Source organism: Myiozetetes cayanensis, unplaced genomic scaffold, assembly GCF_022539395.1.
Source record: "Myiozetetes cayanensis isolate MyiCay16 unplaced genomic scaffold, myiCay2020 scf20-37, whole genome shotgun sequence".
NCBI classification, from domain to species: Eukaryota; Metazoa; Chordata; class Aves; order Passeriformes; family Tyrannidae; genus Myiozetetes; species Myiozetetes cayanensis.
The window spans coordinates 8,329,350-8,617,707 of record NW_026087412.1 but is presented as its reverse complement, the minus strand read 5'-3'; the positions used below and the strand labels follow the sequence as shown (position 1 = coordinate 8,617,707).

The 288,358-nt window shown below is 41.6% G+C and overlaps 1 protein-coding gene across 2 annotated transcripts; it reads left to right on the top strand.

Moving 5' to 3' along the window:
• Window positions 1–110,487: 110,487 nt before the first annotated feature.
• Window positions 110,488–285,675, top strand: XYLT1 (xylosyltransferase 1). Of its 2 annotated transcripts, XM_050317854.1 has the most exons (12): window positions 110,591–110,709; window positions 156,789–156,827; window positions 194,383–194,917; window positions 222,964–223,136; window positions 223,768–223,970; window positions 244,491–244,571; window positions 256,681–256,897; window positions 258,973–259,149; window positions 261,100–261,362; window positions 264,735–264,930; window positions 270,211–270,544; window positions 278,234–285,675. In XM_050317854.1, exons 1-12 carry the CDS (start codon window positions 110,707–110,709, stop codon window positions 278,554–278,556), a joined length of 2,544 nt encoding a protein of 847 aa, XP_050173811.1. In that variant the 5' UTR covers window positions 110,591–110,706; the 3' UTR covers window positions 278,557–285,675. The 2 variants fall into 2 exon arrangements, with proteins under 2 accessions (XP_050173810.1, XP_050173811.1); XM_050317853.1 differs by lacking the exon at window positions 156,789–156,827 and having other exon boundaries at window positions 110,488–110,709.
• The last annotated feature ends 2,683 nt before the right edge of the window (window positions 285,676–288,358 follow it).

Sequence of the window (288,358 nt, the reverse complement as noted above, 5' to 3'; positions counted from 1 at the left end):
GGGAGGTTGTCATCACTTCCAGCAATCACAGTCATCATCTTCAGAGAATGAAAACACTCTTAACCAGCAAACCATGATGCTCTCTGTGAGTGAGCAAGGGAAACAGCATGTGAGCATTTTATCAGGCTGGATGAGTAACTATTTACAATGAACTCATCCTTTTAGTGCTGGGAGTTGATGACTGCATATGGAGTCAAGGAATGGTGAGGCTGATGGATGGTAACAGTGCTTGGAATAAGCTTGGTTTTCCTGGGTGACACTGCTCAGTTGTTACTCTATATTGTGCTCATTTGTAATGAATATTCTGATTTAAGGAGTATTCTTAGGGTGGTTACAGCTCCTTGTGGAAGGGCTTGAAGTACAGGAACTGTGGTAAAGTGTACAGAGTTGTTTGAATTGGGTTAACCACAGGCTGGTGGGCTGCAGCTCTGTTTATTTTGCCATTTAAATGCTTTCCCCCAAACATTTGCTTCCCTGACAATTGTTCTTAGTCATATCCATCATCAAAGGATTTTAGAACATTTGAAGCTAAATCTCTGGGTGATTTTCTTTTCTGTTCTTTTTTTTCTCCCTCCCCCTCCCCCCCCATTTCAAGCTGTTGCTATTGATACTAATTTAAGTATCTGTTCATTTAATTTCTTTGTTGAAAGTATCTTGCACCATAGCTCACCATAGTGTAAATGTACAGATTTGTTATGGTTTTATAATGCCAGGAGTTTACCTGTCTGGGACCACAAGTCTGGTTATTATTGTTTGTTAAACTGATGCCTTCATGACATAAAGCAAAGAAGCACCAGAAAATGCAAGAGCTTAGTCACAGCGCTCCAGGCAAGAGATAGTGGAGCACACACTGGAGAGGGGGGAAGTCTTCCAGGGAATATACAGGCAGATCAGGTCACTGAAGTCAGTATAAGCACTCAAAAGTGCTCTTGCAGCTACAGTGCTTCTGACAGGAACATGCCTGAGATTCTGTCTCCAGTTCACATCTGGTTTGCAAACTGTTAAGGTGTGGGATGCAGACTGGGGGATGCCTGAAGGCAGTGAGATGCAACCCAACATAACCCCTGACCACAATACATCAGGATTTTGGATTTTTGATTTTTGCTTGAAGTGCTTAGGTTGGACATGTAATAGAGCATTTGTCTGAGCAGTCTGTGGCTGATGAAAGAGTCTGTGCATATTGTAGGTGAGTGGGTTAAGTTTTAAAAGCTAGAGGGTTGAGATGTGAGCAGATGAAGACAAGGTGTGATCAGTATATATCTTCTTTCAAAAAGTTAGCTATAGGGAAAATATAAGTCGTGGTGGATAAGTTTAAGCTGACTGAAGGCTGCTGTCAGTCACCCAGTGAGGCTGAGCTCCAAGAGCAGCTGCTGCTTGTTCACTCTCTGTGTCTCTGGAGTGAATCTTATGCTTTCCATAACTGCTCTGTAAAGGTTTTTCCTGAACCCATCTGCCATTGTGCCTGCTGATTGCAGAGATGGGTGTGGGACTGTGGGGGAGGTGGCAGCAGTGTTTCAGCAAACAAAACTTGAAAACAATTTTTTTTTTATTAATAAAATGTATGACTAATGGCCCAAAGAGAGAGGCCATTTTCCTGCAAATTCACTTATTTCTTTTTTATCTCCTCAGAAGCCTTTAGGTCAGTCCAAGTAGAGAAAACATTCACAGGTGAAAAGTGATACTTCTCAATATTTGGTGGCCCAGATAGCAAACATTCATAAGCAGAAGTAAAAGATATATTTTAAAGTTACCATAGGAACTATTTAATAAGTAAAATGAAACGTGAGTGTTTTGATTTATTTTAAAGAGCTTTAGAAGAGTTCATAATTCTGGGGAGTTCATCATCATTGACTTCTTGATCCATTGCTCTTTTGTCCTGTTGGAACCAGAAGAAGGAAGTTTATCCTGGTGAAAGAGTCTGTTTTGTGAGAAGGTTATGCTTCACTACTGCCTGGAGACAGGAGCAAAGGACAAGGAAGCCATCAGCACTCCAGGACCAGGGCATAGGGCATCTAGAGATAGCTGATATCTAAAAATATCATTTAGAGAGATGAGATACTGGGACAACTGGAGTATGGAAAAGGAAATACAGGGTGGCTGAGGGCCTGTATGTGACAGGAGTCTGTGTATTGGCTGTGTCATGTAAAAGTGGGAGAGAATGTGCGGACTTGGAGAAGTAGATGGGATAGAAAGTGAGATTGTAATTTTTTAAATTTGTGGAACGAGGATGATGAAATACACAGGCTGCTCCTTATTTTCATGAACTAGTTTATCCTTCCATAGCAATAATCCTTTAAAAAATATTCTTCTTGGAGAACCCCATTTCCAGTATGCAATGGAAGTTATAAAAGAAAGCTAAGGGGAAGTTCCGTGCTGGGCGCAGCTAATGTTTGCCTGACACCAGTGGTAAACAGACAGAAAGCTGTGTTCGTGCATGAAAATTGTCCTTCTGGCTTTGATTACTTTAAAAAAAGGATTCCTCAAAATAGCCTAAAAAGTCCTTTTCTCAGGAGTCTGTGGAGTTTGCATCACAGCCTGGCACTGGAGATCCAAACCCACAGAGCACATTGTGTGAAATAATTGGAAAATGGAGCTTTGTAAAAGTGTCTTTTGAAGCAATATGGAATTGGCTGGTTGCCTTCTATTTGCTTCGAAGTTCTCCAATTGTTTAAATACCACCTTTATAACAACAGAGCCATTCACTAGACAATTTGTCTTTTTATTCCTGAAAATAAGCATGTTGGATACAAAAATACCCACTCTACTTGTGATCATCAAACTTTAGCTGGGTTTCAGACAAAGGATTTGGCAGATCTCCAGATAAAATATTACAGAGCAGCTCAAGCCCACGTTGATATTTGTCGCTTATACAATTTGTGCTTTCAAATCTCTATTGCTTCTGACATGTTCAAAAATAACGAGCTATTTTTCCCCTAAAACACATCTGAATGGAATATTGCACTGTTTTTGTGTGGGGATATATCTTGTGGAACATCAAAGGTTAAATATCATAGTGCAGGGAAGTTTTATGTGTTTGCTCTCCCTGCAGCCGCTCGCAGGGCGCTGGCGTAGCTCGAGCTTGGTCAGGGCTCAGCCAAGCTGTCCTGTTCCAGTTTGGAAAGGAAGGATTGAACTCCCCCATCTGTTTCCCAAGGCAGAGCTGTGCTTGTGCAGGACTCCAGTGGGTGTATTACTGAGAGTAAAAACATCCGAAGTTGAGATATCTGTGCTGCATTTTCCAGGGTGAAAACCTGGCCATTGACTCAGTGGAAAAATTCATAGTCTCATCCCAGGCTTTCTGTGGTCAAAGGAGTGAGCTCTGTTCCCATAAATCAGTTTGTCTAAAGTTGTGTAGTACTCATCAAACAAGCACCTGTTTTGTGACTTCAGTGGGCTGAGCTGTGTATTTAAGAGTTTCTCAGGTGTTGGAAGAGGCTGGTTATCTGGTAATTGGACTTTCAATCTTTTGCTTTTTTGAGACACTCCTGGTTTCTCTGTCTTTGAACAGATGTAACTCCTGATTTATCATCTCAGTTTCTCGCAGTTTATTAAACTATATCCATTTTAAATAAATAAAATGCAGCAAACCCCCTTGGATAAAGTTTTGCAGAGCTGTGTTAGATACAATAATGCTGACTACGAGCCCAGTGAGCAGGACTGCAGAAGGACTTCACCTACTTATTTTCAGAAAACACTGGAATATACTGATTTCTTAATCACTCTGAATGTAATTAGCAGTAAAAAATAAATGTACCTGATTTCTGATCATAAATCCATACTTAATTTACAGGATATTTTAAAGCTGCATGTTTGAAGGATTAGAGAGTGGAAGAAAGCAGCATTGTTTCTTTATCTTCAAACCACATGCAAACTGTGGCATCCAAGGACTGTCTTTTTGATAAGCAAAGCCTGGCTTATCTCCCAATTGAAATATACATTGTTCTTCCTTTTAAATATATTCTAGGATTCAGGTTAATTTCAGCTGTTCCCTTTCTCCCTTTCTCAGTCTCTGACTTCTTTTTGTATTTTAACATGCAGAGAAAATGGTTTGCTTCAAAATATGTATCTTTTCATAGCATAAACTCAAGGAGTGAATGGGGAAAGACATATATGCTTGGCTGAGCTAATGAGAAAATGACTCAGTCTGTGTGTCTAACATCTTCTCGTATCACATAAAGTGGTTGACAAAGAAAAATGGATTTTGTTTTAAATACTTGGAGTCGCCACAATAACTGATCATATTTTGCAGATTACAATAGGCTTAAAACAACAATAAACCACAAACCCTCCTGCCCATTCTCTCAGAAGTTTATAAATACCAGAAGCAGCTCAGTAACAAATCCTTGATTTGCATTTACGTAAAACGTATTTTGGTGACATTAAAAACCATAATAGAAGGAAGAGAGCTGAAATGCAGAACTATAACATTACCATCCTTCCCAGGAGGATATTTTCAAATCACTGGGATCCAGTAATAGCAATAGACTCCTTCAAACATTACCCTTGTATTTACTGAAAGCAAGCGTGAGAAGCTGCTTGGTATTGTGAAAACAAAAGATATTCAGCCCAATATTTGGCATCCATGCTAAAAATTCACACTCAAGCAGACCCATGATTCTTCTACAGGAGGTTTTCTTAGAGACCATCGTTGCCATTTTTATTGGAATGCCATTTTTAATGGAATCAGCATGATGAATGGGTTTCCAATAAGGCCGTGGTTTTTTTTGTTGCTCATAGTTCTTCCTATTCCCTCCTCTCATTAGATAATGTATTAGGTAAATTTAGTTTCTCCTGTGTGTTGTTGGATTCTCTACTCCTTCTTTAATCCTTCCATAAATAAACACATCTCCTTGTCTGCAGGGCAGTGTTGCACCAGTCTCTATTGTTTAGCGTTCAGGTGCTATTGGTGTAACGTGGAGTGTATTAAATCACTGACACTGCTTGGTTAAGTAAAAATTAATGATTGTGGAAAATTTCTAAGCCTGGAAAATGGGAGGAGAAATCAGTATTTCAGGAAATATTCCTATTCTTTCTCTTCCTTGGTAGGGTTTCTTTTTATCCCTCTAGTATATGACTATTTTTTGGTTGGAAAATTTCTAAGCCAAGTTCCCTACAGTTTTTTCTTCATCATGATACGTTCATTTTATGCAATCCAAATGTATGGTTCCAGACATATATTTAATACATGGTCATTTATGTGCTTAGTTTTAATTTGGTGGTCTCCTTTCCTATATCATTTTGCATGAGAAAATTGCTATAGGATGACCTGAGTTTTTAATCTTAAATTGGTTTTTTACACTGATTTAGTTCTACTAAGGTAAGAACTGAATTAGTGTTTAGATAAATAGAAATTTGACTCAGTGTTGTTTTGTTAACCTCTTATTAAATAATAGAAAATGTATAGAAATAATCTACTTTTGTAAAACAATGTAGGGATTTACATTGCAGCTATATTAGCTTTAATGTATTAGCTTAACTTACACTTACTTGTGAAACTTACCGCTTTTTTATTGTACTCTGCAGAAGAAATTATTGCAAAAAATGCTTATTTAAAATGGATAAAAGCAAAAGTGAATATGCTTTAGTAATTTAAATTATCGGTTTTATGTTTTCAGTTTATCCAAATAAGCTGAGATTGCTATGAACATTTGTGAATATGTGAATGTGACAGGTGAGAGGGATTTCCTTCATTCTTTCGAAAATTAGATGTTATCGATCTCCTTTAAGTGTGACTTGTTAAAAACATTGTTCCTTACTGTAATTTTTCTTCTGCGTTGCTTACTCCTTAAGTTAAACTTATTGCAACCATCTGTGAGTTTAGAACTTAACAAATTAAGAGCAAAATAGAAGAGAACTGCTGATGAGAGAGCAAATGTTTTGGTATGTACAGAACAAGGATATAACTAATAACTCGTCTAATGCTGTGGTTTGGATTTGATGACATTTAAAATAACGAGCCGAATGTCTCTGAACATTACATTTTGTAACCTCTGAGGGGGTAGAGGGGACATGACTTTCTGCAGTAAGAAAAAAAAGAATTGGTAGCACTAATAACAATAAAAAGATTGGTAGCAAATAATAATAATTAAAAAGTATAAAGTTTCAGTAGAGATCCTGACTACAATTTTAGTGTTCCACTCTTTACAAGACTTGCACATTTTATAGTATCTTTAATATGCATTAAAAAATACATGTAACTTTTGGCATAGGTAATAATTTCTAGGTACTTTTAATTTCCTGTGCAAGAAAGAAGGTGATACAATTTGGGCTTGCAAGTGGAGAGGTCAGGGACAGACTGGAGGAGAATTTAGGTGGGGTTGGTGGCCTTGGTTTTGACCAAGAATACCATTTTAAAAGCTCTCAGCATCCAGCTCTCCATTTTCCTTGTTGGCAGGTCAGAAATGAAGCCAGGCTGAGCATATCTAAACTAGATCCTTTTTGTTTGGTGGCAAATTCCAATAGCAGGGGAACCCTTTCTCCAGACCTCGTGCTAGCAAAGCTAATCCACTTAAAGAGTCAGTCCCCCAGCATATGCAGCACATCCCTGATGTCCCACAGTCCCCGAGGAGCACCCCTGAGCTCAATTTAGGACTTGGGTGCACAAAGAGGAAGAGGCTTGTTTCAGCAAAATTCCTATGGAGAATCAAGAGCTTCAGATAACCCTCTGCAGCAGCTGCACAAAGATGTTTTAACATGCAAAAACCTCACTTCAGGGGGTGTGCAGCAGCACCACTGCCATTTATAGCAGTGTGTTTTTTGGCTCCACACTGACTGTGCAGTGACAGCCGTGAAGGTGATGCCGTGGGAGAGCAGAGCAGTCCAGGGCTGTGTCAACGCTCTGCACTGTGCACTGGAGCTGCAGAGCTGCTGCAAGCAAATATTAGGTGATTGGAATACTGCATTTCTCATACCTTTAACCTCTCACTGCAATTGTTTCTTGCCCATCCTACCTTCCTCACTTGCAGCAGCTTTCTGAGCTGAGAGCAGGACCTGCTCTGGTGTTCTGTGCCAAGGCAGGGAACGGGGACTTGCCCGTGCTGCTCAGATAGGCAAGTGCAGGGTGGTGGCACTGGTAAGGTGTCTGTTAATGTGACTGTGTTGTGGGGACCCAGTAGCTTTGTGAATGAATTATTATTGCACTCCTTTATGCTGGGAAGCTGGTTTGCATACAGCTGTATGTCTTTAAATTCAATTAACTGAACTTAATTAGGTAGTTGCTCCTTAATTCTTTTGACTGTAATCGCATATCACAAGAGCACTATATCCAATCTGGCACAAGGCACTCACAGCAAAGGCCCAGACCTAAATTAACATCTAATCTAAATTAGCATTAACCACTTAGAAGACTGGCTCATCTAGACTAGGTTAAAGTCATTAGTGGTGAACTCTGAAAGTGCTGTGGTTTGCCTATGCTGAAGTCATCTACATAAATGTTAAACTCTGTTTCTTTGGTGCTAATTATTTGTGACTGAATGCTATATTTTGTTGGTGTAGTTTGGAAAGGCAGGAGAGCATAACCAGGGTAAGAACTGAAATTTCATCTCTCTGGGAGTTGGGGAGTGTGTGTTCTTTCACCAGGGTGAATCCAACCTCTCTAATGACATCTGTTCAATTGCTTAATTGTTGAATGGTTAGATTAATAGTAAGATGATAATTTCCATTTAGTAATGAGTCATTTTGCTATTAAAACATAAAATACACAGTAGAACTTTTCATTGGAGAGCATTTTCTCCTTCCTTTGTGGTAAAAGTCATATAGTAGAGCAACTTGGACTGTGCATTAATACTTAGAAATAAATATGAGTCCTAGGAGCAAAAGACATCATTCAAATCAACCCCAAATCCATCTGTGATTATAACAGACCATCATTAGAAGAGATGAGGCCAGAACAAATAAACCCTTCATAAATAGAAGTAGTCCTTTGAGTGAAGTAACTGTACTGAGGTCAAATGGTCTATTTTTATATGTAGTCATATTTGTACAGTTATGGTTTTATGCTTCAGCACACAGAAATTTACATTGCATATTACTTATAAAGGGTGTTATATTACTGAAAAAGTTGTTAGTCTGGTGATACTCAGCACTAAATATGACTTGAAGTAGGGTTTTTTATTACTTAAATAGCTATTCAGCTGTGAATCCTCGAGATGTCTCAGTACATGAACTATTGGCATTTTGCCATTTTTTATCATGATCAATGGGCTGATTTGCAAGGCAAGAATCCTGCATCCCTTCCAGCACGTGGCAATGTGTGCTGTTCCTTTGGATATGGAAATGTGCTCTATAACAGATGGACAAATATTACCACTGGGCAACTGCATGATAACAAAATAATCCTTCTGCAAAAATTGCTCATGGAGCTTTATGCAATTAGAGGATGCCTTTTGTGTGTGTTTGTGTGTGCTAGCGAGAAACAACTTACTGTTGGGTTCATCGTCCTGTGACGGTGATGTTTTGGTGGCATATGCCACTGCTTTGTGGCTGGTGTAAGAAAAACTCTGGTGGCACCTATGAAAATGTGAATCTGGTTTCCATAAGTCCTGCAACAGTATTGTGTACAAAGTGCATCAGCTCATACTGGAGTTTATAAACCAGAAAGGATGAGGTGATTCTCCCTTGCACATGCTGAGTCCTCGCGCTGTGACTCTGTCTATGCTCTTTGTCAATGGCAGTGCTGCAGTTTAGCTTGACTCTGGTTGCAGAAGAAATTCTATTTGCTGCAGGTTAAGAGTGTTTCAGAGCAACAAACACCAAATGTAGGTACTGGCAGGAGGAAAACTTGGGTTTGTGTCCAGGCTGTTTGCTGCTGTCATGTTTTGTTTTACAGTCGCACCAGAGATCCTCCCTCTGAATTCAGGGCTTCCTTTTGCCTGGCATTGTACAGCCACAGAAAGGTCTGAGCTCTGCCCCAATAGCTGTATTGGGTAGGTGGGTAAGAAACACATTGGCTTGAAAAAAAGGAGGAGCAATTATTTTCATCATAACAGGAGAGAGTAATAGCAGCCCAAGAAGAGTGTGAGTTAATAAGGTGCCATCGGAAGCTGGACTGTGCTCCTCAGACAGTACTACAGGTCTTGCACACCCTATTTCAGAGCCTGGAGCAAGATAAACCTCTGCCAGAGCCAGAGTCTGAGTGGGGTACGGAAATCCAGCGTTGCTTAGGAACTCGATTCCTCCTGCTTTCCCTTATTTGTTTGTCCTTGATGGCACAGAAACCAGTGAGTGGGCTTGTGGAGAAGAACAGGGTTACAATTATTTGTAGCCTTCTATTATCATCATCAGTCCTGCCATAAAAATAAGACTTTTGACTTCTATTATGTTTATTTTAATGTCTTTTCACAGATATTATGTGTGGGTGAGGTATTAAGTATGTCTCAAATCTGAGAATGTAGCCAGGTAAATTGCATGGGGGAGAGGTCCTTAATAAGGCTGCTTTCAGCTGAGGTCCTTATATCTACCTGATCACGGTATAAGAGGATGGTGGTGGTGTGAACCAGGCCCAAAGAATCAAGATGGGACCAGGCTTGTGTTTTACAAGACCTCTTAGAAGGAAAGGGGTAGTACTGCCCATAAGTGGTCTATAGTTAATTGTGTCTTTCTTCTATACAGTCCTATCTTGTCTGACATTGGCCTCACCCATCCAAAGATCAAATGCTTGTTAAGAATTTTGATCCTTTATGAGAAATATTTATTTATACATTCCTTTATTCACTCGTGATTTTCACAAGTTTTATGATGCTTTAGGTGTGTATTGAGGCAGCTGCAAAACAACTCGCAGGAATTTCAGCATGAATTCTGATTAAGGTTTGTGTGATTCAACTCATCTAAAATTACTCAGGTGTTGTTTGTGGGCTGATCATAGTTCTTAGTCTTCAGCCATGAGTTAAATGCTCTTTTTGTTGCTCCCTCCCCAACTGTTATAGAAAATAATTGATTACAATCAGTTTTCTGTCATTTGTATTTGATTGCAGATTTTTTTAAAAAAGTCCTAACACATTTGATTTGCTTTTTCTGAAATAATAGCCTCAAGAAAATTTTAAAGCTAATACTACCATGGTCACTAGACCTTGGAAGTCTTCCATCTATCTTTATCATACCTGGCTCCTTGCCTGTCTCTATGGCTCTGCTGTGGTTGTTAAATTGAGTGTGTCATTCCTTCATGCAGACCCGCCTTCCTCCTCCCCGTGAGTAGCTAGTACCTGTTCCCACTTTGTTCCTGCATGTTCTAACATAGCAGCCTCCTCTCCTCTTTTTGGTTCCTCTTTTTTTTCAATAATTTTGAAGACAAATCTCCCTCTAGCATGTTTAGGAGGCCAGTACTTTTTTGACAGGTTGTCATTTGAACTGGAACTCTTCTCTTTTTGCAGGGGTTTTCTGTGGCTTTCTGATTTGGATTGATTGTATAATTTATGGATACTTCCATTTGCTGGATGTGACCTTTACTCTCTTATTCTCTCTAAATATGCTCCTTTCTGAATGCAGAAGTATCCAAAGCCATCTTAGTTCCTGCAAAATATTCCAATCTTTTGTTCATAAGCCCCTGAAGTTCTCCCTCAGAGTATTTTGTCTGATGGGGATGTGCTCGTGACCAGATGTATTTAAAGGGTTTACTTGCCTAATGGAAATAAACTGAAGGAAAAGTATGGTTTGGTTTTTTTTTTCCTTCTTAGTTTTGCAGACAGCTCTTGCCCTTTCAAGGAGTGTTTACACCAGGTTAGTGTGTCCCAGTGCTGCTCACAGTGTGCTTAGTGAGTGCTGTGTGCAGTTCCTGAGCTCTGTGTCTAATTTGTTGGTGTCACTGAGGTCAGTCAGTGCTGTCTAAAAGCACTCAGGACTGTGGGGGTGCTGTCCCCACCGTGCTGTTCTGTCTGACTCCAAAGTCTCCAGATCAGACCCAACTCTGCCATGTGAGTGGAGTTTTTCCATACCCACAGCAGCATATTGTTCTGTAGTGACCTGGCTCAGTCAGGCAAGGCAACTGAGGAAAAACCACTTCACAGGAGGCAGGGGAGAAGCATAGGGAAGTTTAGTCCTGAACGGGGATGTCTTTTAGAAGGAAAAGTCAGAGATTAGAGTGAAGTGAAAATGGCAAAGGGCTCACAGGACCGGTTTCTGCAGTGAGAATGAGCAGCCCAGGCTGGGCACGGTGCAGCAGCCGAAGGCTTTGGGTACTTTTGCCTTAGATTAAGGAGAAAACAGCCAGGCCTGTAAACCCATGTGTGCTGAGTAGCTGTGCAGCTCCCTGCTGTTCCCAGAGAGGAACAAACTGCGTTGCGGGCAGAGCACAATAAATGAAAAGGTTTTTGAAATTATGTGGAGTTAAAAATGAATTCATTTCTCAAAATAAACAGGAAAAGGAAAGAGGCAAACACTACTAGAGCAAACGGTAAAAGGGAGAGGGAGGATGAGAAAGAGCTGTTTCCAGGTAGCTGTGAATAATCCTTAGTTCAAATGAATGACAGAAGTTTGGCTTTCATAATTTGTGGAGCTGGGCTTACTGGTAGCAGGTATTTCAGTTATATTGGAAAACTCCTCTTACAATTGAGAAAACAAAAATACCAGATAACACTCACTGGTGTCCTTTGTTTCACACACCTCAATTTAGAGGAGAAAAAATATAGCAATAGTGGGAGAGATTTTTAATATAATCCATGCTGATATTAAGTCATATCTCTCAAATATCAAAATTCTCAAAATGTATCAACTAAGGCTGCAAGAAATAGCAGTTCTGTTTTATAGATGAGTAAGCAAAGGCAGAGGCATCTGGAAGTGTGAACTAACTATGGGTATTTGTGGTTCCAGGTGTCCTGTATCTGAGAAGTTGTACAGCCCCTCAGCATTGCCTTTTGCATCCGTTTAACAATTGCTGACTAAAGCTTCAGAAACACCCTTTCTTTTCTACTAAATAAGTCTTTGGGAGAATCTTGATCTGTAACATCAGTATTCTGTTACCTGCTATCTAAGTTGACAATTACCCTGTTCTTCAAAAGTTGTCATCTTTCTCATGGTCTCTGGAATGATGGGCTACTGAAAAGCTGGAACTTGGTCACTAGAGAGTAAATCAACCTGTGTATGTGGTGGTAACATCTTACCTGACAAGAGACAATTTGCATCTCTTCTAAACTTAATTCAGTCCCCTCTGCCTCTCTGGGCTGTGGGCACTGAGATTATTTGGCAGCTGTTTGCCGTAGCAGTAAATTTGGAAATAATTCAGTGAGCTCTAGTAGGAAGTCAAAGCTTCTGACAATTGCCTGAGGCTTCTGCAATCCCCTGGTGCTACAAATCAGCATGACCTTGCAGAGCCAGGCTGACACCAGTGTGCCAGAAAGGAGGAGTGCCCAATGTACTGTTGCGTGGGAAGAGACATCAACCTCTTGCTGATGCCTCCTTCTTTCCGTTGCAACCTAATTGTTTGGAGAATTGTGAGGACCATAAATAAGAGAGATTAAATTCTGCTGCTGAGACAGAAATTTGGCTTTAAAAAATCATGAGTTCCAGAATGGTCGTGCTTGTGTGCAAGATGCCTGTGTAGCTCAGGGACAGATAATCACAATAATTTGAAGCCTGTGACTGCTTGTAAGCCCTGATTTAAGATGCTTAAATTGGGGTTTTTTTTGGTGTGGCTTTATTTGGGGCTGATAGGTGTTTCTATGATAGCTGCTGTCAAATAATGTTGTTTCCATGATAACTACTCTTCTTGATAATTTTTAGAAATTACTTTTTGAACAGGCGTGTCTGCTGACATGTCTGTTCCTGAACCAGCTAAACACTCAGGGTATAAATACCAATTGTAATTATAAACATTTAAATGTTTTTCTCAGTGTGAAATACATATTCTGAAAACACAAGAAACTGGTGTTTCCTTGACGTGAATTTCCTTGTCTAAAATGTTTCTACTCTGTAGTTTGCACAATACCCATTACTTTGGAAACATTTTTTTTTTTTCGGTGTTTTTGTCCAAATGCCACAAATAATGAGATTTAAAGCCTGGAGAGTTGGGAGCAGTATCAGTTTCTCTTGGTAATGAATGTTTACACTCTACTCAGTATTCTGCTAGTGCTGTTTGTTCCCACACGTAAGACTTCTGAGCTGAGACCACCTCGTTGTGTTAGCAGCAATGCCAGCATTGCTGACTCACAGTCTAGCTCATATTAATGAAGCTTTCTTCACAACTAGTTGCAATTTTAATGAGGCCTTCAGTGCTCCCCACAATTATCTTGGGCTTCCAAAGTCTTCAAGAGAATGTTTATATAAATATTATCATGCAGAAAGATATTTTGTGGCACTGGGGATGATGATGGGCAGGTGAGAATTTCTCGGACAGTTCAGTAATGTTTTAAAATGTTTATTTAAAAGGGTTATACTTCTTGCCATGATCATGTTTGCCCATCAGTCAGTCTTGGTGACACACTTCCATTAGAGGTGGCAGTCAGCCGACCAGGAGAGCTGTCAGGTCTATCAGCCACACAACTCACATGATGAATCGTGTCCCCTGCTCTGCCTGGCTTCCCTTACAGATCACTGCACTCAGAACTTGTGGGGTAGGTTCTCTAAAGCAAACCTGGGGTGAATAAACCAGTGATCAAACTAAAATATACAGCTAATTTTTCTGTGAACAATGGGACAGCCATGGAATAAATGGTGGAAAAAGGAAATAAAGGCATCTCCTGAAAATGAACAAAGTTTCAATGTGTACTAGAAAGCCTGTAGATCCTAACCTTTACATCTGTTTGTTATTGTGTAGGCTGTAAATTAAGACAGTGCTCTCTGAAAGCAAGTTCAATGCTAGGTGTTGGAGAGTTCTTTTTTAGATTATGTAATCAACCTTCAAAGATTTGAGGATGAGTTATTTTCTAAATTTTCAGTGGAAAAGTGAATGCTTACAACTCTGACTGCATTTCAGGTAAAAGTCCCATTTTCACCTCCCACTTCTGTTTCCCACAATTAGTCTCTTTGTTCCTTTTATTGGATCTTGGCATTGTAATGTCAAGACTTTTTTTATTAAAAAACCAAAACCAGTCATGTGCACTGACTTACCTACCCATATCAAGTATGCACCTCACATGATTTTAGCATTTGAATAGATTTCCATTTGATTTCATAAGCCTTTAATTCTACCAGCTCATGAGCACTTTTGTTTCATGGTGTGACTTGGTTGCATTGACTTCAGCAGAGCTTCAGCTGTAGTGAGTGAGAATGCTTGTCAGTCATCATAGGATTTGGCCCTTCAGCTGGATGTACTGGAAATCATTACCTTGCTGGGTGGTAGTCTGTAACAAAATCTTTTGCAGAACTTACAGGAAATCCTAGTTCTTCCTAATGATTTTTGTTCTGTGAGTTCCTCCTTTTCTTTTCCTCTCTTCTCTTTTTCCCCACCATTTTGCCAGGAGCACCGCATGACTGAGAAAGTGTTCTAAGAAACCTGGATTATTGGATAAATTATGGTAGAATTAGTCTGGCCATTTCCTTTGAAGAAACAAAACGCTGTTCAATAGAAATTAAATCACCTCCTTGTACCTCAGCATGTACCTGAGCAGATATTTGTACCCTTCAGGGGCAAGACCTGGGTAAGCACAGAACAAATTTCCTGTCCATTCTGCATCTCAGCATTGTAAGCATTGACAGTGACAACCCAATTGCCAGATCTAGAAATGTTTCTCAAGATTATTTATTTAAGGGTGAAATTATGCAGCACTTCTCTGGACTATTTATTTTTATGCAAATTATTTTCTACGTCTGTGGAATTTTTAGTCATTTTATTTCTGTGGATTTTTTCACAAGGAGTAAAGCATTTCTACTTTGATAGGATGAAGGTTAAAATCTTTGCTGGGCTAACTATATTATTTCTCAGTCATTCTGGGGGAAAAGAAAAGGTCATTTACAGTGTGCATTGTTCTTCACTGAGACATTTCTTCGTTGACACACTTCTTGGCATTGGTAGTGATAAAAAGCATTTGTCATCCAGTGCATGTTCAGTGACACAAGTGAAATGAGTTTATTTATTAGGTAAAGATTTTTAAAAGATTTTTTAAAAAGATTTTTAAAGCTGTGCTGCTAGAAAACCAATATTTTTCTCACTATTTGCATTCATAGAAGCAATGAAGATATTGAGAGGCAGATTAGCTAAAATTCTTAGCACATCAAAAGTTCAGAAATGCAAAAGCTGCACAAAATCTTTATTGCTAGAATTTGACTAAACTTGGTAGAAGGTACTTAGGCACTGCATGGCTCGAATTACACTTAGCCACATATTGGGTTTGTAATACCAAAATTTAGTTCAGGTTGATCAATGCCTTTGTAATTTCTTTAAGTTGATTTCAACTGCAAGTTTACAAGAGAGACTTTACTGAAACCACTTTCAAGCATTGTTACTACACTTTTTACAGCCTTTTGCTGTAGCCTCTGTGCTTGGGTACTTGATTGTTCCTGGATTGGATATTGACTTTCTGCTGAGACATACATGGCAAGCTGATGTGTTTTGTTTAACACTTAAAAGTTACACAGGCAGCTCGAGGTTCACACCCACCTTGGGACACGAGGGAGAGAACAGAAATGCAAATGCAAGGCAACAAAATTCCAGAGAAAGAGCATTTGCAAAAACAGTTCTTGTTCAATAAATTCAAATCTGCCTCTGAATAACAGTAAAGCAGATTTTGAAAAGCTTCTAAATTGTTCCCTGAACTGAGGTCAAGGAAGAAAATAATCCCATTCACAGTAGAACACCGATTAATAAGAAATCCAAATAGGATGGTGCTTTTTATTGTGGTTGTGTTTGATGGCAGTTGATGTGGAGATTCAGACCCCCTCAGTTTAGAAGCCTGAGTTTTCTGTATAGGTATGTGAGAAATGATCTTCCCAGAGGATTCGGCTCTTCCTTGACTTTCTTTTCTCACTTCAATCAAACACTGGATTCCTCATTCCACCTATGTCTCATTCTCTTCTAAGAGATCCTTGCCTCGGTTCAGCATTTCCCTCCAGCCCATCTCCAATTACTGTGGGACACCTCTTTGTAAATTTTCCATGTAACTACTTCCACACAAGCTCATCACACCATCATGATTAAAATGCCTCAAAATATTTCTGCTGGAAAAAATGTGAGCCACTTTGCATTAAACCACTAAGCTTTCCTAAAACAGTGCTGGTTTTTCATGCCTCAATCTGGTCTTCTTTTTTTTTTATTCGTGTTTTAATTGAAAGTTTTTTGGAAGGAAAAAAGTATTCATTTTTTACTGTATCGTGTTTTGTAGAGCACCCACCAAATTATGATACCTGCTGTGCCTGGAGGTCCTTCACTATGCTGAAAGTTAAGACCTTTCAGGTGTCTGAGACCAAAAAAAGAGTAGCTCGTTCTCATGTCTCTCTCCTCCAACTGTCCCAGCTTTAATTTCAGGTTATTAAAATTCAATCATAGCAATACTAAATATGGTTAATTCCATAGGAATTTAGATTAAGTGTTTTGAGCCTGCAGACCAAGTTAGATTAAATAATACTGCCATGTGCCAATAAATTTTTGTCTTCCAGGATTCTATCCACAAAGATATTACATTAGAAAATCAAGGCAGTTGCTAGGGTTTCAAGCATATCAATTTGGAAGTATTTTAACTCTGAAAGATGTCAAAAAATTGGGCCTGAAATGATTCTCTGTGTTCCATTCTCATCAAATTAATTCCATTTGAGAAGCTGCATCTGTAGACTTTCATTAGCATTACTTTCAAACCCAGTTACCACCCCCCTTTCTGGGTCTTGACTGATGGAGTTATTGAATTACTCACTGGATGAGGTTATCTGGAGCCCTGAGGATAAAATTCTGAGAGAGTTTATTACTCTGATAGAATTTGTATGGATTACTTACCATCACAAGACTGTTTCTTTGTTATTTATATATGCAGCTGTGACACCTCATATAAAGTTACTAATAAGAATAGGATAGTACAGGTCACTTGTGAAGGGATTTCAATAGTCTCTCTGCTAAAACTCTGTGTCTTGATCCTCTTTATCATTTTAGCAAATTGACTAATATGATGTTAATTGCACTGTTTGGTGCTTTCACAGTCCTCAAGGTGACTGTGAGGCTTGGATGCAAGTCTATATTTTTCATAAACTTCCTGCTTCTTCATCGCCTTAGACTGACTCTCCATTGTGTTAGTTCTTCTTATTTATGATTTTTGATATAATGCTAACAGCTTACATAGCAGGTAAAACAACCTGTGGAGAGAGCCTTAATTGCACATTAAACTGCTGCCTTTGCTGAGCTGAGAGAACTCAATATAAGGCAAATTTGAATTAAAGTAGTTCTGGCCATGCACAGAATTCATTAGCTGTTTAAAAATCTTAGTACTGTTAGCTAAACTGATGTGGCTTTGAATGCTGATAAGGCTGGAGGTATAAATGCTGTCTGTGCAACACTGCCGAGATGAAAAAAGATTGGCTTAACCTGAACTCTAAATATTCCCGATTTCACAGAGTCTGTATTAATGCCTGTAAAGAGAAATGAAGATTTACCATCAATATAGAAAAATCAAAATGTTCTTTGCTCATAAGAGACTGAGGTTATGTGCTGCTCTGAAGCTGCCTCTGGTTTGAGCATAAACTGACACCAGCCTGTCACAGTAAGTGGGAATGTGCCGGGAGCAATATCCTGCTGCCCATTAGAAAAAACCAGCAGTCTTTTAGCGCTTTCAAGAGCCAAACCCTTCCACTCTACTACTGGATTACATAATATAATACTTTTGCCCTTTTAGAAGCAGTAAAACAGTTTAATAAGTCTGTTACCTAATGTTTTTTCTTTAGCTAGACACAGAGGCACCATCTAGTCCCTTGTACCACCTCCTTATTGATCTCCAGTGCACTGCATGAAATAGGCCAAGCTGTCATTGAAGGCACCTGGGCCAGCTCCAGGAAGATGATGAATCGATAGGTTAAATTTAATTGATGTGGTATATTATTCTGAATGACTAAACTTGGCTGTATGTTACAGTAGAAGTGTACCTTTTATCTTTGTTTTCCTGGGACTGGGGCTATAAAACTCTTGGCTACATCTTTTACTCAGGCTTACTGTACATTTCTGATACCATAGTGCTCTAATATCTTGCTGTATGTCACTGTCATCTCAGCTGCAAGACTAATGCAAGAATTCATCTTGGCTGTGTTGCCCATATATCCTTTGCACAAGGCAAAAATATTTACCAGACTAGAGATAGAAAGAGCAGTCTCTGACTAATGTATGTGCAAAATGATCTATGAATGCAGACCTCGATTGACTAGAAATGAAATACTGTGATAAAAATCCCATTTTTAAAATGTGTGGTTATGTCAAGGAGTGCATTGCCTGCTCTAGGGTTTTATAGAAGTTGTACAGTTTAAGCTTTACTTTATTTTTTATATATTAGCAGGAACATTGAGAAAGTCTACTAATGGGTTTGGGAAAACAGTTATTGTGAGGCTATTGCCCAATTACCCAGTCAGACTTCACTGTATGCACTTTACAGCATTCAGTTTCTCATGCCCTTCTAGGTTAGAAAAGCTTTTAAACAAGGGAGGGAAGGTTTCAAGAGATGGCAGATTTGGGGAAATAATAAAAAAAAAAAACATTTGATTTGAGTTACTTCAAGCTCATGTTTCTTGTAGTAAAAGATCTACTTCAGAGACTGTTTCTCTTTAAGCTGGCAACGAAAGAGCTCATGGAAAAAATACAAATCAGGTCTAGGATGTGCCTATGTTGTGGTAAGTTTTGGAAGGTTTGCAAACTCTAGGTGTGAGATGCTTGAGGGGGTAAAAGCTTTAATTGCCATGGATGGTGTTTGGGGACCCTTGGCCCTAGAAATGAGATCTGGAGACCTCTGGCAAACCCCGTGAAAAGGCGTGTGGGCCTTACTCGCTGCTGGTTCCAAGAAGTTCCAGTTTTATAAATTTATACCAGAAGTTTATTGCAGCAAGTAAAATAAACTGTGGACAAAAGCTCATATCTATGAAAATACTTTCTCTTCTAAAGTGACCTGGACACCTTCAGATCCAGGCCACTGTGGTACAACCTGCCATGGTCAGAGGAGCAGCTGGGAAATAGCAGTTCTTGCTCCTGAGAATGGGGAGATTCATTGAGAGTGACCTTTCAGCCCTTCAGATAGTTCATAAATGTGCTCTCCTGAGGTGCTGTTATTTAACTACAGGCATCAGAACTTGTTCTCCTGCTGGCTTTGCAGCTCTTGTTCATTGACAGGTCAGAGCAATCGACGCAATTCCTACCAGGCCACAGCTTTGGAAAGGTCATGTATGCCCTGGTGAAGCCTGTTGCTTGCCTTTTAGGAACAGTAGGGATCAAATCTTATCAGTAACTGTGACCAACAGAGCTACAGGAGATACAGCTTAATAGTCTATTACAGATTAGAGCCACTGGGAAAACTTTTGAAGTAAAACAAGAAAGAAAAAAAGTAAATAGAAACCTCTTTAAGGCTAAAGTCTTTTAGCATCCAGTCTCTCGGTACAGACTCTTCTGGATAATGAGCTGTGGATTTCTGAAGGAAAGACATAAAGAGTTCACTGAAAACCACAAAATTACATTTTTGGTTTCTTAAGAAAAAAAATAATTCATGACCACTACACCTCCCCTCCCCTTCCCCAAAATAATAATAATAAAAATCCCTAAAACCCAAAGCACCAGACCACCCAAAACCCCAAGTGAACTTGTACTAATTTTACAAGAAAATTATTTTTTCTTTAAGGATCTTCTCAATAGGAAAGAACATATTCTGTATTGTGTGTGTCTTTTGCATGTGCATTCTCACTTTGAGGAGTTGTGATTGTGTGTAAAAGAATTAGACACATACTTAAGCAATGGCTGGGTTATTTCAATTTGCTTGGTTAGATTTGTCCAGGGTACATTATTAATAATAGGACATTTTGCCTGCCTTGAAAATCTCATTTTAAAGCCATTTCCTAATTCTGGAGGTCCCAGTTCATGACTTCTAAAGGTCTGTTTAAATAGTGGTGAAGGTAGGTACAAGTATAAGCTGCTTCTCTAACTGGTGCTTAGCACTTGTAAAATCCTGCTGAAATGTATAAGCTGAAGCAGTCAGAACTAGAGGAAGGTTTGAAATTCGACCATCCTTTATTCATTTCTAAAATGAGTGTGGCTTTCCATGTAGGGTATGATGTGTGTATACAATAGTGCTTAGAGGACCTCTGTCATATGAACATATACATACATACAGAAGAGAGAAAAGGAAATTCTCTTGTCTTGCTTTGGGATTTGGCTTTAGTTTGATCTATTTGTTTATATGGCCCCAAGGCCAGAGAGTGTGAGATGAGGTGCTGCCACCAAGGTTATGCACATTAAACTTGATGGAAGGCAACACAAAGGGCTGATAGCAATGGTGACTGTTGCCAGCCAGCAGGGCGTTCCTGCATCACATCTCACTGCCTGTGTTAAAATGCACGTGATTCCTCATAGAAATTTCTATCTTAATAAAAACATGCTGCTTTTAAAACCACGGAAGAACTTGAATGGCAGCTTGCTACTTATGGTGATAAACTGCTGCTGGATTCCTCCAGGGAAGCAGCTGCACCAGTGATCTGGGGTGGCCTCAGTCAGAGCTCTGTGCAGCCCTGCCAGGCTGCCTCTCCTCTCCTTGCTGCTGTAGCAGTGCTGAGCCAGAAGCAGGAGCTGTAAACTTTAAAATATGACTTTTCAGCCAGAAAGCCTTCTCTTACAGTACCAGAACCTTTCCCTGCATTTCAAGTGAGTGGGAGATTGTTTCCCAAGTCATAAGTCTGACTCTAAATACTATAGCAACCAAAATTAGGCCATACATCATCCTAATAGTAGTTTTCAAAGAATTCTTTACAAGGATCAATTCAGTCCATACAAAGCAGTAAGGTTTTGAGCCCAGTGTCTAAGAATAGGACCATCATGAACGTATCACAGGATGAAAGGGTCTTGAGGGGGCAGGAAACAACACTGCAAAGCAGCAGGTAAAACATAGATAGGGACGTAGCTGTTGACTGTTTCATCTGTTGGTTTGTGTGATAATTCTTGGCATTATGGTACCTTCTTTATGGCTTTTATCAGACCCTCTGTTTTCTCTCCCCTTATTGCCTTTCCTGAGGGAAATCACAGCATTGCTGGGGTTAGAAGGGAACTTTCAAGATAATATAGTCCACATCCCCTGCCAAGGAGAGGGCTGTTAGGAGGGGAAGTTTTAGTAACAGAAAATCAGATTTCTCCATGTGGCTACCACATACCATTCTCAAGTGTAGCATGTAAGTGCTGCTGACTCTCTGTGCAGGGGTAGGGCTTGTGCAGGTGCAAGCGAGGTATGTGAGTTCTACCCATCCACATGTGGTGAGGTGACTGTCCGAGGCATTGGTGATATCTGTGTAAATTTGCTGAAGAGCTTTTGATATTTTTCTCCACACAGAGGTGCACTGTAGCCCCACAGTCTTCTGGTTTCCCTTGGGATGGACAAAATAGATCAATCTCCGTGATCTTCCAGAGCAACACAGTGCCAGGTTTAATGGCTGTTGGTTGTGTCAGGAGGAAATCTCACACTGAAAAATGTCAGTGCCAGGAGAGAGGGGAGGGGTTTAATACATCTGTGTTGGATCAATGTATGCCAAACATCTTGTAATTTGCATTCATGCAAATACCCTGCCTTATAAATAATCTTTGAAAGAGTAGGGTACACCACAGCATTCACTTGAATGGCATGTTGACAACTTTTCTGTTAGCTGACAAATATTAAATAGTTCAGTACGTGATGTGAGTAAATAAATATTGGCTTTATGCACACGCATGGAACAAGTCTTTCTTTTATCCATATGACAACAGGGATGACTAAATTTAATGATAGTTCAGTTCATAAAGAATTATGGATTAGTGGTGGATAAATACAGAAATACTTTTCTCATATAGGTGTGACTGGATTGCAAAGAGGTTGCTCAAAATGAGAAAAGGTCTCTAGCAATATAGGTTTATCCTCTGCTAGCTCATTGATACCCTACTCAAGTAGATAACCAGGTGCAGTTTCACCACTATGTTTAAACAAGGAAAATATCATGATTAATTTTTACTTAGTTTGCAATTTGAAATAAAATAATACTTTACTGTTATAATGTGTGTTTTTGAGATTAGGCAGTACCCTAAGGGGTTTTTCCAGCTCCTCAGACTAAGTAGGAATGCTCCATTCACAATGTAAAAGCTCCATTCACAGCTGCTAACAAAAAAATAACCTGCACCTTTCCAAAAAGGGAAGAACAAATGAGAGAGCTATTATTATAATTTCTCAAACATTTCTGTAGGTCCTGAGTGCATATAGCTTGAAGTGGTGTGTGGTGTCCTCTCCAGCTCTGCTGAGCAAGAGCTGGAGATGGGTGAGAGCAGTGAGCTGTTCTCTGCTCCTGTAAGCAGAGGAGAGCAGGGATGGGCAGCCAAAAGGAGGCCTTTTTGCCTTCCCTTGGAATTCAGTGTGTTTTTCACAGAGTTGCTGAGAGGGACCACCTCACTCTCCTTCTGCCACAAGGGGAGAAAGGGCACATCTCTGACGCAGGAGGAGGTAAGGGTGTGTAGGGATCATGGATGATGTGACAGCAACAGTGCAGCTCCTGGGTTCTTCAACCAGACTGCTGCAAGCCTAGATGGCCTTTATGGATTCCAGAGTCTTTGTAAAGTGATGTGAGTGGAGCTCACTGCTCCTAGGAGAAGAAAAAGTACTTGCCAAAAGCTGCTATTGCAGTGAGGATGTATAAATATACTTGATAAGGGTTCTCTGGAAATATTCCTTTAAATAAATAGCTGATAGGCAAGACTGCAGACAGATATGGAGTTAAGGCCAAATTTATCATACCGGTAGGCTTTGCTGGGAGTACTAAATATTGATGTTCACTGTTAGCATGTGCATCACATTATGTGCCATTCATCTCAATATAAACACTGAAGTGTCTGACAGGGCATTACTCACCATGTATAACCTGTCAGAGCGTGTCACTGTAAATCATTCATACTGTTGCAACCTCATTAATTAATGGTTAAGTAAAAAAATCCAACATATTTTTATTTCTGCATGAGAAGCAGTTATGTTTTATTAAACTAGTCACTGAGTGGTAACGTAATGAAGTTCCCTGACTAGTTTTATGTGTTTCTGTACATATGTACAGCCTGTACTATAATATCTTCAAAGTTTTTTTTTTTCCCATTAGCATTTTAATAGTTTAAAATGACAAATCTGATAAAAAGGAATGAAATCTGTGTTCTCAGATTCTTAGGGAAAAACCTTATCTGCAGTAGTAACATCACCCCATGGTTCCAGTTCTCTTTGGTTGTGATAGCTGATGAGGGAAATCTTGGGACAGTCCTCATATCACAAATGCCTAGGAAGAGAATGAGAGGTTTGTAGCACAGCTTCTCTCACTAGTAGAAACTGTGATGCTGTTGAAGGCTTTTTCCAGCACATGACTGAGTCATGTGAGATATGTGACCACCAGTTTCCTCGAGATCCCAGGACACAGTAGGAGATGACTATTTGGGTGCAGTAAAGAGACTCAGACTATAAAGCCTGGGATGGCAAACCATTTTGTCCAGGACAGAAGTACTGTAGCCCCACACACACTCTTTCCCCCCTCCAGTAACACTGTGACAAGCTGGAGTCCTGTCCAGGAGTGTCTCTAAAGCTACACTGAGGCAGTGCTGCGATAACAGTTCTGTGGCAATCAGTGAAATGCTCTTGGATTTTGAAGAGTGGTGCACCCTGGCAAGGCAAAGCTTTAAATATTTCAGATTACAATGCCAATAACTCTAGATTTTTAGTCTACAGTCAACATTTCTCTTAAAGAGTAGAACTTTATATTAAATATCTGTGTAATATCTCTGGAATTCTGTTCATAAGCAGGCTCTTTTCTGCTGCAGGGGTCATGTGAGTTTTCTCTCTGGCAGAGCTCATGTAGAGTCCCAGCACAGGGGGACAGGGCAGAACTGCTGTGCTTCACTTGGTTTTAGTCATCAGATATAACTTCTCTTCCCCTGCCAGGATTTTTGTACACATGAAGCTGAAGTCAATTGGCTATAAAAGGTCATCAAACACTGGCTAATCTATCCAGTATCTATAATTAGAACTTAGAGGACAGAATCTTGAGGAAGCACTAACAATCCTGGAGAAGCTAATTAAAGCTGAAATATGAATATAGTAATACCCCCCAAGAGAGGAAAAATCAATCACATGATTGCATTGAAAGAAAAAGGGTAAAAGTTTCTGAACCTTGACTCAGATACCCTCACAGCCTCCATCTGAATCTGACTTCTTTTTTTTTTAGTTAAATTAGCTAGTAGGACATTCTGCTAGAGTAGCAACTAGGGAATTGTCAATAATTATTATTTTTTTAAAGAAGGAAAAACGTTGTTTCCATTTGTGATGCAAGAGCCAGGAAGCCCAATTGTCAACTGCTTTCCACAGAGGTGTAGCAGGAGCAAATCTACAACATTCACAGAGTTACATCAGTGAGAGTAAAGGAAGAACAGAACTTTTGTAGGGTAACTATTTCTTGGCAATACACAGCTTTGGCTGCACGAGGGGTGCCCTGGCCAGGGCCGTGGTGTTCACCAGCTCCCTGTGCAGCCCAGGACAGGACCTGTGCCCTGGCAGGACAGGGCAAGTGCCAGCTGGGTCTCACAGGTCAAACTTGACCTCACTCAGGAGCAGCACCTGCAGATCCCGTTGCCTCTAGGGAGGTCCTCAGGAGCAAGGCAAATGTTACTTCCTGATACTCCAGGGAGTCTGAAGCTAATCATTTTGCTTTGTTTCATTAGCTCAGCTGTAATGTAGCAGAGTTAATGCAGTCATATCCCAGTTAAGGTACCAAGCAGCTTTAGCTGCTTATCTGCCATGGAAAGAACCACATTCACTTGTGTGATGAAAATTAAATGTGGAAATAATTCCCTTTTCCTTTTTGGAATATTACTGTGCTATTAAATAGGCTTAAGACCATTAAAGAGTAATGACATGAAGTTGCATGCATCATTATTTTAAAGGAGATTGAATGAAAATATACTGTCTATCTGTTCCAGCCCTTGCCTAATCCTCAGTTTAATAGAGATTTGTAAGGGCCATGATGCACAGACATTTAGTAATGAAGCAGTCTTCAGTCTCTAAACCAGCAGTTTTAGTATCTACAGTATGAATGAAGTAAACATAAAAGGCATCAAAGATCCTGTTTTCTCAGTCCCAGTAACTTTACAGGTTTTCTGTTAAGTAATGTAGTTACACCTAGAGAAGTTAGATACAAAATAATAGTAGAATATCAGATTCTTTACTCTCAGTTACTTAGTGTAGCAGCTGGTTACAACCATCTGATTTCTGTAGTTAACTACTCGTTAGTTGCTTTTGGCTCCCCTGCCCTGGTTTGAGAACGCAGGAGTCGCTGCACAGCATCTGCTGTACAAGAGCTGCCTCTTGTCACAGAACCAAGAACTCAACTAGGTTGAGGGAAATCCTGGCTACCTTGACCCACAGCTCCTTGGCACTGCAGATCTGCTGCCTCCTGTGTGCTGGGGCTCACCCAGCTCGTCCCCTCCTGACAAGCTTTGGGCACGTGGTAGCACACAGGTGAAAAATGGTGGGATATACATCTACAAAAGTTTTAAATCATCCTTCATTTACATCTACATTGCCTGCCCTGGTTTATATTTTAATAAATCTCCCTGGAGTCTGAGATCAAACCTACAGTTGGAAAACAGTGTAGTTCCTTTAGGGTGGCTGGAAAACTTGATAGAGGTTCCTGCTCTGCTCCTGGTCTGAGAGAAAAGGATGCACATGTGTGTGTGCATGCACACAAACACAGAGAGAACCCTCTGAAAGGCTACAGATCAACTCACTGCTGTGTAAAAACCTTCAGGAATGTGTATGATCTGTGCTGGCAGCAATTCTGCCAACCATGGAGAGGCAGATCCTACCTTGTGACTTACAGAGGCCCGGGAAGGTGCAGACAGGGACTGAAGTGCTGGTGGTTCCACCACCTTCTGAGGCCTTGAGGGAGGAGGAGATTGGGAGGGTTTGGGTTTTTTTCCAAGACTGCATTTCAAATTTATTTTGATTTAGAACTAGATTACATCGGTAGGAAATCTTTGCATCTGAGTTGCCTTCTTTCAGAATAAGGACTCAAAGGGAAGAGAAGATATTGGCAAATAACTGGAATGCGTATTCAGAATAAAATATTCACATAAGAAGGAAGTGGGGTCTGTGCTTAGTAAAAAAAGTGATTGTATGTTGTGATAGCAATTATGTACATTCAGATACTGTGCCTTTCTTCAAATCTTGGTTATAAGTCCAAAATATATAGATAATGATCCTATCAATAATGCATTTCTAATTTAAAGAATATGAAATAAAATTCTGTTTCTTATTTTTATAGGCTGGCCCTTTAAGAAAAATGTTTGTTGGCATTGAGTCTTATCACAAGACACAAAGAAAAGATCAGGAGGTTGAGATCTGTGATAGATTGATAGGGAAGTTCCTGCTTGGAGAATGTAAAGTATTTGAAGTTTTTATAGATCACAACTTTCCTTTTACTACCAAAAAAAAAAAAAAAAGTAACTGCAAGATGAAAGCAGTTTGTTGGCTGGGCAGACCCATGATAGAATACAATTTTATCTCTTTCAGTCACCATCTCTGCTCTGAACAGGTTAAACCAGAAACCTATTAATGTTTGATTGCTGCATGAAATAAATTGGTGGGTTGAGGCCCGTTGGGAGTAGACCAGCTGCCCGTTACATGAACACAACCCTTACAGGTGACGCGCAATTGATACTTCTGTGAGCTGTCTCAGCCAGACAGTGAGTCTAAGGCATGTGAGAAGTGAACATTGCCTTTATCAGGGGACTATTTCTGTCCTTTCTTATGTTGGTTTCATAGTACTCATTACTCTCCACTGATATCCTAATTCACCATGACATATCTGGGGCAATGCTATCCTACAGGGTCTGCTGTGAAGTGTAACGTGGGCACCAGGAAGAATTTTCTTGGATGCTCATCTGTAAAAGGTGCAACTTCAAGGAGTTGTCTTTGTTTGGAAAAACTTGTTCATGTTGTTCTTGAGACAGATTGACGAGTGGTTTGGATTAAGAGAAAGTCGGTGTAAAGCCAAACCAAAGCAGAGAGTGCCCCCCCTTTTTTTCCTCTTTGCTCTTTTGCATCCCTTATTTCCATTACTGATTAAATGGGTTTTGACTCCTTTTCATTTTCCAAAGCCTCTGTGGCATTTAGAACAGCTATTTGGTCCTCTGCATTATATGTTGACACTTGTAGCACCACTCTGAGGTTGTGTAAGCCAGTTATATTTACTAATCTCTTCAAACTCTCAAGTGTGCAATAGTGGCCAGATGTCTCAGGAAGCCCTACCCTTCACAGTTAACAAGTTCTGAAGTTACACATTTCTCAATGAATGCTGGGAATTTCTTTCCTATTTATCGGGATTTTCAGCAGAAATACATCAAAAAATGATACAAACCTGACACGTGTAAGTTTTAGTCTTGTAGATTCCTCTACTGCTTTAAATAATTTGTGTTATTAATAAATAACTGCCTAGTTTTATAGTAGGGGGGTACAGTATATCTAAAGATGATAATCTGCTTTCCAACACCAATTAGCCCCCAAACCAGTTCTCCAAACGAACAAGCTCAAGCAGGACTTAAGTTACTCTTACCATGTTAAAAAAAACTGTGACAAGACAAAGTACAATACAAGTGCATCTGAGAGTCAACCTGCCTAAAAATGCTCCGTATAAAGAGAAACAAAGTTGAAATGCTGCAAACATGCATACTCTTTATAACAATACCTCATTTGTAACAGTAAGTGTTCAGTTTAGACTCTGGTAGCTCAGAAAGATGTGCCTTCAAAGGTCCAAGGCAAAGAGACTGATATTCACAGCTAGAGGGGCTCTTAAGAATTTCACTTGCCTTCAACTCATCTTTCAAACTGAATTTCAACAAATACCTCTCTTGGAGGAAAAAAGAAAGTAGTCTTTGGCTTAAATTGTTTGTGGAAGTGAACACAAGCAAGAATGCAGCTGCTGAGGAAAGCAATTCCTTTCTTCTCTCTTACCTAGCAAGAAGACTCTTGCCAAGGTGAACAACTAACTAACAGGGAATCTGATCAATAAGGCTTTTGCCTACCAGGAAAGTAGAAGACTAAACACAAACTGTTTATTGTGTGATTATAAAAGGAAATGGGTGTTGAACTTCTCATTAAGAGCAGCTTGGAGAACAGAGCCCCACTGTGCTAGGGCACTGTACAAACAAATACTGCAAAAGACAGTGTCTTCTTTGAAATGTTTATCCTCTCATAGGGAGCCAAGAGGATGGAAATATGCTTTGAGAGGTAAGTCTTCAAAAACCTAACATGCAGGCCATGTAATCAAACACCCACTGGGTTATTCATTGATTGTTAGTCATTCACAGTTGACTCTCAATGACAAACAAACTTATTTTAATCGTATCCCCTCATTTGTATTCACGGGCATTGGGCATCTGTGAGAGGGAGATAAATGTGAAAGCTGCTATTGTGCAACCAGCCATCCTGCTCTTCCAAGAGGATGCAGCAGTGGGATCATGCCTGCCTGCTGGCAGGAGGAACCTCCCATCCCTCAGTGAGGGAGCAGCCTTGGCAGCAGGGCTGCCGCTTACTGGCACCCAGATTGTCACCAGGTCACAAATAGCTCCTAACATACAAGAGAGAAGTCAATTTTCAGTTCATGTCTAAAAATGTTTTTCTGTGTTGATAATGGGATAACAGTGAGTAGATACTCATTTTTTTTCTTTATGTAAAAATCAAGTAGAAAGAAAATGTCATTGATGTGGGGTTTGTCAGCATCATTTTTCTGTCCCTCACCTGAGTCCATGAATTATGGGGATGTAAAATAAAATAGAAAATAGAGAAAATATCTGCTGCATAGATGGAGAGGGTAGGGGAGGTAAAAAGTGATGGTGAAAGAAAAATATGGACCATTGCTACCCAGGAAAAGGTTGGTTGGTTTGGTTTTGAGACGGAGCATTGGGCAATGGCTGACCTGACCTTAGCTTGCACCTCTGTCAAAAGAAAATGAAAAGGCAGAAGAAAATGAAAATGTCTATAATAAATCAATATAGTTACCACATTCATAAGAAGGAGAGATGTAATATCTCTTGAGGTCATTCCCACAGGGAAATGTGGATTAGTCTTTAGTCTGGGGTTGTTTTCTTGGGTTTTTTGAGCATTCTGCCTTTTTCCCTGGCAAAAAGTGGGCATTTTCAGAAACATACTTTCCAGTGTGAGCTGAACATTACGTACTTCATAAGCAGAGAATAAAGAGAAGAAAACTTCAGAGAAGGCTGGTTTTTAGGAATGTGAGACACTTGCAGGCTGATACTTACACATGCCTTTTTACATTGGCTCAGTGTGAGATTTTTTTCAAAATTTCTTTGGAGGACTGCAATTTCTGAGAGGCAAACAAACAGGCACAAACATAACAAAGAACAGAAGAGCCAACAGTTTGCAAAGTGATGCTTTAGTGTCTTATGTTGCATATTTTTATGACATTGTTTAAAGTATTGTGATCTTCTGTTTTGCATGCAAACAGTCTGCTGAAGGGAGATGTGGCTGCAGAACTGGTGCAGTTGTTGTAAGCTAAATGAAGCTATTCAGTGGAAGACAGTTTTGAATTGCCCATGGAAGGCTCTGATTTTAGTCTAGATTAGTTTAACTCCTTTTATACTGATAAAGACTTTGCCATAGTCATTAAAAAGCCAGTGGTAAAATAGTGAAAGAGGTCAGATTTCATCAGGACACAGGTTGCCTGTGTGTTGAACAGGTGCCCTGGTAAGATTTCTGCACAGCACATGATGAGATGTAAAGGAGCACTCTTTCCACCCAGGAGAGAAGGGGAGCCTTCGTCCAACCTTGGGTCCCTGAGCATGCCAGGATTTGAGACAATATTGTGTTAATGATGGCAGTGGTGTGTCTGTCTCAGAGATGAAGGGGGATTCCCCAGACTTTGTACCAGAGGGTTTGACTAAATACAGTGCTAGGGACAGGTCTAAATGCTTTTTCACTACTTCTGAATGTAAAGAAGAAAGAATTGAGGTACAAGGAAGGTCTCAGCTGAAGAATGTGTGTGTTTACGTACATCTTAATTTTTATATGAGATGCTGAGGCCATGAGCTAAGTTATATATAGTTTAATACCTCCAGTACTCTTGCATAAGCTTTATTACTTAAAAAAAAGCTGTTCCCCAAAGCAGTATTTGATGCAGGTAAATGTTTCTATGTGCACCCATGAATGCAGCCCAGAGAATCTTTGCTCTCTGCTGCCACCGTTGCAAATGACCTTGAGGTTCTACTGAGTATGTTCTGGCTACTCACAGTGGGACAGGTGAAGGCTGTGTTGTGTCTGAGGGCTGGGAAATCCTGCTGGATGGGATGTGACCCACAGCTTTTCCTCACCAGGTTTGTAGATGGTTCTGTGTGTTTTCGTAGGACTGTTTCTAATTGGCACATGATCACCTGAGTGACCTCCCAGCACAGCTAGGGTTTGTGAATCATCGTCACAGAGTTAACGAATTCTCACAAAGCTCAAGGTTTCCACTTGGGAACAAAACATTCTTGACTGCTTTCAGCACTGCTTGAAAGAAGCAAAGCTGTTGCAGATGATGTGGGGAGAAAGGGAATTGCTAATGCACTGATAGCAACCACTGTGTCCCCACCTTTCTGGCTCTGCTGAGTGATTTCACGGTGAGACTAAGTTATTCAGAGTTATTTATACACTCTGTGACTCAGCTATCTTCTGAGGGATGGATGGCAGCTTGCCTGCCTGAAAAGCAAACTTTTTGGTGCCACTCTTGTTGTTTTTTTCCTTAAAATATTCATCCCATGATGTTAGATCAGTGGTGGAAGTGCTATAAGCACCAAAACAGTGATAGAAAAAAAAAAAGGTGGTAGAAATTGATTAATGTTAATCATAACCTGAAAAAATGGACAAAATTGATTTGTTGTTTGTATTTTCCTTCCTTCTGTCAATAACAAAAGGCCTTCTGCTGCAGGAGGATTAAAAAATAGGGAGCTACAGTTTCTATGTGAGCCAGAACTTCATTTTACATCTGCAGAGTTTCTGTCTCAGTACAGTAATTTCAGTGGCTGCTGTGAAATAGTTCCTAATTTACAATAATGAAAAATCAGGATCAGCCCTTCCTTTGTTGCCATGCGTTATGAAATTATTTTCTTTTGTGAGGCACAGGTAGAGCTTCAGGAGATGTTCCTTGACTTTTTGCATGGGCTGTTTGCTCAAGCAGGCAGGCTTTTTGATGGGAAGAATGTTTGCATTGTTCTTGGGAATACTTGGTTTATAAGGCTTTGTATTACACCATTTCACCCTGGGTTTTGTGATGTCCTTTTGCTGTGTGTTTTCATTTGTATGCAGTAACATTTTTTTTTTTTTTGGGTGAGAGTATTCCTCCTCATATCCTGTGGTCTTTTTTTATTCTGTAACAGTAATTGTTTTGCATTTCCTTGAGGCAATGAGCCATTCTGATGGTGGGAGATTATCTTTTTTTCTTCCCAGTGAGTTCTGTGTATGAAAAGGCAGAGTATGTGGATTGGGTTTTAACCTTCATTGCTATTCGTTTTCACCTTTTTCAATCTTCTCTTCACACCATCTTTTTTAACCTAGTTTCTAGTGATTTTGTGGTGCTGGCTTTGTTTTTGCTGTGAGGTAGCTGAAGCTTAGTTGTGTGAGATGTTTGCATGCTTTTCATTTAATCCAGCTAAATTCCTCTTTATGAATTCAAAATCGTCTTTATTCATATGGTCCTTGTTGTCAATTTAAAACAGAAATCCCTTAGCAATGTAGCAGTGCATTCAAATAAGAATTCAGAATACCTACAGCCTGATAATTCTGGTGGTATAGTGTGCTCATATATCAATGCTCAGAGTCTCTTGGCTATAATACTTGTTACTGGGAGGGGAAAAGAGCCCTGTAAAATCCTGGTGGGGTGTTGAGGATATGTTCATCTTCGACTGCAGGAGAGCATCCCAGTCTGTTTGATCTTCAGCTTGATAACGTTGAGACAGAATTTTTTTAAGTCGATCCCTTGGTGAGAAGGAGCTAATTGCTGGCCAAGGATGCTCTTTTAGCTTGCTTCAAGCTCCTGCTTAGCACTGATCTCTTTCAGGTTCTTTGTGCTGACTGAATAATAATAATAATAATTATCATCACCAATGTGATGAAAGTAGAATGTGTAAGAGAGGAAATCCTGTGCAGAGGGTGATGGAATACTGATCACTTACATGTGACTGATGACATTATGCCCTAGAGGTGGGATTTTGGTTCTTCTCTGGATCTTTATTTGACCTTAGAATTGGGTAAATACTATCCATTGGCAAAGAGGTTTCCTCTGTTGTACAGGACATAGTAAGAAATGTGTTTCTCTCTGTTCTGGGTTTCATGCACTGATCATGCCTGATGTCCTTAAGACAGTGTAGGTGGCTGAAAGCAATACCAAAACCCAGGAAGATCAGAAGGGACACTTTTGGGGCTAGATTGAAGTGGAAAATCAGGCTAATTCTAATGTTTCACAGGTGGAAAACCACAAAATATTTGACAAGCTGAAAGCTCAATATGATTTCAGTTACACAGACACTAATGTCAAATAAGCAATTATACTGAAGTCAAACTTCTCCTGAAAATTTGTAACACAGCAGAAGAACATTATGCATAATTACGTTACATATCATTGTAAGGATGGAGCTCATATTCCAGGCTCCATTAGCTTTCAGAGTCTTTGTAATATATCTGTTGAACACATCCTAAAAAGTTAGAGACAAGATTATCATTGATTTTTACTCACAGCAAGAGATTTGGGTGAAAATTGATGCTGCAGTTTCAGTTCTATTTCTTTAAATATCTGTTGTCTTAAATTTTGATGTCTCTATCCACAAGACCCTTGCATAACACCAGTCATGATTCTGGGTAACTTTTTTCACCTAGTTAAAGCGCTCTTATGGCAGTGACATGTGGGTGCTGAAGCAAAGAGCTGCAGTGACTCAGCTCTTGTAGCTCCTGGGTGCCCACTCTGCCCTGTTGCCAGAGGTTACAGGAGAGATGCTTGGGGGAAAATCTCTGCTCTGCCTTGCTCCTATAATTCACAACCTGACATTTTAATGTGAATGGCAGTTTAAATATCCTGGGCCATGAACTGGAGTGACTGAGGAAAGGGCCCATAGGATGGTTATCTCAATGTGATAGGAGCTTAAAATCCGTTTAGTCACTTGGAATCTCATTTCCCCTTTTCTCTTGGCAAGATCAGACCAAACACTGAGCTTGTCCTGTCCTTATCTGCACTAAATGTCTACTGTTCCTACACACATAATGATTATATCTGTAGTCAGAAAGCTGCCTTGGGGACGTGTCTGCCTCAGAGGTGTTGTAAAGGGGATGACCCCTCGGAAAAGACTCCAAAGGTCAGGGGGCCATTCTAGGTGTGGGTTCAGTGTCTGCAGATTTTCCTTTTTCTTTGAAAAATTTGGCAAGTGGTATTTAATGTTATTCTGTCTTAGGGACATGAATTTTGCCCCCTTGCCACCAACACTTGCTGAAGAGAAAAATTAAAACTGTGTGATGGAAATACTTGGGTTTTTGTAAATCAGGCTGTTACTCTGAAAGATTACGTGTAAGGTTATTATTCTTCTACACCAGGAAAAGCTGCTCAGATGTGTGGTCCCAACTGACTTAGGCTTCAAGTTGGAAAGTTTTTTGTCTTCTTTGCAGATGGGGATGGTGGCTCTGCTTCCCAGTATGTGTTGGTCCTTAATATGATGGTATTTCCATTAGACACATAAATTCTAAACTAGGAAGAGTCTTATTTCTGAATAGTGTTAAATGCACATACTGCTGCTCTGAATCAATAGGACTAATCAATTCTTTCTGTCTGTTTTGTTCCTTATCCTCTGTTCTTCTGAACTGTTTTGTTTCACTAACACACTCATCGTGTCAATGTAGTGTGTAGTTCTAGGTTAGAAATGGGGCTTTCTCTGTTTCCATCAGCTCTTCAACTTTTGAAAACTAAAACCCTTTGATATTGCTCTCTTTTTAAGCCCATCTCTTAATAAAAATAACACAATATAAATTGCTGGAAAAATTAACCTTCTTCTAAAATGTGATTCAGAGGCAGAAATTCAATTCTACAAGTCAAGGCACTGATAGGAAAATCAGTAAATTCAGGGTAGAAAAATTACTAATCCAATTTCAATGCAGATTTATGGTTTAAAGAGAGAAATGCCCACAAATATTGGACAATATAACACAAATTGCTGCATAGAAGACTAGTATTTCTGCTTACCTTTATAGAGATATACACCTGCTTTTCAAACAAAGTCTTGACCAACTTATAGAAGACATAACAGGGCTAGAATAATACAAAACAAACTGCCTCATCATCATGGATTGATCTGTTTAGTGATGTGAAGCCACTGACCTGCCTCCATTCTGGTACAGCGTGGCAGGTGACAATGTGAGATACATGGTAACACAATGCTTTCTAGTGCTTCATCATATTAATAATTTTTACATTGTTGTAACACTGATTTTGTTGATCTGTGCTGTGAGTACTGACCTGATCTTTTTCCTTCTCAGTCTCAATCACACTGTAAATAGAGGAATCACAGTAATTTTCAGTAATGGATATAATTCAGTAGCATTCTCCATTTGCTCCGTGATGAAAAGCTGTGGAAGAATCCCCTTGTAACAGGCTACTGACCCTTATAAACTGCTTTTGTACAAGTATACTCATTATCAGCCACTGTCAAAGAAACAAATGCTTTCTCTTCTCTTGAGATGAAGTGCTCTGAATGGCAAACACAAGAGAAATGATACAGTAATTTGCTGATTTAAGGTGTGGGAAGTAGATTCACAGTTTACAGAAACAGCAATGATATCATTCTACCAATATAGGATTTTCAGACCTCAGATAGAGAGATGCTTTTGACTGTATTTTGCACGAGAATTTGTTAGTGATACAGGATAAATACCTATTTTGTGTTGGCCTGGTTGTTGAAGTCAGTATTTGCACATACAGTTGTCACATTTGAAATGCCTCTTTATTCTAAAGATAGACAAATTTACAGATCCTGCTGTAGACCACTATCCTGTAGTGATAACAACTGCTGACAATATGACACTAGGCTGTTAAATGCTTCCCCTCTATTGCATTGTTTTCTGCAAAAGTATTGCATGTGTTCAGCAAAGGCCAGTTTGACTCATCTGATTTATCTCCTTTGAGTCCTGTATTAGTATTTTGTTACTTACTGAAAGGTTGAACAACCCTGTTAACAGCATTTGGAATTCTCCTGTAAGCTCTTTATTGAAGTGTAGTTCTTGTGGGAATTGTGTTTGTAGGGGTACCCCAAGACTGGGAGCTTTTGGGTTGCATCCTTCAACCTACTGTGCTGGACAGGGTGCAAGGTAAAGAGAGATTGGATTTGGAGGGAAGTGGGGGGAGACTGAGAAGAGACAAATATTCTTTCCTGTGTGGCAGCTCTCTGACTTTGCTGCTGGGCTTACAGGTAAATGTAAGGAAGATCTTCAGAGCTTGGTTTCTGCAGGTGCAGAGCACGGCTTTTGAAAATGTCAGGCGCTCGCTGCTGACTGAGGCTGTGCTCTCACCGCCAGCCAGGCAACAGCGCTGCAGTTGGCTCCCCTTTGAGCCTCCATCTGCGAGCATCCCTCCCAGACACAGCACTGAACACACACAAGTGGAGCTGTGTGTTTCCTGAAGAGGTGAAGACTCCACAAAAACCTTTGTTCCGTTTCAGGTAAAGCAGAGATAGGCGTTCACTCGCATCTTAAAACTGTCCTTAAGGAAAGGTATAAGTCAATATTATTTCAGGCAGAATAAAAGGTGCAGTGTGTGTTAATAGAATAATGGTGATAGAAGCACTGAAAGGTGGCCTTATTGTCTGAGATTCAATTGTTGCAGAAAGGCAGGACTAGTTCATGATCAAATCATTAACAACCCCTTGTGCTCGTGTGCTTTTGTGTGCACACCCCCACCTGCTGAGTCACACTCTGGCCTGTTGAGCTCTGCAGGTCCTGTGTCCCCCACAAAAGCCCACAGGAGCTGGAACTGAGCTGCCAAGTCCTTGCCACGATGCTCTGAATGCCTGAATATCCACCGGGGTTCTGCTGTCTGGGTGCCCTGACTGCAGCTCCCCCTTGCAGACAAGCACTGCACAGATCTGTTACCATGATCCTTTACATGGAAGACAGGATTAAAATATACTGCTCAGTGTATGGTAACAGGGTAAAAGACTGAAAGATTCTCAAGCTTGCCGTGAATTGCATCTCAAAGTTCTGCCTATGGAATTTTACATTCAAGAGCTGTAGAGTAATGACAGAAAGAGAAATTTTGGTATGAATAGCTCTGCTAATTGAGCTAATAAAACCTTCCAGAGAAAATGACAGATAAAAGCACAACAGCAATTGGATTTCTGCTGGCTCCTAGAACAAAATTCAAATAGGAATAGGTGGATTTTTTTCTGGGAAGTATATTAATTCACATTCTTCTGTAAAGGCAGAGCCATAGTTTTTTTCCCCCTACAGAACACTTTAGACAATGATCTGCATGCACAGGGCTGCATCTGAGCTGCTCTTTCTGCCTGCATGCCATTATTCCAGATAAATTGTTGCTCTTTCCTAAATGCTTAGTTTCCTGACCTAGTGGTGACATTTGGGCAAACACAAGGGGCCAGTGAGTTTTTTGTCACTATGTTGGTCCTTTACAATGTGAGCAATGCTCTTGTTCCTCTGTTCTGAATTTTCCAAGGACGAGCATTTGTGATGTTAGGACTCTTTTATCGATCTTCTGGGGTTTGGGAGCTGTGGCCTGGCCAGGGAAACCTCCTGGGATGGCAGGAGTGCTTGCCCCCTGGAGCTGACACTGCAGCTGTGTGGTGTGGGACAAGCTCCAGGAGCAGACACACACACAGGGGATGAGATCAGGGCACAGGTGGCAATGGGAGAAGGAAAACCAGATTGCTGCAGGCAGACAGGATCTGTAGGGACCAAAGAGACACATCAGTCAGGGGAACCACAGCAGGCGTGATGGAAACCAAAGCAGGACTAAAGGACAACTTTGCAAGGACACAGTGGTGGGAAGGGAGGCAGGATTTGTTTTCAAATGAGAAGATTTTTATTTTGTACCTGAAGAGTTGTATTGGTTTTGTTTAGGATTTGGTGTTCTATTTAAACAGCTTTGGGGATTAAAGCCTGTGCATGCCCCGGAGTGGTGTCCCTGGAGGTTGCTCCCTGCGGCAGCAACCCTGGCGAGTGCTGCCCTCCAGCTGCCTGCCAGGCTGCCCGTGCCCCCTCCCTGCCTTCCCAGCTCCCCACCTGCATCCTCCCTGGAGTTTGCTCCTAATCCAGCAGCAGAAAAACCACTACTAGAACTTGCCGTGCCCCCCACACTCTGCCTTCAGCATTACGAGATGAGGATGTTTGGACGTGCCCAGGCTCCTGCAGTTTTCCAAGTCGACAGCAGGTCCTGGCCTGTTTTTTTCAGGAAACCCAACCAATCTTCTGTCTAGGTTTATCCCCAGGTTTCCTGAGTGTCCTAAGAAATAATTCTAGTACTGAAATGTTTTTTATTTGTGTTTGTTTTCTTTGACTTAGCTGAACCAGACAGTGTGCATATCTAAGTATTTCCTTCTTGCAGCTAAGTAAGTGGGGAGTTGCAAGAGGATGAGAGAGAATAAATATTCATGCAATTCTTAATTAAAAAACTCAGTAGTGGTTGCAACCAAAAATACACTTTTCTTATATCTTACTGTGACAAGTTTCATGAATTCATGTTACTGCATAAACTATATACATCACATGGACGTTAAATGCTACCAATAGGAATAACAGAGTTTGATTATGTGAGAATAACAAAAAGAGAGGAGCTCATGTCTGACACCTCTCCCAGCTTCCTCTCTTACATAGACAAGAGACACTTTCTTAAAGAGCAGCACCCTCCACACGTGTGTACATGGATTTGTTTTGTCAGTAATGCAGGAAGACTATGTGCTTTTGGCTTGTTTTGGGGAGGGATTTATTCAAATAGACAAAAATGAATAAAAGTTTGCTGTTTGAGGTATATTACCGTGAGCAGAAGGGACAGCAGAAGTTTACCTGGAGCAGGATCCATGAATCTTGCTGGGATTTTAAGATGTAAGGTTTCAGAGAACCAGACAGAGCAGCAAGATCATGTCTGGGGCTTACACACAGACATCTTTGTTCCCATCGTTGAAACTGGGAGTGTAGGCAGCCTCTGCCAGAATCTGGGAAGTCACGAATCACTAAAGTGCCTCTCAGGCAGTGATTCAGCCAGATGTGTGTGAATGTGGGAGGTGAAGGAAGTACTCACTGGGAAATAAGGTCAGGCTTGTGTTTTTACCGAACAACCCAGCAAGACAAATTCATATTTTTTGATTGTAAAGGAACATTGGAATAATTTGACCTGTATGATGAAAAAAGAAATAAGCCAGGGCTGGGGTAGTTTTTGATTTTACCAAGGGAGACTTAGACTGTTACAGAACTGGAAAGACTGAAAAGGGAAAATGGGTGGAAAAGCAATATTTCCAGGTTGCCTAGCTAAAGAATAGTCTCAGCCCCGTTGCATAAGAGTCACAGATGGAATCTGATACATGAAAAGAAATACAGTTCTGGATGATGAGCAAGCAATGTTCTTCAGAGTCTCATAAAAGCAAAGTAAAAATAGGATTGTTAGAAGAGAATTTGATCTCAGAAAATATTTTTCCAACAACAGAACACCTAAAGGAACGTGAAAAGAGAAGCTACCTGGGGACAAGCTGTGTTAAGGTTTTTCAGCAAACAGATAGTTGTGTTCTACTTCCTAAATGGAAATATTTTGTAGATTCTTCGCAGATAGTTTTCATCTGTGTCCTAAAGGGGAAAGTGAAGACAGTGAAGAATATATTGATTTGAAATATCATAATGCAAAAAGGCAAACTGAAAGCCAGAGACAGATAAAACAGAAATCCAATATATCCTCATACTACATGCTCGCTATCTATGTCCATACACTGTATCTAATAAAGTAGCAGGTCTCTTTTTTTAACTTTCTTATAGGTTTGATTGGTTTGGTGGTTGTTTGTTTGTTTGTTTGTTTTGTTATGAAAAGTATTTTAGACTATTTTATACCACAAAACAAATCTGTAAAGTGCTCCTGAGTACCTGGAGTGCGATTCCTCTCACCTAACTTTAGTCATCTGAAGGTTCTTCAGCTCCCTGAGCAGTCACTGAGAATGAGGAGGCACTGCCAGAAAAGGAATCTCAATTGCCTCTTAGTCTGAGCTGAAGGAGTAAGCCTATATTCTACTTCAAGATCAGTTTTTTCAGTTCTTCCTCAGGTGATGACCCTTGGCCTTTTCTATGTTTACTCCATGCTTAGATTTGCACCACCCTGCAGCAACATCCCAGAACTGCAGGTACACAGAAGGGAAAAAGAATGCTCTGTGCTAACAATGTTTTGTTTGCAATTTCGTGGGAGAGCTAGCATTACTGTGGAAAATAATCCTGTATTGGTTTCATGGAAGTAGTAAATACAGACTATCCCTAAACTAGTATTAAAGATAATAAACATATTAAGCCTTCTTTTTAGTATCCCTGTAATACGTGGAAATTATAAAAGTCTCTGAAGAATAAGGATAATGAAGTCTTTACAAGGGGAGAAGGGAGGGGATAATGCAGCTTTCTGTCTTCCTCTCTGTTTGAATTCCTATCTTGAGAGAAGGAACCTGCTAAAAATCAGCCTGACATTTCCCCTGACCGTATCTCAGAAAGATGAGGGGGCAAGAGATTTGCTTAGAGCTAATCTCTGGAGGGCAAAAGATATTTATGCTATTTATGAATAACCCTTTCCCTCTGGATTTCTCTCCTCAGTTTGGGGATAACTTTTTTTACAGGAGCTCAAATGTTGCACTTTGTTATCCATAGCTCTTTGGACATAAATGGCACCCCAGGAATTAGGGGGTGCTGTGGATGGAAAAGTGGATGTTTTGGAGTACTAAAACTAAGTAGATCCACATCATTCCTCATGAGAGCAGAAAGAAAATTTTGCTTTAGGATCAAAAGAGATTTTCTACCTCAAACTGCCACATACTCAGCTTGTCCCAGTCAAATCCTGAATATTTTGCTTTATTGGAATGGAGAGTTACTCTCTTTCAATCAGATATCTCTTAAACTTGCCCTCTGCACTGGCATATCTATATTCATTTTAACTACAGAAGCACTGTCTGTTCCTCTTAAATCAAGATATGCCAATATCAAAAATACTTCACAATAAATTTTTGTGTGTGTGTGTCTGTGAGAGGTTGATTTATTGGCTCTTCTGGTCAGCCTAAAATTCTGCATGTCAATAACTGATGGTCTAAAATTTCCTGTAAGATGAATTAGCAAGAATCAAAAGTCTTGAAAGCCCTACTTTTCATTAATGTGCCCTTTCCTTTAATTTTAGAGAAAACCAGATGCTGTTGAACAGTATTGAATGCTGCAAGGTGGTGAGAAAGGCTTAGGCTCCTGATAATTATTTGTGGCCATGCACTTTTGACCAGTATAGTGATTCTCATTCGGATGTCATCGTGCATGTGAATGATTTTAATTCAATATTGAATTAGGAAAAACTGATAATGCACAGCAGCCTCCTACATTTTACAAATCTGCCTAGATGAGCCGAGAATTAATGTGGAATTATTCGAATTCTACTTGTAAGGAGAGGTACATGGGCAGTCTGAAAAGCTGACCCTGAAGGATTTGGTGGTTCTACAGCTGGTTTGACAGTGCCCTACAGCTTGAGTAACACCCCAGAACAGCAATGCTCAGCTTCTCTGATTGCACGTGCATGGACTGGAGTGTCAGAGCTACCTGTGAGCAGGCCAGCCTTGTAAATAAGTAAACTGGTATCCTAAAATGGTACCCTGCAGGAACATCCACCCCATCCTTCTGGAGAAGGTTCCTTTTGATAACTTCGCTGCCTGCAAATGGTTTTGTAAACATTGCAGGAGCCCTTGTGTTACACTTCTTGGGAATGATGATTTATTGGATTCATTGGAACCCGAGATAAATAAAACCCAGTCACTTGGTATTTCAGGGGAAGGTGTAAGAGTTGTCTTTTGCTTGCTAATGGCAAATTGGAGTTGTATTTAGATTTTTCTGAATTCTAAATATGGAAGATTTATCTTTTAATATGCCCCTGGGTACTTCCAGCCATCCCTGGATCCTCTTACCAAGGCTGTGACATTTTCCAAATGGTTTCTCTGTTTCCAGTAATCTCAATTCCTGTTCCAAAACATGATATTGTTATGTCTGAATATTAAGTTTTACGGAAGATAATGGATTGGGTTTTGAAGAGCTGTATGATCACTCTCATTTTATCTGTGCTAGTTAAACCTTGATTTTTACCTTGGTTGGATTAGATTTTGAACAGACAAAACAACCCTCACTCGAGCTGGAGGAGGATCTCAGTCTTTCAAGCAGGGCAAAGTCAGAGCCAGTTGGAAGATATTTCAGCTTCAATGCCAGTATTGCAGGTGCTTTTTATTCTTTTATTTCTCACTTCCTTCAAACTAAAACTGAAAGTTGCACCTTCACAAAGTAACACTTTAGTTAGTTATTTCTAGTTCTAAGCATTTATAAAAGTGTCAGCTTTCCAACCTGGGCACTATAAATTGCTTTTGTAAATGTAGGCCAAGAAGCAGGAGGAGGCACAAGTGCTGCCTGGTGGCCACATTGTCAGCAGCAGGAGCAAGAACCAGCACTCCTGGTCCAGAGTCTGGTGCAACCTGCTGGAGCCAGGCACTGATGGACAATTAGTGGTGGATTAGTCTGGCAAGCCCAGCCAAGACACAAAATTAAAACAAAATTATTTCATTTTCTGGCAACCAGCAAAGCTAAATTAAGCTGGCCAATTCCTGATGAAATCACAGCAGGGGAAGCAGAACAAGCAAACCAGAACTTTGTTTTTCCCTTAGTTCCTGTACTATTTTTAAGTCTTCATGACAGCTTGTTAAATGCCAGTCTGGAGAGCGGCTTGAAGTACTGACTCTCACTTAACACATTTTCCCATGGGAGGCTTTGCCCTGAGAGGATGACTAGCAGCAGAGTGCCCTTTCCATATGGAAGTCAGACCCTGCAGCAGCCCAGGGACTCAGTCTGAGTGTCCTTATCCTTTGGTGTTAGTTCTCCATATGGTCTCACCAGCGTTACATGCTCAGATTTTGCTGCATAATTTTGAAAACCGTGTTTTGCTGTTTCCAGACCTGCATACTCACTGCAGAATACACTTTGCAGTGAATACAAGTTACACAGGCACCCTGTAGAGGTCTTTGCTGGCCCTCTGAGGGACTGTCGGTCATACTTGTGCCCATCCAATCGCTGCCAGTGCACAAGTTCAAACAGTAAGAGAATGAATGCTCTGAGTATCCAAATAGGTGCTTATAATTCTGGGCGGAAAAAAAAAAAAAAAAAAAGAGTTGTCCTAACTTCTTGGGAGGGATGTGTTATTCACACCTCCTAACTTGGTATCACACTTAGGTGCCTGTGTTAGGAGGGGGAGGTACCAGCCTCTGACAGTGGAAGATAGCCCAGCGTGTCTCCTCTCTCCATCAAGGCACCACAAAGCTGGGTGCATTGCCTTGTCTGTATAACTTTTTGTGACAGACTTTGAATAAGCTGGGAAAGTCAATGGCATAGCTGGATTGTGAATTCAAAAGACAATTTACAAAGGGTTATAGTAAAGGAGTGTCCCCGTTTTCCTTTTTATGGCTTTGTGGTAGTTGCAGCCTCTCATTTTCTTTTAGTGGTATGTTCTGCAGAGTGAAGCAAAGCTCTGCTGTGCTTAATTCTGAGTAGCATCTCTGATGCCTTGTAAATCTGGTAAAAATTGAGTACAGGAGCACAGAGTCCCAAGTGTGATAATTGTGTAGATTTCTTTTTTGTATCGAAAATGTTGCAGTATCAGAAACTACATTTGGATAACAGAACCCTATGACATTATATTTTAACATGGTGTGACTGAAAACACACAGTAAGGAATAGTAATTAATTTCTTTTTGAATACAGACAGTACCTGAGTTTCTTCATATTTGAAGAAGTTGTGTTAGTTTTATCTCTATGATCTATGCAAGTGTGAGTCAACACACTTAGATTTACTAGATCTCTTATCAGAATCTTGTACTTTAGGGAAGAGTATATGAACCACTTAATACTTTATATGGTAAAACTGTTCTTCCTTCCATGTCTAACACATATTTTTTTGAGGTTTGCTTTATGAGAAAAGACCTTACCTTTGACAAATCAATCTTTAGAATGTGGAGTGACAGTGAGTGGGTGGTTCCTGATCCTTCAGAGCATGTTTAGTGAATAAAAAGGTTATTTAGTGGAGTTTTTAAAATCTTAGCATTTGGGATGGACTGCAAAGACTAGGTTTAGAATGGGAAGAAATGACTAATAGAAATGAGAATTCTATGCACTAGAAGCTATAAACACAGAGCAGTGTTTTCTGGCATTTAAAATGCAGCATTGTTTAATTCTGTTCAGATCAGCTTTGAATGGTATTTTGGCAGTACAGCTCACTTTTACCTCTCACCTGAAAATGGTGAAAAATGTAAGGCAAAGAATATGCTGAAAGGGACTGCAGTGATCAGCAGTTTGCATAATTTGTTCAAACCCCTGTACAATCAGATTCATATGTGTTCTGCAGTGAGTAGTTTTCAGTACTGAAAGGCATGGAGAAACATGACATCCATAGTCAGTGCGAAAACAATAGTGATTTTATTTAATCTTATTGTTAAGTCTGAATCTTTTTCTAAGCCTACTTTAAGCAATACTTTAAGAGGTGGCATTTGGTTTAGTCCCAGGGGAATTTCATTACAAACCTCTGAGCATTTGCACTCACAGAGTGGTAACAGCCACAGCAGTGCCTGGGAATGATCTCTGGAGCAGAGGGACCCTGTGCCACCAGTGCAAACTGGGAAATAGTACAGCCAGTGTGCCAGGATGCAGCACTGAGATGGGGTTCATTGCTTTGTGCAGATTTTTTCACAAGCAAGTACTTCTGTATGGCTTTTAGGGTGACATTAATTGATTGGTACTTAACGTACAAATTAGCTGTGAAACAACATTGCGACAGTGACTTGCCTCATCAAAGCATGTCAAAAGGAGACTGATATGCTGAGTGTTTTGAATCATTTTGTCCTTGTTTATTTCTGCTGTTCTTGGTAATACCAAGCAAAAATATTTGACGGGAAGACATTTCCTGATCGGTACTTTCTGTCTAAATGGAAAGTGAGTGACTAATTTTTGGTAGGATACTTCTTTAGCATAAACTCTCATTTTTTCCACATATACAGTTGGAAAAGCAAAACAATTGATCAGTTAAAGTGTTATTTGCAAAGGCATCTGAAAGGATTATGGTCCTTGAGACAATTCAGTGGAAAACTCCATGTTTGCAAATAGACTGATTCACTATCTGCTAGAGGACAGTTGTAAGATTTTGGCTACCAAATTCTGAGCAGGGCATTTGTGTGTCCCCTTTTTATGGGATAGAGAGGTACTGCTATTTACTGAACCAAATCTCCACACTGTCTTGTTTATCTGTTTTGAAATCTGTGCTTGGGCTTTTCCCAGCAGGCTCTTTCTGGAGAAGCTGTTTCATGTTCTGTCAATATTCGAGGTGTAGCACAGCCTGCAATTTCTGAGAGAGGGTTTCCAGAGGTTTTGTGGTGTGCTTCCCTGTCTCTTCATTAGTGGTCTGTAAAGTGAACAAGAGCCAATAACCTGCATCCAAAGCCTGTGTGAGAGGTAGATGGCTCTGAATCCTCATGTGATTAATTTGCAAGATATTGTGGTGACTGAATAAGCGAGCCTGTCTGCCTTGGTTTGAAGCCAATTTCCATTGGGAGGGAGAATCCACATGATCTGTAGACACTGCATTACAGCAGAACCACAAACCCAGACCAACCTGTTCCTCTGTGGTTGTGGCCAGTCAGGCTGAAGCCCAGAGTGGGTTATGGCAAGGACTATCCAATATGAGGGACTTTGGAAGACCTATCAAAGGATGTCTCTACTTTTATTGGAAGTATGTCCACCATTTAATTTCCAGAAAAATCCCTGTTGCTTATGAAAAATTGTGACTAACTGGAAGAGGGAATGAAGTTGTCATTATGAACAACTGCTTATATCAAGAGTCTCACCTTTCACCTGTGCATTTCTTGCCAATAATGTGCAGTTAATATCCTGTGCTGTGCCACAAGGAGTACAAATGCCATAGAGCAGTAACAGAGGCAGAATGGAAACATCTGTTTTACTATTGAAAACTTTGATGCCACTGTTGAGACCTCTTGTGTTGTCACCAGTTATGACACTAGTTGTTGGCACGTAACAAAACAATGTACCTCCTAAATTTATCCCTTTCTAATCCTTTTGTGTTCCTCGGATTAATACTTCTATGCTAGTAAAAATGAACATATTTAGTGATCAGTTTGAACATCAAATGTGAAACCATATCACCTCAAAAAGGCACCAGCAAACTTTTGAGGAGATGAAAATGCCCTGAGAAAATCCAGTGCTACAAGTCCATAAAGAATTTAAAGTGCTGAAGTTCTATCTGCATGGTGTCAGCACAACCAATGCCTGCAGAGCAGCCCAGCAGCTTTGATTTGCTTTTTGCTCCTACTCTGTTGAACTGGGGGACTTTATTATGCATTTAATGACAACTGTACTCTAGTGTCCTTGATTGCTAAAATTGATGTCTATTTACAGTGCCATTATTAGCATCCAAGTACATGTTATTATGTTGTTTTTAACATCCTGAAATTGTATAGCTCAAAGTTTCCATTTAACACACTTGGGTGCACAGTATGTAGTATAGAATAGGATAATGAAACTCCATCTTCCCAGTTTTATTGACCTAATTGTATCATCTGTATCTCTTTATTAGTTTATTAAAATACTCCTTCCCTCCCAGAGTATCAAAATTATACTGCCTAATGCACCGACTGAATTACCTTTACTTTAGTGTCACAGAATGTGAGGCATTTTGTTTGGTGTGTTGTTTGGTTTTTTTAAATGAAATCTTTATATTTTGAGAACTTCATTTTCCTTATCAAGTTCGTTTATGACTCGCTGTCCTGGTGACAGTGTGTTGAATGGGATCCTTTCTCATTACAGGGTACCTACATGGTTAATTAAAGACCAGACCTAAGACAGATTTTATCTTCTTTGTTATAGCTCTTGTCTTCAGTTCCTTACCCACAGGTTGCTTTTAATCTCCAGTTGGAGCATCCTATGTCCACTCCTACTCTCTCCTACATCCTTTGTGTAGACACAACCATACAGAAAGTGTTGGCATCAAAGAAAGAAAACAATTTCATACATTCCTATATTGAAAGCCAATTGTATAGCTACCTGTCAGATTAAAGTTTACTTTTCTCTCTCCAAAATACTTTATCTATGTAGGAGGGTTCAGAGACTCATGGGCAGCAGGTGCCTTGCTCCCTCTATGGAGGAAATACCACCTTTTGCAGTTTATATGTTTGCAAGAGGCACTAACATAACATTCATTATTCTATTCTTATTTGAAATCCTGAAATGCTGTGTTAGAGAGATACTGATATTGTGCTAGAAATGTATTCAGTAATAATAGCTCAGTATTTTTACTGACACTTGTGAATAGGTGTCATTCTCGCAGTTTCATTATTTTCTTATTTCTTCCATTGCTACTCTGTTGTTTTCTCTAAACAGTTTCAGAGGCTTTAGGAGTTGTGTTGTCAGAAATCTAAACTTCATTGTGAATTCTGCAGGACTGAGCCTAAATTGCTCCTTTTCTGGAGCCACCTATGCAGTGACACGAGTGAATTTCTTGGAGCCTCACATCTTAGCTGGCCCCTAAAAAGAGTTTCCAAAGCTTTTTCCCACTGTCAGGAAATTTTTCACAGTTGCCATTGCACACATGCAAAGAATTTGGGAGTAGATTCACAAGTGTTTGCATCAAGATCTACTGCAGTACTCAGATATGAGTATGCTTTGCATACTAATTATCTGTATTGAAAATAAGAATGTCTGAATGGATGATTCAGTTGCTTCACAGTAAGTGCAATACTGGAGTCCCTGCTGCATTTTACATTAATTTCCCTGCAAAATGTATTTTTGTATTTAACAAAAAGTAAATATTCATGCACAACTCTGTTTATTTGTGCTTGTAGAGCAAAAGTAGGAGCAACACTTAAACAGGACAAGTTAACATGTTATTCATAGTTACAGTGAGCAGTGGGGGAAAAGTCGATACTGGCATTGTTATTGTCCAGTGTGACAATGATATTGTGAGCTGATGTAACACACTTGCTGTAAAATGACTTTTTGAAGCAGTTAATAAAAGAGAAACCTGTTCACAGAATTCAATATTTATACTGAAATTCTCTGTTCCTTTTTGAAGGCAAAACTTTAGTTTCGACATCTTGTTTCTGCTGCTGTCAGGACCAAAGCAATCCCTAGACAAGAAAAGGCTGTCTGGCCCAGAAACTTGATTTCTTGATTCATCTGTTAAACTACATTTTCTGTTCTGTTCCCACTGCCTTTATCAATCTCTCCCTCAGAAGCACCGTGTAAGGTTTGGGAAACTACTGCTAGACTAAAATGTGGCTTTGAAACGATCTCTTTGAATAGCAGAAAATACTTTTGTGCTTCTGGAGAATGACAGGAGAGAAGAACAGAGCCTGGGGCATCATTGCTCCTCAAGGGGAGGCTGTGCAGAACTGTGTCCCAAGCGGGTTTTTATTTAGTTTCTTAGTTAGTCTTTAAAATATTCCCTAAAAGCAATGCATTTAATAATATAGGAGTCAGTGAAAAATGCTGGTTTGTTATCATTTTATAGTATGTTTCAGTTTTCAAACATAAATGCTGAGGAATGATATTTTGTGATTGTTTTAAATTCTGAAAATATAAGAATCTACTGCATGAATGCTTTGAAATACTGGAGCCTTTAGTCTGTGAAACTTGCAAAACTATTTTGTGTGGCATTTCTAATTGCTCAGTGTCATCTGTGTGAGCCAGCTGAGTTGGAAGAGGGAAGGACACCTGGGTAATTGTAAAGGTATGTGTGGGGTAACTGCAGGTATGCTGACCATGGTGATGGTGTTTTATAAATCAGCTTTATAATGTTGCAGTGTTCCTGGCAGTTTGGTGCCAGTAGCAAGGGAAAATGTAAAGTAATGCTCTAAAGTTATGGAGTTCTCTTGGTACTTCTGGTGTGAAAAAGACAGAACTGCTACTGCTGTGCTTTCATCTAAGAGTCACCTCTCTTAGGACCCGTGCTTGTGGTTCAAGGTAGCAAATTTTATGCAGAGCTCTGTATTTTGTTGTGTTGTAGTTACATATTTTTCCTCTTGGTCAGGTTCAAATGCAACCTCACAGTATGGTAGATCTGAACAGATCTACCAGGTGTGGAGTTTAAATCCAAAGTCAGTTCTGGGACAAGATTCCTAAAGAAATGCAGAGACCTTACAGGGAGTGCTGGTGTTGGGTTTTACCTCTACCCTGAACCAACAACTTGAAGCTTGCGTGGACTTGCTGTAGGTGACGGTGCATTTCAGAGGTGTGGCACAGAGTCCAGGGTAGGAGTGGGCCCTCAAAGACCCCATGTTGTTAGCTGATAACCAGTTCTGGCCAAATGTCACTTCAGGTTGTTGCAGGGCAGGTCTACAAATAATGCTTCCACTTGGATGGAATATTTGTGTTCAGTTCTCACCACAGTGTACAGAATTTCCCTGTTCTGTTAAGCAACTGCTGTCATCCACCTGGAAATGAGGGGATCTCTTCACCTGTCTCATTGCATTAACTAGAATGAAATAATTCTTGCAAAGCCCTTTACGAGTTTCATGAGCAATAGTATACAGTGAAAGAAAGTCAATAAAACCTTCCCAAGATATAAGAAGTGTCACCTGTGTGCACTGTGTTTTTCCCAACTTAGACTCTTACGTAAAGCAGTAGCAAAATGTCAGCTGGAAGTGAAATTGCTGTGCCCAGGCCTGCCACACAAGCAGAGACATCTCAAGCGTGAACAAGGGTTGCTTCAAGCAGTCTCTTCGTTGGGAGTCTTGAAACTTGCCTTAAAACCTTGAAGTGACCCCAGCCACAGTGTTCCTGTCCAAATCCAAACTGGCTGGTAGGCCAGGGAGACCAAATCTTTTGATCAGTACTGAATTAAAATTCTTTTAGATACAAAACTGATACTGTTTATATATATTATTCATTACTTATTAAATAGAACTGTGAAGAAGCACCAGAAGAATGCACATGATCAGCTATTGTACCCAGTGAGAAATATGGGGATATAAAATCCCCATCTCAGGATTTGACTTTTTTTCCTACAAACAGAAGAAATAATCTCAGCAGGGAAACTGTTGGCTTGAAAATCCACAACAGCCAAGACTCAAAGGGGTAAAGGCAAGTTTGTTGCTGAACAGACTTTTTCCTTTTCTTTGAAAAACACTGAGCACACTTGCTTGGTTCTACTGTACCAGAGCGGAGGAAAGCTGTGCACAGAGGTAATTGGATATTTGCTTGGCTGCTTTTCTTGTTTCTAATGGAAATACAAATGAAAACTATAAACCATTAATCTTTAGTTTAGTTTTGCTAAGTATTGAGCAGCATTTAAAAACAATTACTTTGCTTCACAGCAGAAGTCATTAGAGGAGAGGGATTTAGCAGCTGCTGCAGCTCAGGATTTGTACATGAGTGGGCTTGTTTCTTGATTGTATGGTAGGGGTTACAAAACAGGTAAAATTATTTACTTAGGGCTTCTATTTAAAGCTCAGAACTTGAGGAATTGAGAAGGTTTTGTCTCTTTTTTTTTTTTAACAGATACAATAAAAAATGCTTTTCTCTTATTTAAGTGACTCTATAAGGGAATGTTCTTTTAGAAGTACATTTTTACTGTTCCTTTCTTTCCTGTGTCCCTGCCACCAATATGATCAGTGAAATGTTGCCAGGTGTAAGAAGTAGAAGACTGTGTCCAGTGAAACAAAGGGAAAACATCCTGTGGATTTCAGCTTTGAGCTCTGGCACTGCAGAAGGCTCAGCATTTTTAGACAGAATTTATTGTGTTTGTCTGTGTTCTTCCAGTCTGCCATTACCTGCTCCAGGAAACATTAGGCTGTTTTATATTTGCATAAAAAGGTGCACAGAAGGTTTTGGTGCTCTGCTCTGAAGTGGGCTGGAAGTGAGAGGCAGAGCCAGAAGTCTTGAGCAGACCTTTGATCTCGAGCTTGCTTTGCTGAATCCACCCTCAGCTGCGGTGTGGCTCCTCCTCGGAACAAATAGAGTGTTCTGGGGAGAACCGGCCCCTCTTCGTTGCTAGGAGATGCTTGAATCCCATTACTGCCAGTGTGCTTCTGGCACCCAAATAGTTTAATGTTTCCTCCATTTCTGGAATGCTCCAACGTGGAGCAAAGGTAGAGGCTGGGCTGTAAAATCACCTCTAGGTCAAGGGAGAGAGAAGTAATGTTGCTGAAATTGGCAGAGGTTTTAAAGAATGAGCGAAGTCCCTGGCTCACTCAGCATTTAAAAATGTGTTTTATTCAAAGTTATCAAGTGAGCTCATGCATTTCTTTCATGATGAGCTCCCAAAGACTTTCTTCCCTTTGGGACATTGATTTGGTCTTGCTGAAAAGACCTTACCAAGCCAGTAGGAACCATCACAGTAAGCTGCTGCTCAGTGGGACCATGTTACTGTGTGATCAGTCAGCTTATGAGCAGGCAGGCTCATGGCCTCCCCCTGCACATCACAAACTTCCTAGAAGATAAGATGCAGCTTGTGATGTTCACGGTTTTGGCCAATGGATCAGAACGGAGTCTGACGTCTTGATGTGTCAAACAGTTCACCAAGTCTCTGGCCTCAGCTGCCTCCGTTCACACTCAGTGCTCAGAAGAAAGATGTAAAGCCAAATAAAGATATGCAATAAATAGGACCTGACTAATTTATTCACTCAATAAAACAGCAATAGCCTAAAGTTAACTGAGCAAAAACAGACTCACACTAAAGTGCTAAATTAATACCTCCCAGCTGCACAGAATCCATTGCTCGAGCAGAAATTGAAAAAGGTGGCATTAAGTGTGAATGTGTTTAAAGATGATTAGAAAGGGCACTCCTTGTGAGTAATTCTGTTTTCCATTATTTTTAGCATTACAGTCAGAATATTTAAAAATAAATTGTATCAGCAACTCTGGAACTGCACTGCCTAGCCACAGTTATGCATAAAGACATTAAAGACCAAGAGTCCTGATCCTTTTTTTTAGCAGCTAACCAACAGATGGAAGTTCTCTGTCAGGTGTTTATTATTTCCTTCCTTTACTGTGTTGTTCCCAGCTCTCAGCCCTGCCTCACAGCAGCTCTGTGACACCACTGCTGTACGTCTTGCTCCAGCATCTGCAGGTCAGAAATCTCCTTGTGCTCCCCAGGAGCAGGACAGCAGGACAAAGAGCTGCCCAACAGGGTACCTCCTCCCATGGCAAATGCAGAACAGGTCACCTTCCCACTACCCAAATGAGCTGCCCAGCTCATACTGACCAGACACGTGCATTTTTGTGCACGAACACTTTACAGGATTCAAGTTATGTTCTGATGGCAGGAGTTAGACTTAAGTTTTCATCATCTGCATCTAGATTTGTCACTTTGCTCTGAACAGTGCCACACTCTGCAGGCAGCTGCATGGTGTCTCAGAGAGACTGGGGACAGGCTGTGACCTTCTTGCATCTCTTTAAGGAAGAGTCAGACTACTCTACTCCTCTTTCTGTGATAATACCTGTACGCCAGTCAGGCTCTTGCTTGTCTTCTTATCTTTTCAGGATGGCTAGACCCCCTTATCAGCAGTGCTTGTCACCCTGATGTGGCTTCCTATGGACAAAATTTACTGCTACAAATCCCAGAACACCTATTAAAGAGGCAGGTAATGTTATCTGTACCTCTTGATGGCCTGAAAAATGAGAGAATCTCAAACAGTAGATAAAAATAAGGAGGATTAGAAATTACATCACTGGGAAGTAAAGTGAATTTTAAAATGCGAATGTTCAATGGGCAATACAGCAGAGAAGAGGATGGCAAAACCTATCTCCTTTCCCTGAGCCTGAAGTAATTCTGAACTAACCATGATTCCTGTCCTCTGCCTGCAGATCTCAGCCATGTGGCCTTTGCAAGCTGAGAAATGGCTCTTTATAGCTTTATAATATTTTTATTGCTTGCAACATTTGTTTTAGCCATAACAGGGAAACATCCCTCTAAAAGTAAAATACTGACACATGTGAAGGAAACCCACAGTCCACAACATCATTTAGAAGAAAGAGATTTTTATGTTGTTTTCTACCTTCCATCTCTGCAATATGTTTTAGTGATGGATGATGTTGCAAAGGATCCTGCCCAGTTCATGATGCTGTATAATCCACAAGTGGTGTAGCTGGAGTGGGATTGCATTCACCTTCAGTAGCAGTGCAGCTCCCCCGGGCTGTTTCTTCCCAGCACCACTGTTCAATTCATCTGCTCCTGTCTGCATGGGAGCAGAGTCAGGGAAAGTAGGAAAACTGATGTCTTCCTCTGTGTGGAGGATCCTATTACAGGATAGGGGTGTTAAACATGCTTCTGAAGTGTGAACCTTGGATTTGAATATAGTAATTCTTGTCTAGAGTATTTCTCTAATCTTTGTGGAAATTGCTAATGCCATTTTACTTATAAATTATAAATTATAAATGTTTCTACGATGTGCCAGGTAATTTAATACTCCCTAGAAATTAAGCTATTAATCCAATCTCCATCAGACATTGTCATGCTTTTTCCTATAATAATGCACAAGAAAAGCTCTCCCAAGAGCCAACAAAGTACTACATTGTCCTTTTTCAAATCTCTCCTTGATTTTTGCCCCTAGTACACTGCCAATAAAATATTCAGCAACAGCTAGGCAGCTACTCTTCTGTAGTCACTGCTTATTGCATTAGTCACAATTATCTCTCTTTATATCCACCTGCTGTTATTCCAATCCTTGTGGCCTTTTCCAGTTGTGCAAATATATATGCATGCTCTTGAATTCATGAATAGGATGAATAATCACTTTAGAGTCTTTGGAACAACCTACCTCCTCCAAGATAACGATGTGAACAAGTGTTCAATCACAGATTTAAATTGTAAAGTCCTTGGAGCAGGAATTGGTTTCTGGTAGGTCTGTATAATGCATTTTTCACGAGGGGACTATAACTGGACTTCTGTCCTACTGTGAATAAAATGCAAAGGTTTAGGGGTTTTAAGCTCTTTGTAATAAAGCCCAGTAAATAAGAACTTGGTACTTCTGAAACCAGTAATTAATCCCAGCAAAATAATTGCCAGCTAAGGTGAAGTGGCAACCTCTGAAGAAGTAGTAAGGACTTAAAGCTGGCTAGGATGGTGATGTTTATCAAAAATTACAAAGTGATCCCTCTGCACTTGGAGACACAAATCCTCTTCCTTGGGAGGAGCCAGAGCTGTGGACGCAGAGGTGGGCTTGGAGGGCAGGACTGCCTGCCAAAGGAACTCCTCCTCTGCAGGATCTCTAAGAGCCATGAACAAATCAGACTTGCTAAGTCAGGTATTCTTGCCAGTGGGGACCAACACCAGCTCCTTCCAGCGTGCTGCAAACACTGGGAGAGGAGAGGTGATCTGCTGATGATGATCTCACAGCTGCAGGGATTTGGAAGGCTCCACTAAGAGGCTTTTGTTCTTTGCATGGGGTCATTTCTTAGCTTTCCTCAGCGTTTCACAGATGGTTTTTCCCTGTTTCATCTTCCCTCATGCCCAAGCAGTGGTTGTGGCCCCTGCTTACACACAGCTCTGGCAATGTCTGTCTGAGCTGTGTGAGTGAAGGCACTCATAGGAACTGCCCAAATGCCTTGGGAGACAAGAGCAGGGAGGGGTAGCACACTAGCAGGTAGTTTCTACAGTTCCCAGTGCATGATTTTGCACCCTGGAGATATGTTCCTGCAAGGAACAATGGCAATGCCACATCCTCAGCCTCACCGTTTTCCTTGGTGTCTGTGACTCCTAAAGGTACCTTGGGGGTCAGTGACTGGCTTTCAGGTTATAAGAAGGGCAGTACTTCTATATGGAAGCCAGGTGTTTTGGGGTTAAATCTAAGCTCATACAGTCAGTGAGAAGACTCTCATTGATCTTAGTGGACTTTGGATTCTTAGCTATATAGTTACAAGGCAGCAAGTGCCTGGAAAAACAGGCTTTAAAATACCAAGGTATTGAAAGTATTGAGCTGCAAATGGAAGATGTGTCTTCAGGTGAACTTCTGCTGAACAGAGGTAAAGGTGGTCAGCAGTGGGAGTGCACACTGCTTAACACCAGATGTATTTGAATCAGCCCTTGCAACATTTTGGGTAGCAATTAAGTGCACTCACAGTAGTGGAAACCTGGACACTTTCTTCCCAATGATGATTTACTGCATGTAAAAAATGAAGTATAGGAAGGTTTTGGATTGCAGCCCACAGGGTGGAAGTGAATGATCACAGTAGTTGAGCCATCTTTCACCATGCTGTCATCATCTATTGGAAAGTTGGAGGTTGTAAGCAGCAGCTGTCCAGGGAGACAAATCAGTTGAAAAAAATTATGTCTTGCAGGTTTCCAGATACTGACCCAGGGAAGATAATCAATTATAAAATCAATGTAATACATGGAACTTGGGATCACATTCTGAGCACGCTGGGCTCTGAAGGATTCTGGCTGTCTTAGGAAATATGAATGCTGCAGAAGTCGTCCTCCTGTCTTTATAAAAGATTATTTTATAAACTGAAACAATCCTGATTCACACAGACCAGCACATTGGCCTCCTCTGCAGCACACTGACTGCAGGTTTTCAGCATTCCCCTTGTATACTGCTTTTAAAACAAACTGGGAAATGGGTAAGGAATGCATAGAAAGTAGAACTGTGATACTGTATCAGATGCAACAGGCTTAGGGTCTGGATACAGGATCCATCTGTGTTTAATACAGAAATTGTGATGGCAGTAAAGTCAAGGCAAAATTCCCATAGAAGGACTTTATGTTCTGCCTACCTTCTATTTCGGAGGGGTTTTTTTGTTTGTTTGTTTTTTTTTTCTTTCCTACCTGAACTTTTAAATACATTATTTGCTTCCCAAAGCAGTCTTTCTTACCCTCTGAAGTATGTAACCATTATAGCAGCATAATGGCCTCTTCCTAGACGTACCTATTAGGTATTTCCTGATCAGCTTCTCCTTACTGCAATATTATACCTGCTGTAGGAGAGAAAAACAAAGACAGATTGGCCCATGGCTAAAAACCAAAGCTGGTGGCAGAGCTGGGAAGTGAACAAAGGCATTGAGTACTGACCATGGGTGGGTTCAGTTCAGATCCTGGCTCTATCTGCACATCCTTTGCTGTCTGCTGTAAAGGGGAGGGCTGTGTATGATAACTCCATGCTTTCAGCAGTGTTGGAATATTCTTAAAATTCATTGAATGCTCCCATTTTGTACCACAGTGATAATTCTTTCCCAGTGGTGTGGGCCTTTCGCTCATCAAAAGCCACAGACAGACCTGGAACTGTAATCTTCAGTTTGAGAGTTTCTTCAGTTTGAGACTTCCACTAAATGCTCTGCAGTGGTCACTTTTGGGGAGTGCAGAAATACAGGATTGTTGATATTGCACAGCTGAAATGGGGTACTCGCACCCAGGGGAGTGTGGGGACTGTTCCTGCTCTCCTTTTTCGGAGCTTGAAGTCCCCCTCTAGCAGTGAGGAGAAAAGAGAGGGATAAGTAGGGCTACAAATCCACAGTGACCCAACAGGTCCAGGAGAAAACAGTCCTTCTGGCTGCTGAATCCATTTTTCAATGGAGGGACCTGAGGTTGAATTGTTGGTGAGATATTCAGTGCAGAACAGTAGATCTGTAGGCTTGGATGAATGCATAAATATGAGTGAGATTTCTGGTGTTGTGTGCCCTTTCACAGAAACCAATTCTGTATAAACTAGGGAGCACGAATTTGTTGAACTTCATAGATTGTTTGCCTGTTTTATTTGTTTATAAACCTCCATTTCTACTACAGACAGGGAACACTGCACCAACCATTCATAGCCAATATATGGGACCACTATGAGTACTGTGAGCTGCTCAATGATTTCAGGATATGCTGAGCTTTGTACAAAAAAATTAATAAAAAAGTGCATATAAGAGGTATAAAGTTCAACAATACTGTGCTTCCTTGTTTATGACAAGATTTGTGTTCTTATTTTTTAGTGTGTCTTTTATTAAAACTTTCATCATTTTATTAAGACTTTCATCATTCTGATCTCTCTTTTCAATTCCATACTACTTAACCTAAAGCATCATTATAACCCATCTCCAAGAGAAATAGCATGAGATCCAAAATAACACATATTATATCCCTCTAATAATATTGGTTTCATTCATTCAGGGATATGTTTCTGAGACAGCTAAAAGTCCTGTGGTTTTTGAAGTTGATATAATTCCAAACATATTAAAGTCCAGGAGCAGTTTTCTTTTTAAATGTGAATAATAGCTATAAAAGTTCTTTCCAGACAGAGATCCTCATCTTGTGAACAGAAGTTATTTTCTAATTATATTCTCATTAAAAACCACAAATACTGGCAACAGGGTCAGATAGAAGTGGAGTGAATGGTGTCAGTGCACCTTCAGATATAGGATATACAAACAGAAACAAGGCTGATAAAGGGAGATGACAATCAGTGCACATTTCACTAATTTAGGGCAATGTGAAACTTTTCACGTTCCAGGCAAGTTTCATGCCAGGTTACTGTTTGCTCCAGAAGGTAAGAGACAGACTCTGCTCTTGCTCTTTAGCAATTTCCAGAAATTTAAGATGACTTTTTTTTAACTTGAGATCCATATGTTCATCAGATCATGATCAATGGTAAATAGTTTTGAATCATGACGGGTATTTTGAACATATGACTTTCCTCATTAAATCATTATGGACACTGTTATTCCAGGCACACAGAGTAGTTTTGATTCAAGGTGAACTACATCAGTCACCAAAATTAGATGTTCATTGCCAGGGGAAGAAATTCCTTCTCCCTCCCCTAGAAGTCAGCAGTGTATGGCAGCATGTATTTTTACAATATTGGCTTTACAAGAACATTTTCTCACTTTTACTCATTTGAGAATTGAATTAGTTTTTGCTGCTGCTTCACTGACTTCACAGAACATTTCCCTGCAATCATTTAACACGCTATTAAATTCTAGAGTATGTTGTCTGTACATCTGATAATTTGATTTTGAATGATGTTTGTGTCATTACTAAGTATTTTAGTCAGCAACAACAATGTCAGTAATATGTAGTGAGGCTTTTAACAATGAGCTCAAAAAGAGATGTAGAAACCCTGGTGTAAGGCTGGCAGCGACCAGAATGGATTACTCCTGAAGCCATTATCTTCCAACAGCTCCTGAGGCTCAATTCACTTAAACTTGCTGCTTTTGCATTTTCATCAGCTTCTTCAGTTTCTTCTATTTAGTCCAAACTGTGCAAAATTGGATTTCATAAAAGCTATTTTTAAACAGTTTGGAACTTCCAATCTACAAAACATAAAGTACTCTGAGGACTAAATGTCTTTATACTGTGTGTTGTTATTCAGGGGCTATCAAATGCCAGGGAAGACCTAACTGATTATTATTAACTGTGGCCAGCTATTTATTCTCCAGCTCATTGCACAGTGAAGCTCATTCCACTGAAAGCAGATACTATCGAAGCCATACCAGTCTGAAAGTATCGAACATGAGAGAATATTTGGTATGTCTGAGTACCAAATTTGACAAAGAAGCTACATTAGCTTAAGCAATTTATCATGTAGAAGATTTGTAAAAAAAGGGAAGAAAAAAGAAAACCCTGGTCAGTTAAAAATGCAGATTTATCTTGCTGCCCACAAATGTTCATGCTATGGCAAAATGTGTTTGTGTCTGGGGCCCAATGCTGCCAAGCTGTCAACCAACAGCAGGAATGGTTTGTGAGGTCTCCACCTCAATCCATGTTGGCCTCCTCTCCAGTCTCTCCCATTAAAGAGAGTACCTGTTCTGTATATGTGTCTGAGTGACTGTGCTTTAACACAAATCTATGATATGATCTAAATTAGAATGGGAGAGAAAAAAAACAAATCCAAATACCAATGACTGAGAGCCAGTGTGTCTTAAATTCACCTTTGCAGGTTCTGAAGGTGCACAGAGCCTGACCTGGCTCCCCATAAAAGCCAGCTCAAGCTCACGTACCAATTGTTGATCAGCCCAAGGATAGGTATTCGTCTACCTGAAGTCAGCAGAGAGAAAATGCATGGTCTGTGCCAATTACTACCTCTTGCTCTGCTGACTTTACCCTTTATGCAGGGGTTCACTGACAAAGCTGAAGGTCTCTGCTGGGTTTGTGTGGTTTGTCTGAAGCTCCCTGGGGGTCGTGAAAATCCAGAGGGTACCTGGCCCTGCCATTGCTGGTCACTGTGAGTGCTCTTAAGTCCCAGACCTGCTGTGATCCCACAGCTCTCACTAGCACTTACCTGGACATATTTTACTCTAACCTGGAGGGATGGGAACACAAAACAGCTGATGCTTTTTCTACCGCTTGGTCTTCACACCCAGGATCATTCCCTAGCATTGCTCATGAGGGCAAACAGCTAATACAGACAGCATTGCTTTGCTTTGCTTTCTCTTGGGGTTTATTTGTTTGTTTTTCTGGGGAATGGGAAAAGTGATATGCTGTGATTAGTGGAAAACCTTTTAATTTGCTGCTTATTGGGTTTTGTGTGTTTTTGGTTTCTCCCCAAAAGTCTTGTCCTAGATAATTCTCCTGTGGCTTGTGAATGCTTTGCTTTGTGAACATTTAATCCAGTGTGGGCTTCAGCAGTAATTAGCAACATGGATATTTATGGAGACATTCTAACCTGCATTGTTCATGAATATTTCACCATGGTGGAAATTTCACACCCAATAAATCACTAATGAAAATGTCATTTCCCAGCTGCATTTACCTGACGTGCTGTTAATCTTGCTGTACCTATTGGAGACTGAATTACTGTCAGATTTTCCACACAGAAAGGAATTGATTTTTAATTAGTGACCCCGATAGTGTAGGTTAAAAATTATTCTTTAAATGGTGATTTAATGGCCCTTTTCATATGATGCTATCAGCTTCATTGCCTGTACTGATGTTTTGTAGGCTGCCATTCAAGCAGATGCTTTAAAGGACAGCATAACAACTGTTGAGATTGAAGGAATTAAGGAGAAGAGCAATGGTATGGGGAAGGTGACTCTGAAAGCAGGAATTGTCAGAGAAACCCCTTGAAATCCAATACCCTCTGTATTGACAAAGGTTACAATCTAAAAATGTCAGTCTACTTGCATTTGTTCTCTTCCCAAAGTGGTCCTGAACTGGGCCATTCAACCCTTGGATGACATTTCTTGAAGGCAATTATTACAAGATAGATTATCATATTTGGAAAAATCATAAATTACTTCACCTGATTGATGAGTTGTATCCATTTTTATAATGTAATTTATATCGTGGCCAGCATTCCTAGGGTCAAACACCTCTAATTTAAGGGATAACAGAATAGCACAGCACGAAAAGAGTGTGGCTTTCCTGAGACTGTCACTGCAGGTTAATTGACTAAACGAAGAAAGTTAATGAAATGTTAGAATATGATGGTCGCTGTTAAAAGCTATCAGGAAAAAGGCTATGAATCATTCCATAGGAGGGAGCTATAGCATTCTCCTTTCCTGAAAGTCATAGTCTCTAGCTGCATTTTATTATCCTGCATATTGCTGATTGCAGATGCTCACAATAAAAAAAAAAAAAAAAATTATTAGGCACTGGTCAGTGTCAGTGAAGCTGTCAGCTCATCAGATTCTGTCAGAGTCTGAATTTCCAGGAATCAAGCCCTGTAGGTGTGTGTACCCTTGTACAGACAGATGCTTCTGGAATATGCAAATATTACAGCAGTCAGAGAGGTTGTGTTTAGGGAATAATAACACCATCCTCCTCTCTCAAAGGAAGCCTTGGGATCTTCACCTGAATTTTGAATACTCCATAAGTATGTTGTCTGTGTTCTGTGTTGATTAAGATCTTGATAAGGACAGATGTTTCTCATGTATCTACTGCTGTGACTTCTCCTTCAGGAAGGGTAAGCCAGATTATCTGTGGGCTAAATTTTGAGGTGTTTTAGTCTAGATTGTTAAACACACAAGTTGAACAGATATCCAACGTGTCTAAAATAAGTCACAGTTACAGAACTGCGACTAAAATATGAATTTAAGAGCTTGAACCACTCAGATTCCACCAACATCAAACCTAGTTTTTCTATTCACATTGTTAGGTTTTAGAACAAAGCTTAATTCCTAAATTTAGAGTGCTAATTGTCTTTTATGACTAAAAACTCCATCATGTTGGAGACCATGGAGCTGTGACATGACTAAACACTCCTCTTCCAGACTGCAGGCTCTTTTATATTTTATAGAGCCTCATAACTGTGGCGTTATTCACTGCCTTGAGATAACTCCTCTCTCTGAGGTACTTTGTCTGAATCAACACTCCAAAAGCAACTGTCTCTAACATGAGTTGTATTTGCCTTCAGCAGAAACACAGGGAACTCTCCTTTGCAAAGAGAAGTACCTCTTCAAGGAATAGATTAATTGTAAGAGTCACTTTTGATTTCTTAAACTGGTATAGGGTGAGGATGTGTGTAAGCTGTCGCAGGGGGAATGCATCAAACAAAAAAAGCAGCTACTGTGTACATCAAATCACATCAGAGGGTCAACACAGTAATGATACAGTGCATCTTTGAGGGTTTGTCCATTTGTATTCTGGTTTACTGTGCATTTGCACTGTGTTTTGGAGGTTGTAAAAGCAGTGTTTGTTTGGGACTACGTGCCTTCCAGGTCTCCGTGCTCCCATAGTGAGAGGACAGAGGGTGGAACAAACGCACCAGTTCCTTCCAGCTTCCCACAACTTTGAAGGGCAGTGCTGCTGTACCTCTGCTTTTAGGTGACATTTTTCTTCATCTAGAATGAACTATTCTGTGTTGGTGCAGTTTGCAAGCAGTTTTGCTCCCCCTGTGCTGATGAGAGAGCTCCAAGCAGCCTGTCAGTGAACTCAGCAGAGCAAACCCTGCAGGGCAAGGTGAGTTTGCAGGAATGGATCCCCAAGCTCGTATTGTCACACACTTTGGTAAAATGGTAGAGGAAATTCATTGTTGATAAATGTGCAGTGATGCACATGGGAGGAAAAACACTCTTGGTGATGGTCTCTGAAATAGCTATTAACTCCAAGATCTCTTTCCTGAGTGGTTTTATAGAATTATCCATTATATTGTCAACTCAGCAGCAAAGCAAAACAAAACAAATGAAAACCCAGCTAGAATGGGAGTAATTACTTGGAAAAGTTTGGAGAATAAAGCAGAGAGCATTGATGTGTAGCTACATAAATCTGTGCACCCAAATTTTGGACGCTTTCTGTAGTTTTGATACTATAGAACACCACCACCACCACCCATTTCAAAGAGGGATGTTATAACTGGGAACAAGCCACCTTCAGACAAGATGGTCACATACAAGATTTAGATCGAGGCTCTGTGTCTTTTGGGACTCATTCAGGAGCATGTTGTGCCATGTAGACACTTAATTCACAGTTCTTATAACATGATTTTTTGGCCTCATGTGTCACATGGGTGAATATATCCTTTCATATCAAATGCATTTCATGTAATTACTATTGGCCTTCAGTGTGTAAGGGAAAAATGTATATAACTTGGTTGATAAAGTCATGAAAGATTAACAAATAGTGAAAAATGAGAGGTTCTAAGAGGGAGAGAGATGAGTATGTTTTTTACTATAAGAGAATATCACCTTAGCTCATTTACTATTCTAATTGTTGAAGTTTAGTATTTAAGGAAAAAGGAAAAAAATCCCATGTGCATAAAGCTTTAGGGAGTTTTTGATAATTTGTGATTGATCCAGACATAAATGCCATATTCCAAAAGAGCTGAGTGTATTTGAAGCCAAGATTTTAATCTGATCATGGGATTAGCCAAAAAAAAAAGAAAAAAAAAAAAAGGTTGCAATTTATGTTTCAGACTTTGCATAGTTCATTAAAATGAATCAGAGGAAGAAGAGCCAAGGGAGCCACAGGAACCACCGAGGACTGCTCTGTCAGGTCACTGCTTCTGCGCTTATTCAGTATTGTGTGGTAAAAAGACCTTGATAGTTGGAAACTGAGTGATAAGAAAGTATTTTGGCCACAATTTCTCTTTCAATGCTCTTTTCTGATTTATTGGTGAGTTTGAGGAGGCGATGTGAGCTGAATCCTGAAGCAGCAGGCTTTTTCACTATTTTTCTTCTTGAAGAGGAAAGCGAAATGGAGAGCATAGGGGAGGCAAGGAGGATGCCATCTCTCCCTTCCCACCTGAAGACCAGGGAGCTCACTGTGGGGCTGGAGGTCAGAGAAATCCTCTGAAAGATTGAGTGCCAGAGAAGGCAGGTGGTTATGCTTAAGTGATTTACAGATGCCTAAGCAAGACTCTTACACAGCTCGATCTCTCTGCATAGTGTGGTACCTGCCTGCCTTCCGAGCAACAGCAATTGTGCTTTGGCTGTTAAGCAAAAAAAAGGCAGCTGACTTTGTGCTGGAAAGAGCCAGGAGCACTTCCAGAACCTGTCAGTGTTGCAACGCTGAGGGCAACAGTGAGATCTAAAGGAGCACCGTGCCCCGCAGCCACAGACAAATGGGTATTTTATTACACGTGTAACAAAGCTGTTAGTGACATGTACAAAGGGATTGCACACTTCAAAATTTATCCTTTCCAGCAGTACATAGCCAGAAAGCGAATCTTTGTGCTGCCTTGTCTGGTTTCACTGCCTTAAAGCAGTCTCCAGTTGTCAGATCTTGGAGTTGGTCCCTGGCGCACCCGATGGCTTCACGGGGCATCAGAACAACTAAACACTTCAACTCTGCAGTGCCTTTTGCAGCACTTTACCCCTGTAACTGGCTCTTCTGCCTCTCAGTTCCAGGCAGCATGTCTGTGACTCTGCCATGAGAGGCTGTGGGGGGTTTTGTAATGCAGGATTGGAGGAAACCACATAAGCTTTGCTGAAATAAGGCGGGAAAAGTGCCCTAAAAAAATCTAGATTGTTGTCAGTCTCTTCCCTGTAGCTCTCTTATGCATTATTTTTAGCAAAATTTAGTGTGGTTACCTATCAGACAATAAAATGATGACTTACTGTAGCTGAAACACATATTAGAAATGAAGTTTCATCCAAATCAGTCGAGTGTAGTCCTAAAAGAGAGAGCATTCACTGATAAACAATGTACTTCAACAATGTGTAATTCAGGAAAAATCATGCATGTACAAGTCCTTTCCCTGCTCTTGGACTGAAATTAAGACTTTTTAAACCTGTTTCCTGGGGACAGCCTGTCCTGCCCATGCTCAGCCTGGCTGCCTGTCGCACCTCACAGCTCTGGTGCAGAGCAGCCTCAGCTCAGCTCAGCTCAGTGGTCCTGGTCCTCCCAGGTGCCACCGTTGTACTTTATTTCTTGCTGCCAGCTGAGAGCACTGTGGGAAAATTGGACTGGGAGTGGATCAGTTGGCTGGGATTTTCAAAGCTGGGCAGGGTGTTTAAAACAGAAGTAGAGAACTAAAAGGGGAGAGGAATGGAAAACTGATTTAAAGTATTTGAGTTGTAATTATAACTCTTATTTTTTAATTTTTCTCTTTTTTTACTTCATCTTCACTGCTTGTCGGCTCCACTCTTATTTTCTCATGACTGTATGGCTATATTGCTGAAGGGCTTGTAGCTGTTTGGATTTATGTCCCTTTCAAGGTACAATTCAGACTGATTTGTGAGAATCCTCACCTTCTGTGTATCTTGTAGCCTCTGAGTGTGATTTTTTTTTTTTTGTTCTGATTGTACCTTTTCCTCACTCTTTGTGCATTCTCTGTTTACTTATGACTTCTTTTGGAGTGATTATAGATATAGGCTTGGAGCACTCTGTTGTTTTTTTTTCTCATGCCTTTGACTAAAGCTCTTGGGAATTTCACCATCCTGAATTCAAGAACTTCCAGGCTGTCACACCCACAGACCCTGAACACGTTGGCCCCGATGGTTTCTAGATTTCTTTAACATATAGAAGATTGTCCTTCAGGCTTGTTTTTGTTTATCTTTCCATTTAATTTAAACAGAATCTCCTTCTTGCTACTCAATGTCAATTTACTGTCCACAGTCAAATCTTCTGTCATGCCCTCATTGCTTACAAAATCAAGACTAGAATAGCAAAAGCTCTTGTTAGTTCAGTGTCTTATTATGTTGAACTTCATTCATCTCACGGTAATAAAGGCCTTTAGAAACTCACAGAGAATCTGTCTTCTAGATTCCACGAAAAGTAAAGGTAGCTAAATCCTCTTTTTGCACTTGAAGGCTTTCTTATTAGTGTTTTGTTAATATAGTATCATCATGTATAGAAAATTAAACAGATTCTGATCTTGGCTGTATCTTTTCTTTTTCACTATCAGACAAATTTACCCCCACTGCCAGCCTGCATTCCCTGCCCTCACACTAAATGTTAATTCTCTCTCATAAATCTTTTGTTACCAACCTTTCAAAAAGTACAAATTGCCTTCTGTCACCTTGTCAGGCACAGACTCGCTTACGAATCCGTTCAGCTGACCCGTAAAAAACACGCTTACTGCTTTAAGTCCTGATTGTCAGTGATGGGTTTAAACTGCTCTCCCTGGTCATCCCCTAAGGCACAGGGCAGCAGGTGGTGTCCCTTAGATGACCTTGAAGGTGTCCTGATGGACACCTGTGGGACACACTGCCTCATTCTGCCACACAGCAGTCCCTGTGTCTCTGAGCTCTCAAGACCTGTAGCATTCTCCATTCGGGTCACATTCCCCATCTGCTCTTGATGTGTTATTCTTGAGAGCAGGTTCGGTGACTAAACATCACCAATGCAGTGACTGAGGCGGCTGTCCATGAGTCAGTGTTTGGCTTTTCCTTTGTAGTGGAATGGATGTTGAATCAAAACACGTCTGAGGATAATAGAGATGGTAGTACAGCTATATCAGAGCCATGGTTTGTATCTGAAGGTTAGGATACACTCCTTACCCATCCTTCCTCCCCACAGTGCCCAGTTTTGGAAGGTAAACTTGACGTGGGGAGCACTGGAAAATATAATGGCTACATCATGCTGAGAGGGCTGATGCATCCCAGGGTACGTGAGGAGGAGGCAAAGGAAGTCACAGGGTTTTGCGACTTGTCAGATCGAGGACAGTTGTGTTGCTTTGCCTTGTTCTGCTGGACAAAGCAATTTCATGGGGAGATCTTTGTGTTTTTCATTACCTTATCAGGCAGATGACTGTTTTTCATAAAGAGTTTTCTGTGCAAAAAAACCAACAAACTACATAAAGATAAAAAATACAGTCTTTCTCTTCCCCTTTGCATGTCTTTTCTCTCTTCATTTACCCTTATGCTTCTCATGGTGGGAAAAGAAGAAAATTAAGGGCCCAGATTTACAAAGTGGTAGGAGGTTTATCAGGGAGCCCGGAGCTGAGGAAAGATAATTTAATTCCAATGCAAAAAATGCCAAGGAATTCATTGAAGTGGTACATGGTTGGAAATATTTGCTCTATAGCTAGGAAACTCGAGGAAGACCAACTTAGATCTGGCAGTTGAAATCATTGGCACAGTTGATACTGCCAAGAAAAAGTAGAAGCAGCGACTAAGCATTGAGCTGCTGAGCTGTGGAGCTCATTTCTGCAACAGTGTGAGCTGCAAGAGGGGTGGCACAGCCATCCATGTGGAAACACTGGTCTTCTAAAGTGCTCAGCATCAGTCTGTGGTGATCATTAATTACAGAGACTGCACAAGTTAATAATAATTATAATTATAACATTACTCACTGCTTGTATCACAGTAGTATTCGGAGAGAGTTTTCCTGGATGGAGTGTATGTCAGTGGTGAGGACGGACTTGGCTGATGCCGTGGGTGCTGTGCTGGCAGTGGATAGACTGACTTCCCAAGTGCCTGCCCACACGTGAGATCAGCGTCACACCATGGCTGGTGGGGTCTTGTCAGTGACATTGGGGCAGAGCCATCGTTTTGAGTAGATGGCAGTTGCTGCATAGCCTTCATTATACCTCCCAAATAACTGGAAAATAAAACATATTCCCTCTTGGGCCATCTCTTTCCTGAAAATACCTCCTTGATATCGGATACTCCTGGACAATCCGAATCACTCAGTGTGTGAATCCAGCAATTCTCTCAAATGGTGAATTTTAAATACATTTGAAAGAAGGTATTTCTGGATTGGATGAACAGGTTTTATCTGAAAGCACTGATCTAAGCTTATCAGTCTCTCTGAATCCCCAGGTGTATCACACCTACACATCTCGTGGGTGAGCCTGGGCTGGGTGTCAGCCCCGCTGTGGGTGATATTTGCTTGTATGCTGAGGAACAGAAAAGGAAAGGGCATGTTTCTCCCTGTGGCCAGCAGCAGGTGAGATGATGTCCCTCCTCCCTGACCATCTGGTGCAGGCTCTGCCTCTGGGCCTGACAGCAGCTGTACTTCAGTGGCAGAGTCTAACCCACACTTTCTAGTGACCTGGAGAATTAATTCAGTGTCTGTGAGAGTATGAAGCTAAGTTGTTTTGGTGCCATTCAGTCATTGCACAAGAATGACAGCAGCCATCCTAAGTGACAAGAATCTTTGTGCCAGAGGCTGAGACTCCCTAGCTGGGAGCCATAACAGAATTGCAGGGTTTCAAATAGGAGCGATGGGGGGGGGTCACACAAGCTGGTGGTGTCCTGCTCCCTGTGCAGCTGTGTCACTTCCCTTGCCAGTGCTTCCACTAGCAAGAGTGCTGGTGTCACAGCTGGGGGCCTTCCCTGCACTGTGCTTTGTCATGAGTCATCTCCAAAACCCAAGCCAGGACAAAATTTGCAGATGGCTTTTGCCCACAGCAGTCACTGTGAGGTGAGGGGTGGTAACCCTCTGCAGGGGGCTACAATGCTCCCCATGGCTGTGTTGCTGCAGGATGGTGCCAATTGCATTATTCTGGTGAGGGCTTAAGCTTACAGAGAAGGTGAACAAGTCAGTCTAGCTTTGCTCAGGGAAAGAAATGAACGTAGCACTTTATTTCATGCTAATGATACTGAATTCTGATACGAACAGACTGTGCCTTGCGTTTTACATCTTTCACTCAACTTTGCTGTAAAATCTGCTATAAAAATGAATTAAAAGACTTCCTTCACTTGGGTCAGCTCAGCATAACTCTTTTCTGGGTCATTTACTAATTCCAGGTGACTTGTGAATCCAAATGGAAGTGTAGGCATCTAAGGAGGTGTCAGGAGCATTTAGAGCAGTCAGGACACTGACCCACTGAAACCCAGGGTGCAGAGCTGCTCTGAGCAGTGCCCTGCCTCAGCATGCAACTTTTGGCAAACCCAGTCTGTGCAATGTGCAGGTGTGAGAGCCTCTCTGTGCACTAGTTAACAACTGTGTGCACTCCCAAACTACTATTTCTACCTAGATCTGACTTTTTCCAGCACCACACTATTTAACTAATAACTACATCATTGTCATAGTACCCTATAAAGCACAGTCCTCGGCTCTAAATCACTCCCCAAACCAGTCAGAAACGCCTTGGCCCAAGGCTTTGACTGCAAAGCCTGCTAGAGATGCTACATGTTTGGCCTTTGACCCTTTACCAGATTTATTTGGAGTTTTAGCTCATTGCTTACATTACTGAGCACTCAGCATTACAGTAACCCAGCAAAGGCCACCTGCTAATGACCCATCAACTGTTGGCTGTCACTGGGAATCAGCCTTGATTGCCTGAGTACCCACATCCCAAGCAGGCACAGCTGCTCCGAGCAGTGCCCACAAGGCTGTTCAGGATCCTCCTCTGCTGCTCCTCCAGGCTCACTCTCTGCCTTTTGCACTGCTGCTCACGTGGTATTTCCCCCCCTACTTCAACACAGGGTGCAGATGATTCACTGTTCTGCTCCTTGCTTTATAAGCACCTTTACTGCCCAGAGAAGCTGTGCATGTCCCACCCCTGGAGGTGTCCCAGGCCGGGTTGGATGGAGCTCTGAGTAAACCGATCTAGTGGAAGGGATCCCTGCCCATGGCAGGGGGATGGAACTAAACGATCTTTAAAGTCCCTTCCAACCCAAACCATTCTATGATTGTCTGCCTTCCTACCTAAATTATTACCTGTCTGTAAGCCACAGATTTTTCCTCTCAGCTTATGCCCTTTTCTACACCCAGTCCAATGTTGACTCCACAGACCCACACCTTTATCTAGGAGGGCAAATTCTTCATCCCTGCCCACATGATAACTGCTGCAGTATTTAGTCATCTCTTTGGAGAGGAAGGAGCTATCTCAGATGTGACCTGGTTTCCTCAAGTATTGACCAGTTTCATTCATTATTCTTTTTCCGAAGTTTGATGTATAGAATTCTTTGCAAGTTTAGCTGTGGGCTAGCTATTTTATCCCTCCCTAAAACAGAAAGGAAAAACTGGTTGCAGTCACTCTTCTCACTTGGTCTTGGCAAATCCAACTGAGGTTAAATTGTCAGCAATACAAGTAGGGGAAATGCTTGGCACCTGATCTGCATGAATGGAGCAAGAGAAAATGCACTGCCTTCTGATTTAAATTAATATTGATCCCACTAATAGGATTCAGAGGACCAAAATAAATTACATAAATGGAGTAATCAAGACGAAAAATTTCTAAAGAGTAACCTTGTGTTAATGGAGCTGATTTTTCTAACGTCAAGTAAAGACACAGAGAAGGATAACACACCATTTGTTTGGAAAGACACTGGGCACTGCTGCCTCCTGCTCTGACTGCCTAGGACTGCTGAGATAGGAAATCATTTCTAAGAACACAATATAAACTTTAAAACCCCTATTTTTTTCCTATTTCACCTGACTCTCTGTGGAAATACCCAAAAGCCTGAGGCTGCCCACACGCTTTCTGTGATTGATAGCCCTATTTCCCTTCATTTGGGGAGTCTCCCCAGCTTGCAGGTGCAAGTAACCTTTGCTGGCAGGAGCTCAGGTAATGCTGCAGGCAGTGCCTGTGAGCTCTGCACTCCCGCGGAGGGGCAGAGCAGCAATTCAGGCACCACGGAAACAGGCAGGGATGAACGGGAGCTGGGGGCAAGGGAATCAGTTCAAAACTTCTTGGCAACAGGCAGAAAGAGCAGATAACATTTTAAAATGCTTCTACTCCTACACCCAGCCCTTGCTAATGTGCTAAACAGATGTTGCTTAACCTGTAACTCCAGTGGCTGAGCGCTGAACTTCTCTCCACTGGGGAGGACACGGCTGTGGAGAGGCATATTCTGGGCACACTGGCCTAGTGGCTGGTACAGGATCCTCTCACAGGGGCCTCATGGACATGTTTTGCCTCGCTGTGTTCTGCAGGTAGCAGAGAACTGCAGTGTCTCTCGTAGGATTTGTGCAGTACAGTTTGTGAGCACCTTTGCTCTCTGTGGGCAGCCTTGTAGGGAAACAGGGCACTGTCACTGCTGTCCTGGTAGGAAGGGCAGAGGAGGCAGCTGGTTTAGGTCTCTGTTTGCCAGGTGGTATCTGTTGTGCCTCGGGAGAGAGAGTTCAGGAGATTTCCCTTGCTGAGACATTGATATGCAGAATGGAAGTGGGTCTCAGATAAACCTTGTCTGCTGTGGAAAAAAGTCATGGTAGAGACATTCAGTCCCACCCACACTCATCTCTGAGTCTTAACATAGCCAGGTGCCAAAAGTACTTGACATACTGTACCTCACAACATTCAGAGTAGGTTTGTAAGCCTGGTGTTCCAAATGGTGATGGTGGCTAATGGGCTGCTTATTTCAAACTCCTTGAAACCTGGTTAGAGACAGCCTGCCAGTACTCCAGCTCAGCAGATCAAGAATTCGTTTCCACTCCTTACTCTGTCATCTGAAGATCAGCTGTCCCCTTGAGGGCATTCAGAGGGATCTGCTGTATATCACTGAGGTTTCCCCAAGAGGAAATTGGGAATATGGCATCTCCAGTTCACCAGTTTGATCCATACCTTCCCTTACTGAGATGTTCTGTCACCCCCACTGCTGCTACCCCTGACAGCAACGATGGTGAAATTTCAAAAAGAGAGTGAGGTAAAAAGACTTTAAACAAAGTTTGACATTCACTATAGCTGCTTCTGAAGACTTGGAAACAGCTAAGGGAATTTGGATGTGTCATTTTCAGTCTTTCTAGTTCAGTTCAATTTTCATTATATAGACTTTTAATGTCTCAGAGTGCATCAAACATTGCTATTACTGGGTGTGGAGCTGTACTAGACTATTGTGTTAAATACCTTACAGACTGCTGCTTGTTTTGGAAATCTAACATTTTTTCATGACATTTTTCTGACATTATAAGTTTAGTCATTCAAACTCATGTTACATCAGTACTTTCTTGCATATTTAATACGTTTCAGTTTTATCTTTGCAGCAGTTGCCAAAGTCTTCAGACAAAGCCTTCAAAAATTATAGAAAGTGTAAATCTCCATTAAAAAGTTCTAGGAAGATTATTCCAGCTCTTTTCCCATGATAGTGATTTCTGTGTGTTTGGTAGAGAGCTCATGTGCTGTGGTGCTCTAGGATACTGTGCACACAAATTCAAGGGACATAAAAGAAAGACTGAGATAATGAATCTATACAATACGGCTTCATAATAGCAGAAAAGTTATGTTATCCCAAGTACTCAGAAACTAATCTTTCCTATCCAATAACTGTTTGTTACTAGCAGAACATTTGCTATCAAAAAGGAATAAAAACATTCAATATGGACATTTTAAAAATATTAGCTGGAGGAATGACAAGAAATGAAGAGCAGAGTGTGCACATATGCAAGGTGCAGATGTTCTCCACTGCATTATGTGGCCAACAGAAGTGTACAAAGACAGTTGTGTTTATCATTTATAAGTCAGTAATTTGCATTTAACACTCAGCAGATCTTCTATCATTCCTCTTCTTCATTTTCATAGAAAATCCTTCCAACACGAACACAGTTTCTTCCAGCTTTGAAGTAACGTATGTCCCAAATGCCTCCTTGAGATCAATGCCGAATGCCACCATGTAATAAAGAAATAAATTTTCCAGCAGAAGAAAGCTGTGTTCCTACCTTGAGGGGGCTCTGCCTGTGCAGGTGCTGGAAAAACATCTCTCACTCAGTTCTCTTCCATTGCAAAGGCCCTGGTGCTGCTGTACCTTTGTCTTCTTTTGGTACATGGATAATTGATCTCTGGGGAACGGCAGCACTGCAGTGCCCGCAGTTACTGAGCTCATTTCAGTGGTAAATATATGGTGTTTAACATTTGTGCTTCACAGAGGAGGAGAAGAAGGACAGTCACATTTGATGAGCAAATTATGTCTTCTGAATTTTAAGTTCTAGAAAATCATTTGGGCTGTCATAAGAGCTCAGACATTTGAGAAGCTCATGCAATAAAAGCAGAGGAATGGAGATCTGATAATTCTCCTTCCCAGTAAAATCAAGAATTACCAGCTGGAAAATGATGACCAGGGTAATCTTTTGGAAGTTGAAGGAAAAAAACAAAAAGACAAAGTGAAGAAAGGAGAAATGATTCGGGTTCAGGAGGCCTTGTTGCATGGGAGGAAGGAGTATAGAAATTGCTGAGGGAAAGGGAACAGAAACAAAGTCAGGTTTTTATTTAAAATCAGTGGACCTCACTCTTTGCTGGCAGAACTTGTACCAGGAAGTATAAAGAGTAAGAAGCAGTAAATCCTATGGAAATCTTTATAGAAATATTTGAATCTCTTATGTACAAATCTGTGTGAAAATCTATATCAGCTGTAACTATAATGTATTCATCCTGGGGACAATAATAATGTTTGATGGAAAATAAGCTCTCACTGGTTTCATTTCTTCTTCATGCCTCTCAAGGGCAAGTCGTCTTTGGTAAATTTTCCAAAGCTTTTAGAGCTGGAATACAGTTGTTCAATAGCTCGTATTAAAGATATTGCTAAAATTCAGAATCAATTAATGAAAATGGTGTTATCTCACTGAACTTTAGAAAAGCAAAAAGGGAACACAGAAAGAAACCTGTCTTGCTGTCCTTTTCACTGAATTTGTGATTTTTACATCTTGAAGCCAAAAGGCCAAAGGAGCACTGGGGAAATACAGTGGTGAAGGAGAAAATCATTCTTCTGTCCATAATTAAAGAGAACAAACTATTTAAACTCACAGTTGATTGTTAGAGAACCAAAGCCAGACTCATGAACTTTCCAAATGTACTGAAGTTCTCCGAAGTCTGCATCAGGGAACTGGCAATGGTTTTGTGTGTAATTGCTCAACTGAATTACTTGGTCTATTTTTCTTTCCTCTTTCGTGTCTGACTCTGGCAAATAATCCCCAGCAGAAAGACCAGCTTTTGCTGTTTTGCAGGCAGGGTCCTATACTCAGCAACAACTCAGTTCAGATTTACTGACTTGAATGCACTGTGCCAGCTTTTGATGGAGAGCAATATGGCCTGATAAAAGTTCTATGTTTTTGAATAAAGTTCTCATGCAAATGCAGCTCAGAAGACCTTTAAATAAACAATAGAAATCTTCTATTTCATCCATGCCTATAAATTTACATTAATCTGCAGCTAAGTTAACAAATGCTATTTTTTGCCTTAAATACCGGGTTTGATGAAAACAGTATTTTGTGCCAAGCTGGTTATAATGATCGTGTAATTCAGGAAATATATATGAGACATTAAAACTCTGTGACATCTCCTTCCCATGCTAAAGACCATAAGAGGGATTGATGGGACCAATAAATCCATTCCCATAGGGAAGACTGCAGAAAAACCGGGAAGGAGTACAAAATATAGCCCACCTGGTAGTTTTATGGCCCTATCTGAATGCTGCAATCATTTTAAAGAGATGCTGATTAGTGTCAGCAACAGGAGTTGAATTGGCAGCATCAGTAGCATCAATTTCAACAGCAGCTCTGGAGGTCCTTACGTTCCCATTTTGTGACTCGGATGCAAATGATTCATCCAGTCAGCAGGTGCTGTTCAATCTGTACCAAATATATGGAACTAACAGATGAAGGAATGCAGAATGTGCGCTTAAAGAAATAATTGAATGCCTCAAATGTCACTAGAATTTAATTATTTGAAAAGATATTTTAAAGTGCAGACAGGAAGTAGACAGGAAAGATACAGGCCCAGCTCTTTGGTGGAGTGAACGTGACCACACCAGTTTCCAACCTGGGAATCTGGCATGGAGATGGTTCTTTCCCTTTTGTCATATAGTTTCCATGTCTGAACCTCTTCCAACTAAAGCCCCCTCGAGCAGCAGTGGTTGGCTTCAGCCAGATCATCAGGATTCATCTGGCTGAGTCTGAAGGAGGAGAGGCAAACCACTGCAACCCAGAAAAGCTGTGGATTTGGAGTTCACAGCACTCAGTGGGATTTGAAACAATCTGCACCAGGGACAGGCAGGGAAAGCGTGGCCCTTGGACTAAAACAGCCACATTTCCACCTGCAGCAGGTGAAGCAAGAGAGCTGCCACTCTGCCAGCGTGCTCCTGGTCCCAGCACAGTAAAATCCACTTATCCATACAAAATAAAACATATATTTTTCTCCTCACAGCCATTTGACGCCCCAGCTATGTTGTATCATAAATACAACTTTTGCTGTACCTATTAGCCTGGCACTTTTTTTTTTTTTTGTGCCCTTTCCCATGGAACCAGTTTCTACAGAATTTAATGACAAATGGAACTTACATCAGCAAAGCCTTGAGCGAGCTGGCCATTGATCTTGTGGCAGAATATATCAGCTCTGTTATTCATGGTGGTTCCATTCCTACCAGCATTTCTTTTTTTCATTTCTTTGTCGTTAATAAAAGAAGGGTAGGAAATACCTACTGTGCTCATTATCTTTTCTGTACCCCAATTTCTCTGCTAATTTCCTGATGTTTTAATTTCTTTCTTATTTTGGTACATTTTCCTTTAAGGCATTGTAATTAATGGACTGTACTAATTTCCTTTGAGACAACATTCTTAATTGCTGTAATTCTCACTTATGTCTTTTATGCATCCCTGCTGGCATTGATTCATTTCAATTTGCATTCCTGAATGCTGTAACTATAAATACATGAAGGAGTTAGTGTCTTGTCCTCTGAATGCTATACACGTTTTTCTTTGCTTTTTTGTGGCAAAACTAAATGGTGACTTACTGTTGTAGCCTTATCTTAAAAGCTGGCATGTGTGTGCCTTTATCATGTTCAGTAGGTTGTGCTTTGGGTCCGTGGTAGAGTGACAGGGTGACATGTTCCACTGTGCACATCTGCCATTTTTTAATTATTTTGAGAATAATAAACCTTGAGGAGGTTTTGGGGTTTTTTTAAACCAAATTGTCCAAACAAATGAGTTTTCCAGGGATAGAAATTACAAGTTGTGAATAGGATTTGCAAATCTAGTAAAAAAAAAAAAATTAAAAAAAAATAGCATGTGCTGGTGACACAAGATTTCTTTATGTAGAAAAAGCGTGAATGAGATCATCTGAAGCTGGAGGTCTCCCATGTGGGTGCTTGATGAAGGCAGCAGGAAGAGCACAGCGAGGCCATTATGCAGAAGCATTTTGCCTCTGCACTTCCCTGGTGCCATCGATGGCCCTGCCCCGGGGATCAGCACAGGGTGAGGCTCTCCTGCCACAGCCCCCCATCTCACATTAGCTTTGAACTCAACAGCTTTGAGTACATGCTTTGCCATTGTCAACTCATTTCCAACAGGCCACCAGAAGGGAAAGAAGTTTTAGTCTCAGCTGTAAATAAAATGGAACAAAGCGAAGCAGCTCTGTGTCCTGTTACCAGACTCTGGGTCACCTGGTCCTCCAGGTTTCTCCTTTGTCCTTTCACTCCAGTACAGTTACTTCTCACAGGCACAGAACTTCAAAATGAGATGGAAATTACTTAGTTATAATATAATTGTATCCAGATTTCTCCAAAATATCTTCTACAGGGGAGTCCTATCAAAGAAATGCAACAAATAATCCTCTCTTTCGTTAGTGACCCTACAAATGCATCCCTATGGAAGGGAACATGAAATGTGGCTCTGTGATCGGAAGCTGCAGCAGTTGCAGTTTCTGCATTGATGACAGAGAGCTGTGATGGGCAAAGATTGCTGGATTGCAGTAAAATGGACAGGGATTGAACAACTGTCTTCTCAGCAATTAAGATGATTAATCAATGAATTAGGACAAGAATTAAAAGCCTAATGCACAAAAATAATATTTACACTGGTGATTTAAACTGCTTTTATAGATTACTTCTGTTCAAATTTGTGTTCACTGCACATCATTTACAAACAATTAGTGATGGGCAGCACACAGAATAGGCAGGAGGCAGAAAGCAGGCAGATTCTTCACTGAAAGGGTGGTCAGGTATTGGAACTGGGCTGACCCGAGAGGTGGTGGAATCACCATGCCTGGAAGCATTCAAGAAATAACTCAGTGTGGCATTTGAAGCTTTCCCTGTCCTTTTGCAGTGAACTGCTGGCCCTGGTGACATGCCAAGGTCCTTACCACGAGGCACTGAAGTCACAGAGTGCTGGCCCCTTTGTGGCCCTGCTGCTCCAGCGTCGTGCCCACCTCAGATCTCAGCAATGCTGAGGGGCTCAGGGTGTTGCCTGCTGGGACAAGTGCTAATTGCCAAGTCCTGAGGGCAGCTAATTAGATGGGTTTTGTGTCTTATCTCAGGAACTTGTGCTGGGTGAGCATGAGGAGAACAAAGGAGAAAACCATCCCATGCTTTCACACTCATTCACTTTCACACCTTCTTCATTCTTGTTAGCTTGGGAGGTTGTCAGCAGCATGGGGAAAAGCCCCTGAAAAGAGTGCTGGAAAATACAACACAGCATCACTGCAAAGTGCACAGGCTGTGAGAGAGAGACACAGGAAAGAGATGAAAGTGGTCATAAGGAAAGGTAAAAGTAATCTAATTACTTGTCAAAAAGTATACACAGCCAGCCATAGTGTTCAGCAAGTCTCTGCTCGTTTTCAATCCAGTTGCAGCCTCTGCCCTAGAAAGTTCCTGGTGATCACAACCTCTTGTGATCAAGGCCACAATGTTCTGCTGGAGGCTATGAACTTATAGTGTACTCTTGGTGTTGATACTGGGGATGGAGAGGTTTAATATCTTTGATCACGCTCGTCACTGACAGTGCCATGTCAGGGTAGTTCAGAAGCAAAACCCATCAGAATCAAAGTTTAGTTATAAGGATGGCTGAAGCAAAATAAAGGTTGAGAAAACGTTGCATGACAGAGAGGAAGGCTGGGCTGGGAGACTCCACTGACCAGAACCCCTGTCCTGGTGGGCTCCTGAGCTCTGCAGGCTGGACCCTGCCCCAGCAGTCTCACATGGACTCCAGACTCAGGTCATTTCTCAGTGCATCTGGCATAACCTGGCTCCTGCTTGGCCTGATGGTGCTCCCTGCTCCCAGGGCGGAGGAGCAATCCCAAGCCAGGGGAGTAGAGAGGTGCAGCAGAGGTACAGTCACTCCATGGGATAGGGAACATTTCCACTCACAGCTTTTGTGGCACTGCCTCTCTGACCTGCTCTTCACCAGCTGTGACCAATGTCTTTCCAGTGAGTACAGGGGTCATGGCACAGCAGTGGGGACCAGCCAGAAGGCTATTTAGTATTCACTGACCTGTGGGCAAAACTGATCTATTTGCTGGGTCATCTTTTTGATGTTGATGTATACAATATTTGTAGCACCTGCCCCAAAAGTGGGCTATCCCTGTACAGAGAGTTTTGTGCTCCCAGTTCACCTACCTACAAGTCAGTATTTGCACCAAGCTCTAAGCTGGACATTCTGCAACGTGATGAGAGCAGATAGACCAGGCTTTCTCTGCAGATTTGGGTTTTATTAATAATAAATTGGCTCATTCTCCTTGTGCCTTGGTTGGAAACAGAGATAGATGACTTAAAATGAGAGTGAATTAAATTTCAAGATGTTTTGGGAGCTTGAACAAGCTGGGCTGGGTTCCAGGAGGCTTCACAAAGAGACAAAGACAACAGGGGAGACAGCAGAAGTGGTGAGAGCAGACAAGAAAAAGTAAAGTGGTGGCTGGCAAGGAGCAGGGAGAGAGTGATTCCCCCATGTTGAATGGGAAGTGTTGTGAAGGAGGTGCTGCTCTGCATAGAGCAGGCTTGTGCTTCAAATTGTTTTTAAGTGAATCAAACTAGGAGGAAAATGCTTTAAAAACATTGCCCCTTTTCCCTTTCCTTCCTTCTTCCTACAACTGATGCTACTCTCTTTGCCATTTTCTCATTTTTCTCCTGTTTCTATTAGCTCTGTGCAAAGTGAAGGGAAATACTCCTTTTTCCTTGACTCCTTTTCCTGCCATGCAGTTCTTCCTAGGATAAAAATCTGAAAACAGCTGTACATCCCTGGAAGTGTTCAAGGCCAGGTTGGATGGGGCTCTGAGCAACCTGGTCTAGAGGAAGCTGTCCCTGCCCATAGCAGGGGGCTTGGAACAAGATGGTCTTTAAGGTCCCTTCCAACCCAAAAGCATTTTATGACTCTGTGATTCTATGAAAATGCTGCTTCTCCCCAGACAAGGCAGATGTCAGTGAGGGCACAGGTAGCCTGACCTCACCTGCAGGAGCCCTGGCTGCAGCCACAGAAGCCCCACCAGCCCCCAAGGGGGGACAAGGAATGGGCTGCAAGTGGAGAGTGCTGAGCACCAGTGGGAGGAACAGAATCTGAGAAAAGAAATAATCTAGCTTTTCTTTGGGCAAAATAGTACATGACATGGCAAGCTGACAGCATGACATGTTGTCCCACCATTTATAAAGTCTTTGGACTAGTGTATTCAGGTAATGCAGTAGTACCTGGTTGATGGCGCTGCATAGAAAAGTATTTTTTTTCCAAATACCTTTTTTTAAAAGTATAAATTATCTTTTTTCCTTCTTTTGTAATTAGTTTGCATTCATTGGTATTTTCTTATGGAGAAAATGATGAATGAGTCTGAAGTTAACACTACTTTGCTTGCAAATGAACTTAAAATAAGTCCATTTAATAGATGATAACAAATGTTATAGAGCCAAAGGGAGGGTCAAGTAATTTATTGATTTTTTTCCCAAATCAATACATAAAAGAAATTTGAGCAATATAATTTTCAGCCAGCTTCATAAAAATAAATAAGCATATTTTTCAAAGCATTATTAAAGCAAGAAGAGAAATAAACAAGACAACATTCCTCTGTGACTGGGATTCCATTTTTGCAAAAGAATGGCGTACTTCTTCCAAAAAAATTAATAATTAATGGTCTTATCCTCTGAAATATCAAAGGAGAAATGACAGATTTTCTGTTATTATGCAGAATTTTCAGTGAGGAAAGCATATGCAAAAGGTAATAAACCTGCACTGCAGGAATTGCTCCTCCAGCAGTTTTTCTTGTCCGTAAAGTAACAGAACTGATTGTGCTCTGCTCTGCTCCTTACATAAAGTTAATGCACACACGTGTGACTCAGTTGGCCTCCTGCACACTGAGCAGCCAGGAGCTCTGTGACTTCATGTGCTGTGGTTTAGATATTGAACAGACCATATTGAACAGACCAGCAGCCAGTCTGACCCAAAGGTGAAGGGTGGTTAAGTTGTTACCCTAAAGGGGCACAAAGAATTTAACCAAGTGTCAGTGCCTGTATCCCACGCTGTGAACTCGGGCTGCAGCTCTAGCAAGAGTAACTCAACTTTTCTTCCTTCCCCGAATTTAGCATCTGCCTCATAAATTCTCCTTCCTGCAACTGCCTGACGTAGGAGCACACTTATTTAAGGTCAGAGCTAGTTTTTTTGATAGCTTCCATAATGGTGACTGCCATTCCTAAGAATATATACTGTAAGAAATATAAATCGACTGGCCTTTGCTGCCTGATGCTGTTTGTCAAAGTTCTCAGCTGTAAAAAATAAATATCATCGTGCTCTTGCCTTCATTGCCAACACCACTGATGGAACGAGTGGCTAATGGGACTGTTCTTAACAGCCTGGCTGCTGCTGGGGGGTTACTGAAGCCATTTGTTTGGGAAGGGAGCTGTTGTCACTGGAGTCACAGCAAGCACTAGCTTTCCTAAGAAAGAGCAGGAAATGTGTATTTAAATTATATGATAGTTTGCACCAAAGTAGCACCATGGTGCTTTACTGTGCTCTAGAAACCTGCTCCTTCCCCAGCTCTGCTTCTGCCTGGGCACTCTCTTCACATTAAGATGCACAAGTGGGAGAAGTTAAGTAGGGCTTTCTAGATTGCACTTCACCATGTACAAAATGAAAGCCAGAATGAGTAACTTCAGCAGCTTTTCAGAGCAGCAAGTTCTGCTGAGTGATGCAATGTGCAAAAACCAGCAGAAGTTCACCATGGAAAAATTAATTTGAAGTGCTGGCAAGGAGATCTCTCTGTTCATGTGCTAAAGCACTACAGAGATCCACAAAGGAAGCCTTCAGTTATTTGTGTGATTGACAAAATTCAGCCATCTGTGGGGACACACCTTCCTTGGCCTTTGTGAGTGGCAGCAAAGGCAGAAGCTGAGGCTTGCTTGGGTTGCCTGGAGTGGCTGCGGAGCTCAGATCTCCTCCACTGGCACAGTAGATCTCTCACAACACTTGTTTTTTGCTCCATTGTGTCCAGGCTCTACTCCTGGCAGAAGAGCAGGATTATAGTAAAGAATGCTGATGCTATGGAATAAGTATTTTCATGTGCTGGGTGAAGTTACTTCTCTGGAAGATTCAGCTCTGCTGGCACAGCAAAGCTCTGCGTATCTGTGCCCGTCCCTCTTGTCCCAGCCAAGTGTAAAGAGCCAACTCTGAGATGTGCTGTTGATCCTCAAAAGCTGATAAAAATTCCTAAGTGACTCATCTGATTCTTGATTCAGTTGTTCAAAAAAAATTGTTACAGCAAATGTTGAGATGCACAGATAGTTTAGTCATGACTTAAATGCAGATGGAGTAGCTGTAGCTCGACGTAGCCTGTAGCATTTAAGATTTACACTTGGTATGCAGAGCAGCTCAGCAATACATCTCAGACTCTTGTTCTCCTAAAGAACAGTGTAGATAAGTCTGTGGATACGTCTTTGGGGCAAATAGCAAAAAATCTGCATGTCTGGTCTAAAATTCAAAGTGAATTGAAACTAATACATCTGGGGCATTTTGGAAAGGTTAATTAACTTCTGTAGAAATGTAAATAAATCCCTACACTCTTGTTTTGCAGGTTTGAAGTTATTTTACCTGTAGATATTGACAGAAATCTGCTTTAGTTATTGGCTGCATCACTTTGGTCATCTCACAATAACTCACCTTTGCTTGTGTGGCACCATGTTCAAATCTGTTGAAGCTCCTGCAGCTTGGCCACTGATTGCACATGCAGATTTTTCTCGGAGTTTTTAGAACAGCTGCCATGTAGTGAACTCAGCTGTAAAATTCACAGTGGCTGAAAGGCGAACTTGGAAAACTACGAATATAAGGAACACTTCACCTTTCTGATGGTTGGTTTTTATGGTGTAAATTCATACTCAGCTTCTTAGCATAGAAGATCATGTGAAGGTAGAACTGTAGGCTTTTTCAATCACAGCCCTTTAGCATAACAGGACTCCTATTTTCTTCGAAGCTTCTCAGTGCAACCTGAAAATATTGAATCATTTACACTGATAGTGTTCCTATGCCTCCAGTTAGAGATACAACATCATCCTACCATTCACTTTGGGCTTTTCCCCCAGTTGGACACTGTTTGGCTGGGCAGTGAGTGCTGGAGATGATGCTGTAGGCAAACTCCTCAGCTCCGCTCCCACAGCAGAGGGTGGCTTCAACACAGGTTCTTCTTCTAAAAATACACAACAGCTCTCTAAGTGTTATAACAGCATCCTTGCTTTTTATGAACAGAGCCTTATCTAAGCTTGAGTGAAAGCTTTTGGGCACCCTTGGCGAACACTTCTTGGTGTAGGAGTTTTGCTAATGACCTCTAATGAGCAGCAGCAGCAGCAGCAGCCACCGCAGAGCGAGTGGAGCGGCCGGCGGGCTCGCACCCCTGTGAGGGGGTGATGCTGCACCCCCCACACACACAGACCCAGCCAGGATGGGGTTTGTCACGAGAAGTGACTAACTGTGAAGGGTACAAAGTTGAAAGTCTGCTGGCTGCTGTCCCAGCTCTTGGCTGGGGAGAAGAAATGGGAGGAGGAAGAGGTTGCAGCTTGCAAAGCCATTTCTGTGCAACACGGTGGGTTGTGAATCAGAGGTAGCAAGAACGGCACTTTGCAAGCTGTTCTGTAGCTGATTTGCTTTCCACAGCAATGCACCCTGTCTAGCACCAGAGCCACTTTCCCTGGGTGACACCACATTACAGCTTACAGTCACCAGCAGTTTCAGCTGTCCCTCCATGGGGACAGATTTCTGACCTACCACTGTCATGTACCATCTCTCCCAGCCCGTGACATCCTGCACCCCTCTGAGATGCAGCTGGAAATCTTGACCAAAGGATGTTTGCTTGTGTCCTTGGCTCTTTGCAGGGGTAGTGGATGAGCCTGGCACAGCTTGCTGAGACCCCTGTCTGTTGGAGCAGCTCCCAAAACCTTCAGTGGGAATGGGGAGTGGTTTTGCAGTTTGCTGGGATATGTGGCAGTTGCAGGAATCAATTCCTAATGTGGAAGGAAGCGGTTTATTTCCTGAAATGAAGAATGCGGGGAAATCTGAGACGGTGAGGTCAGATCTCTACAATGACGAGAGGAGTTGTCAGTCAAACTCTGAGCATCAATATAATGTCCTCTTGTCAAGACTAGCAGGTGTCTGTAAACTCTGTGCATTGCAAACCACTGAGGAACTGTTCTTTCCTAATCCATTGAAAATTTGGAAATATTTCAGCACATGCCTCCATTGCACTGTTTTATTCATGCAACAGACATTGCATTAAAATCACGCTGAAAACACTTAAAGCCAAAGAACAGAGAGAGGAAGGAAGAAAAATCCTGGTGAAGGCTGAAACAGATTTGCCACATCTACCCTTTTACGCCATCACCAAGGGGTGCTGTTTGACAGCCTTCACCTGCTCCCAGTTGTGCCAAAATACCTGAGGAAATACACCTTATTCTATCTTTGCCTGTGAATTTCTTTGCCTTCATGGTTTCTCTTTATCGGGCAATTGTCCAGGAAATGTAATTCCCACTCTATTTAAGAAGCATGCTTTATAACCTCAGTGTAGGTAAAGCAGTGCCCTTGTTAATAGCAGGTGGGAAGACCCCAAACTTCTGGGATGTTTGTGAAACTTCACAAGTTTTTTTTCCCAATGACTTAGTTTTTTTTCTTTGAGAACTACACCTTATTTCTCTCCTCCATACTTTGATGTCTTTATAAATGCTTCAAAACTGTCTCCCTGTCTGCTGTGGCTCTACATTATAGAAGGCTTACAGCAAAATCCTCTTTCTGTTTGTAGTTGTAAAAACTCCCAAGCTGATCCTTAAATAGATATGATTGCTCTGTAGTCCTTACTGCCTCAATTTGTCTAAAAAATATTGGTCTATTCTTTCTAGTCAATAAACATATGCCCCTTCTGTCTGCCACTAAGGATTTTATTGCTTTAAGTAGTGCAGAATATGTCATATTTTCAACATGTGTATTAGAACAGGCTTAATGGAGTGTAAATCTCTATGTTATTTGGATAAAAAGATTTCTGCTTTTCTTCTGATTGTTAATGTTGCTCATTAATTTTGAGCATTTTGTTCTGTCTGACAGACCCACCGCAGGGATCAGTGAGACCTGAGATCAATAATCGCTGGAAGCGAAAGGCTAAAGGCAAGCTGTAATTACAACAGGTATTCCAGATCTGATTGGGAATGCTGAAGGGCAGTGCTGGCCTCTTACGTAGGAAGGGCTCTGTGCATGGACCTCTGTCAAATGATTTGAAGAAATTTGAAAGAGTGCAGGATGCTGGTGAGAAATTAGGTGCTGTCACTGATCAGACATTTTTCTCAAACAATGACAAATAACCAGATGTTGAGATCTGTTTTCATGAAGTGTTGGGTTGCCTGTCTCAAAGAGAAGAGGAATACATCTGAGGCCCCATATTGCTGTGGGCTCTACAGATCTTGCCAGGGGAGGTGTTTTTTTAAGAGCTGTCACTGTTGAGCATGGGGCCCCTCCAAAGACATCCCCAAGACTAGAGTTCTCCTTCATAAGCAAACCTCGTGGCATCTGCAGTGGCAGCCGTTGAGAGTGTGTGTCATCTTGATACATCTGTTTATGTTACAAAACCCACTGGTTCTTAACAGAAATACTGTGTGGAATAAAACTCATTATTTCTTTCTCTTTTACCTTTTTAATGAGAAATTCTGGGAACGATGCTTGCGTTTGATCCCTGCAGGGTCTCTGGTTGAGGTCCACGGTCACATCCCTGGGATGTCTGGGGTTCTTCTAATATAAGCAGTCTCAGTTTACCTATGGTTGTTCAAACCAGGTGCCTTGTGCATAACCTTCACCTCTCCCTCTTAAAGAAACAGGTGAAAATATCTCTTGCACTCAGGTTTTGTTCCTCTGAGATATTTAAAGCTCAAGCGCTGTGCAGTGTTTTAACGTAATTGTTGTGTACAGTTCTCCCTGTGTACTTGCTCACCTCAGCAAACAAAGAATTGCACATCACTGATGTTCAGAGTCTGCAAAATTTAGTCCCCAGGGTTGTTTATACTCTATGCTTGTTTTATTTTTCTCTCCCAATGCTCCTATCTGTCAGATGACAGCTGGGAAATTTAAGATAGTTGTGTCTATAAGGAATGAGAAACCGTTTTCTGTTGGTTTAATAGACAAGGCAGCAGTTTAGGAGGGAGGCACCAGGGGTTTGTCTTCCTCACTTTTATGTCTGAAAATAAACAAATATTTATTTCCTGCCCTATTCTGAAGTGAGATTCCAGTGCAGGCAGCAGTGGGATCAATCCTGGGAGCCCAGGCTGGAGCAAGACCAGTCCCCAGAGGTTTTAGGTGACAAGCAAAGTTGTGGTGACAGGGAGTGTCAGCTGAAGGTTGGCTCTGAATCTTACACTGAATCAATGATCCCTTAGAAGATCTTTCACATCCCTGGAGCTGACAATTACACATGTGAAGGTTAATACTGTTTTCTAGCAGTTGAGCAGGTATGATCAGCTCAAATCTGAGCTGTTCAAATCTGCATCCATTCTGTCCAGTCCTGCAGTTTCTAATGCTTAGCATGCAAATGTTTCTGCCTTCATTAACAGATGATTCTGGTAGTTTTTAGTTTAAAAGATGAACAATGCAAGATTAGAAGTTACGGCCTGTTATCCTCTGGGTGACAATGGAAAGCAGTTGTCAGAATCCAAGAGATTTCTGCTTCTAGTTAAAAATTGCTGCTGTTGCTAAAAGGGAGTCTGAAGGGGAAATGCCATCTAAGATCTGGTAAGTCAAAGGTGCAAATAGCTAAATATAGAATTGTGTAAAAGTTCACTTACTCCCATCATGGGGAGGCAGCATCTCTGGTAACTCATCATGATCTGCCTTTTGAATTTTGCAAGACTGTACATATTTGATCTCACCCAAGCACACAAATCAATCAAACCCATCAGTGGGACATGACTGACATCCCAGTTTTTGGGTGGGCTGTGGGATTTTGAACAAATACTAAATGAGTTCAGAGTTAGTCTGAAGCAATGTGAGTGAAGCAAATGGGTTTTGCTTGACATGAGCAAAAGGAAAATCGGATCTATTGCCTGGAATCAGTGTATTAATGGACCTCTCTGCTATTTTGCATGCCTTTTCCTGCTTATCTCCAATTTTCAGTCTTTTCCTCAGCATTGTTTCTGGCTTTCACACTATATAAAAAAACATCCTTAGTCCCCACAAGGTGTGTCTGGTGTTACATCAAAGTCTATTTAATGGCAGCTGCTGTCAGATACACTCCCAGCTCCACTCTTGGCTTGGCATTCCTGCTGTCCCTCTTGTGCTGGATGTTGCAGAGGTGGTTGGCCAAACTTGACAGAAAACTATCTCACTAAAAAAATCCCTCACGAAATCCCAAACCCTGCCTTTTCCTTTTGATCAGCCCAGTCACAGAATTTGACATGGGCAAGGGGACAGGGACCTGGAGCAGGGACAAACTGCAGGAGGCAGCACAAACTGCTGCTTTTGATGGAAGCCTACAGTTGGCATCAGGATAAATATCATGGGAGATTCCTGTGGTAGTGTTCCTTGAGTGGGAAAGGTGTGATATGAGCATGTGTTCAGGTGGATAAACTCACTCCTTTGGCTGAGAGAAGTTATCCTGCTGCTCTGCTCTGGAGATGCCACAACACAGAACGCAGCACACACGATCTGTGCTGACCACGGTTGGTACAGCTCCCTCAGACAGTGCTTGCTCTGTTTTCTGCTGGGGCATGCACAGAGGATGCTGTAACAGTAAATTGCTCAACAAAATAGCACCCTGACTTCAAGGGGGGAAAATGAAATCCTTTGTTCCCTGTCTCACGCCAAAATAAGATCCCATCTTTGTTGGGACTCTCTCTGCACTGTGTTGTTTCTGTAAGTGGCATGAGAGAAAGGCATGAATTAATCTTTTCCAACTGAAACCTCTCTGATACCTGCAAATTGTATAGAGTTTGATGTATTTTTAATTAAAGGCTCCACCCACTGACATAGTTTGGGTGGTCAGTGGGTAAGAAGGGATACTATTTCTGAGCTTAGCATAAATCATTTTATTTGCCTTTTTTTCCCTGTCAGACTTAAAACTTTACTATTTTCTGCATGGTTTTCATGTCATTTCCTCCACTAGGATGAAAAAAAAATAATTTCATACATTATAAAGAAACCCCTGGTCCGTTCTGTTCTGAGAGACCGCCGTTGGAAGCCTTAGAGTGAGATAAGCAAAAGGACAAACGTAACTTATCATATCTATTTCAAAGACTTCTTTTCCCTGCCTAATCTTCAAAGACCTTTATTTTGTCACAGCTAACACAGTTTGATCACTAATGTACCCACAGCGCTCTCTGTACAGACTGTGAGCATTCTGAGATGATGAGGGTGGTGTCTACCATTACTAACTGGGTTTGTGGCACTGGGCTCCTGCAAGGAAAACTGTAGTCTCCCATATTTACATTATCCTCTTATTCATAGGTAAACCAACAGGAGCTTGGCATTCAGTGTAAGTCTGACAACAGTCAGCAAAAAAAAAATCCATACAAGTAACCCCCTCCAAACCCTCAGGAGGCACTAAAGCAACTGGTTTGGAGATTAATTTCATAGAAATTTCTAAATGCAGAAAAATCTTCACGCCTTTGAGTACTAATTGGATGCAAAGCTCATGATTTATGTGTACATTTGTGACAGGCAGTGACCGCTGGAGTGACGTGCCTCGATGCGATGTGCCCACTGGGCTGGCACTGGGCTCAGAGGATGGATTTGGTGCCTGTTCTCTGCTCACCCTTCTTGGCAAACGCTGCTGAGACTGACTGCAGGTCACTTTACCACACTGTCCTGCTCTGTCTGATGGTTTAGGGACTCCTGTTACACATGAGAGCAAAGAATTTCAGTGCTTCCTCAGTATCCCAGTCCCATGAAACCATGCACTGGGGGTTTCTCAGCGCTCCAATCCTGCACAGTCCCAGGCCCGTGTGTGGCTGGGCTGCCTTGAGGGCTGGGAAGGCACATGCTGCTGTGGGATACCCTGGGCATCACAGGAACACCAGGACAGACAAAATCACCCATCTGCTCTCTCATGGCAGACAGAGGTTGATTATGCTCTGCTAAGTAAGTGAGCTCAGGTTCGATCTGTCTGAGCGCAAGCAGAGCCTACTCAGCCTTCCTTACAGCTGTTCATCAAAGCCTCAAAGTAGTAATGTTTTTCCTGCAAGGTAGGGGCACAGCCTGGCATCTCTTTTTTCCCTTTTTACTTAAAGCAGTAAATCTTCATCTTCTCAAAGCTCTTGGAGCAATTTCTCATCTCCATATATCCCTGTTTATAAAGATGTTACTTATGCAGACATCTCTTCTGCAAAATCTTTTCTGCCTCAAAAGGCTCAGTACCCTTCCACCACTCCATTCTCCTTTTAACACACATCTTGTTTCCAGCCCAGCACTCTGTACTGCCACAGGACTCTGCCTTCTGCTGTGGTTTTGGCCTTCTAGTGACAGCAGGTAATTTGCAACTCATTCCCCTCCATGGGAAAACAAAGCTGATCATCAGCTTCTTCCAACCCATCGCCTCTCACCTGAGATAAAAGGCTGTCCTTCCTCACAAGGCAGCAGGGGAAGTGTGTCAGAAGAGCAACAGGTCACACAGACAGCCTTGTTGCATTAGGGGAGAATCTGATCCTCTCCTTTGGGACTTGTCATTCCATGTTACAGACCACCCAAGCAGCTACAGGGCTCTCTCATTAGCATTCCCTGTGTTTAATGAGGAATTGTAGAACACTGAATTGATGAAAACAGCCTGCCTTAAGTTATGTAGCCAACCCCAAGGTATTGCTGCAGGAATGCCCTCCCTGTGGTGGTGGAGCAGCGTTAGGCTAAATCTGGATGCTTGTGGCAACCCCACCTGGGTTTTATTCAGAAATAATTTGGAAATACTTATGGTACTGAACGTCCACATACCCACTGGTGTTTGCTGTGGGTATTTTCAGGCACACCCTGAAGAGGCTGTATCTTTGGAGGGAAGCAGAGCAGAGCCATCAGTTCCAGCCCTCAGGCAAGGGGCTGTGCAGGACAGGGTTTCTCCCTCCCTGCTCAGTCACTGTTGTGGTACCTCCAGCTTTGCAAACCCTCCCAGAACGGGATGATTCTTGGACACATTAAATGCCACCACACTGTGAGTGCACCAACAAGATCCCTGGGGCTCAGCTACGTCAGTGAATGGCACAACTTGTAATTCATCCTGTCGACAAGTGGGTGTGTTAATCAAGGGGAAAATCTGTGCAATTGGCTGATCCTGATTCCAATTAATTTCCTATTAACAGATTCCCTAAATCACTAGCAGAATGCCTAGTTACAGATGATGCCAATAACTCTTGACACAGATGGCCTTCCTGCCATCGTGGGAGGGAGTGGGCTGGTTCATTCAGAAGGGGGAACTTGAGGATCCTGATGCCTTTCTTAAAGTAAGGATTTTTACTTGAATATTTTTAAAGAGGGTCTGCTTGCTGGCTTATGTGTGTCTTGGTCAAGACTGATCCCTTTCAAAAATTAAATTAGTTTTTTTTCTGTGACAAGAAGCAAAGTTTGTAATAGCATATGTATTGTGAAGTTTGATAATTCTGATTTCCATCTGAAATTATTGTGGCTCTGGTTCAAGTTTCTGGCTTATAATTCAGAATACTTGTTACAGGATCAGACCTCTAAAAAGTGCAGTAGTGTGGGTCAGAGAAGGGAGAAAGAACTAGAATATCTGGGTATGGTAAAGGTTTTATAATGCTTCAGATTCCTGCTACTTTGCATTGTTCCACTGTTGAAGAGTTCTCTTAAACTCAACCTGACAAAGTGGGCTCTTTCAACAGAGAGGAAGTTTGGGGACCTGGGTCTTGCTGAATAGGATCTGTGGATTTACACTATGAGCAGGATGGTATAGCAAAGAAAGTTAATTTTCATAGAGACATTTTACAGTTCTGGGTATTTTTTTAAATCCCTTCTTTAGGGCATTAAGTTTCAGTTGGTGGAAATAAGGCAAATAAGGCCCCTTTTTCCTTCCATGGGGGAGTTCCTGGTGCCTCTGAAGTCAGTGGGAGTCCTGCTGTAACTACAGCTGCTGACCCATGGTTTTATCCTTCAGCTTCATGGTTCACAGGGAGCCACTCGAGTTCACTTCACTCCTGGACAGTTTAATTTGGGCTCTCTTGGCTTCTGGCTGTGCCATCGACCATTGACTGTTGGAAAAGGAAACCCTTTGGACTAATCCCAGTGGAGTTAAGAACGGTGTCTTCAATGGTGGTGCTTTATTTGGAGTGTCTGTCTCAAAGGAGTTTGATGTCATCCTGACATCATCCTGTCATTGAGGATTGGCTCTGGCAAGAGCTACTACCTCTGTTTTCTACAAGTTTATTGTTTCTTTCTACCTGAAAATCATGTTTGAGCTCTTGTTTTCTGGGTATGTGGCAGCCCCTGCTGTGCTGTAGAGTGACTGGGTGTACACAGAACATCACAAGTCAGCGTGCAATAACTTTTAAATAGTCTTTTGCCTGTATTATAAATGGCAGACTTTAGCTTAAATATGATTCTCTCTCAGCACCTCTCAGCCTCAGATGCTTACAAGTGCAGTTCAGGGTCCTTGCAGTGCATTCACTAACAAATGCTGTGTTAACCACCAGCTCTGGGAGCAGCCACTGAAGCAGGACCCAGTGGATCAGTTATTCAGGCCTGGAATTTAAACAGCAGCATGAGGAATTAAAAAAAAAAAACCACAACAAACCAGAGCAGATAGTCTGGCTGGGGGGAAGGAAAATAATTTTATTTTATAATTAAGCCACAAAGCAGGATGACAGACTTCATAAACTGAGTCCTGTTTCCCTAGACAAACCAATTAATGTACATGGTTGGAATGATATGTGTTTTAACAAGCAGCATGAAAAATAGCGTGTTTCAAGTTAGGAAAGTCACAGTCAAAGCCTTTAACATGCACAGTCAGCTAGATACGAAACAGCAACAAATCTATCTTAACAAGCTTTTAAAATGTATTTGGAGTAATGAGGAGAAAATATAGGAAGGCTTATAAACACACATGAAAGTAATTTCAGCAGTTATAGATTGCACAGCACAGTGAAAGCATTTTAGTTACTGAGCAGCAGTAAAATGTGTTGACTGTTTAATTTGTACACAGGTTTTTTTTAATAGCATTTTAAAAGTTGCCTTTTGGCGGAGAGAATACATAAGGATGTTGACGTATTGTGAGGCAGATGGCTGACAGGAGAGCTCAAGTTATCTTCAAGGTTAGAACGACTGTGTGGGAATAATGATCCTGAGGATCTGGGATGTACATGGCTGTGGCTATGTCTATAATCAGTTCCAGTTATGATCCCACCAACAAAGGCATACTTGGATTCTCCCAGCCTCATGCTGGACAACCTGCTCTTCATTCCATGCACTGTAAATGGGGCCTTAATGAGAGGTTGTCTTTTCCCCAATGAGTTATAAGCAAAGAGAGCAGGGCCCTTATTGCTGTTTGTGAAATGACTGAGACTTCCTGCACGTTCTTTTTTGTTATCTAACAACCATGCAGAGTCCCAGAGTCCTTATGAGTTCTAGAAACTTCATTACAGATAATTGTGCAGTTGTTATCTTCAACATAATTGAGTTTAAAAACAATGCACTTGGAATAGTAAGTGTGTAAGTGTTCTTCACCTTGGCCAAGAAGTTTTGGTTCCACCCTTCCATCTGAGAGGCAAACACTTTTCAGTTTTAAGAGCAGTAGTTCACATGGTGATAATAAAATTGTACAGAACTACTTAACCATGTATGAAGTCCTGGTAGCAGGGTGGGCAGTAGTTTCATGTACTTCATATTACCAATGGGAAAGATGATGGTAATGCTGGACTAGCTGCAAATGCCAAGAGAAAAGGCATCAGTCTGTAAGGACTAAATGGCAATATGAATGTGCAAGAGAAGAACCTGCACCTCAGTGGCTGAGCATGGTGCTTCTCTCTGCATGATTCTAAGCCTGTTTGTGATGATTTTTCTCCTCCATCTGATTGAAAGGTGGGTGGAAGGGGCAGCCTGGCTCAGGTTGAGATCAGAGAGGAACTCCTCTAAATCCACTAGCCCTGGAAGTGTTGTGCTGTTCAAGTGCCTGTGGCTGGCTGTTGTCTTCCATGAGGAATGACTGGCCATTTGGGCTTGATATACTGAAATACAGCCAGAAGTGTTTTCAGCTTGAAAAGTGTTAGATCAGGGGTCACAAACCTCATGCTCTCACTCGTTGTGTTAAGCTGTTGCTTTTTAACTGAGTCTCAATGTGTTTAAAAGCCCATGATCAGCAGCACTGATTTTTATGCTGCTCTTGGATGGCATTCACACATGACTCACAGATACTGTAGGCACAAGCCAAGGAGTCCTGGGTGAGCTCTGTACTATCAAACCCATGAAAGACTCCATTCACTTGTGTCATTGCTGCTGAGCTAAGGGCTGGGGGGAAAGCTCTGCTGTATTGAAGATTAATAAGAGCTCTCAAAACAGCAGCCCAGAATTTACCTCTTTGTGGTTTGGTGCAATATCCTATTGCACAGTGGTAGTCAAGGCTTGTTTCCATCTACTTTTTTTCCCCTCTGTGAGAGGAAAGACTGGGGCCCCACCCTTGAGTAATAAAGTTTCACCAGTGGTTCCTCTCTGCTTGTGGATGGCCCAACTGCCTTCCCCGAGCAGCCGTCTCTAGGCCAAGTTACACTGTGCCATCTGTATGTCATTAGACAGGAGTGAATAGGCCTGTTTTTCCATTTCTCTTACATATATTAATACAGCACTGCTGGACTCCCAAATGTGGAGGGAAGCTCTTTGCAGAAGTGTACTGTGCACAGTTCAGCTGTGGTGGTGGCGTCAGTGCTCCCCTTGCTCCCAGGGGTTAACCTGCTGATCCAGCCATAAGCCTGCCTTGGAGCCCACATAAAACACTCTGTTGTTACTGTTTGCACAGAGCAGAAAGCAGCCCTTCAGGAAAATGAGTGAGGAGGAAGGAGTGCCATTTCCATACGGTTGCTCTCTCCCATCACCCGGTATCTGGGTGTGCAGTGTCATGGGCTTCCGAGCAGCACAGGTGCCCCTCCTTGCCAACATCATGCCTCATTTGCTTTCTCCACTGCCTGATATGTAAAAGAAGTACCAAACCAAACTGCTACAAGCTCCATCTGTTCTTTTTAAGCTCTAATCCCATAACACAGCTCTGCATGTGTTTAATGCTCAACATGGTCTGGTCATCTCGCTGGAGTTAAAGATCTGGTGTTCAGCCATGTGCAAGGCTTCTATGGGAATACCAACACTGAGTGGTGTAGGCACCACTGCCACCTGCAAAGCCAGATTCAGTAACTATCCTTGCTCTGTTCCTCTTCCCAGCATTTAATGTCTTACATCCATTTTTGAACCACAATGCACCAAGAGTGCCTTCTGTTACATGAAAGGGAAAGCACCCTGGAGGTGACCTCAGCTTCCAGGGTACAGAGCAGCCTTAAATGTAACCTGACATCTTGATGACAGTTCCTTAAATGCAACCTGAAAAAAGGAAAATGGATCACTAGTTTAGATTATGTTGTAGCTTCATTTCTCTTACTTCCCATGTGTTTAATTTTATCTCTACATTCAGGATTCCTCATGCAAATTATCACTGACTCTGTTTAACTCTGCTTAACTAATTGGTACTTGTATATGCAAGATTGGCGATCAACTATATTAATATTTTTGACCCCTGTTTGTTCCTTAGTGCTATCTATTTTTCCCAGGTGAATGTAATTAGAGCATAATTAATCATCTATTAGCTATGTTCTTTTTACTCTGAACACTGTAACAACTACTGAGATTGGCACAAATTCCTGAATATGTAATTCATTGTTTTGTGCTTTCCCCACAGAATCCATGGGAGATTTGCTAGAAAATAGACACAAGTAGTGGATACATTATGTATTTAAATACCTATAAAAGTTTCATCCTTGAGTGTCCATTGGAAATAGGATGGTTGAATTTAACTTTTAATCATAGAGCTGAGAAATGAAATATAGACAAGGGATGGTTACTGTAACTGGCACCAGACCAAAATAAATGTTGGACCCAGCTGTCCGTATCCTTGAATACACGAGTAACTTTATGCTTTTGGGTTAATTGGATTCTGTGGGGCTGTGAATTTGAGTAAACTTATTCATGCATGGATGTTTTTTCAGGATCAGGCTGTTGCGATCACTTTCACTGTTGGGCAGAGGAAAAATTTCACAGCGGCTGTAGATGAGGCTGTGTCTGACCCTGGGCGCGCAGGGGTGCCCTCCACGTGTGTGCTCTCGTCATCGCTGCGCAGAAACCCCCTTTCCCTGGGCAGCACCAGGCTCAGCAGTGCTGAGTACTGTGGCCACGGCATCCGTGGCAACATCAGAGGAAGTTATTTCTCTCCTTTCCAAGGCAAAACCTAAATGCGAGTTGTCTTCGTCACGTTCCCTCCCCACCGCTCCCGGGCTGGCGTACGCAGTCCCCAGCTCGGTGCCCGTTTCTGGCTGGAGCGCCGGCGCAGGGTGAGGACAGCGTTCCCTGACGGGCTGCTGTCGGCCCTGAGCGGCTCCCTGATCCCAATCCACGGTGCCCGATCCCGATTCCCGACCCTGGATCCCGATCCCGGTCCCGCGGGGGGTTCCGCGCCGACCCAGAACCCGGCGCTGCGGCGCCACCTGGCGGCGCGCGGGGGCGGCGCGCGGGAGGGTGCGGGGGGGTCAGGTGGGCTCAGGTGAGCACAGGTGAGGTCGGGTGGGCACAGGTGAGCACAGGTGAGGTCGGGTGGGCTCAGGTGAGCACAGGTGAGCATAGGCGGGCTCAGGTGGGCACGAGCAGGCTCTGTGGTCACAGGTGAGCACCGCCCGTCCCTCCAGTCCCCCACGCCCCTGCGCGATCTGTCCGTTCGCTCTCTCCCGGTGTCCATGACGGCCAGGAATTGGCGTTCAGGGGAGAAAAGTATTGCCTATTTTAATGATTTTCCGAGAGCGGTGCTCTCTAACGCTTACCTCAGCTTTCAATAGCAGGTTTTACTGGTTTGAGATGGAAAATAGCTGTTAAAAATGAGAAGGTGGAGGGCGAGGAAAAAGAAAACACCCCAAAGTCTAGTGATGACAGATTGGAATATAATTAGCTGAGCTCCTCCTGGCTGGAAAGACCTGAAATACTGAGGGCTGCAGGGGACTTTTAGAATGATATTGCAATAAGTCTGAAAAATATGTTCCATATTGTTCTTAAGTTTTAAGTGGCAGGGATGAAAAAGCCCAATTTTATGGATAGAACACATCTGAGGGTTCTGCATATAATTCTCCTCTTTCCTTATGGTATTTTTATGTTTTCTAGCATAAAAAATTATCTGAATATGCACTGGGCAGCTCTAAAATTATACCCATGTACCTGTAGTGGGTTCCTGACACAAATTAGACCAGAGGATTTTGAGGATTCAGTAAGTTAACACTCGTCTTTCCAGCTGGTGCAGCTGCGAAATGGTAAACCATGAAGTCCAGCTTTCTACTCTCCACAAATGTGTCCAGGGGCAGAGAGGATGATTCCAGGACCATCAGCTGTGCTTGTGGCCTTAATGATTCTAATCAGTTTTCTTTGTCAGAATCTGAATTGATCAGAGCAGCCAGCCAGTCTGTTTTTAACCCCTCCTTCTGATTAACAAAAATAGTAACGCGTGAAAGTAAAGCTCCTAAATCAACCAGATTTGCTCCTTGGCTTTCATGTAAAAATAACTCTGGGACAATATCTGGAGACACCAGATCTCTCCTCTTTAAGTTGTATCACTTGGAAATTGCTCATTTGCTAAATGAAGGTTGTTCCAAATCTTACTTTGACCCAGGGATTGGATTACACAGGGTTCCTCCTGCTGCTTTTCAGTGGGATTTACATGAGAAAAGATAACATTCTCCACCCTCTCGTACTTTCACTTCTGCTTCTTGTTCAGAGCTTTTTTTAGCCTCCTGCAATACCGAGAATCACTTTTTCTCTTTGTTGAGGGAAGGCTGTTGTCTTTGACAGCTGCTGGGGTACATGTGGTCTGTCACTAACAACAGCAAGTCACAAGAGCTGAAATTCTGACTGTACCTCTCAAAATAGGTTGGGTAGTTAGCAGAAGCATTAACAGAGCCATTCCTTATACATTGTGATTAATTGAGCATGAATTGTGAATTACAGTTCACATTTGGTGCTCAGCATGCTGCTTAGGAACACTTGTCACATGTGGTACTCTTCTGTTCTCCAGAAAGAATTAAATGATGTTTATAGCAGAGAAGGAAGTATTTTGATGTTACTGTGGCATAAATTGGAATAGCTTCACTGTTCAGTGATTTTAGTCTGGATTTCATCCAGCATTACTCAAGGGATAATTTTACCCAATTTTAATTGCATTTCTTCCTTCAGATGTTTTGTTGTTTGTGGGTTGTATGCTGTCTTGCCACTCCCATTTCAAGTGAGTTGCCCATACCCAATTTCTTGGGTATGGAGAAAGGAGAAATTTGGGATTTCTCCTTTGTTCCTGCTCCATATGCTGCAAGGCAGGCCAGCAATACTCTGTTTTGGGGCAGAAATCAGACTGTAGGCTTTTCATCTGATTTTTTTGAAGCAGATAGAAAATGAGAGCTTTAAAATCAGTGTTGTTTCACTGTATCATTAACATGATAGTAGGGATGAAAGAGTTGTACCAAGCACAGCAGAGAAATGAAAAATTTAATACACCTCATTAGACGTAAATCAGGACAAGCATTTATTCCACAATTTTAAAAAGTAGGAAAACATAACTACATACTAGGACTGAAGACATTGTCCTGTTCTGGTGTTATGCCAATGTAAGATTTTTCAGCTGAGCTCTTAACAGAAGAATTCTGGTTAAACACAAAAAAATGTGGTCATTTCACCAAACTCACCTCAGCCTCTGAATCTTCTAATCCAAACCTCAGTCCCACTCAGTGTGTCCCTCCAGCACATCTCTCCATGATAACTCTTTCCTTTCTGCCCCGCCTGTGACCTTCTGCTCCCAAGGAAGCTCCTTATTGCGTGCAAAATCCTAGTGGCAGAAACTGGATTGGTTGGGCTGGAGACAACACCTGATTTACATCCAGTGACCTTTAATGGTCAGGTCCTGGGAAGGGCTCTCAGACCAACATAAACGCTGTGACTGTGACATAGCAACATCAGCTTATTCCAGCCTAAGAGCTAGTCCAAACCCTTGTTTCATTTGCACGGATTTTCACTTCATTTCACATTACAGATCACTTAAATCAGTCTTTGGGATTTGTTCTTTCTTCATTTTTGTTATTATTAGAATAATCATCAACACTTACAGGTCCACAATGGGATGAGGTGGGTGAGAGTTCTTCAAGTCAAATTTCTTTTGCAAATATCGCTGCCCTACACTTTTTTATAAGATAAATCCATGGTCCTAATTAACACAGCTATAACTGCATGTGGGAATGTAAATGGATTTTTGCTTATGCTCTGAAGCTGCTCATACACAGGTCTTGCAATTCCTTTGTTAGATTCGTGGCTCTCCTATGGGATGTTCTCCCTTAGGACAACCACAGCCTGGGTAATCATTTGTAAAGCACGAATTCTGGCAGTGAAACAAGTTGCAATAAAGCATTTGTTAAGTAATTGTGAAGAGCAAATAGAGAAGAAAATGTAGTTTGCCTGTAGAGAACTCCCCAAGAAAGTGATTATGTTTTGGAATCGAGGATTTGTTGAAAATCTGGATTCAGCCAGTTTTAGAGACCTTACTTCCACAAGCTCTAATGCTTTTGATTTTGAGGAAGATCTTGCGAAACAAAATGCTATTCCTCATACTGAGTAAAAGTGTGCTAACTTCTTGGCTTGGGTGGAATGACTTATATCTGTGGAACTCAGCAGAATTTCACCCTAAATTCCATCAGCATTCACTATAGTAACAGCATTCTGTTCTCCCTGTTTGGTGCTCTTGACTGATCAATGTTATTCTTCAGCTGGAAGCCTGGATGTACCTCTGGCATGAGCTTTAGCTTTGTGTTCATTTAGAGCCTACAAGCCTGAGGAGTTTCAGCCTGAAATATGGCAGCGACTTATTAGCAGCTCAAAAAGGAGGTTTGTCATGAAAATGTGTAGGAAGACAAGCAATCACTGGATCAGGTGGATGTATTGTCTCTCCAGCCACATCTTGTATTACACTCCTCTGCAGCCACGCTGACCTGGGCAGCCAGAATCAGTTTAAGTGAGTGCTGCCTCCTGACCTGACATCACACTCGGCATGGCAAAAAAAGAGAAGTTTTAACTGGCTTGTATTACTCTATGCACTTAATTACCAAATTAAAGCTTCTTCTAGTGTTTTGTTTCAATCTATTGGAAAACTATCTTGCCTGGAAAAGTATCCCATTCTCCCTATGCATGTAATCTGTCTAGAATAACTGTTTTTCTATATTCATAAATGGAGAAAGAAAATAATCACAGGGACTGTTTTTGTAATCTTCTCTCAGCTTGCACAGACATGAATTAATTATGTCTTGGAGCTTTTAAGGGGAATTTTTCTTAAACCTGCCTTGATTTGACCTTAAAACTATAGATGCTGAAGATTACTCCCTAAGAATCCTCAGTGAGACTGTGTGTATTGGCTGTTTTGATCACCACTGCCAACCTTTCCTTATGATGCCTGGCTGCAGTGTCAGCCTGCCCATTGTGCTGTGCTAAACCACCTGGACTAAATGTTTTTTGTCTGAATCTTATTTCTCTTTTTATTTGAACAAACATTTTCAACCTCTGGAATTTTTCAGCAGAAAGAAAGAGTGTTCCTCCTCCCTGCTGCCCCTTCATTATTCCTTTGGCTTTGTTGTAACCCCTTTCAATTTATTATCTTCACCTGCTGTGGCTTCCGGTGCTGGATGTATATTCTGACAATGGCTGAGACAGTATAGAGTCTATACAACCTATTCTTTAAATGCTGAGGCACATCAAGATTAAAAACTGTCTTTATTTTGGCCAAAAGGAAGGAGGAAGATGGCCCATGCCCACATGACTTCTGCAGTTTCTGTGTCTGCCGAGTTTGTCTGAGCTTCTATTGTACCTTTACTGCTGATACATTTTCTTGCAGAGGGAGGATATACTACAGTATTTATCTTCTCCATGTTTGTGCTGGCTCTCAGGGGAAATTTGGCCTTTTTAGTATGCAGTTCAAACACTGTCTGAAAAGGAGTGATGGTTTGGATAATAATTTTTCAAACAAATTTAATACACTGATTTCCTTGGGATGAAGACAAAGTACCGTTCCATCCAAGTTCCACCTAAAGGGCAACTTGTTTGAGTTAAGTTTACTGAAACAGAAGTGACAGAATATCAATTTGTTTTCTAACTTCATGTCATATTTGAGAATCAAATAAGCAATTACATGAGAGTAAATTGGATTTATTTCAATATCAGATTTGCAGTCCACTTGTTGGTTTATTTGATTGAGATAAAATAGCCCTTCATTTTACAGTAAACATGTTCAAGTATTATATTTGTTCCTTGGCTTCTTCAAAGAGCTTGTAGTTTCTCAGCCTAGAGTTGAAACCATTCCTGATACAAAACATTCTAACTGACTTACCTAACACCAGAAGCCTTCCCTGTGCTAAGGTGATGAATAGTCCCAAATATCTCTTGCTTTGCGATGAGGTGACTTGTAAACTGGTGCCAATTTATTCATGTCAACTTCTTCTGTCAGTTGCATTTCCCTAAACACCAAAACTGAATGTAAAAATAAGATCTCACACGTACATATTTGCTTAGTCCAAGGGTGCAACCATGTGTAAATATAGATCCAAATTACATGACCCAAAAAGGGTATAATTTTATTTATTTATTTATTTATTTTTAGAAATAATGGCATTTTAAGATTCTTCACAGACGTTTCCAAATGTTCAGATGCCTCCAAATAATCCAAGTTGTCCTACTTAAAGGAAGCAGATTTCAGCAGTTTTCTCCTTTCTGTTGTTCACTAAAGAGTTTTTACTATAAATTACTAGTTATGATTTACCCAACTGTTTCTGCTCCCTAACACTAGGTAAGGCTCCTAGATAGTTCGAAGGGTTACTGAAAGCAACCATACTGAAAGTTCACTTCTTGGCCTCCTCCTCAAGGCAATCAAATTGCTTCCTACCCCTGCTTTCACCCACAATGTATTTTGCAAAATGTTTCAAATCAGGCTCCTCCAATTCCATTTTTCTCAATCTGAATTAATTCCCATGGTGGAGAGGCAAAGATCATGTTTTGTTTGTTTTAGTTCATCTTTTATACAGAATTATTTTGGAACGTTCCATTACAAATTACTTCTGTACAAAAAAGCACATTCTTTATCTAGAATTGTAACGCCTCTCTAGGCCAAACAGAATTTCAGTGAAATATGTGAAGGTCTTTGCCAAATCCCTGAGCCACTGCGAGTCATTTCATTCTGCGCAAATCAAATTCGTGCATTTATAATAAGTGTTAAAGAAAATCCAGACATGACAATTGAGGTTTTACCAGCCTGAAAATTATAGCCCAACCATGATAACTGACGTTCTGACAGCAATGAAACTGAGATTTGGCGGCCAAAAGCTGTATTTAGCTGCTTGTTCTGATGGTTGGGCTCACCATGAATTCGGAGGGAGATGAGCAATCCCGGTCCCGTAGCTGCAGTGTGTGGAACAGCCGGGGATCCACATGCAAAATAACAACTGTCAGCCAAAAAGGAATGAGCTCGGGCAATTAAAAGCTAAATCAGACCCTAAATGAAGTACCCAAAGGAGCTGCCTACAAAGGCCTTGGCTGAAGCTCACTAGTACTGCAGGACCTCATGCTGCCTTTGCCCAGTGGTGTGGGAAATGCAGCACTTACTTGTTGAAGGCTTCAGCCTTTCAGAAACACTGAATTCATGTCTCCTTTTTCTGATAGATAGATAAGTAATGCTCTTTGCAAACATTTCTTAAGCCATGACTTGGACATTCTTATTGCAATTGTTTCTTTAGATCCCTTCAGTAAAATAATACCACTTATTAATACATATCGCTGTGTGTATTCTTCTAGCATCCTACAATGTGCACACAGGAAACACTGAGGTAATCTGTGTTTCCATGTGGAATTGGCAGCAGTCCTCTCCCTTTTGTTCACCTGCTAGCATATTCTGTACAATCACAACATATTGGGTGGGAAGGGAATGTGAGAATTCATTTTGACCTCAGGAAAACGCTTAAGTCATCCCTGACAGCTTATTCATCTAACCTGGGTTTTCACAATATTTCACAGATTAGTCCAGAAGAAGAATCAAATGGCAATATGAGACAAACAGCAACAGATCTAGAAGGGTTCCTCCTTGTTCAGGGCACCCATTTTCATTTCTCTATAGCAAAGACTAAGGGCTGGTTTAGCCCTTTTGCACAATTATTTAGAAACCCAGAGAGGGGTTGCTCTTTTCACTCCTTTCAGCTTCCAGTCCAGCTGTGTCAGAGGGCGAGGTTACCATCCTCAGATAGTCTTGACTACTGCTCTGAAGGAGAGCAGTTTATGAGAGTGCTATCTGATAGGCTTCTGATAGAGCCAGCTGGGCAAGTTTGAAGTTTATAAATGGACAGTCTGAGCTATTTCAGACAAATTTGCTTGAAGAACCGTAGGAGTGTTCCTGTAAATGTTTTCAGTAGAGTTATCTCCACCAGGGAGTGGTGACAAGTGGCTGGCAGTGATGAACTCCCCCACTAAACAGCTGGATGGGGAGATGAAGTGTCTCCAGCCCTGTCCCCAGCCCAGCAGTAAGTGCCTCTGGCTGTATCTTCTGAGGGGACTTGCTCTGTGTATGACTGTTTTCTCAGTCATACACTCTCTATCAATGCTGACTTTCTCAGTTTAGTTAAACAGAAGAGACTGATATTCCCCCAGGAATTCCAGTCTTATAAACAGCAGTGGGAGTTTAGTCCAGCATAACTTTTTTTTGCATCCTGAAACTTACTGTGCATCAGCTGAATTGCATTAACTTACCCTGTGTGCTCTTAGCCTATGATAAACTTGGTGATTTCATCTCAGTCATGCAGTAATGAAAATAAAAACTAAATATACCAGATTATTTAAAGGCTCTATGTTTCCAAATGAATCTCCATCTACTGTTTGTAAGGAGATTACTTTGCTACTTGAAAAAAAACATCGAATTTGAAAAGTGGAAGTGTGAAAGAGATGGGAAAAAGCACTTAAAACTGTTCTTTTGAATATACTATGCACAGAAAGAATGGATGAAGAACCTGTTCCTGAGCTGATTGTAATGACTGTGATCCATATCAAATTTAAAATCTATATGATATCTGGCTTCATCTTAATTTGTAGTGACATGTTTTGTTTATAATTATATACATACCAAATAAATAAATCATAATTCAGGATAGTTATGGTAAAGGAAATGTGAAAGAAACATAACATATTTGGTGGAAATGCAGTCTTATGAATTTCACCAATATTTGAACTGCGAGTGTCCATTGCATCTTGTCCTTGTGTCTTTGGCATGCTTCCTCTGCATTTCAGAGCTCATATGGCACAATGTTTCACTTCACCATCATCACTTCAGGCAGCACTTGAGGTTGCTTAAGCAGTGCAGTGATTTCAGTGGATTGGGTGGTATAACCTTTCTGAAGGTGATTCTGACACCTAGAACACCTGGTACTGTACCAGGTGAAACCAAGAAAATGCTCATGGTCATTCAGAAGGTTATTCTGACATTTAGAATATTAAAACTGTGCTATCAGGCTAATGAGTGCCTAGGTTTCCATTTCATATACCTCATTAGCACTGCTTATGCAGCAAATTTACATCATTGTCCTCAATGAGACTTACACTGGCTACGTGCATTCAACATCCATTGAAATTCAGGGCATTTGGACACCACATGCACTTGTGCACCTTTAAATACTTTGGCCTTAATTAGCAATAACCTTTACAATACAATTTAATCAACCAGTGGTTCTCCACCTGATCTTAGGGGGTTTTTTTCCTAATCTCTTACTCTGTGTGTCAAACAAATGGAACTAATATCAATAGACCTCTTAATCCGTTAATCTAACAAGCTTTTGTGTTACAAATACGAGCCTGGCTGTCAAGCAGCTCCTCCTTTATGTTTTGCTTAGGGTTCTAATATTTGTGCTTAATGTCTTTGATGGATTAATGAGTAAAACCAAGTCTGGTGTGATGTGCCTCTGGATCTATGTCTATTACAACTTTTCCTTGTGGCAAAGACAGTTTCTAAGGTTTCAGAGGCACAGAGAGCAGTGAAATATTAAATGTGTGCTCAGCTAGAATCTGCATTTCTTTGGAAGAAAGCTTGGATTTTCTATGCAGTATTAGCAAATTTGCTAGTTCAGAGTGGGCGGAGGCAAGGGAGGTGCTAGCAAGCCCTGGAGGACATAAGGGAAATAAGCTGGATGTGAGATTCAGAAATGCTGAAGCCTCAGAGCTTGCCACAGTACTGGTTTTAGGGAAATGCTCAAAAGCCAAGATGCTAAGAATAGGCAGCAGTCTCTTGCAAAGGAAGGGTTAGAAATTCTACGCCAATATGAACTCAAGAGCTGATGCCCCTTGAGTCAGACGCGATGGTTGGTGCAGTTGCAGCCACTGAGTGCAAGATCCCACTTGCACTGGTGTATGTCAGGAGCAAGCACCGTGAAGTCCAAAGACACTGCTGCTCTAAGAGCAAAATCAGGCATCATTTCTATATGCTCTGGGATTTATTTGCTGTTCAGGATTTACAGTAATCTCTGATAGTTGCTTCTTGCAGCCAGAAAACCAAGTACATCCTATACTGAAGCACAGCAATAACAAGATTTGAATGTCATTAGGGGCTGCTCCTACACATCTTGTGCTAAAGCAGCTAAGTGTTTAACCCATGAATAGAGCTCCTATTATCTTTGCTTTTGAAACCTCAGTATAGATCACTTAACCACTCTGTAAGAAATCCCATGAGAGACCAACAACAGCAGGGAACAAAGTTGGGCAAAAAATAGCAGATTCTATCTGCTAGAGCGTTTTAAATACATTTTTCATGTGACTACAGTCAACTTGAACATTATTCCTAACACAGATTAATTTAAGACAGATCTTTGCAGAGCATGAGGCTCTGAGAATTTGGCCAGACAGTTTTTTCACTGAAAAGCTCTGCCAATTATGTGCAGCACAAAGGAGAGACTAATGCATGAAATGTATAATATGCCTTCTTCTTCTTCACAGCATGGGGCTTAAAAATAAATGTTACAGATCCTCTTTGCATTTTCCATCTATACTCAGGTAAATCTAAATCTGACATAAGAATTTGTTTCAGTGGACTTCATGTAGCAAAATGAGCTACCAAATTTGTTGGTACAATTTCCAGGCAAGAATGTGGCCATTTCAGAAGTTTCAGTGTTGTACAGTCAGCTGTAATCTCATCAACAGTTGTGTAAATCTGGAGGACTGGGGTGGAAAAGGTAATAGCAGTGTGAGATCTCCCTGTATAAAACTGATTGAGAAGGAACCTAGAGCCTCTTTGTTGATTAACAAGAAAATTACCTTTTCACTTAAATATATTTTATGAATAGTAATTGATCATTAACAAATGGTATGTTGAGTTTTTATTTATGTTCTAATGCTTAAACCAGATGTCAGATTGACAGTGCATCGAACAAATCTTTGTTTAGTCACAGAAAAACTATGTACTAAAAATGGTGATAGAACCTGTTTTTCCCTCTGCCCTTAACCCAGTGACTTAGAAGGACTGACCTGAAGAGGCTCCTTCCAAAGGGAAACAGGGTCAGTCAGAGTCCAGCTTCATCTTTGGCATTCTCTTCGAGGTTGCAAACAGATAATTGTGATGATGGCAGTTGTGTGCAAAGTGAGGTGAAGAGATTAAGGCTGTGAAATACAGTCAACCTATGCTACTAGCCAGCTGCAATTTCTTCTGTTTATGAGTGTATCTGCAACAATGTTGTAGGAATAGTCTTACGAAGTAAATGTAGGGCCGTATATTAAAACAAAAGGGTTTACACCCTCATGAATAAAATCTGTTTAAAGAATTGGCTATATCCTGCTTCCTGGAGCAGCAATGGTGCTGGAGAACAGATTTGGGATCATGACCATGCTGTGGACCTGCCTGCATAGCAAATAAGAACATTTCCAGAGCACTCTGCATGTTCTGACTATGGACTAGACTAGCTCTCAGTCTGGATGTCACTATGAGTTGTGGATACAAGTACACCTCTCAAATAGCACTTTGAGATACTTCCACTGTCTGCTACTGCAAAGCTGCTGTTAGTTACCTTGCCCATGAGGATTCTCTTCTGGCTCCTCAGTCTCCATATGGCTTCAAGAACCTTCCTTATTGTCTTGAAAAGATAGGCACTTGCTCCCTAGAGAAGTCTGTTTGCTAGATTCACCATGAATCTTGCATCTTTATGGAGGGTTTTTTCATTGTGATGGAAGAGCTGGGACATAAATAAAGTCAGTGCTGTTAAAAATGGGACTAATTCTCAAAGACTATAAAAGGAGATTTCACCTTTACCAAAATCTTCCCTGATTCAGTAGCAGGTGTTTACAGTGTGTTACCACATCCATGAATTCAAAAGCTATTAAAATGAAAGATCATACAGTGTATGACACAGTCATCTTTGCCATACGTGGACTCATGCCTTACTCCTCCAAATTGTTTCTTTCTGTGTTTCTTTCAAGGCACACCAAATCTCTTGTCTGAAAATGATCTGTTGAGGCTGCCAATACTGGGTTTGACATACTACCATGAACCATGTTTCCTGACAGAAAAGGGTGTATTAAATCAATTACCCCAAAATGTCTCTCCTAATGAAGAACAGCCACACTATTTCATTAGATATGTTTTTGTAGCAAGTTTTCATACATATGAACTTGAACCATATCAGAAGCTTAAGGATAAAACTTTGTCTTTAAAATATTGTATTTTCTAGTGTTAGGCATCATGAAAGACTATTGAAATCTCTTTAAAAAGCTTGTTTCCTTTCTAGTTATTGTTTCTACAACAACTGATAGTGATATCTCAATAATTCTCTACATATACTTTGCATTGCTATGTCATCATAGTAGATGTAGTCTAGAAACTGTTGGTGTTCAGAAAAAGTGGCTAATCGTGCAAACAATCTATAATGTCACTCTTAGCAAAAAAGTCCCTTTTTTTCTTCTCTTTCCTTTTGATTTTCCTTTTTTGGATACTACCTGTCTTTTTCCATCAAGTGAACAGACAGGAAAAAAAAGCAAAACCCAGAATGAAAGCCTAAGCCGAAGAAACCAGTTCCTGCTGCATCTAAACAAAGTGGTATTTGCAACAGGCAGTGGCTGGTTCTAATTTAGATAATGCAAAGTAGGTCACCTTCATGAGTCTTCCAGACTTTCCAACTTAGTATCTCAGACAGATAATAAAACAATTTTTAGTTAATGAGAGAACATCAGAAAAAAAGAACTGCAGGAAGCTGTGAACTGCAGTATCTCCTTACTGAAGACAGAATGCCACATGGAAGAACAGATGGGTAATCCTTCCGTGATTATCCTCGACCACTGGCTGAAAGAAAAAGCTGTCACAACACTGAGGGCTGTATATAAAATACATATACAGCCATTCCCCCTCACTGATAGTAAAAGGGTTTTATATGCTATGAGATTATAAAGAAAAAGGGATGCTTTAATGTGATGGTGGAGGGAATAATTCTTCCATTTTCCTTCACTTCCTGAAGTGGAGCATATGCCAAGGTCCTGGACTAAATTTATCTCTCAGAAGGAAGATGTAACATATATTCCACACACATATTATGTATTTTGTATCAGTTGAATGGTGAACCTGCTTTTATTGTCTTTGACTATACTGACACAGTATAGTTAGTTGCTAGTTTATAGATACTGTAACCAGAATGAAACCCTGGTGTCAAAAATTTGGCTTTTGCATATTCATTGACACCACTGACTTTAGTTCTGCCCATGCACATAAGAGAGAACCTGAATTTTATAACTCACTTGGAGAGTAGCCTGATTTAAAATGAGTACATGGCAAAGAATCTTGGTTTTGTTTATGAAAAGGAATGATGGAAGAGTGAATGTCTGTGGTGCAGCACAACTGAGTGGTGAAGAAAATATATGTAAACCATAAAATGACTGAATTGGAGAATACAAAGTTAATGATGGTTCTGTGGTTCCAGAAAAATCGAGATATACTTCCTGTACCTTTAAAGTACAGCAACACACCAGCGTTTTAAAGCAAAAAGCAATGAGTTGGGAACTTGTTGCAGAGTAGTGACCTATAGTCCGAGATGGTGAAATTCTCAAGGAGTAATTCCCTGTCCCGTTTTGCTCGTTCAGATTTGATGCACAGACCCGTAAGTCTGCCAGCCTCCCAGGGAAAAGGGATATGTCCTCCACAGGCACAACGCCTCACTGAAATGATTAGCAGTGGTGTGCTGTTCTGGCTCACTGGTGATGGAAGAAAAAGAAAAAAAAGAACAAAAAGAACTTGTCACTTCAGGGAAGAAGCCCAAACCTTAGAAGATATTGCTACTGCAGCTGCAGATTACTCACTGAACACTGTTCGTGGCCTATTTTCAACCTTTTTTGTTCCTAAGGTGCATTACTTAGGTGTTAGGATTTTTTTTTTAAATCGTAGGAATATACACAAATTCTTCACAGATTTCCTTTTGAGTATATTAGAGATAACCATTCTTAGACAAATCAGTTCATTCATAGAGGCACCTTTTCCCCCTTCACCCTGATAACATATATCTGAAGTCTAAATTCTGATGTGATAGGGATATGACTGTTTTTAAGAAAAATGCAAATCCTCACTCTGAAATAACTTAGTCTTTCACTGATTACAGATTGTGTTTCTAAACCACCTATGAGTCAGACTGTGAGTTGGAGTTCAGATAAACCCGTAGTGTTTGCTCACCAGATGGACCAGAAGCTCTGCAAAGCAGAGCAAAGGATATTGCTTATTAACATTGCTCTCAACTTCACTTATTTCTTTGTACAAAGTCTGGTTACTTGATGCAATTTTAGACCATATCTACACTGTAAGGAGGAGGAAACAATTTTTATAACAGGATAGGAAAATCTAGCAAAGTAGATCAGACTAAAATGGAACAGAATATGGTTCTTTTTTAACATCATTTTAAGTAGCCAAGATTGATACCCCCTGTCTCTCAAACACACCCACACTGAATTTACATACCTGTGCAGTGGTAAAAAATATTTAAACCAATTATCTGCTAGGATTCTAAAGCAAATTAACCAAGTCACATTCGTTATCCTTGCTTAAAATATCATCTCTTTGACAGTTAAGAGCAACAAACATAATACTTGTATATTTAGAATCAAATCTGGGTTTTCTCATGTTACTTTGTGCTAGACACTAATCATCTCACCTAACATGGGCAACATTCTTCTGTGTAACCAGATTAAATATTTTCTAATGCAACACAGCTCACTCGAGATGCCACTATTCATGAATGTGATAATAAGAGAATTCCGTTTTAAGTTTTATGTAATTTCTCATTTTGGTTTGTTCTTTGGATTTGTACAGTTCAATTTTTCACTTTCTGTGATTTTTTTTTTAATCTTCAGATTCTCAAGATAATCAGCCTTGCCCTTTTTACTTTTTACTTTGGATCAACACAGAAAAAAGTAATTAGTGAAATTACACTCCTTCTATTTGGCTGTTTTCTTCAGCACAGAAGGAGGATGTTTTGAACAGTTAGTGGTCATTGGTCAGAGCATGGTTTTAAAAATGATTGCCATACCTACAGCACTCTCCTTTCCAGATTTTACATGATCTCTCTAAATACAGGGAAAGGAGGATGTTGAGGGAAGAGGTGCCTGCTCCTCTCCTCGCTCCACTTTTTCTGTCAGTGCAGGAGCGTCTCATGCTGGGGCTCCCGCCCATATGTAGGGTTGACTTTGCACCGAAGATTCAGAACTTTATGGCCTATAAATTATTGTGGTTTGGATACAAATCTTCTCTCCAGATGGGCTTTCAGTAGGACATATATAAGACTGAGCATGCACTGCTGTTCCTCCCTGCCTTATCAGTCTCAGTAATTATATAGAGATTAGGAAAATGCACACATTTTCCAGCATAAGAGCTGCCCCATAAAATCTGGAGAAAATTTACCAATAGCTCATAAAAATTTTAAGAAGCATGGATCACAAGTTCATCATAACTACTGCTGTGCTCCTTTTATAGAAAGCAGTGTTTCCCTGTGCTAAAGCATTGCCTGGTTTGGATGTTGATTTCAGGACTTTCAGCCATTGTAGGGCATCCGTTGGAACATGCCTTCCATTTCCCAGTGAGGTTTGCAGGATCAGAATCAGGCCCTGAAGCCGGGGGTTCTTCAGAGATCTCAAACATTTGGCCTGTTCAAAGACTCTTTTCTTCTGGCACCATGAGCATCTCCTGCCCTCTACAAGCCTGAGGGAAGGCTGCATGGGGCAACCACGTGCTAAGACCACAACTTCCTTTTGAAGAGAAAAACATTTAATCCCAAGTGGAAGACACTTCTATCTTGTATTTATCAGAAGATTTGCTTGATTCTATTTATAATGCCCAACTATTTGATGGTTTAGGATAAAAATTATCCATTGACTTCCCGAGCTGTGCAGACTCTGTCAGAACACTCAGGGAGACTTTGAATCCTTTGGGTTTTTTCGTTGTAACAGCTCATTTTGCTGGACTGCGTGACCAGCAAATCTGATGCCCATGCAACCATGGGGAAGCTTGGCACTGTCCAAATTTGCTGTATCACGGGCTCTCTGCCCACTAAGAGCAGTTTGCCATCACCCCAGCTGGCAAAGATGGACACTGTTCCATTACATGAATGGAAGGTCAGCCAGACAATGCTCTGCCATCACACTGAGAGGATCCTTTCCCTCCTGACTTTCCTGGAAGTTACTAATGATGTATTTTGACCTCTCTGTTTAGAAACACCTTGCAGTCAGTGACACTTGGGAGTGTGGCCCTGTTTGAAACTGCATGTTTGTGCTTGGGCCTGATTCAGGATTCATTGCTCTATCCATGAGGAGCAACTGCAATGAGTTGATGGTTTTGCACCAGGACAGAACTGCTGTGACGTGAGTATTGACCAGCATCAGAAATCAGGACAGGACCAAAAGAGCCCCCCATACACAGGAAGTGCTGTGTATGGAACAACCTCGTTTTCTCGAGGACACAGTTTACCACTAGAGACTCAATATTTGTGCGTTAGGAAGAACACATTATTTATTTCTAAACCTGATTCTTCCATCAGATAATGAGATTAGTATCAAAACCTGCAATATTAGCAAGTCTGTATGTCCAATCATGTGCACCTCTGTAAAGTACAATGCTTCTTACCACTAATCTGCCATGTACTTCATCTGCTTCTGAAACAGTGCAACAAAGGATAGCTCCCTCTGAAATTTTATTTGTAGCTTCACTGGATCATGAGGCAAATTCCCTTAATAAGGGATGCTTCTGAATCTTACTACTTGTTTCATTTTCTTCAGATCCGAAACTAAAGCACCTTCAATGCAAGCAGAATCCTGCTGGTCTCTGCAAATCCTACCTGAGTGTCATTTAAAAAAACAACTGTTCTTATCAGGAGATAATATTTTTTTCCCTTTGGATTTGGTTTGTAAAGTGGAATTAGGTTTACAAAAAGAGGCACTGTGCAGGTAGATTAAAAAAAATGCCTACTTCAGTACTATCATCAGATAATGAGATCTTTCAGATTAGAAAGCCAATAGCAGTACGGGAGAAAAAGGCAGCTGAAGTCGTCCATTATGTTCACTTTTTGAGAACACTGGGCATTTAATTACAGTCACCTTGTGCCTAAGCCTGGTACCTGCAAACCTCAACGTGCTGTGCCCTCACTCCCCGGAGGCCAAACCCTGCCAGTGACCTTTTAGCTTAACAAACAAACAAAAAACCAAAACAAACAAACAAAAAACCAAAACAAACAAACAAACAAAACAACAAAAAAAAAAACCAAAAAACAACATCTCAGTCTTGGGGAATCTGGACCATTTTTGCCCATGGCAGGGTCCGCAGCCGCCCGTGCCGGTGTTCGCAGCCGGGGGCTGCCGCTGGCCAGGTGAGGGGCAAAGGCAGTGCCCGGGCGAGGCGAGGCGAGGCGAGGGCGGCCGCGGCTCCACCGCCCGCCAGGTGCCGCCGCCCCGCTCCCGCCCGCCGCCAGGCCGCGTTCCCTCAGAAGATGGCAGTCGCCGCCCGCCCCGGCGCCGGCCGCCCCCTCCCCGCTCCTCTCCTCTCCCGTCTTCCCGCCCGCCGTGAGCCGCGGAGCGGCCCCGCCCCGGCCCCTTCCCTCGCGTAGGGCCGGGGCTCTCCTGCCTGCCCGCCAGCGGCAGCAGCCCTGCTCCCGCTCCTCCCCCGCCTCCAGCCCACCCCCTCCTCCTCCTCCTCCTCCTCCTCCTTCCTCTTCCTCCGCCAACCCCACCCCTGGCCCCGGGCTGCCCTGCCGCCAGGGCTCCCTGCCGGCTTCCCCATCCCCACGCGCCGCGCACACCTCCTCCTCCTCCTCCTTCTCGCTCCCTCCCTCCTTCCCCCCTCCGCCCTCCTCCTGCTGACGTCTGGCTCTGCCCGGCTGAAAACTCGGTGCCGCGGCGGATGCGGCGGCTCTCGGGAGCGCGGCAGCAGCAGAAGCAGCAGCGGCAGCAGCAGCGAAGATGGTGGCATCTCCGTGCGCCCGGCGGCTGGCGCGGCGCTCCCGCTCGGCGCTGGTGGCGGCGCTCACCGTGCTGCTCCTGCAGACCCTCCTCGTCTGGAATTTCACCTCCCTCGACGCCGGCGAGGAGCAGCGCGGCGGCCGCGAGAAGCGAGACCGCGGCGGAGACCAGCGGGGGCAGCCGCAGCGCCGCGGACCCGCCGCCCCGCACGGCAAGGCGATGGTAGGCGGGGGAGCGGGAGCGCCCGTGTGTGTCTCGCCGCGCCCGTGCCGGCAGCGCGGGGGGCGCGGGGCGGGCGAGGCGCGGTCGCCCCGGGGCTCGCGGTCCCCCCGCCCCGCGCGGGCGCCTCCCGCAGGTGCCGCGGTGCGGGGCCGGTCCGACCTCCCGGTGCGGGGTCCGGGGGCCGGGCTGCAGAGCCAGGAAATGCATCCGTGGGATCCTCTCCCGTCCCCGAGAGAGGGTTCTCTCCTCTCGTCCCGTCCCCGGCGCTGCCCGCCGCGGGCATCCCGGCATCCCTGAACTTCGCGGGAGAGCCGCCTGTCTCGCATCTTCCTAGGGATTTGTTTTACTGCTGCTTTTGTTTTTTCCACCCAGAAAACCGCACAGGTGCTGTTCTTTATTGCACGGCTCTAACAGGCCCAATAGGTGACGGGCAGTGAAATGTAATGCAATCATTTTATCAACCGCTAACAACTCAGGGATACTGAAACTACACACACAGGATGGGGACTCTGTCTCTTTCCTCTTTCTTTTGCAAACTCCCCGGTTTTCATTCAAATGACTCGGGCCTGAAACCGCAAGGGATTGCAAATCTGGCTCTATTGCCAGTTGCATTTTTGAATTTTCTAGTAGGCACTTGAAAAGGCAAATTAACAGTGTTCTTGGTCAGTTAATGCAAACCTTAGATATGTACCACCAGTACTAGTATTCTTCAGCTCTTGAGAAGCTTCCTTTGGTTTTCATTTAATTCTTTCAGCAGTAGGCTTATATTAAATAAGTCCTGCCTCTCAAAGTATGCATGCTTATTTTTGTCTGTTTCTATATCTCTGTTTACATCTTGAAAGCAAGAGCTTGGGGAGATGATTTACCCTGGTAAATGACTGTGGGTGTTTTGGCCACAGAACGGCTGGAGAGAACTGTGCCCTGAACACACAAGTACTCTGTCAGTAACGTTTGGGACAACTTTTATGAAAGGTGGTACATACCCATCCACTGTGTGCAAATCCTGCTGTGCTTTCCAGAGCTGAAAATTAAAATTCTTGTTTACTGAATTCAGTTTTTATCTCTACACGTAATCTGGGTAGTTGTCATCCTCATAAATGTAGCTGTTTAGGCTCCACTATTTTTCCTCCAGCACCCTACCCTCTACCTCTTTTCCTGTCTGTCTGGTCTTTTATTCTTTCATCTTTCAGTCTTCTCCAGCTTTTCCCTTTTCTGATCTCTCCACCGTGGTTTATCGAGGTTGGCGGATGCTGGTACCTGGGCAGACAGGGGGCCGGGAGGTGGCAGGCTGCACCTGGGGCTCCAGCCCTGCTTCCCAGCTCCCCAGGCTTTCTAGGAAATTATCTTCTTCTGTGGGCTCCGGGGCAGCGTTGGAATGTGTGCTGTTAGCAGTTGTCCTACAAACGTCCTGGCACAGTGTCCAGTTTGCGCCCAGCGCGCTGGAACAGGCGCCGAGTTCAGGGCCGAGAGCTAATTGTTTCCGTGCTGCTGACACGCAGACGTAGAATATGATTATTTTGACGCTGGCAGTTCTGAATCATGCCTTTGTGCATACAGTTTTGATCAAAGACCTAAAGATGGAGCACTGGGGTTCTGAATAGAAAACATGTTTTAAAACACATGCTGAGTTGCACCTATTTTCCCCTTGTTGTCTGAATGACTCGTATGGATCTCACTGGGCCGTGCTGCTGTGTCTGACTTTGGGAAGCAACAATGCTCAAGACAAGTGGCAGCATAATTGACAAAGTGCTTTGTCAAGAGGTGACTTGGTAATGCTTCTTCAAGTTTACTTTATGGTACTTGTGGCTTTGCTTAACCTGCACCCTGGGAAGTGGCCGTCATCCTTAAAATTAGATTAAAATGTGTACTTGGTGGAAAAGTGATAGGGAGATTGGGTTTGTGTAGATTTCTGCCTTAAAAACCTGGCAGCTGGCTTACATTGGTAGGTGAAGTTCCCAGGCACTCCTGACATGAAGATGTTGATTTATCTAACCCAGGCTATGTTGCCTGTCTCTGAGGCAGGCCCAGTCTTGATTTCAGACTCAGTTCATGAGGAAAATCTCTAATCAATGGAATTGCACAGTACATAATTGATGTGAAAGAAAATTGTCTTTTTTGCCTCTTGCTTTGTTTCCCCATTACAATGCAATTTATGTAATACCCAAGCAAATTTATTATCCTTCTCAACCCAAGTTGCCCACAGTTTGTGTATGTCAAATTGCTTTGCAACAGTTGGATAAGCTAGCTGGTGTGAATACAGTAGTTCCATTATATCCAAATGTCTTTGGGTTAAGCGCATCTTAGGGGCCCTTCACCAAAAAAAAGTATTGCTTTTAATGTGTCTTTGCTCTGTGAAGGAAATGGTGTGTTTTAATATATTTTGAGGAGTATATTTTTGAAAGGCTGCTAAATTTTTGTCTGTGATGTAGTACTTGATCATGTTTTTTTCCCTTACCCCACTAACTATAAGAGCGTTTATACTAAATAATTATGCAAACCAAATTTTGGACACTTTGCTGAAGGTAGTGCTTCTCAAACCTGTGTCTGAATGTTGCCATATGAGGTTACCATGTTTTTATTTACTGTGGTTTTAGTTTGTCTCTGCTCTATGTGCAAGACTGAAATGGGGGTACCTGTTTTACTTTACTGGGTTGGACGTAAGTAGTGTGAGGAAAAGAAACATAATCCTTTGAACCAGGTGCTTAAAGGTTATTCAGCTTTTTATTAAATGCTGTCAGATATGTGTAATAAGCAATATAATTTGGTAGATGAAATAACATTGTACCATAGTAAAAGGGCTACCCCCATACCTGTGCGTAATTGAATGGGAATTGCCAGCTTGGCAGGAAGAGGCAATTTTGAACGGAGCTATTTTGCAACTGAAAACACTTACTGTGCTAGATCCCCTGGCCAGCTACATCTGGAGCTTTCATTAGTCATAAGCAGTTTCCTGCAGTTGTTCCATATTTAATTAAACCAGCTTATAGATAATTTTAAAGAAGTATGAACTGTATCGTTAGCAGTTATTTCAGTGGGTACTTGCAACCATTTTTGCAGCTGCTCAGCACCCTTTGCACAAGCTTTATTCATGCAGCAAAACTCAAGCATTGAAAGCACGGAAGAATTGAGCTGAATTCTGAGAATGGTTTGATCTTTATGTAAGGGTCTTTATCTTTGAAAAGTGTGCAACACCTTTTTGTGAAAATACCATAAGTGTGCTGCTCAGTCTCAGGCCTTTTTAATGCAGCTTGCTAGCCATGGTGGAAGGGGCTTGTGGATGTTGTGTGTTGGGAGCCCAAAGGGAAGCAAATGGAATGCAAATCCAATCCCCGCTTCAGGGCTGCTGGTGATGAGAGGGATGTGACAGCAAAGCATCTGCTGTGGTCGCATCTCGCGCCCGGAGTTACACTGAGGGGCGGTTGTGGGTTGCAGTGATGCACTTGTGTTACCCAGCTGCGGCCCCTGCCTCGGAATTCAGCGTTGAAGGCCATGTCTGTGGGGACGTGCTGCTCCTTTGTGCCTCCTGGTACTGTTGGGTTTTCACTGCTGTCTGTTTTGCCATAAAGCAAAAATGCCAGTGCATTGTTACTGTGTCAGTTGAGTGAAATACAGCTCCTACCTGCTGGTGTTGGGATCAAAGCATTTCTTTAGTCTTAAATTTTGTGTATTCGTTTTAAAGAAACGGCGTGTTTCTTCCAGCGTGAAGCTGTCAAAGGAACCAAATGTATCGATAGCTCAAAATGTTCAGAACTGGAGAACGAAAAGGAAGTGTCATGCGTTTGGGGACAGTGAGTAGCTTTAATTCCAAGCAGAAGTTAAGCTAGGGAGAATAGTCCTGAGGATCGCTAGTGCCTCTCTTCCTTTTTATTTCTGTAGTGGGAAATGGGGTGTTTCTTTTTCTCCTGGGACTGTGTAGAGCAAGGCTGGGTCCTCCATGGGTTGATCAGCTGAATGTGCACAAGCACTTTATATTTTTTTCTTGCTTCCTTCCTTGCCAACTCCTAGTCGTGCATGCTGGGCTCCACCAGGTAAAGGTGAAATAAGCCAAAAGTGATCACAGTGTGTACCTAAACTCTGCAATCCCTGTTGGTTATTGAAGCAAGCAAAGGCATCCAGTGGATGCTGCTCTACTCCACGCTAACGGTTATAAAACCTGTGATCAGTTGTTGTAACTAATGGCAAAGTAGCAGCAACTCTAATGCTGGAGAACACTGGGGACATCATACAGCAAAGAAAACCCAGGAGCCTTTACTCCACTTTCTCTGAAGTCCATCCTTCGGTTATTTCCCCCGCCTTTTCAAAATGCTTCCCTAAACTAAGAATGGTGCAGAATTCACCTCGTATGTAATTCAAAAGCTTGAGGTTCTTTCAGGCTCTTTTGAAGTGTATTTGCCCCTGGAACTTTCAGATTCTGCTGGTGGATTCCCAGCACTGTTTAGCCAGAAACATGCCCTCAGCCTTTACCTACCCTCTGCCGAGGGTACCTATTTAAACATCTTCCCCTCTAAGAAGCTTGTTGATGTAGACATGTGGCTTCAAAAATTTCATCTCTGAACAGAAGAAATGAGGGAAAACCGGTTTGCAGAAAAGCTTTCAGACCTGAAAGGTTCAAAGAGGCTTAATGTGATCTGGCCATTTGCATGTTAATCTTCAGTCCAGCGTGAATCAAGCTCTGGAAACTGGGTCTCACTTGTTTTAATGCACCAGTCTCGTTGAAACAACTTAGTTAAGGTACCTTAAGTTATGAATAAAATTAATAATGTCGAGCTATTATGTGTCCAGAAATGATATATTTCTTAGGGAATGGGTCCATGGCAGTGACTTGAGCATTACTTGTTATCGGGAACTTAATCATGCTGCACTACAGCTTTAATAACAGTTGAAAAGGAGAATGGAGACAACTAATCATTTTGTAATGGCAAAGGGGGGGAGACAATACATCTGCAGCTGGAAGCTGTGTAATGATTTCTACAAAGTCTTAGCGCTTAACAAGGCACACGTTAATAAAACAAACAAATCTTTTCTGTAAGAGGACTAATGTATGCATCATTTAAGAGGAGTATTAGAACCGGATTAGATGGATGGTCTCCTGCAGCAGTTACCTTGTTAAGCATCTTCTCTGCAGGAGTGTGGGAAGGTGTTACATGAAATGGATCGGAAGTCTTTTTCAGGCCACTGGTGCTTTTTTTTGTTGTGCTGGTTTTTTATTCTTTAATGTATGATGGGATTTTGCAGATGTTCCCTTTGAAATAGAAGCGTTTTAATTTTTTAGCAAGAGAAGACCAGCTGTTGTACGGGAGATGTACAAATCCCATTTACTTCCTGTTAGCTGTTGCAAAATGGGTACTTTTTGGTGTAAAAGGCCCTCGTTACCTGCCACATGTTTTGGCTGTATTCAGAAATATGTTACAAAATATTTTTTCCCTTCATTGCAAGTCCGAGATCTGTGATATGACATCTTATTAGTGCCTGCTGAAGGGACAGGAGTACAATGAAAGCATAAAGTGAACTTTATTTGTACAAACAGTCAAATTATATAACCTCAAGGATTAATTTTAATCAAATACTTCCTAATTTTTCCTTACAGTGTTAAAATTAGATCTGGCACTTCACTGCAGCTCTTACAGTGACTCTTTAATTGGAATACAATGTCCTGTATTTTTTTCTTCTAATTTAGGCTGGTGGGATGTCTGATTTGAGCAGATGCAGGAGCGTCCCTGTGCAGATGGGTTCTGGTGTGTATAACTGCTTGTATTACTGGAGTTTGAGGAGCAGCACTGTCAAGTGTTTAATTCTGATTTTTACACTTGGGAACCTCAGTCCTTCATTTTTACTTAAGTAGTGGTAGACCTTTGATGCTGTTCCACAGAGCATGTGTTGAACAGGAGACTGCTCTGTGGGAGAAGGGAAGGCAGAAGTCCTGGTTGGCTAATCAGTCCTTGTGAAGTCGTTGAGACCTTCAGCAATGACCAGGACCAGCTTGTCATCTGCCATGCATTGGCATGGCTCCGTTAAAGTCAGTACAGACCAGCTGAGGTTTCTGGACCCACAAATGTAATTATTGTTATAATAATAGCATCAAACAAATAATCATTATTTTTACTCTCTCTTTTCATTTCAAAATGAGAAAATTATTTCCTCTTGGATCAGAGAAAGTAATTTACATTATGCACAATAATGGTCTACATGAAAATATAATTATTACTCATTTGCGTGGCACCATCTGGGTACTAGAAGCTTTACAGACACATGTGAGGAAAGGTCCCTGCCTTGAAGAGCTTACAGGCTGAATAGCAAGTATAACTGCTAGTGCTTAACAAGTCACATGTGGAACTTCTGCAGTATTACCATCAGGGACCTGTTCAGCACAGGACTTCCACAAACTCTTCTTCAGTGATTTCCACTCACCAATCGGAATTTCTCTGTGATTGGCACTATACAGCCTAAGGGTAGGATGAGTCAAAGCATTGATTAGCATGGATGGATCAAGAAAGAACTCAGCAAGAGTTCTTTATAACACCAGTGTTATAAATTGGCTGCCCAGTTTTTGGGCAAGTAAAGGATATTTCCAGGCTTCACTTGGAAGCACAAAATGGTTTTGGTGCCTTGTGAACCTCTGCCTCCTATGGAGTTATTCCCAGGCTTTACATGAGATACAGGACTGAATGCTTTACTGAGTTTGAGTATGGGCTAGAAGTGAAGAGACCAGGCCTTATAATTTTGTGGATATAAAACTTGAGGAACATGTAACATTACCTAAACTTATATATAGTGTAACCTTGCTGAGTACCGAAAGGGGCAGTGCAGGACAGTTAAATCATGTGACTTCTTATTTTTAGAGATGATTAGGGAATTCCTCCAAGGGATGAACTATTTATAACATGTCTATACTTTGCTGCTTTTTTTTTTTGGTGATGAAATTAAAACAATAAATGAATACCAGTTAATTAAAAAAGTTAGCTGAAAAAGATTTCACACTAGTGTGTGGTTGACTCTGAGGTCAGATCGTGAATGCTTCCCACATATATTTTGTTTTCAAGCTGCTGTTCTGTTGCTGTTCTATTATTAGAGAGTAAGTGGGATGCTTATTTAAAACAACTCTACAAAGCTGAATGACACTGCAGACTTCAGTTTAACTTGGATTTGGTTGAATGAGTCATGGGCAGTCATTTTTACTTCATGCTGCAGCCTTTGCTTGCCCTTCAGATGTACTTTTTGGTTCAGTTGTGTTGGTGGAATCTGGGTATTTTTCTTCAAGTTGGTGCTATTTGCTGACTTTTTGTAATGGTGAGTTTTAGATTTCATGCTCTCTGAATTTTTGAGAGGTCTCTCATTTTGTTCTTAAAACTCAGGCTATTTGTAGGTAGTTTTATTGTTTATAATTTCACTCTCTCTCTGATTCAGGAGGACACAAAGTTCAGTTAAAATATCTTTGAACAAAAATGTGGTTGAGGGGTGACTGTATTGGCTAAAGTCAAGCGAGTTCCCTGACACTCCATCCAGCCCACTGACCCTCACTTGGAGAGGGACAGACAAACCTGAAAAAATGAGATTTCAATGGCAAATTTTTGTTTCTTTAGAATTGTACAACCACATGTCATAGCGGGCAGTAGAGGCCATGTCTCACGTGTTCTACCTGTAAGTTTAGCTGTGTGACAACTGGCCACACCTCATGAGTTGCCCAGGGTCCTTAGTTATTTAAACTGAGGAACTTTTCCCTCAGCGTGGCAGTGTACCTGGAACTGTAACTAGCTAAATGGCCACCTGCTAATTATGGAAATGTAAACTGGACTTCTCTGTAGAAATGGAGTGTTACCAGAGATACGGATTGGAGTCATCTTGAACAAGCCTGTAAATAAAAAATAATCTCTTACCAAGCTGATATTACCTGGTAGAAAAAAATACTCTCAAGAAAAATAGCAACTTGTCTGCAAAGATCCATATTTGGGGAGCTGGAGATGAATCTAGGCACCTAATTATATTGACTTAGATGCTTACAGGCTTAAAACTTTCTATGTATGTGTGCCACAGCTGTTTAAATATGTAAATATGAATTCGGGTGGCTACTTAGGGCATCTAAGTTCAGCAGCTTGGCCCACAATATGTAAAACCCAAGCAAACAAACAGAAGAGGAGTAAATGTAGTAAACAAAGCTGTTAGTGTGTATACACTAGTAGAGTAATAATACTTTGCACAGCTACTGTGCCTCAAATTGCTCACATTTTGGCATTCACTTGAGTTGAGTTTAGTCACTCAGTTGCATAAATAGAAACTTGGAGGTGCTGCCTGCTAACAGTGAACATGCAGCAGTACCTCAGCAATGAACTGGCTTTTTGGCAGTTTTACAACAAAAGATATGCAAGTCTTCAGTGCAATATTTTGATAAGTCATTGGTTCTTATTAAAATAATAATTATGGTGATAATTATAACTGCATTTGGCTCTGACTGAGCTGCTGAGTAGGGGACAGCAGGAGGAGGATTATGAAATATTCTCATAAAGCCATCTGAATCCTGCTCTTTTAGCTCTGTGCTCACAAATGAGGAAGTTTGTGTCTGCAGTTCTGGCATGTCATGTGCCAGTACATGGCAGTGCCCGTGTGCTGTGTGGGCACCCATAGGAGTGAGCTGGAGCTTCCCATGCAGTCTGCCTCACAGGCAGATCATCATCCCTGTGTTTGTGTTTCTGATGACAGAGACATGATCAAAACAGGGTTTTACAGCAGTACTGTGATAAAATGGTGTAATAAGCTCAGGGCCATCTGGCTTTCTGTGGTCAGCTCTGTGACGTTTGCGGTGTCTGCGCCTTCATAGCAAGACCCTGTCATCTCATTCCCAAAGGCCCAGCTTAGGCACCAGTAATATTGAAAACAAAGGCAATGTGGTAGGTTTTACAGGTAGCACTGTAGCTATGATGACACTGCCCTGAGCCTTTCTAATCTAATTCAGTATTAAACATTTATACTGGCCAGGCTGCCACCGCATGACCTCCTGTGCTAAGTGACTGCAAGTGATTAATGACTATTTATTAGGAAAAGATGGTCTCAAACCTGCTTACTTTACAGGCAGTGTAAACAGTGATTTTCCCTCCTCACTCCCCAATCCCCAGTTATAAAATGTGGTATTTTTTATCTTTTATTTCTTTTGAAGTTGATTTTTTCCTCACCCCTGGATATCTGAGAAGAGCAAACTGCACTGGCCATTCCCTGCTCCTCTTGTGTGAAGCTGCAGTGGCCATCTAGAGTGTGAATTTTGGGTGCTTGCTCCCCTTAATTAGGGTTTCAGTGAGATGCCTCATGAAACAGGCAGGAGGACAGTTAGTGCAGGGTAAGTCTGTGAATGGGGAAGAGCAGAAAGGTCAGCTTAAGGCTCTGTGGGACCTCTGAGAGTGCAACCAGTTTAAAAGCAGGAGAAGTCAAAATGCGTTTATCATGCTTTTAGAGAACAGGAACTTTCCAGAAGGGAATGTCATAACAAATGGTCATTTTAGAGGCAGTTGATGCAGAGAAAGAGCCAGGTTTATTTGACATTTTGGGTAGGTTCCTGTAGCCTGGGACTTTAGTTCTGAAAGTGCTGTGCTATCCATTGGCTCAAAAACATGTTCCACACAGTAGAATTTGACTCAAAGGTATTTACTGTGAAAGTTAAGTTTGTTTACCCTTAATATAAGTAAAAAGTGCTTTACTAGATTTCAGACAAGTTTGACAAGGTTTTTCAAAGTGGTTTGGGTTTTGTCCATTTTAGTACCATCACCAGTCTGTCAGACTGAACAGTGATCTCATGCTTTCAGAATGTTATCAATAGGTTATTTTGTAGTTTAAGTCCTTCAGGAGGTGTTCACTTTATAGTTGCACTGATGTAAGTTTACAAGAATTCTCACATCAAAGACTTGTGAATGAATATAATTGTAGAGGGGGAAAAAGGGTCTTGCAGGTCAAATGGTTCTTCAAGGTCTCCATATTTGGACAGTGTGGACAGCTCAGCAACTGCTGGAGCATTTTGTTGCTTTTGAAGTGTCACTGTAATTTCACAGTGAGTGTTTGACCGTCACGCACTGTCCTCTAGATGCTTTCTGTTTGTGGAGTGTGTGTCACTTGGATAAGTGAAAGGAAGTCCTTGAATTTCATGTCCTGGATTCAGCCTCTGAGTTGGGTTACCAGTTTAGTTACCAGACCTAGGCAGGCTTTGGTCTAAGTTCTGCCACCTAGACAAATCCCTTCAGTGCTTTGAAGCCTTTGGTAGAGCAAGGTGCTATGTACTTTTCTTGTTAGTAGATGTTTGTATTTTGTTCTTAGTTTTATTATAGTCCTATGTATTAAATTCCTCCTCCTCCTCCTTGACGAATTCACTCCTGTTTCTGGAGCTTTTGTCAGCAGTTGCAGAGGCTGGTTCAAGGTCTAGTTGGAAGTTGCTGGGAGTGATGGCATTGACTTCAGTGACTCAGCTGCAACTGTGTTGGTTAGGAGGTGGATTGGTGTACTCCAGGTCTCTATTCCACACCTGGTAAATAGTAACTCCTTTGTGGAACACTGTTTCTCTCTCCTCTGACTAAATTGGTGTGGTTTTGTCTTCCTTGCTGTCATTGCTAAGCTGCTTTCTTCCGAACTTGTAGCTGTCCAGTTTGAAAGGGTGTTTCCTGTTTGCTTAAAATAAACACTTCTGCAGCATTTGCCTGTTTTTTACTGCCTGCAGACAGGAAAATGTGTCCTCAAGTGTTCAAATCCGTTGTTAGGGTGGTAGTTTCATAGGAACACAGAGGTGCCATAGGTGTTTGAATCATCTCTGTAGTAGCGAGTTGGTGGTTTGGTGGTTTTTGCGTTTCTCCCCTTCCTGTTTACTAGGGTAGAATGTCTTCAGGGCTCTGTTTTGCACTTCTTATACAAACAGAGGCAGGAATACATACATGTATTCCACAGTGGCCAAATATTTGTGAGTCTTGGTGCTGATTAATATAAGCAAGAGTTGCCCAGTCTAAGATTTTCCAGACTGGCTGTTGCCTAGAAATATTCTGCTTTGCAGCATGCAGTTTAAATGAGTCGAGGACTTGGCAAGTCATCACTTCATCAAGTTCGTGCTCTTTTAGTAGCAGATTCTTTTAGAAAATCTTCACGCTTAGTTTTAGTTCAGACTTTGATCATAATCCTGTGTAAGCATGATGTGTGAGAGATTTTTGTACAGGACTGATTTTGAGACACCTCTGCCAGTTAAATTTCATCATTTTCAGTGTGCTCAGGTGTTTGCTAAAGGATGAAGATGTTGATGAGAAAGAACTTGAGTAATACAGTACACTGAGAATAAGCTGTGGTTCTTCAGAGCCACTGAATATTTTCACTGGGAACTGGAATGCAGACTTGAATGTAAAATGAGTCAAGGATAGTCTTATGAATATGATTGTGTTAGGGTTTTTCTTTAATACAGTCTTTGTATTTTTATTTAAGTTGTTAAAGTGAAAAGGGTCTTAAAATAAACATCGTTCTGTTGTTCTAAAGTGTACTATGATAAAAAAAAAGGAGAAAAGGTAGTATTTGATAGCAACACTTCTTTAAGTGGGTTTTATTTCTGTAAACCTAAAAGTGATATACATCTGTGATATAAATTAAGCAGTAATTTAAAAGTTAAAAGGTTTGTATATTATTTTAATTTTCATTTCTATCCTGTGTTCTGAATGGAGATTACCCATGATAAGAGTGATGGTGCTGGACAGGTAGAGCTTGAGTTCCTGCATGTTTCTGTTAGCAGTGGTGGAATTCTTCAACAATCACTCTCTATTTTCAGTGTTTTTATGATTGCCAAAACTTATAATTCAGGATTTTTTTTTAAGGCCCTTCATACTCTGCTGGCCTTGTTTGGTCTCAGTAAAATTGTACCATGTTAATAATTTCATCCCATGGTGAATTACTGAAGATGCTCATGAATTACTGAAGACTGCACTTGAGTTTTGCATTATGCATGGAAATATTATGTTGATGGCAGGTGTGTTGAATCCATCTATGTTGCATTATGCTTTACCTCTGACTCTCTCAGTCAGCTCTTAAGAGGTCATCTGCTCCAGTAAGTGTGTTACTGGTGGACTTCTTGGGCCAGATTTGAAAGGAATGGGCGGGGTTTCTGAACGGGTTCAAAATGCCTGCTTTGTATTCAAAATTCATTTGTATTCTGTGTTAGAATTTAATTTAAATTAATTATGGTGTTTTTAACAGCTGGACTCAATCTTAGAGCCTCTTCCTACTGGAATGATGCTGTGATTGTATGAGTCTGACTTGGCTGAAAAATCAAACAAAACTCGGGGTCTAGAGGAAAGGTGCCGTGTCTAAGGGTGCGTGGCAGCAGCTTGATGTAGGTGCAATTCCCAGCTTTACAGAACGTTGCCTGTGTGGCCTTCTCTTGGAGGAGCAAAATACAGGGCTGGTTGTCTCTGCTTCCCATTAGTCAAACAGAAGCACCAAGTGAGTGGATATGGGCCTGGTTTGTGCACACCACTTCCTGGCAGATTACAAACACACGTATTGAAGCTGCACTGGGAGGCCACCGTTTGCCAAACAGCCTGGTCTGTTTGTTGTTTGGAGGTTTATTTTTTTTTTTACAAAAGGGTAACTGTCCTGGATAGACCAGTCAGCCATAGGAGTGTGAAGGTTTAAGGGGTATTCATAACCTGACAAGTGACTCACTTGGGAGTACAGAAGAGAAGATGTATTTGAAGAAAAGCATAAGATTTTTTTTTTTTGCCACAATATCTGTTGGGGATTACCATGCCTAAGGAGATGGTGTAAATGTACTTTGTTGTGACAAATTCTTATTCCAAAAAAAATGGTTGTTGCATACAGCTCTGGGCGTTAGGCATGTGCCTGGCATCACCCCTGCAGGGTTCCCAGAAACAGACAAGTTCTTCTCTGTTTCAGTTTCGAAGTCTTGACTCTGTTTGAGCCAAAACTAAAACTGACGGTTGACAAAACAGTTGCCAGCCCTTAAGCTACCCAGGTGGATTGTGCAGGCATCTTTCTTGTGGCAAGAAAAGAGACCCTCCTGCTTGGGCTGTCTGATAGACCCTGATTTGGTGGGATGGATGGTCCAGGTCTGGACAGCGATGGTAAGCACTTGCTGTTGGATCTTGTTACCAGTCCTGTGGGCTGGGGTTGTGCTTAGCTCGCTTTTCAGCAGCTGTTTCTGTTTTGGAGCAGTTAGTGGTAGGGAGCCCATTTTATCTTCTTTCTGCTGCATCTGTAACTGGAATCATTTTTCTGTGAGCTGTACACATCTCTGGCCTAAAACCTGTGCTCTGGGGGAACTCAGTGAAAGGTGACATTTCCCACAGCCCAACATTCACTTGCCAGTAGTGGAAGCAGCTTGTGCTGCTTCACTACTGTGCATTTTACTTTAAGGATTCAGCATTGATATATATGAAATCCTTTGCTTTGCACATACCAACATAAATAAGAATATCTTCTGAATGTACCTAGTTGCAAGCCTAGTATTTCTTGTAGGGTTACCAGTCTCCTTAAGTAGTCCTTCTATGTGTGTGTGTGTGTATGTAGGGGAGAAAAAAACAAACCCAAAAACCTTTGGCCATTCCAGCACTAAGTCCTTGAGAAGAAGCTTTTCTGTTCTCCCAGTGCTCTAAAGCTTGCTGAATAAACAATATGAACACAGATGTTTCCTCACTGGTGATACAGTTCATAAGAAGATGCTACTTAAGGCATTGCTCAGCTGCAACTTAAACTTCTGTGTGCAGAAATCTGTTGACCAAATAATTCAGTCTTACTGAAGGAAACTTCCTGCGAAGTTGAACAGGCTTGCTGAGTAATACTTTTTGTGTTAGCAGTTTGTTAACCACTTAATGAATTACTCAAATGCGTTTAAATTAGCCAAAAAGGTCTTTTCTTGCTGGGAGGATGCTGCAACATGCTGCTGAGGATGAGTCCTGCCATGTGAACAGGCATTTATTTGCCTGCAGTTCTGGGGAGCAGTTATGTGGCTCACACTTGAGTAAAAACAGAATCAAAATCAGTAATGCACAGAAACCCTTCACAGATGTTTTAATTCTGGCTGAGCTCTGGTTATACCAATTTTAACAGTTCTGTAAGAAAATTTCTTCATAAAAGAAAGAAGAATAACTAAGAATTGTTTGTCAACCAGTATTTAGTAACAAAGCTACTGCGTGCTACTACACTGATCAGGCTGCCTCCTTACCTGTTCTTTTTTGCAACTGCTTTCCTCTTTTAGGCATTTTTTTAGAGTTAAAGATGTTCAGTTTTATAGAACAGAGTTTGACAGTGTAGGTGAGAAGGGGAAGCCAGGAACAATGTGTAATTCTTCAGTTTCTTCAGTGAAGCTGCACCACAGCAGTAGATGTGCCCTGGGAGCAGAGGGTGCTTCCAGGATGCCCTGATCTTAGACAGCTTTCACAGTTTGCCCACAGACAAGATAATGGTTTGTAGAGTAGAGCAGGGCTGTGCTAAGTCTTTAAGTCAAGCTTGAGGAATCTGACTGCTTAGACCCTCCCTGTCACTACGGGATCTGGTATTGTGTTTAAAAAAATAAAAAAGAAAGACTTGGTATGTCATGCGTGAGGACTTACGTTTTCATAATTGTTTCGGATTGTGTTTTGTGGATTTTTAGAGGTATCGGTTGCTACTGGAAGGAAGGTAACTTTAATCACTTAGCTCATGAGAAGTTAGAAACAACTTGTGTGAGATGAAATTGTCTTAGAGCTGCTGATTTCTCTTACTACTCTGTTAACTCCTGACTCTTTTTGGAAACTGTTGTTGCACTTAATCTCCAAATCCCTTTTTATTGAGAACGTACTCCTTTATTCCCACATCAGGCTGAACTTGCTGCTGCTGCTGTTTCTGTTGGCCCAAGGCAGTGACACATGGAAGTGTTCAGTGTTTGGTTGCTGTGAGGTGCTGTGGGCACTTCCCAGGGCCCACATGTGCAATCCATCGTACCAGGATGTCCAGCACTGAGCCAGAGCTGTACCAGAGATGCTGGAGGCTTGAACTTCAGCCACCTCTCATCCCACACAACGTATCTGATTCACCTGCATCTCGTCATCTTTGGTGCAGAGACAACTCATCACTGGTGCAGAGATGAACTTTCTGTTTGGATTCTCCCTCAGAGCACCTTGGAAATTTGGTTTTGTGTCCATGTCTGTGGTCCCTTTCAGCTGGCACCTTTCTTCTTTCTCAAGATCAGACATTCACGCTCTCCCTGTCATTTTTTATTCTCACTGATGTGTATCTCTACTTCTGTTCCACCCTCCCTTTTCTGAACAAAGATCATTCAGTGTTTCTGAGCATTTGAGTAACAGTTTTGTCCTTTTTTTGCAGACATAGACCAACTTTGATCAATACCAAAAGCAAATGGTTGTAGAAATTCACATTATGCACTTGCATGCTCTGTAGAGTGTCTTTGTAGCTGGTACTTAGCATATTGCCTCTGGAAATGTGTTTCTGGCATGTAGCTTTTATTTGTGCAGCAAGGGACTCTGGCAAATGCTTCATGTTTGATATGAACTCACAGCTCTTTTAGATATTGAATAATATAAATAAGGACTTATGAACAAGGGAAAGAGGTGGCAAAATAAGTGACAGGGTGAGTTTAAACCTTGGTAGTTTATGTGATACTGAGTCCATATGTGGGCACTTGTAGGGTGCTGTTGTATGGGCGTACTTTATCCCCGCAAAGCTGGTGGAGTTTTACTGTGATATAGTTACTGTGGGCTAATGACCCAAGCCCTGAGTATATGACTTTGTGCTGGTTATGGCTGGGGTAGAGTTAATTTTCTTCATAGAAAATGGAGCTATGTCTTGGATTTGTGCTGGGAAGTGTTGATAATACAGAGATGTTTTGGTTATGGCTGAGCAGAACTTGCACCGTGTCGAGGCATTTTCTGCTCCTTGTACAGCCATGCTGGGGAGGAGGCTGTGGGTGCACAAGGAGTTGGGAGGGGACACAGCTGGGACAGCTGACCCTGACTGACCCAATTCCAGACCATGTGGTGTCATGCTTGGTGTATAAACCTGGGTGAAGAAGGAGGAAGGTGGAATGTTCGAAGTGAAGGCTTTTGCTTTCCCAAGTCACTGTTACTGAGATGGAGCCCTGCTGTCCTGGGGCAGCTGAACTGCCTGCCCATGGGCAGTGGTGAATGAATTCCTCGTGTTGCTTTGCTTGTGTGTGTGAGTTCTGCTTTACTTGTTAAACTGTCTTTCTCAGCTGCTTCTGAGGCTATGAAAAGTCCACAGTGAACTCCCTCAATAAGCAGGATAAAGCATGCATTTACTTCCCTCCCCCTCCCTTTTTCCTAGAAATTGCTTCTTTCACCTGTGTATTCTCTTTACGATAGCAGTTGTTTTATGAGAAGCATCTTTCTGTGTTGCTTTTCCACACTAGCAATAGGAAAAGGCTCGTAGTTACTCATGGATATTGAAAGAGACAATGGAAACAGGGTTTAGTATGTTTCTTATATTTTATAAATAGTGGTGTAAAAGAAATTTCAGCTTTGGTGGCTCCACCTTGTCTCAAAGAGCACTTGCAGTTTGTGCCCTACAGTGATGGCATAATATAGTGTAGCATAATGGGAAAGTTTGAAATACCATATAGTATACTAACAGAAAAAGTAATTGAATGTGGAAGGAATTTCTTAGGAAGGTTGTGAATTTTCTGATGCTGGAGTCTCTTAAATGAAGACTAGAGGCTCTAGGAGGAACTAGAAGTTAGTACAGGTATCACAGGGTCATGTTCTACCATTCTGGTCTTACTAGGACGCATCTGTGCTTTTGTGGTGTGTTGGAAGGTCAAAGGGGAGACAGGTTATGGAGTTCAGGCTTTAGGTGAAGAACTGTTCTTGGATATGTGTGTGATTCATCCACGTCACTGTGCAGGAGCTTTACCTAGTGCTAATGTTTCTGTTAGCTTGACTCAGGGACACTGTGCTTGATATTTCCAATTTCTACCTTTTCAAGATCACTTACAAGTTGAATTAAAACGAGAACGCCCGCTGTCCTTTAATATGTAGCATCCAGTGGGGATTCCAACCACTCTGAAGCTGGTGGAAAAATTTTCAATTACTTTGGAGGAGTTAAGATTTCACCTTAAGGCTTGTTTGCTCCAGCATTTGTCCTTTTGAGTTTTAAATGCCTGGCACAGCTGTAAGACCTGAAATATTTAGCAGTGGTCGGTAGTGACTGACTGCAGTCAGAGTCACCCGGAGCTTTTCACCAAGTTGACATTTTGTTTTCTAAGCTCAGGTTGATGCTTCCTTTAACATTTCTTACTCAAAATCAAGTTCAGTTTTGGTTCACATTGCCAGGGAGGCAATACAAACTCTGCCCTTAGCTACAGCAGTGTGCTGTGACATTTATACGATGGCAGATGCATGAACGTCCTGAGCTAATGTTTAGGGCTCTTTTGCCAATGCAAAGCATTTAAGGATTTTTCTCCTGAGTATGGTATGAAGAAATACATGTAGAATAAATGTTTTTCCCTATGCCCAATTTATTAACAAATCAGCCAGCCTTACATACATATATATGAGTTTGTATGCATATGTGTATGAGGGAGGAGTTTTCTTGCAGAGTAAGGCAGTAGGGTGTCAGCCCATCCCAGGGCTTTGATGCTGCATAAAGCAGCTTTAGACTCCCAGTGAACACTGTTTTGTTGCATGGAGGAAGGCAGTGACACTACATCTGTGGAGAGTGAATCTCGAGGAAAAAGAACTTTATCAGGTGACAAGGTGAAATTCGGATTCATACACAGCTCAGGTGTTTGGGAGCACAGACTGTGTGCAGAGTAGTGCTGCTGTGGCAAACCAGCTTTTTGACTCTTAACAAAATTGTTACTCTTAGTCTTTTGCAGCACAGCCAAAAGCTCTTGTCACATTTGATTTCAGGTTAAAGCTGTGTAAAGCCTTCAGGTTTTTTTTAAAGGAACTTTAAATTTTTCTACTCCTTTGGCTGAGAAGTGGTGTCTGTATATTTATGTGGTGTCTGCTATATTTATTTTTTTTTCCTTGTGGTAACTTTTCTTCTTGGTAATTGAAACAAAAACTGCCAACTAAGTTTTGTTTCATGTTTGCTACATTACAAAGAACATCCTTGGCACAAATTTTATGTATATAGCTGGAACAGAAAGCACAATAAAGTAGAGATCTGGAAAGGAAAGTAGTCTATCTTTATCTAAAACAAATGTTGATAATCTGGTGACCTTTTTAACAGCATAGAAGTGTGATATCTTGTATTTATTTGCAGTTTCCTTGTTTATATAGTTCGTCAGTGGGATCCTACCCATCTCTTACCAGTTTCTTTATTCCCCCCCCCCCCAGTGTTTATGTGTGTGTCATCAAGAGTTTGGAGCATAAACAGTTCAGTTTCTACAAAGGAAAGTGAACTCTTGCTAATCTGCTAGAAGTTATCAGCAATACAGATGATAAAGAGGTGAGGAATTATGAGTCTGGAATATAGTAATGAACAATTCCATTCTGGAGCTGTTGACAGGATACTGCTAGAGAAAGTTGTCAGAAAGTGAGGAGCAGCATCCTGCCATGATTGGGCATTGCCTGAAAGATTTTAAATGAAAGTAAAGTATCCATTTTTATTGTTGCAGAACATATGTTGAGTGCTTTCTCTGAGGCTCGGAAATGTGAGATAAGTTTGGTAGTGCTTCTCTGCATCACCAAGATGATAACTTCTTTTAAAAGCTGTATTAAAAATCACTTTGTCAAATAAACAGCTGATCCTCCTTTCTTGGCTTGCTTTTTCCCCCTCAACTTCTAAGAGTATTTTGCCTGTACATATGAGTTGTTTCTCAGTACCAGACAGGGCATGTCATCATGGAGAAGAAGCTGAGTAAGGAATCTTCTTGGTAAGGAAGATCTTATAGTTGAGGATACCTTACAGTTGACAGAGTTTTGTAACTTTAGCTGAGGAGATGACAAATCAGAAGTACTACCTCAGATGGAGGGATGTGATGCCACTTAAAACTGTGCAGGAGCTGATGCACAGAGTAACTTTGACTTGGTTTTTATGCATCTGGATTTTCAGTTTCCTGTTGGCATCTTTCTAGCTTGAAAAAATTGAAAGGACAGATATGACAGCAAAATGTAACATACAGTGACTTCAGAGGCTTCTCTTAGAAAGTGAACTGTGTTTGCAGTTAGAAAAGTGTGTTATTTTATGCTCCAAATGAAGACCTGTAGTAAATTTGGAGAAATAAAAGATGACACAGCAAGTGAGATGCTGACCTTGTTAGTTTTTCTTTGTCATCTGGCAGTTTTTCATAAACTACCACTGTATTCATTATTCACTATTTAAATTACTTCTTACTGCCACATTTCAGTTGGTAATGCTGTCTTTAGAATTTTAAACCATATTTAAAGCATTTCCTAGGGTAAGAATATATAATGAATCAATCACTATGGAAGACAAAGCAGCCAAAGATGGATAAATTAATACAATGTGAAGACTCTCTAGTTTTATAATTTCAAATTAATTCATAGCCTGAATTATTTTTTGATTACTAAAGCATTGATAATTTACTAAACCTTGAATTTCTGAGTTCTAGCAATAATTTCAAATTAATGTTACAAGTTGCAGTTCAGGCCCTCTAGTGAAGTTGTCCAGTGTCTCTGCAGTAACTTTATCTTGGTTAAATTAAATGCAGAGTGATCTTTGTGCTTGATTCCTGTGGAGAAGTGACCTTAAGCCTTGTGAGGCAGACTATATACCCACGACTTTTGTTCTGCACAGTGCAAGAGTAGCTTCTCTCATTGTCCTGTATCTCCTCCTGAGTTCAGAGGACGTTACAGTTTATTACTGGGAGTGGGAGAAAGGATCAGAGGATGCTGGGAGACCTCTTGACTCTGCAGGGGTAATGCTGGATACAAGGGGACAGGACTCTGAAGTTTTACTCTTGCTGACCTTTTTTTTTGTGGCCTTTGCAGGCTTCTGTGCCTTGTTTTCTTTCTGGATTGAGTCTTTTGTCTCTATGGATCTTGTAAGTTGTCTTTGAAGCAGGAATGTTATTTTACTATATGTTTAGGCAGACAGGCCCCCACTCACAGTGGGGTTATTCAGAGGCTTTTGTGTCACATGTAAAAGCAAACAAACCAAGAGAGGGGAGTGTGCTTCTGGTTTGAAGGCAGATTTGTGCATAAATATCTGTTCAACTTCAGGAATCTGAAGTGTGTCGCAAAAGAAATGTTAAGCTGTAGCTTTCCATGTATTTCATTTTTTCGTATTTTTTCCCTTTTCCTCCCGGCATCTCAGTGGTCCAGGAAAATGCCTCTTCCAAATGAGTATTTTGTTATTTTAGCACACATAGTCGGTCTTAGGACTTCTATGAAGCTTAACATCAATCTGCTTTCCTTCTATTCAAACCTCTTGGATTTGACTGCAAGACTCTTAGAATTTTACTTCTGAAATTGCACTTTATGGGGCTTACCTTTACATTCCTCTACCAGTTTCTCTTTAGAGCTCTGTGTTACTCTATCTGCATCCATCTTTGTAGAAATATTCTACATTATACTATTTACAAGGAATTTTGGTTCATTTAGCACTTCTTGTGTCCCAGCAGATTGATTTACAGACATGGACTGGTACACATTGCTGTTTGCTGCTTTCAGAAGTGCAGAGTGATGGTGGGAACTCTGCAGCATTTCATTGCCTAACTGTGGTAGTTAAACCAATCCCTGAACTGCAGGGATGGTAAACCTTTTAAAAATTGAATAAGCCTCTAGCTTATTACTCTGTGAGAAAATAAATGACTTCTTTTTAACATTTTGTGCTAAGATGTTCTTCCTTTAGCTTTCTGATTATTCATCACCTTGTCAAACTTCTCCCATTGCCATCTATCCTTTTGTTTTAAATATCTCATAAGTTATGATAGATTTGCCAAATTTTCCTAGTTTGGAAGAGAACAAGTTTCAGAGCTCTGAAACAGTTGCTACAGTAGCAACCCCTGAGAATTGCTGGGGTTTGGAATACAGATTCGAATAAAAATGGTTTTGGAACATTAATTTTCTGTTAAATGCTGTTACATAAAATTCTCAGAGATCTCACATAAGTGTTTAATTCCTACAAACAAAGCCCCAAGTAGATGCTTTATCTGACTCATTCAAAGTTAAAAGAAGAATTAGTGCTTTCTTTGGAGTGAACCTGCAGGAGTTTGGAAAGTCGCTCTGTTAATGTGATTGATTTTTATGTCAAGGATAAATTTTTCCTTCAACACCCGAGTGCAAAGGTTCACACGTCTGCATGGAATAGCTAATAAGAGTGTGTGTGATTTCAAAGTCTTCAGGAGGCAAAGGAGCAGAGCGTTTCCGTACAAAACATGCCTGGGTTTTTTTCTATGGAGAGCAAGAGGCCTGGTGTGGACTATCAGGGAGCAACTTCTGTTAGGCTGTATTTCAAGATCACGTCAGATGGATTTCTGTGGATGGAGCTGTGCAGCTTTTCCTCCTCTGGGGACCCTGGGTGCTGTGATTTGATCTGCATTTGGGCGGTTTTTTGCAGGTGGTGCTTGGGATGTGACACTTCAGTCGCCTTGTAAAATCACAGTATTAATATTGGCTCATTTACAGTGTCTCAGAAAAACCCCCAGCACTGTTAAAATTGTATCATGGCAAAGCCCAGCAATGCAGGAGAATGGTGTAGAGCCCATCAGTGTTCCACCTGCATGGACCTGCCTTGGGCAGACCATGCTGATGGGCTCTGAGTGAGCCCAACTGCAGCCGCCGTGGGATGGGGAGTTCCAGCAGCAAGTGCCTCCCTCTGCTCAGGCAGGGTCAGGAGGCAGCTTGGTGTGACATCCATCAGCAGCAGCTCTGCAGGGACAGCTGCTGAGGCAGAGGGGTGTTCTTGGAGCGTGTGCTTGCAGGGAAGAAGGGGTGTTAAACAGTGTCTGATGTTCATGTGTGTGAGCAGAGAGAGCAGAAGCTTTAAAAAAATAAATTAATTTGGGTTTTTCTCTGTCCAAATATTCTAGGCATAATAAATGGAAAAATATGGAAAAATGGCTTTTGATGAGAATGTGATTAGCCTCTGTTTCCATCTGTATCTTTGTATTTTTGGAACATCTTAGAAGTTCTGCCAGTCTCATTTGAGGTGAACAAGTTATAGGTCCTGCATGCCTGCAGGTTTTTCCTGCACAGGTACTCTGGTCATTGCAAGCAGTTTCTGAGTTAGAGTAATTAGTTGTTACAGGCTGTCCTTGTGGTGGTGGTGATTTCTCAGCTGAAGCAGGCTTGTAGGTAAGGTGGTCATCCAGAACCCCAAATTAGGATATACTATTCTTACTCCTTACTGTGTTGTTTGGAAATACCTTCAACATTGCTTGCCTGCTTAAAATCTCTATTTCACACTGCATGGATTAGTGTAACAGAAGCCTTCCACGCTGCTCCTTAGGTAACAAAAAGATGATCACTTAAATGTGAGTAAATGGCAATGCAGGAGTTTTATGGGGTGTAGGGGAGCTGTTCTGTGCTGGAACATTGCTGTTTCACCTGCCTGTTGAGAAAAGGATGGTTTTCTCATACAGTTTTTTTGCTGCATGTCTAATTCGTGCATGGCTTAAAGTCTTGTGCAAAGGGATTTTAAATGTTATGCAGGAGATTCCCTGAGGAAGTTCACGACAAACAAAGCAGCAGTATAGGTTATTGCATGTTCATTAGGTGTTTGTAGGCCACTTCTTTGAAAAGGAATTTAGACATGTCATACAATGCAGACTTTGAAATTCTGATCTTTTGGATGAGGTAGCAGAGGTGTCTTTAATGGAAACTGTGTTAGGTACAGCTGGAACTACGGCTTTCCGAGTGCTTGAAATGATTGATGGAAGGAGACGAGCAGAAAAGCAAACAGCAGAGGATTATGTTTCAGGGCAGAGCTTAAGCTTTTGGGAAGAGGAAGATTTTATTTTTTCTGAAGTGCCTGTCATGGAGATGATGTTGCTGTTGGGTACTTCACTACACTCTGCCAGCCCCTGCAAAACACGTAGATGCTCAAGAAGGTGAGCTCACATCTGTGCTTCCTGTAAAAATCTTTCTCAGCTTCCCACTTTTAAACTCCCTATCTTATGTCATATCTCTGTCCCTTCCTCCCTTTTCCTGGGTGTTATCGCTGTACCTCATCTTCTAACCACTTTGGCTTTAGTTTTTCGGTTTCCCCTGTCAATCCCAGCAGCGTGTGCCGTGCCCTCACTGCTGCAGCGCTTCCTCCTCAGGGTTGCTGTGAGGAGCCTCAGCCCAGCTTTTGCTGCTGGGTGCTCATGGCAACCCTTGCCACAGCTGAGCCAGTTCCTGTTTGCTCTGGGTGCTGCACGGTGCCCCACAAAGTGTCACAGCTGTGGAGCCACCTCGTGCCATCTTCTGTTGAGGGGGGAAACTTGGCCCAGCAGCACACACAGGAGAGTTCAAGGATAACATGCCAGGCCAGTTACTGTCAAGGACCCCTGAGAGGTCCTGCTGCTTCCTTTCAGAGGGGCAAAGTTTTCTATGGGGAAGTTTCCTAATGTTTGTTGGCAAATAGCATGAAGTCTTGAAACTGTAATACTTGCATAAAGTAACTGCCTCTATTTTCAGGGGTAGTAAAAATCAGCCTTAATCTATGTCTCTGCCAGCAACTTTTATAAGGATTTAACATATAGACTAGACAGTCAGTGTAAAATATCTGACTTTTTATTTATTTATTATCAGACAAGTTGATACTGGAAAGGGCTGGTTCACTGAGAAGAGTATGCCTTAATGTGTGAAAACTCAGTGTAAGGTTTTAAAGAACTAGAGAACAAAAGAGGCACTACAGCATTGCCACCCTCCTAGTATTGTTTTCATCTTCCATTCTATCCAGTCACTTACAATATAGTGTAATGTGTATTAGATGGAGTCAGATTTATGTACTGAAAGTGAAAGCACAGAAAGCATTTAAGAAATTTTGTCTAGAATTTTCATAGAATTAAATATAAATGTTTCAACTTCTGTTTGATGATAAGAATTACTGTTAATTTCAAAGCATCAGACTTGATTTGTGCTGGAAGACCCATTTTCTGTCCGTGCCTGCAAACAGTAGTTGAGCAGATACATATTTAACTCAAACAGTATTGTCTGGAGTTTTGTTTTATTATTTTACTGTGTGGAAAGGTGTAAGACAATGTCTGTGCTCTTTACCAAATGGAAAGAATTTCATCAGGAAATGTCTCCACTCCAAATGTGTCCCGGTTTTCTTTACTGCAATCAATACAGTTATTCATGGATTTCTGTTCCCAGCTCTCTCGTGGCTATATTTAACATATGTCATTGTAGGAGGCTACACCGTTTTAAGGAAGTTGTTATTGTTGTACAGATGTGTGCTGCTGCGAGGCCAGGGCTGTATCCAGCCAGAGTGCTGGGTAAATCTGTCTCCTACTCCTGTAAACATGAGTGGGGTTGCTGTGTGTGTTGGGTTTCGCTGGTTGCTGATGTCTGTTTTACATTCCTGTAGTGGCTGAAGCCAACTCAGCAGATTATCTGTGGTGTAGGTTCAGCAGCCTCACAGCTTTGCATAAATAATTGCTCAGATAATCTACATGGTTTGTGTAGTGCTGGAAACAATTTACTTTTGCTGATGATGATGCCTTATATATCTGCTTGTTGTGATGACGTTTCCTCTGTGGACAGAACAGATTTATTTTTCAGGAATTTTGAATCTTCTGAACTGAAGTGACTCTTTAATTTTCAGTGAGTATTTTCTTTTAAAGGTCAGTGGTTACACAGACACAATTAGGAGCATCTCCACTGTTTTTGTTGACAGGGATGAACCACGTTACATTGTGAGAAGCAAATAGAATATTTAATTTCATTTTTCGCTCACTCATCTGTTGTGCCCAATTGATTTTGTGTTGAAATGTGATGCTAGGCAGTAAAGATATGAGATTTAAAGTAAAGACTGCTCTCAAGCTGAGCTTTGGGATTTTTGAAGTACATATGTAGGACCCACTTCTTATGGGTGCAACTACCCACAGTTTTCAAGAACTTCTGTAAAGACTGCAGATCTCTGGCACCATCCAGAGGGCATTTGCCACTTTTTAGTCAAGTCCCAGTCGAATATTTGTTAACACTTGTAATTTTGAAGAGTCTTTGACACTTAGGCATAGGATATCATTAGTTTTGAGTGTGGTTGTCCCCTTTTGAAAACCTCAGCTGTGTGTCCTTCAGTGCCAGCATTGGGGTCACCAGTTGCTTCCCACTTACATCATGTTGGGATGCCCTAGTTTCTCACATGCCTTTTTAGCCTTTCAGCACTACCTGTAAGAAGTTTTGTTGCTCCGTTCTACAAACATGGCATTTAAACAAACAAAAATAAATCTGATGTATTGCGTGTTTGCTCAGAAAATGCTGTTGCTTGTGGGATCTGGGGTTGATAATTGACGTAGTTTAGTTTTGGGTGGGTGTCAATATTGTGGTGCCCTCTGTGGCTGTGCTCCCTGTGGCACTGCAGTCTGGCACCCTGAGGCTGGTGTGAGCACTATCAAACACCAGCAGAAGCTGCAAGTGTTTTTTGTGGGGTTTTTTCAAACATGTTTGAGACAGTAGCTACCTTTGGAGTGAATATCAGTCACAGAGAGCTGGGGCTGGCACAGTCTGGCAGACAGTGAGGGTACAGCTTGGTTCATTTCCACAAGGCTGTTCCATCAGGATGCAGCTGACTAAGGCAGAGAGCAAGGCCTGGCTGAAAACCAACTTAAGAGACAGTGACATTTTTACCTAGCTTTGCATAAGAATTAAGTTAATTTTTTTTATTGCTAACTTTTATTCCTCTACAGTTTTGATGTAATAGGCCAATGAGGAGTTATGATTATGTGCATTTCAAGTGCCATCCCTTTAGGGTAAAGCCATGGAACGTGATTTTGAAAAAGAAGATAAATGCAGAGATTATCACAAAAGTAATTTTTGTCATTTCAGTTGCTCTGTTGCAGACTACAGCTTGCAGCTTGACAAGAAAATGGGGTTGCAGCCTTTTTTGAAATGCTGTCATACCTGTTTTTGTGGTAAGCCTTTGAACTTTGAAAGGAAGAGAGCCCTCAGGCCAAGGAGGTACTGCCATGATATTTTGCTGTAGGATGAATTTGAAATACCTTAATTTTTTTTTCAATCAAATTGTTTTAGATTGGATTAGGTTAGAGTAATCCACTTCATAGTAATGTTAGAAATTTGTAAAACGATCTGGTCAAAAGATTCCTGTTTTTCTTTGACCTCAGTACAAGTGTAAATCCTTGTAAATGTGTATGAGGATGTTGCCACATCTGATGAGGAAACTACTGCAGAAAGATGTGCCTGGGGCCTCACAAAGGATTGGTGGCAGATGTAAAATAAGAAATCAAGACCTCATCCCTTGATTGCCTGAATCTGCTCTCATTTGTGCGGATCCATCTTTTCTATTCATCAAAGAAGACCAATCTCTCCACACTATCCACAGATAATACTACTTTTAGCCATTGCAGGTAGTCTCAGCAGTTTTGAAAAATTCCCATCTATTTGCCAAGTGAATGAAAAATGTATTGGAGCTGCTGGCTGGCTTTTAAAATTATGATGGAAGGGTGAGTCTGAGAGTTGGAACACTGTCAGCAGCTAATTTTGTGTGTGTGCATTCATCATTCATCTTTCCAAAGCCCAGTCATCTTCCTTTTCCTGGGTTGCCATGCCTGGTTTCCCAGCCTGGCTGTGACTGTGGGGTGGGTGAGGCAGCCCCAGGCTATTGCTCTGCTACAGGAGAGTCTGCTGGATGCAGCTGCAGAGGAAAAAACCTGCTTTATAGGAGCAACTCCATTCCTCATGATTTCAACTTGATCACCTGAACACCATTAACACTATTTCCTTAACCCCCCCACCCCTTTTCTTTTTTTAAATAAGATGACGAAGTCTGAAAGTGGAAGTACAACTTTCACACTTGAAGTGATATGGTTATTGCAATAAGGATTTTACTCAAAACTGGCTGTGCTTTGCATAGTGGGCATAAATTAAGCTCTGTGAGCAATGCTGTGTTACCACCCTGACATAAAAGCTACGTCAGGCAGAAATACTTACCTGCACCCTGCAAAAATCCCAAGCAAGTCCTCTCCTGCTGAGCGCTCTGTGTAGGTTGGCGAAGTTATTAATAAGTTGCTTATCCTTGTTATTTACTGATACATAGGCAGGCAGTTGGTTGTAATTTTGTGAGCTACACAATTCGAATTGCTCTTGGCCGTAATTTTTAATGGCAATGTATATAAGATTTTTAGGATTTTATGACCTTGAGTTGGCTTCATGGTTAAGGTTGCCACAGTGTGCCAGTTCATCTGTGACAAGTGGTACCAATGGCTTCCAGCTGTTGGCCATTTTTGGGAGAATATGAATAAGAACATGTTAATTGGTATCCTGTGAGTGATCAACTTAGCTGTGTTATTTTTGTGTGAAGCAGAGTAAAGAGCTTTTTGCATTACATATTAAAGTGTAGGAGGGCTTTGCTTCTTTTTAGCTGGAGATCCTTTTTAGCAGTTTCTACTTTCAGAATACTCTGTGATGCCATGCCTCAGACTTCTGCTCATTCTGATAGTCACACCTGACAATAAAAACAGACTTGTAAATTAGGTTCCTTGCCTGGCATCACTACATCTCTTTTGCATCTGATTAAGCTTTTAAGCACTAGGCCAAGCAGGATGGGGTATCTCTTGGTCTGCTGACTAGACCGGGCTTGCCTTTGGCCCCTTTGGGAGCAGAGCAGTGGAGCAGTGCAGAGGGCCTCTCTTCCCCCCACTGCACTGTGTGCCCCCTGCACTGGTGCAGATTGCTTCCACTCCTGCCCATGTCCCTGCACCACTCAGAAGCAGCCAAATATGTTTCTAGTTACCTTCCACTGCTCTGCAGCTTGTTCTTGTTGCAGAAGTTGCCCAGAGCCTTGAGCTGCTGTGGGGTTAGTTATTTCGTTTGTTTTTTTCTCAAGATAGTCCTGTTTCTGGGCTCAGATGTAATCAAATGATGGAGGTACATTTTTACTTTGTGGCTGCATGTAAGAATATAAAATCAAATGTGAGGATCTGTGGCTGCCAGAGAGACCAACAGCGAGAATGAGTCAGGTTCTGTGCCGTGGGGAGGGAAGCATCAAAAAGTGCATTGCCCACTTGAACCTTTTTTTACCTAGAAAAACCTCTTTTTTTCTCACCAGCCTCAGAAGTGGTGTCCCCTGGTGAGCATGGTGTTACTGAGATGGTGGAGCTTTGTTCAGTTTGCAGCATGAACAGAGATTTATGGTTGCTTTACTTAGAAATTAAATAGTACTACCACTGAACTTTGTTTCTGCAAACACAGATCTTGAAACTTGCACTTAAAAGTTTCATTCTATAAACTTCGAACTTAGCTTAGTATTTAGGCAAGATACATTGAGATATAACTATCCTATTTGCTTGCAGTTGAGAAGGTCAGTTATGTAAATAATTAGCAGAATAAAAAGTGAAAGTCACAAAACAAGTTCATCAGATATATTTGCTATTATCAGTACATTATCTGGATGAAATTTTAGCAGTGACTGATGTCAGCTCAGAAATATTTAAATATATTGTAGTGCAACATTTTAGGTCTGGTATATGTTGTATATGAGTCTGTTTCATATTGTGAATTTGAATGGGCTTGGCTACTTGAGTCTGTGTGTCCATTGGAAAATACTATTCAGTAGCTTATGGTTACACTAAAACTGTTGGTGGCCTCCTAAAAATTGAAAAGCAAATATCTCTGTTTTATGAAGTGTAGTGAAAAATTTTGGTTAGTACTTTGCAAGAACTGTAGACCAAGTGGTGTGTAAACATACTGAGACAATGTGACAGATGTTCAGCTGGTGTCTCAGGTGTAGCTCTGTCTCAGCTGCATTTTGAGCAGCTGAAGGTTGGATTTCTGTGTAACTGCCCATTTAAAGAATCCCTCACAGTTTTCTTTGCCCTAGAGGTGGGGTTCAGTCAAGTAATTTTTTTGTCCAAGAAAAAAAGAAAAAAAGCAAAGCCCTGTAACATTCATAGCTGCTTTTAAAACCCCATAATCATTATTCATTTAATTTGGCCAACACCCTCTGTAATAATCCCGAGCGTTAACGTGTCACTCTGGTCTCTCACAGGTGAGAGCAGCTGGACAAGGAGCCCTCTCTGTCTGCCCCTGGCGGCTCTGCCCCTTGGCAGACACACTCAATGGGCTCCTTTCACCAAAGTGTAAAACTTGGCTGCGAGGCGGCTTTGGAAAGACACACGGCCTTGCTGCTGCACAAAGAAAATTGTTGCTCCTCAGGGAAATAACCAAGTTGGAGCTCTGGTGCCAAATGTTATAGGATGCCGGCACAGCGAGCGTTTGCATTCTGAGGGATCTCTGCCTTGCCATTAACAAGGACTGATTGTGCAGGAGGAAAGCATTTGCCTTCAAGACCTGTTAAGCAGTGAGCAGAATTGCCACTAGAGTTTATTCATTGCCTGATCCTTTTTTTTTTTCTTAGACACCGTCAGCTGGCATACTTGGCATTAAATTGGAAGGAATTAGTTTGTGGTAGATTGCTGTAAAGTGAGTATAATAATCTCCCTGTTCAGTAAAAGTCTGATTTATATGGCATTGTTTTCATCCCAGGATGTACATGTGAAAGGAAAGGGCATTCTAATTGCTTTTGCATCCCATGCAGTAAGAAAGTGGATTTTGGAGAAGTTAATGCAAAAAGCAAAGTTGCTCAGTAGTTAAAGGTATTTATAAAGTGTTGAGCATTTTACAAAATACCCTTTTTTGGCTCCTGAGTAGTAGAGCTCTCTTAAAATTGCATCTTTATTTTTTCATCAGAAATCAGGCTCAAGTCTTTCTTACAGCTTTAACAAAGTTATTGAAGGCACAAAGGATATTCTCTGGTGAATTCAGAGAAAGGTTTTCAAAGCTATTGTGTGATGTGGAATAGGAAGGAAAATAATCCAGTCCATCTGACGTTGTGTGAGAGTATTGGTTAGAAAAACGTTGCAGTGTGACTCCAGGTAGAAAGGGTGTGAACATCTTGAATGCTCAGTTACTACAGATTAATGCTGTGAAAAGGATTTGAAATGGAGATTTCCACATTTCTGGGTGGAGTAAAGGATTGGAAGCTCTTAGTGAAGAAGCTGCTTTGGGTGTATCAGAGCAGTGCTGCAGCACATCAGTGTTTGAATGTGTGTTTTCCAGTGTTCAGGAAGAGTAATTCTTCCTTTCTTCTGCAGTGCCTTTCTCCCCACACTCTTGCTGAAGCACATGTCAGTGGAGTACTTATCAATTGCATGTTTCAAACCTTATTTTGTGGTATTTTTATCTCTTCATCAGTGAACTCCTCATCTGGATCTTTCATTACTTCCAGAAAATCATGGCCAGGGTTGGTAAGAGCCAGACCACCCTGGCCTCTGCTTCTGTCTTGAGGTCTGTCTGCAGGTTTTGGCTCTTAATTACAGTACTCTGAGTCATCTCACTTCAACATTGTAACTCCTTCTTTTTAGGGTTTTATGTATTACTTTCCCTCAGCTAGCAATCAAAAACTCTGAGGCTCATTTCCTTGCTTCCTTTTTCGGAAATGAGTTGTCTTTTTTAGCAGAACTTGAGAATAAGGCTCATCCATTACTATTTAAAGATCCTGCTTACCACATGTTAAGGAAGGTCATGAAGTTTCTTAACCTTCAGTCCATTAAAACAGCTCTAAAGGGCTGTGCATTAATTAAATTTTTGCTTAGCTTAGTACCATGGTATTTATTGCATACTGAGAAAGCCCAGCCTTCAGATAATATGAGCCCCATTTCAGGTGCCCAGGACAGGTTTTCTCCTGGTCATTAAGGAATGAGTGAATGGAGGGGATGTGTTTAGTTGCTTTCAAAAACACCTGTTTAAAAAAAGCCAGTGATTGCTATTCTGATGATCCTGTCTTTACAAACCTACTCACCACATCCTTCCAAAGTCAGATCTGGTGACTTGCTCGTTTTTCTTCAAATTAAAAACATACCCAACCAGGCCAGTCAAATTCTGATATGATACAGATATGATACGTGATATGGCATGAGCAGTGTCAGGTCACACATACGTACATGACAGGGAATGAGCAGTGCTAGCTCATATTAAGTAGATTTCTGGTTTATTTCCCCTGAAATTTTCAGCTTATTTTCAATCAAAATAGTACGAATACATTAAATGTTTTTTGTTTTAAATGTATTAGTAGCCTTTTCAAAACAAATAAAGCTGTTGCCTTAGGAAGACTGTTGATTACATTGACAGATTTTGCTGTGAAAATTTTGTATTTTTAGTCATTCAATAGCAAAAAGTTCCTTATTATCTGTGTAAAAAACAATTACTCTAAGGGGGAGATAATGTTGAAAAAGTACACTATTTTTCAAATACAGGAATCTTGTAATTTTTAGTTTGAGAGGTGTTTGCTATACATTGCCTTTTCTTAAAGGAACTATTGCTCACGGAAGCTACCAACAGAATGAGTGGAGGTGTGTTTCCTCTTAGATAAAATTGGATTTCCTATCTGCAGCCCAGCAGTCACCTGTCAGTTGCAGAATAGTTAGAATGAGAAACACCTTCCTTTGATTTCAGTTTTTTTGGTCTGAAACACTTGCATCTTGTATAATATTGCCATTAGCAATGTAATGTTCAGTAAATTATTTGCTCCTGACAGAGCAATGGTGTTTATTTATGCTTTAGATCACTGATGGTATCTTCAAGAAAAGAGATATTGTATGTGTAGCAATTTTGTATGTTTTTTTACTCCTAAGCCTGGATGATCAGTCTGCACTCGTCTCAGAAGTGCTGGGTTTGTTCCAGCAGGTGGGAAACTTTTCCTTATGCTTGCATCTGCAACTTCCCATTACAGTTTCCCAGTTAACAGTTTCCATGTTGATTTACTTTAATATTTCCTGTTAGAAACCGAAGTATGTACTCTTCAGTTTTAGTTAAAAATCAAACAAGCAAACAAACAAAACCCACCAAAAAAACCAAACCAACCAAACAAAAACAACCAACCAACCAATGAACCCAAACCCCTTCAAAACTGGTAACTCTCACTTGATCCAGGTGGCCAGGAAAATGCTAGGCCTATGTTCAGACTCCTCCCAGTTAGCTTCAGTTGTTTTTTAAAGGCAAATCATGGTTCCTAGGACATTAAAAATACCCACATATTTCTCTGTGAGTGTCCCACAACAATTATGTAAGTGTTTGGACACTGAAAATTTTGCATGAAAGTTGAGAATAAATTGCTCATCCTGTAGGTCCCTTGAAACAGGACTCATTGTAATCATAACTCACCCAGTCCTTTTAAACCTGACTTTCTGGTAAGCTCCTAGCCTTTCAAAAAGAAAAATCAAACTGTGGGGTAACCCCATTACACTTGAGATTCAGCCCAAAAAAGGGAGAAATGCTAAACACACAGCATGAAGCCCCCTGGGAAATTAGCACTTGCTTGTTTCTTTTCTGGAAGGCATTCAAATACAGATGGCTGTCCATAGAAATCTGTGATAGCCTTATGTGATGATTTCCTGCTTCCAGGAAATAAAATACAAGGGTTTACTTTTTTTCTGTGTTTTGTCCAGAGGGATGGCAGTGCAGGGTAGCATGGTCAGTTGTTTCTTTTCATCTGTTATGTGTCAGAAAGTAGAACATGCCGCTGTACCAGCCTCTTCTCCTGTTAACAGTAGTGCTCTGTTTGGAGTTTGTGGAGTATCAGCCAATGAAATTCTGTCCTCTGGGAGTTTGGGATGAACTGGCTTCATCCATTCTGCCTTTAGTTCTAACCTGAGGTTTTCTGTGTGGCTGAGATGAGGACTCAGTATGTTGGGAAACACTCTTGAGCAAATTTCTGTAAGTCATTCTTCCTGTATTGTCATATTTTTTTATTTCCACTGTACTAATTTGCTGTCCCAGATTCTGGCACTGATTGCTGGCAGAAAGTGCACAGGGCCCGTTTTTGTGGCCAGAGGGCACATTGAGTGCCAGAGAAGTGAGTCCTGTACCTTAATGTTCAGTGATATCATCTCAGCGGATGTCTTGGCAATGAAGGAGTTCCTCTCCCAAACAATGATGTGCTGTCTGCATCCCCTCCATCTGCATGCTGTTATGAATGCCGAGTGTTTTCCTCCACAAACTGAAAGGAAGTTGTAGTTTCACAAGAACCTACTCGCCTTTCATTCCATAAGGACGAAGGTTTGCTTTGTTTTGTTTTGTTTTGTTTTCTTGACTGGGTCAGCAATTATATCGTAAAAAGGATATAGCTGCAGTGATTAAAATAAATTAGCCAAGATGTTTATCAAGCTGCTAAAGCCATGAAATCATACAATTAGTGGTGGAGCAGTAACAGCAAGAAGGTCTTTCATCTCAATAATGTACCGATTTTTCATTCAGAGAAGTAGAATAGAGAGTTAAATTCTTGAACGTAGGAGTAACTCTGTAACAAAAACCTAGAGTGACCAGTGTATTTGTAAAGGTATTTATTTGCATAAGCAAATTTGCAAAATTGAGAAACTCTTTTGGTAGTGGAACGCTTCTGCTACCTTTCAGAGGTGATGATGGAAGCTCTTAGCCTGCATGCTGCAAAGTTGTAATTAGATGTGCAAATGAGCACTGTCCAGGCTTGGTAACTTACTGCTGGAGTGCTCACAAAGGAGCTTCTTCCTATGGGATGTTCTGCTTACACTGTATTTCTATTATTCCACAAAGCTACAGCTCTTAAAAATGCAGTCAAGTCAGTAGGAGACAAAAGAGAAATAGATAGAATTTCAGATAGAAATCTAAAGCCACTTCTAAATGCTTCTTGTGATTGTCCCTCTGTCTCTTGTAACCTGTGCTGTGCAGGAGCTTTGCACCTTAAAGCAGGGTAATATGAGATTTCACTACTGTAGATTCAGGCCAAAGGCTGAGACCCTGTGGCTAAATTAAATGCCTATTTTTCTATCAACCATGACTTTCTCTTACATGGAGGTTATATGCCTCTGTGCCAAAATATGTTGATATCCTCATGGCATGTCTTCTGCTCTCAGCATATTGTAGCTCTGATCTCCTTAAGCAATTTTTATATTTATTTAGATGTATTATTACAGGTTTTGCAGAGAGCCTGTATCAACAAGTAAATTCAGCCTTCAGCCTCCACAAAACAAGATATTGTAGAGGAAAACCTTTCAGCACTGGGTTCTAGATGCAACAATAGGGTACGTGTTTATATGCTTTTTCAGGCTGCATTTAGAGATGCTAAAAGTGTAGACAGATTTCAAATGATGATTTAATTGTTTACAAGTGAGTGTTTTCTGCAGCATACAAAAGAGATGAACTAATCCCCAAAGGCTTTTTGATATAACTTGAACAGATGATTTCCTGACATTGTTATATATCCTGGTTTAAGGCAATGAATAATTAGCTATTTAAGTTTAAAAAAAATACCTTGAGAACTAGATGTCAGCTGAAAAGCTGTCAGTAAATTTGGAACAGCTTTGCATGTCAAGTTGATTACAGCAATGAATAAAAGGAATTACAGGAAAATGAACCATGCAGTGTGCAGTTTTTAACTTCAGTCTCCCCACAGTTTCTCCTGTCTCATTCTCCAGATTCCTGGTACGCTTGTGATACTATCAAGCTGAGGAGTTCCCTTTCACAACATCCTTTCCTGTGGGCAACTCTTTCTTACTATTTACTCCTCTTCGTCAGTGTGCAGTCACTTGAAACTTTGCATTCAAGGATTTTCCCCCCTCCAGACCCAAGTGCCATTAATAACTTCTTTTGTCTGACTTCCTGAAATATGGAAAGCCACTTACTGCACAGCTTCAGTTCGAGGCCAACTGCCTGGGATCAGGCAGGCAGCTCAGCTGGGGACAGTAGGCTCTCCTCCCCTGCACATCCAGCAAGATGCCTTGTTTATCCTCCAGTAGCAGAGATGATTTTATGTTTTCCAAAGTGGATCGGATGCAACAGAGCAGCTGCTAGGTCTGAGCTGAACTGTTTGCAGCCTTGGTGGGATGGTACTAAGTGAACTGCAGTTGGGGGAGCAGTACAGACTGCAGTGACGGGAGTAGAGATACTTCTGCAGGAATTGGGAGACTCATATCACTTGAGCAATTGTCACCGTGGCATCTGAAGGCCAGTGCAGAATGGAGCTGCTGTAGGGCCATCTGGATGACAACTGCTGTCTGCCAACACAGAATACCTGTCTGATATGTTGCAGTGGCAGATTTTGCCTTTCTGATGTCATCTTAACTGTAGTGAGCCAAATCAGTGCTGGAAACCTGTTCCCAAAGAGAGAGGGAGCGTCTCCTGGCAGAGGCAGATGTGCTGTGGATGAAGAGATGGCTTATTGAAACTAGACTGGAGATGGTCTGACAGCAGTGGTGCACAGAAGAAGGGTTGGGGTGGAAGGAGGAGAATGAAAACCTGGAAATTAAGGATGGGTATGAGAGATTCCTCACTGACTGCTTCCCCATTCCGGCAGTGAGCAGCAGTGCCTTTGCTTTGCACTGCATGTTACTGTAACCCTTTTCTTGCCATATCATTTAAATGGGTGATGTAGAGCAAGGTTTGTTTAAGAATGCTTTAAAATCACCGGGATCGGGAATTAATAAAGAGCATGTCCAATTTTAGTACACCCATGTCGGTGTCAGTTGGTCCTATCGGAAATAAACTACCGTTTGGGGCTGCAGTAATTTTCCTACTGAGGCAGCATAAATACAGTGGCAGTGTACACCAGTACAGCAATACAAAGGCAAGCTCCTACAGTGTATTACTAAGTACTTGGCTGTTTATGAGGGGCTTAATGGCATCACATGAATGGATTGGTAGCTAAATGAAGGATTGACGAAGCTAATCTCTGTGAGAATCCTCTTTAATGAGTTAATGAGGTGTTCTTATGGGCTCTCTGCACACACAGATGCTAATGAGAGTTTTTCCAACTTAACAAGTGATGAAACTTGGATCTGCATCCAGGCTGATAATAAAAATGATGGATAGGTTCTGTTATTTGGGAAAAATATCTTTTAGTTCTGGCATGAAAACTACAGAAGGGAGCCAAAATTGCTGTTCTACCTGCATATTCTTTATCTTTTATTGTAGCTTAATGATTAAACTCAGCGACTAGTGTTAAACCCTCAGTACTTCCAAAGCTGAAAATCAGCAGGTGTACTTAAAGAATAAATTATTTATTTCATCCTTTAAAGATCAGTGTTACCAAATTCCTTGTTGAAAAAAATAATTCAAAATTTTTCAAACTGTTGCTTGTTTGGTGGGTTTTGTTTGCTTGTTTTTGTTGTTGGGTTTTGTTTGGTTGGTTTTGAGTTTTGTTTTTGTTGTGGTGTTGGTTCATTTGTTTGTTTTTGGTTTGTTTTGTTTTCTTTCCTCCTCCCCTCTCGTAAAGATTGGAATGTAGTTAGTTTATGCAGAGGAAGTGTCCAGTCCTAAATTGATTCATCAAGGACTTTAATCCATAAAGCCACAATTTTTGAAACTATACCGGGGAAATGAGGAAAACACATCTAGGTGGATTTCAGGGCACTGTGTTATTTGTAGCAGTGGGATTTTTTAAAATTCTTTTTTTCCTGGCTGCGTTTGAGCAGGAGGTCTCAGCCTTGTTCCTGTCAGTGGACTCCTGCACACCTGACACCTGCCAAGGGCTGCATTGCTGCCACACGTCTTGTTTGACTCCGGGGAAAGGGAAAGTTGTTTATTTTCTGGAGTGGGCAGTGGCACGGAGGAGATGTTGTGCGCTGTGTGAGGCTGTGTTTGGATGAGGGGGATGGATGATGGGCGGCTGTGGCTGGAGTGTGTCTGATCTGCCTGCCAAGGATCTGGGGGCAGTGTCCTGATGCTGGACATGTCCTCTTCACCTTACGGCAGGCTTGCACCCGTCAGACACGATCTAGCTTTAATGCAATCATCAGATGTCGTGGCGTGCTCTTTAATCCTTGTTCCAGGTCATTAATGAGTTTGTTCAATATGACCTCCCCTCAGCTCAATACAGTGCCGTTTATCATTATCATTTGTTTACAGTCCTGCAGCCAGTTCTCAATTCCAGTGCCGTGCTTGCCCCTTCCCCAGTCTTTTTGAATTAATTTTTCAATTAGGATTTCGTGAGACACAGATGCTGTCCTAAAATCCAGAAAATATGACCTCCACTGTGTTCCTTTAATCCACTCTCTCTGTAACTCTATCAAAGAACAAATAAAGCAATTAAATTTGTCTGGCAGGCTTTTTTCTGTATAAAGCTATACAGGCTGCTTCTCTTTCTATTACCCTCAAGATTTTTAGCTGGATTTCCTTAACAAAGCTGACTTATCCTTATCTTTTTCTTTTTTTTCTTTTCTCTTCCCTTTCCCTCTTAAAAGACCTAGGGCTGTGTTCCCAGCCTCTTGGTGTCCTCAGTTTATTCTTTTGAAAGATCCTGCGGGATCTTTCCATCCCTGGGAACAGGGGGATGGAAGGGCTCAGGGCATGACCCTGGCTCTGTGCCAGGCCATGCCCCTCTCGGGAAGGGCCCTGGGTGGTTGCAGAAGGGTTCAGGATGGCGAAGAGCTGAAGCTGCTGCTCTTGGATGACTCCACAGCCGTGCTTTGCTCTGCCTTGAGAGCGGGGACAGCGTGGGTGTCTTTTCCTGTGTGCAGTGCAAAATCTGGTGAAAATATGCTTCGCTTTTTGTTGTTACTGTTGCTGGGGTTATGCCAACACCACTTAAGCTGGCCCACCACCGTATCTCTCTCTTTTCTGGGTGCTTTGATACAGATTTCCAGCTCGATTACCTGTGATAGCTACAAGTGAAACTCACAGCCCTTGTGCCGACTGGCTGACTTGTGTTCGCACCGTAGCAGTGCCTGACTCAGCTTTGAAGCTGGCTGTGCCTGGAGTCTGTTCTCTTGAGCTGTTCCTTGAACTTTTGAACGTGTTCCTTTCTTGTGGTAACTTACTTGCCTGGAAACTTTTAAATAAGCCTGATCTTTGAATTCAGTCACAGCCTTCCTGCTGATTTTTTTTATACCGTGTCCTGTTTCATGTAATATTCAAGCAGATTGTTCTCGTCACAGATGATGACTGGAGCAGTTGTCAGCCAGGACATTTTTTTCCTTTAAATGCAGTGCTTATACACTGAACTGAATTAATGTCTCCTTCCATGTGCTTTTTTTATGTGGCTTTTTAAGACACTTGTTTCCTCTATAGACTCCTCTAGCTCTATTAAAGTGTTGCGTAAGCTCATGTATAATTTTTCTCTTTTGCCCTTCCATCTCTGGAACTACAAATAATCCACATCCATAGTGTAATTATACTCAAAATCATACCCAGGCTGTACCTCTTGGGGTGCCCTCTCGGAGGCTTCCATAACAGCATCTGCTGGGGGAAGAAGTGGGCATGAAACTGCAGTTCACAGCAGAGAGGAGTTGTGGAGTTTTCAGAGGTGAGGTGGGGCATGGGAGGAGAAGATCTTTTTCAGTATCATCCAGTACACTTTGCTACCTCTAAACAGCCCAATTATATTCATCCATTAGATTAACATTCCTTGTCTTTTTACACATTTGGATTTCATGCTGAAATTAATTCACTACCTGCAACAAACTGTGCAGTTTGTTGGGACAACTGAGCAATGCAGCAAAGCCGTTGCTCCTGCCAGCTCTTCATAAATTATTAAGGAAAGAAGGACAGTTGACCCTTGCTCTGAGTCAGTCAGATCATCATTCTTAAGCACAGATTCGGAAAGTGGTGTCAGAGCATCTGTACTGTAGTAAGGTGTCAAGGCTGAAAGATAAGTCTGCCTGGCGTTAATAAGTTAAAACATTAACTGTCTTTCGATTGTACTTGTGAGACAGGGTGTCTGGCCTGGGGAGCCAACTTATTCAAAATGTCAAAGCAGTACTTGGACAGCAGCATCTCTGTGGTCAGACATATTTTACAGACATCTGGAAAGCTCCCTGCTGCTCTCTGCATCTGCTGTTTTGGGTTGAGTTTACGGCCCTGGCTGAATTCAGGGGTCTGTGTTGAGCTGGTAACAAAAGATACTTTTCAGGTGGTAAAACCTACGAAAGAGAGGGATAGTTCCAGCTTAATTTTTGACTGGAACAGTATTTAATAACAGAAGATTCAGTTTGGGGCTTAAATGTTTGGTAAGATGGTATGGATTTATTTTGGGTAGTGGTTTTTAGGAAGGTATTTGGGAGTTCAGGGCTATTTCTGGACTCTGGGCACTGACTGTTATTGCTTGCTAAGGAATAGTAGGTCTTGCTGTAGTTCAGGTTCTATAAATTGCTGTAGTCCTCTGTAAAGCTCCTGCAGACAAGAAAACAGATTTATCTTTGTGGAAAAGCTTAGATTTAACTGAGCTGTTCTTCAACTGCTGGATAAGCATGCGATTGTTCATTTGGGAGAAGACACATGTGCTGTGCTGAAGTCCTAGGCAGACCCTCAGCTTTTTGGCTTTGAAGGAGCTACACTGATTTATTCTACTAGCCAAGGATTAGAGCAGTTTTTGCCAAAGCCATGAGCTGCTAGAGAGACTGCAGTTGCTTCTGGTGGTGAAATATCCAGTCGGTGTGCAGGAGACCTTGGGCACGTCAGCTTTTTGACCTGACCTTTTTGTTCTACTGGTTGATATGTACCTGACCAAACTATATCAAGGTAGTCAAAGACTAAGTAGCTGTGCATAGATGAAAAATCTAAGTCTTGCTGAGTTGTTTCAAGTTAAGAAAACTTAAAGTGCCATCTTTTTGTACAGCCTGTGCTGTGGTGGAGTAGAAATGATCTGGCAGCTCAGGCCTCTTCACATTTCCAGTACTGTTATCCCAGGCTTAATTTCCAAATGCTTTCCAACGCCTTTTCTTTCACGTGGAAGAACTTTCCTAGTATGGCAGAGAGCTTGCCCTCCTTGCCACACTCAAGTAGGTGCTGCTGAAGTTATTCAGAGGTGTACTATTTTTGTTCTCAGTAACTTGGGTTCTCTTGATCCCTCTGTAATCCACACAGAGCTCCCAACGCACTTGAAAATGGACTGGGGACAAAAGCTGTAAATATTTGGGGGGGCTCTCAATCTCAGATTTTGCTATTTTGTCTTGAATTTTTGTATTGGAAATGGTATCTCTGCAGAATTCATATTTTTCATATCTTTGCTGCATGTGCTCCTTTCCTCTTTATATTAGGTGTATTTCAATATTTTTTTTCTTCCCACCTGCACTCCAGCCTTATTTGATCAATGTCTTCTTTTTCTAAAGGATTACAGGATAAAGGATGTATTTATATACATTGATATATACATTCTTGCTTCTTCCTAATACTTTTTACCTGAGACACTCTCCTAGGTGTGCTGCAGGTAAGGACGGTGAGAATAGCTCAAAGCATGCAGAGTAGCAGCAGGAAAACTGTGAAATAGTTGCCACCTCAGAAACATGGTGACTCACTACTGAGTGCTGCAGTGGATGGCTGTGAAATCTTCAGAAGGGATAGTCAAGGGAGGACAGCTGGTGAGGTAGCAGTGTATGTTAGGGAGTGTTTTGATTGTCTAGAGCCTGTATTGTATGCTTAAGGGTGTCGACCAAGATAGTAGTTTTATGAACCTGATCATAAAATTCTGTGACTTAAATTTTACTGGATGTCCTGGCTTAAGATGCCATCCCATTTTAGCTTCTCAGCAAACCAGATGAGGAAATGATCTTGTGTAAATATATTTTCCCCCAGTGGTTGGGTTTTGGTTAGGATCAGTTCTGCAATTTGGCCGCACAAACACTTCATTTGTCAAAATTAAGGGCTGGCAGAGGCCACATGGGCTCATGTTGCTACTGAGGAACAGGTTTGTTAAGCTGTGTACCAGTGAGCCTATTAGAAGTGAGGGCACTAATTGCAGCTCAGTGGTTTGGAGCAGCCTCTGCACATTCTGGCATCCTGAGAACTGGCAGGAGCTGCAGGACCACCCAGCACATTTGAGCGGGGCTGCTCCACCTCCATCGTGGGCACATCTTGTCACTGGCACTAGTTCAGAGAGGAGCCCCTGGAAGGTGTCTGCATCCTGGCTTCACTGTGTGAGTTCTCCCCTCTCCTGGGGCTTCAGTGTCTGTCCATGCCACGCACAGGACTGAGAGCAGGGCTGAGACTGCGCTGGGGTCTGTGTGGACACAGCAGGACGTGGCTGTCAGGCAGAGGGGAAGCAGCTGCTGTCCTGCCCCAACACTGCACAACCAGCAGTGGAACTGTGCTGTCCTGGGTTACTGGGTGGCACAAGTCCTTGCAGAGGCAGGAAGGGAGCCAGCAAGCAGGGCTCAGCCTGGCCCTGCTGCTTGTCCTGGTGTGTTGCTTCGTGCTCTACATCCTCCGATGTTCCTGCTCCTTGGATGCCTTTGTCATTGCACGCATGCTCCATCTGCCCTCTGCTCCCGTCTGCCTCTTCAGGGGACAAGATAAGTGTCTGTGTCTCTGTGTGATGTGAAAATTCAGGTATGTGGCTTTCAGAGCAGACAGGCTGGCTGCTCCTTTTCTGCACCGTTAGTTTGTGTAAGGTGAAGTTATATGTGCTTTGGGCTTGGCCTCTGACACCGCTTGCCTAGAGCTGGCTGCACAGGCTGGAATCCTGTCTTCACTAAATGTTTGTTTCCAGACCATTGCAGCTGTACTAAGTGGTGGAAAAATTGGTGTATTGATAGCACAGTAATTTCTTCCTGAGAACCACTATTCATTTGAACAGTGTTAGTCAGGGGAAAAAGTGGTTCAAATGTGCTCATTTCTGGTCTTGACATTTTAAGATCAGTCTTTCATTGAATAATTGTTCTTAATGCATCGTAGGAAAGATTCTCTATAATACTTTTCCTTTCTTCTAGCTACCTTATGAAGGAGGAAAAAGTGAAATAACAGCTTTTACACCTGTGTACTAGACCCTCCTGGATGTGTGTTAAGATGGCCAGCAGAAATAATAAAATTATTATTTACGTGGCCTGTCATGACAAGCTGATATGTCTATGGAATTGGTGTCTTTTCTTGAAAGGATCCTTTGCAGAGCAGTTCCAGTGAGGCACTTGGATACATTAGTATTAGCAAGCCCTTTCTATCTTCTCGTTGTGCAAACATTATTATAGAGCCTTTGAAGTTATCCTAAGACACAGCTACAAAAATTGACCTAGTGCCAGGCAGACCACCCTGGAAATGCTCACCCTTCGCAGACATTTGTGCAGCTTCTGGTGGTGGCCAGGGTGATAAAAATCAGATCTGCAAGAGCATTTTTTGATCAACTTCAGAGCTTCCTGTCCCCTGCCCAGCAGCTCCTGCCCAGGCTCACCCAGCTCGCAGGAGCACTGCCAGGAAGTCACTCTCTCTTCCCCACATAACTCAGCATGTGTGAGATAGCTGGTGGTGTAGAGGTGGCTGTTAGTGTGACCTGTGTCTGAGGGTTACCATTAAGGTTACTGAACACTTCCTGCAATAGGATGCTGGGTTTTGTTGCAGGGACATGTCTGAAGGGGAACTCTGTGTGTTGGTGCCCCGGTGCTGCTCCAGGGCACTTGTGCCACCTCTGTCCTTACCAAGCATGGGAAGTTACCTGACTTGTGTTCCCTCTCTCTAGTGGAGAGATGGCAGAAAGATGGGGAAGTGGCAGTCCAGGCAGTCCTTTCCAGTCCTGTTGGTTTTGTTTGGGGATTTTTTGTTTCTGTGAATATACACAGGTTTAGAGCCAAATTTGAGTGTAGGATAAAAACCACAGGCTGGCAGGCTAACAACCCCCTGAGTCATAAAATGAGTCAGCAGAAGAGACGAAGCCACAATGCCCTGGGATAGCTGTAACCCTCAACTGCAAATTGTACAAACAGCCCTGCCCACACAGGGAGCTGCTGTTATGTGGTCCTGCCTTGCAGGCAACAGAGCAATTGGAGAGGACGTGTAAAATGTCACTTTTAGGGGAATGTTTTGTGTTGTTGTCTGAAACTGTGGTTTCGTGGGAACAAGTATTTGGTGGTGATGCTGGCATTTGTTACTGCTACTTGCCTTCTTACCCTGTTCCTAACTGCTGGTTCTTCCTTCATATCCTCCCCCTCCTGGCTTTGCTGGCCACCTCTCTGCTGTGCCAGCACAGCTCTCTTTACCCTATGTCGTGAGCTGAGTGAAAGAACTGATTCAGTTGTAAAGCGACACAAAACAAATAAATAAAACTAAAAAAGAACTTCTCAAGCTGTTTTGGTTCCCCTGGGTGTCTCAGGGTCCAGCTGCACAAGAGGTGGAAAAACTGCTGCAATGTGATGCTGAGGTTCTGGGGTGAGGGCACCGTTGTCAGTGTCACCTTTCAGCAGTAAACAGTCTTATCCTGATCAATCTTTAAAGGTAATTAATGTGTCGTGCTGTTAATGCAGCACTGTCATACTGTTCACACTCCAGTTCCACTACAGATCTCATTTGATCACAAGCACTGGAGATTAATGATTCATAGCACTTGAAAAATGGCAGTCTGAAGTTTCAGATGGGATGATTGCTGACATCCCTGGAGTTTAAGTATCACAGCTCTTGTGTCAGACTGCTGAAAACTGGTAGAACTTAAGTGGAACATATACAGACCAAGCAAAACTTGGCTCAGAATGGTGCCACTTGTTCTGCTCTTTGTTCCTAAGCATTTCCGTGTAGACGAGGACGAGTGATAACTTTGCTCTCTGACTCAGACCTTTCATTAGCAGTTAATCAACGAGAGCAGGTAGGTTGGGCAAAGCACAGAGGTTGTACCTTAAAAGTGTGTACCTTCATCTCTCACATGTGGGCTATTCCTGTGCACCAGGTCATCCATAACCATGCATCTGGCCATGCACATGAGCTGGAGGAGTTTTTTGTAGTTGAAAACTGAATTTGACTATGTTTATCTCCTCCCTCCTTCACCCTTCTCAGCTTCCTTATTGCCTTACTTAAAGAGGAGATTTGGGATGCATTCTTTGCAGTTGTGGCTCTGAGAGCTGTCCTGAGTGTGGTACCTGTAACTGCGTGAGTGAAGCAGAAAAGTAGCTTGATAGGCCCATGCTGATCCATCATGATCACAATGGTGCAATAATGCCATTCAAAACATGGTTTGTATTTACAACTTTCTTTAGTCTGGAAAGCTTTTGAAAGTAGAAACTACCTTAAGAAATCATTTCTGTTCAGCAAGTATTGGACTTTGTTTGCCTGGCTTTTAAATAGTCTGAAGACTTATCTTTTACAGGAATCCCCTAATCTTTCCAGGATGTTTTATACATACAGTAGCTACTTCCTCTTATAGAAATATTGTCATTTGGAAGTGAACAGTACATGTTGAAAAAGCTTTTGTCTGCAATCAAATTGGCATCGACTGAGAAAATCCAGATGATCTCCCAAAGGGGAGCCTGTGCAGCTGGGCTGTTCTTTGTAACAGTAGCATTTTGCTTTTTTATTTAAACATGTTTTGTATTCTATCTGACATACACACCTGCCAGTATTGTGATCTTCCTGCTATGATAGAAATGTGAGTGGGGCAGGCAGTGCAGGACAATGTTGTGACCAAACTAGCATTGCTTAGAGTCCAGCTGCAAAACAGATGAGTTTATTCCTGCTAAGTCTGGTAGAGAAATGCTGTGAGTGCTGCCATCATTTGTTTTATATAAGGCCACCCAAGGATGAGAGTCCTCTTACCTCATCTCTCACCTTCAGATAATTCTCCCCCCTCCAAGCTTAGCTGATGACATGATAGTGGGATTTTTTTTATTTTTATTTGGGTTTCCTTCCAGTCTTTTGGCTGGCTGTCAAATAATATCTACTACATCTGTATCATAATGGTCCTCTGGTGTTAAGTGTAATCTTTCATCAACCTGTTGTAAGTTAGCAGTGGGACAGAGGTAATCATGGACTTTTTCACCTGGGCACAGTGTGGTCCCTGGTCCATAACTTGCTGAGTGGAGGAAATGTGTATAAAAGGTTTCAAGGCCAATTTCCTCCTTAACTTTTTTTTCCTGGGTTAATAGCTTGTTTCTTCATTAGTATAATTATGTTGATTATTTTTTAAAAAGCTGCTTTATAGGCATAATTAAAAGTAAAAGGAATATATAGTTTCTTGGAGGAAAGCCAGATTTTTTCATTCCATTCTGTGATTTAGCCAGTGAGAATCAGAATGACTCAAAACTCAAAATTAATCTCAGGAGCCAGATAATCTGATAGACAAGAATTTACTAAACTAAAACTTTAGACAGATGTGATGGATTTAAGAGAAAGCACCAGTGACCTGGTTCCACTCTGTTAGGCTTTCCAATTAAATAGGATGTAGAAAGCGAGACCTTGCAGAGGTCCTGGACCAGCAGGACCGAGGTTTTAAATGTCCCTTATGCTTTAAAAGATGTTTCTTTAAAGATTTTGCTTGAGTGCTAATTCTGGAACAACAATGATGGAGTCTCCTATAGGGATGTTATCACTTTCTAACCTTTTAATTAAGAGGCTAAATAGACGGTTTTTGTGCTTTTGTGTTTAGAAGCTCTTTAATGAGGTTATGAATCCTCTGGCTGAGCTAAGTTAAGAGTTCAGGCTTTGACACCAAGGAAGATGCCAGACTGCAGAAAGTGCACAGTGCACTTGCATTATAATGAGCAGAGCTGGGGAGAGACATTTATCAGGATAAAATTTTAGTGGAAAACAAAATAACCACAGGTAACTGCAGCTGTTGGGAGGAAAAATTTTGCCAGGGATGTGGCCAATCCTTTCATCATCAAGTCCTGATCAATTTTCTGAAAAGGTTCTAATGCCTTGAAATTCCAAGAGCACCAGTCAAGTATTAATCTCATCTAAAACCAGTCAGTTGTAATCTAAGAGAGAAATGTAAAAAAGGATTAAATCAAAGATGCAAGAGCCTGCATGTGGCCTTGAGCTGTTCTCTAATGTATCTCTGGTATACTCTTGTTACTTGCACTTTTTTTGCTCATCCAAATATTGTAGAGAATCTGTAATTTCTTTGTGATTTCCAGATGTCTGGAAAACTGGTAACTGTTAAAAGAAAACACACACAAAAAAATCCTGCCATCCTTGTTCGAGCAAGTGTTTTTGTTCTTAATATCACTACTTTGGACCAGTAACAGCTCAGAACACCTTCCCTTTCCACTATTCCAGAGTAATGGCTGTTTCTGTCTGCTCTCTTTGTAGATGGAACCTCCTAGTCCCTACACCAGCTTGGAGACTCAGGTTAGTACTACCCCCCAGCCCACTGCTTTCTTACAAGAGATATTCTGAAAGAGAGGGCTGGGCTGGTGTTGCCCTCCATAAATATGATATTTAACCCTGTTGGTGTCCCTGGAGAAGGTGCAGCTGTAGGAACTGTAGGCATAGCTCCTGACATGACTGACTGGGCAAGGAGAGAACCAGGCTCTCAGCAGGAAACAGTAGATACAGCTGGACAGCAACAGAATTGACTTGTATAAATCAGAAGAGAGGATGCAGCCCTTAAGGCAGTGTGAGCATCCTTTCATGGGATTCTCATTTCTTTTTGTATACTGCATTTCCTAGCTGTTTTTCTGATTCCTGCTGCTTGTGTGTTACTCTCAAATACTGTTGTGCTGCTGATTTTTTCTTTAGACATTACAATGAACGGTAATGAATCTGTGGAGCTGCCTGGCACTAGAAGGTCAAAGTGACAGAAGGGATTTTACAAAGTCACTGATGCTTTGATTTGTGTTTTCTAACAAGGCAGCATCATTGATTTCCATTCTCGCTGATCTTTGGGAGACAGCAAAGGCAATGGTACTTGCATACTGAAGATGAGTGTTTATTCAGAACACATTTCCAATGCCCCTTAGTGACTGCATAAATATTTCTACCTTTGTCTTCTGCTGGCCTTTCTCTGGGGAAAGCTTTTGACTGTTTTGTTATTTGTTTCAACAAGACTACTACATCTATTTTATGGACCTCACTTCGAAGCCAAGCCTTTGTGAGTCAAAACTGGCAAGAAAGGATCACGAGAAGTTTGTTATACACAGTGGCATTATAAAATGGTATCAAAACACAGAGTACATAATAAAATACTGATCTGTGCATGATGTAGAACTACAGATATACAGTAATAATGAAGACTTATTTTATTACTGACTTAAAAAAGTGTAAGAACATGAGTTGGTGCCAGTGAAGGTACTAGGGGAGAACGCACAAGTGAATATGAGCAAGAGAACTTCTCGCTTGAAGGAGGGGGAGTGACAATGAGATCATCAACTGCACATTATGTTGAGGTGGTGCATTCAGCCCCAGCATAGGAATTCCTTGCCCTGCCAGTCTGCATCTTCCCTGACCTGCATGTCCTTTGTTCTTCTGACCCATTACCTCCTTGCTAAGGCTGTCAGCAGGACTGCCAGGTGACCCCAAAAGTTGCTGTGTTTTCAGAGGCCTTAATATTTTTGGGGGTCAGGGGGCATAGACACATTGTTTTAATTAATAATAATTAATAATAAAGGTAGAAATTAAGGGTATGCTCTTAAATGTTGGTATTTCTTTCAGTGTTACTGAAAGCCACATCCACTTCTGGATCCACTTCCTATAGAAAGCTGATTACTTCTGAGCTTGCAATACATGGGGAGAGCCAAACCCAGCTTCTTATGGGCAATGCACTCGTGTCCCAAAGTGTCCTTGACTGGGAGCTCCTCAGATGTAGGAGCTGAGACCAGAAAGGTATCCTGGAGAGCAGAGGGAAGAGCCAGTCTCTCTCTCTCTCTCTCTCTGAAGTAAATCTGGGTATCACAGCCAAAGTTCAGGGTGCACCTTTGGTTAATAGGAATATATTTCTCTTTACCTGAAGAGGTTAAAAGTATTCACATTAATAGTGGAAGTTGTTTTATATCCTGACTAAGAAGTTAGCAGTATTAGCTGCAAGTATTAGCTGCTGTTTTCTCTGCTGTGAAAAAGCACTTTGAGAAAATAACATCAGCAGCTTTAACATTTTTCAGACTTGAGCAGGATATTAACTCTTACACTTAGTAAAGAATCTCCAATTTTGCAGAAGTTTCATGCATGCTTTATTCCTTTCCTTTTTTTCTTTGGGGACAGATGGGAGCAGAGAGTTGCACTGCATTCCTTTGAGTAGGCTGGTGAGCAACTTCTCTGCTTTGGTGGTTTCCTGCACAATCTTGGGATGAATCAGCTCATTTGAGAGTTTTTCTCCACTGCCCTCTGGTTTCCTGTCTCGGCTTGGTTTGATTGGTATTTTGAATGTTGACATTTCAAACCCATGCTGTGTTCTGGAGGCCTTCTCATGAATTTTTCATATAATTTCCCCTCCTTTCTCTAGTCTTTCAATCAGCTGTACAGCTGTTGAAGATTTTGCAGATATGGCTGCAAGTGACCTAAGGAGAGAATGGATACTCTTCCAACCTGGTCAGCTTCAGCAGATCTCTTTGAACTCCCTTATACAGATATATTTTGGTTTGTGTATAAGTGAGCAGAAGAAAGCATTGACTTGAGAGCTAAGGAAGTGTCCTCACCTGATATTTTTCAAAGGAAAAGACAATTTCTGAAAAAACAAACAAACATTTAGCACAATTCCCTCATATTCTTCCCTCTTTTAGAGGCACATAGAAGTAGTTGGTTCAAATTAGACCTGCTAAATCACATTACTTGTGGTAATCAAAAAAGAGTATATTGGGGATCAGTCTGATTTATCCCCACGTGTTTTGGGACAGTGTGTCAAAAGATGATACAGTCAGATAGTTCCTATTCTTCCTGTTAATTTTTTTTTCCAAGTATGTTGCAAATGATACTCATCTAGGGTGAAACCCAGAAACTTGGTCTTTACTGTACTGGAAAAAATACTTTGAAACAAAGCTGCTATTTCCTATCTCTGAATCTCACTGTATGCTAATACCAAAACCAGATACCCCTGAGCAGCCTTGAGGTGTTGGATAAGGTCACATTGTCAGGATTCTTTTGGAGGGTTCAGGTGTGTTTACCTGCACTGTCATGCAAAGAGAAGCTGAGCATACTCAGCAATGAAGAAAACAAAGAGAAAATTAGGACTGTTTTCAGCAGTCGAGATGGTTGTACATTGCAGCTGTGACTGTGTTTTGTGACTCCTTTTCTCCTGATTTCAGATGTTATCTCCATTAATGAGATTGTGGCTGTCTCCCTCTCGAACTTCCCATCCTTCATTTTTTTCACAGAAATACCAGGAGCCAAAGGGAATGGCTTTGGCAGAAATTAGCCCAGAGATAAATTTTGGCCTAGTTTTTCCTTCCCTTGGACAAATGGAGTTTGTTATGGTCTCTGGGTTAGAGAGACCACTATTGGTCTCCTTGTAGCTTTGAGACCATCCAGAGCTCACTAAACATCCCTCCTCTTGCTTAAATAAGCCTGAACTACATCTCCTATTCTCTGGATATCAGCTGTGGGTTGTTGTGTTTTTTTGTTTGTCTGTTTGTTTGGTTTTTTTGTTCCCAGAAGTATTCCTGAGCTGTCCAGTGTGTTGTCTGTGCTTTCTTAATGCTCATTTGAGACAATGTTCTTGTCCTTTCCATAAACAGGCAGGTTTCTAATTGTCCCTGAGTCCATTCAAGCGTGATGGAGCTTCAGAGTGTTCTTAAGCAGTTATCTTTAATTATGAATATTTTTAACAGTGTACCCACCAAAACCTTATGCTCCCTAGCTGTGATCTTAAAAAGTTAGGGGAATTGTGATATTTCCCAGCAGTGCCCTTTTAATTTGCACAGCATTCAAAATGCTTACCAGCAATAGCTAAGTTTGGTGATGGAAAGAAAATTTAGTGCTGTGCTTGCCTGTTTTTATTGTATAGGGCAAAATGGCAGAAGATATATAACTTATGTTAATTATAATCAATTGCCCTCAGAACCAAATGGTTCATTCTGACCCTGTCCCTGCTGTACAGTGAAGCTGTTCTCTGCACTTCAAATGACATCACAGAACAGGAAAATTCTTGATCTTTCCATAATAACGGTAATGGAGATAAGGGATAAAAGGTTAGTATTTGATAACAGGAAGTGTGTCTGATTGCTTAAATAAAGCTCTAAATGCAGATCTATTCTGATAACAAATAGACAATTTTACTAAGAAACAGAAATATTCAGAGACTAATTGAATCCATGGGTATCTATTGCCATCCTTTAAGTGCAGTAAGTCTAGAAGTTGTTCTGATAAATATATCTAGGAATAAAGAACTACTTCATATCACATCAATTGCAAATAGAATATATATTTGTGACAGTTGAGATGTTGAAGTGAGGGGCTGTTAAGAATTTTACTGCTGTTTCCCTTCTCCTGTGAGTCACTTGCTGTCAGAACAGCAAGATAGGAGGAACTCACCTCTTATTTTCCAGTCAATTGCTAGGTAGCTCCCCATTCATCACCTGCTAGGCTAACATTTCAGAGCATGCTTAATTACAAGCACCCACTTAAATGCAGCTGACTTCAGGGATACTTTTTCTTGAAGTCCCTCTGTGTATCACACTCTCATTTCTTACCTATAACCAAACTTCCTTTGCAATAGTTTAAAATATATTTTTGTCTCTGGAACCCTTTTACATGCAGTGGACTGGATCGTCTCGTGAGTAATTAATTCCCAGTGCCTCTCCTGAGTGAACTGGAGCAGGGTGGGTTTATCAGGGCTGAGGAGTATTAATGTGAGCAGTGAATAAAATGCAGGTTGACTTGCCAGTGTGGTGGGTGCGTAGCTGTGGAAGGTTGTGCACAGGTAGGACAAAAAGCTACATGCAGGTGACCGAGTCTGATGTTACCATCTGGGAGGTGTTCTCTGTGCAGCATTTCTCAGAAGGTATCTGGGATCCTTTTCTCTTTAGGGTTGATTTGAAAAGTCCCTGAAACGTGGGGTTTGTTACTGTTCTACTTCATTCTCTGTAACAGCTACAGATAAGTACAACTAGTGAAGGCTTTTGTGATGCTTCTTCCCCCCACCCACCCCTGCAATTTTCTCTTCCTCTGGTTTTACTGGGATTAGACCTCAAAGGCATAGATGGCTTTTATATAGCAAAGTGATTTAAAGTGTAAGCTCTATTTCTGGGATGGTGAAGCATAGCGCTGAAAATTAAAATTCACAAAGAATTTCCTAAATCCAATCAGATAATAATTGGATAAATATAGATGTGCACAGCTGTGTTTTACATGCAGCATTTTCCAAATCTAGTTACAATAATTTTGTAGCCAGGGCAGCTTTGAAGTGGCCATGTCCATTTTCATATAACACACTGAGAATTGTGCCTGGTTTTGTAATTACCTACTCATTGGAGTTCTGGAGCCCACATTACAAGGAGAACCTGCTTCTGAAACTTGTTCTCTATAGACATAAGTAAGATGAATTATGCAGGAGATTCTTTTCTCGCCTGCCTGGGCTACTGCACAGGTTGCACCTGCACTTTTTCACATTAACCTTCCTTCTCCTCCAACTGCCTTGTTTTACAGACTTGTTGACGTAGCTTTGCATTCCATCTAGTTCTGGCTCACTGTCAGAGTTCCCTGGTATCACTGGGCTGTAGGCTGGCAGTAAAAGCATATTAGTAGCTGGTAAATCCTATGGAGATATGGAGGTGACGTCTGTGTTGCATACTCCTGTGTTCTGTCTTCTCATTGGGAAAATGACTGCAAATGGCTGGACTGTAGTGCTGAAGCCAAGGCAAAATTTAAAGGAAAAGAGTTTTGTTTTATTGTCTTGCCTTACAACAATGTTAGTTGCCACAGTTGATGACAACACTGAGGCTCAGTGGGCAAGTGATAGTTTGTCACTGCCAGGGCTGCTAGCTGGGCATTTGTGGAAGTGATGGAGTTGGTCTGAAAAGGCATCTCCATGGGAAATTAAGGAAGTAAGTTAATAATCTGGGGTCACTTGAAATGTTCTCTGTATTTGCTCTTCAGGAAAAAGAAACCAAAGTTGTGGCTTGCTTGTGTGGACCCTTACTACTGGTGGGTCTTATTTCCATGACTGAAAACCTTGTGCTGGTCCAGGCCAAACAGGTGACTTTTGTCCCGCCTGCACCAGCTACTCCCCCTCCCCTTCAGCACGTTTTTGTGGCATCCCAGTCATGATGCCAGGGACAGCCCTGGCCATGAACCATTGCATCCAGTCCCATGGGCAGCCTTGCAGTCCTCTATCAGTTGTATTTCCAACCACAGCAAGCTGTGTGTTAGACAGGTTTACGTTAGGAGTGGGAGCGTTTGGAAGCTGTGTCCAGTAATTGACAGTCCAGAGCCTGTATCACTGCCTAAGCTCAGTGTATTGTGTGCATGTAGAGAGCTGTCAGCCTCAGAACAGGATTAGCAGAATCTGTCATGCAGCAAAAATACTGAGGTTGTGAGAGTTTTGAATCTCCTACCATGGCAGCCCTCGGGCAGAGCCACCATGTGCCCTCTCTGGCTGTGTGGCATTTGCAGCCCATCACCCCATAGTGTTGCTTGTGGCCATTCTTGAAGCAAAACAAAACCAAAGACATCACCCTGCCAAGGCTTGCTTCTTTCTCTGAAAAGGTGTGGGATTTTCTCTCCTGGGGAGTGCTTACCTGAGAGGTGGGAGCCCCAGACAGACCTTCTCCTTAGGCTGGAATGGTGCAGCCCCTCTGTGGCCACATGCCAGGGTGCCCTGGCCACGCTGCCCTGTGCTGCCCGAGTGGGGCAGTGAGACTTTGGAGAGTGCAGTCCATGCTGTCACCTGTGGGAGAGGTCAGTTCCCTGCTTCCTGTTGCTGGACTGCTTCTCTGCTTTATATGTGCTGCTAAACTGGAGAAAAAACCCAGCAGTTTTAAGGTTCAAATCCAGATGAAAACAGTGGTTGTGGTAAGGTTCAAATCCAGATGAAAACAGTGGTTATGGTGCTGGCTTCTGTGAGGTAGCAAGTGCCAGGTGCTGGTATTGGTAATGGGTTAATAATAATGGATATGCATTACTGCAAAGCCCAGCTTGAAGTGGAGCTTCCAGGAAGGGTTGTGCTACAAGCAGGTTTGATAAGCTTCTGGCCCTACTTGGAAAGTCAGCTTTAAAACAATTGTAACCCTGAAATGGTTTTCTTCTTGCTGTTCATGTGTAATACAATTATTATACATATTATTCCATGACTTCCCAGGAACCAAGAAAGAATTGTTATCATTTCTTTGTTGGTATGTCTTTTAGCAATTAATTGTACTTTAGCTTACATAGTAAATGTTACTTGTATTTGTAATTGCTTTTGACTGTCTTCTAATGTTTGAGTTTATGTACAGCAAACAAAATATTTTTAATAAATACTGATAATTAAGTCATGATATTAGAAGAGCAAGCACTTACTGCCTACAAAATGACACTAAGTTAATTATTTGCAAATTATCTAGATGCTAATTTGGTTGTGGCCTTCAACAGTGCTTGGTTTCTTACTGAGCAGGAAATATGCAATGTTTGACTCCTGCTTCCAGAACACCTTTCTGGCAGCTCAGCTTTGAACTTGTGTTGGCACTTTTATCACAATGCTTGATAGCTGAACACAGTGTCTTACAAAGGTCAAAAAGTTAGTCTTGACTAATAGCTGGTTTGGGGTTTTTTTTACGGTCAAAAAAGCAAGATAATTTAAATAACAAATCAATGAAACTTTATCAGTTAGTGCCAGACCAGCCTCCCGGTGACCTTTCTCAAGGTGTGCTACCTGTTCCTTTGCCTATGAAAACACAGAAGTGTTGTGTAAATGGAGTTCACTGCCTTTTATTTTAGACATCAAACTGATGGGTGATGTGGTTTTCACATTCATTTTTTTTTTCACCTGTTGAATAGCTTTGTGTTCTTTATAGCCCAGCCTTTGAAAACTGACACAGACATTAAACTGTTGATGTTTTTTTATCTTATCTTCATTCTGATGTGGAGCCTAAGTTCAAACACACGCAGGTCTCTGCTCCAGACTTCTTTTGTCCCTTTCTGACTCTCCTGGCCATGTGTCAGTTTGGTAGCCTGGGACAGAAAGTGCTGATGATGTTCTGGTGCTGTTACTGTCGGTGATTTGGTGTTTGTGTGGAAGATTGAGCACACGTATAACCTGACCATTCATAAGGAATTTTTTTTATTTCAGCATGGTGGGGTTTGTTTAAAAGGTAGCTGACAGATTTCAGGTTGTACCACGCAGGAGGAGCTGCCCCAGTTGCATTTGAGAGGAGGGTTTTTCAGTGGGTGCAGGTTTGCTGGCAGAGCTCCTCCACGTTTCCTGCAGGAAGGCTGCAAATCCTGGCATGGCTGCAGCTCGCCTGAGGCAGACTGACGGGCTTGGAAAGTCCAAAAGCTTCAGAGAAGCTAAAACCCAAATGAAACTCGTGTTTGGGATCATGCTCTGCAGTAGTGACCTTGAGGAGCTCTGGTACAGGAGGTATATATATGTGAGTAGCCTGAATATTTGATGAAGGGCTGGCTCCCATCTCCATAGAAAGCAGAGATTTCTCGCATGTATGTGTTTCTTGTGATGCCAGAAGGTGGAAGTCCAGCTCATGTCCATTGCCTGTTGGATACCTCAAGTCACAACAAAACACTGAGTAACTTCTGTGGAGTTAGTGGAGCCATTGTGATGCCTGTGAATCCGGGGGTGTGCAGATCTGACTCATGTTACAGACATTTATAGATTGTGTCCGGATATATATATATATATATGTGTATATATATATCTCCAGTATATACTGTATATAAAAATATCTTAAATATAAATTTCCCACTGTTCTGGCTTGTACTAAACATAGATACTTTTTGTAAATTCCAATTCCAGCTTGTAAGTAACAGTTTTTCCTTGTACATCATACACCACAATTCACACAGCAGTTTGGAAGCTGTTCCTTTACTGTGCAGTGAAAGAAGTCAGTAAAGACCTGTTTTGATTTACTGTTGGCCAAAGTAGCAGTATCATGACTGATCCATGGGTCTGTGACCGTTACCTGGAATTTCACTCTGAAGGCCATGCTGTTAAAACATGAGAGCATCATTTCAAATTGCATTTAGTCCAGAGTGGATTGGGAGGCTTTGGCATAGTGCCTAGTTTACACTAGGCCTGCCAGCAGAGGAAGTTAATCAAGAATTGTTGGTCCAAGGTGAATTCTTGCTCTGTTTTAGGTTAAATGACTTTCCACAGTAGACAGTCCTACATCTTGATCTAATCTGTTCAACTCCAGCATTAGCTTGTGTATTTTCAAAAGCATAATTTCCTTGAAGACCCTCCTGAAACAGCCAGCTGAGCCTGTCTGCTCTGTCCAACACCGAATACCAGCATAATTCAGAAAGTGACATTCATCCATTTGCTGTGCTGAAGTTGTTTTATGTGAGGGAACATGAACCTGAGGCTCCCCAGTGGAAAATGGGCACTACAGTTGGTCAAGGACCAGTGGTGTCCCAGCTGGCAATTTTCACTTTTCTTGGGATCGTCAAATTCTCTCCTGCCCAGCCCCCCTGCCGTGACCTCAGCTGGTCACAAAAATACAGCATCAGTGAGCTGTGGAAGGTCATCCTGGGAAATTCAAACTGTAGAGGGCCAGCAGGGCTTGTCTTTCTGGCAGGGTGTGCTGCCAGGCAAGTATACTGTCTGGCAAAGATGCTCTTTTCCCAAAAGAATGTTTATTATTTATCTAAGTGTTTACTGTTTCTTTAAGTGTCCCTGTTCCTCTTCAAACCTACTTGCTCTCCCTTTTCACCCCATGATGTAACTTGTGGTTCTGGCAGCACATGCTTTCCCCTCCCAGGTTTCATGTTCTTAATTAGGGTTTAACTTCTAGTTTGATTCTTCCCATTATCTGAATGTTTTTCAAAATGAGATTTCTTGTGGTTAATGTCTGTCTTCCCTCTGTGGCAGTTGATTTTGTTCCCTATAAGTGAATATGCTGACTGAAGTAGAATACTTTCTTAATGTCCTTATATCCATTATTGTCTGTGATATGGTATGTTTCTGAATAAATTCAGTATTTTGCTGTCTGAAACCATACAGTGGAGGCTAAATTCTGTCAGTGCTATTTGCTTGGAAAATGCTGTGTTTTTCTATCCAGATTCAAAATTATAGGACTTAGACTGAAATTAGACTTGTAGTTTGTCTTCCTAGTTATGAAACTCTTGTTTTCACTAGATGTTTTGAAATCTTGAGTAACTGTATGTTTCCACAAGGGAAAATAATTTTCAGAGCTGAGTAATAGCCCTTACTCAGTAAAACACAAGACTTGCAAGTTAGGCAATTGCATCAATGCAAATGCTTATATGCTTTGGATTGAAGATGCTGTTTAAGTGTTTCCCTGAGTCTGGCCCTTGATGCCAAAATATTTGCTTATAATTTCAAGTGAATTGGCTTTTGCTGTCTTAATAGGCTTTTTAATTATTTATTGGCAGTAATGCTGAAAGGGAGTGAATTTCCAGAATGCGTGCACTTTGAGTCAACACATGTGAACAACTGCATTTAAAATGCCTGCTCCAGCATTCAGTAGGGAAGAAGGATCCATTAGGCTGGTCAAAATCACAAAGAGTGCAAATGCTGCGAAAAGATACAGTGAAATTCCTAAAAATGCTGAAGGGTGTTTGCCAGAGTGCTTAAAGCAATCCAGCTGTCTTTGCCTTTGAATGAGAGACCTGTAGTGCTGAGAAGGAAAAACTTCCCTTAGCAGTTATAGGTTCTAGAGATTTGAAAGTGGTGTTTCACTTCAAAACGAAGCCAGATCTTTTGATATTTTCATAAAAGGTGAGCAGAAGATGCTCCTTAAGCACAGTGCTGTGTTGTGCATGTATGTACCAGAGAAGTCCTAGAGGTTCAGGCATTCTCCCTGTTCAGGCATTCACTCCTGTGGAGCAGGAACTCTTAATGGCAGTCACCAGGTAACACAAATTCCAAAGGTCTTTTCTTTATGAGTTTATGGAGCATAGTGGAAGTGCATCCTATTGACAGAGAGAAGTACTGTGTGTGCTGCAAACCCCTGGTCTTAAATATCCATATGCTCCCCGCGGGAATTTTATTTTCTCAGTCTCTTAGTTGTCTTTTTTTTTTTTTGCCATAAACCTCAACCATGCAATAGCAAAGACTGAATGTCTGCTCAAAGCACCAGTCTGCTTCAGCCTGAGCAATATCAGAAATGCCTTTTTCACTCCAGCTCAGGCTGGGCAGTAGAACCCAACTGGTGGGTGGTACTTCTGTAAATGGAAGTGCCAGGTACTGTGACCAATAGCCAGAGGCAAAGTCTTACACTGCAGGTTTAATTAAAGCATCTCAGGGAATGTGCATCATCTGAACATTAAAACACCCAGCAGGAACTTTGAGTCAGAGCCAAAGGATAATAAGAATTAAACCACGTTTTACCCATGTACATTGCAAGGATTTATATTCTTTGCTGGCACTGAATAGTGCATTGCTGTGGTGCCATAACTGGTGTTACATATGACCTTATAAAATGTTGTGATACACTCAAGCATTTACTATTCAGTAAAAAACAAAGTATTTTTTTCCAGCTATCTTGCTTTCATATTTTTTTCAAGTTTAAAAGTGGTTTTGGAACACAGTCTAGAAAGAACAGTTACACTAGCATCATTATTTTTAGGAAAATTTGCATAACTTGCTTTTACACAGGTATGTAAAGACATAATGGTACTAGATATAGAAGGATAACTGTGAAGTGCTTTGCTTTTCTTTGCCAGAATTTCATTTAAGAATGAGATATCATCTCAGGGTTTGAGAACAAGCTTGTAATTTCAGAGAAAAATAAGAAAGCTACTTTTCCAGTTTAAACTTCTGTTACATGTTACCAGAGACTAACAAAAGTAATAAGAAACAACAAACAGCTTAAAATAAAGAATAACTTGTGTCCCTGTGATAAAGCATGTGTGCATCTAAGCAAAAAAGTGGGCAAAAAGGAATCAGCATAGTAATTATCAGTCACTCTTTGATCAGGTGGAAGAGAAACTTCAGGATCACTGTGTGAGTCGCCAGCAGGGCCACTAAGTTTGTTTGTTTGGTTTTTTGGTTCCTTTCTCCTGTTGCTGATGTTTGACAGCCACTTCTCCTTGCAGCTCTTTGTAAGGCCAATGTCTCCTTTTACTGACTGCTGCTGTTGATTTCTAGGCAGTGCAGGGTGCTAAAATTATTTTTGAAGTTTGTCTTAGGTAAATGAGGTTAATGAAATCGAAGTAAACGAAAGAATGACTCTATCTGAGGTGATGAATAGAATAAAAGGTGGCAGTTCAGGCTGACTCTGGGTGAAATAGATGGTGAACCCTCAGCTGACTCCTCTGAGTTCTGCAGAGTTTAGGGTCTGAGAATCCTCTGCAGGCTTAGAAAATTTCACCCAATTCATACAGGAGGGTGAGGTGGGGCTGTGGTTGTTCACCTGTCTGCCCCTGCAGGAAGAACCGACACTTGGATAAGGGAGCTATCCCAGCAGGTGATGAACAGCTGCACTGTCCTGGGCCAGTTCCCTGCTGGCAGAGGGCAAGGAGGGCTCTCAGGAGATGCTCCCCACCTGTCACTGCCCTGGTGTTTTCAGAACAAAAGCCAGCACAAGGTTTGTAGCACTTATGTGCCCAGACTGGTTGTTTCTTGGGCACCTGAGTGTTTCCTCTGAGGTAGAACTGTGCTAACAGAGCTTTTTCCACAAGGACCTTTATTATAATTTTACTTCCAATTAACACTGAGCCAGCCTTCCAAACTGTTCCCATGACACGTGTCTAAAGCAGGACTGCTGTGTAATCTGTACACCTTATATGGGTAGAAGTATGTGCATTTCCCCTTTTGGTCTTTTTAATGATTTTTTTTTTTCTAGCAGATTTTCTGTCCTATAGCCCAAACTTTAAAATGTTTACCAAAATCAAAAAGGCCTAGAAAACTTCTCCTTTGTTATATGCCTTCCCCTGCATCAGCTGGCATCAGCACCCTGCCCCTTAAGCACTTTCCTTTAATGTAAGTATTGCTGGTGCCAAGTGCAGACTCCCTGTTTGTTGTTATTATTATTATTTGTTGTTGTTGTTAAATATATTTAATATATAAAGCTAAAAATAGTTTTGCTTCTGAGGGAATGTGATGCTCTTGCTGGTTTACAGTTTTGGTGTAGCTCTGCTGTACCAGTATCAAATTCATGAGTCATTCCCATTTATGATCAGTGAAAATGAGTTTATACTGGTGGTTCTCCACACAGCTACATGCATACAAAATTTCTAGGCATTAGTTAAAAAATTCTAACAATATCCTCTTGTTATATTAAAAAAGCTTTAACTACTTGTCCAGGAGAGCACAGTAACAATCTTCAGGCAGATTTCTAAACACCCAAACAAGCTCAAGGCAAGTAATTTGGTATTTCTGCATCACACTTCATGTCTTATTCTTTGGGTTTGTTTGAGTTCTTACTGTTCTTGTGTGACTCAGAGGTACACAGACAAATGCTAGCCAAGAGCAAACATTATTATTTTTTATTATCATCATTATAAAGTTAAGCTGTGTAAGTCTGTCTGGGTAACTGCACTTTGACCCTAAGTGATGCTGTGATCCGAGCAGGAGGAAAGGATGCACCGACTGCCCTTCTGTAACTGCTGTCTTACACTGGACAGAGTACCAAATAATCTTGGACAGGGCTTAATTTTTTTCGCTTATATTTCTGCCCTACCTGGGCATCTGGAAGTTTGTCTTGAACATCTGGCTGTCAGAAAACAGCTGCTCTTCAGCGACTCTTCCGCTCTCCAGAGTCTTGCTGAGAGGGGTTTGAGCCCAGTCTTACTCTGTTGTAGTGACCGGAGGGGCCATTAGGTGCAATTGGGTGGAAATTAGGTTTTCCACAGGGGTCTTCCAAGTTTTTATGCTGGTGTTAAAGTCTGAGCTCAGTTGCTTCTAGTGTGACATTTTGAACAATGGTGCCTTTGGAAGGGACACAGATGATTGGAGTGGCTCAGCAGGCGCTCCATTAGCTCGTGTCCCACACCCATGCAAGAGACAGTAAGCTGTGAAGCAACTGCAGTGAAGACTGCATACCCAGCTTCAGCTAAATAATTTGCTGTGTGCTATTTGTCTGTTTATGATTCAGTTTTAAAGACCCTTTTAAGTGAAATTGGATACACTACAAAGTGTTGGTTTCATGTGTTTTATTTGCAGTTTAATCAGCGTGATCCAGCTGCCAGTGCAGGGGAAACCAGAGCTCGATTTTTAATTATCCCTGCTTTGCCTGAGTTAGGAATTCCCAATAGTGCTGTCTGAGAAAAGATGCCAAAACCCGCATTGTTCTTTAATTAGCTGTTGTAATTGTTTCAGTCTAATCTCCATGATTAGCAGCAGCATTAAATACAGCAGTAAGAATAGGCCTGCCCTCTTTGTGCTGCCCTAGTAAACACAATATTCTTACTTCTGGTAAGGGACATAATATAAAATCAATTAGAAACCAACTAGTCTTGATTGGAAAATGATAAAGAGCAGTTACCATGAAGTGTAGATTGCTTTGTAAAGTTGGTTTATAACCATACTTCTGGGATGGCTTTACTGCCCAGTTTTGGGGAAAGCACCAGAATAACAATCTCTGTTGCAGAGAAGCCTTTGGGGATCTTGCAGAGGCTCCATCCTCTGTGAAGCTCTAAATAAAGCTTCAAAATAATCTTTGCTGTCACAAAATTCAGTGCTTGTCTAGTTTTAAGGAAAGGGTCCCTTTTACCTCCATGCAAAACAGCTGCGTGGTCAAATATGGGCTATTGCAGAATATTCCCCAAAGAGGCATTTTTTTTTATTTTAAGTTTACGAGTGAGTTTTATTCTGGGGCTCAAAGCTGCTCTGCAGTGGTGCATCTGTAGAGGGGAATTCTGCTTTGCAGAGAATATTTCTGCACAAGGATATGTGTTACATCTGTTTCAGAATGGATTATGATATATGGACATGTAAAAATACAGGACAAGTACTTAATGAAATAGAAGTACAATGCCCATGCCTGCTCTGATGGTGTTGAAATACCTGCTAAGGTACCAGTTATTACCTTTAAGTCCATAAACACCTTTGTAAATTTGGCTTTAAGTGTTATTGCATGTGGGAAAAGTAGGAATAATGCTCTTGAAAAATGCAGATTTAAGTTAGATCGCGCAGTTTAAAGTAAGCATTTGTGAGTGTAAAATGAACACTTCTAGAGAAAAGAAATTTCAGTATTAGTGGTTGTAGTCACAAACTGTGGAAATGTGAATATTTTGGCTGGTGCTGTTTTGTTGTAAAGTGATTTATACAACTTTTTATATCTTTTGCTGACATCTGTCAGACCCGCTGTGCTCAAGTGTCACCAGCAGGATTGGCAGCACATGTTCAGGGTTTGTGTGTCGGAGTGCAGGTGTGCACAGGACTGGGAAATGCTTCCTCCAGGCATACACCCAGGAATGCTCCGGGGTTTGAAGAGTTTGTTCCTGCTTAGGTCACATGAAGTAAGGTGATGTTACCCTCATTAAGAGAGTTGAGAAAGCAGGTTTTGCTGCACCTAAACCTGTATTTCCTGAGTCTAAACTCAGTGCTTGGGACAAAAAAAATTAAAGTCAATCCAACTAAACTGGCAGAAAAGCAGCAGCAAATTATGAGTGAGCTAATGAAAGAGCAGAAGTGAGCTTACATCTGTACCAGATTACTCTGTGTGTGTCAAAATTACTTTGCAAGTCTATAAGACTATCATTTTATTGTCAATGAAACTGAAAGAAATTGTGCAATTCTTTTATTCAATGCTTTTAAGTTATATGAAATGTTCTCCCTCCTTTTTAGAAGGGTCAGTTTAATACCTCTGATGCCTGCTTTTAATAGCATTGCGATAGAGTTTGTCCTGGCTTACAGCAGAAATCCAGTTCAGTTAAATGGCTGAAAAACATCAGGCATTTGTAGTTGTCCAGTAAGAAATAAACTCAACTAAAGTCTAAATGTGTTTATTAGATTATTTCATTTTAAGATACACTGTTTGAATGACAAAAGCTTCCTACGCACTCATCCGAGTCTTCTGTTATTGTGGAAGTTGCTGTGCAAGTGCTTAATGTTGTGAAGCTGGATATTACTGAAATCAAAAACTGCCCACAGCAAAGCACTGATTAAAGAGGTTTGGCTTTATACAATTCTCTTATTCTTTCTACCTATAATATACATATGGAAGGAGAGAAGAAAGATGCTGTTTTTTCCTCATCAGCTTATCTTTAATTTTCCAGTTTATAGACCTGATTAAAAGTAGAAAGAGGAAATAACCATGAGTGATCCCATTGACCTTAAAAACACATGTAACAGCATTTGCTCTATCAAAAGCAGCACTTGATAGATTCAGTTTACTGATAATTTCACTCTTTCCTTTGCAGCAACAATATTAACATTGATTTGTTGAAGTAGGTCTTTACCTGGGAAGGTCTGAAAGCTAAATACTGCACGGTTGTGACACAATCTTCCCATACCATTTATCATCCAAGGGTTCTTGTATTTTCTTTTCATGGCAGTGTAAAACCTCAGCCTATTTAGGACAGTGAATTTTAGGCAGAGAATTTGAAGGTACAGAGGATACAGCAGCATCAGAGTTTTATGCTAGTCTTTTCACCTCAGAGGGAGACAATATACTCTTCTCATGACAGAAGCTGGTGTTATTCTTCTAAAGAGGAAAGATTTTTAATTGTGAGGGCTTTTGGTACACTTCACAGAATTTTTTATAAACCAACTCCTGAAATTTCTGATGGGAACGAATAGAGAGCACCAGAGTACCATTCGTTAGCTTTTATAAATACTTAACCTGTCAGACATAGGTATATTCTGTGGTAGCATAAATGATCTCATTGTTATAAAATGTACATGCATTCTGTACATTCCTATTCTTCAGAGTACTGCTAGAAACTGAAGCCAAAGTTTCCCAAAAGAAACTAAGTGGAAGAGGCCAGCAGGCAGGTTTGCTCCTGCAAAAAGCCCTGTGCTCAGTGGGTTTGAGGAATTCCAGGGTTTGAGGCAGCAGGAGGCAAATGCTGCTACGTGTCCCTTCTGACAGTAAATGCTCTCTGGCATTTGTCTGACCCCCTGAGACACACCTTGGAAATTACCTTGGAGTGGTGGACTGATACTACCTATAGATTTTAAGTATCTACATATGAAGTTTAGGAGTGCATATGAACAGATGGACTGTAAAACATGCTTTATGATTGGTGAAAAATCACCTGTAATGTCATTGCACTTGTATAATCCTGTCTAGTGTTTCTGAACATGAATTGCAATAAATAAGTGCATAAATGCTGCAGAGGTCCTGCTGCTGCTGTCAGCCATGGCTGATCCATTTTTGGGCCAGTGGGGGAGGTACCATCCCTACAGCTACAACAGCCTTGGCAGCTGTGTGTGGAAATCCTCATTGCCTAATCTTGCCTCTAAAACAAGCAATGTACAGTAATTGGCTGCCTAAACTTTTTGCAACTGCTATTTTTTAAATTTTTAGTTAGCAACAAAGAACATGAAACTTTCTGTTCTTTGCTTCTTGGGTTGCAGTGCAATTATACCACTAATGTGCTCATTATAATTTGTCTCCAGTAATCCTTAGGGAGTCCAGAGAGCTGCTTCCAGTAGACTGTTAAGTTCAGGCTGTACCAGCTATATCAACTAGCAGAATTTCTCTTTAGAGATAAAACTGCATTAGAATCAGAGTACATTTATTTTGAGTCTCAGACATGCATATCTAGCTGTGGGACATCCTGTGGCGCTGGTTAAAAAGGTAATATTCTGTTTTCCATTTAAACAGGCATCACTTCGCTTGTTGTTTAATTGTGGGCTGCCATGAGCTGAGGGTGTGGAAGAGATGATTTCATCAGCCTCAGAGCCAGGTCCTTTCTCAGCCAGGGCACACCCCACCTCTTCCAGTACAGAGAGCTCCCGCAGCTATGAAACGCACAAGAGTCTTCCCAGATAAATAGAATTTGGCCTTAAATCTGTGGGATTCTTGCTGGCAAAGTGATCTCTAATGTTTTGTTTTGTAAAGCGCTGCAAAAAGTTTGGTGTATATGACTGAGAAAAGCCACCACCTTTGAGAACAAACGTGTAATATAAAGTGACCGAGGCCCTTGAGGTTCCCAGGGAGTGCCACTGCCACATGAAGAGGAGCGAGGTCCCTTCAGGCCACTCGGCAGGACCAGGAAAATTTTGACTCTTCCTTTTTTCCCACCATTGCTGCCTTATAAAACAGTTGAATGAAATGAAAGGAAATCAGTTGCCTCCATCCGAGGGTTTTTCTGGTTTTAACTCAATTCTTCACCGAGCAGTAGAACTTCTTTGATTTACCAACTGAAGACCTGCCCTGACAGAGGAGCCTTTGTTAGGGTGGGGTTTTTGACTTTTTTTTTTTTTTTTTTACTTGGTTCATGTGTGTGGTGTTTTTCTGTAGTTTTTTTTAATATTCTAAACATAACTGCTGCATTGTTACTTGAATTTCTGAATTATTGCAGGAGCAACCAAGGAACGTTGAATGCTTCTATGGGAAGCAGCGAGCAGGCTACATTTTAGAGGATTACATTGAAAATTCCCCTGGAAGGGTTCATGGAGAGGGTTGTTTTCCTGCAGCTACAGGGGACTGTAACAAAACTGGTGATTCTGAGACCCGAGCTGGCTCCTTGGGGCTGGCCTGGTGTTTTGGGCTCGTTCCCCTCTCCACGAGTCTCCATCAGAGCGGAGGTGCTGAGCTGGGTGGCAAAGCCGGGCGTTTCCTGCGGCTGCGGCTGGGCTCTGCCCTCCACGAGCCATGGCTGGGCACTGAAAGCACCTCTGTGCTCCCACACAGGCCCTTTTTGTCTGGAGACTGTCCCGAGACACCCAGGGCTTGCTCAGGGAGCGCTTCACAAGGCTACGTGGGGAGGATAACGATTTCACCACGGGCTGCAGCTGTGGACAGGGTGCTCTTTCAGCAGCCCTGTGACAGTCACGTTATTCTTTCAGAAAAAAAAAAACCAACAAAACAGGACCCTGAACAAAATCTCCAAGGTAGATCTGTGAAAGAATTCCTCTTCTGTACTAAAAATCAATAAAAAATTAGCAGTGAACACAGTTTTTCGGTTGAGTCAAAAAGTACACAGTACCGAAGGAAACCTTTTTGGTGTCTGGTTTGCCACTAATACCAAGAGATGTTTCTTTTAACTCTGAACGTGTTTGCATTGATCTGTTCTGTATTTGTATTTCAGCCACTTAATGACATCCCAAATCTTAAAATCCTGATTGCCCTCTTGCCTCCTTTGCTATCACGTCGTGGTGGTTACAGTTTTGCCTGTCTGGGGTCACAGTTTCAGGTCTGTCTCTGCTCAAACTGTCAACTGCAAAGAATTTTGAAACAAATGACACAGAAAGGGTGAAGTAAAATTGAGGCCCTGACGTATAGAAAAGCACATAATCTCCCTGTTGTCCTTTTCTTTCTTCATACGTTTCTACCTTCTGTCACTTTATGTACATGTGTGGTTTTTTTTCTTTCTTCACATGGCACTGAGCAGCAGTACAGACCACAACAACTCAGAGATGGCCATGAGCTATTGAAAAGCTGCTTGGTCACGATTTGTATGTCATTGAGTAACCAGTGTGGTTCACTTGACAAATAATTTGTTGCTGCAGATGAACAATCATGATAGCAGGGACTCCTTGATGCTGCTCAGTAGTTTCTAAATTAATGGTGTCATCTGAGTACAGCAGTTGCATCTCTTATTATAGCAACATACATTTGCTTTACTGGTGGCTAAAATCAGCTGTGGACCATATGGGTAGCTTATAAGCTCTTTTGGATTTGCTAAAGTATTGCTTAATGATCATGCTCTCAACTGTCTGGCATCACAATGTCTATTATTTGACCTATAAAATCAGTGAAACACAGACTGTCAGCTGCTAGAACTCTGTCAGAAGGATTTCATGACTTATCTAAATTTAATACTGGCACACATTCTCATTTTTCTTTATATGGACTTTGTGAGCTGTTTGTGAAGCTTCCCTTATGTAAAATGAAATGTCAGCCCAAATGAGATTTTGTGTAGATTTTTTAGAAAGGGAATGTTAGTTAAATGAGTCTTGTTTTGATATTTATGTAGGATGTCTTAATTGGGAAGTCTTCTGCCCACAGCTTTCCAAACCAGTTCAGGAAGATACTTGGTTTTATTTTTTCTTGGTGGGAGTTACTTATTGGTTGTGCTGATATTGAAATGTCCAATATTTCAGTGGAGCTGTGTGTTGTGGAGTTTTTGGGATGAAAGATGCTGTATAAGGATTAGACACATTGCATTTTAGTGAAAGCTAGCCACAGACTGCAGCAAGAACGTGAACATAAATCATCCTTGTTTTCTCCCTCTGAATTTGCTGAATCTGCAAACTGAATTTACTACCTCCTATTTTGCTTTAGATGAGCTGTAGTTTTCCCATGGAAAATACCTTCTGTTTCACTTACAGGTCTGGACAACTCTGTCACTTGTCTCTTATCATTGATTTTAGAATTCTCACAGTACAGTAGGTCAGCCCCACTCAGTTAGATTTGTACTCCTTCATGATTGTTCTGCTTACATGATGCTGTGCTGCCTTATTCATATGCCTCAGGCCTCATTCCAGATTGACTTGTGTCTGTGTCCAGTGTAATTCCCTACTGCCTGAAGGAAACGCCTTCTGGCTGGAAGTGAGCTGCTGGAAAACCAGTGGGAACTGGTTGCCTCCCAGAGCTGCTGCTGGTCTGTGCAGGCTGCACAGAGCTGGGCCCATAACCAGCTCTCAGCTAGCTCTAATGTGTTTGCTTTATTTGCTGCTTTATGCACATACTAGTTTTAGTGGGATGAGTGTCAGCTGCATGATAATTATAGCTATTCTCGCTTCAAAATTAAAAAAACATGACACCAAAAAGCCTTAGGCTTCCTCGGGAGCCCAGGCTTCGTCAGCAGCCATGAGTCACCATGAATTGTGTGTGGAAGAGATGAAGCAAACGTGCTGATTCTTCCTTTGTTCCCTAACCTTCTCCTAATAAGCAGTAGGAGTTGCCTCTCTGTGCCTTAGCTCCTAAAATTTCATTGGGGCAGGAAAAATTTCCAGTCACTAACCTTGTAATTCTTAGACATCATGTTCAAACCCTGGGAAAGTGCCACATCAGCAGCTTTATCTGTTGTCATTGCAGAACAGAGAATTTTTTTACATTTTGACTACTTGTCTGAATATCCAGCTTCCTTTAACTGGATCAGCAACGATCAGCCTGTCAAAAAAGGTTTTTTCCTTCCAGTCACTCCTTTGCTTATTTTGTTGCAAGCCAGATTCTTCGTAAGAGATGTTGCAAATTTATAAGGTTGCAGTGAAGACAAACAGGCTTTTTCCAAGCTTTTGTTTAAAAAGCTATTTGATACATAAATGTGTTGATATTTGGAAAAAAAAACCAAATAGGAAACGTGTATCATGTAAAATACATAGAATGTAAATATATATAATAAGTATGCATAATAATGGCATCTGCTGTTTTACTTTGGTCTTCAGCATATGTAGTGTATTTCAATTTCACAGTTTTATAAATATTTCCCTTTTGTGTGCATCTTCATAAGGACTTTAATGGTACTTGAAAAGTAGGAGGAAGATCTCCAGTGTCAATACAAGCCTGTTTGAGGAGCGATAATTCAAGAGGGACTGGGACTGTGATGTTGGTGATGGAGAATTAAAGGAAGGCAGAAAGTTGTTAAAACACTGTGCTCTTCCATGCCCAGTCTCCTGGCTGAAGGTCATTAGCAGGAGAACAGGCAGAGACTTGCAGGGAGTCAAAAATTTGATTTAAATGTCTGCGAAAGGAACAAGGAATCCATTTTTATTTGTTTTCTGTGATAACATAAACCAGATTTTTGAGGGACAGAAAGTTTTTGCATTGGAGTAGCTTTACCCTGACTGTGAATTACTTGGTTAACTATTTATTTTACACAGATGAAAATATTTCTGTTAAACAATACATGCAGCCTGCTTGCATTTTTGAAGGCCTCTTTCTTGTCTTTCCAAGACCACCATCATATATGTAGGAGAGAGTTTGATTAATATGTGAAAGAAGATCTACATAAACATTGAGGTAGTGTTACCATGCAGGGAGCATAACCTTGAAGCATTTTCCCTGTAATAGATGAAAATACATGTTTTTTGAACACCATAAACTACCATATCCCCCACTGTGGGGGTAATAAATGCATGGTAAGACGTTGTCAAATCCTTTGTTGCTGTAGTTAGCTGGCTTTGCAGTGCCACCACGTACAGGACTTAATGATTTACCTCGGTTTAGGACACTGTTAGCCTTCCCAGTGACTTCCATTTGATTTCACCCCCAGTACCATCATACCAGTGTCATGGCTGTGGCAGAACCAGTCAGATCTGCTTTTTGTGTCAGCTGGGGCAGTCTGTGCCCTGTGGACCAACCACCTGCAGGTTCGCTTCATGTGTCCTGTACCCTGGTGGAGGGGCTGTATTGTTCCAGTGATTGTCTCTCAGGCATAATGCAGCATGGGGTCCATGTGTTTGGAAAGCCCTGGGAGCCCTCAGCAAAGGCAGTTTCAGCATTGGATGGTGCAGTCCTGAAGCTTTTTCCAGCACTTCGACAGCAATGGAAATGCAGCAATGTCCCGGGGAGTTAACTGCTAGAAATGTCAAACCTGTGTTTTCTTTTATACTCAAATCACTTGTGGTTTGACTAGTAAGCCTTTAGCTCTAAACTGCTAAACTCTTGTGTGAAAATGTGATTTTCTCGCGAACTTTGGAAAGAGTAGTAAGAGAAGAAAGCCAAGTGTTGATCTCAGTTTGTTGTGCCGCTCTCAGAAAGAAGAGGTAAGATGTTAAGCTCAAGTGTTAATAGGGAGACACTTGGAAGTTTTGTTTGAGGACTTTCATTGCTGACAAAGGACTGGAAAATACTGGTGGCTTTTTTGATCCCAGTATGCCTCTGGGCTCCTGAGCTTTGCCAAACCCAAGGCCTACGTGTTGATGCAGTTCTGTCAATGCAGCGGCACAAGAGGCAGCCTTGCTTGGGTGGATATAGTCTGAGTGGGGTGGAGAAACAGTGCAATTGTCCTTTGCTTTGGTGTTCTGGTCCTTGCCTGAAGCTGTGTTAGAACTTCAGGGCTGAAAAGTTTTGGGACATTTCATCTGCTTTCACCAGCAAGTCAGCAGGTGGGGAAGTCTGACTCATCCTGACAGCACCTCACAGAATCTGGCCCCTGTGCTAACTTCAGGTGGGACCTGTCCCAGGGTTGTTTTTATGTTCCCTTATCTGTTTAGAAAAGAGTCTTTTGTTCCTTGTCTGACAGGTCTGCAGCTCTGGAAAGGTTGGAGCCTGAGCAAGGGCAGCAATCAGACAAAAGGTGAACTATTGAACACCAAAGCAGAAGCTGAGAGATAAGACAAGATTAAAAGACAAACACAAAGCTCATTGTATCAGTCATAGATGGCATCTGACAGGATGAGTGCCCAGCAGCAAGGTTCAAGACTGGGTCACAAATTATACTCTGAGGACTAAGTGTTAAATACACTTAATCCAGAGTTCATTTCTTTAAGCTGTCCGTATTTTCTAAAGAATAATCTTATTATTTATCAAACTCATTCCTTCTCTTTTCACGTGTGTCCTGATGAATTCATGTAACTTTTGTTACCTGTACTTTCACATCTACATTTTAGAAAGCTGCTTTGTATTTTTCTTCCTTCTTGCCTGATTTGGTGAAACGCTCAGGATCTTGTCAGTCTGGACCCTTTGTTTAACATTTCTGAAAGCTGACTGTCTGCCTTCACATCCACGTGTGCTGGTGTCACAGCCTGCACTTTCTTGACATAAGTTGTTATTGAAGGTTGGTTTTCCTCCCCGGTAATTCCCTTCTCTGCGTTACTCTTGCTTTTGTACACTTTGTCACTAAATCTGCTTGATCATTTTTGTGTTATCAAGAACTAATATCTTTAACCTCTGGCAATTGCACTGATCTTCAGTCAGTTTTTCTTAAATAATTAAAATCTGCCAGACACTTGAGGTTGTACCATGATCTGCATGAGAGGTATGTTGAATAGTCAGTCTATTGTGGGCTTACTTGTCAACCTAGAACTGAACTCTGAACAAAGGGACATTACATCTTGTTTTTAGAATTCCTGGGAAAATTTAGCCCTTGAAAAAAGTGCTCTCAGACGAAGTGTGGCATGGGATTTTCTAAATCTGGAAAATTGTTTCAGCCTTGTTATTTCCATGTTCCTTTTGGTTCATATTCTTTGTAATGAAAAGTGACAGTTGTTTTACATACTGGAAAATCTTGCATGATTGGTCTCAGTTCAGTATCTGCAGGAGGAAATTAAAATTACACTGCTTGCACATTAATGATGGAGTTCCCATGGCTTTTTAATGGCATTTTACTTTAAATACAAAGCTACTGTGTTGGTGAACAAGATCACTGCAGTTAATCCTAATGATCATGATCAGATCATACTTGTATTAATGTGATCTGTAATTAAAAACCACTGCTTTGTAATAGCAGTTAAAACATTCTATAAGTAATTAAATGCTACTTCTTAAAGATTTTTTTTTATTATTTTTACTTAATGAACATCAGAGTGACAGTCAAGGGGACTGGTGTTAAACAATTTCCTACAAACACTTTTCAATCAAGTTTTTCATGTCAGTTGCCTTGCAGTTGGCACTGATGGCTCCGCCCATTCCCTGCAGATTGAGCTGTGTGTCTGGGGTTTTACCCCTCAGTGCAATGAGTAGGCTATTCAGACTTAGTTTTTATCAGACTTCATGCATGGGGTTTTTTTCTGGTGTTGGGTATTCTTCGTTTCACCGTTATCCCCTGCTCAGCCTCCCTAAGTGCCTGGAAGAGGAAGTAAGTATACTTTTCCTGCTTTGGTTACAGAGCCTTGTTCTGCAGCAACAGCCCATGAGGAATCTCGGCTCTTGTGGTGGATCCCACGTGCTTGGGAAGTGCTCCAGCTTAGGTGCCTCCTTCTTCAGTGAACTGAACCCTATGAAAGTTCATTGAGTTATTGAACTCAATGAGGGGTCGTGAGGAGATTAATCATAGTACAGAAACATCCCCTCTTGTTTTAGTGGCTTCCTCTGAATCCCACCCTTTTGCCCAGTCCCCACTGTGTGCACTGCTCTGCACGTGGTTTGCACAAAACTACTGCACAGGTTGTGGTTAAAGTATTTTTATGTAAAAAAAGCACCGGTGTAAGGAGCACGGGAAGGAGAAATCTTCCTCTTTGGCAAATTTCTTGTGCAATGTCATACTGTTTTTTGTTATTGGATCCTTGCTAAGCACTCTCTTGTTGGGTAGATGTGTTTAGAATTTCAGAAATTTCTATGCCAACCAGTTCACTATATATCTGAAAATACATTGTATAAAAGTATTGGTTCTTTATAGGAGATTGCATTAAAATATGGGCATTTTGTAAAATAATTAGCAATTTCTGTCTATGCATTTTTGTTGGTGAACATCTCTGTGGGGTTGATGTGGCTTGCCAGCAGCAAAAGACTGGCTTTCTCTTGTCCATTGACTTCTGGGGAATTTCACCTTTATCTGTAAAACCAGTACTGAAGTAATGCACTTACACGTGGGAACAGTCTTGTTGACTGTACTGAACAGAGGAATTTGTGTTTATAGATGTTGTGTAACATTGTAATTGTCATTCCCTCTCTCCATGGACAATTGATGGCAGATAAGATGAATAGGAATTTTTCAAACACTACTGTCTTGCTGCAATCTTCTGTGCCAGCAGGGACTTTTGACCGACTAGCCCATATTTATTCACAAACTGGGAAGGAAAAAATAATTCAAGTGACTCTTTACTTATTTTAATCACTTCTATAAAATTATCACAAACCACTTGTTTACTGGAAGCAGCCCAGCTCATGCACTCAGTCAGAGAGTAAAGTATGATAACAATCTTGTTGCTTTTTCCAAGGCATTCATTATTCTAAAGATTTCAACGGAAATAGAAAATGTTGCCTAATAGATTCCTAAGTCTGCTCTTTTTGAAGTTCCTTAAGGAACTAACTCTGGGAGCCAGTAATAGCCCATATCCATTTTAACAATCATTCAAAGTCTGCTTTCAGAGGAATGTAAAATTTATTTGGGCATAAAGTGAGGATCTGGGCCATAGACAGAACTACTCGTTGTTTCTTCTTGATGAAGGCTTTTGCTGTTATAAAGGACAGCACAGGCATTAAACTAAGTGAAGACGACAGCTCATTCTCGGCTTTCATCGCATGCGAAATGCATCCTTTCACATCAGGATTTACAGCGGGCTTCGGCTTCCATCAGGTTTCTTCAGATCTGCTCAGCTAACATAATCTGATGCTAATAAAGAATAATAAAGGGCAGCACTCTCAGATCCGCTGACAATAATCAGTGGCCCTGCCTCTGGAAGCGATAGGAATCCAGAGCGCCTGTTCCTGTACGGAGATCGCTGACCGCCGACACCGCCGCGCTCTGAATCCCAATGCGGTACCTGCTGGGAAAGCTCATCTCCGGCTGTTTGTTTCTTTTGTGTCAGAGGGTTTTTTTCCTCCTTCCTGTTTGCCGTTGAGGCTCTTTGCTGGGCTGCATTGATATTCCGGCCAGCTCGGGCTTGAGCAAACATTTCTGTGCCATCCGGGTTGTGCAGCGGGGCTTGCCCGGCCTGGGGGCGGCGGGGGAGCTGGCAAAGACTGTGTGTCAGAGTCTTTCCCATGCTTGTTCTCCTGAATCTCCCTGCGGTTCAGAAAGCGAATTATGTGCAACCTGTCACCTCAAGGGGCTTTCTCAGCAAAGTGCTGAGGCGTCCATGGGTTTTCCAAGCTGCTTCCGTGGGAAGGGATCTGCTGCCCGGCAGATGTGCACAAGGACCTGAAGCCTGGAAACTTGGTGAATTTGCATCTCTCCTATCAGCATTATGTCCCTGAGAGGCAGTAGGTAATTGGACAGAATATGATACTGATGGTCTTCTCTCTCGGATGTACAGAAAGCACTTACCAAAGGGCCAAAGCCTGCAAAGGGACAGTCCTTCATCTGCTCCCACCACTGAAGGGACACAGGGTGTGTATGTCTCTCCTTGGTATTGCTTCAGGAAGAGCTGTGAATATATCTGCCCTAAGCAGATAAAGGGCAACTCGTGAGGACAGTGACCTTGATGCAAAGGCAGGCCTTGGAGAAAGATGCATAAAAGAGGCTTTCCATCCTGCCATGTCTCTCTGTTGATCTTGAGGGGGACAGGCAGGGAAAAGAAGTGGTTACAAGTAATGTGGCTTCCCAGTGCATAGGGTCTGGTAGCAGTGCTCTGCACACGCACAAAAGGGTCTGTTTGACTTGTTTTGAACAGCAGATACAGGATAATACATTGGGGCCCTATGATGCCAAACTTTGTTTTGCCACTTACCCAGCACTGGGTAAGTGTTGCTCATCTGCAGTCCCCCTGCAGTAAGTACGGGTGAGGAAGTGTTTGTATTTCAATCCGATCCAAAACAAGAGGAAACGTGGAGGCCTTTAATTTCTGTGTGCTTGGTTCAAAGACTCCTTGTGATGCTGGTGAAAACAGATGTGAATGAATCTATTTCTTTTAGTGCTGCTCATATTAATAGGCTTTGTTCTTCATGCTTGTTGTATTGTAATTCTGATTTAACAACATTTATCAGTAGAAGATCACTGCAGGGTCTTTAATGATTATAGTTGTTCAAGCTGATAGTCTGAGACTATTAAATAAGGTCCAATTACTTCCCATTTATTTGTGTTGTTTTTTCCCTCCGAGTAACAAAATGTAATCCTGAAGTTCATTATTATTCCTTGCATTGTATTCATCTAAATAGATTTTCTACCTAATTAAGGCTGAATACGTTTGTGCTAAACTGACCGTATTTTACAAGGATGTTTTTGTTTGTATGTGAGGGTGTCTTTGGTTTCTACCATCCATATTTTAATTATGTTTAATTTCTATAGCTGCCAGAGATCCTACTGTGTGTCTTAGCAATTCACCCTGGGCTGCTCAAGATTGTTTAGATTGGAGTTGGAATAGGCCTCCTGATGAATTTAGTTGGAATCTAGTTAATAACAAGTCACCAGGAAGCAATTTCAAGTGTTTACTATTGCTCTGAAAGATATAAAATCTATATTGGCTGAATTTTGCATGACAGAAATGGAGATGAAAGCAGAGGAATTCAGTTCATATTAGATGTGTTATTTTTTTATGGGGTGGGTCACTGAGAAGGGGAAGGTTAAGAAAAAGAAATGAACAGGTTGGCTTATAACGGGTATTCAGTGTGGTTATTGTGTCCGTATTCTAAACATTCAAATGACTGAGCTTTATTCATGTTCTTGTTTTGTATTATGTATTTACATACTCCCTCTTTGGGACTTTGTCACATAATGAAGCAGTACTGTTTGGTGATAAATGAAAACACAGAACATCTCACATTTTCCTTTCAGTATTACAACAGTCATCAGGAAGAACAACTATGTAGATATACCAGTCTTGACCTTACCTGCTGAAGTGCTGTCCCACGCCCCAGAAGGTGTCTGTGTGCAAACCCAAGGCCCAGCCCTGTGCAGACACAGGCACTGTGCCAGTCATGCCATCCCCTGGGTGAAATCTTCTCAGGAAGAAGTGAGAACAGCACAACCAGCCCTGTGCCTGCTAAGAAGTTGTGGGGCATTAGTATCTGCTTTTCAAGTGTCCAAGGGTCCCGTGCAAAGACCACAAAGTCACTTAAATGTCTTTCCCTTGAAAAAGGGCTGACTGGTTTGTAAGCTCCTTCATGTCTGAACTCTTCGTTGGAAGGATTCTTGAGATTCACCTTCTCTTGGGAAGAAGCTGTAAGAAAATGAACCTCCGGGGTTTTCCCGAGCTTCCTCAGAAGCTGCCTTTTGCACTGTCAGGCCAGTCCTTCATCTCTTTCCTAGTTTTGTGGTGAATCCTGTTTAAAGATGTGGTTAAGCTGAAATGAATCCAGGAGGCTTAATAACGCTGGTAAATGTTGCAGGATAGTTGCTCAAATGAACAGTCTTTTGAGGGCTTGTTCCCCTGGGAATGGAGCAGTGTGTTGTGTCATGAAGGGTAGGTTCCCTTGCCTGCACCCAGGCAGAGCTAAACGTGATGCAAAGCAGAGGTGGAAACCATTAAAATATGTGTGTGTGTGTGTTTGTGTATGCAGGCAAAAAAATCCTGCCCTAACTTAGTGAGTGTTGCTGTTCCTGGTGAATTGGACTGGAAGGGACCTTTGCCAAGAGAAGGGCTTGTGCATGAGTCTGGAGTCTTAATGAGATTGAGTGTGATTTGAAAGGGAACAATATGTGTAAAGTGGGGGCAGTTACTGTTTATAAATCAAGTTCTGTTACAGATTGAATAAATTTGTCTAGTCTGTGGTGTCTAAGTACAAACTTTCCTGAGAATTTTAAATTAGCAGAAAACAAAGTGGTCAATTTTTGAAGCACTGTGGATATGTGCTTTCACAGCTCCCTCTAGCAGTATTCCCAACTTTTTAATAACCAGATGAACGTTTGAAATTACTGTTGATGCTATATGGTTTTTCATACAGTTACTGTGCTAAGCTGGAACAAATGTGAAAATCTGTTTGGTCTCTTGAGAGATACAATATTATTTTACTCCCTAATCTAAATCACTCTGAAAGTAAGTCACATGTTAGCAAAAAAAACCCAAAAACTCTTTTGAGAAAAGCAGCCAAAGTTTTAAAGCTGTTTTCATTTGATTTCAAACCAGAATATCTTCCCTTAGTGTATGTGTGCAAAAAGGGATAAAAGCAGCTTCTATTAATGATGTTTTTATGATGTTGTTTTGAGTGTTTTGGAACACACTGCTGAAACTGATTTTAAGAAAAAATAAAAATGGATGGCAACATTTCTGAAAAGGAAGGGAAAAATAATCCTCCAAACAATCTCTTACCAATGCAGATGTTCCAGCATGGGGTCCCTTGTGCACTTTGTTGTGGTCCATCTGTTGCTCTGCAGTCTTGAAACACAAGTGTTGCAGTAGTTTTGGGCTAGCTGTGCCTGTAAGTATCTGCTAGCACTGAGCCTGAAGGACTCATGCTTTTTCAAGTATCAGAATCCCCCTTTTAACCCAAACGATTGCCTTTTCTCATAATCCTTTTACATCACAGAAAGTACTGGTTTGAACTAATTACGTTTCTCATCTTTATCAGCTTGCAAATCAATAAACTTGTTTTCACCTTTTGCATCTCCCTTTTTAGGGAAAGGCATAAAGTAGCATATTTCTCACAAAATGTTTCTCACAAGTCTTCAGCCACTGGCAATTAAAGTACAATGGACTTCTTACAGCAAAGCAGAAAAACATATGGAAAAATATAACTACACTAACATCTGCTGCCTTTCCTCCATCTGCTCTCTTTGGCCCTGCTTTTGTTCAAACCTGCCAAAAGTACTCATTTTCCAAGGGTCTTGTGGCACATCAGCCACGTCTTCAAATAAAGTTCCTAATTTGTTTGTTTTGGTGCTGTGGCAGGGTGTCTGCTCTGCATCCATGTGGCTGCACGACGACTTCAAGCAGAGCAGTGGTTGTACTGTAGTTTGAAAGATGTGGATGTGGTGGGACAGGCAATCCGGAGTTCATTTGGTATTGGCAGGGTCCTGCCCTACCTGGGACAACACCTCCCTTGACACAGTGGCGTTCTGAGCCGTTGAAATGAGGACCTGAAGGGTGTTGAAATCTGTGCTGTTGAGCACAGGAGGTGATACCTGCCGTGGTGCTCAGCCTCTGGACCATGGGGGGCTGCAGCACCCAGGGGAGGTGCCCAAAGCTCCCGTAGCCAGCAGTGTTTAACCCCTACACACTCTTGATCATCCTGGGGAATGGACTCGCTTGGTCTGCCAGTGGGAAGGGAGACAGGATCTAACCCATTCTCCTGCCTGGCTCAGCAATTCTCTGCTGTGATTTTTATTTAATTTTTATCATTCTGATGATGACCATCCTTCTGTGTGCATTTAGCACAACAGTGAGCATTTAGACATTTCCAGGAAAATGCCCTGTGGTTTTACTTTATGGTGATGGAGAAAGATGTTTTTTCTTGGACTTTTGCAGGAAAGGAGATTTGAGTGAAGCTGCTTCCCAGGATGGATTTGGGAACCAGCCATGAGGCTGAATTTGCCATGCTCTTTATTTTGGCAGCCTGCAGCTGCCCATGGAATGGATGGTCTGAAAAGTTTCTTCGGCCATGTGCCAAGGGAGACGGATGCCCAGCTGTTTCAAAAAAATGGGATGAAATCAGATTTTGAGCCCACTGAAGCATAAGGAATATTTATAATTTCTGCTCTTGTTTTCAAAACCATAGTGTAAATTTTATACTTCTGAAGGCAAAAGGTTTTGATTTCAGCTAAGAAACAGTCCTCAAATGCACAAAGGCAAGAGCAGGTAAAACAGATTTAATCCAGCAGCAGTCCTTGCTTGTAGAGATGCCATCTTCTGACAATTGGAAGGTGTCGTTAGTGAATAATTAACAAGCACTGCAAAATAATATGTCACAGAGCTGTGATTAATATTGAACAGAAAGGTTTTTTAATTATCTTCTCATAGTGCTGTTTAAATTCTTCTTGGTCACAGGACAGGTAAGATAGATGGTCCCATAAAAGCTGACCAGGTCTCTTTGAGGCTTTGACATACGATGCAGAGTTTGAAGCTGTTCCCCACCTCCTGGAGCTGTGAGCTGGTTTGGGTCGTGCATCCAGACAGCTCACCCCAGCAAGGGCACAAGTGCCTGCACCAGCTCTGGGGGGCCTCATTTGTGTGTGATCCTTCATGACTGCCCAGTCACTGCGTATTTTCACATGAGGTCAATAACTGTGATGTGCTCTATTATGTGACAGGAGGAAAAATATGTAGCTTTTTATAGTACAGGTGTTAGATTTATACCTGGCCCTCAAGGCCAGCACGTCCAGTACTTTGTATTTAGAGGAAGGTCTGTGTGTTTTGTTGTTGCTCAATGTGTGCATATGCGTATTTCTGGTTTGTTTTGCTGTGTCTTTAAGAGGTACCCTGCTTTGCCAAGGGAAGAATATGAGAATATGTTCTCAGTACAAAAAGACAGCAAATTCTTCCGTGCTGGGGAGAAAATCAGTTGTCAGATAAACTGAAACTGTGAACATTTGCCATTCAGGGCTTGATTGCACATGGTCCATCCATCTGTGTAGTATTTATAGGCCTTGGTTTATACAGAAATCATACAATGAATAACTTTTCCTGAGAAAGGAACATTTTCTTTTTGTCAGGAGGAAATGCTCTGTACAATGCAATGAACACCTCTCACAGATAAATGCAAGCTCTTATTGTGTGCCTTTGTGAACTGATTAAGGTTTTCTTTAACTTTCTGTACAAAGCCTCTACAAAAGGAGCCTTCTAACAGCACTGTGCTTCTGCAGGTGTGTAGCAGGTGATGCTGGAGCAGTGCCCACCTGCACGGTGTGGGCTCTTCCCCTTGGCTTTGCTGTCCCAAGCTGTCCCCTCAGCAAGAGCTGGTGCACACCAGTCTGCTGTGTTTGAGCCTCTGCTGATTTAGATGCACGTTAGGTTATCTCTCTGAAAGCAGATTTGAAATTGGTCTGGTGTTGGCTTTTTGCGCATTGCAAAAATGAGCAGTCATTGCCTCACCCTGGCTGTTGGCAGAGGATTCCTTCCAGGGGCAGTCGGTGTGAGTTGGTACCCAATGGCTTTGTAGTGTCTGCTGGTCTTACAGCAGGACACCCCACAGAGAATGTGCTGGCATGTTAGAGCTTTCACTTGGCCAGTGTTGCAGCCACAGCCTTTAACCTCCTGCCTTTAGCACACAGGATACAGAGCTGTGCCTGAAAGAGTATATGAGAATTTGTGACCTAGATTGTCTAAACTGGGCAATCCCAAATTCATGTTTGTGCTTGAGTGTGCTTAATTTTGATGCAAGTGTAGTTGACAGATGCAAGTGAGAAATGTCTGGAGAGAGGCAGTCTGCAGGTATGTAACCTTACCTGGCTAAGCTGGTGTGGGTTGCACTTGCAAAAGCCTCTGAAAGAGTTAACAGGCTGTCATTACAATCCCTTTGTCATTACAGACAGTTGTAAAGTTCTTCCAAATTCTCTGTATTTGTGCTAGGTGGAGTGAGCAGCAGCTGCTGTTGTTGGGTCTGTAGTATGTTACAGCAGCAATTTATTCCATGGTTTTCTCACTAGATTGCAGTCTCTGCAGAAACACAGGCTTTTCTTCCTGAGATAGATGGGACTTTGAATTCAAACAAACTCACAGTACCTGAGCCCCAGACCCTCAATCACTGTAGATATAGTGGCTAATATACCAAAGAGCATATGCTGTTTCTGACAAACTTTAATAAAACACATTAAAGTTGGAGTCTGGAGAATTAAGATCTGCGTGTTCAACAAGCAGAAGAATTTGGAGCAGAATTCAAACTCTCTCCTTACATGAAATGGCTCTGAGCTTAAAATGTTATTTTTGTATTAATGTTATAATATTATTTTTAGAATCAATGGCAATCAGTATGTAATTGGCAGGGATCTCATGCACACTCCTGGGTACAGACTGTTCTTTCCCGGTTTCAGAGTATTTGCTTGTTATTGCTGAATTGCAGGCACAGAAGAGGCCCCACAGTCATTAAAACTCTCCCTGACAGGGCTCTTGCCATCGAGTACTCGGCAGTTAACCTCTCTGTGTGTCTCCTGATGAAGTTAGGACAGAAAATTTCTGCTTGTGGAAATCCTTCTCTTAGGCCTGTGTTTGATGATACACATGCACAATGTCACACTTCATGTTTGGAGTATGGCCCTGCAAAGGGATGAAAACTCTCCAGAGATTTCTTTTTAATGGCTTCCAGTACCTAAAGGGTCTGGAGGGGGACTTCTGCAAAGGCATGGAGTGATAGGACAAGAGGAAAGGGCTTTAAACTGACAGAGGGTAGGACTGTAGGAGAGGCACAGTTGAAATATGTTCTCTTGGGTGGCATGTGCTGTGTTTGACACCTTATAATACTGAGTCATGTAATAGGGTAGCCTCTCAAATGAGTTCACTTTGGATAGAGCCTCCTCTGATCTGTGTCTGTTGTAGAGAGGTTTGGTCTGTTGCAAAGACAAAAATGGTGCTTTCCCCGATAACTTTTTTTGTGTTCTTTGGATGAGATCTATACAAAATGAAAAATAGCAGTGTTTGGTGTTGGTTTGAAAATAGTGTTTTCATCTTTGACTGTGGACACATACAGGCCATATTAATAGGCTCTCTGCTTCTCATTTCGTCCTGGGATAGCCTTCCATTTTTCAGTGATTTGCAAGCACAGAAATAAGGAGATGCTACTAACAAATAGGTGGATAAAAGTTGAGAGAAAAATGATGATTCAGATGGTGAACACACTGACATATGTGCCATGGTACTGTCAGAACTGGGATTGCCTGGTTTCCCGATCATCTCTCTGCAAGATGACTTTGTCCTGTCTTGAATGTCTCAGACATCCATGACAAAGTCTGCAGTTAATCCAGCACTGTAAAAATAAAATACTGCAGAGCAAGTAAATCCCATCTTCCTGTAGCCAGCTGAAAACCAGACGTGCTGCTTTTGTTTGTACCCCTGAACTTCACAAATGAACACAACTTATTGTCAGCAGCTGCTGCTGTTCTAAGCTCAGAGTGCTGAGTTTCATTTCCTCTGCACTGCAAATGTGTGCGTTCTGCTGTCATGTATGGAGCCTGTCTTGAAATCATTATACTGTAAAAATCATGCTTGGCTGTGGCGACAGCAATCGAGAGAGAAATGCAAATCAGAGGTGGGCGGAAGTTTTTGGTGTTTAACACTTGCATTTTTGGTATTTAACACTTACACCAACAGGTGTGGGATTGTGTGAGGCTGGATTTCACTGTCCAACTGGGGTATTTGTTTCATGTCCTTATTTTTCAATGTATAGCTCTTGGTTTTACAGTTGTTGTACAGGCCCTGCTTTATTTTTAGTCCTTGCTCCTCCCAGAGGGATGCCCCTGCAAACACTGGGTGTCCTCCTGTGGGGAGGTTTTGTGGTGTTCACTGTCCCTGCAGGCAGGGAAGAGTTACAGCTGAGCTTCGTTTTGTGTCTGCCTTTGAAGCATTTAGAATTCATTTGCTATTTCAGATTCCAGCATGTAGACTTGGAAAAGCATTTCCCAGAGGGGGCAAAGCACTTGAAGGAGGAAGACAGTTTAAAGAGGTGAACTGCACACCAGTAAATCTGCTGTTTGCTTTGCTTTTTTCTCCTGAGGTTTCTTCACAGCTTTCTACTGCTCTGTGCCAGTGCAGCGCAGCAGCCAGGTGGGATCACTGCTTCAGAGCCCGGAGCTGCAGCCTCTGGCACTCCCAGGGAAGCTGCACAGCTTGTCCAGCACTCCTGGGCACAGGGGGAGAAACACGGAGAGCAAAGATCTTGACGGGAACACCACATAGATATTATGTCAGATGGTGTTTGAAACAAAAACAGGCCCTCACCTCATCTTCTGGCACTTTGTCAAACTCCAGAGGTTTGGGTGGGGCAGGAGGGCAGAGTGTGGGCAAGGCTGTGCGCTCTTGGGGACATGGGGGGTGGATGTGCCTGTTGCTCTGGTTCAGGCCAGCATCTCATTTGTGGGTAATAATTACCACACGAAAACAACAGTGAACACCTCCTCTTCCTTTATTAACTCCTTTATAAACAATGCATTTGCTGTACAGATTAGGATTTAGGGGTGTGTAGCCAAGTGGGGATTCGCCTTGTCTCCCAGGTAGCAAGTGACTGGGTAAGAGAAAATGACCTCAAGTTGTGCCAGGGAAGATTTGGGTTGGATATTACAAAAAATTTATTCATGGAAATGGTTGTCAAGCCCTGGCACAGGCTGCCCAGGGCAGTGGTGGAGTCACCATTCCTGGAGGGATTTAAAAGACTTGTAGGTGTGGCACTTGGGGACATGGTTTAGTGGTGGACTTGGTAGTGCTGGGGTAATGGTTGGAGTCCATGATCCTGAAAGTCTATTTCTACTTCAGTGAATCTCTGATTCTGTATAAAATGCTGTTCTTTTCTTCTCCTTAAAAAAAAAAAAGAAGACAGAAAAAAGAATTTAATTTCACGTGTGCCCTTAAAATTTGAAATTAAAAAAAAAAAATTTTCTCCCTAAACTAGAAAGATATTGTTTGTTTGAAAAATGTTTGCATTTTGGTTTGTGAGTTGTTGCCAGGGTTTTTGTGGGGCTTTTTTTTTTTTTATTTTAATTCCTCTGTATCCTTCTGTGTTGGACTGCTAAAGCTAATTGCAGACTGAGCATATTCATGGAGAGAGAATCACTTCATCCTCTCACAAAACAACATCTTCAAGTGGATAAACTATTCAAACATTTCTCATTGCTGAGCTGCAAAGGTCAAACTGATACTGACTTCCTGCATGGCCTTGGATAAGTCATTATCTCCCTCCCCTTTCTCTGCAAACCCTGGGTGTTTAGTTCCTCCCAGAAGAGGTGTGAGAAAGGATTAGCTCATGCTGGTAAAATGTTTTGAATACAAAATGTGATTCACAGGTGCTAAAAGATGATCCCATCAGTCATCATTAGCGATGCTGTCATTTCCCAGCCTCTGATTTTTGGTTAGGTCTTCCACAAGTGGAAAGGAAACAGGACAGACTCAAACAGTCTATCAATATTTATACTCCTGTCTTCAGATGTTTTAATAACAATTCATCATTCATTTCATCTGCTACTGATCACATTTAGAAATGATGATGTTTTCTGGCCTATGGGTCTAAAAATTGTGTCCCCTATTAGTCTGAGGACTGATTTCCATGGCTGGAGCAAAGGCAGCTCAGCCTCACCCACCCCTGGCTGTCCCCTTCGATAGACACATGTAAGTGCCCCTTGGTTCTGTTCTAGCCTGTCACATCTTTCCTAGAGCAGATTGCCACGTTCTCTGCTGTCTCTCAGACCCTGTGAGACTCCTCCCTTTTCTTTGCTGTTGTAAACTCACTGTGCTGTTGATGGGCAAGGACAAGTTCCCGTGGTATTAAGTCTCCACCTGTCACAGGGATGAAATCGTGAAGCAAAGCCTTACTCTGCTGCAGACAAGTATTTTACATGGTCTACTCCTTTTCCTTTATATGATATATTTTAAACATTGCAACATTATGGGCTGTGTACTTTTCAAAGAGCACCCAGTGTGGAGAAGCTCTTAATATGATGGTTAAGAGCCAACACCTGAGCCTGGCTCTGACCCTCCCAGGGAGCCCAAATGTCTGCAGCTGCTCACACAGGGCTTGTTGCTCCCACAGCTTCCCAGCTGCAGGAAGCCTGCAGTGCACCCACCCGATGGGAACGCTTTTCCAAAGTTCTAGTATGTAGAAACTGGGGAAAAAAAATAAGATTGGGAGGGGTTTGGTTTGTAGCAAAGTTGCTTCACTGGAAGAAAGCTCAGGCTATAGTCCCGTGGTCAGGTGGTTCTTTCTGCAGAGGAATGGGACAGTTCCTGGGATATCAAATTGTAATCATTATATCTCAAGGAGGGAAGGAAAGCACTAAAGGACCTGTTCTCGCTCCACTGAAATCTGTATTGGTTTTGTCATTGATGTTTAATGGTGTCAGGGTGAAGTGTCTGGTTAATCACTGCTTACAAACCTGAGTAAAACCCCCCTGCTCCATCTGAGATGGGGGTTGGACTGTGGCCCACTGAGGAAGGGGGTGCCAGTGTGGGTGACTTGGGCAGCTCAAAGGCCTCTTAGCTCTGTCTTTCTGCTGTGAACCCCAATGTGGGGATTTTTTGCAGTATGTTGGATTGCAATTGATTTATGTTGTCATGTAAGAAATGCTTGTAATGCATGGGATATGACTATTTTAGTAAGATGAGTATAATTTTTTTCCCCATTTATAGGATGGCTATTTTTCCCACCGACCGAAAGAGAAAATGCGAACAGACAGCAATAATGAAAATTCAGTCCCCAAGGACTTTGAAACTATTGATAACAGTAACTTTGCTCCCAGGACTCAGAGGCAAAAACACCAGTCTGAGCTGGTGAAAAAACCCCTTAGCAAGCAAAAGGAGCACTTGAGAAAGAAACTGGAAGAGGAAAAGATGAAGGAGAACTTGCTGCTGGGGAAGAACTCCAATGAGGTGGTGCAGTTCAGCGATCACCCTGGAAAAAACAGCAGCAGCAGCAACAACTACAACAATCTGAAGGAGATTGACAGGTCTCCCAAAGAGCATCTTTTAAAAAAAATTGAAAACAGCTTCCCTGAACTGAAATACGACCAACCACCAAAGTGTGAGGTGACGGGCAAAGAGGCAATCTCAGCCATGTCCCGCTCTAAGTCTAAGCAGTGTCGGCAGGAGATCGCGGATGTGTATTGCCAGCACAAGGTCGGGAAGCTGATGCCGGAGAAGGTGACACGTTTCTGTGCCCTGGAGGGTAAGTTGGTCGATGGTGAAGGAGAAATAACACAATGTCTCGGGGAAGGAACTCTGTGTATTTGTATTGGCCTTCTGATGAGAAAAAGGGCTTTATTGCAGGAGTGTGTAATGTGCTTAGCCCATGAAAACAAGGGAGGGTTTGACGGTGTTTTAAACAGGGAATTATATGGATGTCACAAGATCCTCGGTCGATTCCTATAGAATATCTTTTCACTGCCACCAGATTTTTATTGCATAGTGTGATCTAGGTATTCAGCTGCTAGTCTTGTTTCTTCTAGATCTTAGTCTACAGAGATAGAAGTATAGCCAAAGTCTGGTTATTCTGTGCAGGAGTTGCATGCTTTTTAGTGATCAGGGAACAGCCATTGTGTATGTTGGTGCTTTATGCTAACCAATAAATGAGTGGCATTGCTGTTAAGGCCATATGGCTATTTTTCTGGCACAGTGGAATCCTAAGCATTTTGATAACCCAGGTAATTATCAGAAGTATAGTAAAAAAATTTTCAAAAGCATGGGGAAAATCCAGTTTTGTGGCTGACTTCTATTTTTAATGTTCTTGAATCAGCAAAAGTTATTTTCAAAATCACTGCTGTAGAGAGTCAGTTACCTCTGCTGGCCTAAGCCAAGCTTTGATTTGTTGCCTTTGGTTTCTCCATGCCTTCAGATCACAAGTTACCTCTCAGCTTGCTGTCAGTTTGCATTTCTGAGCTGACCTTTTCCTACTTTTCCGAGGCTGCTTCGCGTGCCACCATTCACCATGCTATATGCTCCCCACAGAGCAAAGTGCCTTCTAAAAGAAAAAAAAACACCAGCATTGATCAGTTGATCAAAGTGGGTATTGATCAAGAAGCAGTGTTATCCACAGCAGCATTTGTTTATATAACAGTCCAGAGTCCCCACCCTGTAACTTCAGCCCACGCACAGAAGGATGTGCTGATGCCTTTGGCAGAGCTGAAAGTGGAGAGGAACTTTTACAAACTAGAGGATAGGTCTTGCTTTGAGATTACAGAGTAAACATGGGGACTAGGGGATGTTTAGTTTCTTTCATTAGGAATATTTAGTTACATCTTCTAACCCTCGCAGTACCTGTTTATTGCACCATCACAAAGCAGTGGGTGCTATAGGGTGGTTTCAGTGTGGTGGAGAGGATGGTACATGTTGCTATTGCCTAAATTAGGAGGTTAAATTCCCTGTACAAACAGTGGAAAAGAAGAGGTGCCCCAGAGAATGTTTCTAACCAAGCGCATCTCCCTGTAATAAGATTCTTAGGTTTTTAATTTAGATGGTGCATGTTAAAAGGATGAATGGTGTGAGCACCCCATTCCCCACCCCAGTGCATCTGTGGCTGTTCTGTTTTGGTTTTTTACCATGTCTCTTTTGGTGTTTTTTCTGCCTCTCTTATCATGGAAATAATTCCAAGTTGTTAAGCTGAATGGACAGACATTGGAGACCAAGAATTAATGGAGCAGGTAGAAGGCTTGGTGTTCAGTGGGAAGATGGGAAGAGGAACAACAAAGGCAGCACAAGTTGAAGGGGAGATAAAAAGGACAGCAGAGAATTAAGAATTTAGCAAACCCAGACATCAGTGACAGACTGAGCATCAGTGAGTACCCCTGGGTGTCCCTGAGGTCCCAGTGAGGTGCCAAAGATGGAATTCAGGGTGAAAAACATGTCCCTGCTGTCCTTCCCTCTTCCTTCCTAATGACAGGGCAGTCAGCTCTGGTCTGTTGATGGAAGTCAGCACCTTGCAGACACTGTCCTACACTTTTTGGGATCAAGGAACTCTTAGTAATGTAATAGATGCTATATACCTTGTGTAGAGTAAATGCATCACGTATACAAATATGCAAGTGATGTCCTGGAGAGAGCTGGAAGATGTATTGTCATTAGCATGGGCACACACTGCAAGTGTGCAATTTTGCACACACCTATGATTCCATCCCCTGCCTGGTAATCTGTCTCCCAGGGATAAAGGGTGACTTTCCAGAAGTTTTAAAAACCTGCCATTCTTAAAAACAGGTTTCTCAAGAAATATTTATTGCTTCTTTTTTAAATACAGGTTTTATCTCTCGTGCCCTGCATCTGGGATAATAGTGTGATCTTAGAACCAAGTACAGTGTTAGACTTTACACTTGAAGCCTTTCAGCATGTATGTACATAGGACATTGATATAAATGCTTCCGTTGTAATAAGACACAGTGAAATGTTCAGGAAATCTGTAGGTCCCTTGAATTTCACAACCCTGTTCAAGATACATTATCTGAGTTTGAGTTGTGGTCCCATATCTGTCCTCCGCACTGTAGTACATAAATAGTGCTGTCATTCACTCACAGAGTGGCTCCATCCCTCATCAAAGGTGGTTTCATCAACTCTGGGGTCCTTGAAAGGAGATGAACTTGGTTAGGGGATGTTTCTGAAGCTCTGGCCATCAGCTTTTGGGGATAGACACCCCACTGTTAGGATTGCTGGTAGGGAGAGATTGTGAGTAGGAGGTCTTGCTACTTTGTGCATTAAAAAAGCTACATGCTGTTTGTCAGCATAAGTGAGACACTGGGGTCCTGAGTCTGTATTCAACATGTGAGTGTTGTTCCCTTCAGTTTTGTTTGAAAAAAGGTTTCCTGTCTGTTTTCAGCAGAGCTGTGAAGTATAAATATTTATGCATTTGGAGCAGCACATTCATCATTATCCCAACATATAAACATGTTCCCAGTGCTGTGGTTTCCATTGAGATGTCATCCATTGTTTAATCCCCTTGGATCTTGTCTCAGCTGATCAAAACCACAACGTTGCTAAGTGTAGCTATCAGTCATGGGCTCCATCCAACTGGATTGTCATAAATGTTAAGTGATATGTTCACTTGGGTGGTTATCAACGGGGACAGGATCGTACAAGCTGTTTCTTTTTTAAATATTTTATTGTTTCCAAAGGCAACAGGCAAAGGAAGTTGATTATAACTATCTTCACCGTATACAAGAAGGGATTGTTGAAACCAAGAGCATGATATTCACTACTTGTTTGACATGCAGGTGTTATTTCTTTGGGGGCTGCAGTCTCTCTAAGGGCATTGTTTCTGAAGCAGCAAAACAGGACAGGGCAGCTTTACCAGTTATCTGACCTGCAGAGCACGTGAGATGGCATTTCCCAGCAAGCTGGCCCTAAAAACAGGGCAGAAATGCTATGGAATAGGACACTGGTGTCATAGGCTTTATATGCAGCCTTATCCAAAGTCTTGGCTGAGATCAGGACAACAGGCAGCTTGAAAGTCTCCCTTCACTCAGAAGGGAATGTTTGGAGTTTGTAGAAGTGTGTTTTAGGGACAATGCAGTCAGCAAATGGGAAAGGGGGAATGTAGGTACAGCACAAGGTTAGATGAGGAAAGGGCAAATCCAGTCCTCTGCAGGTTGAGAAGAGGGTACAGGGAGACATCCTTTGGGGAGTTCATTTCTTCTCAGGAGACATGATATGGAGGTCATCAACCTGTGGACAGTGTGGCAGATTGTGTCCTTGTGGGGGCCACCTTCAGCCTAGTCCTGTACAGGCCAGACTAGGGACACTTGATTCCTGTGATGTGACAGATTTGCTTCTGCTCACCAAAGCTGTTGGTGGCCATGGACCAGCTGCCTCCCTTCTTTGCCTGTCATCACACATGGCCCTCCTCTTGTGCAGGGGTACTGGGAGGAAGCAGAAGTTTAAATGGGAATTCTTACCTCTAAAATAATCTTCGCTCTGTACCTAGATAAAATCCTCTTTGACAAAGCACAAGTGATCTGCTGCCAGCAGAATCTCTTATTACCATGGGCAGGAGCACAGACTGTGACCCTGACCATGACTGCTGAGATTGCTGCCCAACAGCAAGGGGCAGCAATGCAAATGCAATTATACAACTCCACATTTCAACATGATACTGAAGTTGTGATTTCTGCTCACAGTCTTCCTTTCGTGATGAAAGTAGCCCAGCTGCTGACCCACTGGCTGGGTTCAGTTCCCTGGTTCTCTGGTTTTCACTTCCATGTGGATCGTGGTAGTTTGTAGCTCTGAATTCCCTTGCAAGTTTGTTGGATGGATATTGAGCACAGTTCCTCCTTAGTCATCAGCACAAGATCCATGAGGTCTGTGAGTCATCACAGGCACCGGGCCAAGGGATATCTGCATCAGGCCTCCTCTGGGCCACCTTCTCTGGGCTGCCATATCCCTGGGGGAGACTGGTCTAATCCTTGTCATTAATTACCCAACTGGGTTTATTCTTGACCCAAATCTATGGCTCTAGGTAGACTAAAGATATGTAGCAGGGTTTTTTGAGGGGTGTTTTCTGGTGAAAGAAAAGTCTCTAGGAAAGCAGAAATCCTCAAGTGAGCCTGATTTATTTCCCTCTGGCTCTTCTGTTGTCTTTTCTTAGTTTTTAAATCAAACAGGTTTTCTGCTGCCTTCTTCCCTGTGGAGTAAACCCAGCTTATAATAATGTAGGAAAATAATCAAGCTACCCTCATTCCACATCATTCATCAGACTGCCTTCTCCCGGGTTGCTTATTGATAATGCTGCTCTGGCACATCGAAGAGCTTTCAGCTTCTTACAGGCTGCTGAGGAGAAAATTTTCCATTTTGTTTTAGAAAACACAACCTTTTGGTTTTCAAACTGAGAGAAAAGGGCTCTGGAGCTCTGTTTACTGAATAATACACACAGGTAATAGCAATCTGAATGTCTGTAGTGTTTTTATCCGACTGTTTCAAAGCACTCAACAGAAAGAGCTGTGATTCGCAGGAAGGGAGAGAATAAGCCACTAAGATGCCAAATAGTTACGGGGTGGAGCAGAGCTGTTCTTTAAGGCATGGAAATGAGAGCATCCTCTATAAAGTTTTAAAAGAATGGGACCTGTAACTAAGCAAATAGAGGATTTCATCCACTCACTGTGCATGTATGCACAGTGACGTATGGACGTTTGATTTGTTCAGCTTTTAAGTGTTTGGCAGCGCATTTTTGGACTCGCTGGGTTTGATCTACAGATCATTGAACCCCAGATTTGTCTTTTTCTGCTGGTTTCAGGATTCAAAATGACATTGGCTGCTGCTGCTTTTCTCTGTGTTTAATCTGCTAGTGTGACAAAATCACTGTGGTGAGCTATACATGGTTTAAGGAGCCTGTGAGAGCCACTACACATGCAGCCCAGACAGCAGTTTAATTTGCTGCACCACAGATGACTCTGGTTGCAATAAATTTATTGTGAGTAGACTAATTGCAAAATAACCCTAATTGAGTAGTTATCGGCGAACAACATCCTGTGGAACAAAACTGCTTACAATTAATAGCGTTTAAGCCATACACTGGTATTCTGCAGAATGCTGAGATGTAATTACACCGTGTACAGAGATTGTGTGCTGTTCTGGAGACCATTTTTCCAGCACTACTTTCATTATAAAGGGCCATTTCAAGATTCAGTATTTGCATTTTAGGCGAAATGAATTTATGAAATAACTCGTGTGTTTCTCCCCCCACCATGTGTGAAGCAGAGCCTACTCGAATAAAATGAGTGAAGCTGTGGCACTTTGAGGAGAAAAATGAGACATTCTTTCGGGAAGAATGTCTGTGGCCAGTGATTCTCAGGTTTTTATTATGACCACATGTGTAAGGTTGGATAGTTAAAATTAGGATGTAGGTAATAATGCAGTATATCATTTAGGTGATGAAAATGCATGTCAGTGCTAGGACCCAAAGTGCACATAAGCCCCTGTCACCAGTCTGCCTGCCTTGCTGTGAGTGTGACCAGTGCCCTCTGGTCATTTGAAGGGAGTGATGGGGGCAGCCTTGGTGTAAGAGCTACAAAATGCTTCCCCCTGCTCACAGCTCAGTTGTTCCATGGCAGGAGGGCCAAAGTGAATGAATTAACCTTAGAAACTGGATCTGGACAGTGGGTTACAAGCTGGACAAGTTTCTTTGCAGAAGGAAGGTGTGTGCACACCTTGTGAGGGAACTGGAATTGCTAGAAGTGTCCTTGTGGCATCCCAAATTAGGGTGACATGGTTTTGCCACCTCCCTGCCTCTCTGGGACAGCTACAATATTGAGGACAGGAGACTGATATTTCAAAGGATGAGCTTGTGGTACAGAGCTCAAGGATTTTTCTTCCAAAAATAAGGCCGTTATGAGCACAGGTTGGCTCTGTCAGCGCTGTCTTGCATAGTTTCAGCTTTGAGATTAGAAGAAATTTCAGTGAGGGGAAAACTGTTGGGTGTCTGTGACAATTAATCCTTCCATTTAAATACAGACAGCTCCTGTCTAGATCATCTGCAAGTTTAGAAGTGGGAGAATGAGATCAGACTGATGTTCCTCTTGTTTTTTTTTTCACGTGATGCTGCTGTCTGATCACGTTTTCCACGTTAGGCCTGTCTGAACACCTGTGGATCTGGAGGCTGCAGAGTTGGTCCCTGACAGGCTGCAGAAAAACATCCTAGGAAATGGCATCTCAAGGAAATGCCAAGAGCAGTGCATGACACAAGGAATGGGGGGCAGAAGGGCTGGAAAATTTATGGTCAGCAGTCCCAGTTCTCACCAAGTCTCTGTTTTGGAAAATGATATCGTTTCATGGAGCATTAAAGGGGGAGTGTGGGCAAGCGTGGGAGAGGATAATGGCTAAGTATGTCCTCGCTGCAAACCTCCTGGGAAGAGAGCATGAGGGTAGCAGAAGCTCAGTGAATATTTTGATAAAGATTACTGTGTATGTGCAGAGATGAAAGAAAAGTACTTAAGTGATCGTTAATGCTTCCCAGTGATCCTGAAATGTGTGGACAGAGTGTTGGTGGGGAAAGCCAAATACAACTGTGGCTAAAGAAAATTGTTGGTGCAGTGGTATTGAGCTGGAGAGGGGTGGGGGATTGGGGAATGAGGAGGACCAAAAAAAACAAACCCAAAACAAAGTCACCAAACCCAACACACCCCCCCCACCCCAGTATGTTGAGCCATATTAGAAACACGATGACTTTCATATAAAACAGGTGGTGTATCTCTGAAGTGGACTCATTATGGTGTTTTTAGTAGACAGACCCTGAAGAGGAAACACAGCATCTAATTATCTTAATTTCATTCAAAGGTAGGCAGGCAGTTGTGCATATTAGTGCTGAACTGAGCTTGAGTTAAGGTTGCACAAGCAGTCTCAGTGTTATATTCTTTCCTAATTTGACTTTGCAACCATAACAAAACCGTGTTAGAATGTCAGTGTTACGTAGTAATTGTAATCAAGCAACAGCTACTTTCAGATTTTTGTTTTGGTTTAGGCCTAAAATGTCACCAAGGACACAAGGAGCACAAATTCAGCTCTATCTTTCTAACCATTGCATTTCTGGAAATACCATTGCTTAGCAAAGTAGTACTGTATTTTCACAGGAATCTGTAGCTGATGAACTATTATTCTGAGACTGGGGAAGTGTTTTGTTCCAGAAATCCTTGCTGTCTGCAGCTCGAGGCTGTTGCAGTTTAGTTTGAAGCCAGTGGCACTGACTGCATTACTAACTGGGGAGAAAAGTATTGACATTTAATTTCTTCCTCCTGAGCTGAGGCAAAGAATTTTCCTCTGTTGTGGCTTCTTCAAACAAATACCTTAACTTTTTGCAGAGTTTGTTACAGTATTAAGTACATAGTTAAAGAGAATGCACCCCGCTTCAGGCAAGTTTTTGAAAATCTACATTTATTTGATGTATTTTGGGAGTCACTGAGCTTTATGAGACCAGTGGCTGTTTTGTAATGTCTTTCCTTGGAAATGAGGAAGAGCTGTTTAAGAGATCTACTCTGAATTAAAATTCCAGCAATCTAGGCATGAAGCCAATCTTACAGGACATTAATGCCATTTTAAATTCCAAATCATAATTTACTTGTTTCTGTTGCAAACGTTTCTTATGCAGAAGGTAGTTTTAAAACATCAGCCTTTTTTCTCCGTGGGTAATCATGACTTCTATAGAAAAACTGAATGACAAGAATCTGTAGCTGAGCAACCTTGAGAGAGATTTTGAAATTGCTTAGTGTATATTTAGTCTTCCAAATAAATGCTCATCTTTGATAGTTTGAGAGCATGTTAGAAGTGAATAGCCCTGATTCCCTGCTCACACTATTTTAGTATCCTTGGTATGCCACTGATTTATCATCTAGCTGTGTCAAAGAAGTTATTCCTGATTGGCACCTTTGTAAGGAAGAACAGAGTACTCCCATCCCCCAGTAGCTGCTTCTGTCACCAACGGGCTTAATTGAATGCACAATAAACTCTGAAGTATTTTACAGTTTTACTATAAAATAAGATACTTGTTTAAAGTCCTGACCCTACTGAAAGGCCAATGGCAAAAGTCCATCATTTTTCTTCTCTAGTTTTCTCATCAATCTCCAGGGAGGCTGAAGAATTTTTCAGTCCTTTCTCCTAGAGCTTGCTGCAGCTGAATCATCTTGACCATCTCTTGTTTCAGTGCTTATCTGTCTGTCTTCATCCATGGGTGTCACTGTAAGAACGATGGGATGTTTAGGCCAAAAAGCAGAATTACACTGCAGGAAAATCATTATCTATTAACTCAAACACTACAGCTTCTTGAAAATAATTTTTAGGGCAACTATATGTACTTTCAAATTGTGAAATTCACAGGATTTGTTCTGAAGGACTGAATTGCTTGTTGCCCTTTAAAACAGCATTTCTCAATATGGTTCTCAGGGTGAAACCCAGACTTCTGTAGGCAGCGCTGTCAGAATTGACTGTACTCCAGTGTGTGCATTCCCCTGCCACATCACCTTCTCCAGTGCTGCTGCAACTTTTCTGGGTGCTAAAGACTTTGAAGAAAGGCCCTTGTACCTCTTAATGATGTGCTTTGTCTAGACTGAGGAGAGTGGGTGCATTTGGTTGTCAGTGGGTGGCACATATTAAGGTCATCACTAAGCACGTAAAGGCTTGGTTCAGACGTGGGTTCAAATTTGCTGTTCATCATTACTGCACATACACACTGTCTGTGTTTTAGAGGCACCATAGGCAGTAAAATTCAGTGATAACTTCAACTTCACACATTCTTCTTAGCAGCAATGTGGATACTGCCTTTGAGTTAAGACAGGAGCTTAGAAATAAAAGCCTTTGTCCTTATGAATCAAAGCTTTCATTTAGACACCATTCTCCTTACTTTACATTATTCCCTACTACCTTGGCCAGTGAAGACTCTTGTAGGAGGATACCCTTCTGATCTCTGTCATGATGATGATTTGGGGTCCAGCTTTGTGATACTGTGAGTAGATCACATCCTTGTGAGGATCAGCTTGAAGAAGTTAATCTACAGAGCTCATCTCCCACTTTCTTGCTAATTTTTCTGGCTTGTGTTTGCTAACTTTAATGACCAATTTTCCTTGTGGCATGTTCATAGGATGTCCTGAGTTTGCAAAGGCCCTCAAGGACCATTGAGTCCAACTCCTGGCCCTTCATAGGAAAACCCCAAGAATCTCACCATGTACCTGACACTGTTGTCCAAATGCTTCTTGAGCTCTGTCAGGCTGGATGCTGTGACCACTGCCCTGGGGAGCCTGCTTTAGTCCCCATCCACCCTCTGGATGAAGAATCTTTTCCTAAAATCTAACCTAAACCTCCCCTAATAGTCTGCAGCAGTTGTAGGTCTTGTCAGGGAGCATCACAAAAAAAAGCTGTCAGTCAAAAGGATCTTTTTCTGCACATCTCATTGGAAGCCTCACTACTCACCTGAAGTTCAAGGCAGCCCTCCATGTAACTAGAATATAATTGCTTGAATCATTCTCTTTGTTGAAGGTGATTGTGTCTCTTTTATGGAGACATTCTTGTCCATACTAATGGAAGTGTTTTGTTGAAGCCTTGATTAATTTCTCTAACTCATTAAAAGTTGTAAGAGAAGCACTTCCCTGGTGAGAATGCACCTTTGTTCGTGACTGGCTGTAAGCAGGAGCTTAAGCAGTCTCACTGCTTACTCACCTGTGTTTTTGATTGCAAATGAAGGTTTCCATCCAGCCAATGGATATTGCTGTGCAGTTGAGCATTTGAAATTGTGCTACTTTCAGACTGAAAGCTTCTGTGTAAGCAGCATGTTATTGTGCTGCATAATAGTGTGGAGCTTGACAGTAGTATGACTAAACAGAACCATACATTTTCATGTTCTCCATCTATTTGTGGGCTATGATTCATTCTGGGCAATTTACTGAATAGTAGAGAGGAAAAGGAAGTTCAAAAGAGAAGTTTACTGCAATATATGTTTTACCCATTTGTACTTTCTCTTTTGCAGGGGACTGAGGTGTAGGTACTCTGAAAGAATTTCACTGTGAATCTCTGAGCAGGTTTGAAGATCTATCCCCAAGTCATTCTCTCTGTCTGAGGGAGTCACTTTCTCTGGTTTTTTATTCAGAAGCATAGGAGGAATATACTCCCTTACAGAAGGGAAAGCTGGACAGGAGAACCCAGCCTGGCTCAGTTGCCCACCTTGCCAGAGAAGCAAATGGCTAAGGAGAGGTCTGATTAATTGTGAATAGACCTACCGAGACTAATTGTGAAAAAGACTTCAGTGTAACACACACTGGATTTGCCAAGCCAGAGCAGAGGGAGGCTACATGGAGCTGATGTGGTTTTGTAAATGAATTAGCCTTTTCTGCCAGGAGGTGATCACAAACCCAAGCTTCCTGTCAAGTATTAAAAGCAAAGTGGGCTAAAGGTTTTACTGATGTAATAAACCAGCTTTGCTGACACCTCTTAAGTGATGTCTTACTTTGGTAACTTTGTTCAGTAACCTTTATCAGTGAACCATAAAATGCCTCTGTGCACTTCTATCGCCAAAATTTCAGTGAGAAAAAAACAAGACAATTTTGTTCCTATAGGAGCAAGCAAGGATCAAGAAAAGGAAAGAAGCAGGGATTCTTGTCTTGCCAGTCTTCTGAAGTGTATGGATCAAAACAAAGCACATCCATCCAGTATTTGGGAATAAGAACAGTTTTATGGCAGTTCTGATTCTAAAAATGTTCTACCTGCAGATTCCTGAAAAACAAAGGGCAAAACCACATCTCTCAGATTCCTGAGGAACATTACAAGGGAGCTACAGACAGCTCTGGCATTCTTAACCTGGTCAGCAAATAGGAAATCTTAATGAGAAATCACAATAGATTCAGCTCCATCATTTGCAATGAAAAGGCTGCAGTCAACACACAAGTTCACTCATTTTCATTTCTCTCAATGGTTTCTGGCCATTTGTAGGTATAATAATTTTCCAAACATGCAGACAGGATCATCTTCATGTTTTCCATGATGTTGCTGCAGCCTGCAAAATTTTAGGAAATAAGTAAGTGACATTAGGGAGCCCCAGTGCAAACTTGAAATGACTCAGAGTTCTACTGGAATCGAGCGGAAGTATCATTTAGAGAAGAAGAAGGAAAAATGTGATATGATTATTACTTGAGAAGTTATTAGAGAGCTCTCAACTAAGGAGGGAAAGCAAGAATATGCTCTATTATGCCATATCAGAGGCCGACCATATAAGCACTAACTAGAAATTGTGTCCTAGGCTAGTACTGGGGAAACTTGGGTTTCGTTCTTTGTTGTGTCACAGGCTTGTTGAAACACCTCAGACAACTCATGGCATGTACAGACCAGGAATAACTTAACTCCATTGGAGATATATGCAGAGGGAAAATGATAGTGGTGGTATTACAGTTAGTTTGATATTTACATGGATTTTAAATCCTCTTTATAAAGAGACTTGAAAATAGTTTTGTTACAAAATAAATTTTTTTTACTGAGTCCCCTAAGGGAATTTCCTGAGCAAAAAGGTATCTTTAAGGATAAAAATGGTAAGTTTCCTGAAGTCACTTAATTTAAGTGCTAAAATCTATAGGTCTGTCCCTGGAAAACCCTGATGTTTTCTGGGGGAATGAAGGCAAGAAATGAGTGCAGCTGTAAGTCCAGTCTGACTCCCTGTACCTTCCAGATGTATCAGCACATCACTGGCAACGGTTCTCCAGCTTTGCACCATGCAGTGATGCACAAATGTGAACTCAGAGGAAAAGTTTTCTGTGATGTTTGCCCTCCCTTTTTAGCTGTTCAGCTCAGGAGCTTCAGCCTGGTACAGGAAATTACATGTGGTGGCTGCTGCAAGAGGTGTCAGTTGAGCAGTGGATCCCTTGAGTGCTTCTGCCTTAGAGACCTGGGAAAACCACAGCAGTAACTTTCTCTCTTGACCTGGTAGCTATTAGTATGTCTGGTATTTTTGTGCCAAACCAAATCTGTTCCCTTTGTTTCAGGGTGGTTAGGAAGGGAACTGTGGTTTTACTTATCATATATTTCAAAGACTGCTGTATTAGTTTCCACTGTAAATTTCCTAAGGTAAAGTGACAAACCGGTAATTTTTCATTATGAATCAGCTATCCATGAAGGATTGGATTTAGGTCAGAATTTATTACCTTATGGAACCAAAGCCAATATTTTACATAATGTCAGCTATCTTGATATCAGAGAATTTTAATGGCCATGCAATTCTATTCAATGATGAAGTTATTTCAGTTGTGTAGTGTATGTCTAGGCAATTTGATGTACAGAGCCTTGAGATGAAAATTGGATAAACATGGAAAATGGTGATTGATTGGTGAAAGGTTGCAATAATGTCTGCCTTGATATACCTTTTATTGTTAAATTATTTATCTAATGCAATCTCCTACACTTTTAGGAGTCTTTAAGTTGGCATTAAATCGATGTTTAAGTCTTCACAGTCAGAAAGGTCTCATAACTCAAACTGATAAATATCTTCCAACAAATCAAGTGGAATAATGATCCATCTTAATATCTGAAAGTAGAAAAGATATTATTCTTTCTATTTGCTATGAATCCCTGTAGAAGGACTGGGCCATAACCCGGAAGAATTAAGATTAGAAGACAGAAAGAAAAAGTAGTTTGCAGTAGTTTGTCTGGGGAATCGAGAGCAAATTCTCTTTGCTTTGAAAGACCAAGGCCTTCCAGGAGTCTGTGTGTGGCTCATTCCTGGAGGCAAAGAGCAGAGAGGGGCTCCACAGTGTTTTGTCTGCCAAGGCTCATGGGGCATCTACTCCAGATGACTGAGCCTGCCTGTGACTGATCCCTGCTCAGGGTGGAGAAGGTACCTGGTAGATCAGTAGAACAGAAACACAGGTCCTTGGAAGAGCTGGAAACAGAAGCACAGGATGGCATTTGGATTTGCTCCTGGGAGTCAGAGGGTAAGCCTGATCCCACACAAGTGGCCATTGAAACAGTCCCTGTGCTGTGCCCATGTCCTGTGAAGCCTTGGTGCACGTATGCTCTGCCCTTCACGTCCTCTCATTTATGTTCTTTTGTCTAGAGTTTATCTAGATACAGATTAATAATTTTGTAGTGCATTGTTCAGAAAACAGTATAGGTAACTTACTTTTTTCCTCATCTACCAAGTGTTATATGGCAAGGGCTTGTATTATCTATCTAGAAGGCAGATAATAGGATCAGCAAGCACAGCTGAAGCTTTTGCTGCCTATGTACCAGTTTAAACACGAAAAACAAATATTAAGCATGGTCTATAGGCCAAAAAAATTATTCAGATAGTAACTAAAGCTAGTGAAGAGGGAGTGGGAATGTGAGTCCCTCTCTACCTTAAAGGCAGTGTGATATTGTTGAAAACTAATGCTGGAATTTTCTTTAATGATAAGAAGCTTTTGATTTTTTGAGATGGAGATAGTTTTTTTCTATCTTATGGATAAATAGAATCTCCAAATGAGTTTTCATCTTTAAGCATTACAAATTTATTTCAACCTGTATCTAAAACTATCAAGCTGAAATAGCTCAAAGCTGCCCAAAATAACCTTCACTACTTTCTAAGTTTGTCCAGAACTCAAGCAGAATGTGAAAACTGTGCATCATCCCTGAGTGATACATTTCAGAGCTGGTGAAACATTTTTCAGCATGTGCATAAATCATGAGTAGAAATAATTGTGATTTGACAATTTTCATTGTCTGAGTTGAGAACTGAAAACTGTAATTGTTATCTGGCCTAAATTGGTGTATCTTCACTTGGATAAAGCAGTGAACCAAACTGACCCTGAAGCTTTTCTAAAATGCCTTCATCTTCCTCTCCAACAGCATTTGCTTATGCTGAGCTAAAACATAAAAAATCCTACATTTCTTCAGATTAATTGGATTAAGCTAGACTGGAAATTGTGTAATACTACACAGTAGGCATTTAGCATCCCTAAAACTTCAAGGTTCAAAGAACAGTGTCTGTAGCAGTTCAGGCTCCCTACCTGGGCTTGTTTATTGCTTTGAACATGCAGACATACTTTTATGATTCATAATCATCCATAAAGAAATTCAACTGTTATTTAAAATGCTCTGTTGGGAACGCTCAGTAGTTATTAATTAATAATGCATCAGTAAAGCAACAAAAAGGCAGGTAAAGAAGCAGTTAGAAGTATTGGCTGGGTCTCTGCTGCCTTCAGAATTGTGTTTATGTCTTGTTTCCCCAGGGTTAGCTCGTCATCGTGACTCTGAGTTCTCCTCTGCATACTCCAGGCACTTTCTTTAGAAAATACTGACTGATGCATGAGTATGTCCATAATTAAAGGTAAATCAAAATGCCTGTTAGCATGTTGGTGTGGGTTAAGAGGTATAAACTGACTCTTAACATTTTTTCAGTGCCAGAAACCTGTCAGGGACTCATGAGAAGAGAACACAAAACCATTCAGTAATATCTTTGAAATGCAGAAAATTTAAGGCTAAGTATAAAAAGGAAAAAAAAAAGAAACCCACACCAAAATCTACTTTGAACTGCTGTTATATATGGCTAAAGAGGAGTTTTATTACACTTTATTACAGTGTCAGTGAGGATTAACGCTGTGAAAGTCAGTAGTAACCTGGTGTCATTGTGGTTAGAGTTGGATCAACTAAATGTTGCTGCTTTGAAGATGGATGAACTGTTGGGAGATTTCCTATACTCTCTGCTGGCCCAGAGCTGAGCTCTATTTAGCAATATTTTTTTTTGCTTTTTGCTTTCATGCTGATTACCACATTTGCAATGTGTCCTATTTTTGTGTGGTAATTGGTAATCTGGAAAAATTTACTTGGTGTGCAAGATTTAATATTAGTTCCTGCTGTCATGCTGACAATGAATTAGCTTTTTGGACTCTATCATATGTTCTCAGCAGGCACATATGTAATTAAAACGAGCCCACGTTGAGTTTCATATTAACACTCAAATCACCTTTGGCAAAAGGTCTCTGTGGTCTTTTGGGATTATACACTAGGGCAATGTAATTATAGTGTCAGGTGTGATTGCTACTTTTAAATACTTCTTCATTTAACATAATTTTAAACTTTTCAATACAGGTTCACTTTTGGATTTATAGAACAATTTTGTCCTCATAAAAAAGTTGCCAGCACAGGCATTCTATTTCAAATGTCATCCTCAACTCTGTGAAAGTTGTCCTGTTGAACAGTAAGCATTTGGTGTCAGGAGACATTGGATTATCTCACATAAAGAGTCATCCTAGAAATTAAAAGCATTTTTTAATTAGTGAGAAGGTGGTACTTGCGACGGGAAGGTCAGGGTGGTCCAGTCTCATGAAAGAAAGGGGGAGAGTGAGTGGTGTGTGTATGAATAAACAGTTCACCTTCCTGCAAGGCTGTCTTAAGAACTAATATGAAGAGATTTTTCATCATTCTTTTAATGTCAAAATAAAGATAGTGGAAGTTAAATTATATTTGAAGGAAATTGCAGCTCAGTTCCATTTGCTTCTTTTAGCCAGAATGGGGAATTGTTAAGGAGGCTCAAAGTTAATCTGCATTTTTATAGATCGAGAATTCTTCAGAACTGGAACATGAGCAGAATTTGTTTCAAACATGCTAATTCTCTTTTGATAGTGATTTTACACTGTCCATTCTCCATTGATTTCAGATGGGCTGCAGAGTAGGAGATGGACTGAAATGTACTCAGCAGATAAACTGAACAGAGTTATGTTGCTAATACTCATTAACAAACTCCTTGCCTTAAAAAGTACTATTTCTCCCTTACCTCCATTAAAAATAATCTCTGGGGCTTTTAAGCTATGAGAAGGATGAGTTCCTGATGGTCCACAGCCTCACAGAAATGGTCCACAGCTGCTGCTGTTTTGATAGACCTTGCTGTAGCTCTCAATGATTCCTGATTCTCTAGTGCTGTGGTTTTGCACTGTTCTGTAATGAGGTGCAGATATCTTTACTGGTCCTACCCATACAGATAGTGAGGTATAGAACTAGTTTTACAAAAAAATAACAGCAAACCTGTTGGGGTGTTTTTCCTGTCTCCTTCACTCAGGTGCTCAGTGACTCAGGGCTGTGGAGCACTTGCTCTTGGTCTGGAGTCTGCAGGTTATGGCCAGCTTTAACCAGCTGACAGCCAGGCAGTTCTTACTGCAGATCCTCTGCCAGCATTTCTTATTTTTTCTGGTCTCTTTTTTTAAATAAACATGTCATTTTACAATCTGTGAGATGTTTCTCATGTTTCACACTTTTCATCTCCTAAATTAGGTTTGCTTAGCAGTTTTGCTGCCAGTTGGTGATTTTCATGCCCTACTGTACTATAAAAGCCAAGTTGTGAATAAATTTGTTTGGGGCTCTGTCTTTTTAGAGTGGGAGGAGCTGAATTACATCTGAACACAAGTTGCTTGGGTTTTTTTCTCTTTTAAGCATCCCCTTGTGATAGGGGTGATTAAATAGTGTGTGAGTGAGAGGTGACAGGAGAAAAAACCAATTATATTGGAAACCAATGCTATTGAATTACATATAGACCTTCAAAGCAGTTTTTAGCATTTGCTTTACCTAATTAAAATGCATAACTACTTGGATATGTGCCCTGTCTCATAGTGTGCTGCCCCATTAAGTTATTCCTGGAGATCCACACTAACACATCGTGCTCACTTCGTGCCAAACTCCCCAAATTCAGTGGTGTGGGATAAGCTGCACAGAAGCAGAGCCTCCCTGAAGCCAAGGTCCTGCTAAAACCTTTCCACCACACAGGCAGCAGCATTGAAGGGCAGAATCTGTCCCAGCTGCAGGAAGTGGGAAGTGCCTGGGGCCAAATTTAGTACCTCTGACTGCTGACGTGGAGAGTTGCAGAATGGGAAGGCAGACTCTGAGGAGCAGAGTTAAGATAATTTTAGAAATAGTATCCATTATTATTTTTGTCTGTAAAAAGTCAGCATTAATTTTTTTGTTTCAAACGTTGCACATCTATCTCCTCTTGTGCCGTAGAGAGCAGACTCTTCTGCAAGTTACTGTTTAAGCAGCTCTTTGACATCCAAGGGCATCACAGCCTCATTAAAATCTGAGAGGAAATTATAACTGATTTATAAATTATGGTCTTAGTGCAAGAGTGTATTTCACTTACAAATTCTCCCCAGATGCTTTTAACAGTAGCCAGTGACTTATTTAGTCAATAAAATGATGTTTTCTGCACATTAGATTTTCTTAACAACAAAACTCTAATGTCTATTGAAATACAGAAAAATCACTTTATGTTGCTTTTGTTGAACATTTTCTAATGCCAGCAATTTGATTTTTCCTTTGTTTTCCTCTAGTGGTATGTTAATGGGGTCTTTTTATACCATGATGGAGTAATGGAGTGAAAGTCCTTTATTTTAGCAACAAGACTATGCTTTTTTTGTTCTATTCTTGCTCATAAATATAACTGTGAAGATACATCCTTGTGAAAACTAATCTAAATAATTTTCATTAGAACATTTAAAAAAATCAAGCTCAGTTAATTAGTAGTAATTTGTTTCTTGCTGGCAAGAACATTGTATTAGGAATTGTTTTCCCTGTTGGCTCGAAGGGATGAATGTTTAAAGGCCATCATCAAACCCACCTGCTATGGCTGCATCTGCTTCCTCTTATTAGGGATGCTTCTAAACAACTGAAACTCAGGTGTAAAATGGACAGTTAAAATTCTGTCTTGAACTCCTCATACACATTTAGTTATGTTTATGAATGAAAGTGATTTTAATATTCTCTCTTTTGTGTGGAGAGCTTGCTCTTGAAATTACTGACGGATGTGAGGGGGCACAGATTCGCTGCTGGTGCCGCTTTCCAGGCTGGAATTGGGCTGTTCCTGGGCACGTTGGGGGTTAGTTGGGAGGGTGGGGAACAGGCTGTGGAGCAGGAGTTTAGCAGCTGTCTGGTCAGTGGATGTTTCAGTCGCTCAGAACCCATCACAATGAAGCATGGAATTCCAGATATGATTTTCAAGGCACCCTAATTGGATTAGAGGGATTGTATTAAAGATATGTTGGCTATGAAATGTTTCGAGGATTAATGCCAGATGGTTTGGTTTTTATTTTTTTTCTTCCTTCTTAAACCATCTTTGCTAATCCCTCTTGATCAGAAGCAGCTTCTGGAAAGCACTCTAGTCAGGAAGGAGAGCACAGCCCTACCTTTCCCATCTCCCAGGAAGAGAGACATAGGTTGTAATATGCAGTGCATGGACCAAAATTCTCCACTTTAGTTCAATCCAGAGTGCTTACTGATAATTGTTTTCTCTAAAAATGTGCATATTTACATCCTGAACATTGTCCATGTTAATGAACAATTCTGGGGTATAAGGGTGGCCTGTGGAAGAATTAACATCCATGTGTTTCTCCTGTGTTTTAAGCTGTCCATATATGCTAAAATCTAGCTTAAGTAATGCAGTGCCATTTATTATTCAGATGTTATTTTAACTGAGCATACTATACAATTAAGTTTTTGAAGTCTGCCAAAGGAACCAGTGTTAATTGCTTACAGTAGAATCTATTTGCTGTTGGAAATGTCACAATATAATTATGTTAAATTCCTCTGTCTGACAAGTAATATACTTAGAGAAGACTGGTCCTCTTTTTCTTCTCTGCTGGGTAAAATTATTCACATTCTGCATTCATCCTCTAAGTTGTACACATGGTAGCAAGCTTGCCTGAAGCACATGAGCTGATCAGTGATAAAATAAAATGATAAAATATTCAAATGAACAAATGAGAAGTACTTTGGGTCATTTGGGAAAACCATTGCTTACCAGTGTCCTTTGACATAAAGGGTATTTGACAACAGTTATGTGTCAGCTACACATGATGAAAAATGTGTACTCTAGATGCAGAAACTGCATTTGTTTGTGGGAAGCTAGCTTTTAGGTGTGCTGTTTTACTTTGAATATTTTGATTCTGACTGTTTCTTAGCTAACCTAGCAGTGTATCCACACTCGAGGCATGTATGTATTTATGGTACATACACATACATGGATCTCATGTCTCACACTTCTTTTGCTGCCACAGTGTGAGATTCTCAAAAGCACTTAGTCCCAGCCCTGCAGCCTTTGAAATCCATAAAGCTTGACTCAAAGGGATGCAGAGGAAGCACAGCCTGACAGCTTTGGCATGAATCTTCCCAGACATGTGCTATTTTTCTTTTCTCTGTCTTTTGACTGTATTGTGAAATACCTATTAATTTCACTTGCAGTGCAAGTGTCAGCTAACATATAAGGCTAAACTTTCCCATTTTGCAACACGTTGACACAAGGGACAAGTATGTGGGTTGATTTTTGCTTTTCTAGTGCAGCCTTTATTCTCAGTACCTAACTAGACCTTTTCAAAGTAGCTATGCAAAATACATGGGAAAGTCTTTACTTTTTTGATCTGTTTCCAATATTGTGTTCATAATTATCTTGGGCAGAGAAGAAAGGCAGACTCTGTCCTTCCAATTCTGCATTTTAAAAAAATAGGAGACAGATGTAATGAAATCTCAAAGGAAGGATTAATTTCTAGTTAGCAGACCAGCTAGTCATATGGTATAAATTAACTTGGTCCTGGCCTTACACCAACTGATTATAATGATTAACTGTTAATTTCTTAAGATTGTCTGGGGGAAACGGTAGTTTACATAGGACTTGAAAGATGACAGCACAGTAAAACAAAATGGGCATACATTGATCAGGCAGGTAACAAACATGCTTTTATCTATCTATTCATTTCTTGGTGGTCTCAGCAGCGCATAATATCTCCTGGGAGGTTATGTGAAGTTAGAGGTGTACGTAGTTGCTTATGTTTTCACTCCTTATTGATTATTCGTGCTGTGAGCATGAGAGGAAGAGATGGTGTAAAGGTTACGATGTGCCACTCTCCAAACACAGCGAAACAGACACTCGAATCAGCAAAGGCTGTTTCAAATGCTAATTTGAAGTATGAGCCTTGATAGATTTCTATTGCTGTTTTGCCTAGGATTTGTTACGTTGATATTGTTACTTTCTTGTTTGATGTATGCCTTGGTTGCTCTGTAGTAACTGGTCGGCTTTCAAGTTTCTGTTCCTTGAAGGCTTAAACTTCCTGATCGTTTGTGGCAGAAGAGAAAGTCTGAACTGAAATAAGCACATTTTCTATGTTTTCATCCTGTCCTGCACAAGAAATCTGAAGGCTTCTCCAGCAGGGAAGGGAGTGATAGTACTTCAGTGTGGAGAAGAGCTGACTCCAAAGCCCACTGTCAGTTTTGGCGTGAATGGCAGTGAGCCAGTTGTTGGTGTCCCAGCTGGAATGTAATCCATCTGCAGTGAGAGGGCTGGCATCCTCGGGTGTGTAATTCAGGCCACCTAAATCAGTAGTCAGTTCTCTAATTGAGGTGCCCTTAGGGCAAACTACAGGACTTGGGGGCACCTCTGGGCTGCCACACTGCTCTGGATGCAGTCTAGGATTTGTGTGGTTTCTGGGCTACTAAGTCGAGCTAAGGTTTAAGGTGCAAGAGGAGTGAATGGTCTTTGCAAGGAATATTTGTGTCTGTTCTTGGATTTGCTTTACATTACATTTCTGAAGTCCAGGAATGTCACTGGATATAGTAAACATAGACCAATGCTCACTTAGAAGGCATTTTGTATCCACCCTAGTAACACTGATCATGATGTGCTAATTGGCTGTTAATTGATATGATAAATACTATTATTAGGAGATTCACTCTAATTCAACATTAATTAATTTACTGTTGCTTTTGAGTGTTATTTATTCACGGCAGTCAGTAGGAATATGGAGAAAATGCTTGACTAACACACTCCAGCGAAACTACAAATAATTGAGACTTGTCTCTCAGGAATGCTACCATTTTCATAATTAGAATACAGAAAAGCAAGCATTTGGAGATGATTGGCCTGCCTAGATAAGTATCATAGTAAATTAAGTTTAGTGTGTGTTACAAGTGCAGTATAGTGGAATCTGATAATTAGCTGGTCATTTGCAAATCATAAAAATGGTTTCAGTAATGACTCGAGACTGCAAGACAGAACAGAATTTTTGTTTGAAGTATGGCAGGCTGCTTCAAACCAAATGCTGCCGGGTTTTGTTTGAAATTTAGTGGCTATGAATGTGCAGTCACAGCACTCGCACGTGTACACAGGCACAGACCCTGAAGGTTGATTTTGGACAGTCCTGTGTTATCCCAACCGCTTTTGCAGCTTTTGTGATACAAAAAATTCTGGTCTTTGTTCTCAAGGTTTTTGTATTTCTTTATTTACAATGAATCCTGCAAATCATATAAAAAAGGACATATTCACCAAAGTTTTCTGGTGCAAATGTCTTTTCTGGATTTGGTTAATGGATGTTGCCTGCCTCGGTGGGTTCTTGAGTGAGTCTTGGAAGGGGTGCATGGAGCACAAATGTTAAGTAGTTGTAACAGGAGCATGACAAAGCTGGGAAGGAAATGTTTTCTTTTAAACTCCAAAACATAAAATTATATTTTTTCTGTTTGGGAAAAGATAGAAAAAATTCATCTTCTTATGATCCAGTTGTGGATATGAAACAGTTCTGCCTGTGTCCTCTATCATCCTACCTTCCTTCTTTCATTCACTATTTTTCTGTTCATGGACAGCAGAACTGAACCTAAATCTGTAATGACATTGAGTTTCCCTTTTTATATAAATTCTGCAGGGATGCAGAGCTGCTTATCAGTTCACAGACTCTGTAAAGAAACTTCCAGTGATCTTCTGAAGGGAATTGTCCAGCTGTAAGGCAGTGTCTCTTCTCCTCTGACTACCCTAAGTTTATACTGTCACCCTCTGAAATGATAAAAGAAGGCTCAAAATGCCCACATCAGCAGCTCCTTTGTTCCAAGACAGGGCTTCTTCTCATCATGGAAAGAACATTACTGAAATCTGTCTCTAATGTTAAATGCACTGGCCACTGAGTTCGTGTAAATTATGTCTTGCTGCTTCCCACCTACCCTGCATTGATTTTTGCTTATGGGTTACTTGATCATATGAACTTACAGAGGATCATAAATTGCTTCTGTAATTCATGGTAGAGTCTGAGGATGAAAAATAGTAGAATGGAGTTATTGAGATAAAACATGGCTGCAAAAAAATTGAATATCCACTCTTCAATAGCAGTATGATTCCAGACATTTTTTGCAAGGTTCTCAACACTAACTCACAGATAAAAAGGATGGGTAACAGCAATTTTAAGGAAGTCTACAGAACATAACTAGCAACACTTCATTCTGTAAATCATAAGCATCCCTCTCAAATCCCCATGCCCTGGGGACGGTTGTACAGAAGATCATCTCAGCTGATTTCACCCCCCCTGCTTTGCTAAGCAAGTTAAAACCCAGTAGGAGAAGCCACACATATGACCAGTCATGTTAATTATCTTCATCAGGAGCTTGGTTTGTTTTGCTAAGGCAAAAAGCCCCTCATGGGTGGCGGATGTGCTGGGTTCAGCTGGCACACAAGGAGCTGATTCCCTGGGGTGGAGCTGATTCCCTGAGCTGCTCATGTTCGTGCCGCTCCTTGGCAGCACAGGAAGGCAGGTGATGGCCCTGCAGTGAGCAGGACGTGTCTGTGGTGCACAGAGTCCTGTGTGGCCCGTTGCTTGTCAGAATTCACCAAAATTACACTCAGCCCACTTTGTGGTGAATACCTTGTTTGCTACAGGGGTCTTCTACACAGTGAATAGACCAGTGGGCATTTAGTGTATAAACAAACATTATAATTATAAAATCAAATCAGTGTTCACCTAAAATTCTTTCTTTCACCGAAGATCTCCACAAGGGCCACCATGGAAACAAATGAATCATTTCTTTGGAGGTGCAAACTGGCATCCCAAAGTTGGCATTAAGGTTGCTGAAGATAGTTTCCTAGGTTCTCGTTTGGGAAAAATTGCTTTTTGATCTAAGTAGGATTAACACACACTGTGCTACAGAAGTTACCTCAGCTGTGCAAGAATGTCCTCACTGGAGGGTACTGCAGCAAGGGAGAACATTCCCTCGAGCCTGATGGTAAGTGATGCACTTGCTGTAATGGGTCATTGGGCCTTAACTCCAGAAGAGTTCTGGCTCAGGACAGATGAATGTTGCTGTTATCAAGCCTTCAGACAAAGGCTTCTCATCATGTTCTAATGGCTCACTGGTAAATTGCTCAGTGACATTTTTTATAGTTTTTGTATAATTCCAACTACTTCTATTACTAGGTCTGATAAAAAAATCGTGTGTTCTAAATGAAAACATTGTCTTGTCTTTTTTTTTTTTTAATTTGTTTGTTTATTTTGTCACCATTCAAACAAGGCAAAACTGATTTTGCTCTAACCAAAATGAAAAACATTTTCAGATGAAAGCCAAGCCTGGAAATTTTCAACCTGCTGTGTTGTTATGAGTTGTGAGCAATTGAAAAGGAGTTCATAGTGGAAATCTGAGTTCAGCAACTACCACTCAGCTGGCTGTTGCAGAAATGGTCCCACTGAAGGGAATGAGGCTACTCCTGTGAGTAAAAGTAGGGACTGCAGAGCTCTACCTCTTTGGAGTGATTATGGCTCATACTCTGCTATAATGACAGGGCTTCTGATTGCATTTATGGATGTAATAGCAGTAAGTAGTGGGCTGAACTACACAGCAATAACTCTTCTGATGTCCTCTATCCATTGATTCATGGATCAAGGCACAGTGTACACACACAGCTGTGTTCAGATGAAGTCAGCAGCATCCAGGTATGTCTGTACAGGGGTATCCTGTTGAACAGCCAGGACAATACAAAACTGAGAACAGAATTTGATGGGTTGATTTACAAAACATAATATGGCTCACAAAATTGATTAAAAGATTGCTTTGTGCAGCTGGAGAAGTCTGATCTCATTAATTAGAGGTAGAAGTAAGAGATTAGCAGGTTGGCTCTGAGTTATATTAGTGGGTGATTGAACATAATGTGGCATCACAACAAATATGAAAATGATTGCACCATCTTCATTATTCTGGCATTTAGTAATACTGCAATACATGAAGATTAAACTCTTAATTATGAGTATTGATTTCCTTAAGGCTTTAGAAAGTACAGGTTGAAATTGCACTAGAGCTGAGATTCTCCTGTTATCTACAAAACCAGGTACGGATTTTCCTGCTAACACACATTTATGCCAAGCCTTTCAGTTTTGAACAGGAAGCCAAAAGGCAGCTTTCTCTTTTCTCAGTAAGTTTGTGAAAGACATTTGGTCACAGATCAAAGTGGCATGTTTGTTTTCAGTGTAGGATAGCACAGTAAATACACTTTGATGCAAGGGCTAGAAAATGTTTGTTATGAGCTAGGTGAGCACTGCCCCTTTTGTTGAGGCTCCACGTGGCAGTTTCTCTGAAGCAAGGCAGCATGAGAAGTCGCTCTTCTATCCATCTTTTCCATTGTTTAATGAAATGGAAAACTTTGAAGAAATTGAAGGCAACAAGTCCTGCTTCCAGGCCAGAGCTACTGTTTCACCTGTGCCAGATGGCCATAAAGAGGATGCTCCATTCACTCTCCCTACTCATTCATTTTTGCAAAGGTATAAGTTATCCTAGAAAAAGGGAATTCCCTAAAGGCATAGGAAACTTCACACAACAGAAACCTCACCCACGCTCAAAGAAACTTTCTACGTGAGATGGAGTGCAGCTCCAGTCCCACTGAGACTGCCCCAGGTGACCTGTGCAAGAGGAGAAGGTGGGAATTCTCCTGTGTTGGCTTGACTCATTTTTCTTGGAAGGGCAGACGATGGCGTGTGGAGAGGTGACAGGTGTTGTGAAGGCTGGGAGCAGGGAGTGCTGGAGGCAAGGAAGCTGCCTGTGAATTCTCTGGTATGCACAGGTTTTATAGAAATTAAGTGGATGGAGCTGTTCAGGTCTTTACATTGCCTGTATAGTTCTGAAGTCCTACTGTATTTTTTAGTAAGCAGATACTCAGTTGGATGTTTCCTGCCAATTTCATCTTATTTGCAAACCAGGCTGGTTCTTTATCAGTGAAACAGTCTGAAAAATAAAGGGTTCTAAGCAGCCACAAGCTAAAACCAGGGAAGTGACAGTATAAAGCAAAGTAGCAGATAGTCTGACAGATGGAAAAAGGATAACATTCTTACCTTTGTGAAATTCCAAGCAGCCAAGAAAAGGATTAGATTAAAGGAGTCATAATAGTGTGCAGGTTGCAAATGAAAGTATGGAAACTTAAACCTAAAAGAGAAGGAAGAAAGAAGCACATGGAAGAAGAGGTTAGAGGAGGAAAACAGCAGACAGCAAGATAAGTCACTGCAGGAATTTATTAGAGAAACCCAATGAAATGAGGTGGCATTTCAGGTGAAAATTTGGGAGGATTTTGATCTCAGTAATTGCTAGATAAATGAATAGTGTGGGTATTGAAGGCAAGTTAGTTTAAAATAAAAGACCTGCAATATAGCTATTTTAAATTTCCCTCACCTTCTACATATCGTTTCAGAAAGCCACTGATTTCAGAAGAGAGGTATCCAAAAATGTAATGAAAACCACTAAAAATATTTGAGTCCATTGATGGGACATCATCAGCTTGAAATCAAAGCAGTTTAAAAGAAAAATGGCTTGTTTTAGCAATTGCAATTGCCCTTCATTCCCCTGTCTGTTCTCCTTGCAAGCACATTTTCTTTCTCTCGGAGTCCCTTTTTGTCCCTGTCACCGTGCAGAAATCCTAAGCACATGCATGGGGCAGCTCATCAGCTGCACAGGAGAAACAGTAGAACTGGGCAAAGGCTAATGGCCATAATAAAAAACTGAAAATTATAGAAGAAATTAAAGCTTTTTAATTTTTTAATGTTCACCTGATTCTTACTTAACTGGTGGTGGAGGGTTTTTTAAAGAAATGCCATGTGAGTTGTTTGTGTCCCACTTGAAGCTGAGTGACTCATGGGGCTGGAAATGGCTAGTCTGAATACAACTGGGGGGGCAATAAAATTGCATTAATTCATGAGCAGTAGTACTGCAGACTGGTGTTCCTTGCAGGCCTGTGGACAGTAAGGGTCTGCTGCATGAGGCAGTGAGCCTCTGGCACCTTGTAGGCTCTTCATTGTTCAGTATCTGTGTATATTGCTGGATAGGGACACAACGTTTAGCCCCTTACGTAGTCCAGCCAAGAGCCTGATTCTAGGCATGAGGAACACCTCTTACAGGTACAGTTTCCTGGACCTCCAGGATGGGAAGAACAGATTCTGACTTAAAGCAAGTGTTCTAGGGGAGCATTGCTGAGGAGGAAGGAACTCGAAGGGAGAATTATGGGAGATGTTGAAACCATTTCTTTCTGGACTGTGCTGCTCCCATTGCAGCAGAATCTCTGTCTAGTGGTTGTCTATAATAAGTGTTCCAGTTACTCAAGGGCATTTCATTACAATTAAGGGGGTAAATTGTTTCATCACCTGAAACAGTGCTCTGCAGACTTCCAGTTGGTCTGGTTTTTTCTGAGTTTATGCTATTCCTTTGAACAAGGAGAAGATACACAGGAAGGATCAGGCAAAGGTCTTTTTTGTGTGTCCAGACTTTGTTTTGTAACTGATACATTTGAAAACAAACAGAACCAACAAAAAAAGAAAGCTTTTGGTATTGCTTACTTTAATCAATATATGCTTCCAGTTTCAAAAACCTGTGGAAAAGTGTTTTCTCTCTCCCTCACTCTCACTTCATGCTTGGCAAATGTCTTCTTTCTTGTTCCTTCTGTCAAATCACACAGACATAAGTGTGTGTTTTTAATAGCTGTAGGAGATGTTTTGGAAGGTGCAGTGGGTTTTGTGGCTGTACTCCTGCTGTCTGATAACTGTGCCCAGGTGCAGCCTCAAGTTTTTCCTGTAACAAGGACAAGCCTCTTGTGTCTGCAAAAGGAGTCTTGAGATGGGGGGTACGTGGAGGTGGGAGGAGAAGGGGGCATCACAAAAGGCACTGAGGGCAGAAACTAACTGAAGAATAGATGTCAGTTTTTGGATAAAATTGCGATTTTCTTACATTGAGTTCAGGTTTTTGAGTTGAAGAGCAGTTACACAAACCAAAAACAAAGCACTTCAAACTCCTTATTGAAAATGTCCCTCCAGTTCCCCAGTTAATCAGTATATCCTGTCTGAACCTCGCACTGTGGCCTTCACTTTACAAAATAAGGACCAGAAATTACTCCTTGAAAATAAAAAATGAACATAAATTTTAAATCTGATTGTAAGAGCTCCTCTCCTGCATGAGGAAGTGAAAATATGCAACCTGCCATTTAAATGTTCCAGGATACATCTGCTGTTACAAGTAAATGCTATCAGTCAATAATCCTCAGCAGCTGTTAAGTAGCAGAGTTTCACCAGCTTCTCAGCAGAGCTGTGCTGATCAGAGGAGCGAGCATAAATGGCCAAACAGGGGGTTTCATTCTGGGGGCATGTTGGCCTTGACATTGTTTGAATACTTTGAAGAGTGCTCAGAAACTTTGAGGTGACTCCTTTGAAGGTACAAATGTGCGTACTCAGGTAGAGCTTGGGCCAACCCATAAACATCTGGGTACTTGCCCACGTTCATGCAGCCTTGTTCAGGAGGAGGCACACAGGCAGGGCTGCGTGGGGAAGGCTGGCATGGCTGTGCCCAAGTGGTGATGGCCCTGTGTGGGGACAGAGGAGAGGGGTGTGATCTTGATGGGGCTCAGGCTGGCACCCCTTTTGAGTTCTTGCTCTACCATAGAAACTGCTTTTGAAGAGAGGGCTGAGGTGGAATGTGTACTGCTCACTGCACCCCTGCCATGTGGATACACTCAGAGATGTCCTGTGTTTTGTTTTTGAACAGGAAAAGCCAACAACAATGTACAGTGGGATGAGGACTCCGTAGAATACATGCCAGCCAACCCAGTCAGGATCGCATTTGTCTTGGTTGTTCATGGCAGAGCTTCTCGGCAGCTCCAACGCATGTTTAAGGCTATTTACCATAAAGACCATTTTTATTACATTCATGTTGACAAGGTAATATATCACTGGTTATAAATTGCCTGTCTCACCATCTGTCAGTCTACCCATCTTTGTCATCTTCTTCATCTTCTCTTTACCTCTGCTGCATAAAGTGCACATCACTTTTTGTCTCTTCATCTGTTACATGTTTGGAGCCTCTTCTTTTTCTTTCTTATTTTTCTTTCTTGTTATCTTCTTTATGTAAGAGCCTTCATTTCTCCTTCTGTGTCAATGAGCATCTCTCCATGTCTGTTTGTTGTACATTTAGTTATCAGCAACCAATAAGTTGATGCAGACTGAGGTGGTGGCCTGAGGTGCCTTAGGCAAGTTACACACTATAAAAGGGAGCTGGTAACATTCACCTCCTTTATGAAAGCCCCTTGGGATCTACAATGACAAATGATGAATAAGAGCTAATCACATTGATTAGTGATTACTGTAGTTGTAATAAAATGAATTAAACAGGGTTCTTTGTAAATTTGGCAAATAAGCATTTAGCAAAAGAAGGTTGTGTGCCATAGTAAGTGAGGGCAAAGCAATGGCAGCCCTCGGTGAGTCAGGAAGTAAGGGTTGGTGGTTAGTGAATACAGGGAGAGAAAATTTTGGACAGAATAACTTGAATGTATTACTTTTTTCTCCTGTAAAGCGATCCAATTACTTGCATCGACAAGTGCTCCAGTTTGCCAGCCAGTACCCAAACGTGAGAGTCACTTCTTGGAGAATGGCAACTATCTGGGGAGGAGCAAGTCTTCTGTCCACCTACCTGCAGACCATGAGGGACTTAATGGAGATGAATGACTGGCCATGGGATTTCTTCATTAACCTCAGTGCTGCTGACTACCCAATCAGGTACAATGAGCATTTGAAGAATGTACATGTTTTGTTCCTAAAGGAAATAAATATGGATATAAGGGATGACATGGCCATGCTGTGCTGCAAGAACTACAGTCAGAGGGGCAGTTTCTTTTGTTTTATAGCAGAATACTCCTCTTGGTGAGGCAGGTGTCTGACAGGCACACTTCAGCCAAGGAGACAATCACCTCACTGTACCCTGTGTGTCTTCCACTTCCTTGGGAGGGACTGCAGCTGTGAGCAGGGTACCAGCACTGGGCCTTCACTTTCACTGAGGGGCTGCTCTAATTAGTCAGTATTTCCAGCAAAAGAGGCAATAGAGGATGAGTGAAGTAGCAGGAAGTGCTGGGGCTCAGCAAATGAACCCCAGGCATGGAGAGATTCCTCCCTCCCAGGGCTCTGATTAACAGTTTGATTTGATGTCTCAGCAAGTGTTAAAGGTATGAATACAGATTCAGGGAAGGTAATGTTCTCCTCTCCCTTCTTTTAGTACTTTTTCTGTGGAGGATAAGGGTTGTAGAAGTGACAAATAACTAGGTAGGAGTCAATTATGTCTTCAGCACCAACCGTTGCCTGAATATCTTTATTCAGATGTCATCAGGTAGAGAACTTCCACGCAACCACATGATAAGGCTCGTGATTTTAAGTGAAATTATATTCCTTCTGGATTTACATCACCCAGGTCTCACAGCTTTATTCCATAAGTTTACTACATTGTGCAAAAGTAGATAGTCTGTAAAAAAATCCCGAAACCAAACGGAAAAAACAACCAACCACCCAACCAAAGCAAAAAATCCAGAAAGTACCACCCCAAAAAAACCCCAAGTGTCCTTAAACTGTTTGGTTTAGGCTATAAGAGCTATTAAGAAGAAGGAAACAGGAAATTCTCCTCGTGGCTTCAGTTTCCCTCTGTGTTGAAATAAATCGATGAAAGGGGAAGTAACTTTCTTGGGCGATTTTCTGATGAGTGATGCTATAACATGGTTCTAATATTCCTAGAAAAGAAATATAAAAGATACTTCCACCGATTAGATTTCTCCAAGATCTCTCTCAAAGTACGAGTCCCTTCCTGAAGCTGCTTCTTGCACAGAAATCTCACCACTGAGGTGAAAAATGAAAATAAACATGAGGCCTTAGGAAGGGTTCTGTGAGGACTGACAAAAGGCTTTATTGCTGGTGCCCATTTCTAAGCACTGTCAGACAAATGCAGTGCATTTAGGGGAGAAAAAGTAGAGAAGAGCACAAGTCACTGAGGTTGCATTGATATTAGAACATGGGGATTTGAATTAAGAAATCATGGTATTTCACATTGCATCAGCATTAAACACTTTCAGTGTCCAACAGAAACAGACTTAACAGTTTTGATATATTATCCTTGCTAGTTCTGTGTCAGTCTCCTGAGTTTTGGGAAAAGCTAGCTTGTTATCCCCTATCGTTCACTTTCCTGGTGAGGAATGCTGTATTGATGCTGAAAGTGGGCTAATGCAAGGCCGTAAAGGAAGAGGTAGGTGATGGCACTTTTGAATCAAGTAAGATAAATTGTAAGAGAAAATTGCTGAAGGTCTCATGTAGTACTAGACTAGTTCCAGCAGATATGTCCAGTTATCCTGTGTTGCTGAGTCCACCCTAACCATTGTGTAATGCTGAGGCCATGACCTGTGGCAGTCTGAACTGTTCTTAGGTCAAACCACAGGGCCAGATGGGGTCAGTGGCTCACAGACATGGCCATAAACAATCACAGGGTTTGTTGAGTAGAGTGTAGTCAGTTCAGTGTTAATGGATTCTTTGTAATAATGCCGTGGCATCTTGCAGTCATTCAAGCTCTGAACAAGTCCCATTCAGCTGGAGAAATTCCAGGCGCTCGTTTCTTCAGGGAGGGAGCTCTTGAAGGTCGTGGTTCTCCACTGCAGCTGCTCTCAGAGCTGTGTGGTGGGCTCTCACCAGCCAGGCAGCACCTCAAGCACTCCCTTTCCTTTCTGTCAGAGTATTCTGTTACCAGAACTGAAGGTGATGTGCTTTCTCTTCACACCATGATGCTCTTCAACAAAAAGTAAGAAGCCTTTTTTAGCGCTGCAGCTTCAATGACAGTGACTTATAAGTATGGTTAGAGTTTTTTAATATGGAGTATTACAGCTATAAACCCTGGAAAATGTTATCAAATACATATATGAGTCCATTTCATTTTCTGAGGGTTTTTTTTCTCTTGTTTCAGACTTCATGCCATGATTTGTCAAATAATGGTCTAGGTTTGGTTTATGTTTCTCTCACTGGTTAGTCATATTGCAGTGGGTTTTGCTAGGTTTCCCTGCATAACAACATATGAATTTTGTGGATTAATAGTTTTTATCCAGAGCTGCTTCATATTAAGCTTTTGCTTCCCATCTGCCATTCCATCTGTAACACTGAAACCTTTACTACTTCTCTTCTGATAATAAAAGCTAATCCAGCCTTCTAAGTCAGAAAAACATATTCAGTATGTGAGGTTAATACTATATGATGAAGCCTAAATCTGTCCAGGGAGCAGTCTGGTGTGTTCATGGGCTGCAGTAGAATTGCTAGGAGCCCTTCATCCTTCAGAAGAGATGTCCAGAACCAGATGTTAAGGATCATACTATTTAAAGGCACAGGAGAAAAAATATTAGAACTATTCATTTTATGAAGGAAACAATTAAAAATGTGGAAAACAAAATACATGCAGGCCAGGAAAATTCAGATACCCCTATTATTCTCCCTCACGGCTGAATGCTTCGTTTGTGGGGTCTGTGGGTCCAGTACCTGGCAGAAAGGAGGTCCTAATCCATGTGCCTCTCCTTGTTACTGCAGTAGAAATCGCTGGGCAATAGTCTGGATGTGAAGGTACCTTCAACAAAAATTCTGTGTTTCCCTTTAGTCATGAAGCAATATGCTATTTATTGGCCTAAGTGAAATAATGTGGTGCATTATCCAACCTTGACTCCATTCAGCTCTGTTAGACATTCTCAGCAGGAAAAGGAGGGATGAAATGGCTAAAGACAAATCTCCACAAGAAACTCTGAGGTGGGAGGTTGTGTAACTGCCCCTCCTTTTGCCCTGGGCTTGTGAATGAGAAAGGAGCACATGCTTCCAGAGTTCTCAAGAAATATCTCAACCAGTCATTGAATTCATGAAGAAATGAAAGAAACCAGCACCTTCCTTCCTTTTCCTTAACTTTTTAAATTTTAGTGGTATGTTTTACTTATTTGAAGTCTTTTCTTTTGAGAGCCTATTTCAAAACCCTGTGGGAAAGCTATTGATGTCTTTAACCTCTTACTTTACATGGGTATCTATTTGCATTATTTATTATCTCCAACAAACAGCATCGAGTAGTCAACCTTATGTTCAGGGACTGAAATTTCACTCCCAACAAGGTGAACTATGGTAGAGCATCTATTCATGCTGAATGTTTAATGTGCATTGCAGGAGTCCTTGGATAATGTGGCAGGTGAAGTGTTGCACCACTTAAATTAAGAAGTTTAATGAGATCATTTAACAGTGAATGTCATGTCAGCGCTTACCTGGCCACAAAGCTTGTATAAAGAATAAACATAATGAAACATCTGAACTATTTATAATTTACAGTAAATCACTGAGCCTCAATCACCAAAGGGATCACCAAATCTAATTGCCAGCTAATGCTTGGTCTTTAATAAAGGTCAAGCAAAATTATTAGCAGAAGCTTGGGGAGTGCTTCAGAATAGTGAGAAAATAAAGTGTCTTATTGGTGGAGCCAGGAATGGAGATATGACTGCCTTTTCATTTATGAGCAATCAGGTATAACAACAGAACTTAAAATAAACCCAGTGAAACTGCTTGTGTTTTGCTGCTTGACACTTTTTTATGATGAAGTTGTGTAGCCCTACTTTTCACAAAAGCCTGTGTTGTGAGGACTCGTTTGGATGAGACACCTTTAATAGAGGTTTTGGTCTGGCACTTGAATGAAATGGGTATCATAACACAAATAGCATCTGAGGTACTGCAGACTCCGGGAAGTAAATGGGATGATCTGACTGGGACTGGTCCCTTAAACAGGTGCCAATTTGGTGTAATTTATGGAGATCATCTTTGTCAATTAGAATCACACACAGAAATTAAGAAAAATGAGCTAGCAAAGAACTATTGACGGACTTGCTCTTGCTTCATTATGTAGTCCTCTGAGGATCAAGGTAACATTGTTAGTGCTAAATAGCAATGTTCATCTAAAGATTTAGATGCTCCTTTAGAAACTTGAGGAATGCCCTTTGATGCCAGACTCAAGCTGTCAGGCTGCTTTTGCAAAACTTCTCAGCTTTTGCAATGTGTAGGCTTGAAATGCAATATTGGAAATGAAGGGAAATTTCTTCTTAGAACTGAAATAAAGCACTTCACTTTCACATACATTTCTCTAGCTTTGTGAGGAACGTCTAAGACTCAGTTGTGCCCTCTTGATGGCAATGAATTTAGAAATCCCAAAGCCAGCAGAGCTGCTGAAAGCTGTTTAATGGCAAATAGGATCACTCAAACCATTAACTAGAAAGGCAGTTCCTCTTGGTCTCTGTCTTAATTTACTTGTTTTAATTTAACAATTTTGTGTCTCACTAAGATTCAGACTTCAGAGCTGTCCTCCACAGATGTTTCCTTCCTGGCATTCTGTAAGCTGTTGCTGGACATGAAAGCCTGGATAAAAGATACTGATTTTCAGAGCTGAATTTGACCTTACACCCCATATGAAGCCACATGTTGCAACGCTGATCTGAAATGCATGCCTTGTCACTAGAATAATGTACCAGGCAGTAGGCAAATATTGCAGTGTTCTTTAAAGTGCCCTTTCAAATGTTATCCTGAGCTGAAGCACTGCTAAATCATATCTGTACATCTAGATGGGAGTGCAGCACAGGTAGCTTTTGCAGTACAACATCTGTTAAGATGCCAGTGCCTGAGGTTTTTATCTCGGTATTGTCACTGACATTGTATGTGGTTTTGTTTGCTCAGAATATCTTTATCTGGCAATCCAGATGTCAATCCACTCTTAATGCTTCACAGGGAATCTTTTTTCCTGTCCAAAAAGGAACTTTATCAATGTTTTTCTTGAATCTGCATTCTCTAAGAATTTCAGATTCACTTCTTTCTTTAATCCCTGAAATAACCTTTTCTCCTCTTCTTTCTTCCTTTTGCCAGCACATTTGCTTGAGATTTATATATATTTCGAAGGTTATCTTTTTAGTTTGCTATTCCATTTCTCTGGTTTACTGTTAAATTATCAGTGGTTGGCAAGGCAGTGGTTTTGTGCATGGTCACAAATGGGTGGGGTGAAATGTTGAAATTATTGTGGCTTAAAAATTTTATTTACCTCTGGTGTTGACTTAATGTTTTCTTTAAGCTGGCAAATGTTAGTGGTGGGAGGCCCACCCTTTCTCTGTGCAGCCACGGCAACAGAGGTTACTCTGTCCGCCCCTCCTGGATTTAAGGATGTAAAGCAGCTTTTGCTTTTGGAGAATTGTCACATCTGCAGCTCATAGTAACTTCTGTGGATATTTAGTCCTTCTGAGATGTGCTGCATAGCAACCTCAGTCTGGCAACAGGAATAAATGCACCCCAAACTGGAGACTGGTTTGGATATCGAGACATCTTTACAGTGTGGAGATTAAAGATGCATCGATAAGGCACACTTTTAGAATAGGATTTTTACTCGAAGTGCCCTTGTACTTGGCAGCACGTTTCCTTGTTGATTACAGTGCTAAACGTTGAGCCCTTTATCTCTTCCTATGTGAGCTGAAGCATCTGAGCCAGTGTCTCAGGCCACTGCAGGGACTGCCTGGCAGAAGGAAGCCCCAGATGCCAAGCTCTGCAGTTTGATGGGCGCTGCAGCCTCCGAGCACTGCTGGGCTGCCTGGCTGGTACCCACTTCTGGCTTGGCCCTGGGGCTGCTCACAGGGGGGTTCTCCAGCAAAGAGCCAAAGGGTTTTCATCTGTTTGCCATTTGCTTTCTGGGCACAATTTGTTTCTTACTTATTTATGACTGAGAAAAAAGCCTGTCTGCTAAAAGAGAGTTAAATGTGTGTCTTCACTGGATACCATTCAGCCTGATCTGTAAACGATAACAGCACAAATGTTGTGATAATGTGCACCATTGGTTCCTAGGCAACAGTTGCATCTTTTGTCTTCAGGATGCTAGGATAGTATTTTTGTAAGGCTAACCAATGTGTTGGGGCTGAGGAAGGCATTGAGCAGCATGGGGGATCTTGCCAGCTCAGCTATTTCTCCTTCACAGCTCCAGAGCTATTTATGAAACCTGTTTTTCACTTACAACTTGTCTTTGTGGACAGAAAGTGTGGGGTAACCAAGTCCTTTGTGCAGAATGGCACAATTGTACTTTAAATCCATGGTTAGCAAAATTCCCCATTAGCTACCCCATACTGGCAAGCCCATGCCATGGCTCTCAGTTGCTCGCTGCATTCCTGGGAGAGAAGCTCCAGTGGGGTTTAAGTGAGATGTTGATCACTAGAGAAATCCCAGGTGTGATCTTTCTCTCTTGTGCACTCTCCCACAACTTTGCTTCAAGTGGCTTTTACTCTGGATTAAATGTGAAGTGGGTAACAGAAGCTGCAGAGAAACAGGTGTCCTTGTGGTGTTTACCTGGCTTTTGTGAGAACCTTTAATCTCTCTTCAACTTGGTTTTGGGTTTGGGGTTTTTTTGTTGTTGGGGTTTTTTTCCGAAAGTTCAGTAAAATCATTATCAAATTCCAAAAGCTAAAACTGCTTGAAAAAGGGAAATATTCCTATTATAACATTCCATTTCAAACATGCTCTCCCTTCGTGGTCTCGGTGAATTCTCTCAGGAAATTAAAAACCTGCTGAAATTGCCATTAAGACACTTTTTTGTTTAGATTTCAGATGCCATTTACAATAAAACAGCTGCAAAATAATATCTGGTGGCAGTTCAAAGTGAAGATAACAAAACATGTGCTATTATACCTTTCCCAAGTCACTCTTAAATAGCTGAGAACCAAAAGGCCATTAAAGGGTGAGCCAAAATGTTGTTCTGATTTAGTCTCTTAGTGGTGATATTGAAATAGAGAAGACAAGGAGAGATGGATAGATTAATTCTTTCCCTGGAAGAGAGGGCTAAAAATGTAAGAGTTAAATGATATTTGCTGTTTAAGATTTTTCAGCCAATTGAGACATAAATTCAGGTCTTATCTTGGTATTAAATTATGCACTTTAACTTTTTGTTATTCAGGATTACTGCCTGTGAATGAGCTGAACAGATGATTTGAGTGAAATACATTGGAATGGAATTAAAGCTGCTTTGGAACAACAGATAGTTTTTTAAAAGTGCTTTAATATAAATAAAACGCAGTAGTAACCCACTGTGGTTACAGAGCAAGGGTGGGTGGCACAAGTGTGCAGTCCCACCTGCCTCTTGCTTTCCTTTGATTCAGTGGAAACTCCTTTTCCCCAGAATCATAGTGCAAGGTAAGAACCAGCTGGCCATCAGCTGCCTCACTCCCTGGGATTTATGGGGAGCACTGGTGGGAAATACTGTATTTACTTGGACAGAGGCATCCAGTGTTGCTCTCAGTGCTGCTGTCACTCAGTGAAGTCCCTAAGACCACACCACGTGCTGATGCTCTTAGCCTTTATTCTCTTCTGCAGGGAACAAACCCCTTCATCAGTCTATAAGTGCTCAGAGGAGCCGGCCCAGCTCAGCTCTCACATCTCTGTCCACCCAAAGCAGAGTCTGTGTGCACTGTCTGTGCTGCAGAGCTTGGGTGGTTTGGAAGACAGTAGAGCCACCTCTCTGTGTGGTGTTCTTCGTCTATAGGGATGTGCTGCAGAATGTGGCTCTTTTTCCTCAAGCTTCTTTTTATTAATTTTTTTTATATTCCCAACTAGTGTCAACTATTAAATCTTTGTATTTTGAGATACTGTGGAAGCCTTGACCTGGTAGTGCTGAAATTCTAGACCTAAATTTTACTGTGCAATCCCAGCTAGAATTAGGGACTAGTTGGCTTTTACAGTTGCACTACTTCATTTCTGCTCATCCTGCACAGCACTGCTAGTCATTTATATACTTCTGAATCTCTCCATATAAATAGTGGTGCTGAATGCCGTTGACTGTGGTTGTGATGATCCATCTGTAGTTCCAGGCTGATCGGAGGGGATGAGGCCCTAAATGGTTCATTGTAACACACATTCCACTCTGCTGCACGCTGTTTAATTATATCCATCATTCAGCATTACTTGATGAACCAGCTGTAGGCACAAGCATCCCTAAGCTTTCATCAGGATAATTGCACTCTTTGCCACATTAGGAACTGGTTTGGGGCCAAGTCTTTTCCAAATACAGACTCAATCTCAGTTTAAAAGTTTGCTGCCCCAAACTCATCTCTGGCAAATAATCTTGCCACAGTGCCTTCCTGGGGCAGCTGAAAACTGAAAGATCTATAAATCCAAATCGGTTGTTTGTGTCACATTATGGCTTTAAATAATTGGGGCAGCTTTGGAGGACATTTTAGCACCAACTCAGACCATTGTGTTCTGAAGATGTGATGTACCATTCCAGTCAGGTGCAAGGTAGCTTCCAGATTATTTCTGTGGCAGGGGCTTGCAGGGAATGGGGCTATGCTTGCTCTGTGAGGGTCAGCATCATTGCTATAACCCATGACAAGGTGGTATTGTGTAGGCACTGAAACTGTTCCCACAGGGCTCAAGTCACATTGCAGGTGGCAGCTGCAGAACTACACCCTGATCTTTCTTTGGGGTGGGAGACTGGTACATGTGATGTGTCAAGAGATACCAGTGCTGGTATCATCACAAAGCTCTTGGAGGACCTCCAGGTTCATGAACCATTGCAGCCCAGAAGGGGAGAGACAGCCAGGACATCCCTCCAGGTCACTGCTACACAGTAGGGCTTGGCAGTGTCAGGAGATCACTGATGACAGACTGCCTTTTCTATGGACTTTTCTTGAGTCAAAGTGAACCACAGGCTCTCTTCGAGTCCCGGTGTTAAATAAGACTGTTCTAGTTGCAGCTCTGTTAAGCACAGCAGTGAGCAGGAGCATCAGCCTCCCACCCTCCCAGTAGTTTTCTCATCAGCCCCAGTTATGTCAGTTAATGGATCTATAATTCCCTTTGCAGTTTTCTCACTCAGATATTCTCTCTGCCGCATGTTTGTGCCCCATATCCCAGCTCTGCATTCTTCACTTACTCCAAAACAGTCCCAACGAAGAGTAGCGCAGGTCATCAGCTGGCACTGATTGTCAAAATAAGATTATTGCTCAACCCAAATAAAGGTAACAAAATTTGACCTTCTGTTGTTAAAACCAATTAAGTTTCCTTCCATCAACTCTCAGTTCATTATCCCTTTCACCCCCCAGGCCCTGTTCTTCCATCTTTTCAGGCTTGGTGCAGAATTAATGTTAAATCCCATTAGCCTGACCCTGTTTTCCCTGTTTTGCCTTCTGGTCCTTTGAATTGATGCACTCCGACAGGTTGATTCAGCAGCTCAGGGATCTAAGGGAGTGGCAGGGCCAGGAGGAGCTTCAGGAAGGGACTGGTTTACAGTAATTCACTTTACTTTTAAATGAGTTTGTGAAAGGGCCTCAGCAGAGGGGTCTCATCAGGGGGATGAAGAGCTCTGGGCTGCACTGTGGCACAGAGAGCACCACACAGCCCTTCTGCTGGTGGAGTCCCATCACTCTTCTCTGGGCATACTCTAGTTAGAAGATTAAAGCTGCCCACTGCTTGAGTGTATACTACCTCTTTCCTTTCCCTTGAAAGTGTGAGATGGGGAAAAAAACAAGGTTTTTTACCCAGGTCCATCTTTCCCACTGCATCAGAAGGACTGTCTACTCTCAGGGCAATGTCAGACTACGTTGGCCAGATATTGTGTAGGTCTGTGCTGCAAATTAAACAGGGAGATGGCAAGACCCAATACCAGTACGACTAATTTTGTGGCCCCTCAGAAAGGGCTCTCCTTCTTCCATTTTCAGCAGGAGCGTGGTGGTCTCAGTTCCCTGCTACTTGCAAGCTTAGTGTAAGTGATCTCCATTTCATCACTGACATGAAGTTCTGGGTGGCCACTGTGTTGTGTGGCAACGGGGACTGTATCTGGTGAGCTTTGCAGAAGGTGCTGGACCCCCACATTTGGGAGGGTCTGCCAGGGCTTCACCTGCTCAGAGCCACTGGGAGGTGGCCCTGCAAAGAGGGTCTGTGGTGGAGTGGCTTCAGTGGCGAGCTGAGTGTGCAGGGAGGGATGCTTTCACTGAGTCCTGCAGTGAACCATCTTTGGTGTCTGTCAGGAACGCACTGATTTTGAAAGGGGAAGATAGGATTGAATGGCTTTCGTTTCCTGGCGTGGCAGATTTGTGAGGGTGGGGCAAGGGGATGAATCACGGCCTGTGGGTGAGCGAGTTACGTGTCAGAAACTGAGAAATGGCCAAAAGTTAACATTTAAGTTGGAAAAGCGGCATCTTAACAACTGTATCCAGAAAAGCAAAGACTTCTCGTGAGCCTTAAGCTGCAGGACTCTCTGATGACTGTGGAACGCAGAGTCCACAATGATGGGCTTTAAATCTGAGTTGGATCTGCTGGGTAGATCCACCCCTGCCACACAGCCTGGCCCAGGCTGACACCCCTCACATTATCCTCCTGCATGTGCCAGTGAGGGCCCCAGCCCCAAGGGAAGGTGTCTCAGGAGGGGAGTGCCATGCACACAGCTGCCTTTCCCCACAGATGCCGGAGGGTCTCGCTCTGGCAGGACAATGGGATTGTACTCGCAGACTGACAAGACTTCGATCTGCAGGCAAAGCTCTGCAACGATGAGCAGGGTGGAGAGGGCAGAAGTAGTAATTCTGGTTATGACTGAGTTTACTTCACATAAAACATTCTCAAAGTTTCTCTCTTCCCACTTTCTTGGAAGAAAGTCAGCATTTTTTATTGTAATTGCTCAACCTAATGAGCAAATCATTTTTCTTATTGACTTGTGCAAATAAAATTTTAGATGGATGCAGGAATGCACAAATTAGATGAAGTGAACGGTTGCTTTAAATCTATGCTCATATCTAGTTTTAATTTCTTCCCTTTTACACAAAACTCTTGGTAATTTAATTTTAGAGATGGTGAAAAAAAATTGTAAAATATACACGGTATAAACAAACAAAAAGATCCCATTCAGCCCAATATCGGGACTTTTTTCTTTTAAACAAAGTCTCACTAATTCGAGTAATGAACTTGATAATTTCTGCAGCTCACTCCACTTGCTTATTTAATCAGTGATTATTGTTTTCATCAAAATGGGATGTATCGTGTAGGCAGATGAGGTTCTACATGAATATGCAGCAGCAGACAAACACTGGGAAAACGCAAAGCAGGGAGCATCTTTCTGTACTAAATAAAATCCCAGTGCTTTGATAAAGCTAAAATTATATCATGTTTAGTTTTAATAATTAAATATCCTTGGGTATTAGCAGCTGCTTAGTCAAGTATTTCAGTACTCTTTCATTTATTATTTTTTATAAGTTATTTTTCAACAGATATTAAGTGGACTCAGATGTTTTGGTGAGATAGGGTGGTCGTGTCTATCTTAACCCTTTGTAGAGCTGCATCCTTACAAATGATATTCTGGCATCCCCAGGAGAATGGCTTGTGTTTGGTCCATCAGGAATTCATGTGTTAGCTTGTTCAGTGTGGTAGTTTTCTGTATTGATCTCTGCATTGAGGCAGTGATTAGTAATGGGATGGCTTGTTATTGTAATAACAGGTAAAGGCAACTCTGTGAAATTATCTTGGCAAATACATTTCAGCAGCTGTTAGAAGTGATGTAGTAACTGGCAGCAATTACATTTGCTGCCACTCTGACACGATGAATGGGCCTTTCGGAAAGAAGTGGTTGCTCAGGGATTTTTCCTATGGAGAATCACCTGCCATGAGACATGTAAGCAAGGAAAAACAGAGCAGTTCTCAGAGTGATAGGAAGACACCTCTGATTTTCATCTATTAATACACTGGCACACATGCTGACAATACATTTTCACAGCCCCTAAGCTGGGAAACACCACAAAACCTTTGTTATGATTTCCCATAGCCTGTTCCAAGAACAGAGAGCTGGGTTTATGGTCTGGCTTACACTAGCATAAACTGAGTGCCCTGCACTGATTTTGGAGCATTACAGACATGAAAACAGAATGAAATAATGTCCTTTGTATAGAGCTTTATCAGTGGGAAAGAGGATAGAAAAAGGTGTTCTTTCCATTGATTAAAGGACTTGCAAGAAGGAACTTGTCTCACTATTGAGGGTACTAAAACTATTAGTATTTTAAGGAATAAAATGTGTTTAATTTTTGTACTACTTTCTTCAAACATGCACTTCGTAGAAGATTGGGCAGAATGTGCATTTACCAATGTTTCTGTCACTTGATAAGTTTTTTTTCTAGAGGGACAAAGCTCTTATTGTCATAAAAGTTTTTAAATAGAAATATACTGAAAATGAGAGATAATAACAGCAAAGACATTATGTTTTTTTCCTTGTAGGATTAAAACTAAGTAAATAACCTCATTACATTTAGGCATTCTGAGCATGAATCCTCTTTAAACATGCATCTCAATGTAAATTTCAACGTGGCTTAAAGCTGTGTAGCTGACCTCTTCAGGTACACTGCTGCTTCCTGCTCACTGTCTATCAAAATGATCATTTACGTCAACACTCAACTTCCCTGTTGATGGAAATGAAAAATATGATAGACCTTTGGCAATGTAATATTAAAACAGTCTTTCTGTGCCAAATTGTCAGCAGATAGTGTGTGTTCGTTAGCTTCACACTCTGCATTCAATCAATCCTTACACTCTTGATAGAAGGAGGTGAAAAACGTTCAAACTTGGAGTTGTTGACGTCATCCCCCTAACCAGTGCATTTTTATAATGAAAATCACTATTCTTTCCATTTGTGCTAACCACAGTTACCTTGGAAAGTTGCTGACTAAAGTGTTAATGGTAGCTATTAGTGGAAGGTCAGCTAAAGTGACTGGGAACATTGGCCTCATTGTGCTTTGTGTGAACCCATCAGCCTGCATGTGACAATTTTCCTATGAAGTTCTTCCCAGTATGGGCAAACTCACCTGCCTCTGCCTGCATAGATGGTTTTCCTCCCTTTGTATCATTAATTTGGGAAGAATTCAGCTTGAACCAGAGGGATGACTGTTTTTGGCTTGTCTTCTGAAAGCCTGCCATGTGGCGTGGAGAGTAAATATGGGCAAGAACAAGTAATTGGTTGTGCTGCTCAGGGAAGAGCAGAGCTGAGCCGAGCTGGAGCGCTGCTGCCAAGGATCCTGGCCTGGCTCTGGAGTGGCAGCTGTGCCCCTCCGTGGGCCCACCATGGACCAGAGTCAGACACCTTCCACTCTGCTCCTGGAGGGTGTTGCATCCTGTCTGCAAAGGCAGAAGAGACCCAAAACACATGTATTGCTTATCCCTTGCATGCCTGTTAACCACAGCAGGGGTGGTGACATTTAACCACTGACCCCACTAGAGAACAAAAATTAAAACAGGAGGTTTTATGTTAGGCTTTTTTTTCTTAGTTTGTAGATTTGTGTTGGTGGGATCCAAAGCCAAAAAAGGCTGGAAACAAGCTATAAATGTGCCAGAGCCATGATAAACAGACTCTAATATGACTGCACAAATTCCCTGTACTCCAGGCAGACAGACTGAAGTGGCAAACGTGGCAGCTCTCTCTCACAAATAGCTTTCACAAGCCCATGAACAGAAACTTGTGCTTATGAACATGCCATGCACCAATGCCAAGAGGAAATGTGCTGACTCAAGATTGGCACCTTAATTTAGGAGAGTGGCACTTGGGGACATGGCTTAGAGGTGGGCTTGGCAGTGCTGGATTTGATGATCCTAAAGGTCTTTTTCAAATTAAATGGTTCTGTGATTCCATGTTTGGAGAGGAGAGATAATGCCGAGTAAGCATGTGAGTCTGAGTCTTTGGGCTAATTATCAAAAAATGCTAAGTCTTTTAGATTAGACTGTAATTTGCAGAGTCTAAACCCCACATTGCTATATTTTCTCTTCACTAATCTGCATTATTTTAATTTCAAAATATGAATAATGAGAATGCCAACAAGGCTTGATAAACAGTTTTTGCCAGCACTGATAAAAATGAGCAATTTTTTCATACGTGCAGTTCAACTAAACTGACATCTCTTGTGAATGTGGGAGGAAAGGATTTTGCTTTACTACAATATATACCTTTAACAAGTTTTCTAGCCCTTATCTGAGTTAGTCATACATCTCTGCCTTTACTTCAAAATATTTGTTGGAAATAGGCAATTATGGGCCGTTCTAGCAAAGGCTATCTGTCAGGCACTCAAGTTCTGGACTAGCAAGATGAAAAAAATAAATGATGGTGGTGATGTGCTGATGATTCATATACTTAAATAGAAAATTGTTTAGCAAATCAGTGTAAAACATTTTCTTCCTTTCTATCAAAATACCTCTGAGTTGAGTGCATCAATACTGGGTTATTTTAAGTCATCCTGCGTGTAGGTGATTTTCTTTGATTATTTTCCTGTGTGTCAGGTCCTGTGCAGTTGCACGTTTCGAAGGTGCTTCAGAAGCTTTTGTTCTTTAAGTGTTTTTCAGTGCATTTGTTGTTGATAAGCATAGTAGCAATTGAATAAGATTTATGAAAGGAAAACTAATGTATTTCATAGTCTTATTGTAAAATACAGTAACTTGCTTTGTAACTTGGAACTTCCAGTTGTTTTAAAATAGTGAGGAAAAAAAAGAGCTGCATATGACACGGTATTACAGGGTAGCGTTTTTCGTATTTCTTTATTTTTTACTGCACCAGCAGGAATGCTCAGAAAATGTCATTGTCACAGGCAAATGAATTCTTAAGATCAATTCAAAGGTACTCCTGGGACTGAGGGGATTTTTAAAAAATGTTTTGTACACACCGGTGAATTAAGTGTTAAACCACTGGTGTGATATATCTGTGGTAGAGATGGACAATCTGAGTTACATCTGGATTTCCCTCGCTGGAAAATTCACCTTAATAAGTATACTTGTGTGCCTAATAGATCCAAGATTAGTTAAAGGACAACTCTCAGCTCTTAATCTTGTGTGTAATCATTGCACATGCTGCTTCCCAGCACATGGACATGTAGGCCCTTACCCATAAAGTAATTTATGAGAATACAGTGTGAAAGTTGCATCATTTCAGGAGAGCTCCAAGTGTGCTAGAGTTAAGCACATGCTGTTAAGTGCTTCACCAGATCAGAGGCACAGTGATTGCACTATTGTATGGTGTGTTTGATAAGGTCTTGGATATTTTAAATGCTTGTGTAGAAATTGCACTATAAAATAACTGGAAATTGAGTAGTTTACTTTTTGCCTAGTGAATATTTAAGGAAAGTCAAAAGCAACAAGTTACGAAGTTTTAATGAGTGCATGTGGTGAGTATTTTATTATCATAAAGCTGGAGGGTTTATTAGCTGATATAGGGCTAGAGTTTTTTATTAGCCAAGGGCTTTTCAGGGTTTCATGGGATATAGCTGAAAACATTCCAAACAAATGAATATTCTATTTTAAAGGAATAATGAGACATTGAGGATTTTTATAGACTCCAAAGTTTGCTAAACCAATATCTCTAATTAGATGGAGAAACTCTCTATAGAGGCTTTGCATCAGCGGCAGTACACATAGCAAATGTTTTAAGCATTTACATATCAAATACTGCTGGCAGCATTTTGGCAGCAGCCCAGAGCTGTAGATAGTTTTAATCACATTTGTTCATTAATCCTTGGTGGAATTCTCTTATATGGTCTCTTTAGGATTTTCATTTAAGCATGCTGCTGCTTCTCAGCAGTGGGCTTATTTATTTATTTTATAAATGCCATCTGAAGCCTTGAATTTACAGAAAATAGGTTGTGGAGTGGCTCAGGAAGCAGATGATGGAGTATATTCTTTTTCTCTCAGTACATCTCCTTTGTACTCAGGCATTTATGTACTCTCACTAGGAAGAGATTTATTCAGCACTGTGACATTTATAAAAGACTTTCACTCTTTTTTGACTGTGTTAGTTCTTTTCTTTTCCATAGGTTGAATTGGAAGCAGTAATTGAAAGTACAGCAAAGATGATTGTATTGCTAATAAAATGTCTTGAGAATCATACAACACTGGCAGAACTGCACTGAGAGTAGCTGCATCCCCTGTGATGACTGATCACTGCCTGGAGCATCCAAATGCAGAAAGCTGATGCTTTGAAATACACAGGTGCAACTTCCCAACCCAGATGGCAGCGCTGGTGTTGGAGCAGAACTCTAATCTCTCAAGTATTCCAGTGAGCTGAGCTGCTAAGGCAATAGTCTTCTTCCATTATCTTGTTCCTCGGTTAAACCTGACTTGAAAGACAAAACAAACCATTTAAGACAACACTGTTGGAAAAGCTGAGGTGTTAACAGTCACCTGGAGCCTTCCACGTGCAGTTGGCCTCTGAAATCATATCTGTTGTTCTCATCTTTATGGCACACTTTACGAATGACTGTTGTTATAGGGATCAGCTTTGCTGAGAAATGCCTGCCATGCTAATATTTGTTCTGTGATGGATAGCAAAGGCTAAATATAACCTTCCCTTTTCTTTGCATTTTTAGATGGCAGAGTTGGATTTTTTTTTCTTAGTACAGCCAGAGTAAGGCTGCTCTGAGCCTCCCCTTGCACTAAATTGCCTTTAGAGAGGGAGGAGGAGTTGGAAGCATCAGTGAGAGGGTCAGGCTGCACATCCAGGGCCTGAAAGCTGAATCCTGCAATGAGAGGGTTTTTTTCTGTATTGTTGTGGTGCATTTGTGCGGTTGATCATCTTGCTGTAAGTGTTCCCTTCAGGAAGAGGTCTATTGCTTTTTTCTGTTGAATCATTCTGCCGTTGTATCCTTTTGTTAAGATACCCATGCACACACGCTCTCCTGCCACAGGTGTCTTGGCAGCAATGGCATCTCCTAGTACTTTACAATACTCTGTTAATTAATATTAAATTAATAATTTATTGAAATCAGTAAGCTTAAACATAATTATGAAAATATATTGAAAAGAAGGTAGCAAAATTCAAGACACAACTCTTCCACTTCCAGGCTCTTGTGTGCACATAGCATGTTTAACCATGAAGTAATATCGTGCTTAACTTTGAATAGATCAGTTTGCCCCAAAATTCCAGTTTTCTCCTCTGGGGACCTTCTAGAAATAGTTTCTTGGCAAAGAGCTGCCACGGTTGCTGTGTGTCTGGACTCTGTAGGGCTGAACCCTGGGAAAGGAAACTGTGGAGATGAGTCAGGCGGGTAAGGAATAGCCGTCACTTCACTGGGACTATTCATGTGTCAGAACTCTAATTTTGACCCTAATCCTGAGCTGAGCCCCAGCCCAGGGGCTCAGCCGTGTCCCCAGGTTGAGCAGTGCTGTGGGTTGAGTCACTGGCAGCCCTGGAGCTGCTTTTGCAGCCTCTGGAGCCCCACTGCCTGCCCAGCCGAGTCCTCCCACCTTCTGGGCTCAGCCCTGCAGGGGCTTGGCTGAGTTTTGCTGGGTGGCATCTCAGCAGGTGGGCACAATGTGCTGCCCCTGTCACCTCTGTCCACCCTTGCTGCAGGAGAGGAGCTGTAGGACCTTAGTGAGGTGACCTCGGCACAGGTCTGGGAGAGATGGGCACCTCCATCCCAACTGGCAGACCTGCCCTTGCTTAACACCAGATCTACATCAGTGAAGTCAAACATGCTTTGTTGCCCCCTCAGTCTTCACTTGTCATCTTCTCATGGAAGCCCTCCTACACGTGCAAGCTTTCTCCACCCTTGGAGTTCACTGGAGGATTAGTTTCCCATTTCTCTCTGTGTGCTACAGACCTGACTCTCAGCCTCTCTACCCTCACACCATCCTCCCTCCGTGCTAATGATACAGGTAACTAATCCTTCTCCCTGGTGCCTCACCCTCTGAGGGAGTTTAATAATAAAAGGCAATAAAAGGGGAAGCTGTGTGGATGCATCTGTCAGCCCCAGCCTTGGGCACCACCTGAGGAAAGGCTTTCTTCTCAGCCTGTATCCGTGCTGTGTTACACACTGGGGAAACTGATAGGAGTGTCATATGTATATTAGTCTATTTTAATCAGTAGCAAGAACTACTCTCCCTATCCCCATGAAACTCTTATTTTCCTTCTTAGGAAGGTTATGTTGCACTTGTTACTTTCTGTTATACCGTGATAGTTAGTAAAAGATTTTATGCCAAATTTATGTTCAGTGAATTATCCCTGAAACTTGTGGAGCTATAGCAGAATTTAATTTGGCAGTGTGGAGTTGATGTTGCTCCCAGTGATGTCTTCAGCTGAAAATCTCAGCTTTCAATTGCCTTACTTAGAGAAAAATAGGCCCATGTCTCTAGTCATTCTCAGAAGGAGTGCCAGAGGCACTGCCATGGCACAGAGACTCCACTGCCGCTGTATATGAAGAAGTGTGGCAGCAGTCGGTGCCAGAGGCATTTAGGAAATCTACCCCTGAAGGCAAAGTTTTCTGAAAGGTGAGGAGTATTTTAACAAATATATTAACATCTATGGCACGCTCAGTACCTTTGATATTCTTTTTAATGTCTTGCAGTGGAGTAATTCAGAGGTGATGTGCAGCATCCTCCTGATACTGGGGGCAGAAGAAGCAGTTTGAATGAAAGCTTAATAGAAATTCAGTGTGCTGTCATGCTGAGCATGGAATTGGTTGACTGCATAAATCTAAATGTCAAATATCTATAAAGTTTTACCAAATGGAAATATGATGTTTTAGTACCATGTGGTCAACACATAAAAATAAGCACATTAATTGACAAGGAGTAAAACTCTGTATAAGTTCTATTAAAAAAAAAAAAAAACTCAAAGTAGGACCAAGATACCACCAATGTTTTCAATAAGAGGAAAATGTCAATTATGGATTACTTTGAGAGCTAAATATCATTTAGGCATTTAAAAGGATTATCTAAAAACTGAGAAGCATTGAGAAGTTTCTATGGCAGACCCAAGTCGCAGTACATTTGGTAGAGCACTGCTGAACAGCAAAATATAGCTTGGTGAGCAATCTAGAAATGATGATGTTTTATTGAGTGGTGTGGATTGTTACTTTGGTTGATTTGATTTTTATCCTGTAAGGAAATTAAAGCTCAAGCACTTCCAAAGTTGGTTATATTTCTAGAGATCATCTTTGCGTGCCAGCTTTTGCCCAGAAACTCATCCGAAGATGTCAGCCATTGAAACCATTTCATGTGGAAGCATTGCTAAGTAAATTCACTAAATGCCTATTCATCCCAGTAAGATGGAGAGTCACTGGAGCAGCAAATGTGAAAATCTGCACAGCTTACTACACAGAAAGCAGTTTTCTGAGGTTGCCAAATTGAGAGGCAGAGTCTGACCCTGGGAGGTATTACAGCTCACATGAGTGAGCATAGGAGGAGGGTCTCGGGCTCCTACAGCCTGGTCTGTCAAGCTGGTTGATAGATAATTCATTTGGTCTAGATAAAATCAATGAGACTATAAAAATAGTTTACTTGGCTGATAACATTTCCAAGTTGTTGGAGGCTGACCTGAGAAGTTAAATGCATTTTGTGCAGGATTTTGGTTTAACTTGGTTTTCTCTGCCTTATAATAATGAAATGTTTTCAAGATACAGTACTATTGACAACTGTTTTATCTTGAGTTTTTCTGCCATCAGCTTCATTACAGACCATTGCTTAAATGGTGTTGTACCTATAAGGTTGTGGTTTTGAATGCAACTCAAGAGATTAGGATCATTTTAATGTGATTTATTCAGTTTTCTTAAATATGCTGACCTAGATAAATAGAGAACATTTTTGCTCCATTGTTAAAGAAATAACAGACCACAAAAGCTGTCAAGCGTAAACACATTCTTGGACATGTCAGCTGAAATTTTGAAAATACTGGTGTCAGATTGCCTGTCATGCTAATTGGAATTAACCTCCTAAATTCCTTTGTTCCTATTAATTCTATTGGCATTTTGACATCAAAATTCTCTGCTTTGTGCATTCCAACCTTGGCCTCTTCTCTATTACAAGGATGAAAACAAATAAAATGCCAATAGATACTTAACCAAATTCCCTAGGAAATATCTAGCAAAGCGTGTAAAATGGGGCTATCAATGCAGTCATCTCACAGCTGGACTTCCATACTTAAAAAGTGTTGAGTAGTATTACTTAATACCTACTCTGTTACAGTGCTCAAAATACTTGCCAAGAGTTGATAAGAAATTTGTTAAGATGTAATAAAGTTGTGGTTCCTTCTAAGTACATTTTACTGAGTAGAGGGAGCAGCAGGATGGAAGTTTTAGCAGGTTTTAGCAAGTTTAGCAGCAGGATGGAAATGTTTTCAGAAACCACCTCCTTCAGTCTGCGGCTGGACCCCAAATGAGAACAACAAGTTTATAAATTGTTCCAGACATGGGGGTTTTCACAGTGTAATTTGTGCACCCTTTGTTCTTTCTCTTGCAGGACAAATGATCAGCTCGTAGCATTCCTGTCCAGATACCGCGATATGAACTTCTTGAAATCCCATGGGAGGGACAATGCAAGGTATGCTGGCCCTTCCTTCACCTTATTTTAACCATAACACTCAGGATTTTTGCACAGTGATGGTTTTCCAGTGTTACCCAAGTGAAGAAATCCCTGGTCCAAGCGAATGAGGAGGAAACCCTCTTCTGAGGACAGGTTTTTATCGATCCACAATAACTCCTTCCCAGAGTCAGTTTGTAAATATGCTTTTATGGGGAGAGTGATGCTTGTGTTGTCCTTGGGGCTTGGCACAGATTGATGTTTTGTGAGCTAGCAGTCGTTGCCTGCACAGCAGCACTGCCCAGTTGGTCCCAGTCACCCTGGTGACCAAGACCTGTGCTAGCTGGGGTCTGCAGCAAAGCCTTGTGCAAGCAGAGCCCCAGCTGTGGGAACCTGTAGCAGCCTGCACATACTGGTAAGAGTGAGGATGGTGACTGGAGCATATCACACTCTACTAAAGTTTTGAGATCCTTGAATTAAACTCCATCTTCATCCACTCCTGAACAAGTCTCAGGGAGAAGAGAGTGTGCTGTGTTTTCTCACTGACCATTGTGGTTTGAGGGAGCAGCAGTGACCAAACACCATGTTCCAAAGATTTAAACAACCTGTGCAGATCAAAGAATTTTCCTATCTGTCTGCAGTGGTCCTCTTTTCCTATTTATTGATAGTTTTGCTTTTCCTCTGTATTGCTAGTTCTGTACCTGTGCCAGCAGTTTTGTAACAGTTCTAGCAGCTACATATGCTGAGTCCCAGTGGCTTTGCGTCTAAAAATATTGTTTTATTCTGCTTGGGTCACCAGGTCTTGCCTTTATCCTATAAAATGTCAAGTGTGCTATAAGGCTGGGTTTAGTTAGAGGACACAGATAATGTGACACACCAAGTCTCATGTTCAGCACAGTGGGTGGGCAGAACAATGCACAGGTCTCTCTCCTTCATGGCTGTTCTTGCTCTTGTCACCAGATTTATCAATTCTGTCATGTTGCTGTTTAAATTAAGTCTTCACGAGCATTCATCTTGTGCAGTCAGAAATTCTATAGCAGGTAGTAAAAAATAATACTGTGAGGAATAATATTTAAATCCAAGTCAACAGTTTTCACAGGAGAGTCCCTTGTTGGGGAAATGCAGAGTGTCAGAGTGGTTGGCAGACTCAGCTCTATCTGGCAATAGTGATGGACAGCAGAGTTAGCTTAGAAAAGGGGAGGGAAAGAGCCAGGGAAAGCAGTCAGTCTCTGCCTCCTTGCTCCTCTGGTGCACCTGAGTCTTCTCAAATTCCCTGAACTGGCTAAGGAAAATAGCTAATGAATTATGACATGCCGGCATTAAACTGGTTTAAATATGCCAACTTCAGCTGGATCAGAACTATTTAGATCAATTAAACACACTAATCTGATGTTAATTTAATAATAAAATGAGCTAATGTGCCACTTGTCCTCCCCTCACAGGAATAACAACCCACTTAGTAGTTCAATGGTTCTCTTTGTATAACAACCAAATACCTTTAAACCTATTGCAACAAGTCACCATGTGTTTTTTTTCTTCTGTATTTCTACCATAAATTCCCTGTGCATCAAGGAACATGATTTGAACTGCAGATTTGCCGACCCTGTCTGCTATGGTTGTCTAGTCCCTGAGTCCCCTAAGCGCTCCCACTGCTGACCACTGGATGAATAGATCCTTTCACATCGCCCCTTGGCTTCTCCCCAGTTTTTCTATCAGAGAGATAGAGTGGCTCCCCTTCTCCTGCAAAGCCCAGGCAGCTGTAGAGACACAGTCAAAACAGCAGCTGTGAATCTTCTGAGTAATGCTAGTGTTTGGTTAAAATTCCATTGTTTCCAAAAGCTGATCAATGAGCAGTTACCCCCTGTTTGTATTGTGGGTGAATTTCCAGCTCTACATCTACCTGTTGAGAGAGAAATTCTATCTGAAATGAAGATCTCTAGCCTGATATTTCATTTTTAGTGTTTCATTAACTTAGTCTTGTCTAAACTGGTAAGTGTACCCTCTGCTCTGTCCATTTGACACACAGCTCCCAACTGACTTTGGTTGTATGCCCAAGGGGTGTAAGTTGTCGTCATTCCAGCGAGGGTTATCCCTGTTGGAATGAAGAAGTCCTCTGGGCTGAAATACCTGCACAGGCAGGTGTGAGGAGAGCAAAGGCCCATCCAGGGTGTCACCCATGTCTGGCTGCCTACAGCCCATGTCCCCAGAGGAGCAGGAGGGATGGGTAGTGGTGCTGCCTTACAATATTCTCCCAGCCTCTTGTGACCTTTGCCTGGGGAATTTCCACAGCCAAACTTGGTGACTTGCTCATTTAAGAGTAAGGATGACTATTTTTTTCTATTCATTTTTCCAGTTACTTTTTAAATTTTGCTCTGTGCTCGGTCATCTCACAGCCCAGGGGAAAAGAAATACCCCATGAGGCAAATGATAAGGCCAAGAACTTAGTAAGGTCTAGAAGAGAAGCAACAGCCTCGAGGTTTGGCAACAAAAAATAATAAATAAAAAAAAAAGACCAGCTTTTGGAAAGGATTTAGAACACAGACCAGTTTTCATGTTATTAGGCAATAGCAAAAGCTCCTTTGGGATATCCTATCTCAAAACAGACTGGAGCAGAATTTTTTATTTAAACCAGCTAATTAAAGCCATGATAAGGGAGAGGGCACTGGACTATACTGACTGCTCCCCCATGTACAATAATGATTTGGCTTGTCCAAGGTGTTTTTGTCAAAACATGTGAACTAATAATACAGAAGCTCAGCATCTAAATATCGTGGAAAGCAATGTATAAGCCCTGCTGGTAATTTTAATTTTAATTTGTGAATGAATAATGGCTCCTAGGCAATAAGCTTTTCAATTGCCTAAGTCTGCTTTTTAAACAACTGGAAACTCTGAGTTTTAAGTCATCATAGTCTTTGGATCATATAATGGAGAGAGAAAGATTGGAAGTGCCATCTTAAAACTGAAATGCTTATACAACTCGATTACAATGTACTTTGTATTCAAGCCATGTTCACAATCAGTACATGTTTTACTGCCAAATAAGGAGAAAAGCCAGGCTCCCCTTTATAGAGTGAAGTTTTCTTTTAGTTATGCCAAAGTCATTAGGAAGTGCATCGCTCTGATTTTCCTTTAGTGGCTTCACTAAAGGGAATGGACATGAAAATGGCTCCTACACTCAGCTGGAGAAGTGTTATTTCCTGAGAGTGGTGGACCTATGAGATGAAATTGCATACAGTGGCTGGAGTTGTTACATAGTACTTATTGGGCAACACTTACATTTTCTCCTCTTTTCAGTGTCTCAGACTAATAAAAGCAAGTGAATAACCTGGTAGGTGTATAAGCTATTGCAGTTTGGAATATGCAGAAGATTTTTATTTTTTTTGACGGGAGCAGCACCTGGCTGATGTATTATAAAATATAAAGACAGTCAAATGTGACATCTTCGATGACAGGCAGGAAAAAAGGTTTTTTTATAGAAATCTTACCACAGTAATCATTTGGGAAACAGTGTAAACATGCTGTGAAGGCTGGATGCTGTTAGATCTTAGAGGAATCCTGAGCTCATAGGCAAAATACAAACAGCTAAAGAAAAGGCCATTAAAAGCTTTTTATGTATCTGAGTTCTTTTCTTGTGCTGGTTTTTTCTCCTCATTAATGCTATTCTTTGCAGTTGTGTTGTCTCCTTTCTCACTCCTGTGTTCCAGATAATTTTATGAGTATTGGTGAACTCTACTAAAGGGCATCCCAATGCCATCCCAGTTCTCAGAGGCTGGAGAGACCTTAACTACCAAAGGGCCGGACCACTTTCCCAAACTCTCCACCTGGTTCAACCCAGTTCTGCTGATAAATACCTGTTTAACCAACCTTTCAGACACACCTTTTTTCCCCAATGGCACACACTGTTTGTTGGTGTTCTGTACACTGGGTTGATGGTGAGTTGGTGGTTGGTTAGAAAATGAATCACACAGTAATTGCTGTTGTGTGTTGCATTGATGAATTGCCAAGTAAGTACCCAAATAATAGGGAAAAAGATTGAGTAATTATCCCTGGTGTTGGAATAGTTTAACCACTTAGGTTCTAGCAGCATTTACGCTGCTGCTCATGTGAAATATTTGGTGGTTCATTTGGCACAAATTACCCTCAGCCATACTTTTTTTTTTTGCTAATTTTTTTAAAACACTTTGAGCACATGGACTGAGATCTATTTTTTGCTTGGAAGTAGTTCAGCCCAACAGTTGCATGAGAAATGTAGCGACTGAAATAGCAACATGCATCTTCTCTGCAAAGAGACTGCACTTAAAAAATTTAGACATTACAGCTAACTTTGAAATGTCCCTCAGTGCTTTATGATAAGCATTAAGGGAGCCATAAAGCCTTTACTGCTTCGGCTTGTCAATTTGCTTCCTTGTAGGCCTTTTACTTCTGCTCAGTTTTGGAAAACAGTGCTCTAGGTTGTCAGTGCAAAGAAAAACAAAACCAGCCATATGTCTTGATGTGGGACTAAGCAGGATGTTCTTTGTTCTTAGAGTATCCAAGCAAGATCATCCACTAGTTCAGGAAGGTGCAGTAAGTGAGAAGGTTTGAAGTGACCATGCTTTATGGGGCTGGAACAGAATTAGGAAGAAAATTGAGGTACTGATAAAGCAATCAGAAATCTTATTGTTATCTAGGGACGTTGAGCTGCACAGTTTATTTTCAGCTGTATGAATGCTAACTTTTGTACCCTGTCATCTGAGGTCCTGAGACTTCATGAGATGATTGTGGCAGGGAACATCCTTTTAGGCTGGAACAGATGTTGTTCGCCCTCATGTACCCACAGGTCAGAAGGCTGATTTGGTACCTTGAAATCTGTACAGAAGAGACTCCCACTTGCTCTCAACCATTTGGAAATCTGGAATATTTGAAACCCCATTTCCTTTTCCTTCTTCAGTGTCCATCATGCAGATCCTGAGATGTTAAGCACAGCAGAACCCTTGGTGAGATGCTGTTGTGGTGGCCACCCAGGTGTCCCTTTGCAGTGCCTGTGGGTGCTGCACCAGCTGGGATCTGCAGGATCTGCTGGCCCTGGTGGAAGCAGTAGCCTGTGCTGTAGTTGCTGCAGCAGCAGCATCACACAGGTGAGATGGCTTCAAGCTCAGCCACTCAGGCCCAGCAGTGTTCCCAGGTCAGAGACTGCTCAGTCGTGAGGGTTTTGCAAAGAAGAGGAGGTGAGGGGACAAGAAATCTTTTAGAGAAGACATTTATTGGAGGCAAACAGATGGCAAAATGTCAGGTTTCATATCATTCAGTCTGTCTGTGGTGAGTTCACGCTACATCTCTGAATATTATCATGTACAGTTTTGCTTATTTCATATAAAAAGAAACAGGATCACTTGAGTTGTGGCCTCCCTGATGGTGAGAGGAAGCCATTTAATTTTTGTCCTTGTAAAAGCTGTTTCAGTGTTGCTTAAAAGATACCATGTAAGTGAAGGGTAGAGGAAAGAAACCAATAGGAAAATCTTTATGCTCACAAGGAAATGCATGGAACTGTTGTCAAAACAAGACCATTCCTAGTAGAGTCATTACTGCAACAAAATAGACTCTCTCCAAGTTTCCTATAACCAAAACAATTTCAGAGGTTTTTTTTATTTTGCTCTTTGACCCGCAACATTGAAATATTGAGAGACACTGAGGCTTTTTAAGACTTCCTCTCAAAGAGAGATTTCTCTTTTGAAAGAGAGAAGATGGAAAGCACGATTTTTCAAAGTCAGGGAAAGTTAATGTTTAGGAAAAGGTGGACAAGAAGAAAGAATCATGAGAAATTTCTTTTTAAACATAATGCAAAGATGTGATAGGACTAAAACATTAAATGGTTATTCTGAGAAAATTATATTTGAAAGAAGCAGAAACAAGTTATGTAGAATATGAGGCACCTGTTGTAAAGCTTGAAAAATGTGAATATGTCCATACAGAGATGGAATAATGACCAGATAAAATGTGTATGTTAATCGTCTCTCAGCAGCATATTGTGGAATCCCGTAAATGCCATGGCTGTTTGGCTTCTATAAGGATGCCATTCATTGAGAAGGACCGCACTGAATATAGTATTTCAAGGCGGACTTGTAACTTGAAAGAGACATTCAGAATACTGTATCATTTTTGCTGCACTGTAAATGACCTTAACCTTATGTCCAGTGTATGTGACAGCAGTTGTCTGCTCCAGATTTACTTGCACACTGAACATAAAAGTGTTTAACCTGTCAAAAAATCCTTCCCGTAGAGCTCCTTGTTCTCATGACTTGCAGCCCTGCTCCCTGAGACCCACACAAATTGCAGGAACAAACGTCACAAACTGCATCTCTCAGCACTGGATTACTTTTCATGGCTGTGTCACCTGTGTTTTCTGCTGTGAAGTCAGTCCCTGTCCTGCTGAGGTCAGAGCCCACGCTGTCCTTGCCAAGGGGCAGCCGGTGATCCCACGGTGCAGGGTTGGCCCCCTCCATTCACACGCATGCTCTGCTGTTCCACGGGGTCTGGTGCCCTCCTCTGTTGTAGGACATGCAGAGATACAGATGACAAGCACTAATCACATTTTAAAACTAAGATTTCCCTCTGTTTGTTGTTGACTTCTGAGTATTTAGCACAGTGGGCAAAGCTACTAAAAGTGTTTCAGTTTGTGTGCTTACTTAGGGCTTTGGCTTTAGCTCCTCAAATAAGCCCAATCATGAAATAAGACCAATCTCAGCACAGCAAATCCAGTCAAGAGAGAAATTCTTTCTGACATTATTGATGTTTGTTTCTGCATTGGCATTAAAGCTTAGGGAGATTGTTGGGAGAGTATTGTGTTTATAATATTTTCTTCTGAGTAAGGGAATTAAAGAAAGATAAGAAGAATTATGCTTTTGACCTCGTAACATTTGCATTTAGGATGCCGCAGTTTCAACACGTTGAAAAGCAAATTAAAATTATTATTTCTCTTTCTCTTTTCTTCCATCATTTCTGTCTGTACTGAGAGTTATTTTCATGGCCTTTTGGAACAGCAGGAATTGTGTGTTCTGTGCTGTCCACATGCTGCCTGTCATACCAGGCGGAAATCTTCCTCATCTTGACAGACTAAGTAGGTGCTACTTCATTTTGACACTGTTCCCCTTTTCAAGCTTCAGCTCCATTTTGGGAGTGGGGGTGAGCCCTGGAGGCTTTCAGCATGACAGGAAGAGGTCTTGGGAAACATACTGCAAGGTCATATCATTAGAAAAACAAATTATTAGCTGATACTATACAGATGTGTTTAAATAGCCAATTGCTAATTATTTCAGAGGTTATAAATATTGTTTAACCCTTGAAATAGAGTTACTCTATTTGGAAATGGGATGAAATAGAGAGAGCCTGTGTTGCAATCAGCTGGAAATCCTTTGCATACTCAGTAGAGGCCAGGATTTCTGGCCTGAGCAGGCAGGGAACGATACTGCTCTGCACAGGTTTGGGTTTTATGAACTTGCTTATTACAAAGAATTTTTCAGTGACTGGTTTATGGAGATATATGGTAGCCTAGAGGTTACTCACAAATTACTTGTTGCAACTGCTATGCTCAAGATTGTCAAATTATTGTTCTGTGTTTTCTAGTTGGTCACCTAAATTGCAAGTTACCCCTTTTATGCTTCCCAACTGATTGACTCCGATTAAGTGTTTCCAGGGTGGCTGTGCAAACACTGCTGGCAAGTGACTCTCATATTTCTCATCTGTAAAAATATTTACTTGACTTTTCCCATCGAAATGGACTGTTGTCTTCAGATTTTTGTCTAAAGAGAGTTAAAAGAGGAGCTGATAAAGTCAAAGCAATGTGCAGAGTTTGTCCACATACCTTAAGGGAAACATGAACATGCTGCTAGTGGAGCTCCAAGCTCTACAGATTCTTGCTTTGACACTGACTTTTGACTTGTGATGAATTGTTTCTCTTTTATTTATAGCTCTTATTCTTAAATCGTGGGTAGTGATGATGAGGTCCTGAGTGCACCTGGTTAACAGTGAAATGTCGATAGGTGGTTTTCTAGGAAAGAGGCCAGAAACAGGAAACATTTAGGAAGAAACCTCTTCACCTTACAAAATACATTCTTTCCAGATGAAAACCTTTTAGTGATAAAGTTACTGATAAGTAACATTTAGCAGTCTGATGGTATCTGATGTTTTAGAAAGTTTTATGCATTCATAGACTTCAGAAAAGAGAAAACAGCAAACTCTCTGACTTACATACTGCATAAGTACGAGCATTCAGGAGCAGGGATCTCTCCCAAGTTGCTGTGGCATGCACTGTCACTTGGAGAAGACTATCCAAAAGGATGATAGTTGATTGGGATATTTTTTGCTGATATTAAGTTATTGGGCAATAGTATTAGTAGTTAAAAACGTATCATAAGAGCTGAGCTATTTGTTTGTATTCATGTTGTAAGAGTGTGTGCTAAATAACTCACTAATGCTTTTTGTGTTATACAATCCTAGAATCTCATCTGAATTGCAATTATAAATAATTAAATAAACTACAAAGTAAGAGGAGTTCCCCGAGCTGGATTGCAATCATGAGCTGTCTGGACTGACATCTCTACTCAGTGTGACAGACCACGTGCTGCAGGCAGTAGGGTTTTTTTAACAAAGTATAAAAATAACCATCTGGAGCAGTGTAAACCCCGAGGCTGCATCCACACATAGTCAGGGCACAAACGACACCTTTCACACGTGTCAGTGCCTGATTGCTGAGCTCAGGTGGCAACATGCATTCACAACATCCTATGGCCTGCTTTTTCCTAACCCCAGTTTTATTTTAATCTTGTTTTCTCTTGGCTGACTCTCTTATCATCATTATTTTCCTCCTGTATTTTGTTTTAGATTAGGAGATAGGTCAAGTCTCTTCATCTGATGATAATCTCTGTTGTATTTGGCCAACCATACCTTGGTGCAATTGGATGTCATTGTCCTGGCCAGTACATTTGTGGTTGGCAGAGATCTGCTGGTCTTACCTGAAGTTCAGGGTGACAGGAAGAAGCACTTGGATTTTTTTCACATTGACTAAGATTATTGAAATGCTATTACTAAACCACTTTTTTTCTACTTTTCATTTGTCCTGTAAAACCCAACAGAGGAAGACAAGGGGGAAAAAACACACCTATTTGCATTTCATTTCTCTCTCCAAAGCTTGAAATGCTTTCATAAACATACTGGTTTGGTATTCCACTGAGCATAACCAGAAACTAATGAAATACATCATTAGACTAGAAACAAATCAGTAGGGTCATGCTTTTGCCCTCCATCTTCCTATCTGTCTTTTCAGAGGTGTCTGCAAGCATTCTTGAATGGCTAGTTAAGAATCTTTATGAACTATTTGTAGCATTTGAGAGTTTTTCATATCTTGAAAAGGCCTGTGTGGCATACAAATGGCCCCTTTCCCTTTCCCTCCAGCAATATCCACTATGCTTAGAGTAAGTTCTTGCCTGCCTGAGTGCCAAAATTGCTATTGCTGGAGTAGCTAAGGAGCATCAGTCATCCCAGAAGAAAGCCTGGAGGGAAAAAAAAAAAAAAGAAGCCTTATCCACCTTTTCCACTTTGGTTGCAGTTCAGCTCTGTGTGCCAGCAGCACTGCCTAGGCTTGCTGGGGCGGCTGCTGCCTCCTCAGGCAGGATCATTTAGCTTCCAGCAGATCTGAAATATGCTTGGTCCCCTCGGCTCCCAAGGAGCATAAATGGACAGCAGGCAATTGCCCAGTGGAGAGCTGTGTCTTCACAGCCCCTTGTATAAACCATTGCTTCATAGATCACAGGAATTATTTGCTATGCTAATGTGTTATTCCATTTAGGTGTAACGACTGGGTGTGAAGAGGCCCAGTAAGGGTGAGCCTTCTGAAAAATGCCTGCTTTCTGTTCAGTTGTTAGTGGTATCTAAAACCTGATATGGTGTCTCCAGAGAGGTTTCAAGAAGCATTAGCAAAAGGGTCTTCTCTTTGGAGCTCTCCAAAGGCATTGCTGCCTTGCTGCAGAATGAGTGATTAGTTTTCTTCTAATAACTGTGTTGTTACAGGATTTGGGGCTGAGATTTGGTGTGAAAACAGTTGTACTCCCAGGAATTGACTTATTTTCACTCCATATGCTGAGATTTGCTTGTCCAAGCCATTAGCTCAAAAAAGTCATAGAACCATGTAAGTATAAAAAAAAAGGAGCCTGTAGACTATTTTGGAAAACATGAAACTGTGAGTCAGGATTTGCTGGGACCTTCTCATCTGGAGTGTGGTCATGCTCTTCTATTGCCAAATTCAGACAATAAGGCTGAAGCTGTGTAACTGCTTTCTGGTCCCAGTTAGCTGTAAGCCCCATCATGTGATACAGGCTCAGGGAGTTTGTAACTAGAGCAGTTTTTGAAATTTGAAAGGTGATTTCTTTGGTTTGAGGGTTTCTCTTGCAGCCAAAAAACCTTCTATTTGAAAATGAGAGTAAAGGATGATAAATTGGTAGAGATAGCAGTTGAAAGAAATTACTTCATGGAAAAGAACTCTATGTTCCTATTTAAATATGGTCGATAAAATTCTATTATTTTCTTAAAATAATTAACTCAAATGAGCATTTAGTTTTGAGGGAAATAAATAAATGACCAAACTTTCAGGCACATTAATATTTGATTTGGAGATAACTGCATAAATATTGAATTTGAAGATTACATTCCAGAGGACTGCATTAAAGTTGCAAGACTTTTCTATTATCCTTCATAATGGAACATGAAATTAGAAACTTGTTCATGGAAAGAAAAATTTCTTGACTCTCATTTACACATTTTCTGCACTGCTGTGTTAACAGAGGAGCTCTGTGAAAAGAGACATAGCTATCAGTAGGACATAGACCCTGAAGTCATTTACGGTCCTTTTGAAAATTAATATGCACCATTTCATAATTGCATCTCAGGTCTTTGATTGGTGTAGAACAGAACTTGAACCAGGGAGTTGGCCTACGGGGTTAATGCTCATGTTTCCAGATGCAGGAGGCCAGAAAGCTTTGGTGCTGTTCTTTAACTTTTATTTCTTTTCCCCTTCCTTCGGCTGCATGTGTTTGAGGACCACTAAAATGTCTAATCCCGAAACACCCTGGCACAGCTCCATGTGGTTCAGGAAGGGAACACGGTGCCCTCCTCACTGTAGGTGCTGCAGCTCTTGTTGCCCTGCAGATCCTACAGCCATAGAGAACTCGGTGTGTCGCTGGGAGTTCTGCAGTGTCTGGTTAGCGAGCATTTGCTGCTGCTCAGAACATGTGGGATGTGTTCATCACAGCAACTCACTGTGATTAACGGCGCTCAGCCCCCCTTGCGAGGGCGTGTGCTAATTCATGGCTGCCCTGCTTCTCCTTCTGGGAAACCATTCTGGGAATGGAGTAACAAACAGAAACCTGGATCAGACAGTCTCAAAACATGTGTGGGCATCCAGTCCAAAGTGTTTTCAAACACAGATTGATTTCCCAGCTTTTTTTTTTTCTTATTATTATTTTGTTGGTCTCAGATAATTCATTTCCATAACTTTACAGCTCCTCTTATTCATGGTTCAGCGATAACAAAACATTGTTCCCCACAGACTTGAATATGGAGCAAACATGCTCTTTCCTACAGCAAAGACCAGTACAATGGTATTTCTTCCCAATTGGCTATGCACCAATAGAAAAATTAATGGAATAATAACATAGGAGCAAATTGGTCATTTTACCTTTATGTACAGTTTGCTGTTTTTGGAAAACTATGACTTTATTTAGAGACAGAAGCCTGTCACACAGATTGTGTTTAGTTCTTGTTCATGTTGTAGTTCTTCATGCAGTGGTTTGTTGAGAGTTAATGAGCATTATGGACTTTCATGCCATAGAGCTCTGTCATCTGCACAGTTCTGCCTTAGGACAGCAGAAGGTGTAAAATGATGTTTAAAAGCAATCTGTTGATCTTTGCCTCTATAACTGAATGTATAACTGATTAATTATTTATTAAACCTCTCTGCATTATTTAGGAGTAGAACAGAAATATAAACAAGTGACCTTTTGATCCTTTTTTGTTTGAGAAAGTAGCTTTTTATTTATAGAGCTCATGGTGATAACAAAATACAAATTAACTTTTAATGACTGCTATTGTATTTCTTCAGATTTATCAGAAAACAAGGACTGGATCGGCTTTTCCTGGAATGTGATACACACATGTGGCGCCTGGGGGACCGGAAGATCCCAGAAGGAATCACAGTTGATGGAGGGTCAGACTGGTTTCTCCTAAACAGGAAGTTTGTGGAGTATGTGACTTTTTCTAATGATGACCTGGTAACAAAGATGAAGAGGTTTTACTCTTACACGCTGCTTCCTGCTGAGGTATGTGAATCCAGAGAGATCCCTCTCTGCGTTCAAACCTGCAGTGTTTGTGCTGGTCCCAAAGATCACTGGAATCAGAGGGGCTTTCACCTGATTTTGGTGGGCTTTGAAACATCCCACAGTGGGTAATGAGAATTTTACTCCCATCACCTTTGGGGTTAGAAAATCTTTTGCAGTTGTTTATTGCTTTGTTTGTTTGTGGGACTTTTTTGCAAGGAATGGCTTTGTTTTATCCTTCTAAGCCTATTAATCTGTTACCGAACAACCAAAAATCCAGCTGTCCTTTGCTTGCAAATTGTTCCTGCACAAAGCTTTTGAAGGATATTAGAGATGGCGAATTGTCTTCATAAGTAGCTTTTCTTGCTGTTATTCAGCCCTTTTCTTTAAAAACATAAACCCTACAAACAAAGGTTTATTGTTCCGTTCAAAACTCAGCTAGAAGGCACAGTCACAAATCATTTAGATCACTCAGGAATGGCTCTGGCTACAAGTGATGCAGAAGGGGAGCACACACCAGGATGGGTTTTTGTCTGGCATGCAGCAGTGTGTCAGGGAATGTGCGTTATCTGCAAGGAGAGCACGGAGCCTGGCGGGTTGTCAGGCTGTGCTTCACCTGTCTCAGCAGGTACGTTACTCCCTGGCTTGTCAGGCTCTGCTCCCAGAGTGTGTAGCACTCAGACGTCCCAAGGAAGACCTGGTTGACTGTCTTTAAAATAAAAACTTCCTTGGCTTCTGAACATTCCCAGGGATTGATGAGACCAATCTTGCAAATCTAGGCTCATTAGCTTGTGGTGGAGCACAGACACTGTCATCTTTTGAGAGGGGTTTATTATTCCACACACATGTTGAATAATCTTCTTTTAATCCCATTTCTGTTAAAAATCACCTTTTCTCTCAACTCTGATAACCTTTTTATCCATTATCTAGAGAAATTTCTGTATTGCTTTAAAAGGATACAGAGCAATGGGTAATTGGGTAGGTTTTTTTCCCCCTCTCGCTTGAATGAGAATGTATGCCTTTATGGGTTTAACCAAACAGTTCAAGCATAAAATCCATATTCACTGGGCTGTCATTTAACATTAAAAAGGGTAGGGGGATTATTTGGGGGCCAGCCATGCTAATGTTGTACTGGTTATTTATAGGTCTCACTATTGCTGATTTTAAAGAGAAGTCACTGCTCCAAAAATGGTCTCTTCCAGGGCTAAATTTGATGATATTCCATAGCTTTTTCCTACAAGGTTTTCTTTGCAAGATGCATAGCTGGTTTCTTAAAACCACCCTGCTTTCACTGACCTGTTAACCTGCCATATCAGTCCCCATTACACATGATTTATATAATAGCTGATATTATGATGATATAATTAAGATAGCCGGACAGGAATTCCACGCTGCCATGAGTCAGCAAATAAAGACTTATGATTTCAGACGTAAATTCAGGAGAGAGAATGTCCTTTTGGTGCCTAGGGTGAACTGTGTATTTTAGAACAAGGCCACTCAACTAGCAATGCATTTCAGAGTGCTGGTGGTAGAGACACCCACAGAAGAGCTGTCTGGGACTGTATATTTTTCATAGTACCTGGGGTGATGGTGTCGTTTTGAGAATTATCTTAGGAAACAACTTGAGACGTATTATTAGCACATTGCTCAGGAAAATAGTCTTAAATCTGTTAGACCAGACAGTAACTTACAGACAAGAAATAATGGGAATTTCTTAGAATTGCTCATACAGCTTAAATATAAATAAAATAATTGCTGACACTGGGGCCTTTCCTGGAGTCCTTTGGAGTCCCAGTGCACAAAAAAGCTGGTCATTGCAAAAGTGCAATTTTTCTGTACCAGATTATTGGAGCAAGGCCTCAGCTGTGTGTTATTACAGTTTGTAACTTTTTCATGCTCTGTGGAATCCATACACACAGAGCACATTTCATATATGGCAGAACAACAGAGCTTGTTAATTCTGTCATTTCGAAAGAAGATAAGTCACCTGCATTGGGTTTGGGTCCATGGACTGAAGTGAAGGAGAAAATGGAGGTTAGGGGAGCTAAATACAGTGATCTGCTCTGTCTTTCTTGCAGTCCTTCTTTCACACTGTTCTGGAGAATAGCCCGTACTGTGACTCCATGGTGGACAACAACTTGCGCATCACGAACTGGAATCGTAAACTCGGTTGCAAGTGTCAATACAAGCACATTGTTGACTGGTGTGGCTGTTCACCTAATGACTTCAAACCAGCAGACTTTCACCGTTTCCAGGTAACTGAACATAACCTCAAAGAGGCTCTTCCCCCTCTGCTGGGGTGTGGAGAGCCAACTGGCTGCATGGCTGCAGCAGGGAATGGGAAGGGAAGCTTTTACTCCATCAGTCGGGTGGAGAAAGAGATGTGAGGAAGCTCTGATCTTAATTTCAGGAGAACAAAAGATTGGTTCTCCTGTGTTTTGGCCCTTGAGACATACTACTTACACGGTAAGGTCACAAAGCAACTCCTTGGACTACTTGGCATTGGAAATCTGCTGGGCGAGAAAGGTGGGAAGCTTGACATCTCTCTCATGGTAGCACTAGTACTTGGTAACTCTTGTGAATTTGTTGCAAAGTTCCAGCTCAGGTGCTTTCATGATTTCATTAAACTCCTGGCTTTCAGTGTTAAGCAAAGTTTATCATCTTTAAAAAAACCTTAGAAGTTGACTAGTGTGCCTGCTAGAGATTTACATAGCACAAGGCAAATCCATTTTCATGATCGTATTCATCAGCATGTTTATATTAAAGTTCATTTTGTGGTTTTGGGAGCGTTAGTCATGAGGTTTTGATCACCCAGTTTTGGCAGTACTGCCTTAAAAAGTTTAATCGGTTCCTTTGTGATAGTTTCCTAAACCAGACATGAGAGCAAATCCTGTGCTTAAGGGTGCACCCAGTCTCAAGGGTGTATCTGGCCTGTGTATCTTTTATTAAGAATGAACAGCCGCTTGTTTCAAGGTCACCAGATTTGCAATGCCATCCCTGCAGCTCCTTGGGCTTCCCTGCATAAAGCATGTTTGTTCAGGCTTTGTGTGGGATGGGGAATGTGTTACCCTGCAGCACAGAAATGATGACTGCTCTGAGACAGAGATCTTTACTGTAATGTGTTGCCTACCAGGCACGCTTGAAGTCAGTGACACAGGCACTCACAAAAAGAGCAAATGAGATGTTATCCAAGAGAGGCTCTGCTGCCCCTACCCCCAATCCCAGGAAAGTCTCTGGCACAGAATAAATGGCAAGTCTTGAAAAACTTCTGCCAGACTGCAGGGCCTGACCTGCTGCAGGCTGTGAACCCACAACGATATTTCAGAAAACAATCAAGTAAACTGAGCTGGAAGGGAAAGCACAAAATTAGAATAGATGTAAAGGCAGTTTCTGACACTTGCCTGGTGAGAGAGCCCCTGACACAAACACAGGGCACCAGAAGGCTGGCTCACAGTTCTCACGGAGGCACAAAGAGAGCTGCAGAGGCACGGGTCAGAGAGCCCACAGGATGTACCGTCTCAGAGTAAAACTGAGCATCCTCAAAAGAATTTTCCAGCCATCTGGGGCACCCTTGAACTCCTTGGCACCTCAGAACCCGTGCTCAAACATGAGCAAGGCAAAACAAAGACTTTTTTAAAGCTTATCGTAGTTGAGTAGCATATAAAGCAGTAATATGCTCAAGATTGCATCAACTGCAGAGCGGAAAACCTGTGCAGGACCACTGAGAAGTTGAGAAACCTCAGCCATAGATGGCACCTCTCCCAGAGTCCTCTTACCACCTCCTATCAGCAAATCCATATACAGAAAACGCTGTTCTGCCTCTTCTGAACCCCTGTGCCACACGATGGTTTGTTCCCTGCCTAAACCTGTGCCAGTGCTGCACTGTCTCCAAGCTAACACGGGGGTTTAGAAAGCATTCCCCACCACTCTGGCACTTGGAGAGCCTTCAGAGCAAGGCAGCAGAGGGAGGCTGTTGGTAGGAAGGGATTGATGCAGCTGTGTTTTTGTCGTGTAACTATGTAATTTTTATCTGAACTTTAACATCACTCTTAACAATGAACGGGCACAAAGGTGACCCTATAAGTCATCTTTGCCCGTGGAGAGAACCAGTTCGTGTCCTCAGCTCCAACCCACTGATTAAGACAAAGTGTCACGGCCAAAAATGGGAACTCACTCAGCGTCTTCCCCCTGTCGTATCCCAACAGCAGACCGCCAGGCCAACTTTCTTCGCCCGCAAGTTTGAAGCTGTAGTGAACCAAGAGATAATCGGCCAGCTGGACTATTACTTGTACGGCAACTACCCCTCTGGCACGCCCGGCCTGCGGGCCTACTGGGAGAACGTGTACGACGAGCCCGACGGGGTGCACACCCTCAGCGACGTCGCCCTCACCATGTACCACGCGTTCTCCCGCCTGGGCCTGCGCAGAGCCGAGACCTCCCTCCACGCTGCCGGAGACAGCAGCTGCCGGTAAGCCTGGGCCTGCCTTTTCTTTTGGGGGTGTCTCAGGGGACACCGGCTGGGCCGCCGAGCTCCCGGGGATGTTCGCCCTGCTCGGCTGCGCTGGCTGGAACCCGCCCTCACAAACAGGGCCAGGCAGCTGCAAGTGCACAGCACTTATTTCCAGGAGTATTTATGTCCGTAATAAAGCGTTGGTTATTCTGGGTTGACATTATGTGACCTGTTTGCTGCACTTTTAAGGAGGTGCTTTCCAGCCTGATGAAGACTGACAGGATCCAGTTGGGCAGTGCTACCCTCACTGCTGCGTTTTCTTTGATTAATTTCAGCAAGTGTATTATAGCCACGGCTCCTAAACCCTCCGTGTGATTGCAGCAGAGGTCATGTTCACCTCTATTATGCTTACCAAGAGCAGAGGACAGGATTTCAGAACTAATCTGAACACAGGCAGGTTAATGGTCCTTGCTTGTTTGTTCCCCTGGGAGCACACATGGAGTACACAGAGATGCTTGTTTGGCTCAGTTTGCCTGCTTGGCGCAGCTGTCTATGCCAAAAGTGCTGCAACTGGTATGATCTATTAGCAGCAAATACATAAAATGTATTCATATATAAATATAATTTATAAATATATATATACATATCAAATGAAGGTCCTTATTCTCCAAAGGGAAATTTTCCCTATATTCTAGGTTCCTTTTTCACCTATAAGCCCATCAAAGAAGAATTCAGTCTAAAAGAGATTTGAAACAAGAATTCCCTGAGTTAGACTTGCATAGGAAAGGCTCTCTTCACAGTAGATGTTCACTGCCTGCAAACACATCTGAAGCTGTTTACATTCAAAGCAGAGAGGGTTCATCTTTTAAAGTCTTGCTTTACCATCTCTTAGTTCATTGTTCAGAATGTGTTTCTGGACCCTTCCTTTTTTTTTTTTTCCTAACAGAAAACACAACCTAAGTCAGCAACACTTAAAACACTCTGTGTGCTTTGATGGATGGACGTTACCCCTCTTGTGTTCTCAAGAGGGAACCAAATGTGCCTTGACCTTCCTAAATTAGTCATGGAAGTGCTGAGCAATGTCCCATTTAGAAAGATGTGGCAATAAGTGCTCCAGATTCCTATTAGAGTTTTGTCAGTGAAGGTTACCGGTGCAAAGCAATAAAAGATCAATAACAATTAGATAGAAATAATCACTAGTAGCATGCCTTCCTTAAATGAAATAAAGGCAGACCTAAAGAAGGGCTGGGTCATTTGTCCTGCAAAGTGAAGCCAACAGAGAGGATGGGGGCTATGTGTAACCAGCACTGAAATAATTTGACAATTACTTTTGTCCCTTTTCCTTTTGCCAGTGTTCTGACGCTGATTTACATCAATTATCAATATCTTTTCTGAGGAACTTTCCATTGCACAGGAGCTCAAGGTGCTTTTTAAGCTTGCTCAGATTATAGATAGGGACATCATGTCACCCACTGCTGATTGCAGCTGTCCCTGGAATAAAGCATGGCTCCTTTACAGCAGGCTGGAGCCTCATGAAACAGTGCAGGGAGGGATTGCATTGTGATGTGGAGTGGAGGCTTCATTTTCATACCTACCTGAGCCCCCTCAAAACACTGTGAGTCAGCATTCAGTTTAAATCACAGAAAGGTGGATATTCCTCAGGTTTATGATTCACATCTCTTCGATACTACGTTGTCTTTCTAGGTGTATGCCTCTATACCTCTATACCTTTCCTCTTTCCCTCCAGTGATTTTGCGTGTCTCTAACACAGTAATGGTAGGGCTGTATTTGGGCTGAGCACCTTGACAGTGTTCCTTTGCTGCTGGGGCTACAGCAGCACCAACTCAGTCACCACCCCAGCTCGTTTCACGCCGCTGCTGGCACTGTGAGGAAAGCTGCTACTGCTTCAGATCGCATTTGGAGTCAGTCCCTGCTGCCTCCTGCAGCAGCACGGGAGATGTTTGTAAGAGAAGCTGCCTTACACACTAAGGGGCCAGCCCACAGCCCCAGAAAGCTGTGCCCCCCACAGACTGCTCAGGTACCAAATGAGATTGCGTATCAGCATCTTCTGTCAGAGCAACATTAATGTGTGATTGAGATTTAATTTATTTCTTCCATCTCTAGGCATTTTTACTCACTGCTGCCAAGAGGCAATTTACTCAGACTATTTCAAGGATATTGTAAATATTTGCTGCTGTACACATATAAAACAGGAGGTCTCAGTACTCAGAACAGAAGTCAGGTTGTTTGTGGTATTGGCTGCATAGCTTTGCTGTGTTTTTGCTCAGTCCATCAGTGTTTTTACCTTGTCTTCCTATGTTTATTTCTCAAGCTCTAGAGACTTCCTTCTGGGTGTTTCTGGCCTCGTGCAGTGGAAAGTCTTCACTGGTCAGCTCTTCTTACTGCTCATGTCTTGAGCTGTGGTAACAAGCACAGGGAATCAGACTTAGCTGACTTCCTGGGAAGGTGTGATACTGGGTGGTTCAACTTGTTTTGCAGTTAATGTCAATGCTGCAAACTAGTAAAATATTTGATTTCCGAGCTACGAATAACACATTTTTAATTATTTATGGATCCATATGTACTCAAACATCATTACAGGTGTTTCTGAGACTGTAGCAGACAATTGACCATACAGGTTAATTATTTGAAGCTGTGAACACAGTGTCTTTAAATCTGAACTGCAACCAAATGCCCCCAGATGTCCCAAGGATAGGTTTTGCCTGGTTGTTTGTCCTTTTATCAGTTTGGGTTTTTTTGAATCTCAAGTCTTTAGGGAATGTGAAGTTTATTTTTTAAAATACAGGAAAATGGGGACTGGATCCTGATGTCCTTGGCTGCAGTGCCACCCTGAAGAGCCATGCCCTTGGGGCAGGGGTTTGGGAATGAAGGGGGTTCGGGGCTGATACTCAGCCTTGCAGCATTCCATGCTCTCCCACGTGGGCAGGCACTGACCCTGCTGGGGCAGGAAGGGCAGCAGCTGAAGCACAGGCACGTTGCTGGGATATCCTTTATCCTACAGTTTATCTGAGCAAACAGTGCTGCACAGCCTAATGATCTGTGCGTAGCTCTGGGTGGCACTTCCCACCCAGAAGAGGTGCTTAGGGAGGGGAGTTCCCTGGCACACAGAGAGACCTCCTAAAGAGCTTAGAGCTGTGGATATGCTCTAAATGAGCACATATTCTTAGGAACGTTTCTTTTACGTTTCGGGGTAATCGAACAGCCTAAGAATATTTGATAATGAGTCGTGAACACATTTGAAATCTCTTAATGTACAGTGGTGGATGTTCTAGTTAAAATGAATGCTTCTTAAGCCATTAGCTCCAAGTAAATGGAGATTTCATGTCTCTCTTGTGTAACTGATGAGTGTGTGCATGTGCTGTTTTACAGATACTATCCCATGGGCCATCCAGTTTCCGTCCATCTTTACTTCCTTGCTGACCGTTTCCAAGGCTTCCTGATCAGACACCACGCAACCAATTTGGCTGTCAGTAAACTAGAAACTTTGGAAACATGGGTGATGCCCAAGAAAGTCTTCAAGGTCGCAAGTCCACCAAGTGATTTTGGAAGGTTGCAGTTCTCAGAGGTAAGTGCATCAAGAGATTGCATACCAATTCAGCAGCCTTTGCAAACTGTATTCCATGTAAATTTTAGGTGAGAGTGGCTGTCTAGCACAATGCACATCGTCTTCACAGGAGATACTGTTGCCAGGTCAGACCTGTGGTCAACCCTCACTTCTTACATTACTCAGAGTTCCCTCACTCCTTTCGGCTTTAAGAACAAATTGAAGGCCTTTGCTGTTGTAAAAAGGGCTCAGTAACTTACTTAAAAGGTTTGCAACCATCATTGTTGTTAGTGCTGTGAAAGGCACCTGGGAAAATGTCTTGTTTCTGCAACTGCAGATGTGAATGTTGATGTCTTTAAACATTTATCTCCAGATTATACTGAAAAAAATCTCATAAAATTAGTGATAGGTATCGATGTCACGTGTGAGCAGAATATTGATGTTGTAACACAGCAGAGAAAACTCTCACAGTGGTGACTCAGATTTCCTCCAAATCCTGTCCTTTTTTCTAGTAATATTTCTCATCAACTGACATAGAGTATAAAAAATGTACCCTAAAATATATCAGGAAAGTTGACCACTAATAGAACCCGACATCTGTGTTCTGTTTTAAAGATACAACTGCCTGAGCAGTTAATTTCATGATTTTTCTTGTTAAGCCACAAATTTCAATTAAGGTATAAAATTGATTGAACAAATGTGTTCTAGTCATTATGGCTAAGTCCATAAATTACCATCTCCTTGGGCAATTAAGAAACGCCTAGGTGGGATTCAGTGTTTTGGTGTGCATGGCAAATCCATGACACTAATGTGCCATTAAAGAGATGGATGGAAAGTGTGCTCCATTTATCAATGTGTCTGATGGTAGGCTTGCCATTTCATGCAGTGATAAATGGTCATACAAGCCTTAATTCTTGTGATTTGTAGGAGTGTTTCTGCTGTTTATTTAGTACTTTTAATCTCACTTTCAACCTGATGTCTGCTCTGGGTCCTCTTTTAGAATGCAACTGGGCTGGCAGCAGGGACAGTTTGATAGAAAGTATGATAGAAAGGAATATATTGATCTTGGTATTCTAGAACTCAAACAAAAATAATTAGAAAGAATACATCTGACCTCACTGCAGTTGTAGGGAGGAAGTTAACCTGAGACCAGAATTTACTCACTGGCCACTTGCCAGATCCCTTCTGGCCACAGGGCACCTTTTCTCCCCCAGACCAGTCCTCAGCGAAGCATGGGCCATGGCTGGTCTGTGAGCAGCCCCACAGGAACTGCTGCTGCAGGGCAGCCATGTGAGGGCAAAGCATGGGAAGAATTTAATCACCAGTGAGCTTTTTTCAGGATAAGGAAATATTTTCTTCTGTTTGAAACTCACAAAAAGAGTTTTGGTGGCTGCATACTTGTTTCCATTATATGTTCTCAACTAAACCCCTTAATTGTCCTCTTTTAGAGATGATTCTTATTTTAAAAGATCAGGAGGTACAAAATAAATAATTTAATCTTTTCTTAATGGTTTATTTTACTTTCTACCTTCCCTTGACCTGCAGGGATCTCTGTCTCTGAGCCAAATTATTCTCTCAGTTACCCTGGTATAAATCCAGCATTAACTTCTTCAGCTTTAGTGTGGCTAGAAAGCTCTGATCTGCTACAGCTTATTAAAATGCCACTGCTTTGTCGAAGTCCAGCGAGTGGAAAACAAACTTAGCAGTTTAGCTAAGATGGGGGAGCATTAACGTTCACAGAAATGAGAACTGAGATTTGTGCTTATTGGGACATAGAGCTACTGGTTCTTCAACAACTTTCACCCCATGATCTGGCAGGAATTTAAAAACTGAATGGGGCTATTTTATCTGGGAGCTTTCTGCCTTCTCACACCAGTGGGGCCAGCAGGAAGAGCACAAATATGCTGCATTGAGTGTGCTCCCGAGCGTATTTGTGACCTTGAGGCACAACTGAGATTGCAGCAGAGGTGGTGGGATCTCTCCAGTCACTGCTTCCTGCCCTCTGCTCCTCTGCTTTGCTTCTCAGACTTCGCCTCCCGAGGAGCCGATTTCACCGCACACCATGGAGAGAGATGGGCCAGCTGGGCTGCCCCACGGCTGGCAGGGTTAATGACAGTGTTCTGCACTCAGCCTTGGGCTCAGTAAAATAAAATAAACTTAGAGGAAATCCGAGAAAGATGATTTCCAAGTGTGAAACTCCCACACCTCCTAAAATTGGCTTGTGCACAATGTGCACAGTATGTGTCCTGCCAGCCTGGGCTCAGGCAACTTTTCCAAGGAGGGCAGGAGATTTATTTGCTGTACAGCACCAAAAGTCTCAGCTCACTGTCTATCAGATGAACACTAAGTTCATTTCTGGTCTTGTTAAGACTTGTGATGCATCACAGAAAATAAAATAAACTAGGTGGCAGGCAATTAGTGTGCATTGTGTGAACCTAATGGTCCTGTTTGTGGTGAGCAATGAGACACAAACCCATAATCAAGGCATAATTTGTCTTGTGAAAATTTTATCTTGGGACCAAACAGAGATAGAAACAGAAGTTTTAAGCCAATGAGAGATTTCCAGCTTTCCAAACAAACCCTGTGCACAGTGCTTGCTCTTGAAGCCCAAACTAGTGGTGATTAAAATAATGATGTGGAAAATGTCAGTTTCTTTGCCACATTCCTTCATAATTTATCAGATTTTCATTACTGCTTGATTCCATCCCATACTTTGTGTATTCCATTTGAAAGTGAAAGCCTACTCACAATGTTTTAAGGGGCTGTGAAAATTATTATAGAACTGTAGTATCTCTTGCCCTGTAAAATCAGACATCTCGGTCCTGGGAACTCAGCTGTGTAAAGTTCAAGGGAAGAGGTATGAACCTCTAACCAGTGCTTTAAGGAAAATTCCCTATAAAATACTGTGCTTCTAAAAGCAGCTGTACTGCAAGCTGAGCAGCATGGGAAAGTGTGTCCCCAGCTGGAAAGCAGACATAAAGGGCAGATCCTGTGAGTAGATGCGTACAGCTCCCTGCCTATCCCTTCCCTGAGGTGCCTGTGGAGCCTTGGTGTGAGCCCTGGCTTTGGGGCACGTGGGGTTTGGGGTGCCTGGGTGCCTTTGTGTTAATGAGTGTCCTCCTTTTTGTTGCCCTGTGTCCTCCTTTTGGTTCTGTGCTGTTGTTTCATGGCCCTGCACACCCTGACAGTGGTGTGATGGGCTCTCGTGGTTGTCCTTTATTCCTCTCTTCCCCTGCCTTTTGGCTGTAACTTTTGGTTTGCTAAGGGAGCCCAATACCATGCTTGCACAAAGCTTAGCAACCAGACAATGATTTTGTTATATGTTTTCCCCAAAAGCAACCTTAACTCTTCTGCAGAGCACTCTAATAAATAAACCTTTGTGCACGTGAACATGTATCAACATCTTTTGTGCAACCTGGTATTGAGCAGTGTCACCTGGAGGCTGGAGCAAGGGGACTGTAACTTTCTGATTTCTTTACCCAGGGATGAAAGGCTAAAGAGAGGGGAAATAGTTGGATGTCAGGAATGAATGTTTAATTTTCGAGGATGAAGTAAGTTTTCTTCAAGGAGTTCTTCAGTAAGAAATATTGAATGAAGTGCAGAGAGCTTCCTTATAGGCTTTTCTGCACCCAGGAGGGTGTGGATTTGTTTCACATTTTGTGGCTTTATTATTTCCAGGTCTCTTGAGCAGTGGTAGGTGTGACATGGCTGCACTCAGTGAAGGTTGGCAGAGTAGATAATAAGATCTGGTCAGGAAATTTTCTTTCTCAGCTTATTTCCATACATATTCAGTCAGTCTTGTCAGGAGAGTACACACTGACAGCTCCTCGAGGCAGTCGATGCCTGGGTCTGATATCTGGGCTACGCTGTCTGGTTTGATTAGCTGGTGTGCTGGGTGAAATACCTCTGAAGTACCAGAAATGCTGTGTTGATTGCAGAGTAGTGGAAGGCTCATTTTGTCTCATATTCTGCAGTGTCATAGTCCGGTAGGAGGAATTCATATGATGACAGATGGATTTAGGGTGGTAGGGTTTTATTTTACTGACCTTGTAGCTTTTTGCTTGCAGTCCTCCTGTAATTTGTCTGCCAACCACAAGGATTTATTTAGAAGGGACTGGAGACTGGAGAGTTTCCAGTACAGGTATCAGTAGTAATAGGTGTGAGGTAATTGTTACATTTTCGGGATTTGTGGGGATTTTGGCATTATATTGGAATCACTTATGAAATTAGATGAAATCAAGAAGAAAAATCTCTGAAGCAACTGAGCTACACAATGCTTTCAGGAAAGCAAGTTCTGACCATGCCCCTGTGAGGTGAAACTTAGGGACAAGGACAGCTCTGTGTTGGTGGAATCTGCAATATCCACATATATTCTGAAAGTGGGGATCCCACCTGGATGTGCATGGTTCTCCGGAGGCCACTTGAGAGAATCACATGGTTTCTGTACAGGAAACAGATCAACTCTTTGGTGATCTACACTATCTGGAGATTAAGTCAAAAGAAGACCTGAAGGACTGTGAGGGGTTTAATGGCAATAGCTTGTAAATTTGTGTCATTCTGCAGGTTATGGTTGAACCACTGAAATTCATATAAAGAGTACTGAAATATGAAAGCTACTAGGAAAAAGAAAAGTCCATTAAATATTTACACTAGATTGTGAATCAGCTGGTTTACTGTTCCTTAGTGAATAAATAAAAAACAATGTCACTAATGTCACTGTAATGACAGTAAGAAAAGAGATTACAAGAAATAACTTCCCACATCAGGAAGGAAGGCAGTGCAAGGAGACAGCATCTCACAGATGGATTGTAGTAAAGGACCTGATGTGACTTGTCCTAAAGCCAGCAGCAAAAGCTTCTTTCCTGGTCTGAGCAGTAGCTGGTTAGGTCTGTACTGCAGGTTCCATCTCTCAGATGTGTAATACATTTTCATGACCCAGGAGATGATGGGTCACATTTTTGCTATGCATAGCCTGTGTTCAGTCACTAGGCTTAGTCCCTCATTGACTGCTTTCATGGAAGGAAGAGAGAACTGCTATAGCCTGTTACGTCACTCTTAAGATAAAGGAAACCTTTTTATCAATCGGAAGTGGACCAAAAAAGCAAGCCTTGCATTCGAGGTTGTCGCACAATTTGTGTACACTTTATGATCTTAGGTCATGTTGCTGTCAGCTTTTATATGTATGTATAATTCATGTCATTAGAGAAACAGGGTTTGTGTCTCCTGAGAGCCCTTATTTGACACAAGGGTCTGAGATGCTCACAGAGGTGATGCCAGCAGCAGTGTGTTCTTCCATTTCAGATTGGCACCGAATGGGACGCCAAGGAGAGGCTTTTCCGGAATTTTGGAGGACTCCTCGGGCCAACAGATGAGCCAGTTGGCATGCAGAAATGGGGAAAAGGCCCCAACGTCACCGTGACTGTCATCTGGGTGGATCCTATTAATGTAATTGCAGCAACTTATGATATTCTTATTGAATCCAGTGCCGAGTTTACTCACTACAAACCACCTCTGAATTTGCCCCTGCGACCCGGTGTCTGGACAATAAAAATCCTGCACCACTGGGTACAGGTAGCTGAAACCAAATTCCTTGTTACTCCTCTCACCTTCTCTAATCAGCAGCCTATCAAACAAGGTAAGTTTTATTATTTGTTATAGAAATAGTACAGTTATTGTGTCTGCATTCACTGTAAATGAAGCTGTTAAAAATGAAGTAGCACTCTATTGGAAAAGGATATAAGAAAGGAATTTTATAGATACTAAATCAGGAGAAACTTCTGCACTAAGACAAGCAGAAGTGTCTGTATCCAGTCTGTAAAACACAGCCACTTTGAACAAAAGACTATTTATATCTTTAAAATATGCACAGTTCAGAATCCAGAGAACTTCAGACTCTCAGTAATCTAACAGCTATTGTAAAAGCCATCATTTAGAAGTAGAAAGAAAAATTGACCTTCCTGTGCTGCTTTTCATTCACATTTTCTCTTACAGAGTTACAGATGTTTAAACTGTTTTCAGACAAAGTCTGTGTGTTTAACAATAAAAACATTAATACACAAAATGCTGAATTAGGCAAAATTACCCTAGGCCAGAGCTCACCTGATATATTGTCAGGTCCAGGCATTCACTCTTGCCTGATACCTGCCAAAACCTGCTCAGTACGTGCCAAGCAGTTGTAACAGAAATATCTATGGATACAGTCCTGGGATCAGACCCACACTGACAATTTTCAGAAAGAAACCTTTTTCTTCCCTGCCAGAGCAGCCCTGAGCCATCCAAATGCAGAAATCATTTTGGGGCTGCCAGTGTCTGCAGGCTCCAGCAGGAGTCTGCACTGGCACAGGCATCATCTGAGTGCCCAGCTCTGCAGTCAGTGCCCAGGACACTGCTGGGAGAAGAGGGAATGTTTTACAGCCACACCTGTTTTCTTGTTCAGTAAGATCAAAACAAGCATGTTGCTCTGAATATCTTTACCATTCTTCTTAACGTGCACAAGTGCTTCCATCTGCCCACTATTAATATTCATAACTTTGGACATCTTAAATTTGCTGGATACATGAATGATCCTATTAAGTTTTCAGAAGTTCTTCTTTCTGACAAGGCAGCAAATAAACTGAGTCAGGCATTTACCTTCCAGCATAACGTGCTGCTTCTGTAATGCAAACACCAAGAGACAACTGCTGAGAGCTAATGCAGCCCTTATCTCGCTCAACAGGAGCTTGATTCCACACAGTTCCCAGCAGAAGAGCAAACTCACTGATTTCTGCTGCTAACATTTGGTGGCATCGTTTCTTAAGCAGAAACTAAACCACCTCCAACCTGCTCTTGTTATTAGCTAATAGGCAGTGATAAATTGTGAACAAATGCCATGGGTAGAAGGAATACATTTTTAAAGTTTGAGGCAACCTGCTTCTAGACACAGCTGTTACTGACTCGTCTCCTGGAAATTAATGAATTCCATGTTCTTTGGTAATTTCACTTTTAAGGCATAAGTTGGATGGAAATCGTGGTGTGTAGCAAGTAACCTTGCTACTTTTGCCTATAACATGAGAACCCCACGGGCGGGTAAACGTGTCTCAGACTTTATGCCCACACTTTATGGTATAAAGGCAAAACTCCCTTTGGTCCAAACTGTGAGCCTGGAATAATTCCACTGAAATGCTGTAGTTATTCTGTATTGCCCATTGATACACTGGGAGAAGGTCGGGCTCGTATTTTTTGTTGAGGAGCTTTGTTCATTCATATGGTAACTAGAACGTGCTACAGGAATGAAAGAGAAAGCTTGGGAACAATATTGTCTAGGAGAAAAGTCTCAGGAATGATTTGCTACTGATGATCTGATGTATAATGTCTAGATGACTGAGGCATGAGGGTAGAGAAGAAAATTAATTACAGGGGCAGGTAGTGACACTCCACTGTAGTTAGAATTGTATTTACAATGCAGATTCCTGTTGTTTGGGTTTTAAGGCTTTCTGTCTCAGTGACACTACTGTTGCTCTGTGCAGGCAATTGTCATTTAGCTTTGATTTCCAGCTTTTGTCAGTTTGTCACCACTTTATTATTTAAATACATTTTTCTCTGCCAAGTAAAGGCATTTTGAGAGTATGACAGAAGAATTAGAACTCCTAAAAGAACGATTTCTGTTACTGTAAACAATGAAAAAGCTGCCAGAAATCTTCTAAAATGAAGGAATAGTATTCTTGCCTTAACATTTAAAATAAAACATACATCAGACTTAGCCAGGAGTTGTCAGCAGAAGAGAGGAATATGTTTCAACGGAGATTTCTTTAAACTTTTGTTCTTCCAACCATGCTCCCTCACCACCAACAACAAAGTCCACCCTCTCCCCCCTGGAAAAAAAAAAAAAAAAGCCCTTGTCAGAAAGATTGCCCTGGAAAGTAATTTGCTACTCCAGAAGCTTTTTGAATGACTGATAGTTTTCATACCTCTTTGTGTGTAATTTCCTCAGTAATGATTTGGGCCCCTCTGTATCATACACTCCAGATGTAGAAACTGGAGCCCATGTACATAAAAATCTGTCCATGATCTTGTGTGCAATTTGCTTGTGTCATTCTGAAAAGCATTTGCACAAATCTGGCATCAACCACTAAATCTTTATATCGTGAGAACAAGGACACAGCAATCCCTGTATTTCCTAAATCAGTGCTCATCTACACAACAAGGGAAAGTTGCTTTTGGGTTTTCAGAGTCTTGAATGGAGTCACTTGCTCTTCTTTTGTATAATCAAAGTGAAACATGTTCATTCCTGTATTATGACTCTCAAAATTCATTACTACAACTCAAAATAAAAAAATAATCACGGGACAGCTGCCAGCAAAGATGTTTTGTTTAGCAGTTTATAAAAGCAGCATATGCCACTAGTTTATTCATTTTTCTATTTCCATTTATTTATTAATTTTGGCCTAAGTTCTGTGCATGCAAGTAAAACCACAAAAGGAAATCAGGATCATGTGTTTTCTTTGATACTGTGTCCAAATGAGCATAACTGATAGAATGTAAATTGTTTAAAAGCACAGATTCTCTGACCTTTTCAAAACCTGGATCTATACGAGATCAGATCTTACATGGAATTACTGAGGATGCTGTTTGGGGTATTTCTACTGTAAAGGAGGCTCCTAAAGCTATTTCAGTGGGAAATCTATAATCTAATGTTATTTATTCTTTCTTGTTCCTCTTGCCCCTCCAGTCATCCAAATCTGTGTCTATTTTCTCTACTTTGAGTTGTGTCACTGATCAGCTCTGCCTTCAGCAGATCCTCTGGCTCAGGAATGCCTTCAAGTACTGAGGTTGGAGGAAGTTAAAAAAAAAAAAAAAAAGGAAATTAAGTGAATTTGTGAGATAAATCATTTGGAGATATCAGGTTCACTCACTCCACCAAAGTCCCCTTCCCTCTATGTCCTGCACAGACAGATTCCAGTTTATTTTTCTAAAAAATGATTTTGAGTTTCTCACCATATGGTCGAGTGTGTTAAAGCCAAGTACTCTGTGCTTGTTGTAAGGACACAGGAGGGCTGCCAAAAGGACCAGCAGGATGCTTTAGGAGTAATTGTGCCAAGACTAAGAGGGAATGGGACGTGGAGGAGACAAAACAGGGAGCAGATCAGTAGAAGATCACTAGCAGTGATGACAGACAGGAGTGGGGGACTCTTGCTGTCTGCTTTAGGCAGCCTGAATTTACAGTTTTGCAACTGCAAAGTTGCAGACTCGAGGCCAAATGTCCAGGTCCCCTGTGTAGGGCCTGCAGAAACAGAGTCAAACAACAGGTATAATTCAGAGCATTTAGCCAGCAGTTCACAGACTACAATCCAAGCTACCCAGTAGATTTCAAGTCCTAAGAAAACAGCAAATTCAGCAGAGGTTGGCTCTGCATCCCCATCACGCCACTTTTCCTCCTTCCCTGCTCTACAAAGGCCATGTGAAACAGTCACGCCAAGTGTGATCTTACATGTCTCCTGGGGGCACAGGGAGGGGCAGAGAAAAAGGCAAAGCAATTTCATTTTTAAATTGGAGTTTATATTCATGGTAAAGTTTCCACAGCGCTCTCCCAGCTGGAGCACCGATAATGAGTTGTCATATGTTTAATGGATAGTACCTGCTCCATTAAAGCCAAATAGGTTATGGTGAGCCAGGGGGCAGGTGCACTTCTGAGGCAGAAAAAGCCCCAAACCCTCAAGATGATAGTAAACTCTGGATTGAAAATAAATAAATAAATGAATACATAAACCTCTTGTTCCTTCAAGCAAGGAGGGCAATGAAAAAGAGCAGCCTCGTTCTTTGCCTTAAGAGAGACCTTTCCTGCTCTGTTCCCAGCTCGATGGCATGTCCTGGATGTGGAGCTGCCGATCTCTGCTGCTCCCAGGGATCCTGAAACACCAGTGCCTTGTCCCTGTGCCCCCAAACTGCAGCCAGCCTTTCAAAGCCTGACAGCATTAGCAGACACAGGCGATGCACACAGGCACCTCAACGGCCTTTTAACCTAATCCATATTTATAGATCATCTCAATTAGTATATACTGGGAAACCTTTATTTTGCCCTTGGTTGTTTGCAGTGGCTCAATCAATTCTAATTGCATCTATACGGATTATAAAGTGGGTGGCAACTTGTGTCAGGACTGCTGTGATTTCTTTAAATTAACCAGAGGTAACATGACATGTTCTTGATAAATGCAGTAATAGCAGCAGGCAGGCACATGACTGCAGAAGAGCAGACATGCCCTGGAATCATCATTCCGAGAAAAACCCTGAAGATAGGGATTTGCTTCAAAATTTAGTTCAGATCCAGCCGACAAGGAGTCGATTAGCTCCACAATGAGCAAATGCAGCACTGTCTTGTTTGCTGCAAGAGAAAACAAACAAAATGTCAATAAAAAATTATGTCTTTGCCAGAGGGTTTCAGCACAATTCAACTAAAGAAATAAAGCTGTACATTCTGTGTTGCTTTAAAAAACCCACAGGTCTAGCACCTTAATGTGTACCAAGGTAACCACATTCTTCATTCCTTAGCCCACTCTCTGTCTAAACTCATTTGCTTTTTTTGCAAAATGAGGAACAAACCCACACAAAAATTCTCAAATCCCAGCCTGTGCAGCTGGCTATAGGCTGTGTGTTTAGTTCAAAGAAGTTATACCAAGAAAAGTCAGTTGAGAAATGTGCCCTCACAGAGTGAGGAGCAAATAAAAATGGGGGACAAAAATGACCACGTTTTTTAAAGCTATATTTTAGAGTCAGTGGAATATAGTTTGCATTGATGCATGTCCTCCTGAAGTCAAAGGGCTGCTTGGATGTGCCAGTAGGCAAAAAAAGTCTGGCTAAATGTCTGCAGTTCAGCTAATTTTGAATTGTGTGCTCTAACTGTACAGATTTAAATGTCTAAATGCACCTCTCATAGAGGCAAGCCTTATGTTCTTCATTATTTTTTCATGAGCTCTTGCTCATGACACTAGACTGAAGTGTCAGTGCATTAACAGCACACCCAGTAGGTCCAACCTCCTTTTTACAGCATTTCAGGGCTTGGGAGCCGCACTGTCCCTCTCCTGTACCAGCCCAGTAAGTTACAGAGTCATGGTTCTGTCTCTGCTGTTTTTCCTTTAATGCACAGAGGGACAGCACACATCTGCCATTGCTTGGATGAGCAGCATCCTCCCTACTTTCTGCTATGAAGTGTTCAACAAAGACTTGGAGGTTCCAGGAGAGGGTTCTGGGTCGAATCCTCATCATTTCCTGTTGATGAGTGTATGTAACTCTGCACTCAGGTTGCTGTTACCCAGCTTTTCCTTTCTAGGATTTGCTGACACCCAACCTGGGGTGACATTCTGCTGTGGGGCCAGATAATCCCCTACCAGTACCAGGTCGGGGTTCATCAGAGCACATTTCCCTGTGGGCAGTGGAAGCCCCTTAACACAGTGTGTGCTGCACTGCCAAGCACTGGGTCCTGTGGTTTCTTTAGTTTTCATTCCTTACAGTCCTGATAATCCACCACGTCCTGAGGCCTGGGACAAGTGCAAGGCTGAGCCAGAGAGATGAGCAAGTTCCATTTCATCCTGTTTCATGTCTGAATAAAGATCTCTCTTGTTCCATGCACTAAACACATGCACAACAGGCTTTGATTCAACAAGCTGGATGAATTGCCTGTTTCAATCAGATGATCCTGCTAGTAATGCCAACTCTTATTTATTTTGGGATTTTTCCTCAGAATGTTCCTATTTAATTAATATGTTGACAAACAGTCTTCCATATTTAATTGCTTCCAAAGAAGGAAATTTAATCACGTATACTTGTTCTGTTTCTTAAACTGCAGTGCTCTGGCAGAACACACTCCTGACACATGTTCATGGAACTAACTCATTTTGACCAGAGGTTATTGTGGATATCTACCTTTTAAAATAAAAAGAGGGTGTCAGATGGACACAGGAACAGTTAAGTGATGTGGATGTGCTGAACAAGTTTAATTGGGGATTTGCAGTAATGGAATTGCACAGTACTTGACATTAAAGATTTTGCAAATGTAACAGCAAAGCTCCAATTAAACGTCCCTTTTTTTCCTCTGAATAAATATACAGATTTATTGCCAGCACCTGAGATACTGTCCTCTGCGTGGAAGAAAGGACTCAGTGTCAGGCTGCAGTGCAAGCAGCAAGGACATGTGGAAGGAATTGTAGCCGTGAATTTGTAATTCCTGGCCTCTGACGCTCGCTGTGCACGGTGGCTTTCCTCGCCTGGAGCGCCCTGAATGGGCCCATTTTCTGTTCTAGACAGTGTGTCTGTTGGCAGAGCTAAACATATCCTCTGTGCTGCCAGAGCGAGGATGCTGGGGAAGGCAGCTGAGAACAGAAAGAAATGGTTGGAAATTTGCTCCCAAGAGGCACTCGGTGAACATTTTTGGAGGGTCCCATTCTGATTTTATGAGCAGCACCTCGGTGCACTCACCGACCTTCAGAAGTCAGACAACTTTAGACACAGGCAGCCTGACCCACAGTGTCCAGTTTAGGTTTTTGAGAGCATTCTCACAGCCTGACATTGATTTTTACTGCAATATTGCAGATTTGGGGTATTGTACTGCATTTTGCTGAGACAGAAGGCTTACTGAAAGGAAAGCAACCACAAATGCAAAGAAAAGAGTCATTAGGGAATGGTTGTGATCTACTGTTCAGCCCAAGTGCTTGAAATGTAATTGTCAGGAGAGAATTCTTTCCCAGGGAAACTGGAGCTCTTCCAGGAATGATATTGGGGCTACACATATTTCATTATGGTTCTGGTCTGTCCAAGGCCATGGTGTTGCCAGGAATGGCAGATAGAGCTAAGAAATGTTATGACTTTTCCACAACTGGTCAAGGTTCACCTCTTTAGGGGAAAAGAAAAGCCAAAGCAGTCTGAGATCTTGGCTCTTCCTCCTAGACAAATCAATGATACCACTTGAAGGTCTGACAGGGATTGGCATCCTTGAACTGTTTCCTCGTTTCGAAATGCAGCCATGGCTGGGTGTTCTACAGCTCTGAGGATGCTGGCTGTATGTGCTGATAAAAAGGGCGATGTTGCTTTCAGGCTCAGAGCTTCCCCCTGCCAAGGCAGTGCTTTCAGGGTGAGCATCACAGTGAGCAGAACTTACGGTGCTGAGCACAGCCAGTCATCCCTGGGACACAGTATGTCCTCAGTGCTGGGGAAATGAGACACAGTGCACCACTAACCTTGCTCTTGTTGTTTGCTGTACCCTTAGGTCCTCAATGTTGGGTCTTTTACGTACCAACTTTTGGGTTTGGTTTTTTTTGTAAGGCACTAACTTTTGTGTTTATTTCTGCGTTCCCAGAGGAAGCCATGAAGTACCACAGCGGGCCTCCAAAGAACGCGTACATGGAGCAGAGCTTCCAGGGCCTGAACCCCGTCCTGAACATCCCCATCAGCGCCGCCCGCGTGGACCAGGCCAAGAGGAACGCGGGGCTCGTGGGCGCGCGCCTGGAGGCCTGGGTGGACTCTCTGGTGGGCAGCGTCTGGTCAGCCGTGGACATCTGCAGCGTCGGCCCCACCGCCTGCCCGGTCATGCAGGGCTGTGCCCAGACAGCCTGGAGCTCCCTCAGCCCCGACCCCAAATCTGAGCTGGGCCCCGTCAAACCCGACGGCCGCCTGAGGTAGCATCCGGCACGCCCTGCTCCGGCATAGGCTCTTAAAAGGGAATTTAACCTTGCTTCTGTGTGAATCCCACACCAGATTTCAGAAACCTAAGGGAATGTTACTTTTTTTTTGGTTACCTATTGCAATATATAATTCATTTTAAAAAAAATATTAAAAAAAAAAATAATTTCAGACAAGGCCTTTGGCACTGCCCTCTCCATCAGCTCTGTTGGGAGCAGCTTCACTTGTCCCACAGCCTGTGCTGTCCCGTGGGGACCCGGCTGTACCACGTGCTGCTGCACCCACTGTCTTGTGGGTTTGGAAACAGTAGTGCCAAGCCATGGAGACGGCAGTGAAGGAGCAGCTGCTAAAAGTGTTTTTTAAAAATAAATTTGTCTGCACCTCTGCTACTTCATAGGCTTTCATTATTTTGCTACCATGAATAAATCACAGCAAAATTCCCAGAGGTGAGTTAACTGCAGGCTGGAGCCTCTATGGCCACATAACCTCACAGAATGTGAAATAATTATGGTACACCATCCCTCTGGTTTTTAATAACACAGAGTAATTCTGGACTCAGCTGATGTCTGTTATCCTAGTTAGGAAAAACAAACAAACGCAGAAACTTTCAGAGATTTTTTAGACTAATTTCACAATCAGCTCTAAATGGAATAAGTGTTTTGCTATATTAGTCTTTTATGTCTCATGCAGTCGGGTTCAGGGTCAGCGCAGTAAGAGTATTTATTAAAGAACAAAGAAGTATTTTGAATTTCAGCCCTTTCAAATCTGCAGGTATATTCTGAGCCCACCAGTACCTGAGCATTTTCACAGGCTGCCAGTACAGCAGTTGTGCATGTGTAGGTTGGGGTGGGTTGTGATGTGTCTGCTCACATCCTTTCCTGATTTTGCTCATGAGCTGAGCTGAGTTTTTTCTCAGGTGATGGAGTTGCACAGAACCAGTGAAATGGTCAAATTGAGACCTAAATCTGCAACAACGGATTTCTTCCCTAGTTTGAGCAGTGGCTAGTTAGTCTTAACACTAATTCCCTCCCTTGGTCTCAGATCTCCATCTCTTTGTGAAGAAGGATCCTTCTAGGCTTGTGCAGGGCATCTGGAAAGCTGTGCAGGACATGGGTCCCTGCCTGAAGCCAGAAGCTGAACAAAAAGGAGAGCAATGCCATGTTTCTCTGTGCTTTTACTTTATTCTGTCAGTCTACCCTTGCCTGCCTTCAGAATTCCTAGCAAGCTGCATCCTGTTTCAAATAGGCATGTTTTGCATCATTTTAACATGCATTTTCTGCGGTAGGAAAAAATTAATTTACATTCCAAGAACTTTTTAAAATACAGGTTTTGTATGCAAATTCATCTCCAACTAATGCATTTGATGTTAGCAAAAACATGCACTTTGTTGTAGTTGCTGTGGTAATAATCTCTTATTAGCAACAGAACCCAAAAAGGCCATTAGAAGCTATTGGGTTAATTAGGAAAGAAGTCCTGTTGCTCTAATGAAGTAAGGTGTCTGTTCACCATTCTGTGTGCATGGCTAACTTTCTGCTGAGAGTTGAGTGTGCACACCAGGAGGGAAACAGACCCTTAAATCATTCCATAATCAAATCTCACAGGAAGGTTGAATTCCCTTTTAAATAACAATTCCAGTATGACTGTAACACACAGTTCCCAGTGACTTGTAGAATCTCTCTGTCATATTGGTTTAAAGCTACTTGCAGTTTGCTTTGGACTTGAAATTGTGGTGTCAGCTGTGCTGGCATTAAGGCAGAGCATTGAAATGTTTATCTGGCACAAAAATGGATGCATAGAAGGAACAATTTAGGTATTTATTATTTATGTTTTAGTCAATGACTAATTAGTAGGTGCTGCCTTTGCAGCTTGAAGATTATGTTATTTTACTAACTGAAGCTGCCTTTATTAAGAAAAGGCCTTCCTCCCCTCACACCTCCCTTTCTTTTTTTGTCTTGATTTTGACAGTCATGAGCCGTAGTTTTAGGGAAGTTTGTAGCAATGAGAACTGGTTGAAATATTTCAATCAAGACAATGCTCCAGTTTTTCAACCAGCTCTAGACGCAAGCGTGTTTGAAACCAGGGTTGCCAACAGGTTTATGTAATAGAATCACAGTGTTATTTCTTATTCAGTAGGGTTTTTTAACAGTGCTTGTTTTTAATCTAACATTCCTTTGTGAAGTTCATATTTTTCTGGGGACCTCCAATCCTCACTGTGAAATCCAGGGCTTTAGTCACACTGATGCAATGGCAACTGCACGGTCCAAGCCCTTCAGATTAAATGAAGAATGTTGTATTTAGGGCACACAATAAAATTCATTAACAAGCCCAGGCAGTGCTTGTTCTCAATAAGGCTACTGGGGTAGTCACAAAATCTTCAGTCTGTCTTGCACATAAGCATATGTGTAGGGGTGCACCCACGCGCACGCATGCAGATAACTTAAGTTTTAAAATTTGATGCTTATTTTTATTCTTAAGCAGGAATGTTTTTAAGTGCTTTGTTGGTAAGTCTTCATTACTAACTAGACCAAGCAGAAGGTGACAGCAATCACGTCTTCTGTGGTTAAGAAAAAAAAATCTGCCATTTTTATCGTTTAAAATATAAGGTGCAAATTATTTCGTTGTAGTACAAAAAAAAAGGGAAAGAAAATTAATGGTTGCTGATATATCCATTTGCATTATATGCTAGGTTTAAAATATCTCAAAGCAAAACTTATATTAGTTTATTTTCTGAAAGACAAAAAGTATCTACACAGTGAAGTTTTGTAGCAAGCTGGCAATCCCAGTGCTGCTGTTAAAACATGGGATGCAGAGCTGAAGGGGCTGACCCTGCAGTCCTTTCTCAGGCAAAACTTCTACAGAGTACTAATGCTGAGTGAGGGCTTCAGAGTCAAGTCCAGCATACCTAAACTGTGTGACGGTATGCTAGGGGTAAATTGCTGTCTCTGTTTGAACTCATCAAAGGATAAACTGCCATTTTTGGCAAATCTTCTCGGGGCAGTGTAAAATTCTGGAACTAAATAACCACCTCTACTATAGCTATTAATGTACAGACATGGATCCATAAGTTATATGTGGTACTCTGTGTCTGCATTACAAAATCCTGTAGTTGTGATTGAAAACCATGTAAAGCCAGACCCTGCATCAGGGATCAGTGGTAGCGCTGCTAAGGCCAACGTCCTGCTTAGTGGTTTTTCTGGCCTGAAATGGCAGCACTGGAAACCCGTGATGAACATTGTCAATTGTCAGAAGAGAATAACTTCACAGATCTTACATTTGGTGAAAAGGAGAATTCAGAGCAGGGACCCACAGTTTGTATAAAAGAAGCGAGTTATCCATCTTCATCTGAATGTGCAGGTGTTACTGTCCAATCATACTGGCCAGTCCTGGCTGAACGGGATTCCAGCTGAAAGCCAGGTTTGATCAAAATCCCTTTCAATGGGAGAGGGTTATATTTCCATAGGCACACATTTGTCCTCTGTGTGTAATGCTTTCCTTGTTTAAATTCCATGCCCATTCTGCACGACAGCCATGTAACACTCCTGTGATCAATCTGTATTACACAGAAAGGCAACGTGGCAAAATGCAGAACATCTACATACATGATTTAATGAATTATGTCCAAAGTCAGTCTTAGCATTATGCAAACCTGTTTATATGGTAATGTTAAACCCCGAGGCTAAACGAAATCACTCAAATGACAGTTTATTTTCAGATTTGTCCAATTCTTTCTTTGATGACATTTGGACATTGAGTAGTAATATTTGCATTTTCATTTCCTGATATTCAAGGGGGGGTTTTTTTAGAATTGAAATTATGTCTTCATTTTTTGTGCTCTTGGCAAGTAGAGAATTTTAACAATTCCTTCATGATAGCAAGTGTTATACAAGGAAGTTCCTGTGTATCTCTGTTGTAAAGCCTTCGTTATTGCTAAGCCTAGAGATACAGGGGTGTGCATTCGTGTATTACAAATTGACTTTCCTGGGTATTGGCTTCAGTGCACAATGCCTGTACAGTTGTTTAACGGCATATTAACAGTGATCCTGCAGCACCTGCAGAAGGACCAACTAATGGGCATTCACTTTCTCTCCATCTCTTGTAGCACTAATTGCAATGCTAATGAAGCCTCCATCACTCTTAGCTACGATTACAGTGAGCAGAGTAGTGAAGTCAGTGAATCAGAGCTGGCATAGTCTAAACCTGACCAAAGGGAGAGAGGAAGGGTAAAGAGGATGCTGAAACTTAGCAAAAGTTTGACACAATTGTGCTGCAACAAAATGTTGAACAAACTGGGCTCCTTCTGCACAGCAAGGCTGAGAACCATGGATCCCCTGAGATCTTAGCTTTGACTTCCCAGATAAAAAGAAAACAAGATCCAGATCTTTCTTGTGGCCAGGCAATGAGGACCAGCTTTCTGTTGATTTCTCTCATTCTCTTTCATCACAGCTGGCAGAGAACTGCCAGCTTGCCGCTGGCTATCACACCCTCCTTGTCTTCCCACATCCCAAAGCTTCAGGAGTCGGCCACGTGAAACCTTGGCCAACTCCACCACTTTCCACTGAGCAGGAAGTTTTATACATGTGTGAGCCAAATCCCTTAGGCTTCTTAAAAAACCCTTGCTGCAGACCAGAAAAGTTGGCTTTTCAGAGCGGCCTTCAGTCAGTTCAGTACTCACACACAGGAAGGAGTTGGTGAAAACCAGCAGTTACCTTTTCCTGATTTTCAGGTAAGGGTATTTGATATATGTAAGAGGAGACTTGGTTATTTCAGGAGCAGAGTAAGACCGACCTGGTAGGAAGTAGTAGACCATCATAGTAAGGGAAAGAAGCGTCAGGCTGAGAGCATTTAAAATTGAGGCAACAAGATCTTACAGCCCATGTTACCCAGGACCACAGCAGCATTAGGGTGTCTCAGTTAAGTGGTATTGGCACCAGTTAATCCTCACAATGTGACACTGCAGGTACCATGTTGATTCTGTTCCTTTCTACTGACAGTGGTGTGTTCATCACTCTGCTCTTTGCTTCTGCCTTGGTTACCTTCTTTTGCTCATGGGTGCTATCACAGCTGCTACCTCACTGTGTCTGCAAACACGTTTACCTGAGAACAACAAAAAAAGGTACCAGAAATCTCCTTGAACTGAATGTACAATCTATGCAAAATTCTCTTTCTACTTTGTTAAAACCTAGAAGTATTACTTGTAACCTTGCCAAATAAACAGCAAGATACTGTACAGGTGCCTCTGATAACAGAGTGACATTTCTAGGCGCGGTTCATTGCGCTGCATTTGTATATTGTAATGACTCGGCTTGTCTTTGGTTCTGTTGTAATTAACACCCTCGACTGAGAAGATAGCACTCTTGCTAGGGGAGCACCTTCAGTTTGCTGGGAATATTCCAGAGGAGGATGTCTATGGCATTTCATTTCGTTTTCCTGCTTAGATCCAAAAAAAAAAAAAAGGCACAGACCTGCTGGCCAAAACTAGGATGTTGTTTCAGCTTTTCCGTGGGTGAATCCTATCGGCTTTGGATCGCTCGGTGTCTGTTCCCATTGTGGCATCCAGTGTGTTGCCCCTTAAAGAAAGCCTTACTTTCATCCTTTCTAAATGTGGCCTTAAACTGTGTTAGGAACTTTGGTGTTGTCTGTGTCTTGCTCACTTTCTCTGTTTATTGTGGAATGAATAAAAGGCACCTTGAGATTTCTATTACAGCTCAGTTGTGTTGCTGTCAGCTTACACTTCACAAATACAATAGAAATTGCTTACAAATGCAGTCTTTAAAGGAAGTAAATGACCTTCCCTTTGGGCAAAAGGAAAGCTCAGACATTCATATGAACCTTAGGAAATTATGAACTCTGTCTTTCCCAACTCAGTGTAGATAAGGAAGGGTGGTTTAATTACCTCCAAAGAACAAACTTAATAACTTTTAATTTATCTTCAGACTACAACAAGACAGACTGCTCTCAGATGCACAAGACAAATTGTGCAGTAATTTCACTCATTTTAACACGATGTAGTAACTTTCCTCTCAGATTTGTACTGGTAGCTGGGAGAAGAAATATCCTCTTCAAGGTATGATCTTAAAACCTGAAGAATGTCACCACATGGGCCAGATTTGGAGTGGTGGTTGGGAATCTAACAGTACACTTAGATCATAGTGGAGTCTGAGTCATAAATGCAGTTTCAAAACTCTGGCTTTTGGAGCTTCATCCAAAGGTTGTCAAAGTCAGCAGAAACCAATGACTTCTTCTAGGGCTGGTGTATGTTGGGTTTCTTTAATACTTTTCTCCATGAGAACTGTCGTCTTTCAGTAGCACCAATATTCCCGGCAGGCTGCAGGGCTTTTAGGAATTCCCAAATCCTATCCTGTTTTGGTATTCAGATGTGGATACAACCCAAAGGCAACTGAAAAGGGTTTACATGGAAAACAAGATTTGTGGAACAAAAATAATTAATTCAGTGTAATGAAATTATTTTTCTGACTTTGTCCTTTTGGTTCTGTTTTGGGTTGATTGGATTTTTCTATTGCCTAACATAGTCCATAATAAGTTATTTCTATTCTGTCATTTTCAAAGACCGGTGGTAATATAGTTTTAAGAAATAACTATTTTGTTATAGATCATAATATGCATAAAATTGTACAGAAATATTTTGTAATCTATTGAATAAGAAAAAAGAAAACCATGTATATACAGGAAAGTTTAAAAAAAAAAATTGGAAATTCAAATGGAACACACTGAAAGATGTAGATATTTTGCTATTTATTTAAAGGAGTATTTTATGAGATATTGAAATGTCTTAAATTGACCAGTAATCAAAGTTCAAAGTCAGAATGCTTTTCTTGTAGTAGAATGTGATTTTCAGCAATTATTGCACTACCCGTTTTTGCACCCTTTTGTCTTTCATTTAGCAGAAACAATGTGCCTTAGCTGTATTCTTTGTCAATGGGAGTTTGGTTGTTTGTCCGACAAAGCACATTTTTTTGCAGAAAAAGAAATGGATGTATGAAATACTGTATTATACCAAAAACACTGCAGTGTATATAAATGCTTTCTGTCATACTGTGTTTTCAGATGCAGAGTTTTAAAATAATAAATAAAAAAATAATTAAAAAAAAAAAGCTGTCTTTAGGAGCACGTGTGCACCTTGTATTATTTGCAACTCCACCTCTGTGTGTCTTATTTGAAAGAACTTTGCTCCTTGGTAATTTTTAGGAGGAAAAATGGGCCCAGGCACTTCCAGCCTCTGATTCCAGGGTTGCTGTCCAGTCAGTCATTTCTCAGGCTCCATTTCCCAGCCATAGCAATTATGGGGGAAACATCCACGGATGCCTTTTGGAAATCAGTTCTGTTGGTCAGAGGACGGCTCACAGGCACACAGAGCTGCAGCCTGACCTGGGGTGCTGCCTCCAGTGCAGGGTTGGAAGGTGGCTGAACTTCACAGGGCTCCCAGCACTGCCTGCACTGTGGGATACAGAGACACATCTGAGCTTTTTCGGCCAAGTTTTCCTTGTTTTCAAACCCAGATGCCTGGTTTTTGGCCAGAGTGTCCCTGCCTTTTCCAATGATGTCAAGGAGTGGTAGGCAGAGGGTCAGAAGGGGTTAACAAGGAGCTTGACTGAAGTCCTGTCTGTGAAGGCCATCAGCTATGAAAAGTGTTGCAGCAGTTTCTTCCATGGATCCTCAAAGGTGATCATCATCCAGAGAGAAAGGACTCTGTCACAGGCTTAGGAATATCCAGATGGGTGCAGAAATACCCATGGTCTCCACACAGAGCACAGATCTCTTAGAGCTGCTTCCATAGGTGTTATGGGGAAAAAGTTAAACTCTCCTAAAAGTGGGTGACTGGTATCTTTAGCACCATCCTCATAATGTATTGCAGCTTTGTCTCCTAGCACAGCTTTTTGATGTGGGATGCTTGAAAAAAACTCCTTGACGACCTTCCAAAAGTCTTTGACACCACCAGGAGTCTGCGTGACTTTTCATGCACCCCCCAAGCCGTGCTGCAGGTTCTCTTGGCAGCCAGAACTGCTTTTGATCTTGTGTTTTCTTTTCACCTGCTGTTCAGGAATTCCACTTTTTTGGCACTTAGATGCAATGAGGTCTGTTTAAACAGAGGAGGGAACACAGTGCTAATATTTTAGTCTTGGCACAAAGAAAAGATTTTTTTTTGTGGAGGGGAGAAAGGAAGGAAAAAGAAAAAAGCATGCTCTTGAAGGCTGGTTTTATTTATAGCTGGTATAAGAAGTGTGCTGCTTTTATGCTGGCTTATTCCTCATCCAGCTGCTAACAGTCACGGCATATTAAAAAAAACCACTCAGCCTTTGTTTTAATTATCTACAAATGTGTCACTTTAAAGAAAAAGGGAAAAAAACCCCACAAAACATCAAGCCACCAGGTGTTCAAGTGTTTTGTTCACTATGTAGACTTCAGTGAGAATCTGCTCTCTGAGGCAACACACAGAAATCCTGATGTACCCCGGACCTGATGGTCGGAGCTGCGACAGCCTCACGCTGGCAGGGAAGGCTGTGCCTCTCTGTCAGCTGGAGACAGCATCGTACAGCATCATCACATCTTTGCATCTGCCATGCCTAAGATGAGGGGATTGTAATTAATATTTATAGAGTCTAGAACGTGGTTGATTCACAGTAATGACACCAAACCTAGTGCAGAGCAGTCTGCCAATAGCTGCACAGTAAACCAAGCGCATCAGGGACGAGGTATTTAATTGCCTTGACAATGGGGATTTCGTTTCAGTACCCAGATATTTGACATTCCTTCATCCATTACTAAAGAATCTGTAGCCCATTATTTTCTAAAAATCAGAAGCTGTTTGTAATCTGAGGCTTCACAAATGCAAACAGCTGTAAATCTTTGCTGTCTAATAATGATTAAAAATTACTAAAAACGTGTGAGGTTCTGCTATAGTTAAAACCACGGGCAGATAGCAATGTTTCATTCTTCTACAAAAGATGATCTCAGCTAATCTGGTGCCAAATTAGCACTTGAGCGAGGGTTTCCCCCTCACCTGGCTGCCCTGGGCTGGGAGCCCTGCCTGCAGGGCTCTGAGACAGGGCACAGCCAAGGCACCAACTGAGAATCCCACCCAGGTGAGGAAGGGCTGAACCTGGAGCTGGGAGGACTCAGGGGGGACCAGGCTCAGACACCACGTGGCCTGGAGTAAATTGCCAAATACTGGTTTGTTCTGGACAGCTCTCTATCAAAGCAGAGCCACACCAACCACATCTGCATTTTGCAGATTTAAGCCTCTATCTGCACCCTCTTCTGGGAGAGGCCAGATTGGACTTTTCCCTTCAGCCACAGTATGATGGCAGTGTACACATTCGCTGTGAACCATGGCTGCCCCATCCTAGGGAAGCATGAGGATCCACAGCATTTGTGAATCTGGAAGCAAAGCTGTCTGCTCCAGCAGCATGACAGCAGATGCTGTGGCCCCTGCTGGGTCTCTGTCAGGCTGCTTGAGTGGAAATGAAAAGACGTTTGAAAAGCACCAGAAATATGACATGGATTTGGATGCCCATATTTTAAGGTTTAAAACAGACAGTTGTGCTTAATCAGGCAAAGTAAGTTATAAGATGTAAACCACTTTATCCCTCTCACTCTGAAACATCCATTGTGATGCTCTGTGCTGGTTTCAGGCTGTCAATGGTCCCTTTGACTCTGAATTAACACCTCCACCAAAGCAGGCCCTGCATCTCTCCAAAGCCTGTAAGTTATTCCAGAGCTGGTAGCACGGCTGCAATGGAGCAACCTCTTCCCAAGGCATCTACTATTGCACAACATGTAGCCT

Excerpts from the sequence above, each read along its gene's own strand:
- XYLT1 (XM_050317853.1), top strand. The coding sequence starts at position 110,488 with ATGGTGGCATCTCCGTGCGCCCGGCGGCTGGCGCGGCGCTCCCGCTCG. Across the intron at positions 110,710-194,382 it reads CCCCGCACGGCAAGGCGATG|GATGGCTATTTTTCCCACCG; the intron begins GTAGGCGGGGGA and ends CCCCATTTATAG. Across the intron at positions 223,137-223,767 it reads ATTACATTCATGTTGACAAG|CGATCCAATTACTTGCATCG; the intron begins GTAATATATCAC and ends TCTCCTGTAAAG.